This window comes from Plodia interpunctella, chromosome 6, assembly GCF_027563975.2.
Source record: "Plodia interpunctella isolate USDA-ARS_2022_Savannah chromosome 6, ilPloInte3.2, whole genome shotgun sequence".
Lineage (NCBI taxonomy): Eukaryota > Metazoa > Arthropoda > Insecta > Lepidoptera > Pyralidae > Plodia > Plodia interpunctella.
The window spans coordinates 10,049,590-10,337,947 of NC_071299.1; the positions used below are offsets into that span (position 1 = coordinate 10,049,590).

The following is a 288,358-nucleotide window of genomic DNA, read 5'->3' on the forward strand; positions in this document are numbered from 1 at the left end:
TAAATAAAATAAAATATGTATTTCCAATAAAATTATTGAAAATTGTCACACAAAATATATATATAAATAAAAAGCTAAATGTACAAAACGTACGTAATAATGTCATAAATCAATTACATATGTTATGAGGATACTGCACCATGCTTGGGCCAGACATTATTGTCGTTCACATAATCATCAGACTTGTAATATGCCTTTTTACAAAGTACTTCTTTTATATAATTTCTAAATTTTTTGTCCGGCAAATCAAGAATCCATTTAAGCAATTTGTTATAAAAACGGATACAGTTCCCAACAAAAGACGTTCTAACTTTGGCCAACCGATGCCCGGGGACAGACAATTTATCTTTATTACGTAAGGCTCTATCAGTGTAATCATCAAAAATTTAAACTTTTTAAAATAAGTTTAAATTTTTCCGGACATGCATAATGTTGACAAATATGTATTGAGAGGGTAAAGTTAAAATATTAATATCTTTAAAAAAATCTCTAAGGGAATCCCTTCTCCTCAAACCATATATAGCACGGATTGCTCTTTTTTGTAAAATGAAAATAGTGTTAATGGTGCTAGCACTCCCCCAAAGTAGTATCCCATAGGACATTAAGCTATGAAAATAACTAAAGTAAACTAATCTAGCACGTCCGTCAGTTGTCTGATTCTCCAAACTGCGAATGCCGCGGAAGTTGATTCCTTAGACTAACACATATGATACTTTTTTTCTAGAAACTATGCGATTCCAGTAGGATGTGATCAAAAATCTATTGTCAGCTATAATAGTACGAAACAATACATCAAGGTACTCAAGCTCAATCCAAATTCGCCCTTATTACCGCGGCATAAAGATTTATGCCGGGTAACTTGACAACTTGACATGCCGTCCACTGTACCAAAATGAAAATTAAATATATTTTTTTCATAACACCGATACAATTTGCAAAAAGCCATCCTTTCATTACATCCAGTGTCATAACATTTCTCTGATTTATCACAGCTCGAAAACTTTTTAATCGCCATAACACAACTTGGTTGAAATAAAGCATATTTTACGACCGCCACCTGACGGCGCAGACAGAACGTCGCAGAGAAATTACCCAGGGGACTATTCTGTGTAACACGGTGAGAGCGATGCTGTGGACATTTGTCTTTTAAAAATCTTTTCGCTGTTGATAATGAGGGAAAGAAAATTGTTGAAAGTTTTCTATTAAATATCTCTCTCTTGCTTGCGTGTTGTCATTTACTCTATGGTCTAATATAATATCTTTTGTCTGCTATTTCGACTCGAAAAAAAGATTTATGTACTAATGATTTATTCAAGATTCTGTCGTATAGCACGTAGCCGTAGTAGGATATTATGTGGCGAGAACCTAAAAACTATATTACTACTTAATATCTAACAATAACCTATAGCTCTCAAAACCTATTGGTTCGTTTCACTCTTGTATTAGTAGTTAATAATCGAAATTACTTAGAGAACAAATTAATATCTGGCTATGCCGCTCCAGCCTGGCAGAAGGCAAGCCTAAGAAATGCTGGCTTGATGTCGTCAAGAATGATATGCGTGCCAATGTCTTACACTAGACATCCCGACGGCCGGGACGGACGGGAGACGAAGAGTAGAAAAGTGAACCCTGGACTCCAATGCTCTGAAGAAACTGGGAAAATTCTCAACTGAGGTAATGAATAATCTAATGAATGTTGTACCCTCAGTGTGGTTGTAATGTAAGGTAAACTTAAAATTGGACAAGCCCATCCCACTTCTGAATTTTCCGTCCGCGCTAAAATGTTCGCGATAACTGCTAATAACATGACGACCAGACGGAGACGCTGCAAATACCAAGATATCTTTATAGATCCGATACATCCGGACCCGGTGCATACGGCGTCTACTCATATAATGCAGATGTTGAGTTCAATGTTGCCGCTCGATAGTCAACTATCGACTGCGTTTCGTTTGACTATAGATAGTTTGAGAATATGCAATAGTATAATACTATCGATACTGTAGATAGTATCGTTAATACATCTAATATTGCACAACAATACTATCTATTGCCTAATCATCATCACAGTGCGATACTATCGATAGGCCTATCGATATAGTATGGCCTTTTTCGAATGAAACTATCGAATGATAGTTCACTTCTTGACATCAGATAAGTATGAACTGTATTTTAAAAGTATATTTACATATGTCATAAAGAAGCTGCATACCTTGGATGTACAAGGTGATTAAAACACACAGCCATAACAGCTGATAACCAACAATAGCTATCCCAAAGAGATACAAATATTTAAAATTTATTGGTTAATTTATTACGAGAACACTTGGTCTTTAGGCACAGCTACGAATGTAAGGATTGCATGTTAAGAAAGAGTGACGAAGAAGCTATAAGGTGGAAATATATTGTTTTCAAGTATCCCAACTATTTGGAGTAGATGAAAATGAATACTGACATTCTGCACATAGTTACTCGTATGTTGATTCAACCTTTGTCAGATTAGTATGGAATATAGATGTCCAGTCGGCTGCGCAATATTTTGTTTGTGTTTGAAATGCGTTGGACAATGTTACCGATTCGGCACGATTTTGCCAACTCATTGGGTAGGATAACGAGTTTTTACTATTTTTAGGGTTCAGTGGGCGAAGTGCAGGTTAGCATAGCAGGACACAGCGGACCAATCACATTACGCCATTGTGACGCAACAACAACCACACGGCCATGTCATTGGTTCGCTGCGTCTCACTTCGAATCGATTCGATGGTGAGAAGTGAAATGCTAACCCGCACTAACCCCTCTGTACTCAATAAAAACAGAACCTTAATAATGCTATTTAGATAACTTTGTTTTTTTTTTGTTCGAAGGAGTTCTGAAATGGTAAAATATATTCTCCATTCCTATTGCTTTTAAATTTTACAAGCTTTTATTTAGTTTCACCTGTCCCGTTGTCTGTCTGTAAACAAATCTTTCAAGTTAGATATCACCTACTTCCAGTACAGAGTTGAAATTTCCCAAGTCGCTTCAGTTTCCAAAACAATATTATGATTAGCGTGACCATGATAAGTCATGGCGCATCATGTCGTGGGAACTCCTTAAATTACAGCACAGATATGGGTTTTTTGTCAGGCGTTACATGCCATAACATCTCTCTGACGACAATAAAAGCTTGTGCCAAAAATGACATTTTTGTAAAAAAAAAAACTTGTTAAAATGAGAGCGTAAAAAATAAAAATAAATTAACACTTTTAACAAAAGATTAGTTAGATCTAGATATGGTCAGCAATTTTTATTTGAAACATAATTCCAAAAATCGCAAAAACTTCTTAATTTATACAAACAATATGAATTAACATAAAAAATAAAATTGCGGGCGAAATATAATTTGCTGCTCTCAGTATTAATATTTAAGCTTCTGCGGAACACTTCATGGGCGAGTCGACTTGCGCTTGTCCTCTTTTTCTATTTTTGTTCACAACTACTATACAGTTTTATCCGATTTTTCATAGTCTTTGCTCTTTGACTTAGTTTCACGTGTAATCTTATGGAAATAAATAGATTTCGGAAGTAACAGTAATTCGGTTTCATTTCACCACGTCAAAAAACAGATGGTTGGATTGTTTTTTTTTTTGAGAAATAGTATGTTCATGAGTAATAATAATAAAAATAATCAACAGACTAAAAATAAATATATTTTTTGAACTTTTCTATACAGGGTGATTTCTTATACATTGTCATTATTTTACCTACATGCTCAGTCGATGGCACTGAACAACTTTTCGTATGGAAGCAACATTGAAATCGCGAGAAAAAAATCAGCTGATCCATACATTTTCCACAAGTATTTAATTTTGTATAGAACAGTTGATATTTTTTTCGCGCTTTCGAAGTTACTCCCATACAAAAAGTTGTTCAGAATCATGGACTGAGCATGTAGACAAAATATTGCCAATTTATATAATGTCATCCTGTAATACTAAAAATAAACACTGCACTATTTTATTTCTAAATTTAAACATTCTTATATTAAAGCATTACGTCAATTTAAAATGAGGCGTCAATTAATTAACACATTAACTGAATGTATAACTAATTCAAACAGGTTAGCTATGTAATGCATTATTTAATCTATGCAAATGTTAATGCTAATTATAGAAAACAGTGTCAAAGAAATAGTACCTAATCAAGCTAGCATTTAAAAAGTTTTCATGTGATTAGGTCTGCATTTATCTTTAAATATATTTATTTGTTATAGGTAATTTTTACAAAACAAAATGGACAAACAGACAGTCCACAGATTTGTGAATGCAATTTTAAAAGAGAATACTTACGAAATCATAAAATAATTTTATTTTTTATTTTATAATATTTGGAACAAGCATTTTTTTGAAACGCGTGTTTTAATATAAATTTTATATATTTATATATATTTTTAATTTCATCTACTTACATGAAATAAAGTAAAGCATGTGTTACCTACTTCTTAAATTTAAAATGTACTTTTACATATAAGGCAAGAGCATATAAAAATGTATGTTCAATTTTATGTCCATCGATTAACACATTTGAATATTAACGACATAATAGGATATTCACCAAGGCAAAATCATAACCACATAATTATTATAATGTTATTTATATGCTAAAAATGGCTGCGCTTGGCAATATATTCCAAGGAATTCAACTCATAATGCTCATAAGATTATTATCTACAAACTACAAAGTAAATTTACTTACAAGTAGCTCGTTTTTATTTTATTCTTCAGCCATGTGCACATAAAAAAAATCACTAAAGAAAACCTTTGAAACAAAACGTCACTGTAAAGTTTGTCAAACTCTTTTTCTGCTTTCAAACATGGAACACAATTTAAAACTATACAATTTTAATTCAAGTCACATCGTTCGCAAACATTTTAAAAAGTTTATTCCAATATTTTTCTTTTTAATTTCTTTTTCGAATACGTTCCGTAATACGCTTGCGTTTCGCGTACCAACGAAGCGCGCGTTCCCTACCGCGTTCCGTTAACAAATGTAGGGTCGACGCGATTCGCATCATTTCGCGCGATTTTTGCAACATTGTCAGTCAATCAGAGCTTTAAAGAGCTTTGAACAAGTTTACTTTAGTGTTATCATTAATTAAGACGAAGTGTCATTTAATTCCTGAGATTAAGTGTTATTTTGCTGCCAATCAAATTGAATGAATAATTTTGAAATACCAAAGGGCAAGGATTTTATAAAGTTGATGATAAATTGCATAATATTTTTTTTCGGTTCTTTCTTACAATAAATGAGTATCAAAACTTACTAGCTGTTATGTGTTGTCCATTTATTAATTTATTTATTATAATCTCAGTTGAGGAAAAATAGATTTTTTTTTTCGATATGGCATTAATTTGTAAAATTTCGTGAGTTTCATAGCTAAAAACTCATTTTTTTTATGTAAACTTCAACAAAAGAAATGACGTCCATTGTTTATCCCACGACTCAGCTTTTGAGCGAATGAAAATACAAACATTCTGTCTGTCAAAACAAGAAATATCGTGATTTATTCGCAAAGTTTACATTGCCAAGTGATTGTAAAATAATAAACATTTTCCTTTTTTAAGTTATTTTTAGAGATTCATTGACGTTTTGGAACAAGTGAGCTTAGACAAGTGAGAGACTTCACCAATATTGCCACAGTCAAGGCATTGTATAACGCGCTGGTGAGGAGCCAACTGGAAAGTAGGTGGTATGGGCGCCTCATGAGGATAAATATGTCACCATGCTAGAACGCATTCAGAACAAGTTTCTGAGACATATTTACTGGAAACACTATGGTAAGTGTACCCTTACTACCCGCTGATGTACCCTACACTTTTCGTTTTGGGAATGGTTGGCTATAACAAGCTCTAGGTTAGAAGACAGCTCACTCACTCGCTACACATATCTTTAAGATTCTGCGCGGCAGAGTGCAGGAGCCAGGTCTGCTTCAACTTTTGAACTTTTTGCATTCCGGACGGATACGTGGGTCGGAGGACGGATACGTCCGCCGCTGGTGGTGGTGCCCGCCGCGAGGACTAATCTGCTGGCCAAAATGGCTTTTACGCGAGGTATTAAAACCATTAATATGGTCCATGAGCGAGTCGACATATTCTCGTGCGCCTTGAGTGAATTCACAAAAGTTATTTTATTTGTCATTTGTTATGTGTTGTAATTAATAGTATATAAGTCTGCACTATCGCATTAGGTGTATACCTGTTATGGTAGTTGTATGAATAAATAAATAAATAAATAAATAAATAAATAAATAAATAAATAAATAAATAAATAAATAAATAAATAAATAAATAAATAAATAAATAAATAAATAAATAAATAAATAAATAAATAAATAAATAAATAAATAAATAAATAAATAAATAAATAAATAAATAAATAAATAAATAATAAATAAATAAAAATTTTGGTAACCATTAACTAACAGTTTTCATTCGTAAAACATATAATAACTATTTGTAAAATACATATTTTCGTTTTAATTTTTGATGACAGACGGCGACATAAATTAGAATTGTTCATTATAATAAATCAGCTATATAGATCATTCAAAGAAGAATGACAATTAGATTGAGAAATTGGGGAACCTTTTGTGTGGTTGTTTGTTGAACAAATTAAACTCAATCATCATCATATCGAGTGTGTTATTGCTAACACTGTTGCCAGATTTTATTCATGTCGCCTAAAGGCGTCTGACATTACTTTTACGACTACTTGCCCCGCCATCTAGCGGAGTTGTCGGACACACTTTAGTGGACTAAACTATCCACCAATAAGCAGGTTTCCTCATTATGTTTTTCCTTCACCGGAAGCAAGTGGACTATGAAAACTAGATACTAGGTATACATGAGTCAGATGGGTGAGTAGGTTTCGAACCTGGGACCTTTCGATCACGGAAGGAAGATCTTAACCATCGCCAGACCAAGTTCGCGAAGATGTATGTTTGTTACTCTATCACGCAAATTGTACTGTACGATTGTTATGAAATTTAGTACACGGGTAGAATATAACCAATCTGATTGACACATAGAATATTTTTTAACTCAAAATAGACATGGGAGCGAAGCCCCGGGCGCAGCTAGTCTATCATAAATAAATAGACAAACATGTGAAAATTGAAGCAAGCGTTAATTGTTATACATACAGTTTACCGTCGTTTAGCTGCCTTACATATTAAAGCTGCTGAGTAAATTGTTGATTAATTGTCACACCAATAAACTCAAATAAAAATCATCTGACGTACGAACTCCGTCCTCAAAGGCGCCATAAAATGACGGTGCAACTCTAAATACCCCTGTGGACTCAAAGGGAAGGACTATCTTTTATCCCTTGTATCGGATCCCAGGGGATCACTTTGGGGGTTCGATCCGTGTCTATTCAAAATTCACCGAATGGCCACAAAAAGGTCGCTACATCGTTTTATTTGCATATTACCCAGTTTAGTTACGGATTTACATCGTGCGAACGTGAGAATAATGAAAATTTGGTTAGATAATATCATAATCAATTATCATAAGTGTTTTCAAAGAAATATGCATATTTTTAGACGATATTAGGACTTGCCAAACGCGCACTGTACCTGCACGTTATACCTTTATACCTGCTTAAGACATCGACAGGAAATGAACTGTATCATAGAGTTTTAGCTTAAATAAATCAAGCCTAAATCATAAATTTAGGCTGAATGTAGCAAGTTGTTTATAAATTTTTCATACCTTGCTTGTTATCCTAACTATAAATTTAGCTAACCAGCAAGGTATGAAAATTGTAATATGTATATTTGTAGTACAGTAGGGGATCACAGGAAGTAGAATGTGTTTTTATCTCTCTTTCTCATCCTCAAATGATCACGGCTGCATTAACAGTCGTGACGCCATAAAGCCCAGGATCCGCGTAATATAATCATATAAGTACCAAAAACTGAAGATAGAAACTAAAAACAATAATCATCAGTTTCAGAGACGCGAGTATAATCTGCGGCTGTAATATTTTAGTAAATAGTATAGATTAATTTATTTTCATTTTATTTATTTCTTTGTTATGCTAAAAGTCAAGCATTCTTTGTTTCCCCAAATACTTCTGATGTAAATATACTATTATTATCCAATATCTTTATTTACTTGTGCATTTGGAATAACAGTTTGCGTCACAATTTCGATGCGTAGAACTTTTGCTAGGAAATAATAATCTTGCAAACCTATTTACGAGTACGTGAATGGATTATACACAAGGACTTATATAAATGTTTGACCCACTTTTTCAAAAATTACTTACTACATTGTCATGTGGCAAGTGATTCCTTGTCTCTCCTTAAACCCCAGCCCACCCTACCCCACAGAAAGGCTTGATAATTATGTATATATGCATGTAACAACATTTTAATTACTTAATTTATCTTGATTGTGGATGTTCATAAATGGTATTGTTTCTCTTTCTGATAATGTTTGACATGGATATAAAAAAAAATTCTGACCTCAAGTAAATTATCTAGTGTTTTAGAAGACTAATAAATATATTTCACATAAACTTACATGTTTTATATCCTGTAGGTAGGCGTCTCTTGCACGTACATACGTGGATGCCTTTAAAATTATATTAAAATAGATTTTCGGAATATTTCTTCTTTTTCGTGTCGAATCGGAATGGCTAAAATTATATAATTTTCGAAAAATATGTGGCTAACTTCTAGCTCGTGTCAGACGTGGAATAGTTGGGACACGATAACAGGATATCTAGTTGTTCGCAGCGAACTTCATACTTCATACATCAAACAATAATTTTTTACTAAATTGTGAACATTTCAAAAACAACTTAACCGATTTTGTTGCAACACGAACTTAAACATTCTATTGACAGGTTCTACATAGGTACCTTTTAAATTTCATCAGAGACCAACGGTTTAAATCAGACCTACGGTTTAAAATTTATACGTTACGTTACGATACGTTACGAACATATACACATACATACAGACATACTAAAATGTATTTTCAATTAATTCTATGTTTGGATGGGAGCTTCCGAGTGGTCTAGTATATTTTATCTTCGCATAAAGTTCGTCAAAAATTATGAGAAATTTCTCAAAAACTCTAATCAAGTTTCTTCATTGATCGGAAAACTCCTGCGTTGAGTGAGTAATGCTTCCCCGGGGATTAGACAAATAATGTTACGAATTGTGATTCCGTGACAATTCGCCATCCTCCAAGCACAGCGGCGTCAGGCCTGCGTAATGAATCAATGTCTTGGAAAACACTACTGCGCCTTGAGGCTACTTTAGTAGCAATATAGCCTATTAGTTCTTTTCCATTTTTAATAGCCAGTGGAGTCTATAGAAGGCAGGAAGGAAGAGAATAGGCAAAGGCATATTATTAAGGTCAGAACAATTTGTGTAATTGTTTTTATTTACATGTCAAATATTATATCCTTAGATATTACAAAACATAACTGTTCGCGATAAACTCAAAAACTGCTGCACGGATGTTCATAGTTTTGGTGATTAATTTATTATGTTTTTACTTGAGGAAAGTCGGGGGAGGCTGCTAGGCTACAGGTAATAAATAAATAATAAAATAAAGTAAAAAGTCTTCTCTTGCTTGCCATTACAAGAATACTATATGTATACAGGGTTACTTTTTAGTCAGTACGCGAATTAAACATACTTAATCTTTATCAAATTTAAGGAAACCCGTATTTTTTGTTACACCACTTTGGGTATAAAAGAATGAAAATAACCTAACCCAAAAGTAACCCTGTATAACAGTAGGTGTCAAATATCACATCTAGAAGAAAGAGAGAGAAACAACAAGAAAATTATATTTCAAACGAACATAATTTCTTATAATCTCTGTAAAAAATCAAATGGTTTTTTTTATACAGAGTAGAAGATAAATGGCATGGCCTCTTGGCTGGTAACACTGAATGATTATCAACCAATCTTGATTACCCCTTTTTTTTTTATTGAAATGACAAAAAATTTTCTTCGTTACCAATTCGTTCTCTTTATAGACAGACTGCTGTACTCAGCGTCAAACGTGAAGAATTTGTTCAATAGCTATACAGTAACCGTGTGTTTGGTGCCTAGGAGTTTTGTGTCCAGCCTAATGTAGCAATAGACTTTTGTTGTTACAAAACCGATTTATTACATTATTTATTGCAAACGAAAGGAGACTCCATATTATTATGTCTTCAAACAGAACTCACGTCGTCTCAAGAACACGCTCCATAAATGGCGACATTTTACAAAATTGGCTACGATTCGTTACACCTTCACAAAACATTTGGAATATCACTTTCGTGAACATAAAATAGCGAGAAGCAGATATTACAAAGGCAAAGACGATACAAAGATATGTGGACAAAATATAATTTACACACAAATGTACTTATTTTATTTTAGGTAGTCGTAACGTTTGGCATTTAAAAGAATAAACCCGTTATTCATTAAAAAGTTAAAGCACACTTTAAGTTAAATTATATTTTTATCACTGGCGCTTTATCACTTTTATACACACCCAAAACCGGAGAGCATGTATAGAGGAAGCCAGTAAAACTTATCGGTATGGTGACAAGTGGAACCCACCAATCTAATAAATAATATGTTTGTATCTGTGCATATTTCTAGAAACTTGTAAGTTTGAATACCTACGCTCTTTTACGCCAACAGCAATGATCATTGTTAGTAAGAGTACTTCAAAAATAGGTGTATCAGGTATCCTCAGGTAAGTACTACAAAACTCCGAAAGCTACAAACTACAAGCTTTTTGATTGAGATTTAAGGGACACACAACTTAGGCAATCTAATAGGCAACAACAATAATCCAAAGGAGGGTTGACGTCAAGCAGGCGGCCGGTTGTAAAATCACAACCGTAATGTTAAAACTTTCAAGTGTTTTTTTACGCTAAGGGCTCCACGGCGCCACAACCCCGAACGAAACCAGAACATGCAGAGATGAGACAAATAAGGGTCGACATCATATACATCTTAATTATTGCCATGATCTTATTGATACATGCGAATTTTTTAAGCGTAAATTTCGATAAACATGCGTACTAAATTATTCCCGAAATTCCCACCGAACGCTCAGCTCCAAGCGAAAGGTGTAATTTAATATATTCCAAGTTAAATATAAGTATATTTAACCTACTCTGCAACGTAAGTACGTTGCAGAGTAGGTGTCAAATAAACACCAATGTATACGAAGGACTCCCACGTTGTTTCAACAGGACCCAAAGCTTCGCTAACACAGCCCACACACGTAAAAGGTATTTTTAAATAGTTTGCCATACATACTAAAATGTATTTTCAATTAATTCTATGTTTGGATGGGAGCTTCCTAGTGGTCTAGTATATTTTATCTTCGCATAAAGTTCGTCAAAAATTTCTCAAAAACTCTAATCAAGTTTCTTCATTGATCGGAAAACTCCTGCGTTGAGTGAGTAATGCTTCCCCGGGGATTAGACAAATAATGTTACGAATTGTGATTCCGTGACAATTCGCCATCTTCCAAGCACAGCGGCGTCAGGCCTGCGTAATGAATCAATGTCTTGGAAAACACTACTGCGCCTTGAGGCTACTTTAGTAGCAATATAGCCTATTAGTTCTTTTCCATTTTTAGTATTTTTAAATAGTTTGCCATAACATTCCATGGTAAATTTGACCTAGTTTGTTGGGACACAGTTTTGTTTGTTTTTCCGCCCATAATTTCCATTTTAATCGTTAATTTTGAGTTTTCTTATGTCGACTAACACTGGTCTCAGATTTTTTTAGTCGTATCTCAAAATTATTTCTTCAATTTTGAATTTCCAGAGCGTTTCGACCGCTGCGGCTGCGCGATCACGACAATCCGACAACTTTCTTTCACAATCAATCATTTCCACAATCAATCATTAATAAAATTTACATTACTACAGTATAGAGTGATTAATGTAAAGTCATATAGTAAAACTCATTCTTGTCTTTGTTAAAATTTGACAAAATAGAGAGCGCGACCGCAGCGGTCGAAACGCTCTGCGAACCACCCATTGACATCAAAAGTTTACTTAAAACTAAGTCTACAGCCGGCTTCCAAAGCGCAGGTGAAAAAGAAGCGGCGCAACAAACTTCACCGCAGCCTTTTCTCCAAAGCCCTATTTAATTTATTTTCTCAAAACTTTTTGAGCACAGCTAATTATATAAATTCTGACAACTAGTTTCAAAAGTTGTATTTATCCGAAAATCAGAAATGGCTAGTCAACATCGCATGGATATCAATAATTTAAGATATACTTACATCACTTATTGACGTCAAAAAATTTCCAAAGCGTAGGTGAAGAAGCGGCGCAACAAACTTCACCGCAGTCGTTTCTTAAAGGCATCTCAAGTTTACCAAGATAAACTTGTAATATTCGAAATATAATAATATAGCTACTATTTCTGTGTATTTCAAAGAGAATCGAACACAACATAGAACATTTTGGAACGAAACCTCGACTCTCCCTTACGAAGGTCGCGGTTCATGAATGGATATTGAACTAAGAGCTCTCAAAATCAAGTATCATTGATATATTATGTATTTGACAATGAACTAAATTGAATTAATCCGATTTTAGCTCGGGACCAAGCCGATTTTAAACTGACGATTATACACTATACTATTATTATAAAGAACTAGGTAAGCGTTTGTGAGTTTGTATGTTTGAGGCGGGTAATCTCCGAAACTACCGAACCGATTTCAAAAATTCTTCCACCATTTGAAAGGTACATTATCCAAGATTGATATAGGCTATATTTTATCTTAAAACTCTCACGGGAGCGAAGCCCCGGGCAACATCAAGTAGAGTATAATCTATTTAATTTAATTTGTATATGGATTTTCAAATCCAAAGTTCTTTTTAAACAAATTATTTTTTGATCTCCCTATTTGTAGTTATTGTTAAACTATAAAGCTTTTGTTATGTTTGTGATTGACAATGTTAAAACGAAGTGCTTTTTTCGCAGGATTTTATTATTTACATTTATTTGCTTGCACTTTCACAGACACTTCTTTACGAGAAGTGTCTAAGAAGGTGCAAGAATGCATGCAAGAATTTCTCTAATGCATTTTCTGGTTAAATAAATGATTTATCTAACAACTAGGAATAAAACCATTGATATTATTAATCTTCATGGACCAATTAATCGAGTAATTGAGTGGAGAGAAATGGGGGATAGAATTTATGCGAGCATTCGTCTCGAACTGTTCGTCTGGACCAATTTAGCCAGCCCAGGAATAATATATAGTTTCAGCGGCAAATAATTTGTCTAAGTTTGGGTTATATATGGTAATGAAACACGCAAAAATTCCATGAAATCATTCATTATAACTTATCAAACTCTGCACAGCATACATACAACATCGACTCACAAACGTAATACTGAAATAATTTGTTATTTGGATGAAGACGTAAATTGAGATATTAATTTTACATTTCTATCGGAACATCTCTTTTTCGAAAATGTTCACGCACCACTTCGTTTTTTTTACGTTATTTTGTTAAACAATAATTTCAGTTACTTGATACTTATGTATATCTGAAATAAAAAAACGGATAAAATATAGTGTTTCCATTTTTTTCTTTTTCGTTCTCGCTACACCAGTTAAATAAAATCTTGTAAAAATAACACTTCTGACGTTTTCAAAGTCATCAATTTAAAAGTAAAGTTACGTTGTATACGTACAACGTCCAATTAAAAGCTGTCAAGAAGGTGCATTAAATTCACTCCGATCGCCTTGACCGATTATGCCATTCATAAAATTGTCCAAAAATACTACAAGCGAGTTGCACCAGCCAACTTTGAAGTTAACTTTAACCTGTGCATACGTAAAGCACGCCATTTTGTCTAAACGTCATCGGCGCGCAGGTTAAAATCAACGTCAAAATTGACTACAGCAACTCGTCATAAGTGAATGTTTTTATTCGTTTCTATCATGGAATTAGTAAGTGTTCCCGAAGTACTTACTAAACCCATGTTTTCTATTTACAATTTGTTTTCACCTATCTCTCTCTAATCGGTTACTTGACTGAGCATAAAGTAAAATTAATCTATACGACTATAGGTATTTAAATATACCAAATACAATCATTTAATGTCACTGTAATTGATCAGTTTTATTAATTACGAGATTTACTCTATTTGCGGTCTCATAAGAATTATTTTTGAGTCCAAAATCTGTGGCGTCACAATACATTACTGTCACACAAGCTCAATATAAAATTTCGTTTTTTAACATTAGAAATAAGTTTCTGATATGACTAGTCGAAGAATAGCCTATCTATACTATTATATTATGATAAAGAGGTAAGCGTTTGTGAGCTTGTGAGTTTGTATGTTTGAGGCGGGTAATCTCCGAAACTACCGAACCGATTTCAAAAATTCTTTCACCATTAAAAAGGTACATTATCCAAGATTGTTATAGGCTATATTTTATCTCAAAATGCCCACGGGAGCGAAGTCCGGGGCAACATCAAGTAAATGATAAGGAAATTAGGAACCGACTTTTTTGCAATAACAGAATTGATAACAATTTGAGCCTAATTCCAATGAATTGTGGAATAATCTACATAGATAAAGGTATGTGTAACCTTCAGATACTTCGCGGATAACATAATACGTGCATTGCTCTTTGAAAACTTGATTTAACTTGAAAACAACTTTCAAATGTTTGCATACGGTCTAAAATTGTGTGTTCTGTTGTCTGAAGCGTTGTGGCTTGCAACTGCATTGTAGGTATTATTGTATACGATTTGAACTCATGACTCCATTATGAGATTCCGAACGAATTTCATCCACAATCAATCAATTATTATTGAATTATTATTCAATCAATCTTTATTTATAAGAATACAGTGTTAAACTGATGTTACAATTCAATATAGTACCCATATAGCAAGGATGATGTGTTTGACAATATTTATTATTAACAAAATCATAATCGACGTTACAATAAAAATGTATCTAAGTATTTATCACAATGGAAAATCTGTTACGGAACGTATTGTAGTATCTGTGACAAAAGACGCTAGACCACAAAGTCTTTAACGCGCGTGTGACGCTCTTGAGATCATTTTCCATCATGACCCGACCGGGGATCGAACCCTGGACCTCTCGGTTCAAAGGCAAGCACTTTACCACTGCGCCATCGAGGTCGTCTCTATCAATCTATCTTATATATATATATATATATACCACCATCTATGGGGCAACAGCGAATAAAATTTATTTCCATAAATGTGTGCAATATCAGAGCGCATGTGAATATCATATTAAATTCCCTTGAGTGAGCGCAGAGCGTGCTAACCACAATTGCATGCAGATCTTGAAATCCTGAATAGTTAGCTGCCAAATAGCGTCGGTGCCCTGCAGAGAAATCGTGCTAGCTGTAGACCGCAGCTGCGCCCGCGATATCCTATGTCTGACTGAGTTGGTTGATCACCAGTCATGTTAGCTGATTCGTCATTTTCGTTAATTAGCCAGTAATTTAATCGTCAATTTCATATAATTCCTTTGAAACCTGAAATTTTCCCGGAGTCGTCATTTTTCCCTAACTCGTCATTTACAACTTCGAATCATTAAGTAGTTGTATACCAAATTCAATAAAAAAATCAGCTATACAAATATTTTTCTCAGTAATACGATATGTTTTATTTTTCTGAAATACCAAATACCGATTTAAATTTGCAATAATAGTTGCACTCGATAACATGGAATTTAGAATGAAAGAAATTCCACAATTTTTCTTTTCCATTTCAATCATTAATTAATCACACGCACGATGATGAACCACAAGGTTCACCCTATTTAATTTCATCATACGCGTGTGGTCTGAGGGCCCACTTCTTGAAATTCTATGAAATTATGCCTGGGATTTAGTGAACATTCCAAAAGAATTGTTCACAATTCTTTTAAAAAGAATTAAAGTTCTCGTAAAGTTGGAAGCCAAATAAGCGAATTACGATGTTTTACGAAAGGCCCTCAGTCCTCATAGTGTCGTCTGAGGGCCCACCTGTATCTCAAAAACTATACATGCTACAGTTAAAGTTTTTACCCCAAATCGGTATACAAAGCGTTACATATTACACGTTACACATAGAAAATAACTGTGCGACAAGTACTTGTGCGTCAGTGGATATGAAATTAAGAATAAAAACCTCGTAAAGTCGTTTTATTGGCGTCATAATTCATTATGATTGTAGTGTACTTGCTGGAACTAAATGTTTAGTGTACATAAGAATATCCCAAGTAAGAAACTCTCTGTGGAAAAATTTACATCTTCAAAACGCCGTCTTCAAAATTCTATGTAAATAGACCAGACAGGACAGTAGCTAAGTGGTACAGTCAACTGCACATCAGCCTACCCAAATTCATTGCAAACTAGCCGCTATTACCACGCCAGCGCCAAACTTGATGTGCTGTTGACTGTACCTACTAATATTGCAAAAGGCGAAAGTTTGCGTGTATATCTTTATATTTGTTACTCTTTCACGCAAAATCTACTGGACGGATTGTTATGAAATTTGGTACACGGGTAGAGTATAACCTGGAATCATAATCATCTTTTTATCCGGAAATTCTCACGGAAGCGATGCCCTGGGATCCCGGGACGCAGATAGTAAACTATAAAACAACCTCTCGTAATTATATAAATTTCATTCCACGTAATTTCAACGACAAACTATTGAGGAATATAATGCGTTTTTAGTAGAAGATAAGGATCTTATTTAATAATCACAAAACAGACTAAAGCCTCTGTCTACTCGTTTAAGATAAAGACGTGAATGTAATAAATCTTCCTCTGTATCTCACTATCAAAGGCTTCAAGCAAAAAGCTGCAAGATTGTCCAGTATCCTAGGTGAGCGGCAAAAGCGGCAAGGCAGTCCTACAAATCGATAATATATTTTTGACTTATGTGTAAGTCACACACGTGTTATGTGTATTTATATCTAAAACTATCAATGTCCAGTTGTAGTGTTAAGTATTAACTAAATCAGTACTGGCCAGCACTGCATCACATCGTGCAGCGTACCGTCGCTCAAGCAGGACGACGGATCTTCCCTATAACCCGAAGCGACAAAGACCCAACATAGACATCACTTGAAAATCTAGATGCTATTTTTAAATGCCAAATGAATTGAGTAATTTCTATTCGATTTTTGCAATCGATTGAGTCACATTGCAATAATAGAACCAATTTAGTTCCATTACATATTTGTGTCCATGTCTCGGGAATCTTGCAATTCAAGTTTTATGCAGATATTTTCATCCGATTGAGCTGAAATTTTGTACACCCGTCATTATTAAAGCATGACCTAATCGTGCATCCAGGTACGGCGCCAGACGTGGGAACTCGTCGACGGTTTACTGCACCCACATGATTTTTTTGTCACACATTGATCGCAATAATTCTCTGTGGCAACAATATTGCAATAAAGCTTGGGTCAAAAATGACATTTTTATAAAAAAAAAAATATTGAATTGCGGGATGCTATGCCTGCCTATTTTTTACTTAAGATCATTAACTAAATAGGTACATCTGTTTCAGACAGATAGAAGGTATATCTGTTTCAGACTGAAAATTGACAGACTTTCGTATTAATATAAGAATAGAAGTATTGATAGCTACGGTTGAGTATTAGAATGAAAATCAACAATTTTATAAGGCTGTTTTTTTTACAATTTACGAGTGAGTCAATATTCACTTACTGTAGAATGATTTCGAAATAAACAATTGCGAGTGGATTCTGTACGTCAAGAATAGCACCCCAGCTCCTTTCTGTACCATTTCACAGACACCGAGTGCAATTTCCAGCCGTCTGTATTGATATCCGGCTTTCTATAGTTATGTACGACCTCGATGGCGAATCATTTATTGAATTTGGTATACAACTACTTAATGATTCGATGTCGTAAATGACGAGTTAGGGAAAAATTACGACTCCGGGAAAATTTCAGGTTTCAAAGGAATTTTATGAAATTGACGATTAAATTTCTGGCTAATTAACGAAAATGACGAATCAGCTAACATGACTGCTGATCAACCAACTCAGTCAGACATAGGATATCGCGGGCGCAGCTGCGGTCTACAGCTAGCACGATTTCTCTGCAGGGCACCGACGCTATTTGGCAGCTAACTATTCAGGATTTCAAGATCTGCATGCAATTGTGGTTAGCACGCTCTGCGCTCACTCAAGGGAATTTAATATGATATTCACATGCGCTCTGATATTGCACACATTTATGGAAATAAATTTTATTCGCTGTTGCAAGCTAGATGGTGGTATATATATATATATATATATATATATATATATAAGATAGATTGATAAAGACGACCTCGGTGGCGCAGTGGTAAAGTGCTTGCCTCTGAATCGAGAGGTCCCGGGTTCGATCCCGGTCGGGTCATGATGAAAAATGATCTTTTTCTGATTGGCCCGCGTCTTGGATGTTTATAAGTTAAAAAATTGTATCGTTGAATTATTATCCCATAACACAAGTCTCGAACTTACTTTGGGGCTAGCTCAATATGTGTGATTTGTCCTAATATATTTATTTATTTGAACTTACACTATTTTAAAGCATAATTCGGTCATTTAGTATAGTCGATTACTTGCATGTTAGCCGGTGTATAATATACCTTCTTTTTCTTCATAGTAGTATTCCTCATTTCGTGGAATGAAACAAACACACACAACAACTTTCTTGAAGTGGTTTGCCATTGTGCCTTCTCCATTTCATACACAAGTTAATAATCAACCAGTGTGCAGGTTCCCCCGCGATGTTTTCCTTCACCGGAAGCAAGTGGTGGTCGATGAAAACTAATATGAGTCAAATTGGTATACAAACTCATGTGGCACGAGTAGGATTTGAACCTGGGACATTTCGATCCACAGGCATCTAGCCGTTTGGTAATCGTCAGGTTAGTTTTTTTTTTTGTAATTATTAATTTATGATACAGAATAGAAACATCTAAAACAATTATTATTCCTATAAACACTGGAACAGATAAACAAGATCATTTCATACGCCTATTTGATTGTCGGACATTAGCATAATTTATATTATAATTTTACGATCAAACTTCCACATTTTATCGCCAGCGGATATGAAATACATAAACATTTACGATAATAAATCATAAAGACAAATGTGCAATGGTATATAGAAGTATGCCATCTGTCTACAATAAGGCTGGAACACCACACAAAATATGCTGTGTCGTGCGGCGTTTATAAAAAGTACATTCTCCAAGATGGTTTTCGAATAACCATAAAACAAGTTTATTTGTTGGACAAAAATAAAACCAACCCCTGTCTTTCAATATTCATTTCGTTACAACTTTTGAACGGCTGAACCGATTTTGATCAAACATATCTAAGAATCACCGCATAAAAATTAGCTATCAAATAAAAAAACCTCGTACAAGTCGGTTCACCCGTTGTTGAGCTACGGTGCCATGTACACAGATAGAGAGACAGAGACAGCGGTCAAGTTTTTTTTGTTCTGTTAATTATACATATATATATAAGTATATATATTTTCCTTTCATCAGCACTTGATCACAATCATAATATGTTTCAGTATACCTTTTGACCATGTACTTTATTGTGTACTTACATGTTATATTACTGATAAAAAATTATACATAAATTTATATTCAAAAAATGGTAAGCCCTTCTGGCATAATAGGGACCAACACTGTTTGAATGAGTTTCTTTCGGCATTTCTTCTCAGCAGTGGTCGTTCCGAAATGCTAGTAGTTTGTAGCTTTGGTAAACATCATTTAATTTAGAATATGACGTGAAAAAGTGCATGTGAAGGCCTAATTTCTGAATAAATGTTTTGATTTTGATCGAACTTATAACACCCAAAAGGGGTGTTAACGTTAGAGCTGTCGAAAAACTGCACGAATTTTATTAAACTGTGGTAGCAATCTCCCCAATGTTCCCACGGGAACTGTGTGATGTGGCACTGCCGATATCTCTGTAACATTGAACTATGAATCAACTATAATCTTAAATCGCGATCTCTAGTGAACGATTCACACGCATTACCAATTAGTTTTACAGTCACTGGATCCAAACAGCACTCTCAGTATATACCACTGCATATGTAATGGTAAGACCATAGTGAAGACAGAAAAGCGATTGCTAATGATTTTTCTGTTTGGACTTCGCTAGTACTACGTTGTACTCTTGTATATATTTTACTGTGCTAGTACTAAAATTAAAATAGTAGAACACATTTAGTCACGTTCATGTATGTAGAATGTATACAACTTCATATAATTTTAGACTTTATCACATAAGAACCGATTTGTAATTATACACGTGGCCATTGGATACTTCTACTGGAATGGAGAGGGCATGACTTACCCTCTTCCAAAACAAAAGTCAAATTCACGCCTCTTAAGCCACGAACAGGTTATAAAACTAGGTGTTTTTGGTATCGTAGCTAGACTGAGGTAGTGTTTAGCATCTGTCATACTGCGTTGTTCAGTTTTCTGCTGCAGAAAGGAATCAGGGACATCAAACTTTCAATAGATAGTGTTACATTACACATTTGAGTAAATACATATCATATTATTTATAGTTTACAACATTTAAACACACACGTCATATGTTTTATCAGCGATTTTGAAGCGTAACATTATGTACCAGAAATCACTATCGGCTAAGGCTGAGTTGCACCATCATATTTGACGTTGATTTTAACCGGCGCGCCGCTGATGTTTAGACAAAATGGCGTTTTTCTGCGCACGTTTAAGCTAACGTAAAAAGTTGGCGGTACAACCCACCCTAAAAGTTTCATATATTTTTGAGATGTACAATAATAGGTTACATACATACATTTCAAGTTAAAAGCTTATGAAAATACGCCTTTTCTTGTACTGAAACCACGTCCAACATTGACAGCGAGTATATCTGGATCCCAAGAAACGTGGAGTGAATGCAAGCGTGGAAATAGTTACTTTTATGCGGGGTTGGCTCCACAACATGTTGCGCCCGTACTCCAACAATACCTTGGTGCCCTCATATATCAAAATTCGCGCTTAAAGTACCCTAGTATAAGTAACCATGGTGCCCTCTTGTAGAATGGGCTCTTGCTCACGTACCGCCCGCGTCACGTAGTGCAATCCCCTGGCGCCATCTTGGAGGCTACCATGAAACATAAAACACGTAGCATTCTCACTTTTTTACACAATGCTACTACTATGTACTATATAATACTAGTTATCCGTCGCGAACGCAGACCTCGCGAACACAATATTTTTTTTTACTAAATTGTGAATATTTCAAAAACGACTTAATCGTTTTTGTTGCCCCACAAACTTAAAAATTCTATTGACTGATCTATTGACAGATCCTGTATTACTTTTCAATTTCATCATAATCAGACCAACAACGGTTCGAATGTTATCGCGTTACAAACATACATACAAAAAATGTATTTTTGCCCTAAGTTGATTTGTAAAAAAGAGATAGCATGTGAATGATAGTACAATGCTAAATGTATGTGTTCGTATGAATCGTGGTAGGCCTTCTTGTGCCAAAATGTGACGATCAGATGAAAAAATGGTTGCAAATCTTTTCAGCGCCCCCTGACAACCGGCGCCCTAGTGCAAAGCGCCTGCCTGCTCTACAGGCAAAGACGCCCCTAGTTTTATGTCTAAGTGCGAGTGTAATATGGACAGTAACAATGAAATACGACTAGCTTTATTTCTGAAAAATCTGGGCAAGCGCGAGTTGAGTTTTATAAAAATTATTATTCGCCGCGAACTTAGACCTTGCGAACAGCTGTAAATATTTCAAAAATTTTGATGCCCCACGTATCTAAAAATTCTATTGACTGATTCTAAATACCTTTTAAATTCCATTGAAATCAGACCAATGGTTCCAAAGTTATCGCGTTACAAACGTAAATACATACATACATACATACAAATAATTTATTTTTGCCCCATGTCCATTTTTAGATCTCGCTCGTTTCGTTCACTCAGTCAATTAGCTTTTTACATACAAGCTTTTAGTTGTCCCGTCTGTCAAGTTGTCTGTCGTTCTGTCTGTAATCTCAAGTCTTGCATAGTTACATATTCCGGCTTTCCTACATCCGCTTGTCCTACAGTGTTGAAATTCTTCACGTTGCTTCAGTTTCCATGGTGATGCGTTATTGCGACAACCATGATCTGATGGCGATGACCGGCTCCCGACAAGGGACCTCCTTAATTGACAAAATGTTTTTGTCATGCGACGAAAACACGTCCCTTTGAAATTAAATTTAATGTACGAAGCGAAAGAATCAAAAGTTTTTCTTTGTTTCTTCAGTACTCAAACTCAAAATTAAGCCTTTATTCGATGCTCGATTCGGTAAAATTAGACGATTTGCCGACACAATACCTATAGACAAAATGAGGTCAAAGTGTAGTGTCAATTAGACGAAATTATTTCGCTTTGTATCGACGTAAATAGTTACACTAAAGCAGAAGCACACTTTTATAAAAGTATTATAATTTTTAAGGTTCCGTACAAAAATAGGAACCCTTAAAGAATCACTCGTGCGTCTGTCTGTTCGTCTGTCACAGCCAATTTGCTCCGAATCTAAACTCACCGAGCTACTGCTCTGACGACATCACGGCAGACGAATATCTACCATATCCTTAAATATTATAAAACAGCAGAGGTTCTCCTCTGCCGCGTCTGTCTGCCTGTTTGCTACACACTACACTACAGCACGGATTTTCAAGCGGTTTTCAACAATAGATAGTATAATTCCTGGGGAAGGTTTAGGTGTATTGTTTTTAGCCGAGCGAAGCCAGGACGAGCCGCTAGTTGAATATAAATGAAAATATTTCGTTTTCGTTCTTTTGTTTTGGAAGTATAATGAAAGCTGAAATCTGCAATTTGATAGATTTATACCATAAAACAGAGTCTGATTTATATAAAGCCGGTAAAGTGCATTGAATGCCCTGCATTTCACTTTCATTATTTATTACCCTCTGAATCATTTATTCAGAAGGCAAACTACATCAGTTTTTACAGCTTTCATATACGTTTGAAAGCAAACCGAACGATCATTTGGCCCTAACTTGACCACGTGGTTCTCTATAATAAGACAACTCCACGTTGTTATTGTTACGAGGCGGCGATTTATTTATTATATAGGCACTAAAAAACATTGTTTTGGCTTCTATTGACCGTAAATAGTCATCTCCTGTTATTTTTCGTAAATATCTCCTATGTACAGACATAGTCCAAATAGTTTTATTATAATATAGATTATGCCAATCAGGGTTGATATCAGGCAAAGGCCGGTATATCACAGCTATATGTCGAATATAGTAAACCACCATAGTAATTAATAAAAAATCTATGACTTGTCTACCGTGAGATGAGATAGAAGACCGCGAAAGAGATAGCGGATGACATACGGCAATTAGTGGAGATTTATGAATTAAGAAAGGGAAGGCTAGCGATAAAAGTTTATTTCGATATATAGGGTTACCTTATCTTTAGGGTTAAGGTCCCTTATTATTAGGGTCCCTTATTATTAGGGTTGGCATCAAACGCAAAACCTCCTAAAGACTACTTGGGTACATCAAAACAAGCAACTTTTATTCTAAGACTTTTCGTGATTCGTAGTTTTTTTTTTCATATAAAAAATCTAATTTCCAATTCTACACATCTTAACTCTATGTAATAGCCAAGCAACACGAGACAGTACAGTAGCTTTATGTAGCGGAATTAAACATAGAGTTAACATGTTTAAATGTCATTTCTATAAAACGACATTAAAACTAAAAAAAAGGATTTTTTTGTATTTATTACTTTTAGACAACAGTCGTAGAACAAAAGATGTTAGTCTCTATATACCTTTGGAAGGTTATGCGTTAGATACCAGCAGTAACCCTCGATACTTACGAAAGAAAATCTTTCAATTTTTTATGTTAAAATAGATTACCTTCTGGTCTAATTTTACTATAGCTGTAAACTTAATTCGGGTTAGAGCAATCTGGTGCATTCGTGAAATCCACTTGTCAATCCCGATTTCCTGGGTGCACTTTATGGTTATGATCCATGAGCCATTTATAGTGACGGCTTATTAGTTATTGATTCTTATAGGTATATTGCGTATTATATTACTGATAAAAAATTATACATACATTTATATTTAAAAAATGGTAAGCCCTTCTGGCATAATAGGGACCAAAACTGTTTGAATGAGTTTCTTTCGGCGTTTCTTCTCAGCAGTGGTCATTCCGAAATGCTAGTAGTTTGTAGCTTTGGTAAACATCATTTAATTTAAAATATGACGTGAAAAAGTGCCTGTGAAGGCCTAATTTCTGAATAAATGATTTGATTTTGATTTTTTATTTTATCAACACTATTATACAAAGGTTCCTTGAATTTTTCGACGGAGCGTCGGAGCCCAGGGTCCCGCTTTTATCCTGCAGTCTCTCTTTATCTTCTATTTGTTGCTTACATAATTATTTGCAATATAAGTATGTATTAATTTAATATGTGTATGTAAGTTTATTGTATTAATATTTGTGTAGGTTTATGATATTCATTTTAAGCATATTGTTTACAATTGTCAGTTTAATCCGACCCGCATTTACTGTATATTCTCGTCTAGCAATTTCCCACACGGTTGTCTTGAAGAAATTGCTTACAGTGATAAAGGCCGCCTTTTGTACAATGTATCTATATCATGGTGCCATAGTATGTGTGTATTATATGTATCACATTTTGTACTTATGTGTACTATGTAATTAATTTGTGCAATAAAAATAATTATTGTATTGTAATGTATTTATTTATTCTGTGGCTAACCAATTTGTTCTTCTCCACTTACTTTCCACGATTTTCGATATAATTATCAGACAATTGGCACTACACGCATCACACACAACGCCAGCTTCACAGTCGTCGAACAGTTTGCTAAATTTTGACGGATTCGCTATACATTGCTGGTTTTCGTTGCGGTAAATAAAAAAAATGGTTGCCTGTAAAGTCGGTTTTACGGGCGAAGATTTTACGTGACAACGTCTTTTTACGCGCGCGGCAGACCGATCATAGTTGAGTGGGAGAGAGACGCAAGGCATTCGGCGGGCCTCTCTCTCGTTCGGTGACTCATCGTAACGTTACCGGGCGTTACACTTTTTCATAAGTGACTCCCAGCCGCAACCTAATTTAAGACGTTGTCACGTCAAAATCCCATACAAACTATGCAATATTTGACGTTTGGTTATGTTTACCACTACGGTTACGACAAGGCGAAAGAGGCAGACACATATTTGCCATTAAAAAATTTGAATCAATAACTATTTATTGAGTACTTTTCGATTGTTACACGTTTGATTTTATAAAAAAAAATATATTAGAGGGACAGTAAAGCAAAGTGGTATCCATTGAAGATAAATTACCTATTTATCTTAGGCACGCCATTGGTACTCTACTGTTAATTTCCATCTGAATTATATGAAAAGATTATAACTAACTATTAAAAATATATCCTCCAAAAACAACAGATTATTCCCACGTTTTCTTATCTACACACAAAACACCATAATACAGATTACAAATCCATAACTTTACCCCTTGCATGCATAACAAAATCCGTGACGTGGCACGTATGCCAATCTTTACCGCTCCATTTGACGTCATATCCGGGACGTGACGAAGTCGCTTTTTTAATAATAATATATTATTGAAAAATATAGATTTATGAAAGCATAAGTAACTGGCTGGATACAATGCAGAATATTGTTTTATAATATGTGAAACGCCATAGCCTTTTTACGTAGCTATCGTGCAACCATACAACCAATATCTAAAGCTTCCGTTGTATCCCACTAGTTCTAATCTCTAGTTCCATTATGAAACTACTGAGATTTTTTTCTCCCAGATGTTCCATGGAACTAAGTATAATATATTGTCAATTAATCCTAATTAAGTAGTTCCATTATGTTGAATGCATATCAGCCAATGAATGGTCAAAATGCAAACCCGAATTCTAGCAAGTCCCGAATATTAAATATATTAGGACAAATCACATAGACTGAGCTAGCTCCAAAGTAAGTTCTAGACTTGTGTTATGGGATACTAATTTTATACTCAACGATACTATATTTTATAACATATACATACATAGATAAACAACCAATACCCGGGCCAATCAGAAAAGGATCATTTTCCATCATGACCCGACCGGGGGGATCGAACCCGGGACCTCTCGGTTCAGATCACAGGCAAGCACTTTACCACCGCGCCGCCACCGAGGTTGAAAAAGAAGTCTACCCGAAGTCTATTCCAAGATTAAAACGCTTGTTAAACGGTTAAACACTCTTGAAAAATCTTACGAAACAATGCCCTTTCTGAAATAGCCCTAACTGTCGATTAGATATTCAGAAACATGAACTTATAGCAAAAGTATGCCACTGTATTTTTAGAGCTACAATCGCAAGCCAGTACAAACATAGTCTGCAGACATTTGATAACTAAGAGCATTCCTTGTTTTATACAAATACACGTTGTATACGACGACATTAATCTGTGATATGGAGTCATGACGCATGCGTAATCTGATAGAACACAAAATTATACTAAGAAAATATAGAAATATGTTGGGATATATATATTTTCTAACATAAATATACAATTTAGTATAATACTTGAAAAATTTTTCGCGCGATAAGCCGTTGAGGACTTCCCTCATTGGGAGTGGATACCGCACAATCGCGGCAGGATTTTCATGATACCTAATGCGTTGTCATCGAAACTATAAAACGTCGAATATAGAAAACACGTATAGTAAAACATATAAATTTAATTTGCAAACACTTGCCAGATTAGATTACAGACAGACAAACGTCAGAAGAGGTGAGACTAAAATCTTGTGAAAATATAAATCGGTGGTTGCTTTGTCTTCCTGTAAATAAGTAATATGTACTGGATACTAGCACCGCCCCGGGGCTTCGCTCCCGTTGGAATTTCGGGATAAAAAGTACCCTATGTGTTTATTCCAGGCGATATTCTACCCGTGTACCAAATTTCATAATAATCAATCCAGTGGATGTTCCGTGAAAGTATACTTACCTAACAAACATACACACACATCTCCACAAACTTTCGCATTTATAATATTACTAGGATTAAGTACCTACTAGTGATATCTAATATTTTTTCTGTATTACGGATAGTTAGCAATAAAATAAGGAAGGCATAAATGCCGTCATCACTAAATGTGACCCCAAAATCTGAAATCAGGACAGAAAACAGTGCTTATATCATAACATGTAATAAAACTCTTTTTGGGATGTTTGCAAGAGGTGACTATGGTTAATCCTTGCTGCCATTGATAAAAAATAATTTGTAGATATGTTAATCTGACATATAATATAATAGCAACGCGATAATATTTTAAAAAGAACTCTCCTATTTGTTTCAAAATCAAAGATCAAATCAGTGGCGTCCTATTGGTATTCACAAATATGATTTGCCGAATCGACACGCTAAGAAGATTTTAAAAGTGTGAAAGTTAGTTACATCAAGTACTACCTACTTGATGTAATTAAGTACCTACCTATTATGTTTTTTTTTTAAATTTGGGTTCACAAAACTAACATTACATTTAGAGGCAGCGAGGAGTTACGCTCAACTATCTTTACGAACCGATCGACGAGTTACATATAAATAACTCTACACATCTTGATACATAAACTTGAAAACTTGAAATAAATATGTAAGGTTGTTTGTCAAAAAAGGTTTATCCGAATTTCTTTAGCCTGACACCATTGATGTATTCAAAACTTTTGTAATTTTCCATTACAATAATTTAAATTTACCGAAAAAAATTCGTAACAAAAGCGCCTGCCAATATAAAACAATAATAAATACTCCTAGTTAAATTATAACTTTATCCACAGGCGCATATCTTAAAAAACACAGACATCATTGCTTTTGTCTTTTCCTCAGGCGCACAATAAAGAGGTCAACACATCAACACATAGCCGATAGCCAACCTAATAGGGGTCGAATCAAATGTATTCGACCTCGATCATGAACAATATACCTAATGTCACGGATTTCGTTCGCATTCGATGCAATATTCCAACTCCCGAATTCGATTCGATCCTTTGTTCTATGATACCGTATTGGAAGTTTTCTTTGCTGAACTACACATAAACTTTCATCTGAGACAGAGTCGGTTTAGTGGATAAACCATTTTCATTTGGGAATAAATATTGATGTCATTGTAGAAAATTGTCTGAACGTCAGTTCAATCTCTAAACCATGAAATTAGTAAGTATTTCGTACAGAGTAGGTAATTACTAATTAAGTAATTAGGTAGGTAGCTAATTAGGTAGGTAATTACTAATACCATGCTCTAAACAGTCACAATAACCACGCTGCATTTTTATTTTATTTTCACCACATGCTTCGGTCAATTATAATTTTTTGCATAACAGCCAATATCATACACTAGGTACCTATAATAATAGGTGTATAAGTCAGTATATATCTTATTAAGATTTGTAGTGTGACGATTGAATAATACTTTATAGATAAATTGATATTTGGAAGGGTAGCAGACAACAGAACAGCCAGTTCGTATAGGTAGATAGGTAGGTACATCACGCTCTTACAAACTTTCACAATATACTCGTAATATTAATAAAACCAATAGGAAACAAATGTGACTCAATAAAATGAAATGATAAGGAGATCAAACACAGCTCATGAAAGGAAAACTTGTGAGATTGATGTGGACAAGTTATAAAAAGGGCATTGTCGTGCCATCATACCCTCGACTGGTAGATGGATGACCTGATAATGCTCGGATATCGTTTAGATAAAAACATGGATCGATTAAGATCGGCGATGTCAAATTTCATGCTTACTGAGTAAGTAGTATTACCTATTGCGATTGAATGTTTAAACTGCAATAACGGTTAAAGAGTTCTAGTTACTAAACCACATGGTTTTGCACACCAAATTGCATTTAGATACTTACATACGTATCCAATTGCAATTTGTATGATTATTAGTAAACATATAATTGCAATTTCTCGTACATGATTTAGAGACGTTTATTGTATGGAAACGTAGCCCTTTGCTGTTTATTGTATTTAAGTCAATTTTCCACCTTTCTTTTTACAAAATATCAAATATCTCGGAAACTAAAATCTGACCCTTTTGTTGGAGCCCCACATTTGTTTTGGCTATCTAACTTTCTTTACATTAAATTACAAAAAGTTAACAACAAGCAGATTGAATAAAAAGGAGGCCACAGTTACAAAAGCACTCAAAACGAGTTGCATAACTCATTTTTCTATATTTTAACTTTTTCTATAGTCACAAATGGATTCCATTGAGCTTGCGTCCCTGCAGAGTGCAGTACCATGCTCCACGTAATAAGTTGTGTAATAACTTTGGAAAAAATTAGGTCACCCACATACTGACGGCACCTAGGAGGGCCGTTCGATTTTATGGATTGCAGTAAGTGTGACCTCTTCCATGTAAGTATATTTTATTTTTGCTCCTTTGAAATTTATTTAGACACAGTAAGCCTAAATATAAAAATTGTTAGGTAGATTGGTAGATTTATTACCTATATATATATGTACCTGTTATTGATAAACTTTAAATTTTGACATGTTTTTGATTTATCATGTTGCGTTGCGGCCAGATTATATCAATTCACAGATTAGACAATACTTCCAGTAGGTAGCAATAATAGCAATCTTAATGGAAAGTTTAGAATGCGAGCAGTGAAGAGAACCTATTCTGTACCAACCAGTTGGTTGTAAATCGGTGCGTTGCGTTGGGTCGTTCTAGATATCCCCCCGACGGGTTCCCATCTTGTCGCGATGGTGGGGGTTGGTCTGATACAACCAGCCACCCCGGTGAACCAAGAGGAACCCAAGGCCCAGAGACTTTGGTGGGTGCTCTGGGTCTGGTGGACGGTCCCCTCGGTAGTACTGCCATTGGCTGGTAACCCGCCACCAGCCTTTGGATGTGGAAACTAGAGGGGATCAGAGTTGGGATCGCGGGGTTTGTCCTCCGCGACCACAGCGCGGCCGTGGCGCTGAACACGGTGCGGTGGGACATATTAGGTGGAAATACTATGTAAACTATTTTGTTATAGGTATATTTCCAAAAAAAATTGTAGATCATTTTTGACTTTTCATCAAAGTCCAAAATATTACATTAAAATGAATGTATATTAACGTTGTAAATGTTTTGTGCCAATTTCACAATATTAGTAAAAAATAAAAATGTAGATATGTCAATGATGTTATGTCAATGTCTGTGCGAACTGTCAAAGTCAACTGAAATCAAAAGTCAAAACAAAATGTAGTGAAAGTGGAGTGGACGGAAACGGAAACTTAAATAGAATTTTGAATAGAACATAGTTAAAGTAAATGTAAAACTTTAATGAAATAGTAGCTAAGTTATGTTTTCTGAGATAGGTACGTGATCTGTGAATAATGGTAAAAACATCGGATTTTATGTATAGTTACACACCTTTGTGGGGAGAAAACGAGTAAGTTTTTTCCTTTGTGTACATTTATAAAAATTGCCAATATTTTTATAGTATTCATCATGATTGACTATTTGTGAAAGCCCCAGATTACAATTCGGAAATGTTAGACAACTTCACAACTTAGATTGGAAGAACTTTCATTCTAAAGAGTAGTTTCGCAAGTAACTAACTAATAATTTAACAATATATTATTACTAAATTACTAAAGATACTAGTTAATTGATAACTAGTTAATCAAATAATATTGAAATATCTCTCTCGCTCAACAATTCTCACCTGTATTTAGTGAGGAATAATATATCTTAATTATATTCACCTGGTTAAATAGAAGGCTACAGAATATATGGAAAACAGTGTACTTTCCTAGAGGAAACCAATTTATTTATCTCAAACAACATATGTACAGTTTGTACTTGACATATATACATTATACAGTTACACATCTAAGGAATACAAACTTGACCATTATTTGCACTTCTGGAATTTCCCTAATCACATCTTCATTCTCTATTGTGTAGACAGATCCTAGAGTTGAAGAACTTGAAGTGCACATTTAGAGGTATGGTGAGCTTGTTAGTGAAATTGTGGTTGGATGCTAGCCTCACCTACCTAGAATCTTCAGTTTATAGCCTGTTGTTATGTTCCTTTGATCAACTTTTACAATCTGCTCGGGAAGAGAGGCAACTGGCACATTCTATGTTTTCCTTTGCTTCCATACAGTTCAGTTTAAACTGACCTATCTTTTGTTTGATACATGAATTATTAAAAGATAATTAATTACAAATTAATTTACATATACACAGTTATTTAATATATCTGTTGGGTATAATTTATGTCCCAGAATAGACATTGTAAACACAGATGTCTTGTCATCATCATTATTTGTGAATGATGTTGATGAACTTACCTTTCGCAGAATACATAAGTCATGATGGGATTTGGTGTTTATATCACATTTGGACAGGGGATTTCAAACGTTTTGAGACAAATCTAGCTATCAAATAACTGACTGCTACACAATTTTATAAAATACAATTTTAAAGACAGGCAATGTGATTGGTATGATTTGCATTCAAGCACGGCCCAATTATAGAGAAGAACCCGGTGCATCAACTTGTGCACAGCTTCAATGAAATGCGCATAGACTTATTTTGTTCTTGGATTCCCCACTCCGTCTGCCTCAGCCCCGCGTATCCTCCTCTTTGTTTTTATTTTGCGGTTGTAGTGCTTATCATGGGTACATATCTACAAAAAGTACCACCAGTGTACAAGTCTGTACTGCTATATTATTTTAGAGACTGTTTCCATTGTACACAAATTTAAAAATAATTATCATAACAAAATGCAAACCAGAATGACAAATAAAAAATTACCATTAGTTTAATTCATGTTTAATGACTACTTGTATCTTATAACTAAAGGCAAATTACTATGTATTACATCTATTAAAGGGTATGGATATCGATAATAAGTATCTTAATTATTGCATCCAATAAGTTAGTATTTGTTATTATTTTATTTAGCTATTTATATTCCACTGTTGGGCAAAGCCTCCCGTAAATTCTTCCACGCATCCGTGTACAGTGCGCTTTAAAAGGAACTTCCTCTCACGTTTGAGGTTGTGGAATTATCCATCCCTGAGAATAAACATGCGAGTTCTTCTAAAATGGGCTTTATCTGGGCTGTCAATGCACGTACTTGACATCCGGGGATGTCAAGTACGTCGATGTTTTGCAGGCGTCCTTAGGCTGCTACTTCCCATGAAGTGGCTTGCCTAATGGCCTGTTTTCTTGTCAGTAATATAAAAAATATTATTTACATTTATGTATTTAGTTACGTGCCTCGCCGGAAGACTTAATATAAAAATTCCGCTCTCGCCATGCCTTATATACCTACCTATATTACAAAATTATTATGGTCGTAACGTATCGTACAACAATGGAACCACGTCATATTACAAGTGGGGGTGAGAGGTACCGCGAGAGTTAGCAAATCTATATAACCAAGTCAGTAGTGAGAGGCGCGGGCGTCGTGCGCAGACTTGCCGGCCTCGAAGACCCTAAAAATTACGCCATAAAGTCGATTATCCTCTGCATTTCAGTGGTGATATGTGATTTGTACAAAATGAGTGAGGACAACACAGTGTCACAGGATATGAAGCGGCAAGCGGCGATGTTCTATAATTCAACTGAAAGGTAATTTGAAAGTGCTAAAGTCATAGGTGCTACCAACGGATGTAGTGTTGATAAACATCGGTGACCTTATTACGGTGTGGTATGATTGATATTCGCTTGGCGTGTTTATTTTCTTGGTGTTATTTCGCGTGTAACAACTTCTTGATGTTAAAATACATTTGGCAGTGTTAATTCCTACTGCTATTTTCACTTATCAGTATAACAACTGAATTATATACATGATTAGAAATAAATAATTAATATATTTTCATTTCACTATAATTAATTATATGTATGTAATATGTTTTTAGGATATTAATTTTAACTTAGAAATCACGGCTTCTAGAAACTAAGACATCACTAAACACTGAACATAATAAGTACCTGCTTAAGTGACAAACAGTTTATAAACCGAATTAATCCATGATCCAGTTAGTCCTCATTAGATTTTAAAACATAAATATTAATTAGTCAGAAAACCTCATAAAAGAGGAGAGTATAAGTATAAATACAACACAAATAGAAAATAAGATAATTTAAAGTGCCAAGTTAGCGGACGAAAATAATGATTCCATTGTAACAATACATTTATAGAAGACACATTCCGATTGGAGCACAGTAATGTTATTGTTGACGCCGTAAAATCGTATTGTATTGTCTCCGAGACCTCTGTGGCTGAAAGTCTCCCAAAATAAGAAAATCGTCAAGAAAGAACAAGTTTTGATAAGTGTCGAAGGGGCCTATCTAAGTAGGCAATATACATGTATCCCTAGTCTCACCGCAGTTGACAAATATCGGTGATTCAGTTAAAAAGCCCGCCTGTATTAAAAAGGTCCCAGGTTCACTGCTCTGACGGAGACAGCCAACATCTGACACAAGTTTAAGAAATAATACACTCAATAAGAAGAAATCACGGTTGTATGGTCTCACCAGGACCCTCATTATTATACTCATTCATTGATATCTAATTTTGTAAATTTATCTAGATAATGTACATGTCTTTAAATTAACATTAGAATCGTTGGAAGACACAATTACGCGGGTGATGGATGTTACTGGAAATGTTAATCAATTTTTTGTGTAAACAGTTTGCCTTGCGAACGTGAGCGCCTGCTTCGCATATCGTAGATATACGAAAATACATAGCGAATACGTATAAACAGAATACATACAATTTTAGGTAGGTTATAGATTTTGTGAGGAAACTTAACAATATACATACCGAACATTAATTTCGATCTATTAAACTTTGTTCTTGGTACTGTGTGCTTATGAAGGCATAGTCAGTCTATACCTTCTCCTCTTCGTCTATACTATAGACAAATGAGCCAAGGAATCAAGTCGAAATCGAATCTTAGTACTGCTATCGGAAACAACCAAGAGCGACGATATAGAAATAAATCGTAAGTATCCAGAACACCACCACAGTTTTACGGAAGTAAGAAGTAAATTGCAATTCCTATTATTTTTAACAATATACAAGCTACTCCAAGAAGAGATATATATGTACCTAAAAATAAAGAAATATATACTCGTAAACATGTTATTAAATAAGCACAAATGTCGTCAGGTACGTGTTCATAACAACTATGAGATGGAAAGCGTCAATCTTTTTTTATTGCATATGTTTCATTGTAGACATGACAACACAAAATATATATAGTATAGAAATATAAAAATGCATTCAATTGATAATATTATTTCAAATGATAAAGTCAGCGAAGAAATGATACAAGTAGACGAGACGCTGAGACGAGTTAAGTAGAAGATATGTTTCATTGCTGATAAACACAACATAATTCTCATTTTAAACTGAAAGTAGCACGCGTTACAGGAACACTGAGAATAGTAGACAGTGACAGTGACACGTTATGAGAAGAGAGGTGAACGAAAAGTTCGAATGGAACAGAATTTGAAATTAATAGAGAAAAGATCTAGAAGGTCAAAGCAAAGATGGATCGGCAGGATGTGGCTAAGAAGGTAACAGTAAAGTCGGCATCAGACCAAGAATTGTGCAGCAAACTGACATGACCGTAATCATCGACCCCATATCAAGTGGGATAATAAAAGTTGATCAAAGTTCTCCTAAACTGTATATAGGAGAATGCTAATCTCTATCAAATCCAGAACTACATACTTACTTATGGATAAGAATATATTTGTTACTAAATTCCAAAAAATATATATGAATTTTTTTATATAATCTAGAAAGGACAAATAACTCTGAAGGATTCTGGAAAATACTACATTTTGAGCTGAAAAAAGTCTTTCTAGTTTGCCATATTTATGAATTATACGCAGTATATTGTTTTTCTTAGAATTTGGAAACAGTTGTGTTAGCTTTATAATTTGTTGCATCCCAGGCTGTTTGAGCAGAGGTCATCGCATAACCTTTACGCGTCAGTTCATTTAGTTTACGTCACCCATTCGCAGGAATTTTGTTAGAAATTGTGAAAGTATATGTACGTTGTTCGGCTGTGATATTAGTAGGTACTTTCCCCCGTTTGTAAATCTAATTATACTTAATTCCAACAAATTTTATGTTAAATTACGTAACGATCGAATTATAATCTAGCTACTTAATAACCTAATTAAAGGCCCTGGCGTTAAGTCGCCCGTTTATATAATAAATCGTGTATGACTCGATTGAAATGTAGATAAATGGGCCTAACTAGTCCGATCTTGTGCTCATGTTTCTACCTTATTGACATTATGTGAAGTATCCGTAGGCAGATTAAATTGTGGAATAAAGGCAGATGATATTTAGATGACTATATCAAGTTGGCCAAAGCAAGAAGAATATGGTAAAGTCTGGTAAGCTTGGAAAGGGAAAGAAAAGCCACGAAGGGCATTCCTGGATCAGTTGAATGAAAAGGCAAAGGTCGTGTCTTATAGGGATGTAAAATCGATAGCAGAGTATAGATGTAAATGGATGCCGATAAAAACGACGTTCTTAAATGCTTGATAATGATGATGCTGCCTGCTTGTGTTGCAGCTCTCGACAGACTAAGTCCCATCACATGGAACACGTAGAGTTGAGAGAGATTACCTAATAAGATTCTTATATTAAAATTAGGTTATTATTAATTACATACAGTGAGTACAATTATTCCCATTAGTGGTAACAAAAGACGCGAAATATTGGCTAAGTTATTTCTCTTCATACCTAATTGGTTCACAGTCACGTTGTTTGATGCGATAAGCATTAGTCGCAGTCACGTACATTAGACCTGTACGAAAAGTACAATATCGACTTTTATGCGATTGTACCAATGACGAATTTGGAGACAATTTGGGTAGGTCAATGTTCTTTTGACTGTACGAAAATATCGCACTACACTACCTCACGGTAATCAGCACTTTGAGTACGGAACTTGACAACTCAGGGCCGACAAGAAGCGTATGACACTCGTAATGTTGTAGTATCCTTAGGTTGTGGTGACCATTTCCAATCAAGTGGGCCACAGCCGCATGCCGTATGAAGATTCTGTCCATGTCGAGTTGTCCATATCCTGTTGACTCAAACAGTTGAACAATCTCAATTATTTCTTGGTTAGATGCATCGTAAATGTATCGTGATTTGCTTCTTTGAAGCAAATAAACGATAAAATCTACATTTCTTCGCCTCAAGAACAGGATCTCTCTTCTTATTTTTAAATTCTAGCATGAACTTTAAATGAAACTTACTTAAAAATAACTTCTGTCAAATTGAAATTTAAAATTAATCTGATATTCTAGTCTTCTTTCTTATTTATCGACTCTGCTATTGCAATTCCAGTCATTATTTATCATTGTATTATTGTTTTGGTTTACAAAGACATATTTCCTAAATTATTACCTAGTCTTTGTCATCTGTAAATGTATCCCACAAAAATTATATATTTTTTTGGTTTTCATCTATTGTTCTCCGATATACTTTGAAGCAGCATTGCAACCTGTTTTACGATACGAGCACAACATAAATTAAACTATAACACCTATGTATTAAAGTCTGATGTAGCTTGTCTTGGCATAGTTTCACATCAAGCATTTTGCTTAGAATTTATTACATTTAAGTTGCATTGACCTTTATATTTATACTCAACGTGATTGGCGTACTACTGTTTAAAATATTCAAAAGTAATTTATTAGATTTGTAAGACCTTATCAAGTATTCTATTCTCTAATAGCTGAATATTACTTATGACGTGGTTTTCTTTGCTAGCTACATGGAGTCAACGAATTTATTTATCTTATGTCTCTTTCTCTATGTCTCTTTCTCTATGTCTCTTTCTCTATGTCTCATTCTCATTCATGCTGGGCCATCATATCCGATTTCATCAACCCCAAAATTAAATTCTTCTTCTTGACCATTATCAAATTATATTTTGAATGGGATCAGCGCATAATGCAAATACTTCTACAATTAAAATGAAATTTGAAAAAAAAATTCTCCGCCACGGTGTCGTTCCCTATTTCATTACCGAAGTTTATGATGCTCCGGAGCCAGAATTCTACTTCTATGCGTTTCTACGGTAATTGACGACGAAAACAAGTCTTACCAAAAATGAGCTACCTGATTGCTTGCTTTGTGGCCGCGATCAGCACATCATTATCATATTATAGTTATCGACAAAGCGTTAGCGAAGCGTACATTTGAATCGCTTCTGAACATTTGACACTTGGCTGGGCGTGCAGGTCAGCCCGAAGAAAAAATAAACTTTACAAATTTAAAAAATCGACTGTGTCTTGACTTATATAAGTTTGTTACATTATACAAACAGTATTTCGTTACAGTTTATTTAACACCTCGAACGTCTTCAAGTTCATAAGGCAGTAAAAAGTAAAAACTTGCCGGTCAAGCTATTGTTTCTTTTTCGTTAGTAATCTTTTACCGCAACACTGTTTCAGCCATCATCATCGATCGGTCAATTGATAATAACTAGCTTTTTGCACACGACTTTGATTCCCGTTCCCGTGAGATTTTCAGGAGTTGCTCTCGATAAAGAAGTGTTGCGCCATCAATCCCATTGGTAAACAGAACCCAATCCCATTGGTAAGACATAGGTAATTTATGTCACTTTCCGCTCGCAACCATGAGATTTTTCTAGCATTTGTTGTCTTATCTCTTTTATCAAGGTAAACTACATTTTCATTTAGCAACTGTGTGTGCTTACTACCGTAACAAAGATATTATGTGACAACACTATATAGACAACTGCATGTCAGGTTCCCAACATGGACCGTATGACGCTGTAATAAAGTCTGTTTTACAATACATTTGTGTAGGTTGTTGAATTACTGACTGCACGTTTTGATCTGGACTATTATTTAGCCAGTTATATTTGTCACTAGCAAACATTTTTTCAGTTATTCCAGACGCATTACCAAATACAGATTCGCGATTTGTTTTTCATATCTCCGGTCTTTTTAACCCCCGACGCAAAAAGAGGGGTTTTATAAGTTTAACGTGTCTGTCTGTGTATTTGTGTATATGTCTGTGGCATCGTAGCTTCCAAACGGATGGACCGATTTTCGTTCAATTTTTTTTTTTATGTCATAGATAATTTTATCCCGAGTGTTCTTAGCCACGTTTCATGAAAATCGGTTCAGCCGTTCAAAAGTTGTAGCGAAATGAATATTGAAAGTTGGGTTTTTTTTTAATTTTTCTAACAAATAAACTTGTTTTAGTATACGTGGACTATTTTCTTTATATTTATTGCCATCCCGACTGCTAGCATATAAACATAATAAAATATACCCCTGAAACTTCCTCAGGAGTCACACTATCTATTGGTGAAAAACACATGAAAATCCGTCTAGTAGTCTGTAATATAATAACAATAATGTATAAAATTAAGGTTATGTGAATGTAATATACAAACCCTGTTTGTTCAGTGTAGTTAAGTTGCAGTTAAAATTTAACTTTCAATACAAGCCTTGAAACTGTGTTCCGTAATACAAAATATTAATTTACATTCTCCATATGTATTGAATTAATTAGGAAATTAATAATTTCCGTGAAAAAAAAAATATCTACAGTTCTGTTCTGTTTATATTACAAAAAACAAACATTTACATCAGCAAAAAATTAAAGATTTCTGCAAATTATGGACTAAGAAATAATTCTGTCATAGGAAAATTCGTGAGATTTCTCGTGATTGCTCCAATTATTTTCCCATCACACCGTAATGGTGCGGTAATAGCCCCGATCCCCATGGAAACGTGTGCGTGTTTTACAAGAGTAGTTCACGTGTATATGTGATAAATATTGATCCTACATACGACTGAGGAAGAAGACGGGATAACTATCAGATGAGAGAGAGATTGACATAATCCGAACTATAATATTAAAAGATCAATATATATCTTATTAAAAGATATATATATATAAACATACTTATATACATACATCCTCAGATTTTTTTATGTTAGAAGTAACATAAAAAAAATCTGAGGATGTATGTATATAAGTATGTTTGTTACTCTTTCACGCAAAATCTAGTGGACGGATTAGTTATGAAATTTGATATACGGGAATACAACCCGGAATAACACATAGGGTAACTTTTATCCCGAAATTTTCACGAGAGCGAAGCCCCGGGGCGCAGCAAGTATTTGTTTATATGTTTATCACGCGTTTTCAAAAAAGTTTGACGATTACGTTGAAATTTAAATTATAGTTAATTACAAGGGCTAAAAATCGATCTAGCTACGTTCAATGTCTGGGAAAATTTATTATTTCAATTTTATAAAACCTGCACTCGAAAACGGTGTTTTATTAGCTGGGAATAATTATCAAGTCGTTGTGTGTTTCATCCCACAATGATCACGAGAAATTTTACTTGTAAAAGGAGCATCGCAACCACAGCCTTAATCCTTTTATCAGGTGGTATTGATTAATTGACTATAGGTACTATATCTCAGCAGCTAAACGTCAAAAAACAGTGTCGGTTTTCCGCCATTGTGCAATTAACCCGCTACAATAGGCAGACGTCAGTCTGGCCAGGCCATGGATCAGGTTACACTGGTCTGTGGTTAGTCAATGGTATGTGTAAACATGAGGATAGGAAATGTGTACGAGACATTTGACCTCGCTATTGTAGATTTGCTTTCTTGCAGTGCCAATCCATTACAAATATGGTTTATGCCATGGTAATATGAGAGAGTTTCTAATTTGTGGATAGGTTGATATGATGTTTACTGAAAGGTTCGAATAGTGCCTCTTATAACAATCGCTGTAAAGAACCTCACCAACCGTAAGAATTAATGAATAGCTCCATTATAGTTCTTAAAGTTGGTGAGGTTGATGGAGTGGATATCGTTTTTGGTGGGTTCATGATTTAGCTGCAAAAGTCATTTAAAATAACTATCCGATTTTAGAGGTTTGCTCATTCTGTTATATAAATATATTGTTTTTATGAAATGAACGTCGCATATCCTACTGCTGGAACAAGAGAAAGGGATGGAAGTTCATTTTTAGGTACTTTCTCTTTTCTTCAACTTCATCCCTTTGTGTTCCTTCTGTTGTAGAAGTGTATTCTTAGTAATATTTTGTATTTACTTGACCAGGGTGCTTCTTCTTTTTCTTCTTAGCGTGTCGACACGGCGTATCATTTTTGTGAAGACCAATAAGACGCCACCGATACAGCAATATCTGTGACGTCATACAGATCCTGTGGCGTGCAGGTGATAGGACACGCATAGCAACAAGGGTACGTGGTGCTTACTAAATATGCGATTCAGTTTAGGACCTAAACAGATCTGCATCGCAAATTCGTACCATCGAGTTAAAAAGTATGAACGCGATTCATTTTAGGTTCCTAAATTGAACTTCCCTGCATTTGAATCGTTCCTTAAAAGCTGATGGTAGACCTGCTGATGATCTTGATAATATATACATAGGATTTAACATGTTGACATCATAGCTCTATTAATATTAAGTAGTTGTTCTCGACCTTGGGTTGGATGATCAATTTGATTGGAACTAGATAGGTATTTGTCCAGCAAAGCGTGGATGTCACATACCTAGCTACGTGTAGTTAATAAGGATATTAATTTGTGCGGCTGTATCTACTTCTAACTTAAACATACAACTCATGGGTCACTCACGTATGATTATAGACGGAGATATCGACTATAGTTCCAGTCTAGTAGAAGATTTTTTTTTTCATTAATAGTAATAACTATTTCTCCCGATAATTTAAATATAATTTATTATAGGTACAACATAATTATCATTAGGTATATTTTTATTACTAGCTGCTCGGAAATCTGCTCCCGTGTGGATGTCAATATCAACATATATACATATATCGTGATAGTGATACTAAGTAGATATATCTACTTCTCATAATAAAATCTTATTCGGCTCAAATCACTATTGCATTCGTTTCAGTCATACACTATTTTTTTTAATAGTCTGTATTTTGTGTCCCACTGCTGAGCAAAGGCCTCCCCTTCTGTCTTCCAAATGTCTCTATACTGAACCATTTGCTGCCAACCACGCCGAAACCTGTCTAAATCATCCCGCCGTCTAGTTCGCGGTCTACCTCGATGCCTGCGACCTTCGGGAACCCAATTTGTGGTGATCTGTGCCCATATCTCTGGCGGCATTCGACAAACATGCCCCGCCCAATTCCATTTGAGCCTTGCTGTCTTGGCGCCCACGTCAATGATCCGGATTAACTACACTAATGAAAACTAAAAATGATTTTCCAATGTTATTTTTATAGATTTTTTTTTATCGTTCTTGCCACAGAATATCGTCACATTTCAAGCCTAATTGAATCCCGAAGTTCGATACGAAATCATCAGATAAGAATGCTATTTTATCAACAAAGCCGGTTTCGGATCGATTGGACTGAACAATATAGCAAAAACACAGCCATGTCATTGACCAGTAATCCAACGAAGGTATGGCCCCACTGATAGCGGTCTGCAAAGTTAATGAGACGAGAATTGCTTCCACGAAATTTCATGGCTTATTAACGTATATTGAGATGGATGATATTAGACTCTGAAAATGTTGGTACTATGTAAAATTTGCGCTTTTTGAAATATAATTACGATTAAATATAACGCAGTCTAATTACAACCACGGAGACTAAAAAACATTACCTAGAACATAAAAAATCCTTATAAGAAGTTTCGTGCTTTGATTGCAATATAGCTGACCTGCTTTAGGCTGTTAGTAATTATGTTGCTTTACCTTAGAGTGTACGTACTATATTAAATCACTAGTAGCGCCCCGGGCCTTAGCTCCCGTGGGAATTTCGTGATTAAAAGTACCCTATATGTTTTTCCAGGCTATATTATACCCGTGTACCATATTTCATAGCCACAACATAAAATTTCGCGTGAAAGAGTAACAACATGTATGTTGTTACTCTACAAACATACATCCTAATAAACTTTTGCATTAATAATATTAGTACTTAGGATTTAATCTTGCACCAACAGTAGACCCCGAAAATAGTCCAAAGTGGAGGAGAAAAAGTAGGAGAGCTGACACTGGGCTTCGGCGCTCTATGGCGGCGGAAGAAACCGGGACCACGCCCAGATGAGAGAGAAAGAGACAGAGAATCTTTCACCAAACACGCTAACAGTGAGAATGTACACTTAGCACCCACTAGCCTTTTGCGTTTCCGCTCTTTGACTGCGGGTCACTTTGTACAAGACTTGATTTTATTATATACTTATTACTAAATTTGCACTCGACTTCGCTCGCGGAAATTTCTCACATGAACACTTTTTCCCGGCATGTAAATGTAAGGTAGTGTGTGCTTATAAAGTAAGTATCTGGAAGAATATACTCCTCTAGTAAAAAAGTAATTTTCCCAGACATGGGACTTGAACGATTTTTTGCTTACGTAAGCATTTATATTTAAAGTCGTTTTCTACATACTCATATTGCTCAATTAATAGAATAGGTTAGATTTTATAGCATAAAGGCATATCCAGCGCCTGTAGATGTTCACAATAAAGCGTAGCGTAGGGTAAATATCAGGTTTTTTTAGTCGCAAAACGTTTGGACCCGACAAATGGTGGTCCGCAGATGCGAACCATTATCGTTTTCATAAACGTGACTCGTTGTATTTGCTTATAACTGGCAACGCGCATTTTCAACACAGTTCCTTATTTAAATTTAAAAAATATATATATATCTTGCTTTTTTGGTAAAAGACGTTTGAACCGTTTATTCTCCCAGCTATAATTAGAATCAGATCGTCTCGACCACATGACAGACTTATATAGTTGGTCCCCACTCCATATAATGTATATACAATAAATGCAATGCAATGCAATGCAATGCAATACAATACAATACTCTTTATTGCACCAAAATCGAAATTTACAAGTTTATAGGTTATATATAGTTTATATACCTATTTATATATTAGTTCATATATGATAATTTAATTAAGTTTGACAAAGGTTAACAAATGATTTTGCAATCAATCAGTATAGTGTTATAGCACAAAGTTTACAGTTCTATTATTATCAAATCATCATCTGCCTTACCGTCCTTCCATAAGTCTCATCCTATTTTCCAAAAATAGGATGCATTCACGGAAATCTACATGCAAATACGAACTTGCAAAAGAGACGACTGTTACAAGTAATAGTTCAATCGACATTCTGTCGATTAGACCTCAATCAAACTTCCCGATTTTGTGCTGCAAGTTACACGATCAAGTATTAATCGGTTAAATGAAGTGATTTGTCGCGGGGAAGCCTTTAAAACTGCAATTGGGTCACAACCTAATTAGGTCGGCTGTCACCATTGTCAAGCATCTTATGGTTGCCGTCGATTTAAGGCCTGTATAGACTTGATATTAGATGTGTTGTACTAGAATAATTTCTAGAAAAAGACTTCATTCAACTGTGAGCCCAGGGGATCATACTTATAGCAATAACTTTTAGAATTACTTTCATAAAAACTCATGAACTCAAGTATTTTCATAGTAATTTTATATAAATAACGAATCAATCTTTCTTTCTTAATGCAAAAAGCATTTCCAAAAATATTGACCTCCTCTTAAAACGAATAATATTCACTTCACCTGTTAAACGAGAATAAAAAGTCTTAAAAAGTCGACGAATATACCGGAAAGACCCGAATCCAATGGTAGACCATCTTCCACCCGCTGGGCCAGTATACAAAATGAGATCCAGAGGCAGAATATACACCACATGACAGCCCGGATCAGAGTTCTCTGTCGCAGATATACGAAGAGACCCGATGCAAGTAAAATGGGATGAATATTTACTTTCAAAGCGAGTTCAGCTCTAAACTAATTCAATTAGACGGCGGCTTTTGATTCAGCTGTAGTGTTGAACATTTAGAGCGCCTCAAATATTCAATGAAAAAGCTAGACGTGTGATTGAATGGCGTTGTTCAGTCAAAGGGCTGTTTAGCTGTTTGATTGAACGGCTATTTCAACCAGTTGGCTGCGACATGTGCATACCAACTATTTCGGGAAATTTTAATAAATCGCAGACAAAAGTAGCTCGTCTGCGCAGGTCTGTAATAGCTCGACAGGGATTTGGTTAACGACGCATCCTGAAAGTAGGCACTTAATCAATTCGCAAGAGTCCCTTGTTTACTTACTATTCGACCGCCCGACCCTTGTCAGTTTATGATTTTGAGGCGTACACAACACTCAGGTCAACTTCCATAAAAAAAAAACTGGACAAGTTTGTGTTATGGTAGACTAGCTGTGCTGCGGGGCTTCGCTCCCGTAGGAATTTCGGGATAAAAAGTACCCTATGTGTTATTCCAAGTTATACTCTACCCATGTACCAAATTTCGTAACAATCCATCCAGAAGATTTTGCGTGAAAGAGTGCCAAACATACATAAATCGTCACAAACTTTCGCATTTATAATATTAGTAGGGTATGTTGCATACCATTGAGGAGTTTCTTAATTTACCATAAGTGTTTACCATAATCGAACCTTGGACTTCGACGCTCTATGGCGGCGGAAGTAACCGAAATTGCGCTCAGATGAGAGAGGTCACGCTTACCATAGTCGTAGCATTATTCAGAAATTAGACATTCACAGACACTTTTTCGCATCATATTTTGAAGTGGATGTGGCAGAAAATAGTGTCTAACCTCGGCAGATAAAGTAAACACAAAACATTTTTTTCTCTATTAAAAACTTGGATATCCTATACAATCTGTGTGTCTGTCACGCAATAGACTTCTGTGCACGCTAGTCACAGGTTTGTTTATTTGCGATAATATGACAAAATTATCTCCCCGATTTCCTAAAATGTACAAAATTCTAATTAAATAAGATAAATTCAGCTAACAGGTGTAAATCAATAATCAAAGAAATTATATTTCTTCGTGTGCAAACAGAAAACGCTGGTAAAATCGGAATAATGTTTATTTAGGAATTACATTGCTCATTACAGTTTTGTTGGATTCTACTCATAGCCCGGGAGAGTTCCTAGAGCGTTCCGTTTCGATCGAACATCACCGTGGAATTAATTTTTTTGACATAAATTTGTCATATGAATAATGTCCTGAGAAAAGTTTAGGTAGTAGTAGCATAATTTATTATGCTTTAACCAGAACGAAGCCTGGACGGGCCGCTAGCATATTATAATAGACAAACCTTGCTTCAAGTTTCTAATCATGCCATTTAATGAAAATACTGGTTATTGTTTATAACCTGTGTTTATAACTCTTCAAAGTTTTTTTTCTAATGTCGATAATAAAATAATAGTTATATAAGTTAAGAGGGAACTTTAGTCCCAATAAACTGTGACTTTTTGCTAGATGAGGTAACGTTGGGTCGTCGTCGTTATTATAAATGAGCATTATAAGAGTTTCTATGGGCAATTTCCCAACACTTAACCCTGACGTCACGTCGTAAAATTGAATTGATTTCGTGCGACGGATGTTTTACGTTGTTACGTTGATCGTTTTATTCGAATGTATTTTCTTATTATATATTGTAAAAACCAAGTTACGGTGCAGTCATTGCTTATTTTTATTATTATTTGCACATTCATAATGTTAATGAAAAAGAATATAATGGGTATTATATGTGTACGCTATATAATATTATATTCTACTCGTGTATCAAACATGAAAATCCGTCCAATAGCGTTACATTTTAACTTTGGCACATATTTTTAGGACATCTTTATAGCACATACTAGATGTGCTAAATAAAATACATAGACTTAGTATCATAATCTTTGAATTGAACTAGTTATAAGGAAAATGCAATTGCTAGAGATTTCTCTATTCCACTGCGGACGGAGTGGCCTCGTTTTCGTTCATTTTATAATGCACACTAGGTATATGCGTATGCGCAGGTTTTTATTACCTTGGTAGTATGCATTTACACGTTTTGATTAATTTACACAAACTAGCTTTTGCTGTAAGTCTACTATCAAAGTCAGGTTTAAGTTATTATTAAGTATGTTATATAAAAAAAAATTATTTACATATAAAAATATTTTTCCCTCCCTTTTAAACGTATGCCCTAGAACTGGTATATGACCAGACTGCTGAAACAGCGCTGCAAGGTTTGTAGTATTAAGGCTTTTTGCAAAAGGAAAATACTATTTATTCTTGATTGTATGAGGACGCAAGCGCAACCAGACGTGTGATTGGTCCTCCCATTCTGGGACCAATTCACCCAGTTCCCCGAGACCCCATTTTTAGGGTGTGGTTTAACTGATATTACCCTAAATTGGCAGCGACTCATTTAGTCTACCTGTACCTTTGTACAACCTTAATAATTGCCATACATTTATTGTCTTTAACATCCTCAGTTAACATATCTGACATTTGGTCTCTCTTCTGACTGCAGCATATACGGGGTTAATAAATAACACTTTATTTCCCGTTGTTTCAGGGAACAAACAAAAGAACAGACAGGCAAATGGTACTTTTGGCGACGAAGGCGGATCGTCGTGGCGCTGCTGGCATTCTTCGGCTTCTTCAATGTGTATGCCCTGAGGGTCAACCTCTCAGTCGCCGTGGTCGCCATGACAGAGCCTCTGAAAACCACGCTTGAAAACGGAACAGTTGTATATGTGAGTAGGTATACACTAGTCAAAGATCAATATTGTTGGCTTTTTCAATGTCTATGCCCTGAGGCATAGTTATAGAAAAAATCTCACAGAGCCTCTGGTAGCCAAACTTGACAACGGAACATTTACGTAAGTATACAAGTACCTAGTCAAAAATCATGTATGAATGAATGATTTATTAATAAACTTGCACGTATATAAAAATAATTTACCAGTTGACACCACACTAGGCTGCAAGCCTGTCCTGTGGCAGCCAAAAACAGATTAACAATGTTGATTTAAAAAGCCAATGACAATAAGGCTTATTACACATAATCATATTAAACTATACATATTTATGTACTGCAAAAATTAAATGAGAAGATAGGGATAGACAAAGTACAAACCTCACTTCAAAGTCGTCAAGTTCATTGATTTCTTCAACATGTCTACCTTGAGGGTCAACTTCTCGAACCGATACAGAGCCTCTAAAAACCATGCTGGAACAGTATGGAAGTGCTTAAAAGTCCAAGCTCGATGCCCCTTTTAGCACCAAAAAAGTGACGGAGTGTGGCCGAGACAGGGACAAAGACTGGTTGAACCAGCTGCTGGTCAGGTTTGGCTTACGTGAAAGTGATGGATGCGGCTGGCACTGGACCGTAGGATTAACGCGAAAAGAGGGAGGTAGGAGGAAGCTATACCCAGCACTGAGTTGATGTAGGCTGGAATGATGCACATAAATTGTTTTATGAATTTCAAGTATCCTAAATGGAAATCTAGATTTTTCAATCATAAACCATTTGGAATTATTGGAAAAGGCATCAAACCGTAAACTATAAAATTGTCCAACCATATCGCACGTCGGACCCGGTGTAAGAACAATAAATTTTTATTAATATCAAACTTCGTAATGCACCAAGCTTGCTACGGAACAATAAAACTTATGTCTTGGGATTAACTTCTACTCTTGAACGATTTACAATATCCAAAGCAAACTGACCAAGTGTGTCACATTTGATTTTATGTCACATGTAATAGAGTCGAAATTTAAACGGTCTCAGTTTAATAGGGTTGTGAAATCCAGATTCGAGAGGTTATAAAAATGTGATCCGGTATAATCGTGTGAGTGTACTAGGGACGTATGTCAACTTATTTATGGATGTTGCCCCTATTTTATTACGGAGCATAGAGTGAAAAAGTGTGTACCAATGAGCTTTTCACAGGCTTAAATTGGGAATTAGGTCAAGCTTGGTGCAATACATTTTTAGCTTAGAAATAATATATTTTCTACATGACAAATTAGTAATAACATGTGAAGCTGTATTATGTACTCAGCTGGCAATAATGAAAATAAAATAGATTGAAACGGAAATATAGAAACAATTTTACACTCTTGATATTTGAAAAAAAAAAACGAAAGCAGATATTGGTCGAATCAATCACTACTCACATCGTTACATGGCGACCCTGCCAGTCTGCGCTGCGATACGCCGGTGGCCAGAAATAAATAATTTAAAATTCTATCGAGAGCGAGACGGACCAGAGAATTTAAAACAATGTAATGATTACTAGGTATCTAAATAAAATTATAGACATAAGATTGGAGATTATATTACTTTACTATGCCCTGTAAATATAACACAATTAATAGGAGTAGTTAGTGTAATAATACTCGCTGGCTTTAAATTTTAATCACTACCAAAGTTTAAAGTCACGTCGGCATACTGTAACTATTTCAATTATGAAACTGAATATATGAATAAAGTTAGCAAGTTCGATAATGCAGGAATTTTCAATATATATATGTAGCTTCCTGAAGAAATATAAACATAATACGTATTATATACGTATATACGTTATATACGTATAACTTATTTTGAACTAGCGGTTTACCCACCGCTTAAATTCCCGCGGGAACAGCGGTTTTTTCTTTAAAATGTGATTGGGATAGTCGAATTAAAATGTCCATAGCGCATTTAAAATACACACAGCGCCATCTAGTGTTTTTACAGCCAAGTTTTTTTATTAGCATTTAGCGCCGCCTTACAGTATACACAGCGCCATCTAGTGTCCACACGCTGTTAGCTATACCTTTGTAAACAGTCTTTTGGACAACTTCAATATAACGAAATCAGTGTTACCATTATTACATTAGATTTTAAAAAATTTGATTTATTTCAAAACACGTTTTTTTTTTCAGGTTCCAGAATTCGACTGGAGCTCCCGGACTAAAGGCCTGGTCCTCAGTTCTTTCTTCTACGGGTACATAGTGACTCAGCTTCCGGGAGGATGGCTCGCGGCTAAAATAGGAGGTAACAGGTTTGTTCCGTTCTGTAACACTGATTAACCGTATTTCATTTGGTCTAAGGTTTTAAGTTAAGTTTCACGTCTTACATGGTCCGCACACATTTAGCCAAGAATAAGTTATCTTATATATATGATATTATAAAGTAATTGTCGTTTTTCGTCGATTTTTGTTTCTTACTTCATATTTAACAACATATATAAAATCGAAATCATTTCTTAAATGTTGTGCTGTCTCACATTGTCACTGTACACTATATACTGTACTGTACATACTTCTTCAGGTCGTCGTTGCTGTTGAACAAAAACGAGAAAATTACTTTTCCAATTTGGTTGCCGAGCGAAATGTCCTTGTCATTCTGTCATTTTTTTAATGCGTCTGTAAAAGTGTAACGTGTCTGTGTATCTTTGTATCTGTCTGTGGCATCGTAGCACCCAAACAGATGAACCGATTTTCGTTTATAGTTTTTTTTTTTGTGTCATAGATAATTTTATCCCGAGTGTTCTTAGCTACGTTTCATGAAAATCGGTTCGGCCCTTTCAAAAGTTGTAGCGAAATGAATATTGAAAATCGGGTCTTTTAATTTGTCTAAAAAATAAACTTGTTGTCAACTTGAGTTTGTGTTACATAAGTACATTATATACTTACCTTCACCTTCACTCGAATCGACGAAGCCGCGAGCAGAAGCTAGTCTGAAATAAGATTAGCACCTTGTACTAATTTTCCTAACACGTAATTACTTAACTGTTCCTTTTTTTTTCTATGTGTAAATAAATATAAGAAATCACCCTTATTACCATTCCATATTCTATTAAGGGTAACTTGATGTGCACTTGACTGTACGAGAAAACGACAAGGGATGCATAGATGTTTTTGTTTCCAGGGTGTTTGCCATAGGTATCGGCGCGACGTCGTTGCTGACGCTCCTGACGCCACCTCTAGCGTACACCAGCACTGGCCTACTTATTGCTGTCAGGGTCGTGGAAGGACTGTTCGAGGTATTAAAAAATAATTAAATGTAAACTAATTGTACGCCGCGAAATTAGACCTCGCGAACACAATATTGTTTTACAAAATTGTGAATATTACAAAAACGGCTTAACCGATTTTGTTGCCCCCACGAACTTAAAAATTATATTGGCAGATCCTACATATCTTTTAAATTTCATCAAAATTGATTCGAAAGTTATCGCGTTACAATCATACATATATGCAAAAAATATATTTTTGTCCAAGACGAATAGTAGATCTCGCTCACTTCGCTCGCTCGGTCAATTAAACAATTAATTAAATTGGTAATACCGTCATCATAGAAAATTACCCTATGTACCTATATATTTCTGGTTATATTATACCCGTGTACCAAATTTCATAACAATCCGTCCAGTAGATTTTGCTTAAAAAGGTAACAAACAAACAAACATACATACACACATACCTTTAGCATTTATAATACTAGTTGTTCACCGCGAATTTATGTTGACATTATTATGATAAGCATGACCAGATGGTTAACACAGGATCGGCCCCCGACGAGGGGGTCTCCTGAACGGTTTACTGTACGGATATGATTTTTTTTTTGTCACGCCTTGTGATTTTTTTTTGTCACAAGATCTGACTACAATAACACGTGTCATTTTTATAAAATGCTTTTTTTTTTCAGGGTGTGACGTATCCCTGTATCCACGCAGTGTGGTCGCGCTGGGCGCCGAGCGAGGAACGAGCTAGACTCGCGACTTTTGCCTTCAGTGGCAGCTATGTTGGCACGGTCGTGTCTATGCCCGTCAGTTCTCTGTTAGCTAATTACACGGGATGGCCCGGCATATTTTATGTTTTTGGTGAGTTTCTTTCTCGTATACGTATGTATTTTTGGTGTTTAAGTCCCAAAAGTTGTAGCGAAATGAATATTGAAAGTCGGGGGTTTTTTAATTTGTCTAACAAATAAACTTGTTACAATTACTTTGATAGAAAGAACAAAAATGTTATTCCTTCATTTCTAGAAATATACGTATGAGGTCAAAGATTAATCTTTTAATCGATCATGCATTTTTGTCTATTTTTTACATATACAGGGTTACTGGTATCTAACGCATAACCTTCCAAAGGCGCATAAGGTTCATAGAGACTTAACATCTTTTGTTATACGTATTTTTTGTCTAAACGTAATAAATACAAAAATTTCCTTCTTTTAGTTTGAATGTCGTTTCTATAAAACTCTATATTCGATTCCGCTACATAAAGCTACTGTACTGTCTCGTGTTGCTTGGCTATTACATAGAGTCAAGATGTGTAGATTCGCAAATTGGATTGTATTTTTTTATATGAAAAAAAAACTACCGAATCACGAAAACTCGTAGAATAAAAGTTGTTTGTTTTGATGTACCCAAGTAGTCTTTAGGAGTTTTTGCGTTTGATACCAGTATGTATTTACATAATATTATAACCTGTACGTTGTAAATGTTTAGACGTAACTTCATTTTTGTCCTCAGGTATAATGGGCCTGGTCTGGACAACATTGTGGTGGCTGGTGGTAAAGGAATCACCGGAAAAAGACCCTCATATAACTCCAGCCGAACTGAAGTATATACAGGTACAATCAAAACTGTGTTTTTCTTTTATAAATCACACAGATTGAGCTAGCCCCAAAGTAAGTTAGAAACTTGTGTTATGGGATACTAAATCAACGATACTATATTCTATAACATACAAAATATATAGATAAACATCCAAGACCCAGATCAATCTGAAAAAGATCATTTCCCATGTTGACCTGACCGAGGATCGAACCCGGAACCTCCAGTGTAGCAGTCCGGCTTGATGACCATTAGGCCACGGAGGTCTTCAAAAATACATAAAAACATTTACATAAAATTCACAATCAACATTATACGTTTGCAATTATGTATTATAAATAATACTTTACAATTGTTACCAATACCAAAAATTGTCGTGTTACTATATAATTAATATAAAAAAATATATTTTTTCCTTCTTCATAGCTGACCTATTCCTCATGGCTGACGGTCGTGGTCACACGCAACTATTATATAATGAAACACACACAACTATTTTGGCACTTTTGCCTTCTTTATTGGAAGCGGTGGTGGTGTAATGTTTAAGACGCCGCCTGTTGATCGAATGGTCCCAGGTTGGAATCCTACTCGTGCCACGTTAGTTTGCATATCAATCTATCTCATGTATAGTCGTTCTCACAGACGAATACTTGTTTCCTGTAAAATCAAAATCAAAGTCAAATCATTTATTCAGAAATTAGGCCTTCACAGGCACTTTTTCACGTCATATTCTAAATTAAATGATGTTTACCAAAGCTACAAACTACTAGCATTTCTAAACGACCACTGCTGAGAAGAAATGCCGAAAGAAACTCATTGAAACAGTGTTGGTCCCTATTATGCCAGAAGGGCTTACCATTTTTTAAATATAAATTTATGTATAATTTTTTATCAGTAATATGACATGTGTGAAGGAAAACATCGTGAGGAACCTGCGGATAGTTTTCATATTTTATTGAACGAATGCGTTCATTTAAGGCTCTATCTAGCCAAACACTAGCGCCAAGTTCAAATTTTTGCACGAACATTGCGTTGTTTGTATGAGACCTTTTAATTACCGCAATGAAAAACCAACAATGTATGCCGAATCCTCCAAAACATGGCGAACTGTATCGCGACAATGTGTAGGCATTACGAGTAAACAATAATTATATCACGTAGGATTCCCGCGGCACCCAAGCGGTGGTAGGGTCCCAGATCCGACACCCGTGGCGCGCCATGTTGACGTCAAGTGCGGTGTGGGCCATCGTGTGCGCACACTTCAGCGAGAACTGGGGCTTCTACACGCTGCTCACCTTCCTGCCCACTTTTATGAAAGGTACGTGCTTATTTATATATATATATTTATTAGGACACATCAACGACATAATGTATTTATTTCTTTATTTATTAATTAATTAAAGTCACTCACTGCACTAACAGTTGGCGTGCAAAAATATACAATATAGGTACATTAATTATTATTATATGAGAAATAATTTATACACGCACACAAAAATCGTCTCAAATTATCATGGTATATATCCACGCAAGGTAGTTGAGCAGTCACGGCGTTGAGAAGCGTGCCTAGTGTTTACATTGATGACAGACGTGCATAACATTCTATATATATATTAACTTGCTATTAATTATTAAATTTGAGAATTCATTTTTAACAAACATTGCTGATTAAAATAATAATAATTAAATTTCAATAAATTACATTGCAATAACTGTTAGCTCCTAAACAGTTATTAGTTAAGGTAGTGTAATGTCGTGTAGAATTCCTGCGCTGAAAGGACCTGTGACTGTAAATCACGACCACATTATTGATGCTCCACCGCCACATTTTAGTGAATACTAAGAAGTTTTCCTGCTTAAAAAGAGATTCCCATAACGACACGATTTATTGTAACTTATTTACGCAATAAATATTTTTATTTTTTTTTAACTGGAAATTACACTTTGTATAATTTCTACATTGTATAATTTGCATCTTATACATTATATAATTTCCACATTATACATTGTATAATTTCCACTTTATACGTTGTATAATTTGCACCTTATACATTATGTAATTTCCATATTATACATTGTATAATTTCCACCTTATACATTGTATACTTTCCACCTTATACATTGTATAATTTTCGCTTTATACATTGTATAATTTCCACCTTATACATTGTATAATTTCCAATTTATACATTGTATAATTTCCACCTTATACATTGTATGATTTCCACTTTATACATTGTATAATTTCCAACTTATACATTGTATAATTTCGAACTTATACATTGTATAATTTCCACCTTATACATTGTATAATTTCGACCTTATACATTGTATAATTTCCACCTTATACATTGTATAATTTCCACTTTATACATTGTATAATTTCCACTTTATACATTGTATAATTTCCATCTTATACATTGTATAATTTCCAATTTATACATTGCATAATTTCCACCTTATACATTGTATGATTTCCACTTTATACATTGTATAATTTCCAACTTATACATTGTATAATTTCGACCTTATACATTGTATAATTTCCACCTTATACATTGTATGATTTCCACTTTATACATTGTATATTTTCCAACTTATACATTGTATAATTTCGACCTTATACATTGTATAATTTCCACCTTATACATTGTATGATTTCCACTTTATACATTGTATATTTTCCAACTTATACATTGTATAATTTCGACCTTATACATTGTATAATTTCCACCTTATACATTGTATGATTTCCACTTTATACATTGTATATTTTCCAACTTATACATTGTATAATTTCGACCTTATACATTGTATAATTTCCACCTTATACATTGTATGATTTCCACTTTATACATTGTATATTTTCCAACTTATACATTGTATAATTTCGACCTTATACATTGTATAATTTCCACCTTATACATTGTATGATTTCCACTTTATACATTGTATATTTTCCAACTTATACATTGTATAATTTCGACCTTATACATTGTATAATTTTCACCTTATACATTGTATGATTTCCACTTTATACATTGTATATTTTCCAACTTATACATTGTATAATTTCGACCTTATACATTGTATAATTTCCACCTTATACATTGTATGATTTCCACTTTATACATTGTATATTTTCCAACTTATACATTGTATAATTTCGACCTTATACATTGTATAATTTCCACCTTATACATTGTATGATTTCCACTTTATACATTGTATATTTTCCAACTTATACATTGTATAATTTCGACCTTATACATTGTATAATTTCCACCTTATACATTGTATGATTTCCACTTTATACATTGTATAATTTCCAACTTATACATTGTATAATTTCGACCTTATACATTGTATAATTTCCACCTTATACATTGTATGATTTCCACTTTATACATTGTATATTTTCCAACTTATACATTGTATAATTTCGACCTTATACATTGTATAATTTCCACCTTATACATTGTATGATTTCCACTTTATACATTGTATATTTTCCAACTTATACATTGTATAATTTCGACCTTATACATTGTATAATTTCCACCTTATACATTGTATGATTTCCACTTTATACATTGTATATTTTCCAACTTATACATTGTATAATTTCGACCTTATACATTGTATAATTTCCACCTTATACATTGTATGATTTCCACTTTATACATTGTATATTTTCCAACTTATACATTGTATAATTTCGACCTTATACATTGTATAATTTCCACCTTATACATTGTATAATTTCCACTTTATACATTGTATAATTTCCACCTTATACATTGTATAATTTCCCTTATACATTATACTTAGTATAATTTGTAGACGTGTTCAAATTCGAGACATCGCAAACGGGCTGGGTGTCGGCGGTGCCGTACGCAGCGCTGGCGAGCGCGCTGCCGCTGGCGGGGCTCGCCGCCGACCGCCTCGTGCGCGCGCGCGCGCTCTCCACCACCAGCGTGCGCAAGCTCTTCAACTGCGGGGCCTTCTTGGCGCAGGTCTGTGTTGCCCACCATGAGGATTAGACAATCTAACTACTGCGGGAAAAAATTGATAAAATCGAAACCTATGTTTGAACGTAAGCCATTTATCTATATTTGCAAAATTTTATCAAAATCGGTTCAGTGGTTCGACTGTGACAGATAAGGCTTTCGCATTTATAATATTTGCATGAATTAAATTTATTGAACTTCGTACAAATTATCGCATAACGTCAACATTACGTGATTCGAAATATTTTATTTTTTTTTATTGGCAATAAATTGAAATTTGCAGCCAAAAGTCCAAATGACAGTTTTGACAGGTGTCAATAAAAATGCAACGTCCATTTCACGACCTACGTGGGCTAATGGTCATCATGCCGGACTGCTACACTGGAGGTTCCGGGTTCGATCCCCGGTCAGGTCAACATGGAAAATCAACTATTTCAGATTGACCTGGGTCTTCTATGTTTGTCTATATTGTGTGTATGTTATAAAACACAGTGTCGTTGAGTTTGTATCCCATAAGACAAATATCTCGAACTTACTTTGGGGCCAACTCAATTTGTGTGATTTGTCCGTAAATATTTATTATTATTTATGAATTGCAGACTATATTTATGGTGGCTGCAGGATACTCCACAACAATAGTTAGTTGTGTAGTGTGCCTCACTATAGCTGTTGGTTTGGGAGGGTTCGCCTGGTCTGGATTCAGGTAATATACTTAAATGTATCTTTATTAAAAATAACTCCCCCTCTTGCATCTATCTGTCTGTGTGAACGCGATAAGCTCAAAAACTACCAGACGGATTTTTGTGAGGTTCTCACCAATAAATAGTGTAATGAGGAAGGTTTAAGTATATTATGATTTTAATTTGTTATTCTGGCAATAATTAATTGTGTAAAATAAGCATTTATAATAACTATACATAGGTATAAACAAATTTTAAACTAAGCAAATTTAAACTAGTTTCACTCTAGTTTTAATATATTATTACTTTAGGAATAGTTACTGTACATACTATATCTAGTACTAGATGTTGCCCGGGGCTTCGCTCCCGTGGGAATTTTGAGATAAAATATAGCCTATAGCAATATTGGATAATGTACCTTCCTAATGGTGAAAGAATTTTTGAAATCGATTCGGCATTTTCGGCGATTACCCGCCTCCAACATACAAACTCACAAACGGTTACCTCTTTATAATAATAGTATAGATTAGATAATGTGCTTTGTGATTCTATATGTGTTAGTCCAAATCAAAAGCGACCTTATCGCGGCTAGCATTAAGGTCTATAATGCCGTTGTTTTGTATTGGAACAACGGCATTATATATCTAAGTGCTAGCCGCCATAAGGTCCCTTTTTGTTTGGACGAACACTTATTAGGACGATTAATAATAGTAGTATTGTAATGTCCAGTGTAAACCACCTGGACATAGCGCCGCCGCACGCTAGCGTGTTGATGGGTCTGTCCAACACTGTGGCCACTCTACCCGGCATAATCAGTCCGCCGCTGGCTGGAGCCATCGTCACTAACAAGGTATGAAGCTTAGTAGGCTTGATAACATTTTTTTTTGTTTTGATGACTATTCCAAGGAACTTATATTATTAGGAACACCAGATCATTAGAAACACCAGTGAAAAAATGACTGTGATAATGACAATACTTTCAAAGATGTGACAGAAATACCATACACACAATGACGCGAATAAGTGACGTCACAACGTGCTGAAGTTCGCGGAGAAAGATATGTTTGTTCGACAGCTGCATTAAATAATACGTTAATAGTGATGACTTCTTGAATGATTTCATAAAAGATGTTACAAAATTTTAGCTTCTTATGATTTGACAAACTCGACCGAGTTTGTTGCTATAATTCATACTTTTTGAAATTGGGACTTTCCAACCAAGATTAAAACTTCGTAAATGATCCAGCTGCACTGTTACAGTCTATGAATTATCATAATGAGCCTAAATATATATATTTTACCTAGATTATATATATTTTTTTTACAATTCTCTGACCCTTTTAACTACCCTATTGTGTCCTAACAAATTAATATAAATCACTTACCACGATGGAAATGTACAAATATGTCACGTTACTAACGTCCTGTCTCTTTCCTATATCAAGTATAAAAAGAGAGGACGTGTGGACGCAATGACGTGCTGTTTATGCTGCGTGGTTTATGTTTCGTGGTAACCCCCCAGAATTTTGCAGGTCACACATATTTAGCAGCAATCTACGATAATACTATAATAGAATGTAATATTATATCATACTTGTTGCATTTCTTGTGCCAATTAGAGATTGTGATAAAAAGGGAATCGAAATTTAATATGAAATTTAGTTAAAGCTAGTCAAAACTAGGCGTTTCTCAACAAATATCTATAAATAGCTTTGTTACAAAACGGAGATTCGTATGGACTGTAATATTCGATTATAATAAAGTTACATAAATGAAATATAACTTTGCTTTTTGCAGACGGCTGAAGAATGGCGCATCGTGTTCTTCATCTCCAGCGCCATCTATCTGGTGGGAGCGATAGTCTATGGTATATTCGCGTCCGCTGAGAAACAAAACTGGGTCATTGAACCCGACTCCGACGCTAGTTTCGACACAGATGGCGCCTCTGTCACTACGATTAGAGGTTATGATAATAAAGCTTTGGACCATTCGGAGATGTAAAAAAATTACATAATGGCGTATAATGAATGATTTGTATTGAAGCCTTTTAATACCGCATTAAGTGACAGGCTTCGTTCTACAGTGGCGCCAACTGGTGATGAAACGAGAATTTATTATATTTATTCTAGATTTTTGTATAGCTTTACTTATCAGTTTTATCCGGCCTGCTATACTTTTCAAATTTTACTTTCGTGTGTTGTTTTTTTTCCAAAAATCATTTTTCAAAGGATTTTAAACAATTTAATCTGTTTTTTTTACAAAATATTCAAATGTATGATCGCAAATCACAAAATTATGCTCAAATGTTTGAGAGAAATATATTTTTAGATGCTATACTTTTCTCCTATTAGAAAAAAATACCCTTTATTTTTAGTAAATTTCATACGGATCTGTTATGTTAAGATGATTGTTTAAGCTAACATTTATTTTTAAATAATTTATAATATAGATATACGACATATATTTTTCTTTTGTTTATGTGCGAAAGAGATAAAGAATCATGTTATTGCTCATCTTTGTAAAATCAAAATCAAATCATTCAGAAATTAGGCCTTCACAGGCACTTTTTCACGTCATATTCGTCATATAAAGCTACAAACTAACCTCTTTATATAAACAAATTGAAATTACTATTATTCGTTTATGCACTGCGTCAAGCTAATTTAAACTTTATTCTATTTAGGAATATAAAGAGCTCTTACATAAATAAAAATTGAAACAAATATGTAATTTTCTGTATTTGTAAATGTATGTATAAGTTCCTAGATTTAGATTGTAAGTTATATAAAATAGTAAATTATCTAATGTATGTGTAAATTTTGCATTAATTATATTGAACCTTTGCCTATTGTGATAAGTGTCTGTATATTTTGTGTATTGGATGCGATATTTACCGTTATGTATTCTATCTCCGTTATTCATAAAACAGTTGAAGTATACCTTAAGCTAAAGTATGTTTTGTCACTGTCGCACTTTATAATATTTGATATAGACAGAAAGAGACAATACATACTTTTAACTTAAAGTACGCTTCAATTTTTTTATGAATAACAGGGTAGGTATATATGTATGTAGGTATAATTGTACTGGATTGTAAATCGTCTACACTTTTTACGTACCTGTTTTAATCTCTTCCTTAAAATTTAAGTAATTGTTTTTTTTTTGTGTATTTCCACCATAGATTTCTATCATTAACATATATTTAATGCAGTCACTTAATTATGACCCAAACAGATTTTCAACAGTGACGCTAGCACGATTATTTGCGTAAAGACAATATACAAAATTTATAAAATAAAAATAAATAAAATAATTTTCAATATTTATAGGAACTAACACCCATGAATTGATATATCATAAATTATATAGAAAATTATTAATATATTTATACTCGGCAGTACATATTACTATATTTATACTCAACACTTACTACTAAATTTTCAGCCAGTGTCAAAGAATGTTAAGAATATACATCACATTTACAAATCACCATCACACAGTCAATAATAATAAGATAAGCCACGACATGGTTAATCAAATATATAGTGTTTAAACGTAAATATATTATTGTAACAGGGAATATTTGCTAGTGATATGACAAAAATATCAGTCGCTATTTTGTACAAGTGATTTTTATTTTATGATAAATATAAGCTTGATTGATTTTGCAATTCTGTTTATTTCTTTATAGACCAAGAGTTCAGAGCGAGACCTGTGTAATGTAAAAATACATATTGTATAGTATACATTATATACTAGCTTTTTCCTGCGGTTTCTCCCGCATGATTTCTCACGGAAGCAGTTATTTTTCCGGGATGAAAGATACCCTATGTCCTTCTCCGTACATAAAACTATATGTTTGCAAAATTAAAAAAAAAATTGGTTAAAACAAACTTGCTTTCGGGTTTTAATATTAGTTATGGATGTTCTCATAGTATAAAAGGCAAGCAATTCAGACCAAAACTTCCTATTTGCAGATTATTTTTCCCTGCCTTCGAGAGAATCAGAGTAAAATACTTTAACACTATAACAAAAAATCTGGCTTTCGCACTAGATCTAACACCTTACCTAATTTTGTCATACATCGCAACAGCAGCTCATAATCCCAAGCTAAATTAAGATTTAAGTTAATTTAGCTTGGAATTATGAGCAGCTGTTATGACGGACAATTTTACATTGTCAGAGAATATGATTCTTACTGACCACTGTAAATCCTCCCAAACTGTCGTATGACGCGACTAAGGGACGAAATAGCTGATAAAAGTTTGGCAAACTGTTCGACGACAGTGTGGAGCCGGCATAAAAGTAAGTATTATATTAAACACTATTGCACCAGTAAACAGGATAGGTACGTGATACAATTTTGAACAAGAATTCTTTAGAAAAGTTGTATTCTTGGCTATGTGCCGTCAAATCTAAGAATACAACTGGGAACACGATATATGAGAGACGAAGGCATATCGAGTTTTCCTGCGTAACAAGAAATTCGTGCTTCTATGGTAAAAAAAACTACGCCCAAATCTAGATTTTAGCTTATACTTCTATTTAACTGTAGTTTAAAGTAATTTGTTGTACTGCATGGATAAATGTTAAATTATTGGAAGTAATAATTTGTGACTAAAATATTTAGACCGCCATCTTGTAGCGGTTTTGTAAACTAAGATAGAACCTTGTCTCAATTATAATAAATAGTAAAAACTTAATCTTTTAATTACAAAACTTTCTTTAATTACTTAGTTTATAAAATTTTTGAATATATTATATTTACTTCTATACCTAGGTAGGTATTAACATATATATTTGTTCACCTACAAGACTTACAACGCAACGGATTGAAGAAAGTTCTATTGTGGTTGAATGAATGTTTTTAAACGCGAATAAAAAAATAAAAAAATAATAATAAAAAAAATCAAATTTATTTAAAATATTCACTAAATGATATTTTTATTTTAATTCCAATAATATTTATTAATTTTGTTTTGGGATTTTGTTCATTCCCGAAAACGCTCTTTTATTTAAAATTTCATAAATATCAAGAAATATATCAATATTCTACATATAATATAAATTATTTTATTATTTATTCACAAAAATGCAGACTTATTTTCAAATTTCTATCAATATTTTGAATAAATAGTACGAAAAATGTTGTGGAAAACGCCGCGAATTTGAAATCTGTGACGTCACGTCCCCTACCCCGGCGCCGGCGTATCGTTTGTCGGCAAAGTATAAAGAGAGCCGGCTTTTAGAGAAGCCGCTTTTCGTCATTTGATTTTGGACTGTACTGTGTGACGCAATTTTGAATTTAAAAGATGGAGAAAACTCTTGCGATTGTCGACAAAAGGGGCGGAGGCATGACCTGCAAACTCCTGGACCTGATGGAGAAGACTGGATACCCGATAGTTCAGCACAACGGGCAAAGAAAATTCGGACCGCCTCCACAATGGCTGGGTGCTCCCCCGCCGAAAGGCTGCGAAGTCTTCGTAGGAAAGCTGCCCAGAGAAATCTTCGAGGATGAACTGGTACCCATTTTCTCTAAAGTTGGGAAAATCTACGAACTGCGACTGATGATGGACTTTTCCGGCTCAAACAGAGGGTACGCTTTCGTCACGTACACAACCAGGGCGGAGGCCTATCGCGCTGTTAAAGATCTGAACGGATACGAAATAAGATCTGGCAGACACATTGGAGTGGTGAAATCAGTGGATAATTGCAGACTTTTCGTGGGAAACATCCCGAAAGACAAAACTAAGGAGGAGGTCCTTGAGGAGTTGTCTAGAAGAGTATCGGGGATAGTTGATGTGATTCTGTATAAGAATTGCTATGATAAAAGGCTGAATCGTGGATTCGCGTTCGTGGAGTTCACTTGCCACCGGGCTGCGGCGATGGCGAGGCGGGTGCTGGTGCCGGGCTGTGCGAAGATCTGGGACCAGGACCTGATGGTGGACTGGGCGGAGCCGGAGCCAGACGTTGATGACGAGCAAATGCGGAGGGTAAGCATTTTCTTTCGATTTTCTTCGTGCATGGCGCATGCGAATTTTTTTTTTCAATTTTTTGTACCTACCAGGTATTTTTTGCTAGATACTTATACATACTTTGTACTTCTTTATACAGAGATTAAATTAGACCTATTCTGAACAAGCTGCCTTGCCTTACTGCTCTGGGAAGTCCTGTTAGTTTTCTATATAATAGGTACTTTCATTTCTTGCAAATTCAAGTATTACCCATTCAGATCAATATAATTTGGTATGCGGCCACCTGTACAGTTCTCCAATTCTTGTTCATACTTGAAATTATAAATCTTCTTCTCAGCCAAATGTTATCTGTATTATTTTAGTTTTCTCTTCACTTGAAACTTGTTTAATTCCATTTATTCCAACGCATTTATCATTGTATTATCATGCGGCTTTAACTCTTATACAGGGGGTACCTAAGGCATAGTGGGTGGTAGTTGTAGTGCAGCAACTTTTTGTTATGTTTTAAAACTTGGTCCTCGAATATAAAAGATGAGTCGAGACTTGTTTACCTGTTCTTGTACCTTACAAATCTTGTAATAAACTTTTACTCAATCTGATTGTGCTTGCGAAACCGAAATATTTTTTGAGACAAGTACTTACCTACTTATAACTTTTGCAGTACACACTAGATGCTCATCTGTTATGTTTGCATCTTTTGGACTTGTGCCTTAAAACTTATTTATTTACTAAGCAAGCAGATCATTGCTTATGCTATGAGATAGGATGATCAAATATCGACTTGTTTAGATTAGTTTCATATTTATATAAGCATAGTTTCTATTTTTATAAGAACTTAGCTACATTTGATGCAGAGGTGTAGGAACTTTTAATTGAAACTAGGTTTAGTTAAGCCTCAAACTTAAGTTATGTATGTCAAGATTTTTTAAATTTTTAATGTAGTTTAGATTATGCGAGGCTCTGTATACCCCCTCAGGGATGTTAATTTGTAAGATAAAAATTAATACATTGCAGGTAAAAGTTCTCTACGCCCGCAACTTCCTTATCAGAACTACACCACAGACAATACAGACTGTATTCGAAAATGCAATCGGTGCAAAAATAGAACGTGTAAAAAAGATCTATGACTATGCTTTTATACATTTCTATGAGCGAGAGCATGCTGAGCGAGCAATGACGAAATTACAGAATTGTGAAATTGATGGTAGTAATATTGAAATACGTTGGGCTAAGCCCGTTGACCGTGAAGTCTACCGTATTCAGAAAATGACTAAGGGTAATGCGAAGTTTAATAATAGTCTTGATTTGAATCAAACTCTTATGCTTTACAAACAGCATTTAGACAAGAAGGAATATGCGTACTCTCCGAAGGAAGATGAGGGTATTGGCTCAGGGTATGCGGGCTCTACTTGTGGCTCTCCAGAATTGAAGGCATTGCCATACCCAAGCTTTGCTATAACAAAGGACAGCTACTCTATGGCTCCTGCTAAACTTGACGCTATGTGCAAAAGGTAAAATTTTTAGTTTAATTTTATTGTCCTATCTGTATACTTGCCTCAAAAAATTTCCTCTATTGATTATATTAGCTTATTATATCTTTTAGTTACTTATTATACCTATATTAGATAAGTACCATAAGTTTTCTACTCTCCATAGTGTCTGGCTATAGGTTGGGGTCGTGTGCCTAATAAATAATTTTGTATGATTTCAAATTGTTTCTGAAAGTAAAATTGGAAAGATAAACACATTGTGATCTATTACAGATATATGTGGGCGCCACCAGTGTTCGACTACCAGAAGTGCGTCAACCCCAGCGGCGCAGAGGTCTGGATCGGGCGCGTGGAGCTCCCGCACGTAGGGCTGCCTCTGATGAGCTCCCCGCAGCGCATCGGGCCGCTGGTGACGCAGCCCTGCTTCTCGCTGCAGCAGGCGCAAATAGAGGCTGCCGAGACCGCGCTGCATTACATTAAGGTGAGATGATATTTAGATAGAGTTGCGTGTGGTTCCGCCCTAGAATAGGACTACATATCCTGCCGTGGTTGTCGTAAATCGACAAAACACAGCCTTACCATCAGAGTTTTCAAAACTTTCTGCGAGATTTGTCCAGTTTTAATATGCACTCTCCAGAATCTCAATCGGAAAATAATCCTACCGTAGGACTTTTTCAGATTGAGATTCTGGTAGCTAGTAACAACCAACCTTCACGATATTTTCCTTCACCAGCAGCACATGAACTTGCCCTTTTAAGTTCAACTCTGTAATTATTTTAAAGTCTTCAATCTACTTCCAACAAGGTTTCAGTTTGGAACATAGCTAAAGTACCTAAGTTCAAATACCTAAGCAATTTAAATTTCCCGCATCGCAACCTGCCGTCAGCGCCAGAATTGAATTTCTTTTTTTTTCTTTAGATGTTTCGTGTTGACGCCGTGCAACGTTCAGCCGCAGCCGTGCAGCCAGTTTACCAGCCCGTGTTGCCACCGATGCCCAGCTGCGTCCCCATGCCTTACGATTATTCTGCCTTGTACTCGCGTCCACAATCTGCCATCCCCGTCACAGTACCTACTATTTGGCGAACAGTTTGAATTATTTTAGTTGGCAACACTAACACTGACTAAAACATTGAAATTTTAACTTTATTTTAAAAATAAAGTGAAGATTTTACTTCAATTGCTCTTAATAAAAGTTTTGTTTTTGATAGGTACTTCTAGTTGTTGAGAAAATTAGGCATGAAATTGATTTTTTGTTTTTGAACAAACAAAAAACAATTTCAGTGATTGTTCTAGTTGAAACGGTGGAAGTGTTTTAAATTTATATTTGATGTTATATATTTTTTAAGTTAACCTTCGTTTTCTGACCAGAATTGTTAAAAAATAGATGTATTTTGACTTAGTAAATTTAAGGACGCGCAATTGCAGATACCTTTCTTGATTTCCTTTGATCATAATTAGCAGAATTTGACGTTTTATAGAGAATGTAAAAGTTGATTTGTCTATTTTATGTAACCCAGTTACTATTGATAGTTACTTATTTTGACAGCATTGTTTTTTACTTTAAAATAAGTTAAACTCACGGCGCTTGCTTGTGCTTATACTCTAGTATATTCAGAGAAAAGAGCTGTTATTTTGTTTTAGACATTTTCTCATAGTTTACTTACCTACTACAGTTTATTTTTCATAGGTATTTTTTCTATAGTTATAAGACTGAACTTAAATAAATACTTGTTTACAAATTTGACGTGTATATTTGAATTCTCCTTTTCCAGGATACAGATCCTTTTTGAATAATGGTTTCTGGATGTCTCTTCTGATCGTATCCCGGTTATTTACTCTAGCGTAGGATATGTATTTTCGCTTCTAGGTACTCTTTTTGTGTGATGCTTAGTTTCAATGCGTTATCAATTTCTTGTTGTACATTTTGTGACAAATAATACATATCTTGCCTTTTAATAGTGCCGCTATAGCGCGGGGCCCTTCTAAATCTGATGGTAGGTCCATACTACCATCAGATTTAGAAGGGCCATTCCATAATTGCGGAGTGCTTACTAAACCCATGGGTACCTATAGGCTGGAGTAACTCGCACAATTTTAATTTAACATAATAGTATAGTTACAGCTGTTATCCGCAGCTACGCCCACAGTAGATAGTAGCTTGTTTATGACCTCTGGTCAGAACTATATTTTTGTTTTAGTAAGCATAGAAAAATGTCGGTGGCGCCCTTTACCTATACAGTAAACGGAAAGCTTTGATTTCCTACCTACTTAGACCAAACCAACCCGATTTCAGATTTGTGTGTTGCCATAATTCAGAAGTTGGCGAAAGTCGCACGTACTTACTTAGCTACTAGAAGTACACATTGTTTGTCGACAAGTTATATGGAACATTTGGGTATACTTAGATCTCTTGTCTTATAGTTTTCTTTGACTTTGCTAGTCATCTTTATTGTTACACCATTTTTTCACGCTCTTAGAAAAATAAAAATTCATTAATAGTATCAATATTTATTTATTGAAATCCGGAGAGTGTACGAGCTCCGGGCACTGCCGCACAGGCTCGCAGGGTTCCCCGGTATTGTGTCTGAGGAAACCCTTCTTGCAGGCACACCTGGGTCTGCAGGGCTCGTTAGCGTTGCATTTGAACTTTGCTACTAATGATAAGCAGGTCTCTGGCGGACATGATCTCTTGCAGCTGACGTATTCCTCATTTTGACTACATTTTTCTGTAAAAAATCAAAGACTTTCATGAAATTGTTTAGTTTGAATTTAGCTTAGTCTAGAATGTGAAGTTTTGAACGGAGAGTTCGCGTGTTACTTACCATGGTGCACTTCACGTTCAACTCGTGCAAGAATGTTGCCTTGTTCAGCTAAAACGTAGATAATATTAATTTATTGCACTGGTGGCTGGTGGCTGGTGGCCAGGGCATGATTGGGCTAATTAAGCTGCTGCCTAGTACGCGAGAATCAGGAGGCGCGTGTAATATTTCATAAAAAGGCACGTTCCGTTTTCGCCATGCATGTTTTTTAAAATAAATACGCGTTTCTCTTTCTTTTATGAGCTAAATAAAAGATACCAACCATTATACAGTTTAGGTTAACTGATTTAGAATTTTTAGTCACTATTTTTTTAAATAATACATTAGTCATTTCTGAGATACTAACGTAAAACGTAATAATTTGCACCACTAAGGCCAATAAAAAAACATTTGTTCTTTATTATAAATTTTATTTAATAATCATGTTATAATAATATCATCATCTATTTGTTAAAATTCGGCGAGTGTACGAGCTCAGGGCACTGCTGCACAGGCTCGCAGGGCTCCCCTGTCCTGCCTCTGAGGAACCCCTCTTTGCAAGCACACCTGGGTCTACAGGGCTCGTTATCAATACACCTGAATTTGGCAACTAAAGAGATACAAGTCTCGGGTGGGCATACCTTCTTGCAAGGAGCGTATTCTTCATTAAGGCCACATTTTGGTTCTGCAAAAAAAATACGTGACGAATAATTATGATTTGTCCGGGAAGTCTTTGGTTCTGCAAAAAAAAACGATGAATTATTATTTATCCGAGAAGTAGTCTGTGTATATTTATAATATTTATTACGAGATTATACAAACAACAAAAGATATTATACAAACTCACCACTTTGAATTTCTCGTTCAACTCTTGTGCGGGTTTGTGCAGCTGAAAGTTATTTCGTAGAATTTGATTTCTTTTTGTCTTGAAAACATTAGCAAAGATAGTTTGTATGTACAAGAATTTTTAAAAAGTAGGTATATTATTTTCAGCTTTTTATCTGTTTTTAATATACTACATCTAGTATCTTTAGAACGATGAGCTAGTATAAATTATACTTCTTAATAAAACGTTACAATTATAAAAATGGGCAGAACAGCTTGGGTACATGGTTACTAAACCAATCTCCCGAAACTTCCGGGGAAAATCTTTCAACCTCCCGAAAATTCCAGGGAAAATCTTTCATTTATTTTTAGAAATTAGACTTACAGCATTTTTCCATCGGTACACATTTCTTGTTTTCGTCTCTCGCGAATCCATCCTCACAATAGCATTTTTTGTTGCATACTATGTTATCAATAGGACAGTTGGTCCGATTTTGCATTTTAAGTTCTGTACAAACATTGTCACATTCCTGTCCACATGAGAAAAACTCATTATCACCTGGACACATATCTAAAAAAATATTTTTATAATAACTTCAACAAGATATGGTAACAAGAAAGTTATGGTAATTAACAACAAACTAAAAAACATTTTTGAAGCTTTGAATTCTCGTCTCATAGTCTTATATACGATCGCTCTTAAAATGAACTCACCACATTCGTTTCCAGTGATGCAGTCTCCCAATGGATTCCTGAAATATCCATCTTTGCATCGGCACTCTTCCTGACAATCTCCTTTGTTACGGCAACTAAAGTAAATACCTCTATTACGGCAAGTTCTTTCGGGTGGACATGAATAAACGCAAGCTGCTACTTCATTTGGTCGGTTACATCTCAAGGGTTCTGGAAAAACAAAAATATACCTACATTAAGTATTACAGTTAGTGCATTGGTCATAAAATAACAATAAATTTCTATTCAACAGGGGTCCATAGGATAACCACTTCTCATCAGGTGGGCCGCTTGCCTGTTTGCTTGCTTAGTAGTATAAAAAAATATAATACCAAGTGTATGTACCACAGAATATGTACCTATTTAAAACTGTATTAAGTAGCTGCTTTGTTTGAACTTGGCCACGGAGCTTAAATATACAGACAGATTTAAAATTATAAAATTATATGTGCTGCACCAAAGCAGTAAATATTTAGTTCATTGTTTGTATGTACCTATTACGTACTATATTAAATACCTAAAGTAAGTTCATGTTGGCAACATTGTTATGTTGTTGTCACTTGTCATGTCTGACTATCACTGTCACAAAAAAAATAGGAAGGAACCAAACAAAAACAAACTTCGGATTTATCACGGTTTTACTGTAATTGTATAATATTAATATTTTGTCAAAAAACAACTAATTTAATAAGACAATAATATCTATGTAACCAATCAGTGTATCATAAATGTTAATATATTGTTTGCTTAATAATTATTTGGTTATAAAGTCTTGAGTTCATCATGTGGAGAAGAAATTTGGTTTACTTAGAAAAAACCTTAACTGGCTATTCGGCGTCCATACCAATTAATGCAAGGGCGAAATGCCCGTGGAAGATGACTACAGCTAGTCATTATCACTGTTTAAAGAAAAATCATAATATAACCTCAACGCCGAATTTGCAAAGTTTACATGATGTAAAAGTCGCAGAAAATAAAGAAGCCGATTGCAACACTTTCACATATAGGACTCACAACTGTGGCGAACTAAGACCCAAGCATTCAGGACAAAAAGTTACATTATGTGGCTGGGTACAGTTTCAAAGATTAACAAAATTTTTGTTACTTCGGGATGCTTATGGCGTGATCCAATGTATTGTAAACAATAACCAAGATTTACCCGACATACCACTGGAAACTATAGTGAAAGTTGAAGGAACTGTTGTTTTACGGCCCAAAAGCATGATCAACACTAAAATGGCTACAGGAGAAGTGGAAGTAGTTATAGAAGATTTAAAAATTTTGAATAATGTTGATAAATTACCGTTCAATTTGAGGGACTACCAAAAGCCAAAAGAACAGTTGCGGTTACAATATCGGTATGTTGATTTGAGATTTCCAGAAATGCAGAATATTTTGAGATTTAGGTCCAGCATGCTTCATAATATGAGACGGTTTTTGTTGGAAACACACGGATTTGTTGAGGTTGAGACTCCAACTTTATTTTGTCGTACTCCTGGTGGCGCCAGAGAGTTTGTTGTACCCACTCATCATAAAAATCTATTTTACTCCCTTGTTCAAAGTCCACAGCAATTTAAACAAATGCTCATGGCTGGAGGAATTGATAGATATTTCCAAGTTGCTAGATGTTATCGAGATGAAACTACACGGCCGGACAGACAGCCAGAATTCACACAATTAGATATTGAATTATCATTTACTAATTTGGATGGAGTTTTGTCATTGATTGAGAACTTACTTTACGAGACATATTTGCAAGGTCTTCCAAAACCACCTTTTAAGAGAATCACATATAAAGATGCATTACAGAATTATGGCACAGACAAACCTAATTTGACTTATGACCTAACATTTAAAAAAATTACACATCTTTTTGATGAAAAATCAAACAATTTTGGGGCATATGCTTTGCCCTATCATAGTGAACTAGGTAAATTGACATCTAAATATAAAGATATAATCAGAAAAATTGCTATAAAATATAGAAACAAAGTGATTTTTAATGAGAATTTAAACAAAGCACTTAGTTCAGATCTGTCACAAAAAATACATCAAGAAACTGGTCCATCAAATTCTTGTATCATATCAATGGGAGATGATGAAGATTCATGTTTGTGTTTGGGTGAAATTCGGGTACTAATAGCCTCATTATTAGAGTCAAAAAATCTTTTAGTCATAGACAAAGGTATGAAACCTTTATGGGTGGTAGATTTCCCATTGTTTATTGAAGGAGAAAATGGCTTGGAGACGTGCCACCATCCATTTACAGCACCACATCCTGACGACATTCACCTGTTGAAAACTGAACCTTACAAAGTGCGATCTTTAGCTTATGATTTAGTTATTAACGGCAATGAAGTGGGTGGTGGATCAGTGAGAGTCCATAATGCGGGATTACAGGAAGAATTATTAAAAATACTAAATATTGATTCTGAGAAATTATCACATTTCATAGATGCTTTAAAATCTGGTTGTCCACCTCATGCAGGTATAGCTCTAGGAATAGACAGATTGGTTAGTATAGCATGTAATACAGAGTCTATTAGAGATGTGATTGCGTTTCCAAAGTCACACGATGGTCGGGATCCCTTGTCTGGAGCCCCTAACACTATTTCTGATGATGATAAGAAATATTACAATATTTTGACTGTTAAGTGATTACAATTATATTGTTAGAATGATTTCGTTTTTATTTTCTTGATAGTAGGTGAAATTTAGAAAACTTCATGAACACAAACCTTTTGCCAATGCAAATACTTAGTATAAAGAGTTTGAAAAACGCACATGATACTTTTTACTGTGGTCGGACTCGCGGGCAACTGCTATTTTTCCACAGTCCAAATTAATATTATAATGTGTGTGTTCGTTTGTTCTTTTTGTCAAAATATGGTAGTTAATACTTATGTAAATTAATTTGATTTGTCTATGGAAAGTGATATACTGCTTATATCAGTGATCATAGCCCCGGTACTGGGGTATTATGTAATCTGTGGCCCCGGCAAGTCCGACAACAGCTAGTTTTATAAAAAAAAACTGTATATCACTTGATAGATGATACAAAAATACAAAATGATTTTTTTGCAAGAGGGTCATGGAGGTCAGGCTCTGTAAAACTGGCCAAACAAGGTAAGTCCCCTTGATTCAATAGTGACGTAATTATGACCGAGACTTGAAAAGATGATATTTGTCATTTCCGTGTCATTATCACAATTTATTTATTCACTGTATTATTTTTTGTAATATAATGTACGAAAATCGGCGGACATATCCCATGTAGGGATTTCTTACAGTCAACCGGCTGTATTGTTCGTAGTTTTGGCTAGTCGTAAGCATTTTTATAAATTACCATTTTGTGGTAGGTACAAAATATTTTTGAGAATATAAAAAGATCTCTTAAGAGAGAGTCATAAGTGTTTAAGAAATAGAGATATTTTATTGCCAAACTATATAACACCACAACACAAAACAGCCAATAAAAAAATCTGAACAGTAAGTACATTTAAATAAAAAATATTTAAAATAATAATTGACTATATTTTGTAATGCCAGTTAGGAAAATACCTGACTATTTGACGGATGGTTTAAAACAAGAAAATTATCTTATTGATAAATGTAGCATAATATATTATACCTATCTCGATATGTTACCTTCATTGCTCTGCCCGTGCGCCGCGCATAGGGAAAAAACACAAGATATTAGCAGAAATCCCCACATGAGTTACTTCACAACCCAACAGGTTATGGTGTGTTGTCCTACCGGTCATCTTTTAAATAGGATTTGAGTTGATTGAGCTAAGAATAGTTCTGACTTTTGCTCGTTTCGAAGAAGCTGGGTGCCGATTCTGCTAACTTTGTAAGTAATCTTGTCTCAATTGGTTTTCAATTGTTAGTGTTTACACGTTAAAAACATTCGAGGCCACGATATGGACTTTAAAAAGTAGGTATTTAAAATTGTGACCATGACAAAAATTCGAATTACTATTTTGATTATCGTAGCCATAAAATAGTTAATAAAAGAGGGTAATAATTTTACTGCTGTTAAATTAAAAAAAAGCCCCGGGCAAAAACTACGTAATTAACACAAATTGAGTTACCTAAGTACTTCCCACTTCTAACTAAAAGACTACATAAATACAGGACTACGTCTACATACATATAGGTCTCACAATGTCTTTTCTCATAATGTCCTTTTTCAAAATGTCCTTTTCTCATAATGTCATTTTCTTAAAAAGTCCTTGTGTGTTTTTGATGATAATTTATTTAGATAAGCAATTGATTAAAACGGACATTTGAGAAAAGATATTGTAAGTAAAGGACATGTTGCGCCAAGACGGCGTATATAAATACAGGGATTTTCGATACAAACCTTAGACAAGTTACTGGGGTATATGTACGAGTATAATCTGTGGCCAAGTCAAGGACACTCATTTGTGAGCATGTTTGAGTTGCTTTTAGTTGTGCTTGTTGTCACTGCATCGATCTGCAGTTATAATGGTAAATATATTTTATTAAAAATAAAATTAGTTTTAATAACACGGCAAAATATTCTCTTTAAAATAAATAATTGTAAAAATGTAAGGTGGCGCTTGTTTGCAGGGAGTAATCTTTGGACCTTTGTTCATTCTTTACATGTCAGACATATCTTACTCTATAAAACATGCTAAATTTCATATATATGCTGACGATCTTCAATTACATATATCATACAAACCAAATAGTGTTAATTCAGCCGTTTCAAAATTAAACAATGATCTTGACTGGTTGAACCAATGGTCTAAACTGAATTTCCTCCACTTCAACCCAAATAAATCCAAGTATATGATACTAGGCACTCAGCAGCTCAAATGAAATTCAATCTCAATCGCCACAATTATACATAAATGGACAGTCGATTACTTCTACTTCAGAAGCTCGTAATCTAGGTCTGTTAATGGACTCTGAACTTCGTTTTCATTCATACATAGTAGATATTACCCGTAACTGTTTTTACCGTTTAAAACTTTTATACAAAATAAGAGATTATCTTTGCCTCAAACTTCGTATAAATCTTACTGAATCATTAATTTTGTCAAAATTTAATTACGTTGACTCTGTTTATGGTCCGCGACTTTTAGCACAAACTAAGGCACTCATTCAAAAAGTTCAAAATACTTGTGCAAGGTATTGCTTTAACATTCCACCACGACAATATGTATCACCCTTCATCAATTCTGCAAAAATGCTAAACATGTCGTCACGCCGCTACATCCATCTATCTACTCTCCTCTTTGGAATTGTTAAATATCGTAAACCCTCATATTTATTAGAAAAGCTAAACTGGTCTTCTAGATCTCGCCTTGGCCTTCTCATTGTCCAGAGTCACAAATTAACAGCTTTTAAAGGAAGTTTCAAGTATGCCGCAGCTAAAATCTGGAACAATTTACCTCCCCCTCTTCGTAATTTGTCATCTGTTACAATAATCTGTTCCGTAAACGCATCAAAGAGTTAACTTTATTGCGGCAAATTGAGGGCAATACATTGAATTATTTCTAGTTTAAATTATATATATATATCGTATATATATATATATATATATATATATATATATATATGTATATATATATATATAACAATAACCTTTCAACCTAGATAATATCAGCAGCGAACTTTTTCGATAATAAATAAAAAAAAACCTTATTTCTATCAGTTTACAATAAAGTAAGGTACTTACTTAAACTTTTTGATAATATACTCATACAGAACAAAAAAACTAAACTAAACTACTAATTATGTGTGTGTCGGGCACGCGCAACGTTAGAGTTCGGAACGAATGATGACATGTAAACAATAAACAAACGCAAATATTTAGTTCCATTAATATAATCACCAATTCTAACGTACCTACGTATTTTAGGATTTTTTGCCTTGTACCTCTGTACCCACCTATATTTTTGGTGCATGGGTTGCAGTAAAAAGCAAACCTTAAAGAAATGTCTGATAAAAGTCACGACTATGCTAGTATTGAAGTGGTATCTTTCACATTCGACGGACGTTCTACAAAATCGGCAATACAATTTGTTAGGAAGAATTAAAATTAGAATTTAAGATAATTTTCTCAGTGTAGCACTGGGTTCCCGGCGTTCTTGTCGGTTTATAGCACGCAAAACCTCATTGGTAAAATTCTTGATCCATCACTTTATGATGGTTGGCCGAAGCTAGGAACGCTAAGTTCAGTGCAGTTGGTCCTAATGTCGATATATCCAGATCAGCAGGCTTACTTATTGAGATTGATTTCGAGAGTAAGCTTGCTGACCTCGCAGCGGCGGCAATGGGACGAGCTTTGCGTGCATGTCCAGAAAAATAATCGCTTTTATATTGTTATCATTTGTTTTCTATCTCCAAGTGTAAATTACGTGTATTGTATTTTTTATTTTTTTATCTCTAGGGTAAATTTTAAGGTACTGGCAACATTATGTGGGGTGGTAGGTGGTAAGTGGTGAAGGTTTTGCAGTGAGTGCTCGTCCACAATGAACGGGCGGTGACTTGGGCCTAATAAGTGTCGCAAACTATTGAATATCATTAGATTATTTAATAAATGCTTTTAAAATTACCAACCGTAAAACCATTAATCCATGTATGAGCAAAGACGAGCCAAGAACCGACTAGCGATAAAATGGCGCGCTTTGTACCGTTTCTACTTGTCTATTCTTTTTCTTATATTAAGAACAAATGAAAGATTATTCATAATAAAACTTACTAAGTATATTATGTCTCGTTCTATCAGTGTCAAATATTCTCAAATGCGATAGTAACAAAACATATTGACGTTGGCAAAATCATTGTTTTGGCGAACGATGGATACATGAAACTTAAAAAAAAAGTAACTAGTATACTTTTTTATGAACAAGAGCATTGATAATTTAATCTATCTTTGATATATAATTAACACAATCTATAAGGAACACAGTCTCCGTTCTTTCTCCAGTAGCCTTTGACACAGCGGCACCTCGGAGCGCAGGGTAGGACAATATTTATGAAGGGCAGTTGGACACAGAGTCCGTCAGGGGTCGCGTTGGAGCAGTCGTCGGTAGGACACAGGGGTGGGCATGGGTCGAAGTACTCGTTGGGGCTGGCGCAGTCCACTGGAGCTGTAATGAAAATGGTGGTCAAATTGGATGAAATAATTTTCACGTTTTTGTGTTAGAAAATTGTTACATACGGTCAAATTTAGTAGGCTATACATACATATCGCGGTGCAGTTTTCATTGCGGTAAATAATAGCGCTCTAAGCAAACGACGTATTGTTCCTAATTCATCGACAGCTGTCATAGTTAGTGTGCTGCATTAGGATTAAGTATGCTTATTTATCCTTACTATAAAACAAAGTCCACTGCCGCGTCTTTCTGTCTTGTCTGTTCGCGATAAACACAAAAAGCACTGCACGGATTTTCATGCGGTTTTCACCAATAGATAGTGTGATTCCTGAGGAAGGTTTAGGTGTATAATTTATCCAAGCGAAGCCGGGACGGGCCGTTAGTTGTCAAATAAAAAACTTACGACATTGTTGAGTCGGCACACAAGTCCCGTTACTTAATCGGCGGTAGTTGAAGATGCACTGGCAAGCGTCTTCTGGGCACGCCTCAGGGGTCACACATAGGACCTCATCTGTTATACTGGATTTACTGGCTGGACAATATTCTCCACATGGTGTAGGGCAAACGGTCCATTGCTCGTTGACTCCACAGTTTTCTGGGAAATTATTAAATTAATCATTGTTATCCTTTAATGAATGAAGGGCATTCATGGATCAGTTGAAGAAGAAGGCAAGGGTGATGTCCTATAGGTTGGTAAAATCGGTAATTGAATTTACTTTTATACAACACGACCCCTGCTTGGCAGAAGATAAATGTTAATGGATGCTGTTCCACCGACACGAACAACTTTCTTACGAAGCCAGTGTGGAGCCGGTCATACAGTCGTCGATAAGTTTACCAACCTATGGGGGATTGGGTATACTTTGATGGTTTTTCATTGCGGTAAATAAAAGCACTCATACTAACTATGCAATGTTCACGAATTTGCATCTGCACGTGTCTGAGTTCAGCGACAGTTTGGAGTTGGCACTAGGTTTATAATACAGTTGACCGAATACAAATTGTGGATTGTGGCTCGTTGCGTTGTATCGATAAGTACACGCTTATATAATCCTTTCCCATACTCATATACTGCATATTCGGCATTAATAAATCACTTAGTTCGAAAAGGGTAAAACTATCGCTTAATTCTTCTGGCTAAAATGGTTTAGATATTCGTTTTGGCTATAAAATACCTACGTATAAGGTAGAGATAGTCTTCAAATTGTCATAAAATGTAATATTTATAACATGCTTCGTGCAGTCATACTACATTATGATTAGGAAGGTCACACCTTCGTTGTGACTCAAAAAATATTACCTATTGAATCTGTTTGAAATTGAAAAAAAAAATGCCCGAGAGAACTAGACACTTACTTAAATAATTTATACATATGACAACAAGCTGCGTGTCTTTCGGCTGTCCCGGTGGATATTCGGGACTCTGGATAACGGACTCAACTTTCACCGTCACAGCAACATTTTCATGTCAAATTGTATAGACAATGCTAAAAACTACAAGCTGACAATGCAAAAACACAACACAACGTAGCTTTCTCGTAAAATAGAAGATACTTAGTTATATTATGTAAATAAACAAACCTGTTTTATAACAATCAAAAACTGCAATTGTAACGCACAAAAGTAACCACAAATACGCCATTACCGATCAGATAGCACACGACAAATGACTAACTAGTTAATTTTCATATTTATTGTTGGTTTACTAATAAAATGCACCTTGATCACATTCTCACGGTTATGGGCGATGGTCCGTCCGAACTGGGACTGCTTTAAATGTTTAAGTCACATTTAATGCCGGCTCCACACTGTCGCCGAACACTTTGCCAAACTTTGGCGGATTTGGTAAACATTGCTGGTTTTTCATTGCGGTAAATAAAAGAACTCATACTAGATATAAACTCTCACTACACAATGTATTTTCTGTCTGGTTTCTGTATGATTACGTCAATAGTATGTACAGGAGCAAAATCGCTGCCGAATTTTCAATATTTAGCTATATGGACCCCATAAGAAGATACAAGTGTTAGGTACATAAAGAGCTACAGCACCGGTAACATATTGACTAAACTTGCGATTAATTTTTAGCGAGTGCTTTCCCGATCATTCTCTAAGTTTTCGACCTTAAGACCCTCATTTCGTAGCCACATTTATGGACCTCGTACCTAAATATATTTACGTCGATTAGCTTTCGAGTTCGCCATATAGTTTGCCGATATTTCGACGACCTCGGTGGCGCAGTGGTAAGGTTCTAGCCACTGAACCGAGAGGTCCCGGGTTCGATCCCCGGTCGGGTCATGATGGAAAATGATCTTTTTCTGATTGGCCCGGGTCTTGGATGTTTATCTATATATGTATTTGTTATAAAACATAGTATCGTTGAGTTAGTATCCCATAACACAAGTCTCGAACTTACTTTGGGGTTAGCTCAATCTGTGTGATTTGTCCTAATATATTTATTTATTTATATCAGTTACGTAACTGCCATCTTTGTCTGAAACCGAAAACTCACTCATAATTCTGTAGAAAATGTTATATTATCCACAAGTTCGCATTGTTTACCGATTGGAAATAGTTCTTTAGTTTGTCTCTAGATGGCAGTTTTTCAATGTTTTTTTTTTAATGCCAGCTCCACACTGTGGTCGAATAGTATCGATCGCGATACAGTATAGCCGGCATTAAATTAAGTATTATCTCAAAAAGCTGCAAACTACTGTCATTTCGGAACAACGACTCCTGAGAAGAACATTTGAATACACTAAGTAGGTATATGGAATTGAAATGACCCTGAAATGGGTTTGTTTTAAACAACTGTCGCACAACTCAGTCCGAACTAGGTTAGTGGGTTCTGTACTCTCATACGGATCTACAGTCAATATTTGCAAACCCTTGGCCCATCTGTCTGACAACGAATGGTAAAACCAGAAAGCGTAGGTACCACGAAACATTTTTTTTTATTTTGCTATCATGTCCCGCTGCTAGGCAAAAGCCCCCTTTTTATTTCCGACATAACACAACCACGAAACATACAAATATATAGCACGTCACTACGTCCAGATGCGACAGCAGCGACCGTATGGGAAAAAGTCACATCTTTTCTCATATATTCATAGTGGTTTATCACTCTGTTCATCATATCATATATAGTCAGTGGTTGAAATATTTCAAGGATGACAAAGACTGTGAAATGATGACATTGATCTGACAGAATCAAAGGTTTTACTGTTATAAATGTCTATCAAGTATTTCAGTGAATCAATAAGAACCAATGGATAGATCTAGTTGATTAACTGAAAGCCCAGATAACACAGACACTGAAGCAATTTCTATTAGTTAAACATCTTGAATAGTCTAGAAACACACAATAGAAATAAAGTATAACGTCATATCTACAAATTGACTAAGTACTTAATAAATTTATTGACTTGCTTTTCATAATTACCATTAATCATGTGACGTATGATAATCAAAAATATTGTTTGAATTTTGTGCGTATTGGTAACGTAAGGCTTTATACTAACAGGACAAAAGGTTTTGTGTAAACAGCTTTCATTATTCTCATGTTGAATTTGTAACGTTATATTATTTATAATAGCACGTAGAAACATTATTTCAGTATTGTGCGAAAGTGTGATCAGTGAATATCTTTTCAAATATGAAATATTTCGTACTTGCTCTATTCATCAGTTCAGTGGGTAAGTACCTACAATATTAATACGATTATATTTCATTTAACACCTGTAGAAACGTATATACACTTCAAAGTATTTGACATTAAAACAATACCATTGAGTAATGTACTCATGGTTTTACTTAATGTCTTTATTTCCATTACATTTTCAGCGTCAAGTCCTTACGATGTGCCTAAAAATAGTGGACGTGAAACTTTTAACCACGAATTGAACTCTCAAAGAAATGATGAAGGCTATTTACCTCATGATGAACCTTCGTACATGTCTCCTATTCCAACTAAAAGAGATCGTAGACCGATTGAATATATTATAAGAGATACAAGAAGCTTAACTGAACCAAGCCACTTAGAAAATGACAGCATTCTGACCAAGTATACCAATGAAAAGAAAACAGATGATAGTAAAACAAATATACCTGTTCGTAATTACAGAGCAGCATCTTCTAGAATTGAGTTCGGTAAAGTAAAAGAAATTCCTGTTAATGTCGCAATTTCTACAAGAAGTTATTCTAATCCTTCTGTTGCTCGTGAAAACGATTCATTGACTGGTGGTCTGCTTCGAAATAAGCCAGTTGTAAATAATATTATTTCGTCCAGTGGATTACTACATAATAGAGAAATCAAATTAGAAAACAGAAGACTAGACCCATTAAACAATTTTGCAATAAATAGTAAACAACCAGCATTAAGGATTCGGGGAAGCCCAGAAAATAGAATTACGTTTCAAGAATCACCAGTTCCTGGCTTAACCAATTTTCAGTCGTATCGTCCAGCAACACCTGTAAATGATTTTAATTTAGACAGAGAATGGACCAAAATTTCGAATGAACCAGGAAACCTACCTGAATGGATTGTGGAGCGTTTGAAACGCCCATTAGATATTCAAAACGTTCGTCAACCTGCCATTTCGTATGGTAAAGTACCGGGTGAGTGTATTACATATATATTTTTTGTGTTTCTCTAATAATATTATCCAATTAGTTGATTTGTTGTTGATTTAAATCGATAATGGAAATATCATAAATAAATTTTTATTTCAGAGAATCGTATTCAAAAAATAATAACTGATCCACGGATACAAAATGTATTGGCATCAACGAAACAAATAAAACGTTATATGGTTATTCACCCTGATGGTACGGTGGAACATTTTGATGAATTGGAACACATTTCTGCAAAGCATCCAGATTTTGTGTTAGTTAAAGCAGCGAAGTTTCGTAACAATGAAGAGATCAAAGTTGAAAGTACACCTTTTAAAAACAGAACTGTTTCTCTAAACTCAAATTCATCAGAATCGACTCACGAACGTCTAACAGGTATTGAAGAATCATCTATAAAATTAGATTCTGTGCACATACTACCTTCTACTGTTTATGAAGAAGTGGCATCAACTTTTCCATCATCTATCACTCCAGAGCCTGTATTTACTTCAACGCTTGAAATAGACACTGAAGAAGAAGGCATAACAACAATAAAAAGTGATGAAAAGAAACCATTAAAAGATCAGGATAAAGTTGAAATAGAAGTAGAAAATGTGAGTAATAGTGATAATACATCTAATATTATTTCCGAAAATAATGAAGCTGTTGCAAAAATAGACGAAAGTACACCAAACGCATTAATTACCCATGATTTAACGACAACATCCGATAACACTAATCAACAAGGAATTCATTCGTTTGAAGAATCCACAAAAGAGATTGCAGAGACAACTGTTGCCAAAAGAACAATAGAAAATATTGTAAACGGTAGTAATTCATCAGTACAGTCCACCCAGAATGATGAACGTACAGAAACTTCTGAAAGTAAAGGTGAATGTTGTTGTATTTTTTCAGAACTACCATATTTATTTATTTTGCATTTCAGAGTAGCATTTTTAGTACTTTACTCCATTGTTGTTTTAAAAAGCACTATAAGTAGTCATATTTGGCTGATAGGCTCATGAATAACAGAACTAAAATCTAAATAAACTTTCAGCTTTGTTTGTTGATATTTTCTTTTAATTTTGTTTCTTTTAATACCTTTAAAAAATCAATTTAAGAGAATTAAAAGCACTTCTTTTTCAGAATCAGCTAGTTCAGGAAACCCTGTTCTGTTGGAGACATTAGACCCAGAATTCTGGCAAAAAGTTACCAACGGTACAGATACTAACAGCGTCATATTCTACCTCGTCAATCACCAGAAAGATGATTTTAATTCTACAGTACAGTCCACACTAAACGACTATAACACTGAAGTCTCTAAAGCAAGCGCTAAAGGTACTTTTATTTGAGTGTCACAGTGGCACTTCTATGTACAAAACTAGAGGTCTGTCCCGGCTTCGTTCGGTGTCCCGGGTTCGTTGCTTATATCACTCCATAATGTTTCGTCTGTCTCTGTGCCAAATTTCATTAAAATCGGCCGAGTAGTTTTTGAGTTTATTAATTACCTACAAATTAAAAACAAAAATACAAATATTTCCTTTTTATAATATTAGTATTGATTACAACGTAATTAAATTTATTGCTTCAGCTGGATTTATGACTTTAATTATCATACATAATCATGCATTCATTTTATACAAAATGGAAGTAATAGAACATCTGCTTATTTTCTTCTCATTACGTGGAATGAAACACACACAACAACTTTCTTGGCATTATTAATGGAGTGGTTTGACATTGCCTTCTCCATTTCACACACAAGTTAATAATAATCAACCAGTGTGCAGGTTACGATGTTTTCCTTCACCGGAAGCAAGTGGTGGTCGATGAAAACTACTTTATATGAGTCAGATTTGTATACAAACTCATGTGGCACGAGTAGAATTCGAACCTGGGACCTTTTGATCCACAGGCGGGCATCTTAACCATTACACTACCACGCTTCATCAACATGTGTTTATAGAGATTAGTAATTAGTATATCTTTAATAAGCAGACGTAATTTTTCAGTACAAATCTGTGGTAAAAATTATACTAAAATCGTAAAAATAATATATATATTTATGGTTTTCCTAGCTTAAGCTTAAATCATTTTCAGAAACGAAACGTTCCGGTAAACCAGCTATATTCGACACATCAGATCCAGAATTCTGGCAGAAAGTGACCGACAGCACAGACGGTAGCAGCATCATCTTCTTCCTCGTCAAATCTGGGCCCAGTGTGGAGAAGAACGTAACAAATACGATGGAACAATATAGGTCCAGAAACCAGACGGAACAGTTCTAGAAGAAGTGACCGAAACTCTCTGGGAAGTGGACGGTATGTTTAAAAGGCCTAGATTATAGAACAACTATGGACTAATGACTGAATAGATAACAGCATTCCCAGAGGGTTAGCGGCAGGCTGCCGGTCTTATAATCACAACATAATCTAATTATTTATCGGGAAAGGAATACGCTTAGATGAAAGAGACAAGAAATAAGTACAAGTTTATAAATACTTCCCTCCTTATTATACTCCTCATAGTGGAGGGTTTATTCCTCATAGGAGAGAGGTGGAATGAAACACATGTAACGACTTTATTGGCTTAATGGATATGGAATAGTATGCCATTACTTTCTCCATTTCACACGCTAGATGATCAATTATCAACTAGAGTCCAAGTTTCCTTTTTACCTTTATCGGAAGCAAGTGACGTTCTATGAAAACGACCATACATGAGTTCGATTGGCATTTCATTAGTATACAAGCTCACGTGATACGAGTAGGATTTGAACCTGGGATCTTTCGGTCCACAGGCGAGCATCTAAACCATTAATAATAATAATAATAATAAAAATGTTTATTTTCTCTTCACAAAAGTTAGTTACAATGAAGTGCTTATTGCTAAAGATATAACACTATATAACACTATACTTGTAAACGTTGTGAAGAGACTAGTTCCTGAAATAGGACTCCTAAGAGTCCTGTGCTACAGGTAACTAGGCCCCTCCCTTGGAATACTTATTTTGTGTTTCCATAGATAGCGTAGGCAACAGTTTAGGTAAGGATATTCTTATTCTATACAAAATTGTTTAGTTTATAGCAATTAACTTAACTAACCTAGCTTATTAGTCTAAAATTAGGCTGGAGATTTGTAAAGTTTGTGTGGGTGTGTGTGTGTATGTGTGGTATGTGTGCGTGTGTTTTTGTGAATGTGTGTAAGTTGTGTATGAGCGTGTGGTGGGTAAACAAGTCTGAAGATGGGGGTGATTGAGAGATGTTAAAATGGTGATTGGGATTAGATGATAGATTCAAGTATTTCTTCCGTGGCCGTGTAATCTAATGTTTTTAAATATTTTGTGATAGTTTTTTTACAACTATATTTGGGAAGGGGGTAAAAGTTTAGATGCTTATTTAGCTTATTGTACAGGTATGGTCTAACCATTGGACCACCGCAACAGTATAATTATTTAGTAACATATTATTTTCACGCAACTCATTACTGTTGAATAATTAATAAATAACAGAAGCGTAGACATTATTCAGACTTGAGTGGAATAATAGAATTACAATTAGGTAAAATGTGCGGGGGGAAAAGTACAGAATATTTTGGTGTCAAAAAATAAAAATGATATCATGGAAAATGTTAATGTTGGTTAAGTTTGGATAAATTTTATGCGTAAAACAAAAATTCTTATTAGGATATATATGTTATGGAACATGTTTAATCGGAATTATTAAAAATGACCGCGCAACTTGAATAATGCCCTAAATAAGAGTGCAATGTGCTTAGGCTAATGCCTAATATAATCTAATTAAGTGGGCATTATTATTATGTTCGTCATCACACTAACAGCCACACGACAAAATCAATGTCCATTCAAGGTGATAAATTAGATGATCCTATTTATTTCGTCCGAAATGGCTTGTCCATATTCAAAGTGCCCGGGCATAATTAATAATGTTACAATTGATCACATAACATTATATGTCTTCATTTAGTTAATATGTATGACCCGGGAATTCGACGAATTTAATATTTGAACATTTAAAACAAGGTTTTGTTGACAGAAAATTTAAATTTTATGTCAGCGAAATCGAAGTTTGCAATAAAAAATTGTCACGTATCTTTATTTTTTATCGTTTGATAGATCAGTTTCGATTCTGGATTTATTACACGAATTTTGAAGTTATGGCAGTTGAGAGTTTAACTGATAAAATATTTATCGAAGAAAGTTCAAAGTTTACAGCTTTTTCAGGATTGCAGTAGATTTAAATTTTTTAATCAAATTTAAGAATTTAATGACTTTTAATTTGACTCCATTTGATTTTGATACATACTTTTGATATTTTCTATTTTGTATAATTTTTAAGTACACGAATTACATGCAAAATGTATTTTAATTGGACATTAATCGATACATTTATTCTGAAATTGGACCTTTACGAGCACTTTTTCGTGTCAAATTTAGTGTGATTTCTCAAAAATCTACAAAAATAAATTTCTTCTTCGTGATTTTCAAATTTCAAAAATCTACGACCACACTGCCTGTTACGTTTGGACCTTTAATCTTGATTTGTAAACGTATTAAGTCCTTTTTCTGTTTGTTGCAGATGCCGAACCAAAAATCATAAAATCATCTAAAATTATTCATCTAGACGATTCATGATACTATACTTATAGTTTTATATATTACTTAAATTAAATACGTACTTATCTAGGAATATAGTTTTTAAGTTCTTTAGGACCGTCTACATAGTATAACGTAAAAATTGTATTTGCTTTATGCTGACAATGATAAAATAAGTACAAAAGAGTTCTTAAGTACAAAAGTAATTTTTTATATTTGTAATTATTCTGTGTTTCATTTTGCACACTGCCTGAATTTGTTTGTACGTTCGTTCGTTCGTACGTTTGTTCGTTCGTTTGTTAGCTCTTCACGCATTACTTTTTATTCCCGAAATTGGCGCAGCTTGTAGGTGTTATATAATTTTAAATTTGACGTGAAAATAATATTGAAAATAAAAAATGATACACAATAAAAAATCCACAAAACGTGTCTTCAACGTGTGTTGCATCATGGGTACCCTGTATTTACAGAAATACGTGAATAAACAATATTTTGTGAAATGAAAGTTAACCGCAAAATTCGCGTCGCACCTGCGTTTGTGGTACAAATTAAATTTTGTCGTATTTTAACGAACACTGTGTACACTTAGCGGCATGGAAACTTGTTCAAACATACATAGTATGTAAACAGGTAAATTCAGTTCATGGACATCAGGAACTCACTGAGAGAGGGTGATGCTTTGTCCAATTTGTGGCCTAACTGATATGATATAGGTACCTATAGCGTGTTTTGTTTGTTCGTCACAGTACCCAGTATCAGATCAGGAGGATTTGGAAGCTAAATGTGCACATCGACGCAATATATCATGCTTAGATTTCCTTTCAAACCGAAACACAACAGTAAGAGGAAGGTACTAAGGTAGACTAAGGTCTTTGGTAAATCATTTATATATTATACCTACATAGGATTTAATATCAATCAAAATTAGGTACATTATAATAACAGAAGTTGCGTTTGTAAATAAGTATCCTGTCATTTTAGCCCTTAGTAGTAATATCACTCTTGCTCTCATCGAGATGCTTTCCAAGTTGCATCATCCCAGCCACGGAGCGTCGGAGTCACGATATCTACTCTGTCCAATTTATTCTGCAATGATTGACTGACTGTTTTTCAGTATCCATAGTTCACTGTGGCACCCAGAAATTTATATCCTACTTGTTCTATAGCGAAGATACACATATAAGTAAAACAGCCATGCGCCGGGCTCTCTATACATAAATCTATGAACGAATAACAATTTAAATATAAATAAATAAATAAGGACAAATCACACAGATTGAGCTAGACCCAAAGTTTTAGACTTGTGTTATGGGTTACTAACTCAACAACACTACCTATATATTTTATAACATATACATATATAGATAAACATTCAATCAGAAAAAGATCATTTTCCATCATGACCCGACCGGGGATCGAACCCGGGACCTCTCGGTTCAGAGGCAAGCACTTTACCACTGCGCCACTGAGGTCGTCAAATCCGAGGTCGTCGAATACAAATTTAATCAAACACAAATAATTATATACTATTTCTTGCTTGTATGATAATGTTTCCATGTCTCGGAATGTACTCCGCTAATGAAGGAAAATATGGTGAGCGCCTGATATGACGTTTGGTGCAGAAATATTCGGAGAACCAATAGTTCTAGGTAGTGGCAGACATTGTTTTTATATTATTGACGTTACGAATTGACGGACGGACAGATGGTGGGGTTTTCCACCGACCGAGTTTTTTTCGCCGAATACTGAATACACATTATAAAGTACGTATTAGAAATATAACGTATTTAGTACTTAAAGAAAATTATGCGATGATGAATTGGCAATAACCTAATTGACATTTTGGTTTAATATATTCCTCATATATACGGGAATGGCATATAGAAAGCTCACACGGGATGCGATGTCAGCTTTCTATATAATAAAATAATAACAGGGTAATATATATAATCTTCGAGCGTTTAGACCGCTGCGGACGCGCTGTCATTATTATCCGTTAAATTTCTTGAGGAAGCAATCATTTCCAAAATCAATCATTCATAAAATTGACATTGACACAGTACAGAATAATGATTTTAAAGTAAATTAGTAAAACTGATCAAGAACCAGTTTTACTAATTTACTTTATAATCTTTGTTAAAATTTAAAAAATAACACAAAGACGCGCGGCCGCAGCGGTGGAAACGCTCGGAGATCCTCCCAATAACGTCTACATTTGCGTTTTCTTCATTCATGATGAATTCACAAAATCAAGAAGGGGCATTCAGCTGAGAATATTTCAGGGGCAGACACTAACCGAGTAACAAGACGTGGGAGGATCCAATCTAGATTGCGGCGAGTCATCTAACGACGCGACGTGCTTCCATTTATACGGGGGAAATCTTGTTAATGAAAAATTGGTGTGACAGAAAAAAAAACTAGCCCAAAAGCCGATATTAAAAATCGCAGTTTTGTTAATCGATTATTAAGAATCTTTCGGAAGCTGGTCAATTATTTCTAGACTTGCACAGTCAGAATTCATACTCAAGGCGGGAATTATTTTTTTTAGCGTAGACAAAAAGTTTACATAAAGCGTAAAACGGGATTCCTATATATTCGGAGAAGATCTAGGTGAAAGAAATCTTTTGCAGATATTTCAAGTAATGACATGCTCTCGACTGTACATCCTAAAAAGTGATTTTTTTAAGCCCAACGTTTTATCTAATCTGTAATATCCCCCATGTTTACATAAATCCCGCTGTTTCCAGGGCGGTTTGGTAAACACAGGATATTAAAATCTCTACTCGTGTATGTATTGGAGAGGAATTTTACCTCGGTAATTACTTCCAGCTGCTTGCTTTTGTTTGATGCTTAATTAGTTTATTTAACAGTTTGTGTACACAGAGACACAAAAAGAGACAGACAGTGAATAGGAAAGTGAGTATAAAGGTAAAATTTCTTACATATCCGTGAGAGGGGAGTGTGAACAGAAATGCAGACAAGCGCGTTGCAAAAACATATAATAAGAAAAATAAGTTATTAGCTTAAACTTAATGGATATATCAATGAAGTTTCTGTTATGTTATTACTTGTGATAAATCCACAAATGATATCGAAATCAAATCATTTATTCAGGAAATTAGGCCTTCACAGGCATTTTTTCACGTCATATTTAATTAAATGATATTTACCATAGCTTAAATATTCTCAATAACCATGCTCTATTACGAACTATATCATGTACCTACCTAAATCCGCGTCGTTCATTGGAGCAGTGGTTAGCTAGACCAGCGATATTTGCGTGGAAGTAAATAAATATAAATAAATAAATATATTAGTACAAATCACACAGATTGAGCTAGCCCCAAAGTAAGTTCGAGACTTGTGTTATGGGATACTAACTCAACGTTACTATATTTTATAACATATACATATATAGATAAACATCCAAGACCCGGGCTAATCAGAAAAAGATCATTTTCCATCATGACCCGACCGGGGTTCGAACCCGGGACCTCTCGGTTCAGAGACAAGCACTTTACCACTGCGCCACCGAGGTCGTCAAAAGTGAATGTCACAATGTCTCAGTCTTTGGATGGGTGATCAAAAATGATATCTTGAGCTTCTCCGTGCATCGAACATGTTAAGCCGTTTGCAACGATTCTATTGGCAGTCGTTCAAACCCGCCAATCCACAAAACATATACTTATCCAGACCTGACCGGTACCAGCAGGGAGACGTTTAAATGGCTGATTACGATGATCAGTACAACAATATATAATACTTAATGATGAGATTGATTGAAAAGATTTTGCATGAAGCATAAACGAACAAACTCAAATTAACATAGTCAAGATTGTCATAAACTCTGTTCGTTAGATAAGAGACGGAGAAAACTTGTATTGAAAATATTTTTATATTATAATAATATTATGTACTTCAGTGTATACTTTTTTGTACACAACTTATTCTAAGAAAACATGTTACTTACTCATACAATAAAAATGTATTCACGACTTCAATGAATAAAATTAATCGTTTTCACTTTTCCAAATTGGAGATTCGTTAAGTTACGAGGGCTGCTATTTATGTATCCGGAATAACAAAATTAAACAAACATATATTATTACATATGGTTTTATTGTTTCTCGAAGTATTCTCCGCGATGATCTATGCACTTCTGCATACGATGAAACCAATTTTCAAAGCACTTTTTCCATTCTGATTGAGGTATGTCCAAAACGTGTGTTTTGAACGCATCAACAGCCTCTTCGCGGCTCGAAAAACGTTGACCACGTAATTTATTTTTAATGTTTGGAAATAAATAAAAATCATTGGGTGCCAGGTCGGGGCTGTACGGCGGATGACCCGTCAATTCAATCTTTTGACCCTCCTAAAAATTATTTGTTTCAGCCGACTTGTGGCAGCTAGCATTGTCGTGATGAAGTATGATTCTGCGTTGTGGGTTGTTCTTTCGTATTTTTTCAAAGACTTCTGGCAAACAAATGGTGGTGTACCATTCAGAATTAACCGTCCTACTATTCTCTAGTGGCACTGTAGCTACATGTCCGTTGATACCAAAAAAACAAGCGACCATTTGCTTTAAAGTGCTTCTCGCACGAACAACTTTTGTTGGATTCGGTTCATCTTGAAAGACCCACACCGTTGACTGCTGTTTAGTTTCAGGGTCATAAGCATAGATCCAGGTTTCGTCACCTGTGTAGATATTATAAACAGCTTTTGACGTGCCACGGTTGTATTTTTTTATCATTTTCTTACACCAGTCGACACGAGCCTGTTTTTGATCTACGCTCAAGTTGTGCGGAATCCAACGCGAACAAATTTTTTTAACAATTAAATGTTCGTGTAATATCGCGTGTATACTCGTCATACTAATGCCCAGAGACGCCTCTATCTCGCGGTATGTAACATGACGATCTTGCATTACTAATTGTCGCACAGCATCAATATTTTGTTGTACCACTACCGATTTAGGACGACCCTCCTTAATGTCATCCGTGAGCATAGACCGTCCACGTTGAAATTCCTTAAACCAATAATACACAGTGGTTTTCGATGGTGCTTCATCTCCAAAAGTTAAAATCAGTTGTTCGATGCACTGTTTTTGAGTTAATCCACGCCGAAAATCATAATAAATCATCGCGCGAAAATGTTCACGAGTTAAATCCATGGCAATGAAGACAAGCTATTTTCAAAATTGGCGCCAATTGAAAAAAACAAATGACAGGGACATGAAAAATATTTATTCTCTAGCCGAAGAGTTCTATTTTCAAATGTTGTAATTACTTTTTAAATATTCTAGAATTATTGGCCAGTTCCGGATACATAAATAGCAGCCCTCGTATTAACGATTAAAGGTGAGTTGCGCCGTCAAATTTGACCTTGATTTTAACCGGCTGACGTTTAGACGAAATGGTGTCCTTCGCGTTTTTTGCGCACGTTAACGTTAACATCAAAGTTGACTGTGCATTCCACCCTAAGTATTTTTTATCCAATTCGAGTGACAGACCAACAGACAGCTGTCAGAAGGGATTACGTTGGGAAAGAAAATTAATTAAAATTTGGGATACAGCCGTTTTGGAAAGCGAGCTAGACTTTTTTTTCTTTTAAATTTTAGATACAACTAATATTATTATAATATAACATTGTAAATGCAAAGTTTTTGAGGATGTATGTGTGTATGTTTACTACACGGGTAGAATATAACCTGGGATAACACATAGGGTAATTTTTATCCCGAAATTCCCACGGGAGCGAAGGCTCGGGGCGCAGCTAAGTTATATCCCAGTAAATTATATGAAGTATTTTCTAACGTTATGTGTACAGCAAGTATATTAGTTTAATCATCAGTAAACTATTTATTGATTCTCGTTCCAACTAAGAGAAACTCGAGGCAGTAGATTGGGAAACTTGATCGAGGCATTTCAAAAATGGCCGACTTAAATGGGGTAGATTAGTGTATTTTATGTTGGCAAGTTATTAGAGCAAAGTTATAACAGTAATAAGTAAAGATTTATTAATATACTAGCTGCGACCCGGGGCTTCAGGATAAAAAGTACCATATGTGTTATTCCAGGTTATATCCTATCCGTGTATCAAATTTCATAACAATTTGCGTGACAGAGTAACTAACAACAACATATTTTTTTTTATATTAGAACAAATCACTCAGATTGAGATTGACCCAAAGTAAGCTCGAGACTTGTGTTATGGGATACTAACTCAACGATACTATATTTTATAACAAACAAATAAACATAGATAAACATCCAAGACCCGGGACAATCAAAAAAAGATCATTTTCCATCATGACCCGACCGGGGATCGAACCCGGGACCTCTTGGTTCAGTGGCAAGAACTTTACCACTGCGCCACCGAGGTCGTCAATACATACACACACACATCCTCAAAAACTTTCGCATTTATAATATTAAATATTAGGTTTATCACTTCTACGACAGTCTATCAATCTCTAAATCGCTTATCATGAACAATGCTCTATCTGTAACTGAAGTAAACTCCTTTGTATGGCCCATACAACCTCGGCAACATATTACGCCTATTGGAACTCAATTAAGTATTAACTTAGGAAGTTAACCACAGTTCTGAGTTAGTTACATTGGTAATATTAGTGTAGGGTGAATTATTGATGTATATAGGCCCTTTGTAGATTGGAACTAGTACCATGAATTACGATATAGGTAGCTCATAAAAGCCTATTAAGTAATTTAGGCATTCGACTTGAGTTAATTATTCGTAGGTAGGAATCCCACCATCTATTTAGTTAATTATTATTCTACTAGTTTTTGTCCACAACTTCGCCCGCGTAAGTTTCCCGGAAATATAACTGCTCCCGTGGGAAACTTACTTAACTAGAAGTTAAAACATACTTTAAGCCAAAATATGTTTTGTCTCTATCGCTCTTTATAACATTTGCCATTGATAGAAAGAGACAAAACATACATAAGCATATAGTAATGTTAGGTACAACTTTTTATGAATAAATGGGAAATACTTATATAGGTACTTATTGAACATGTAAAATGTCATCTAATGCTTTTGGCTTTTTATCCGATTTGTTAATTATATTTAATAGCACACAAAACAGATTACAATCACTTAACGTGTAAGAAAATACTTTTAAAGAGCTTTTCTAAGTAAACCGTTATCCTATAACATATACCTAATACCTGTGCAAAGTAATTTAAAAAAGTAGTTTTTGACTTAGCCAGCGATGGCAACACATGATATACGACATGATTTATCCTTTTCCCAGATTTGAAAAAGGATTTTTTTTTCAATCTTTTCAAATAAAATTTTTCAAATAAAAATATACCAGACAAAAAGCATAAAGTGTTATATTCTTGTTATTAACGAGATTTTCGTCTGATTTCACATTTAGATTTCTCTGGGAAGATTTAATTTAAATTAATAAGTAGGTAGGTACCTACTAATTTGAATCCGCGCTTCGAAGCCGCCCCGAACCGAACGAAGACGCGATTGGAATTTCAAATTCAAATTGAAATCGAATGACGCTATTCGAAATTCGAACAATTCTGCCCTCATATTACTGGCAAAATAGTGTATGTTTTATTTATAAAAAAACATTTTTTCACATTTTTGAACAACACAAGGTAAAGTATGCTTCGAAATCATGTACAGAAAAAGAATGGAGCATACTTACACAAAGAAATATGTATGTATGTAATTTATTTGACCATAATTATCTCTAATTATATTGGGGGAGGTTAAAATTAAGTGGCTAATTAAAATTAATTTATGAAAAAAAAATTCTAACATGTGAAATCACTACAAAAGTATTACATACATACTTTTGTAGTGATTTCACATGTTAGAATAATAATAATATATTACAATTACAAAAGTCTATAAAACAAAGTCGCTTCCAGCGGTCTGTATGTCTGTCCCTATTATAAAACTACAGATTTTGATGCGGTTTTTTAAATAGATAGAGTGACTCAAGATCATAATCGTAATTTATTGTGGTATTAACCCGAGCGAAGCCGAGATGGGCTCTAGTGAATATAACTCATAAAGTGCAGTAGAAAAACTATTTTTAGTTACAGAAATTATTACGAAATAACTACTTTCATAATAACTCGATTTAAACGGAATACCTACCCAATTTCATTTTGAATTGATTTCGTTTCCATTTGGCAACTTAATCGACAATAACGATTTCCATATGAAAGGAAAACGGAAAGTTTAATGCGTAACTAAAACCGATACCGGCATACTTCTTAAAAGTCACTTATGAAAATGAGTTTCAACATAGATTTATACAATCTAGATACCGCATGTCGAGTGACTGAGTATTCTCTAGGTACGATATGGCCACGGCCGCGGATTCGACTTGAGAATAATCTCATAAAGACATCTAAACTATAATCGACATCCCCGTAAATAATTAGGTACACGTGAGTGATCCGTATTTCAATTACAATAAGAACAAAACTAATAATTCACAAGGTACTTTCAATGACGTGCCAATCCCCCTCATTTTACATTTTTGCAACGTGCGCATGATGCAGCCCTCAATGCGTAACAATTTCTCACATTAAACAGATATTATATTAGATTGTTTTATTTTCATCTTATTTAACCTCATATCATCCCAAAGCTGGGTAAGTTACACGTACTTTTACTCATCAACATCCATCCATATTATTATTTCAAAATACTTGCGTGCATGTTAAATAATTTTTGATATTGAATGGATAGAAAAAGCCATAGGGCAGTCTGACATGCTACGCAATATTATTTGCAATTTATGTTGAAATAAATAAACAATAGTCAACATTATACAAGCTCCACGATGAGACGATGCGCTATCTAGCCTATAATAAATCTGTGCTTCGTATCTTTAATAAATAGCCTCCTAGCTCCTAATATATAAAGTTGGTATTCACAAAGTGTGTTTGTTTTGTATTTCGTATTGGCTTTAGCAACTCACATTGAGGTGGAAATTCTGAACTGAAAAGTAAACTGGACTTTGAAAATTTTGAATGGTTATTGAGACTTGAAAAGGGATCTTTAAGTACATAGAGAATGGGAGTTTTGGATATTTGTATTTCATTGTGACGTATATTATAGGCCTCCACTTCGTAACATAATCAATAAAATAGACACTTTTTATCCATTGTTTTAATTTCTTCATCAAGGTCTGACAAAAAAAAAATAATTCCGTGACGCACTTGGCAACTATTCAAAATCTTAGAAGCAAATTGACGAAAGAAACGCTTGCAAAAAGCGGAAATATTAAAACTTTGAAAAGATCGAAATTGTAAAATAATATGAACGGAGACCGAAACTATTTGGAATGCGGCCAATATTAAGTTATTATATTCTGAAATTCTTACAGCTTAAGTCTAGAATCTGTTGAGTCAAAGATAAAAATGAAATTTATTTGAGAAAATTGACAATCATTCCGGATCGTTTGAAATATGCTAAATCAAAAATAAAACCGCGAAGCGCGTATTTAGCCGCCATCTTTGTTTTTTACATTATTTCCAGTTGATAAAATTGAATTTAATTTAATGAGTTAATTTTATGAGAAGTATATTTGCATTTCTTTTTAATAAAATTACTATTATGTATAATTTTAAAGTGAAATTGTTGTTGACATTTTGGATCTGTGCTTTGTGAATAGATAAATTATTTTCCTAGATTATGGAAATATGGCGGCAACGCGTATTCCTCAAGCGCAAAGGCCTCATAATGAGGCCTCTCTGTGGAAAATTATCATCAAGTAACATTTGCCTTCTGATTAAGAATGTGTTAGCTATCTTCTTCATACTTAGGAGCTATGCTCTTGTAAAGGTGGAGTATTCTCCACACCTTTCTAAAGTCGGCTTTACTTTTTCAAATGAAGTCTCTTCCAGTAGACCCGCGAGAAGGAGATGATGGAGAGGAGAGGGGATGGAGAGGACCTTCCTTTCCTTCAAGAAGTTTTAATCAAGTATGGCGTCGCGCGTCGTGTTGTATCAAGTGGCAATTCATTCTTCCTCTTCCATTTTCTGTGTCCGTCAGCAGTCTTCTTTCTTCATTTACAGTTTCCAGCACTTCGTTGTTTTTTCTGTCTGTCATTCTGTTCAGCTTATTTTGGACATCCTTCTCCAGCAGCACATTCATCATCATCATCATATCGAGTGTGTTATTGCTAACACTCGTGTCAGATTTTATTCAATTCGCCTAAAGACACCTGACATGACTTTTACGACTACTCACCTCCATCTAGTGGCAGGTAGTCGCATACACACTAGTGAACTGAACTGTCAACCAGTGTGCAGGTTTCCTCACGATGTTTTCCTTCACCGGAAGCAAGTGGTGGTCTATGAAAACTACCATAAATAATTCAGATTGGTATACAAACTCATATGGCACGAGTAGGATACAAACCTGAGACCTTTCGATCCACAAGCGGGCGTCTTAACCATTACATAACCACCGCTTCCATTGGTGTATCTATATATAATATAGGTTGATATTACTCCTCTAGCGAGTATGAGAGCGCAGTTCATCTTATATTAAGCCTGCAGATAGTATGTTGCCTTCAATATGTTGTTGCAGCGACACGAGATAGCGATTCAATAGCAAAATGTCGATAAAACTTGCTGCAAACATGTTTCGACGATATTGAAGTAGTTATGTAATGCTAGCTGCGCCCCGGAGTTTCCATCCCGTGGGAATCTCGGGATAAAAAGTACCCTGTGTTATTCCAGGTTATATTCTACCCGTGGAGCGAATCCCCTAGACGCAGCTGGTTATTCAGAAAAAAAATAATATATACTTTTAGTTCTGTTATAGTTTGTTTTGTCACTAACGCACTTTACAATAACTGACGTTGACAGAACAAGACAAAAGATATTTTAGCTTACAATATGCTTTATCTTTTTTATTAATAACAGAATCAGCCATTAATAAAACAACATTGTATTATATAACAACGTATTGTATACTTTTTGATCGTATAAAAGTGTAACTTTGTAGGAAGTGGAAGTAGCCATGTCGCGTCGCGTCGCCGGACATTTGTTTTTTAAGTTTTTATTTAGTTTCACCTGTACCGTTGTCTGTCTGTAATAAATTCTTGCAAGTTAGATTTCTCCTACTTCCAGTTGTCCTACAGAGTTGAAATTTCCCAAGTCGCTTCAGTTTCCATGACTATGCATTATCATGAGAAACACATGGAATTAGTAGGTACTCCGTACTTAATTAATCCACGGATAAACATTATCTGAGGGCGCAGCCCGGGTCGGCTCCAAACGAGGGAACTCCTCAAATGTTTACAGCACGGACATGGGGTTTTTGTCAGATGTTGTTAAATAGGTATCTACGACATTATTTACTTGTGTAAATAATGTCGTAGATACCTATTTAATTGAGTAAAATGTTTATAGGTACTTACGCAAACCTCGCGGCAAGCTTTTATGGTCATATAAATTGTGTATAATGAGGTTATAAGTTGATAGTTCAAATTTTAAAGGAAAATTTTATTTTCTTCTTTTTAGAGTAAATTTATTTATTTGTAAAAGAAACTTGTTCTTTTTATTGATCTATGTCGCCTGGGCATAGTCGTAGCTCGTAAATGTCGTAATGTAACTAAGCTCGCACCTCGCTAAAGTGCCTTCCAGTGTCGCCGTGTTAGTTACAAGGCGTCTTCTACAAAGTTTTGTATGATAGGTATGTACTGATAGACTTTTTTGTTATACAGAGCCTACTCTATTTCTGAAATTGAAATAAAATCGTTCTTTCTCTTTCATCCGAGCGTTTTTCTGGTTTCTTATGCTCCCATTAAGCATAGAAGACCAGAGTTCGCTTTACTACAATATTATTATTAATTATATTATAGGTATCTTGTCACATATACTGAAATTTCTTTATAGGTAAATTAAATTTTATGATAAAACATTCCAGGAGCGATTTTGTTCTATTAAAATTCTCCGCCTATTTTCAATAATATAATTTCTATTCAATTTCAAGTACGCGAATTTTGTAAATTTCTTTCATAAATATTTACTTTTGGCCGTTTATACAATCATGATTGCCAGATACATGATTGTGTGAAAATTTAACACAGCTTTTACTTTAAATAATATTAAAAACGCTCCATTTAACGCTTTTAGTACTATTTTATTTATTACTTATGTATTTTGCTTCAAACCCTTTCTATGCCTCAGTTACACCAGTCAACTTTGAATTTAACTTTAACCGCGGCCGATTAGATAAAAAGGCTCTGTTGCGTTATTGTGCAGGTCAAAATTAACGTCAAATTTGACTGGGGCAACCCACCCTTAAAACTTTCTGCCAGCTCCACACTGTCGGCGTCGAACGCCGACGTGAAAACATGAACATTTCGTAATTCGTATGAGTGCTTATATTTACCTCAATGAAAAACCTGCAATGTCCAGCTAACTCTTCCGCGATAGTGTTGTACCGGCATTCTAATGGAACGCAGTATCATTGTCTCAATTTTTTAAAATGTAATCCTTTACTATGTACTGGGAATTTTCATTTCAATCCCATATAAATCATCACCATCTTAAAGGCTCCTTTAATTTGGACGTCCATTCATTTTGCTAAATAGAGCAACCGTTATTAAGGTGACGTGAATGTTGTTAATTTAGGTTCATTATGTATACGTTCTGTCATGGTCGGGACACACAGTCGGTCGGTATTTTTTTTATAACTCCATTGATCAGTATGTTTATAGTTCCACTTAATAATAAACAAATAAATAAACTTGTTTTTCAATTAGAAATACTACCTGCTTTATTATTTACTAGTCACACCACGTGGTGTTAACTGAGTAGTTATTTTAAAATCAAAATCAAATCATCGTATTCAGAAATTAGGCCTTCACAGGCACTTTTTCACGTCATATTCTAAATTAAATGATGTTTACCAAAGCTACAAACTACTAGCATTTCGGAACGACCACTGCTGAGAAGAAATGCCGAAAGAAACTCATTCAAACAGTGTTGGTCCCTATTATGCCAGAAGGGCTGAAGGGGCCAGAAGGCATATAGATATACTTACGTTTTTAGGCACAGTTGCGCCATCTACACCATAAAGCGGTGTCGTTGACTATCAGACTTGGTGACCAAATCCTACGGGATAAAAAGTAACGTACTTTCAGGATAGTATCCTATGTGTAATCCAAGGTATCAGCTACCCGAATACCAAATTTTATAACAATTGGCCGAGCCGTTTGAGCGTGAAGAAGTAACAAACATACTCACAAAAAATCTAATATTTGGCTTTACAATCTTAGTTAAAGTATAATCTTCCTTCACTTACAGCTAGTAGGTATTCCTCATAGATGAGGCTAGTTGTCTATATGTGGAATGAAACACACATAACTTAAACATGTTTCAAATGCCAAAATACAGTGTGTCACGCCATTAATGACAATTAAGGAACCAAGGAACCTGTAACTGACTGCGAAGGCACTCAGAAATTTCTTCCGATCCACGCACAAACTAAAAAGTCTTCAGAATTTTTACATGTCCATTATTGTTTATGTAGCACAATATTTTTTATTATTACTAGCACTAGCTGCGCCCCAGGACCTTAAAGATAGTAAAGGTCCCAGGTTAGGTCCTTGTAGAACTCCTGATCGTATTACTAGTCTAAACATCAGCGCTTCGCTCCCGTGGGTATTTGGGGATAAAAAATACCCTATGTATTATCCCAGGATATATTGTACCCATTGTTGTGACAAATTTCATAACAATCCGTCCAGTAGATTTTGCGTGAAAGAGTTACAAACACACACATACATCCTCACAAACTTTCACATTTATAATATTAATAGGATATACATACACTCTGTACTCACTATTTTTTGGCTATAGGTACCACGTCTACGCTTCATAAATTACGATGTTAATTGCCGTCTTAATATAACTAAAAGTAAAGCCATATCATTAAAATTTCTTCATGTTTTGTCAAAGTCTAAAAATAAATATCACATTTTAAATAATGTTTGATGAACTTGCATATAAATGCGCAATTGAACTTTTATTAATATTTTACTAGCTTTTCCCGCCCGGGACTTCGCCCGCGCTAATTTTCCACAAGAAGCAAACTAGATTTTACAATAGATTCGTTCCATCGGGAGTCGATAAACGGGAGAATATGGTGTGGTACTAAAGTGAAAACTATACGCCACGAACACAGATATATGAATGTCAGATAGTCCTACCTTATCGGCATAGGTTTTGTCACCAAACTCCAAAATTATTCTAAATAAAATTAGTTGAAATATTATTGCACGAATACAACGCTAAATGCAAAAATTATGCGATTTCTTTCAGTCTAATTTACATAAACACTAGTGTTTACTATTAGGTGATAGAACAAGAGAGCGAAGTATTCCAAAGTTTAGTAATTTAAGCACGATTAAATTTATACTGCATATAAAAAAATTATATCAATAGATATTATACATGGACGTTTATAAACGTTATGTCGTCATATTTTATATAAAAATGTAGCTTAAAATGAACAACTCTTTAGTTTACAATAATAAATCCGATACGCTGAACCTTCAATTTATATGAGAGAGCAAATAATAAGTACCAAACTTAATATTTTTTACAACGACATTATCACTTTAAAACGGATAAGTGGCACACACTAGTATAGAATTTCATGGTCTATATAAACCACGAATGGAAACTTACGAGGTGACGGACGGGCGGATATTTTTCCGGGTATCCTATGTCCTTCTCCGTACTTGAAACTACATGTACGCAACATTTCAAGAAGATTGTTTGAGTAGACAGAGCTTGAAGTGTTAACAAACTTTCTTTCGCATTTATAATATTGCTTAGGATTCGTATGTAATTTTACTATGTTTTCATATGTTATTTACGATACGTGTTGATTTTAATTATTTATCACCATTATTGTCGTCACCATTTGGTACCTCGAGCCGGTTATTGAACCAATAAAAGTTTTTCACAAGGTTCCATTGTGACTAAATTTGAAGAGTTAACAAACTTTCTTTCGCATTTATAATATTGCTTAGGATTCGTATGTAATTTTACTATGTTTTCATATGTTATTTACGATACGTGTTGATTTTAATTATTTATCATCATTATTCTCGTCACCATTTGGTACCTCGAGCCGGTTATTGAACCAATAAAAGTTTTTCACAAGGTTCCATTGTGACTAAATAAAACTGAAGTTTTTTTTCGCTAAACAAATGTAGTCATAAATGCTAGGAACAAAAATAGAACTAATGTCGAGGACCAGCATAGAATTTACACTTGCTAACAAAACTATAGAAAATTTCTCTCTTCTTATCCTCATTTTGTTTCGTTCTTTATGTCACTTTTGAAATAGAACCAGTCATTTAAATTGGTTTATTCAACTAGTAGAATGAAAATTAAAACGATCCACATCTTAAAATAAACATAATATTAACAGAATTGATTAGTTTACACTCTAAAAGTCTAATTTTTGCTCCTGTGTCAGAACATTGGCACACATATCCTTATTCTTATTATTCGAGTTTATTCCTTCTGTCTGAACCAGAGAATGTGACGTGGTTTGATAATCGATGCATTGAAAGAGCAAATTCTTGCCAAATTGTTAGCAAAGCTATAAAGGGAAGAATCCCTTTTCTTCCGTGAACGAAAATGTTTTAAACCTAGTTTGAAACATCTATTTTGGGTCGTCCGGAGTTCTATTCTGAGTTTCATCGACTGATTGATTTTTTATTTGTCTTTAAATGACTTTATAGATAAATGGATGAAAGCATCCATCATCACTCTCATCTTCGCTTGTTTCATTCGGAGCTGTGACGCCCCAAAATCCAGGGTTAGCGTAAAAAAAGTTGTCGTTGAATTTGGAAGATTTGTCTATGATTTTATAACCGGCCTAACGTTAAACCTCTTTATGGGATTGATACCGTTGCATATCAGCTGTTAAATCTTTGTGTTAGTCGCCTCGTACGATATCCACGGGAGGATATGCAGTGGTCCTATTTTAGGGCGGAACCACACGCTGCTTTTTGTCATCCATCATTACAAATATTTTTCTTAGAGTAATGACATTCGATTGGTGGGATTCAAAAATATGTTACAACGCGCGGTTAGATAAACATCCAAGACCCGGGCCTATTAGAAAAATATCATTTTCCATCATAACCCGACCGGGGATCGAATTCAGGACCTCTCGGTTCAGAGCCAAGCACTTTACCACTACGCCACCGAGGTCGTCGAAAACAATACAACTTTCTTGCGAAAGAATAGATTGTACGACTGTTTCGATTACTGAAGTGAATGAATATCGTATGCGATATTTTTTCATGCATATGGATTAACGTATACCAAAATCCAGCTTTAGAGCCGAGAAACACCGGAGTACTGTGATCCGTAACATTTGGTTCAAGGACAACCTCGTTTTGTATGGGGACGTATTAGTTTGTGTTGTGTCATCGTTACATACCTGACCGCATAGAATTCCTTTGGCGAATTTCTAAAATTTTGCAATAAGTACTGTGATAAAAGTGTGGGTCCTTCCAGAGAGTTGGTTTTAATTTACTTTAATTTCATAATAATTTCAAGAAGTGGGTCCTCAGACCTCTCGCACATTCTTTGGATTTTGCTTCTTTTGCCCATTGTATTAGAAACTAGGTCTTTTCCTGTCGATTGACTGGAACTTATCGCTACATGGGCTAAGTCATCGTAAATAAATAAATAAATATAAATATATTACGACAAATCACACGTAGCTGTCACTTTTTTCGTTTCTTGTGTCTGTGTTTTCTTATGCTATATAATATAGCTTTACAAACTTTGTTTTGGATCGAGATGGGTGAAAAAATAAGGGGGATTGCCTTTGGACATCCCATCCAAAGGTTGAAAAAATATTTACAACATGTCCCCTATTTTCATTTTAATAGAACTGATTTTCATAAAGACAAATTCATTAATAAAGTTTCAGATATGTATGTGTAATTACAGGGAGTTTCTTTTCAATGCACATTTTTTTAAAATTTAATTTCCTTGTTAATACCTAACTTAAAAATGCTTTCCGTTGTAACTGCCACATAGGGGTCCATGCTGTATAACTTGATATGCAGTAGACTGTACAAGAGAACAGTATGGTGTCCTGAAACATCAAAATACGTGATGCCGTCCTTTTCCCCCGGCTTAGCGCTTATCTGTACGTCTGGCGTTTTGCATAAAGTTTGTGTGTACAGTCGCTGCCAGCATTGTCTTTTGATAACCGTGACTCCGACGAAAGAAAATTATTTACTTAGGCGTATGTGGAGGCAAACATTAACTTTTAAACAGTTAATTTTAAGCTTTAATTGAATTTTAATGATGCATTCTCATTGATGGTTTACGATTTATATTCTTTAAAAATGTTTCCTGAAAATCGGGCGCAAACTTATCTGGATAAGTCTGAGATAGCAAGAGACAAGACTGCCTTTTCAACATTATAACTTTATGATATTCTTCCTTACGTAAACAAATTATTAACAATGGAAACAGCTTTCCCTTACGAGCCCACCAATGGGACAGATTTGGGACCAATTAAAACACCAATTGCGCTTGGTCTAAACAAAAAGGAAAGAAACAATTTTTTTGCACAATAGCACAATGCAAGGATTTAATTAAACAATGATGTTTTTATGCAAAAAAATTGATGGTCCTTACCCATATATCGTGTTATAATTATAATGATGTAAAGATTTACAGTTAGTCGAGTATAAGTGCTATTAGCATTAGATACATAATTCGTATAGTAGGTGTATATGTTAAAGAGTAAGGATAAAGTTGTATCGCACTTATTGCACATCTAAGTAGTGAAAAAACCGTCAGTACACCTAAAAATACACGCACCAAAAATCTATGACATTTTCATTTTACATAATACGACTTTAATAAAGTAGTATAATATAATAAATATTAGGACAAATCACAAAGATTGAGCTAGCCCCAGAGTAAGTTCGAGACTTGTGTTATGGGATACTAACTCAACGATACTATATTTTATAACAAATACATATATAGATAAACATTCAAGACTCGGGCCAATCAGAAAAAGATCATTTTCCATCATGACCTGACCGGGGATCGAACCCGGGACCTCTCGGTTCAGAGGCAAGCACTTTACCACTGCGCCATCGAGGTCGTCGAATATCGTAGTATCATTATCTCATCCTCTCAAATTTTAATTGGTTACATTTGAGGCGTCAGCGTAAAAAACAATCTTTAATATTTTGAAGTTACGGCTGTTATTAAACAACCTGACGTCAACCATTTTTGGGAATAAATTTAAATTATCGATTTTACTTAAGATTTTTGTCCAGATCTGTACCTGCCAGATGGACATAGTACGTTTGCGGCCGATACAAGCCACGACTAAGTTTTGATGTGTTAGATTGGAGGCTAGATATTTCGATGAAACTGCTCACTTGTTTACTAAGCTGTGTTTAGATTGTAATGTTCAGTACATCATGGATTATATAAAACCTGGTTACCTATATTCAATAAGTAAAATCAAATCATTTTTTTTTCACTTTATGACACCATCTTGCTATCTCTTTTTGGTCTAATGGTTGACTGGTAGAGAATCTCATATGTCGCTAAGTCCAAATTTGGTATGTACCTATATTTTTTTTGTAATTTTGTGCAATAAAGATTTTAAATAAAATAAATAAATGGATATTCTCCCTAGGCCACATAGTAGGGAGTTCGCGGCGTCACAGCCCGGAACGAAACCAGGTTCATATGGTATAAGAGAGGCGTTCTATTGTCGTGGAAATTGAAGGACATTTTCCATTTCAAGGTTTTCACGTTCACTTGATCATTGTCATTATGTGTTTGACACGTGATTGAGTACAGACAGATTAATATACTAATACTTAGGTAGATACGACGATTTGGTACTTGTTGTTTTTGGAACTATTTTGTAATAATCTAGATTGTAAACATATCCCTATGTATTGTATAATCTGTGGCAACGTCAAAGACCGTTAAAAGTACAGGAATTATTATATCATATCTCTGTTTTGATTCAAAGTGCACATCCTAGTTGTAATCAGTATAATAATTTTCCTTAACGCTGATAACGTAAAAATGACTTTCACATAATCGTATGCCGGTTGCACACTATCGCCGGACAGGTGCTGACGTTAATTCACGAACATTGCGTTGTTCGTATGAGCGCTTTTATTTACCGCAATGAAAAACCAACAATGTATGCCGAATTCTGTATCGCGATAATATAAAGCGGGCGTTACAAGATAATGCGATGTTATATGTGATTAACATAGCACGTGTCGCATATATAGATAAATTCATGTACAGTCAAAAATGCACATGCTCTATGCTTCGGTAATAGTGACGAATTTGCAATGTATTTGGGTAGCATCATGTGCTATTGACTGTACATATTTTTATTACTTCTCCCCTCTTGACAGACGAGGTTATACTTAAGTACTTTTTTTTCATTTAACTGTCTTGGAAAAAGCTAAGGTTAAAGATAAAGTTTTGATTTAAAAATAGACAAGGTTTATTACGACTGTGTGAATTATTATGACTTATCATAAATAGATGAGATCTTGTGAGATGATTGAATTTCAGACAATCATCATTGAGAATGAAGCAATATTTTGTTTGGCAGGATTTGAAATATCTACATACTATTATGTCGTCGTTCAATTTAAAAGGGATCTTATGGCGCCCGACACTTACGCCATTATAGCCGCTGTTTAGTATTCAGACAACGGCAATAAAAACCTAAGTGCCAGCCGCCATAAGGTCGCTTTTGATTTGGACGTATATATATTATTTTATACTTTCGATAGAAATATAAATCTTACATAATTTCATTGATAGTATTGTTAATATTCAATATTATTATTGCCTCGTTTGGGGTATCGATAACACCGACAATATTCTAGATGATTGCCAGCCTCAACGGCTGAGGAAGGAACCTTGAAAACTCAGATGGAAGAGTCTACTGAATATAAGGAAGCTATCGATTTCGAAAACAGTTGTAAGTCCAAGCGGCTATAAATTCCATGGTGATCTGTATATCGTCAAGAATTCCATTATATGTGGTGCAACTCTCTCTGGATAACTAACATGAACGTCGTGGTTCCCTGGTACCCTTTGCACCCTGTATCGTCTTTTAAGATCTTCTTCGAACACAAAGTCAGCCATCTTGAATGATCCGCTTTGGATTGAGTCCTCAGCTAGAATGGAAAGGGTTGGGGTAGGGATGGATGTGTACAGGGCTTTCAGGAATGTTGGCGGGAAGGCAGGTAAAGTTATACATTTCGCGCGCTGATCGAAGGTGAATCTGGAAGAAATTTATTGAATGAATTTTCTGTCTGTTCACGTCTTGGTTGACTGGTGAAAATTGAGGAGAAATTGAATGTGGGGCGCTATTGTGTTGGTAGGTTTTACATATTTGTGTAATAAAGTTAAATGAATAGTTCATTTTTTTTTGTCAATTCCCTCGTTTCCTTGAGGAGGCAAAGGGTACTGGCTCATACAGCCAAAACTTTTGTAAAATATTTTTTTTGTAATAAAAATGGCTATAGTCCACTAAAGAACAAAGAAAACGCCTAGTCTTTAGTGATAAAAATATTTAGAAATATAAATTCTTAGAATATATTGAGTCTATGTGAATCATAATCAAAATATATATATATATATATTTTTTTTTTTTTAAAGGCCAATCATATTTCTCTAAAAGTATATTTGTCACAAATCCATATAAATGTTTAAAGCATGCAGTGTTGGTGAATAGTTTATTAATGACTGCTATATATTTTTTAATATCTCCTGACCAGAGAAGTTAGTATATTAGCCTGAAACCTGATGATGACTTGAATAAAATCTGACGTAGTGGTAACAACCGTTCGGTGGCTATCGAAAATATTTTTCGTAACCAAATGCTATCTGAAGACTTTATACAACCTTAGTTCGAAACCGGTTGCGATGGAGACTTTTTCTTTGTCCTATTAATATTATAAAGGCGAAAGTTTGTTATGTATGTGTGTATATTTATTGTTCCTTCACGAAAAATCTATTGGAGGGATTATTATGAAATTTGGTGGTTAGAATATAATCTGGAATATCACAAAGGGTACTTTATGTTCCGAAATTGCCACGGGAGCGAAGCCCCGGGCCGTAGCTAGTTACATATTAGGTATATTATCAGAATGATCCTACGACAAAGAATGCCGAGGAGCATGCAAAATGAACTTAAAAATAGGAAAGCGGACTCTGGCTTCCGACGCCATATGACTGAGGAAGAAACTGGGCAAACGACATAAGAGAGTGAGATTTGGATATTACCTGACCAATCCTTGTCCAGCTGGTTCAAGTATCCTCTCCAGAGCAGTGTGTGTCGCCTCGTCTGTCAATCCACGATTCTTCTTCATCATTGAAAATGCCTGTAACAAGAAGCTAGTATAGCTTCTTTTAATTTATAGTGAGGTTTAAATGAATATAGACTAAAAGGTGTACATAGAACATAGCACAATTGTATGTAATTGTAACGTATATGTACACGACCTTTGCACACACGCATGGGTTACAATTACATACCATTATTACGTACAGTCGGCAGCACCGCAAACAACCCAAATTTATTGCAAATTCGTCGCTATTACTGCCAGAATACGTACAGTCGACAGCACATCAAACAACCCAAATTTATTGCAAATTCGTCGCTATTAAAAGTAAATTGATATGCGGCTGATTGTACGTATTCGGTGTCGGTCATCAATGAAACTTTTCATGTCATTTCTTGTTTTATACATACATACAATATCATGTCTATATTCCTTACGGGATAGACAGAGCCAGAGGTTGCAAAACTCGAAAACCATATTTCGATGTATGGTGTATTTATTGGTAGAATTGAGATTCGATATTGGCACATATCTAGCCTATCGCTTGTAAGAAGAATCTCCAATTCATCCCTTTCCCTTGATTGACTTTTATAATCTACGTGGGAAGAGATCCTGTCACATATGTTCTTTCTTCGCTTCCAAACCAAAATCGTAGACAGCATTTCAATCTATCAAGATTTTGAAAAGTCTAAGCAACCGGGAACGGTTTCTTGCCGCCCTAGGGCGTTGGAGCCTAAGGCCGCTTTTCAACTTCTTCTCCACACGGTTTTTCGGCATCTCTAGTTATCAGGCCATTAGAACGCATAATATAATTGACGACATCAAGCACATTTTGGTACACCAAGAACAGAGTATATGTCTACCTTTTCGTAAGTGTATTTCGGAGCGTTTTCCCTGGGTGATGTCAATTTCTTGTACTTCTGGAAGTAGCTGGTGAAGTACTGGTGGTACCAGGCCGGGAGTTCTCCCGGGGCCACTGCCTGGTACGCCGGGGTGGGGTCCAGGTCTATTATGTGTGATATGCGCCCTGGGAATGTGATACTGTAAAGCTTCCCTGGAAATAAACAGATATACCTATATAATGACATAATAGCTTGTAAATTTGACGACCTCCGTAGCCTAATAGTCATGGTATACTGGAGGATCGATCGATCTCCGGTCAGGTCAAACTGGAAAATGATCTTTTTCAAATTGACCTGGGTCTTGGATGTTTCGCTATATATGTATATTATGTTATAGAATATAGTATCGTTGAGTTAGTATCCCATAACACAAGTTTCGAACTTACTTTGGGGCTAGCTCAATCTGTGTGATTTGTCCTAATATGTATTTTTATTTTAAATATTGCCATGCTTACATATTTCCTTCCGCACTGCCATGGTACATACCATGATACCATACAAACTGATTGATCAATGAATTATCGACTATTAGTTTGTTTTTAATTAAATTCACTAATTTTATTGATTGTAGTTAAGGTTCATGATTTCCATTATTTTTTATTAGACGATCCAATATAGAACATGAAGGAGATCTAAATTCATCATCATATCGAGTGTATTATTGCAAACACCGGTGTCAGATTTTGTTCAAGTCGCCTAAAGGCACCTGGCATGATTTTTATGACCACTTACCGCCATTTAGTGGCAGGTAGTCGCATACAAACCAGTGATCTACATTGTCCACCAGTGTGCAGGTTTCCTCACGATGTTTTCTTTCACCGGAAGCAAGTGGTGGTCTATGTAAACTATTATATGTGAGTCAGATTGATATAAAAACTCATATGGTGCGAATAGGATACGAACCTGAGACCTTTCGATCCACAGGCGGGCGTCTTAACCATTACACCACCACCGCTTCCGGATCAGATGTAAAATGACGACTGGTGATAAAAAGCAATCTAAAAAATGGAAGAACGTCTACAAACCTAGCAAGGTTCCTAAAGAATGGGCGATGTAAATGAAGCTATCCCATCTGAAGTGGTCAGCCACGGTCTTTATAGCATACATCACGTCCCAAGCTCCCATCATGAAGCCAGGGGGTGTTGGGTCTGACTTGCCGTTCCCTGGGAGCTCCATCGCTGGATATATAAATATAATTTAGTACATTCAAACGGAAACAATTTAAAAAACTCGTTGCCCAGCAGGTCAACAACATATTATTATGTTCCTGACGTGACAGTGGTATCTGCGGCAGACGCGCGGGCGCGGGGGCTTCGGACTGGTTTTGCGGCCCGGACCTTAGCTGACCGCCGTGCATACGACGGACCCCACTTCTCTGTACACCTCAGGAGCAATCGCATGCATCAACGGTGTTATTTCTTTTTTTTCCTATGAATATATTTAATAGCCCTCATATCGAATAATTTTATTTATCAATCAAGATATCTAGAAAACCTAGGAATAAATAAATAAAATAAATAAATATATTTCAACACAAATCACACAGATTGTGCTAGCCCCAAAGTAAGTTCTAGACTTGTGTTATGGGATACTAACTCAACGATATTATATTTTATAATAAATACATATATAGATAAACATCCAAGACCCGGGCCAATCAGAAAAAGATCATTTTCCATCATGACCCGACCGGGGATCGAACCCGGGAACTCTTGGTTCAGTGGCAAGAACCTTACCACTGCGCCACCGTTAGTATCCCATAACACAAGCCTGGAACTTACTTTGGGGCTAGCTCAGTCTGTGTGATTTGTCCTAATATATTTATTATTATTTATTATAACTAGCGGTCCGACTCTATCTATTGTTAAAAATCGACACAAATCCGTACGGTAGCTTTTGAGTATATCTCATTCACATAGACAGACTAACTAGACAATTAGTAACATTAACATTAGTAACATTATTTTTAATGTAGTTTTATAAATTAACTTAGTTAGTTTTATTAATGTATTTTTATTTAATAATTAACTTAGTTTTATTAATAAGTTTAAATGGTTTGTTATATATGTCACACATGCTTTTTTTAAAACTTATTTTTGAAAATAATAACGAGATTAAAAAATTCTGGAATCGAGAGGGATTTGAACCCGCGCCCCTAGATATTGCCCGGGGCTTCGCTCCCGTGAGAATTTTGAGATAAAATATAGCCTATAGCAATCTTGGATAATGTACCTTTCTAATGGTGAAATAATTTTTGAAATCGGTTTGGTAGTTTCGGGGATTATCTGCCTCAAAGATACAAACTCCCAAACGCTTACCTCTTTATAATAATAGTATAGATTAAATAAGAATGTGTCCATCGGCACTTTTCAAATGACTGTATTAAGAAGAGATAAATGAAATCTTATCTCCTCACCGATATAATAGTACGTCCTGGGCAACAGCCTCACTAGTGGTCTGAAGCAGGCTGCAGAGTCTACCTGCCCATGGCACAGCAGCACCGGGGGGTCGAAGCAGTTCCCCCATGCTATCACTGGAACAACATCCAAATTCAATATATATAAAACTCTTCCGTTACTGAGTGACTGACTGACAGACAACGTACAGCCGAAACTACTGGGCGTAGGAAGCTGAAATTTGGCATGTAGATTCCTTGGGGAGTGTAGGTGAGCACTAAGGGAGTATTTTTGGAAATTCTACCCCGAACGGGGTGAAAGGGGTGAAAAACTTTTATATGAAAGTTCTACACCGTTGAAGTTAGTGACTTGAAAATTTGGATTTTGATTGTTTACAACAATTTAATGAATACGTGTTTCAGATTTTTCTGAAAATTAACCCTCATTCCCTTCCAAAGGCGGGTGAATGATTATAAGGAACTTAATAAACATATGAAAATATAAAAAAAAGCTGAATATTGGTAAACATACTTACTCTTCATCATTTTTCCCGGCTTTTCTCGGGTAAAACCATAATAAATTATACACCTAAATCTTCCTCGGGTATCACACTATCTATTATAAAACCCGCATAAAAATCCGTTGCGTAGTTTTAAAGATCTAAGCATACACAGGGACAGACAGCGGAAAGCAACTTTGTTTTATACTATATAGTAATTTTATACAGACTTTATGGCCCAAGGTCTTTTGCCATAGTACCCTGTAAGTCGCAATCTATTCGCACATCGCAATGTGTGAAGATACAGATTATGTTATACTAGCTGCGCCCCGGGGCTTCGCTCTCGTAGGAATTTTAGGATAAAAAATACCCTATGTGTTATTTCAGGTTATAACCTATATGTAGCATATATGCTACCCGTTTACCATATATCATAATAATAATCCGTCCAGTAGATTTTGCTTGAAAGAGAAACAAACATACACACATACATCCTCACAAACTCACAATAAAATTATAGTACGATGAATGATTGACGTAAAACTTTTAACATATAAATATAAGTAGTTTTTTGAAGTTTTAGCAGTGCCTATATATAGTAATTTTAGCTTTTTGATTGTCATTATATTTAAGTATATGTAACTTTTATATATTGTGTTACATATTGCGCAGCACTTTTTTATATTCGTCCTAATAGGGAGATAATCTTAGCATTAAGTTCGCGATTTGTTAATAAGTTTGTTTTTACTGGAAACGATAATGTTACATAAATAAATGCTTATAAATACTAACCAGCTATTCTGCCCCACGGTGATTCGATGTACCATTCCTTTTCTAATAGATCTGCATTCAACACTGCACTTTTAGTTGCAACTGGCATTTTAAAATCAGTTTTTTAAGATTAAAAAAGCAAACCAACAGTCCTATTAATATTCGACTAATTTATATTTGAATTAAGAATATTTTATATCTGTGCACAAAATAAAACAATGGAAATAAAAAAAAAAAACAATCACCAGCCGTCCAACCAATGTTCAACTAATTTATATTTAATTTTGAATTAGGAATATTTTTTTATTTGTGCACAAAACAAAACAATGCACGCTATTGATAATATACTTAATACTAATTGTAAAAAACTTTACTGACAAATAAGCAGATTAATTTGTATCATGATAACTATACATAATATCCGCGTGTGATAATGATATGAATAAAAATTATTAAGCACTTAATTTAATAGATTAATTACAATTTCTTGAAAAAATTACAATTCGTCATCATTAACGAAAAAAAAACAGAAGGCTATTATTAAATAGACCTGATTGAATTTCTCTATGACAAGTTTTGTGAGAAAAAGATATTATAAATATTGAAATCAGGTTAGTGGAAACTAAATACGTAAATACGTAGGATATGTGGGACGCCTATGTTGCGTCTACACAGATTGTTATCTATGGTCACGGCCATGCTGGTCGTTATCTGTTGTATTTTATCTCTTTCATAAACTTCCGGTTGTATAATTTGATAATATTTATAGATCTATAAATAAATAAATCATTAATTTTGTTACTAACATTGTTAATAAATATTTATGTAACAGCTGCGCCCCGGGGCTTAATTCGCACCGGTGGGAATTTCGGGATAAAAAGTATCCTATGTGTTATTCCAGGTTATATTCTACTCGTGTACCAAATTTCATAATAATCCGTCCAGTAGATTTTGCGTGAAAGAGTAACAAACATACATACATATACATCCTCACAAACTTTCACATTTATAATATTACTAGGATAGGAAGAACTGTACAACTAATATATACAAATTAATTTAGATCAGTGGAGCCGTCATGCTTGCGTGACGACCTCGGTGGCGCAGTGGTAAAGTGCTTGCCTCTGAACCGAGAGGTCCCGGGTTCGATCCCCGGTCGGGTCATGATGGAAAATGATATTTTTCTTATTGGTACGGGTCTTGGATGTTTATCTATATATGTATATATTATAAAATATAGTATCGTTGAATTAGTATCCCATAACACAAGTCTCGAAATTACTTTGGGGCTAACACAATCTGTGTGATTTGTCCTAATGTATTTATTTATTTATTTTATTCTTCAAGTCTTCTGCCACATCAGTCTGTACGCGATACGCGATGAACTCAAAAACCGCTGCACGGATTTTCACGTGGTTCTCACCAATATATAACGTAGTATGTGAGTCAGAAAAGAATACTGCAAAGAACTGCAAGAAGATTTTCCCCTTGCGCCCTTTGGTATAACTATTTTTCATAGCTCCTAGAAGATTAATTTGTTGATTTTTTTCTTCTTAGAAATAACTATTTACATTTGAATGTTATTACATTTAAATATTTTAAACATTTTAAGAAAAACCTCCTTAAAAATAAAAGGTAGGTATTTAATTCATCTAGAATAGTCGCTCAATTGTGCTGAAATGGTTTTGTCCGAGTGTTATTGGGCGGACGCGAGCGGTTGTATTCATGAAATGTGCGGTTGACCCAATCAGCAGTATTTGATGTAGGCACAAATTTGGAACAATGGTAATTTTGAAATCATAATGATTAGTTATATTCTTTTTTTTATTAATAAATGAAGTGACAGAATTTGGACGTAGTTACACTTAATTTGAGAAAATAAATGATAAAATTGAATGATTTATGTGTTAGGTATTTTTTAAATGGAGTTACACGCGATTATTAATATTTTTAAATATAGTTACTAGTGACATAATTTATAGGTATCTTTAATTTGATTTTATAAATTGCAGCATATAATAACCACTGATGTTTAAGTAAATATTAAATCTTAACGATGTAAGAAAAATTACTTCAATTATAATCTTCTTCATAGCCGTATTCCTCATGACTGAGGGTCGTGGTCATTACATAGAATGAAAGAATAATCAATTAGAATAATCACCCGTAAAAAGCTTCCGTTTCTCCAGAGGAAAACAATATTGGCCAAAAATAACTTCATTTACATATTTTGATTCGTATAATACTGGGGTGTTGCCTTGAAAGCGAAAAATAACCTCTAAAATTGAAAAAGGCGATTGAATTGTTTAAAAAGTTTCCCTAATACCTTACCAGTTAAGAAGTCATCAATGAATTGACGAAGAGCATGTCGCTGTCGAGCCTGGTAATTTATAATAAAAAAAAAAGAAAAATGGTGGCAAGATCCAGCGGTTTTCCTGTGACGCAGACTCCTGCCGCAAAGGCAGTGATCTCCCAACTGCCAAACGGGACGCGCGTCCTCTCTTCGCCGCGTTTCGCGCGGTCCCCCGATTCATAATTTAAATTTTGACATAATATTTTTTTAAGTGAACTAGAGTGCCAGTTGTGTTTGACGATTTAACTTTTTAATTTAGAAGAAATGTTTGCGCATCGGAAGTGATGGTATGATTCAACTACTTAATTACATATAAGCCTCGATTAGCACTTGAGTTGATATTTATTATACGGCTAGATTAATTTTTTTGTTTCTCATTTAAAAATAAATGAAGATTACCTGTTTCCTTTGAATTTTTTATGGCTTTTGGAAATTATTTGTATTTGTGATCACAGAATCCCAGCGTTAAGTCTGTGGTTCTAAGTGTCTTGTAGGTACCCGTGTCTGTGTTTGTGTCATTATCCATTTATTAAAAACGCCCAATAAAAAATTTGAACATGTGACATCTTCTAAATAAAAAAACAATTATTTATTACTCCTCGTCACGAGCGGCGATCGCTGAGGTTTCCGAGGCTCTCGATTATATTAAAATTTCATTATATAAAATTTCACATTTACGATGGGAATCACCTCCTTAGGGAACCGATAAAATCAGATAAAATTTAATGCTCCCCGAATATCTCTCAGCTAAGCCAGATAAGTGAAATTAAGGGTGAAATTGTATATGAAATCGTCAAGTTTTCCGTCATTATTTTTTTTTCTTTTTTTCATGATAAAATAAAGCAGTTGTTGTTATAAAAAAATCTTTACGACTCGATCTGTGTCATAGTCAAGAAATGCTTGCATTAGAAATAATAATCCAGGACAACGATCTGCTTATGCGAGCTTATTTTTTTAATATCTGTAATTAATATTAGTTACTTTTAATATAGAAAAATACTGTTGCAATAAACTGTCACACAACATCATTAGCATATAAGTATTTGAAGCGTATCATATCCGTTTCGACATCTTTTAAATCATTCAAGAACAAGGTGACGCTACACTCCACACATCCCTGTCTAACATCTTTTTGGATAGCAACCATTTATCTTAACACATGGATAAATAAATAATATACATACATACACACAAACACATAATATACAGTATAAGTGTACAGTAAAAAAGCGGGTTGCACGTGAAAACTTGAATATTAACGTCGTGCATTTTTGACGTCATATGAATTTTCGGTGTCCTGACGCGAGTTTAACATTTTTTACCCATCATAAATAGTGCACAACATCGCTAAAGAAGTTTTCACTTCATCAAAAAGAAATAAATAAAACAATGCAAGGTGAATTCCGTGTAGAATTAGAAAGGAGTTCAAGTTAAGCTCTTTAATCTGAAGAATGCGGTTGGGAAAAATCCCGCTCATTAAAAGTTGGTCGTACATTCTATACAAACTGCTAAACAAGGTTCAAACGTGGCTCCAAATGAACTTCTAAAGCTGCGGTTGGAATTCATAATTATTGCTGATTGTTTCGTTATGAACTCACGTTTAATTTCAATCGGAGAAAATGTGTTTCCTTATCTCGACAAGATTTAGAATTATAGGTTATTATATGCTTACGGACAGAAACTGGAAACAACATATTTTCTGTAGCAACGTACACTGGGGCTTGTTTGCAATGCAATCGAAGTATATATCATCTAGATTCTTTTTTTTTTTCTAAAATTGACTCTGTAACCTTTTATAAATATGATTTGCTATCAAATATCTCTTGCATCTTTAGGTTTCGTGGCCAATACATTAAGATTGTAAATATGTAAAGCCAAAATGATGAAATAAGAAAAAATAAGTAAAGTTAATTAGCAATCATGTAACTTCAACTACCAGTAATACAGTTAGTTGTTCTAGTTCTTTAGCTAGTTCTTCTATTCAATTAAACATGACTAAGTTCATTACATTGTATCTAAGTGAAAAAAAAATTTGTCATTATCTAATGACAAATTTTCCACGATAGCCCAAAGAATACAAAGACTTACAAAGATCAAATTCTTCTCTAATTAATATAACCTCTCCCGTTCAATCGCCAGTATAATGAAAGGCCATTTGTATTATAATTACAAAAGCCTTCATTATCTGTAATCAGTCAAGGAGCATTGTTACCTAGACGTGAACGTCATGTGCGTGCGGTATGAAATAAGGAATTTTGTTTTTGGAACTAAGTACTTAAATCTATCAATTCAATAAAGCTCAAAAATTTGTTTGACATAGCCCTTAAGATTCGAATCTGGCACCTTTCTCTCAGAGAGCGTCTTCCCCACTAGATCACAATCGCTTTAGACAAACATAAAATTGGTCACATGATTTTTTGTTTCTTTTATTTATTTATTATAAAAGATACACACAGTTCCGTTTGAATTTGTATAGTTTTGAAAAGGACTTTTCCATTTTTATGAAATAGCTGGGGCAACATGCATGTTTACCTGTTCAATAAAAAAGTTTGAGAATTCAGATTTAGCGTAAACTACGTTACATGACTGCGTGGTTCTCAGAGCGTTGCGGCCGCGCTGTCATTTCGATCCGTCCATTTTCTTTGGGTAAGGAATAAAATTGACATTACCGCAACACAGATTAATGATTTACAAGCATGGAATTAGTAGGTGTTGTACGGAGTACCCAGTAATTCCATGTTTACAAGACAGAATATAGTAAAGGAGGAATAAGGTAAAGAATTAGAATGCGAAATTTGAAAAATTGTAATGACAGCGCGACCGCAGCGTATGAAACGCTCTGAGAACCATCCGACCACAATAAATAATAAATAAATATATTAAATCATACAGATTGAGCTAGCCTCAAAGTAAGTTCGAGACTTGTGTTATGGGATACTAACTCAACGATACTATATTTTATACCATATACATATATAGATAAACATCCACGACCCGGGCCAATCAGAAAAAAATTCATTTTCCATCATGACCCGACCGGGGATCGAACCCGGGACCTCTCGGTTCAACAATAATGAGGATAATGATTGCTAAGAAACAAATAAAATATGATTTTAACTTCATGATTTTGTCTCCTTTACTGACAGACAGCCACGCCTCATCTTGCCGCCACAATAACGCGAAGTTACGACGCACTATATTTTCCTTGCTCGTATATAACCAGCTCCTACATAACTAAGTGAATTACTAACTATATATGTATATATAATATACTATAAACAAGACCGTAAAATTGGGTAAACAACCCCATATAGACATATGGGGTAGTTTATTTATTTTATTTTATCTTTACTGAAGTAGTTTGCAAGAAGTTGAATTATATAGTAGATATTCAAAATCTGTATGAATTATTATGAATTAACATAGATGAGATCTTGTTAGATGATTTAATTTCAGGCTAACGATCATTGAGAATAAAGCATTATTTTGTTCGGCAGGATTTTGAATACCTACATACGATAATATATGTATAAATATCTTAGATTATCGATAGAAATATAAATCTCACATGTTACGCCATCACTGTATTAGTCTAGAATTGTTGATAGTAGATAAATAAATATATACGGACAAATCACACTGAGTTAGCCCCAAAGTAAGTTCGAGACTTGTCTTATGGGATACTAACTCAACGGTACTTTATATCAAATACATACATAGATAAACATCCAAAAACCGGGATAATCAGAAAAAGATCATTTTTCTCATGACCCGACCGGGGATCGAACCCGGGACCTCTCGGTTCCGCGGCAAGCACTTTACCACTGCGCCACCGAGGTCGTCAAGAATAAGATCTCTCTCTCTCTCCTGAGCGATTCTCCGGTTTCTTCTTCACCTATTAATCGCCGGAGCCTGGGTCCATTCTCCTACTCCTTAACCACATCGTACTGTTTTAATCTCTGATCACTTGAAGTGAGCACTTTTTGAGTTTGTCCCTTTTGTTCCCTTATATCTGGCGTATTTAAAAAATGGCTGAGTCGAGACCACGCGAACGAAGTCGTGAGCATCACAACGCTTTGAATAAGTATTTAAAATGCTAAAGATAGAACTACGATCGGCATTTTGAAAATAATTTTTGTCATATTCATTTTCGTCCGGAAGTTTGAGCTGAACTTCAAAGCGTAGTTCGGAACTACGAGTATGTGTCCTCGTACGTAGCTGTTATATAGACGGACGAGTTCCAAGAATATTTGTCAGTATAATCGCAAAGTTAGTAAGTGTTACTGTTTTGTACAAAACTAGCTTTTACCCGCGTCTTCGCCCGCGTTACTTTTCCGGGATGAAAAGTAACCAATGTCCTTTTTCCATACTTCAAACAACATATATTTATGTAAAAGATCAAGAAGATTGGTTGAGTAGATAGAGCGTGAAGTGCACTTTCGCATTTATATTATTAGTTAGGATTTAAAATACTTTATTAAACTTAGGATGATATATTGTAGGATATATTTATTGACGTTAAAAAGTCAGGTGAAGAAGCGGCTCAACAAACTTCACCGCAGCCTTTTCTCTCAATATCATTGAAAGCATTGTAATTTGGCATCACAGTAATTTTCACTGGTGTTTCTAATAAATAAGGGCCTTTGAATAGTCATCAAAATAAAAAATTGTCATCTACCCATTTTGTTGTACTTATAACTATCTATTTGAGCTAAAGTACTATGTTGCTTTAGATAATTAGAACACTAAACACTAGATCCAGGTCGTAGCAGGACCTATAACTTGCCAATTAATGTTAGTACTGTTCGCGTAACGTGAACTAGCTGGTTGGTTTAATACGACAATGAGAGTAACCCACCGTCTTAGCCTAGGTACGGAATGCTGAACAACGCGATGGGATGCTGTGCGACAGTAGCGACAACGACGCACTACGTTGTGTTGTGGGATCCCTTTTTTCGCATAATTTTTTATCCTAATTTAATTTAGCAACACGAGTTAGGCATATATTTTTTTGTCATAAAAATTTTTTAACATACTTGTTTCTTGGCATACCTTTTCAATAAGCATAATTATAGTTTAGGCTAATGTATTTTACCATAATTTTGATTTGCATAAAGCTATTGTGTAGCAGTAGGTTAGGGTGCGGCGGGGTGGGACTTGAGCCACCCATAAGCCGCCAATATGCTTAAAAATTGTTATGTTTATGGTGGGTATGCGTAAAAAAATTGTGCCTTAAAACATTATGCCAAATTAATATTGTGCATAACTAGTATTATGAAAAGTAAAATTATGACATAAAATTGTATGCATAAAAATAGGGAATCGTACGTTGTAGCACCGTTATATTCCTTTGTTTTCTTAAAATAAACTACATACTACTACGTACATTTTTTAAGTTCTTCTGCATTGATCCGTCGACGGCTGTCGACATGACAGAGGGCGTCGTAGTAGCGTAACCGAGCAGAAGCCTAGGGTTACCAGCTAATCTGCACCCAGTTCCCCGTAAGGGGTTACGGGGAACAGGGTGAAATGGTCCCAGTCCGGGAGGACTGATCACCCGTCTGATGCTCACACAGGCGTCCTCAAAAAGCAACAATAATAACTAAGTAATAGGGACACGCTTTTAGGACTGCAGGCGGCAATAACATACATATTACTTACTGGATCTTGCCCGGGGCTTCGCTCCCGTGGGAATTTTGAGATAAAATATAGCCTATCAATCTTCGAAACTACCGAACCGATTCCAAAAATTCTTTCACCATTATCCAAGATTTTCCTACGTGAGCGAAGCCCCGGGCAATATCTAGTATTGTTATAAAGAGGTAAGAGTTTGTGAGTATTTGACTTTATGAATTTCTATGTTTGAGGCGGGTAATCTCCGATAATACCGAACCGATCTCAAAAATTATTTCATCATTAGAAAGGTAAATTATCCAAGATTGGTACAGGCTATATTTTATCTAAAATTCCCACGGAAGCGAAACCCCGGGCGACATCTACTATATGATATAGATCGCACAGCGTCGCGCTGCGTGAAGAAAAAACATATTCTATGTTGTAACATACAACCAAAAAAGTTTGGTTTAGTGTGTCAAAAATTTGGTATCCTTGAGTTTGCCACGTGGTAAAAGATCCAGAATAAAAAGTGTAAGCTTTAAGAAAGCTCTATATAAGCTTGTAAAAGATTCAATTATTTATATTAAAAACTAGCCGTTATTTATATCACAAACATACATACTCATCGTCACTATAAATTGCTTTTTTTTTTAAATATATTTCATTAAATGTGAAGCCGAATTTATTGATATTGCTAGTAACATTTCTCATTCTGTTTACATTTATTTCATCTCAATAAAATGCTTTGGCGTTAAACGAAGAAAGTTTCTACTATTTTATAAGTTTGAGAATGAACGACATGAAATATGAAGCTATTTATAGCGATGAACAAGAAGCTTATCGTAAGACGACTTTCCGAAGCTTTTGCGAACCTGTGGCCGCTTAAAGCACAGTATATTATATTATGTTTCTTTTTGTTTTGGATATTTTAAATAAAATTAAGTTTTAATAGTGAAATTTATAGTTTAAAAAAGCGCTTGTGACTACGAGACGAAATTATTTTCATTTTAATGCCTTTTTTAGAATTTTACAATCATCGGTGAAAAAAGAAACTCTTGGCTCCTTTTACCCTGTAAGTTATAAAGACGTGATACTGTATCTGTATTAGTAAAATAAAAACATCCCAAAAATAATTCGCGAGATAAAACAAAGTACAATATTATTTTTTAGTTATATTGTACTTTATTTTATACTAGCCTTTGCCCGCGGCTTCGCCTGCGTCAGTTTCTCACGGGGACAGTTCAGAGATCTATCCATTTCTTGCAATATTTCACGAATGTCGATTGAATAGAAGCATGAAGAGGAACATACAAACTCACTTTATATTTATCGTAGATATTAAATGAAATCGAAAAAGTGGAATAGGATTGAACAAATCTGAAATTATTTTAGGACTCGGTTGTATAGAATATTGTTTGTTCTCTCAACACTACATGGGAAAAGGATGTCTGTTCTAGATGTACCTACTAGAAGATATTTGTTCTGTATCTATGATTGTATCCATGGATAAATAACGCAATGCAATATTTACTTTTAAGTTTGGTCCAAGAAATGTTATACATATAGAATAGATATAACAAAATATTTGTTTATATAAATATTTAAATCTATGTTGTCGATTCAAATATTATACTTAAAATTGTAAATAAAAGTTCAATAAGTCGTGTTTAGATGATATTTACACATTCTTAAGACATCATCGGCAGGTAATAGACATTGATAAATTTCACTCTTTGTAAATCACAAAGAGAGAAGAGACTGGACGGCCCGCATCAGGAAAGGTAGCCAAGAATAGCCACAGAATGGGTCCCTGTAGGCTGGCGACGAAAATGTGGCCGCCCCGAGACAAGACGGTCGAACGATTAAGATGCGACTGATAAAAACTGAAGGAGTTCCGCAACGTACAGGAAAGTATAGCGAAGTGGGACACAAATAAACAGGATTTTTTTTTTCAAAAATGTCATTTTTGCCACAAGCTTGTACTCGTATTGTCATCAGAGGCATCTTATGGCATTTAACGCTTGAAAAAAAAAAAAACAATATCCGTGCTGTAGGCTGAGGAGTTCCCTCGTTTGGAGCCAATCGCGGCTGCGCTGTTAGATCATGCTTATCATAATAATGCATTGTCATGGAAACTGAAGCGACGTGGGAAATTTCAACTCTGTAGGACAACTAGAAGTAGGAGAAATCTAACTTGTACGATTTCATTACAGACAACCGGACAGTTAAAAGAAAGCTAAATATAAACTTGTAAAAAAGGATTAGCTCTGACTGAAAAGTCAGCTAAATGAGTTAATTGTAGGTATGTACTATACTTTGCGGGAAAAGACATGGAACAATTTGTAGGAAACGGGACAGGACAAGATCCGGAACGAGACACGTAGCGGAAATCGTAGCGGGAAACGGGGAATTGAACTAAAGATGACAAAAATACGAATTTTAATTATAGAGTAATAAATGAATTTTACCAGTCTTAGAATACGCGACAAAAGAATAACTGAAATTTTACTTCGATTCTTTTTAAGAACTGAAATTCACGCGTGCGAAGTATAAAATGAGTTAGAATACAGTTTATTCATATTATTATCATTAAGCTTGTTTAATATTTTAAAATTAAGTTTACTAAACTAATGATCACCCTAGTTAACTTGCCATTTAACCATGGCTAAGCGTCGTTTAGCTGTAGTGTTGAACGTTGCTTGTCATTGAATGACGTCGTTCAGTCAAAGGGCTAGTTTGGTTGAACGGCTATTTTAAAATACACGTTTTAATGTTTTAATGAATAATACAACGTTAATTTTTAGCAAAGTATTTGCTTCTTTTTGCTACTTCTTTTTTTTTACTCTATTTCTTAACATTCTCATATTTTCTCTAATTTTTTAACATTCATAGGTGATAAAACGAGATCACTAGCATTGCGTCTATACACCATGTGGTGTGCTCATTTGAGGGCGTCATTTAATACATATTTCATTTTATTTATTTTATCATTATAAAAACTAAAAGGCGGGCTTAAAGCCCAGGACTTTCTTCTACATCAGACATCCGGCAGAGAGATAAATTCTGAGAATTTAGTATGAACTTCGACATGAAGCATGTATCGGCATGTGGCATTCATATGAGATACGTCACGTCTGAATCGAAGTGTAGGCGAAAAAGTAGAAAAGCGGACCCTGGGCTCAACGGCTGCGGAAATAACCGGGAAAACACTCAGATGATAGAGATGACATATCATATACAGAGATACTATTTATTTTAGTAATATACCTAGGTCTAATACATATATAAGACCTACATTTGTTAATGACGTCCTTGGAGAAGGCCGCGGTGAAGTTTTTTGCGCCGCTTCTTATTCACCTGCGCTTTGGAAGTCGGCAGTAGACTTTGTTTAAGTAAATATTTTTGACGTCAATAAGTGATATATATCATCCAAATTGAATAAAGAAATTTGAATTTGAATTACGAATACTAATATTCCGACGGCATCAAAGCAAAGTACCGCTTGAAAACTTCATTTTTTTTAGAAGGCAACTAATTAAAAGTCTAATTAGGCCCATAGATTAGTCTATGGGAGATATACTGAAGTGTACAACTACTTATGTTTATTTCGGAGTAAGTTCGTATCTAGACTAGTGTTAGTAAAAGGCTTTAAACTATTTTGTGTGTAGACGCTTCTTGCAGTGTTAATTAATTTTTAAGAAAATTGTTTTGTTAATAGTTTTCCTCATTAATATCGGTTTTATAATAGTAAAAGCTAGGGAAACCTGTTGTTGGCTTTGTTATAGTTGAAATTTTTGTAATTTTCATAAATGTATGTATGTTGGTTTTCTTAATAAACAAATAAAAAACAATTGAAATTTGTTGTTCTTAGTATATTTATGTAAAGTGGCTTGCGGTTGCATATCCCTGCTGGAGATAACGAATGATTGTGGAGAATTCCTAAAATACTCCACTTAAGTGACGTCAGACAGGTAGCATTAAATTTTCATATGCTACTCACGCTGACGACAAGCGGGGTTAAGGTGAAAGCGCACTTGAAACGGAGACTTATGGAATAAGTTAAAGCATATGTTAGGTAGATGATGCTTCAGTGAAGTTTGTTATCTTTAACTTTAACAACTTATTTGCTAGGGATTTTCGTAAAATTATAGTTTTCAGTCGATTTTTATTTATTCAATATTCTTTTCGAGTGTACTTATTGCTAACACTGGTATCAGATTTTATTCCAGTCGCCTAAAGGCATCTGTCATTTTTACGACTTCCAACCGACATCTAGTGACAAGTCAACCTTAGGCATATATATATATATGACAATTCATCTCAAACACTGCAAATTAGGCCTTTGAAGGCCTAATTTTCCGAAAATTCCGCAAACACGCAAAAAACTAATCACGCTTTATATCCACGATTCGTCGATATATTTCATAGGACGTGCCGCCATCTGTGGAATACAGCCTAATCCGATATCAAATCGGCATTTAGTATTTTTTATCAGTTTTGTCTTTCATACAGCGTAGGCAATTTTGGATCCTGTTATTTTTCGAATATATCGTTTTTGACACGTTCAGGTCAAAAAATATCGGTAAATAAAGGAGATTTTCTTTATAATCCAGTCAAAAATAACTTCACAAAGCTTGCGAATAGTTTCCAGTCCATATATTTTGTTCTGGAACGTTCCTCAGTATATTTGCATATAGATATGTTATGGGCGCTTTACGAGCCATTAAATTAAAATACAAAGTTGCTTGTAACTCTGGAACTAGGTACGTTTTCTTTATCGTGTTTCGGGAGATATTGTTTCTCGAGAAAACAAAAACTTTATATCTAGGTTACTAACGCTTCTTGTATTTGCTTATTTTGAACCCCCGACGCAAAAAGAGGGGTGTTATAAGTTTGACCGCTAAGTGTGCCTGTCTGTCTGTGTACGTTTTTTTTTTATTTGATAGCAAATTTTAATGCTGTGGTTTTTAGATATGTCTTATCAAAATCGGTTAAGCCGTTCAAAAGCTGTAGCGAAATGAATATAATGAAAGTCGGGGGTTTTTTAATCTTATAAATAAACTTGTTTATAGTATAGTAAACATATGAGCGTGTGGGCAACCTGATGGTAAGCAAACACCGTAATCCATCACCACACGGTCTGTGAAAGCCATAGTATTTCTTGATAATCCCAATGTTGAACTTATTCAAGAACACCACTGACGATAGTTATACTATTAAAAACTAGCGGCAAGCCCCTGCTTCGCACATATGTTCGTTCGTACATTATGTACATATAAAACTTTCTCTTTAATCACTCTATCTATTTAACCCTTATCGAAATCCGTTGACGTAAATTTTAAGGCTACCTAAACAAACGACTTCTATTGTTAAAATGTATCTAACAGAGGAAATAAATTTCTGTGAGTTTCTTGACCAAAGAATGCGCATTTTCCACGCTATTCGGATCAAACACTATACTGCTTTTCAAGTATTAAATATATAATTAATAGGTATAATTTGTATATATATATATATATATATATATACTATATGTATTTATATATGTCAATATACATATAGGAACAAATCACACAAGATTGAGTTAGCTCCAAAGTAAGTTCGAAACTCTTGTTATGGGATACTAACTCAACGATGCTATATTCTATAACATTACATAGATAGATAAATATTCAAGACCCAAGTTAATCTGAAAAAGATCAATCATGTTGACCTTACCGGTCTCGAACCCGGGACCTCCAGTGTAGCTGTCCGGCACGATGACCATTAGGCCACGGAGGTCGTCAATTTATAACAAAAAAGCATTGACAGCTGATAGGAAACAACAGCTGTTTCAAAGAGGGTTGACTTCAGACGTGATGGCACTTGAAGCTTAAATAATTTATTTAGTTTACTTTGCTCCCAGAAGTCACATATCCACTTCGTATTTGCAATGCTTTCAGGTGGCATTAATGATCCCGCATATCGGTTAATCGCTATAGTAAATAAATTGACCGAATTAATAATCGTGCATAATGATAATGTGAAACAATGTTGAAATCGGAATGAAAACATCGTATCGGTCCGAATTCATTTGGACAACATGGCGCGTCGCATTTCTCAATAAATGTTTAACTACAAATTGTTTTGTTTCAAATGTGATGTGCACATTTGATTGTGATTAGGTATACGGATAGCGGCGTGTGCTCCCGCCCTAGAGTAGGACCACTCCATATCCTAACGTGCTTGTCTCTAAGCCTTAATAGCTGATAGGTAACAATAGTGTTCCCAAAGACGGTTGACGTCAGACAGGCGGCCAGTGAAATCATAGCCAAATCTTCAAAATTTTACTTCAATTTTTTCCGCGAAAATTTTACTTTATTTTTTCCGCGAACTCTGGTTCTTGGGCCTCACATTTTCAAATATAACCGAGAACCCGCAAAAATGATAGACACGCAATACCTATCACGTATTTAAGGATTACGGGGTAGACACAGCTAGGATTTGAAAAATTTGATATTGATGAAATCGAGATTTAAGTAATGACAGATTGTTGGGTATAATTATGGGAAGAATTTCCAGTTCTCTTAATTAAATTTCACAATCTGGAAAAAGAAACAATTGACACGCAAATGTAAGGATATGCGAATGGGCTCAGAGGTGACCCGACCCAAATTGCATCCGCAACATAAGACGACGAAAGAAATATACCACGATCTGAACATTTGGTAAGAAAACCAGTGAAACTTTCAAGGTGTCTTAAGCCTAAAATGTGCCAGATGTTATGCGTACCATGAAAATGGCGTCTAAAAACTTGAGATATTATCTCTAACGGCAATTCCCCGGGATATTGTGGCGAAAATAAAAGCGAAAAGGCTGCCAAGAGTACAGTCACCAGTCTCTGCTGAAGAAACTAATCAGAATTCGGGATTAAATACAACTGGTTAAAGTAATTGTACTCGTATGTTTTGACACTATCACAATTTACAATATTTGACATTGACAGCACGAGAAAAAAATACTTATAGCTTAAAGTATCCTTGTAAAATATTCCCATTTTAAGTAGCAACGAGCGGGTTAAGAAGCTGAAGCGGTCTGGGTGTATGCAGGAACAAAAACTAGCGTATCCACATAAATACACTTTAATTCATAGACCACACGTACAGTTTCATAAAAAGATAGAAAGGAGTACAGAGAAGAAACAGTCGATAGTCCAAACGATACACAAGAAGAAAGGTGAAAGACATACAAGTCACAAGCTCAAGCAAATCACGACTGGTGGGATCTCGCTCGGCTGGTCGGTCGACTCCGGCGCAGCGCGTGTCTACTAGCTGTAGCTATAGATGTATGATGCGTTTTATGACGCATAAGTTTGCCGCGCGGGTTTGCCCGTTGAATATTTTAGTAATGTAATAAATATGTGTGAATATAAATATAATTAAGATAGAATTAGTAAATAGATAATATTAATACATACTATAAATTATATTAATAGATAATTATATAAATAAATTATAATAAATATGTAGGTTCCCTACATCACTCCCCTCCAAAGACCGTGTCTACGGGCGATAATAGTCCGGGAAACGTACTTTTCTCCCCGAACGCGTTGTTCGTGAGATAGGGGCGTCGGGGATAACTGGAATGTTGGTAGTTTCACGGAATTCCGGGTCTGGAGGACTGGGGGATGGCAAATTTGAGTCATCGATCAGTATGTAGGCTGGTTTCAGCCGATCTACGCTTACAGTCGTCTGTTTCCCTTTTAATTTAATCTTAAAAAATTTGGCACCTCTCTTCAGAACTTCGTGTGGCCCTGTGTAAGCAGGCTGAAGTGAGCCACGCAACATGTCTTCCCGAAGAAATACATGGCTGCAAGTGGCGAGCTCTTTGAACACGAAAGTTCTGTGAGATGAGTGATGCTGGGGGGGAACGGGACGTATGTTGTCGGCGAAAGCTTTCATACGAGCTGAGAAGTCGGTGATGTCGGTCGTATAGCCAGGTATGTTGTGACCAAAGAATTCACCGGGTAGGCGAAGAGGTTCACCATATACCAACTCAGCCGATGAGCTTTGGAGGTCTTCTTTGAAGGCGCTCCTGATGCCCAGGAGAACAAATGGCAGAGTCTCCGTCCAGTTGAGAACTGCGTGGCAAGTGATGGCCGCCTTCAGCTGCCGATGGAAGCGTTCAACCAAGCCGTTGCATTGCGGGTGGTATGCCGTGGTCTTCCGATGATCAAAACCGATGGATTTGGACAGCTGCTGGAATAGCGCTGACAAAAACTGTCGTCCGCGGTCGGTGACGATCTCTGTGGGACAGCCATAACGGGATACCCAACAAGCTATAAACGCTTTGGCCACTGTTTCGGCGGTGATATCGGTAAGCGGCACAGCTTCGGGCCATCGCGTAAAGCGATCGACGAGTGTGAGGCAGTACCGATAGTCACCGTCAGGGGGTAGTGGACCGACGAGGTCCAAATGGACGTGTTTGAATCGCGCCGAAGGCAAATCGATCGTACCTATTGGTGACGCAACGTGCCTGTTTACCTTCGAGCGCTGGCAAGCCAAACACGCCTTTGTCCACTCTCGGCAGTTTTTCCTCATCAGTGGCCAGACGAAGCGTTGTGCAACGAGCTTGGCTGTGGCATTCGCACCAGGGTGCGAAAGCGAATGAAGGCAGTCGACAACTTGTCGACGCAGTGCTTTGGGAACAAAAGGCCTGGGGGCTGGTGTGCTGACGTCGCAGTACAGTTCAGTACAACTCCCAGGTACGTTCATCTTCTGGAGGCGTAAAGACGTTCCTCCTTGAAGGTGTTCTGACAGCTCGGAGTCTGTGGCTTGGAGTTTGGCCATGACTTCAAGATCGACGGGCATCTGCAGCTCACAAATGCGGGAAAGCGTGTCGGCAACGACGTTGTCCTTCCCGGAGATGTGACGCACATCCGTTGTGAACTGTGAAATGAAGTCGAGGTGTCTATACTGACGTGGCGAACAGTTACTTTTCCTCTCGTGGAAAGCGTAACACAGAGGCTTGTGGTCAGTATAGACTGTGAAGTCAGTGGCCTCCAGCATATGCCGAAAGTATTTGATACTCTCGTATATTGCAAGGAGCTCACGGTCATATGGAGAGTACTTAACTTGTGACGGGCTCAACTTGCGCGAGAAAAACGCTAGTGGCTGCCAGTCGCCATCCTTTAGCTGCTGCAGGACCCCACCTATCGCCGAATCTGAGGCGTCAGTGACGAGTCCCAGCCTAGCTTGGGAATCAGGATGGGCCAAAAGAACAGCGTCGCAAAGGCTCTTTTTGCACGCTTCAAAAGCATCCCAGGCGGTACCTGTAATGGTAACGGGGTGAGAGGCTTTGATCGACCCAGTGAGTAGGGCATTTAGTGGAGCTTGAATCTGGGCAGCGTTGGGCAAAAATCGCCTGTAAAAATTTATCATGCCCAGAAATCGCCTGAGCTCTCTGGCCGTCCTAGGCACTGGGAATTCAGCTAGGGCCTTCACCTTGCTGTCAAGTGGTTTGGTGCCGCTCTCAGATATGATGTATCCGAGGAACGTTACCTCAGGGGCACCGAAAATGCACTTATTAGTGTTGATGAGCACACCGTAGTTTTTCATTCGGGTGAAGAGTTGACGTAGATGACCCTCGTGTTCGGCCTGGGTTTTGCTGAATATGAGAAAATCATCCAAATATGGATAGCAAAAATCCAAGCCGCGGGTCATTTCATCGACAAACCGTTGAAAAGTTTGCCCGGCATTACGCAACCCGAAGGTCATGTACGGAAACTCGAAGAGTCCGAAAGGTGTGGAAATTGCAGTTTTCGGGATATCTGCTGGAGAGACTGGGATGAAATGGTAGGCTTTTACAAGGTCAACCACAGAAAAGAATTTACATCCAGCGAGGGAGTGGGAAAAGTCATGTATATGGCGAATAGGATATTTGTCCGGTATAGTCCTGGCGTTCAATAACCTATAATCACCACAAGGGCGCCACCCGTTATCCTTTTTAGGAACGAGGTGTAGGGGTGATGCCCATTGGCTATCAGACGGACGCGCGATACCGTTAGCGACCATAGCATCGAACTCGGTCTTTGCTATTTTGAGTTTATCAGGCGCTAATCGGCGGGGTGAGCATGACACAGGGGGTCCAGGCGTGGTTCTAATATGATGTGTGGTGTTATGCTTGACGATGTCCGGAATACCAGCGGGACGTGTTATTTCCGGAAATTCGGATAAAATGGCATGATACCTACTGTTACCACCAGTCGGGATTTTCACGCTGGACACCAGGGTGCTGCTTGTAGCTACTCTAGTAACAGTGCTGACATTGGTCAGGCTATCGATCAACTTTTGGTTCCTGATGTCAACAATAAGTTGATAAAATGATAAAAAGTCTACGCCAATGATAGGTTTTGTGACATTAGCAACCACAAATCGCCACGGAAAGTTCAAAATTCAAAAATTCAAAATTCATTTATTCCTTAAAAATATGCGTACATAGAGGTGGTCAATGAAATTTAGTGTCAAACATACTTTGCCATCTGAGGCGTAGGAAATAGCATTACACAAAGTCAAACATAAATTAATAGATTAAGATTATACATTGTCACAATTAGATAATAATATTTTGTACAGTTGTCCTATAGGAACTCCTTAACACTATAATAACATTCCTTCAGTAAAAGTTCGTGAACTGCTTTTTTGAACCTTCGGAATGGCAAACATTTTATTGCTTCAGGTAACTTATTATAAATCTTTATACACATTCCGTAACAATTATTAAAATACATTTTTGTCCGCGGTACGTGACCGTGTACTAATCTATCTCCACGTCTTGTGTTACGGGGATATATGTCAGATGCCTTCTGAAAAAGTGACAAATTCAGTTTAACAAATTTCACTATCTCTAAAATATATATGCATGGCAGTGGAAGTATTTTAAATTTTTGAAAAAGAAGTTTACAAGATATATATGGAGCCACTCCTGCAATGGCTCTAATACATTTTTTTTGTGCAAGAAAGGCTTTATTGATGTCAGCACTGTTTCCCCAAACAATAACACCGTATCTAAGCACCGATTCAACATAACCATAGTATGCAAAAAGAGTAGATTCCAGAGAAGCTATTTTTCGCAATCTGAATAAAACATATACATACTTATTTAGTTTGCAGCAGATGTTGTTAATATGTGTTTTCCAATTAAAATGTTCGTCAATAGTTACACCTAAAAATGTCACTATATTAGCCTGATTCAAAAGTTGTCCGTCATACTCTATATTTATTTCTTTATTTCTATTCAAACCTTTATTGAAATGCATATAGTTTGTTTTATTTAAATTAACAGAAAGATTATTTTTACTCAGCCATTTTATAACCTCTTTTACGGCCATGTTTACTTCATATTCATGTTCTTCCGACGTAAACCTAAATTTAAATTTAGCTGTATATAGCCATAAGTATCGATAGCCGAACCATTGGCAGCGCTCAATTGATAATCGGATTTATCACGAGTACGATGCTCTTTAATTGCATAAATAGGGAACACACAAATGTCACTACCAGTGTCTATCAGATAGTCTATATTACTTGCACGATCCTTGACGAAAAGGCGACCGGTATGAGTCTGGCAGTCGTCCGTCGCCATCACTGACTGCCGGGAAGGTTTCCCGATCCTGAACGGTAATCGCACGGTTTTACACAGTGTTTCGCGTTGGATCCGTGTTTGTGGTGGTACCAACAGATTGGGAAGCGTCGGTAGTTGGACTGGGATCTTTGGCTGCGCGATGACGATCCGCTGCGTGACCTGGGTCCATGGCCTCGCTCTCGTTGACGTGGCTGTCGGCTGATCTGCGACTGCAGCGCACTGACCTGCTTTGTCAACTGCGCCACCTGCTGTGTTAGCAGGTCGATCGATGATGACGGTGCTGACGACGACGTGGCGGCCACTTGCTGTGTCGGAGTTGCAATGTCGTGCACACGGTCGGCTAGTTCCGCGAGAGCGTCTAGAGACAGCGAAGGCTGCGAAGCAATAATTGGCTGCAATCCTGTGGGTAACCTGCTCGTCCAGATCGTCTTCAGGAAGTCGTCAGGTATGGTTGGTCCAGCAAGGTGCTGCAGGTGCCGGAGAAACTGCGACGGCTTGCGTGTGCCAAGCTGCTCGTGCATCAGCAGCTGCTTCACCTTGTTTTCACGCGACACCGATAAACGCTTGATCAGCTCGGACTTCAAGCGGGCGTAGTCAGCTGGACCAGTGAGAATATCCTCTACCTCGGCTGCGTACTGTCTATCAAGCGTTGCTAGGACGTGATAGAATTTGGTTCGGTCGTCCGTTATTTTCATAATGGCGAACTGTCCTTCCACTTGAGCAAACCATATAGCAGGTTTCTCGGGCCAAAAAGGTGAAATTTTCATATGCCCATGCGTTGAGGGTAGAAATACAGGCGCCGCTGCTGTGCTTGCCGCGTCCTCAAATCTTGGCTCCGCCATCTTATTCTTGGTACGTACGGTTACATTGTCTCGTTCCGAGTCCGACATCTTCTCCAAATTCCGTGTCCTTAGGGGTCACCAGTTGAAGCGGTCTGGGTGTATGCAGGAACAAAAACTAGCGTATCCACATAAATACACTTTAATTCATAGACCACACGTACAGTTTCGTAAAAAGATAGAAAGGAGTACAGAGAAGAAACAGTCGATAGTCCAAACGATACACAAGAAGAAAGGTGAAAGACATACAAGTCACAAGCTCAAGCAAATCACGACTGGTGGGATCTCGCTCGGCTGGTCGGTCGACTCCGGCGCAGCGCGTGTCTACTAGCTGTAGCTATAGATGTATGATGCGTTTTATGACGCATAAGTTTGCCGCGCGGGTTTGCCCGTTGAATATTTTAGTAATGTAATAAATATGTGTGAATATAAATATAATTAAGATAGAATTAGTAAATAGATAATATTAATACATACTATAAATTATATTAATAGATAATTATATAAATAAATTATAATAAATATGTAGGTTCCCTACAAAGCGTTATCTCAAAAACTTTTTTGGCCAACGTACCAATTTTTACTATTAATTTTGAGTTCGTATGAAAGTTAGGCCATTAGACTTCCCACTGGCTCTGTGGACATCAAACGTGACGTGAAATATATATCTCGACATTCTCTACAAACTACTTTATGTTTACAAACTTATTTAATAATGTTGGAAGAGTTGAAGACCCCAAAATAGGATTTTAGTTTAGAATAAAAAAGCTTTCTTTATATTTTTCGGAGCAAACGATGTTGTGCAATACCTTTCTTCAAAATTTCACTTATCTTAACTAACTACAAATAAAATATATTACATTATAAAGAATACTTTGGTTACTGGAGTTAAATTTCCAAAACATATATATACGTTTGTAAATGAAAACAAGTCGTTTCGTTTCAAAAAATAATATGTATTCATTTAGAAATTGGTAAAAGAGGTTATGTTTTGAAAAAATTATCACAACTTATAAATTTTAGCAATAACATTCGTAATTTGGTTACAAACTAAGCTTAGAACAAAGTAAGAGAGACTTAGAGAACTTCTAACTTAATTCAGTCACATCAATTTAACTTTATAAGTATAATTTCAGATTGTTTGCTTAATTTACGGTTTTCTGAAGACTATGAACATCCGGGACTTTGGTATATTACGCAGGATACAACCAACATATAAAATGGTAGTTAAAAAAACTCTTTATAAATTTTTAAATCATATACTTAATAGAAAAAAATCAATTCATATGTACCTGTGTGTACAGCTTGAACGAACGAACACCGAATGTTCCTCAAGTGAAATACGTAATGCATAAGGTGATTATTAATATTATTAATTAATAAGGAAAAAAAATTTTTGTCAATGATCACTAATTTCCGGGACAAAAGGCATCCCGCAAAGGGTTGTGGCGGTACGGCCCCAAAATTGACCCAGAGGTAAGACGTCCAGGAAAATCCGGGACGGTTGGCAAGCCTAGTTCCAAGTTTATATACATTTTTTTGAAATAGACAATAGTTTTCCAAAATGGACATTACGAGTCAAGCCCTGTAATCAAAATAGTATCGATATAGAACAATCGCTTATCACTGCGTACTCAGTACTATTCTAATTACATATTAACAAAGTCCCACTGCTACATATACGAGTATATCCAAGATGGCGTCTCGTATATCACGTCACGATGCCGGATAAGCACCAAGTTTATGACGCTGATGTACCGTGTTAAGTACTCAGGTGACTGCATGGACAACGCGAGATCTTTCTATATAATTATGAACATTTGATATTTTTGTACAACCTGTTAAGATGTTTGATTGTTGGGCAAATGCCTCCTATTCTGTCTTGCATAGATTTCTGTATAAAGGTAAATTAATACTTAGATGACAAAAAAGGTTTGCACTCCGGGAGTGCCGGCAGAAATTAAAACATGAATATTAACGTTGTGCATTTATGACGTGTTACGAATTTTCGATCAGTCACGTGTTTGGGCGAAGTGCGAGTTTGCATATCACTTCTCACAATGGAATCGATTCGAAGTGAGATTGTGACGCAACTACAACCACACTGCAATGTGATTGGTTCGCTGCGTTTAACTTCGAATAGATTCGGTGGTGAGAAGTGATATGCAAACCCATACTAAACCCTGTGACGCGAGATTAACATTTTTTTACCCATCACAAAAAGTGCACGACGCCGCTAAAGAAGATTTCAATTCAAAAATTCAGATCTTGGCTAGGCAGTACGGGCGAATTATTTCAACGGCCGATACGATTTTAGACGAAAGGAGATAAAATTTTAATAAAGACATTTGTTTTTTTGTATTAAAAGGCAATAGTAGATCACATCAGCATCCAACATTTAACACCATATGAAGATATAAAATTGTTCATTTCATTCTTTAATTTAGTCTAATAGGCATGTGTGACATTCATAAATAAATATATTAGAACAAATCACACAGATTGAGCTAGCGCTAAAGTAAGTTCTAGACTTGTGTTATGGGATACTAACTCAACGATCCTATAATATTTTAGAATATATACAAATATAAATAAACATTTAAGACCCGGGCCAATCAGAAAAATATAATTTTCCATCATGACCCGACCGGGGATCGAAACCGGGACCTCTCGGTTCAGAGGCATGCACTTTACCACAGCGCCACCAAGGTCGACAATAACATAATATGGAACAGTATAAATCCTGGCTGAAATCCCGTTGTAATAATATGTCTCTTTGTGCCCTGATTAATATCGGGCGTATACCTATTTCTGGTTACAAAATACAGTCACCCGTCACACGAGTCGATTCAGCGCGAACGTCTCGCGTGTATTCCATTTGAATCTCGACTAGAACGAGAACTCCGAATCTGAACTTGATATAGCTACATTACATTATGTTTCATCTAAACTGACTTAACTAACTGAATATTTTATTTGTTAACGGATAGACAGCCAAAATTCGCGTGTTGCGTTCAGCTGGAAATATGATATTCAGATATAGAGATGACTTGCTAGATAATCGCCCATAATATACTCACTTTCCTTTATTTTCGAGTGTGTGTAAACACTGATTTCAGACACATTATTCACACTGCGATTTCAGGCAAACATTTGTTCAAGTAGTCTAAAGGCATCTGACATGACTTTTACGACTACCTACCGCGTCTCGTGGTAGTAATCGCATACACGCACTAGTGAACTTAAACTGTCAGCAGGTTTCCTCACGATGTTTTTCTTCACCGAAAACAAGTGGCGGTCTATGAAAACTTACTATACATGATTCAGATTAGTATATAAACTTATGTTGCACAAGTAGAATTCGAACCTGGGACCTTTCGATCACAGGCGGATGGTACCAATTGACCACCACTGCTGCTTAAATATACACGTAGTTTATAGCTATTGCATAAAAAGACTTGTATCCACCATTTATGCAATGGATATAAACAAAAAATCGATAGCTTGATAAATCATATCGATTCTTGCACCTCTCGTGTCGAATAGATTTAAATCTCAATTGAACAACTCAGTAAAGCTACATGTTGTAGTTATAATAATATTTTTTATTCAATATAGATATAATATAATTTTCTTTGTTGGTAACACAAATGGCGTAAGAAATAAGTGTTATTAACACAAAACAACAACAGATACATACACACACAATCATAATACATATATAGTCACATATGTTCAAGATATATCAAGATTTATGGAAGAATAATATCATTAATGAATTTGAAATTATGTTCAAACGGGATGCGAAGACTTAATAATGAGAGTTTACTTTTCAAACGAAACACGGAGATACATGTGTTCCGTTTCGATAATACCAGAGAATTGCTTTTAAGAATTACAAAAAAGAAAAGGGACAGAGAGCTAATTTATGTTGTTCCTTGTATTGCAGACTACAACGGCTAACTTGGCACTGTGTATAAGATGGCTGGAATTTGTGTATGGTAATGTTCTGTCTTATTATGTTAAGCCAACACCTAATCTTTAGTTTTGTTTGTCCTTATGTTTTGTTTTTAAATACATAGAAAGTTAATGTATTTATTATTCCCGTATTTAGTTGTATATGGTATTTATTGTGTAACTAACTTTTGCTCGCGGCTTCACCCACGTGAATTTCTGTGCGAAAGCGAAAGCGCAACAGACATAAATTCCAAACAAACTTTTTCCTCCATTATAGTCGTTTATGGGATGATTTTTGAATAAAAAGCAGCGATGGAACGGGGGTCTTTAACTATTACATGCATAGCAAATTTAATCTAAATTGGTTTAGCCGTGAAAGCGGGACAGATAAACTTCTATATTTATATGTTAGTATGGCGTTTTAAAGCATATGGTTATACAATTTTTTTTTGTATAATTTATACCCCTGATAAAAATTATATTATAATCATAATAAATTATTTTATGAAAAGAAAAAAAAACTGTTACGCTTATGAAAGAACAGCTTAAAACGAGACCCAGACTCTTCTCATATAATAATTTATTCTCGTCATCATCAATAATATTATAAATTCGAAAGTAAGTTTGTTTGTTACTTCTTTACACTATATCTGTCTTCGAGTGTCCTGGAGTCCTGAAACACAGGATTTTAATAGCTCAGGCCCCTGTCCACCCCCTCCCTTATTAATTACAACTGTTGTAATCTGAATTATGGTGGAAATAAACAATTCTTTCTTTCTTTCTTTTTTTCCTTTCTTTTCTATCTGATTAACCAATCTTATTCATGCACAGAAAATACACTGGAATAACATATATGGTACTTTTTATCCCGAAATTCCAATGGGAGCGACACACCGAGGCGCAGTTACTAATATATATATATAAATAGACGAAAAACTTGGCCAGGAGCCTTATTATAATTTCGAAGCGCAAACAAACGTTCGTCAAACGTCGCTAGGGTGACCACCTTCATAAGGACACTCCGGGAATTCGCAGGAAATGTTGGTTATTATTAGAGCTACTGCTTTCCATATCAAAGGAATGTGATTAGGCGTTTCAGGAAAAATTCCAAAATGTAGGATAAAGTGCTCAGTAAATTTAGTATTTTAATGGGATTTCGTACGAATTAAAACAGAAACATGTCATTTCATATATTAAGATCATATATATCGTAACATAATGTTGCGTGTGTCTGTCTGTATGAACGCGATAAACTCAAAAATAGCCAGATGAATTGCTGCACGGTTTTCACCAATAGATACTCCGATTACTGAAGAAGGTTTAGGTGTTTTATTGTGGTTCGCTATTTAACGTGTAGAATTTCTAAAAATAATATTAAAATAATTGAAAATATTTAAATATTCAATAAGAATCAAATTGTTAAATCAAATCAAATCATCAAAAGGCATTTCGGTACGACCACTGCTGGAGAAGAAAGTCTGAAGGAAGCTCATTCTACCTTGTTGGTCCCTATCATGCCAGAAGGGCCTGTGACATCAACACACTACACAGTGACCCGAATATATCCCAGAAAAATCCTGACTTATATCCCTCGTAATGTTAACCGATGGCACTATGTTTTTCTCCCTCTATTACAAGGCTCTTACGTTCGTGATTTAATGGTGGTTACTTATGGCAAAGTGCGTCTTTCATTTTGATGTGAGGTTATTTCTGTGAATACACTCGTATAGGTAGTTGTTGTAGATACGTGGAGTTTTATATTATAAATGAATGCTTTATATAAATTTATGCATAATGCATATAAATATGCTTTATTTTTTTTATGAATAACAGAGTTACTTTATAAATATAACCCTGGAAATAATTTTCAGATAAAAAATAATTTTCAGGGTTATATTTATGAAGTAATTATATTCCAAGTATTATATTACAAGAAAGAAAGTTTTTTTGAAAAGAAAATTTTAAAAGTAACAACTTTTTATGTTTAACTTTTATTAGGTATTATTTATTAATTGAAACTAAACTGATTTTTATTGCTTTCTTTTTATTCTGTATCCAATTGAACCTTGTCAATGAATTTAGATACGTTCGATTAGTTGCGGGACAATCACTAGTAACTACACCAAAAATAATATATTTTTTCTACAGGCAATAAGGATTAGACAATGACACGACTCTTGAAAGAAATCGCCCGGGGTGTATATAAGCTCCCTGTTCCTGAAAAGAAATCCAGAAATTTTGACAAAAAAACGGGAAGGAAGACAATTTATGTTGGAGATTCAGAAATGGACGGTCGCCTTGTGATCTTTTGTTGGGTTTGTGTGGGTTCATTGTCAATATTACATCACATTTTTAGCGATTTTTTTCTTTAACATAGATTTTTTGTATGACTAACTAAAACAGGAGGTAGGTTTATGTATTAAAAATGATCAATTAAAGTGATATTTAATTATTTACGCTGACTCTGAAAATCGAGACATCACAGCCCCGGTAACCCCCGGCGGGTTACCGGGGCTGAAAGAATAAACAAACAGTGAAAAAAAACCACGATTTGTCGTCTCTTTCTTCCTCGTTCCTTATACCAAAGCCAATAAACGTTAGATCTAACCGCAGAAAGCGTGTGGAGTATTTATTGCTCTTACAGTTAACAACAGGACTAGTTATCCCGGTGGCCCTTATGCGGTGGTAATAAGGGTGAATTTGTAATGAATTGACGTGGTGTTGACTGTACTTTAACAGAGGGCGTTATTGATCCTTCAACGTGTGAGAATAAGTGCCTGCTACAGATCTCAAGTAGCAAGTTTAGCTCTGAGACGATTGACACAGATTTGAGATAGCGCGAGATTTTTCTATTTTTGCGGAAATATACTTAATTACTAGCTGCGCCCCCGGGCTTCGCTTCCGTGGGCATTTCTAAATAAAAAGAACCGTATGTGTTATTCCAGGTTATATTCTATCTGGTGGCGCAGTTGACGACCTCGGTAGCGCAGTGGTAAAGTGCTTGCCTCTGAACCGAGAGGTCCCGGGTTCGATCTCCGGTCGGATCATGATGGAAAATGATCTTTTTCTGATTGGCCCGGATCTTGAATGTTTATCTATATATGTATATGTTATAAAATATAGTATCGTTGAGTTTGATATAACAGATAAGAGTATCCCATAACACAAGTCTAGAATTTACTTTGGGTCTAGCTCAATCTGTATAAATTTGTCCTAATATATTTATTTATTTTATTTATTATTTTTTCTACCTATGTATCAAATTTCATAACAATCGGTCCAGTAGATTTTGCGTGAAAGAGTAACAAACATACATACAAACTTTGGCATTTATAATATCTATATTTATAATATCAGTAGGATAATTACAGATGCAGTAAGTTACTCTAACAGGTTAGACAGAGCCAAGTATAGTGAAACGTGGTCTTCTCGTTCAGCTGTTTCATGGCGGAATTGAAATTAAATTGTGGTAGATGGCTAGCCAACCGCCTATGAGAAGAATCTCCATTTTAAAATATAATTTTAATTAAATGTTGTCATTTTAAATAATGATGTCAATTCGTCCTCTTAATTTTTAATATATATAAGACCTACATTTGTTAATTGATGTCCTTGGAGAAGGCTGCGGTGAAGTTTGTTGCGCCGCTTCTTCTTCACCTGCACTTTGGAAGTCGGCAGTAGACTTAGTTTAATTAATATTTTGACGTCAATAAGTTATGTATATCATCCTAAACTGAATAAAGAATTTTTAATTTGAATAAAATTTATTATTACCATATTAGATCTCGAGATAAATTGATGTAAATTTATACTCCAATCTCGACGGGTTGAAAGTTTCGGCTAATTGTTTTTGACTGAAACCGAAACTGTATTTTAAGGCCGTACTTAACCGAAACCAAAACCGGGACTGGGACTTTAAAAATTACACACAAATCATAAGAACCACCAAGTTTCCGGCCTTGATAAAACTTTCTTAGTTCTCGTACGTAATTAATTCTAAACTTTTCACGTTCTTTCGAAAATCAACTGTGTCTTACTTGCATAAGATTCAAATTCAAGTTTATACAAAAATTACAGCCTGCACAAAGTATTTCTTGAAAGGATACTAAACCTTACACTATTGAAAATAAGGTTATTATTTGAATACGTAGAGTGTAGCCACACTCGTGCTGTGATGGATATTTGTAAGATACTGTAAATCTATTAGAAGTTCGAGTTAATTTGTACGTAGTATAATTTAGAATAGTTTAGCCAATTAGCTATTGCTCCCCTAGTAATTTTCCACTAGTACTTGTATAATTCCACAAATATAGAAGGACATCATGGGTATCATCAGTTTTTTTTTACTCACAGCCGATTCTACGAAATGTTTACGCTCCAGAGCGTCACTACCGCGAAAGAAACAAGGAAAAGTCTACTATATATAACTAATATGACCTACTACTACGCCCCGGGACTTCGCTCCCGTGTGCGAATGTGTTATTCCAGGGTAATACCCGTGTACCAAAATTCGTAATAATTATTCCTGTAGATTTTGCGTGATAGAATAACTTACATACATACATATCCATTATTATTTATGTAGGATAATATTTTTTATCACTACTAGCACTAGCTGCGCCCCAGGCCCTTAAAAATAGTAAAGGTCCCAGGTTGGGTCCTTGTAGAACTCCTGATCGTATTACTAGCTAAACATTAGCTAAACATTCGCTGCAGTGGGCATTTCGGTATAAAAAATACCGTATGTATTATCCCAGGATATATTGTACCCGAAAATGCCAAATTTCATAACAATCCGTCCAGTACATTTTGCGTGAAAGAGTTACAAACACACACATACATCCTCACAAACTTTCGCATTTATAATATTAGTAGGGTGCTGAGAGGAAAATTCGAGCTGTACGACCAAAAATTTTAATAACCTCGAATATAAATAAACAGAAATGTTATTTCTCCTTCGATTTCTTATATATTTTCATTGAAATGACAGTCTCATTATGCGAAAAAGTTTTCAACCTCCGCTCCGTCGGGAATGGTTCGTGTTTCTAATATTTTTTTAATGCTATTTCTTTTATTTCGATTATAAAGCGAAAGAGGATTATGATGGAACAATATTTTAGCATGGTTTATGGTTTTCTTGCCCCGTGTTCGTTTGTTTTTCTTTTGGCAATATTTATATTGCATTTATAAATTATTACCTTTGTCTACGTGTTTTTTGTTATCTGATAAGTTAGAATTACATGAATAATTCTTACAAAAACATATTGCATTTTTAAGCAAACCCTCTGCTAACTGCACTTAGTTTTAAACAAACCCTGCTAATAAATTTAACTTTTCAGTAAGTATAGTTCTTTAAACTTAGCAGAAAGTTAGGTGGTAGAAAGAAAACTTAACTATTAGTTTGTTTATGGGTTCATAGTTAATTTGAAACAGGCACTAGTGATTTTCTATGTAACTTCTAACTTCCTTACACATAAAAAGTTCTTATATCATTGTTTAAAACCCTTTCTCATCCTTGCGAATTATCCGTTGTATTTGGAGCCGCAGCGATGCGTAAGAATGAACATACTCGTATATGTTTTTAAGATTCGGCTGTGATTTTAAAGCCGGCCTCTTTAGGCCGTCACCCTTTCTGCGAATGCTATTGACCTGGAATGAGCGCGTGGTCTGAGGGCTCACTTCTTGAAATCCTATGAAAATTGCTCGGGATTTAGTGAACATTCCAAAAGAATTTTGAAAGTTGAAATGAGATTTCGTGAAAGCCAAATAAGCGAGTTACGATGTTTTAAGTGGGTCGCTCAGTCTTTATAGTGTTATCTGAGGGTTGGCCTGTATCTCAAAAACTATACATGCATACAGATAAAGTTTTTATGCCAAAATCTAAGGATTTGCATGGCAAAATTTGTGAAAACAACATATTATCGTAAAACACTGTCCAATATCTGGAACGGACAAAAAGTGCTGGCTTCATGTGTCGTCAATGATGTGTGGTCTGACAACTACGGATGTCGACGATCGTGCGAAGTGGAGGCAAAAAAGTAGGAAAGCAGACCCTGGACTCCGACGCTCAACGGCCGGAAAGAACCGGGTAAACGCTCAAATAAGAGAGAGACATTCTAATTTAAAATACTTTTAGGTAGACGTCATGGGACAGATCCGTAATTTTAATTATAAGAAATTATAATTAAAATTCTATCCATTAATGTTACTCGACATATCGCAGCATTTGTTATTTTAGTAAACTAGATGTTGCCCGGGGCTTCGCTCCCGTGGGAATTTTGAGATAAAATATAACCTATAATATTTTGGATAATGTACCTTTGTAATGGTGAAATAATTTTTGAAATCGGTTCGGTAGTTTCGGTAGATTACCCGCCTCAAACATACAAACTCACAAATGGCGACCTATTTTTAATAATAGTATAGACTGATGTATTAATTTATTTGTTTCCACAATCACACACACGCACAGATCAACAATAAAGAACCCGCGCAGAACCACAGTATTATATTCCAGTACTACGTAATGGTAAAGCGATTTGTGTATATTCTCCAATCAATTTTCAATTTTTCTACTTTTAGAAATGTAAAAGGTGTAAAAAAGTTCAGCTAGCAGTTTCTGGGTCGCAACGAGTGTTCGCACAAAGCCGTCAGAGCTCGACCCTTCAGCGTAATATGGAATTGCAGGTTTAATTAAAATTATTCGCGAGCCAGGTGTGTCAAGGTTAGGGCTGTCGATAATATTGTACTATCCTATTAACCTACTAATATTATAAATGCAAAAGTTTGCGAGGATGTGTGTATGTATGTTTGTTTGTTCGTTTGTAGATACACTTTCACGCAAAATCTACTGGACCGATTGTTATGAAATTTGGTATGCGGGTAGAATATAACCTGGAATAACACATAGGGTACTTTTTATCCCGAAATTCCCACGGGAGCGAAGGACCCGGCTAAGACGTATATAAAGTTGTTAATACAACAAACATGCACGTACAATAACGGAGTTATCCCGTGTAAGATCCCATGCAGGATCTCTTACAGTCAACCGACGATAGGTTGAGAGGATATTTATATAATAGTAGGCAAGTCTCGCTATTCATTTATGTTTACATTAACATTACTATTTTATTTTAGTGTATTCTCTGTTACATTCACGGTTGTGACGCTCAAAAATATATTTCAATTTAGATTTTTGGGGTGTAATTTTACTGGCTGGCTCTATTTGGCGTCAACCCTCTCTGGGGACGCCGATGTTACCGATCAGCTGTCTAAACTCATTTTTATTTTATTAAAAATAAGACACACTACAATAAACAAAGTTCATTTTAACTTCTTATACATATAAACTTTTAGAAACTTCCTTATAGCGGAACATAAATCAGAATGATTGATTGATTTTAATTTCCCAAGTTGCCTCTTCAGCGGATACGTGTATAAATAATTTGGCTCAAGAAGTAGGTATTATGGTATTATACCGGCTGCACACTATCGGAAAACAGTTCGCCAATCTTAACGTTTTCGACGTACATTGCTGGCGTTTTTCCTAGATAAATAATCTCGTACAAAGTACGCAATGTACTTTCCTTCATATATCGATAAATGTCCGAGTTCGGTGTTAGTGTGTAGCCGGAATTAAGTGTATTAAAACTTATACAAAACTAGGTTTTATTAGCGGTTTTGACCCCAAATTAACCGTTCCACCCTAGAATTGCACCATTTCAAACACTCCCGTTGATATCGTATAAGGCGATAAAGGATAAACAACCTTGACTTGATAGGCATAATCAATATTCCCAAAAGGTTTACATCAGGAGGGCGGCCGGCCTTTAAATAAGAATATAGATTTATTATTTTACTAGCGACCCGGTCCGGCTTCGCACGATGTCTATAAAGCTTCGGAAATAAATTGCGTACATAACAGTGAAAACTGCATAAAAATCCGTTGCGTGGTTAAAAATATATTTCAGACTTTTATCTTTTAGTCCATACCATTAGATTAAATCTTTCTTGTGTGAGCGAAATGAAATGAAATATAGGGGTATACATATTGCTGACTAAAATATATCTATATTATAAATAAAACTCATTTACTGAGTGTCTGACTGGCAGACAACGCACAGCCGAAACTACTGGGCGTAGAAAGCTGAAATTTAGTCTGTAGGTTCTTAGAACAGTGTAGGGGAGCATTAAGAAGGGATTTCCTGAAATTCCCACGGGAAACGAATTTTTACTCACGTACTAAGTTGTGGACAAAAGCTGGTTATATATATAATTCTAAATAGATATTTAGATACATTTCGTCGAAGTGAAAGTTATTCTCAAGAAGTGGCATCGGAGGTAGATTGCATCCCTTTCAGAAGACATTGTGAATACCGACACGAACATATTATCGGTGAAGGGATCTAAGATTAATCAATCAAAATGGAGATTTTTTTTAAAGTTAAATACATATTTATGTGACGAGTACAGTATAATATTTTATGATAATTATTATAGGATAACAAAATTCAACTAGGTGATCCATTTTTATACTTAACTAGGAAAACCACAATCAATAAAACACTTCCACTGGAATCAACTAATTATTGGTGAAAATCGTACAAAAATCCGTCCGGTAGTTTTTGAGTTTACCGCATTCATACAGACAGACGTGACAGGGGGACGTCTTTTTATAATATGCAAGGATTAAAAGATTTAGCATACATAATTATACTTCCCTTACTTCCTATTAAAGTTAGTTTGTAATAGAATTGTATGTAGTATGAACTCGTTTAATGTTCCTTTGACAAGGAATTAAATTTCACATGGATGTTTCCCTATATCGCAGCTCGTACCAAAAATAAATATTTTTTTTTTATATTTGTTTTATTCGCGCTCTTCTGTGGTGTTCGTGGTCTAAATCAATATTGGTTTAAATCACGAATATATATAGATTTGCAGTGCTTGTTCATAAATGAATCTAAGAAAATACGTGTATATTTAATTTGGAAAATGATCTTTTTCTGATTGACCCGGGTCTTGGATGGTTATATATGTATTTGTTATAAAATTTAGTATCCCATAACACAAGTCTGGAACTTACTTTGCGGCTAGCTCAATCTGTGTGATTTGTCCTAATATATTTATTTATTTATTTTATTTATTTATTTGTTACAGAATAAGCGAAAGCGAGGTGTATTCAGAAACGGTGAAATTAAAACGGGTAGACTGTGATTTGTAATGTCAGTGCAAAAGTACGTGATTGGTGCAAAAATGCAATGGGCCGGTGGAGGGGCGCGCGGCCAGCTGATCGTGTGTCAGTGTGATTTATCGCATTCGATATTGAGCGCGCATTGAAGTCGGACGCGGCGGCATAATGTCGGCAGGTAAGCGATTTACTGGCTTTTTTCTATCTTTAGATGAAAAAAATTCTAACTTATTTCAATTTGTACCTAATTTTTTGTAGTGAATGTTTGAATTCAAATATTCACTAGTGGTTTTTGTTATCAAACTCAAGTTCTCCTGGACACGTTTTCGGGTGTTTAGAAAGTTGAAATATTCAATGAGTTTAGCCTGTCATTAGGTATTATAGTTTATATATGATATTTTGCACGTTTTATTAAGTTTTATATGTATCCCTGAAAAATCGAAATGCTATGATCTACTATCATATTAAAAAAAACTACATTTGATTATAGACAATAGGTATTTTGTTCTAATCATTGTCTGCTAGTTTACCTTATTGACTTTTAGAGAAGGTGATAGACGGGTTGCCAGGTGGTTAGAGATACTCATGGATTTAGTAAGTACTTCGTACGGAGTATCTGCTAATTCTATGGAGATACCTAAATACCTATAGTCGTTGTAAAGTTATAAGTTGACATGTCTCACAAAAAACAATGTTTTATTTATAATTAGACATCGTCATGTAAATCACTTATCCCTCTAAGTTCTACCACTGCTCCAAACGAAGGCATTTTTTTTTACAATTTAAATTCACCGTTTTACGGATGAATTACGAACTTTTCGTACGAATCCTAATTGGAAATTAATTATACTCTTATGGAAACAGACTTTATGTGAAGGGAAATTGGGTCGAAGTAAACTCGACGGGGTTAAGGAGATGCAAGTCAGCATCCATTAGGCTTGCGTTTCTTTTGATGCTTGAATCATGTTGATTACCGAGCGGTCCAATCGAAATCTTCCTTTTTGCAGCCAGCTTTTACCCGTGGCTTCACTCCTATTAATATGGGCAAGAAACTAATTACTTATATATAGATAGTTGAGTTGGTACGGCCATGTCTTACGTAGGGTATGGCTATGCCGCTTCCGCCTGGCCCTGGCAGAAGGCAAACTCAAGAAATGCTGGCTTGATGTCGTCGAGGATGATATGCGTGACAATGGTCTGACAACTAGGGATGCCGAGGACCGTACGAAGTGGAGGATTGGAGCGGAAATTTTGGAAAGTGGGCTCCGACGCTCAACGACGCTGAAGTAGATACCAGGACAACGCTCAGATGTTGTCAGAGATGATTGAGAAATAAAGAGTAACAAATAGAATATGGACATGATTCCTTAATATAATTTTTCGTAACTTGTAATAAAAAATACAATCGCAATAACACAAACTTTTCTGTCACAACAAGGCCACAATTTCGTGGAAAATTTTGCAGATTACATAAAGCCGAGAATCCATTGCTGCGTAAGTGAAAACTGTCACTTTTCACTTATTTAAAAAATAATTGACAAAATTTTTCTTGTCTACAAAATATACGGCGGATTTTTAACATGATTGGATTTTTACATAGATATAGGTAAAATAAATAAAAACATTTTTGTTTACCCATCTTCCATTTCATTTTGTCTTATTCACAAATTGTGACATAAATGAGAAAGTAGCTCTTTTATATAGTTATAATCCCTTACGGGGCAGACAGAGCTGAAGTCGCTTTTATAAAGGATCTCCAGTTTATAACACTTTTATCCTGATTTACTTTTAAGATATGCACAGGAAAAGTAGCTGGCTATGCTATATTCCGCTTTCAGACCAGTATAGTAAAAAAATATATTTTGTTTTTGTAAGAGACGAACTATTATATTTTATTCCGATGTTGACGTTCCAAATGAAATCACAAATTTATAAACAACAAAATAGGCTTTTTTAGTCTATATATTCTACGTCATCTCATCTATGCTCAGCAGTGGACTACAGGATTAACGCTAAGTACACGTCGAAACTTGGAAGTATAAATCAAGAAAACTCATCTGATGTAATTGGCAAACTTTATCACTGACGGGGATCCCTGATTAACGGACTTTGTAAATTGAAATAAGTCATAACGAGCCGAATAATTAAATATATATATACTACCTTAATTACTTTGTGTTTTTTTTTAATTCAAAAGTTTTATACGTATTTTTTTATCAGATTATTTGATTGGGTAAAGTTTCTATACAAATTAAATCAATCTTACGATTTAATTACCATTTTTCTACGTTTTGAATTAAATTTCATAAACCTGTAATTCAATCGTAGAATTATTGTCATTATATATATTATATATGATGATAGCATATTAGATTTTAATTAAAATCTGAGAAAAATAGTAATGAGTCCGTATATTGTAATTGTTGAGTTTGTATTATTGAGTTTGTGTATTAATCTTACTCATATAAAGTAGTTTTCATCGATCTCCACTTGCTTCCGTTAAAGGAAACTGATAGCTGGTTGACTATCAACTTGTGTGTGAAATGGAGAAGGCAATGGCAAACCACTCCATTAATAGTGCCAAGAAAATCGTTGTGAATGTTTCATTACACGTAACGACCACGACCCTCAGCCATGAGGAATACGATTATGAAGAAGTGTAATGGAGTCTAACATACGTACCGTATTTTTAGCTTCTATCGAGTTAATACATCAAAATTTATACTTACCGTGGAGTTCGTTTTTGCGACGTAGCGTCTCGCCAAGTTCAGTTTCAAGTTATTGACTATCGAGACAAGAAGCCATAGCCAAATCTCTTTTTCTTCGTCAAGGGTTATTTGTCCTGACTCTCTACGACATTTCCTGGCTGGCTTTTTTGGCTTTTTAAAGATTCAATTTTATTTTACTTGTTAACTAGTTTTGATAATACAATTTTATTTGTTAATTAATTTTAATTTTACTTGGGCCCGATTTTAAAACATTTCTTTTTATACATAAAAACATGTATTTTTAAAAGTATAACCAAATTATATTCTGGATAGACAGGCTTAAACGAATACCTACATTTTTTGATCTAATTTCTAAGATCGCAAATATTTAAGTGTTGAAGGTTTGATATCTCGCAATGACAGAGATGTTGCTGTTATTCATATACATGGATATAGTAAGTACTTCGTACAACATACCTACTAATTCCATGTTCATAAATGATAAGAAGAAATAATGATCCCAGCGTGTGTGAGTGAGAATGAGTTTCCATGCTCAAACTACGCGTTTTTTTTAATACATGCAAATTTACATTTGACAATAAGAAATATACTTACATTGTAAAAGAGTTTCGAATTTGCTCTAGTTGTCATAATTTCTAAATGCGGAAACATCTTAACCTATTTAACATATTAATTCGGTTGACGCGCCAAGTTTTGAACTTTGGGATTTTGCGTTTGATCTCGCGTCACAGATGTTCGCATAGCTCAACTTGGTGAAAAATTACGTGCCATCATACCTGATCCCCGTAACCCTTTGCTCCATAATACGTCTTGTCAAATAAATAGACATAAGGTATTTTTGTAGCAATTTTGGAAGAAAAATTTCAGGGATATTTAGAAAAAATTATATAAATGGCATTCAAATATATAAACAGATTAATATATTATATATTAGCTCTTTAAGTTAAAATCCCAAACTTCTCAAACTTTTGCGCTTGAAACAGTTACTGTTGTTATAACTATTCATTTAGATTTATCTACAGAACATTATAGAATTCTTAAAAAATATATTTTATTGTCGTGTGAGTCAAAAGTATTAAACATTCATCTTCTTGTTATATTACTAACTAGCTTTTGACCGCGGCTTCGCCCGCGTGAGTTTAATTTCTTAGAAGTAATGAAGTAAAATATCTGTGATTATTTTATCTTGTTATTAATACATGCATTATCTCCTAGCAGGCTCGGCGGTGGCTATGATCGGGGCGAACCTCCGCTTCGGATCGTCCGGCGCCAGCAACTCCTCGATCCTCAACAACACGAGACACTGTCCGCCAGGCGGCGCTGCGAGCGCAGCGGCGTTGCTGGCACTGTCGGGACTTGGCATGTCCGCCAACTTGGCCCTCATGACGGTTATATTGAGCAAGAAACAACTGAGGAGGTAGGTTGCAGACGAGTTTCCTCCCTCGATGATCATGTTCAAGTTCAAATTATTTATTTCTGAGAATATGCAGATTTACCACTTACAGATAAACTTAATCCTGCTAATATTTAAAATGCGAAAGTTTGTACATGTATATAAGTATTTGTTATTCTTTCACGCAAAATCTACTGGACGGATTGTTATGAAATTTGGTACACGGGTAGAATATAATCTAGAATAACACATAGGATACTTTTAACCCCAAATTCCCACGGGAGTGAAATTCTTTCACGCAAAATCTACTGGACGGATTGTTATTAAATTTGGTATACGGGTAGAATATAATCTAGAATAACACATAGGATACTTTTAACCCCAAATTCCCACGGGAGTGAAACCCCGGGGCGCAGCTTATTTTTAGATGACGCTTAACATTACGAGTATATATACCTACTCTTTACTTAATGCCAAAAACTTGCCCAGTGTAGGAACTGTAGTTGCACTGGGCAATACTGTGTAGAAATAGATTTTATAATTATTTTCAATAAATAAAACTGAAACTAATATACATTAAAATAATAGGTACGACTTTTTATATATTATTAGAAAGGAAAAAAAAACATTGTAAGAAACAATAATGGTAAGCCGATCTGGCATGATATGGACCAACACTGTTCAAATGAGTTTCTTTCGGCATTTCTTCTCAGCAGTGGTCGTTCCGAAATGCCAGTAGTTTGTAGCTTGTGAGAAATAACTATAAATATAAAGATTGACGAGAAAAATTGCCTGTGAAGGTCTAATTTCTGAATAAATGATTTGAATTTGAATTTTGACTCAACGATCAACATAAATTAATAGAAGACTAAAATGCAACTTTTGTTGCGACGATTTTGCAAATGTTCAAGAAATCTTGCAAATTTCATTGAGAAGCAATATTACCAATTTAATTTTTCACCCATTTTAAAGAGGCATCGGGTCAACTATACCTCTTATTTTGTCCCAATAGTTTGGTTCGTAGCGAAACTCTTTTTTTTTAATTTTTCTACTCATAAAAACGGTACTTCATCGTTTCAACTGTATATCGTAAAATGCATCCAGTTTTTTTTAACAATTCGTCATAAAACTATAGCGCGATGATAAAATTGAAAACAGATACTTTAATATAACAGTTTTTAGATTGAATATCGATTGAATATTTTATTTATTCGACATGACATGATACGTCCCGTGTGAAGCGTTGCTGAAATTCAAATTCGTAAATTATTGTGAGTTGTGATGTAATTTGAATTTTTAAATTTGAACGCAACTTCGTCGGCAGCGGTATGGATGACCAAAAATGCGTATTATCCTGATCTGCTTCGTAAGCCGTCCCAGTTATGACTTTGGATAATACGTATATTACTGTACTGTTTGTTAACCGAAAGCACGAATCGCAGAAAATTTATTTTTTGGTTTCTCAAAATCTTGACAAGTTTGAACAAAAGTTTACACATTTGAAACAGTCTTAGACTTTTAAAAATCTTTGAGATGGATAGCTTTGTTGCTCAATCCACGAATTAACTAAATGTTTAAAAAAAATCCATACATGTACTTAAATAGGTACGACATAAGTAGATACCATTAATCCCGGAAAAAGTAACCGTTCCCGTAGGAATTTCACGCGGGTAGAGCCGTGGACAATAGCTAGTATTATTGTATAAACAGTATGGTTTAAGTTATAACTTATTATAACGGCCCAACGTGACACGACTTCGGCCGTTTTGAGTCACGTACGCGACGCAAATTAAAGGCCACCACATCACATATGCATTGAAAAGTTTTATTGCCTTGATAAATTTCATTGTGTGTCTTTCCCAAAACATTATGATTAAGCTGAAATAATGTTTGTTATTTTATTTATTTTTTCACTTAGTGATTAGTCGTGTGTATATATATATATATATATATATATATATGTATATATATATATATATGTAATGACAAATCGGCATGTATGTATACGTCGAACATCGGAACGCAGCGGGCTCTGGGCTTCGACACTAAACAACTGAAACAAAACGGGAAAACACTCAATGAGAGGAAGTCTGTTGGTATTAAGACTCTTTAACTAATCTGGTTTCCCCATACAAACTTTGAACCCCCCTTTTTACCCCCTAAGAGGATGAATTTTGAAAAATACTTTCTTAGTGCATAAGGATCCTACGTGCTAAATATAAAGTTTCTAGACCCGGCGAATTGGGCTGTGCAGTCGGACATTCAGCATCTTCTTTTATATGTAGATGTACGACACGGCACGTCACAAGGATGTTGCATTGCAGTGTCTACATACACGTCCACTGAACTGCACAGGATATCCGACTTCTTCTGTAATTTACCTTAGGGCTTACTGGTTATAATTTATTTGCTTAGTAATTAAATAAATATAAATATATTAGGACAAACCACACAGATTGAGCTAGCCCCAAAGTTCGAGACTTGTGTTATGGGATACTAACTCAACGATACTATATTTTATAACATATACATATATAGATAAACATCCAAGACCCGGGCCAATCAGAGAAAGATCATTTTCCATCATGAGCCGACCGGGGTTCGAACCCGGGACCACTCGGTTCAATGGCAAGAAATTTACCACTGCGCCACCGAGGTCGTCTTTAAGTCTTATTACGTTTTCACGGCAAAACGACTACACCGATTCAGATTTACATTGTGCATATTATAAAACAAAAATCCTCTGCCGCATCTGTCTGTCTGTATGTTCGCGATAAACTCAAAAAGTAATGCTATGGTAACACATAATGGTTTTCACTAATAGATAGTGTGGTTTCCGAGGAAGGTTTAGGTGTATAATTTATTATGTTTTTACTAGCGGGACGGACCGCTAGTAATATAATGGGCTGTAATAATGAAAAAAAGTGGCAGTTTCTTACAGGATATAGTGAATATAATATGTAAATTCCTTTGTCTTGTTTGACATAATTTCCTGAAGATTTTATATTTTGTCTTGGACTGAAGTCTGCATTTTACATGTTTTCGTGATAATAACATTAAAAAACGCATCGAGCGTAAGTACTGTGAGTTTACTGTAAGTACTTATACTTCTGCGTATACTGTAACAATTTAATGCTGTTCTAGCTGCGCGCCGGCATTTCGCTTCCGTGGGAATTTCGGGATAAGAGTATCCTATATGCTATTCAAGGTAATATTCTACCCATGTACGAAATTTCATAACAATCCCTCCAGTAGATTTTGCGTGAAAGAGTAAGAAACATACACATACATAAATCGCATGAAAGATGATGAAGACAAACGCGGCAGAGTTTTATAATATGCAAGAAAAGTAACCTATGATTGAACAGGGTTCTTTACATCAAAATCGGTCCAGCGGTTTAGCCGTGAAAGCTGAACAGACAGACAAACTTTCACATTTATAATATTAGTAGGATATGTAGTATTACTACTGCAATACATATATCTGTATAGTTAGATTATATTAATATTATAATTGATTTATGACATTGGTACGTACGTTTTGTACATTTTTATATTTATATATATGTATATATTTTGTGTGACAATTTTCAATAATTTTATTGGAAATACATATTTTATTTTATTTATTCATTCAAATTTTGACATTTTTAATAATGATGTAAATTCGTCCTCCTAATTTTTAATATATATAAGACCTATATTTGTTAATTGACGTCCTTGGAGAAAAGGCTGCGGTGAAGTTTGTTGCGCCGCTTCTTCTTCACTTGCGCTTTGGAAGCCGGCATTAGACTTAGTTTAAGTAATTTTTTTAACGTCAATAAGTGATGTATATCATCCTAAATTGAATAAAGAAATTTGAATTTGAATAGATGGCTGTCACACATCAATCCGGATTAGCAGCGCTTATTGTGTTCATCTACACGCCGCTCGAGCTGGCGCCTATTGTTGACTGTGATGTGAAATGTGCCATGTGAAATACCTATTAGGAGTTAGTATAGTATGTGGGTCTCTAACTATAAGCATAAAAATTTAAGCCATATTGAAACACAGCATACTGTACTATGGCATAATAATAAAATAATAAATTAAGCATTTCGTGCTTGCGCATAATGGTTAACGCATAACAATTTGAACCATAACTAACCTTTTTTTTTTTTTTAACGTGTGGAAAGACCCTCGTCCCGTCCATCCGGCCACGGGAAGCCGGACAGGTGTGTGGGACTTGAACCCACTAAAACCACACGATGCCAACGCCAACCGCATTTGTGCCGGGACCATGTGCTACTCTCGCTCCACAGCCCCGGCGCGGCGGCCGCTACCACGGCGGCCTCGGCTCGGCCGCTCTCCTCGGAGCGGCCAGCGGGACGGCTCGTCAGCCTTCTACCCGCTTGGGTAAAGGCGCGCTTGGCATGGGCGCGCCTTTCTACCCGGGGGCCGTTAAGCCGGGCGACGGGAAATCCCGTTTCCGCCACCCGACCGGCCCTATTGTGGGGGCAGCAGGTGCAGGGCGTATGCCCGCCTCCTGCGCCCTGTGCGCCGGCGGCGAATGGGGAGGTCGGTTGTATCCTCCCTCTCCCTTTCCGCCGCCTCTTTGCGGAGCATTACGCTCTCCGCAAAGGCCTGCACCGCTGTCCACGACGTCTCGCTGTGGGCCATCTGTCTTACGACAGCCGGCAGGGAGAGGTCGTCCCCCACAACCGCGCGCAGCTGCGCGCGGTCTTCGTAACCATAACTAACCTAACCCAACCTAACAGTTAATTATGCCACATTTACACGTATGCCAAAAATCAATTACGCTTTAGACCTATTATGCCAAAATATTGTATTCCAATATCGTTATTCCAAAGAACAATAGGATAAATGCGATAAAAAGTAGCCCCATAATACTATGGGGCTACTTTTTATCTAGGTTTGGCATTAGCAATCCACACGGATTGCTGAAGGACATCATAGTGAGTAAACCTGCGCTCTCTAGACGATGATTGACAGTTCAATGGGTGAAACTTAGTGATCTAAGCTAACTAATTTTAAGTAAAAATACTCGCAACTCTCGAGAGTAGTTAAAATTCCTATACAAGAAACCTCCTTATCTCATTGATCACTTTCAGTTTCAAATATGAATTCAATTCAAATTATTTATTGCATCCTTAATGTACAGTATACAGGTCATCATTTACAAAATAAAGGAACAATTAAGGACCCTGTCGGGTGCTGCAATGGGAGAAGGGCTATATATTTGTTTTGCTATCTATTTTATGAAAAAAAAGATTGTGTATTTCGTTCATTCATCGTATTTATTTTTTAAATTAATAATATTAAAAATAAGTATTGTATTTAATTACATGTATTATTGTACTATTTATTTCATTATAATTATGTCTCTTTATTGTTTATCATTAAAATACATCAATAGTTAATTATAATAATAGTTATGTCAATTGTTATTTTTTTATAAGTTATGTAGTTAGTCAATTCGAAGTATGTTTTTGCCATTACAATGTAATATTGTCTTCTAAATATTCATTTATTGTGTAGTAACATTTTTTAGTCAATAGTTCTTTAACTTGCTTCAGAAATGCTTTTGTACTCTCTACATTTTTGATCTATCATTTTAGTACCTAGTAATCATATGCAAAATCTTTTGTAGATACTAAAGATTAGTTTATTTAAAATTAATTTTTGTCCACCAGAATATGATATAAATAGATCAATTTAAATCTGACAATTGCTTGTTGTGTAGTCCAACGGCTATCTAACAAACTAAGATTTTTCAACATAATATATTGTACGCCACTCAACCTGTCACCCATTGTTGTCAAAGGTGTGAGGTATGCCTTATGAAATATTCATTTTATGGTCAGTATTCGGGATAACACGTGTTGTCTATGGCCCGGAATTTATGGACTCAGGTATATTGTCGTGAGAAGGAAATTTTATTAGCACTCCGGAAAATATAAATACATTAACGAGCTTTTTAGAAAATGGGCATTGTTATATGTTATTTTCTAATCCTCGCGTGTGAATAAAATAAATAAATAAATAAATAAATATATTAGGACAAACCACACAGATTGAGCTAGCCCCAAAGTAAGTTCGAAAGTTGTGTTATGGGATGCTAACTCAACGGTACTATATTTTATAACAAATACATATATAGATAAACATCCAAGACCCGGGCCAATCAGAAAAAGATCGTTTTCCATCATGACCCGACCGGGGATCGAACCCGGGACCTCTCGGTTCAGTGGCAAGAACTTTACCACTGCGCCACCGAGGTCGTCAAACCATATGTGGGAGGAAATTAGGGGAAGCTTTTGCCCTGCAGTAAGGGGTTGGAAGCTTACGACTACATGTCATTAAGTAGACAAATAGACTAGATCTCTGGACGTAAAGAGCTAGCAAAAAATATTTCACTTCTAACTCCCAACTGGCGAATGATGACGCCGAACAGAAGACTCTTGAGAATTGAAAAAAATATACCTATCGCTATTTTGTAAAATAATATATACTAGCGGTTCGTCCCGGCTTCGCTCTGATACAACCATAATGAATATACACTTAAATCTATCTCAGGAATCAGAATATCTATTAGTGAAAACCGTACAAAAATCTATCCGATAGTTTTTGAGTTTATCGTGTTCATACGGTTAAACAGAAAATGGGTCTTTTTATAATATACACGGATATATATTGACTGACATGTATGTATATGTTTTTCTATTCGAGAAATAAAAGGAATCCCCACTTAATTAGAAGCGAATTTCGCAAAATCCCTACGGAGTGAAACGATAAAATCATTGGTTTCAGTAACAGCGAACAATGTAAATTTCGACTTTCTCACCGATAACGATGTTTACCGACTGAAAAAGAGGGATTTGAGTCTGTCTGTGCAAGAAACGGAACATTCTAGCCATTGTCATCATGATAGATTGTAGCTGGATTTTTCGTGATTTTCATCTTATTTATTTTTATGTTTTGTTTGAGTTTGGCGTGAGGAAATAACCTCAACTCGCATGCAGCTTTCTGCAGTTAAATTTTTCGATTTTATTAACACCCTACATCATAAGTTCACGGTTGGCATCGCACATTTAAATCCAAAGCAGGGTTGTTGTTTTTATTTATTTATTTGATAAACTGACAGGCTTAAAATATTACAGATAGATCTTGTCATTGGTTAGCCTCTTCTGTGAATTGGTGGTTTTAACACGCTAGTCGCTCATATAAGGTTGTGAAATGATTGATTTAATTGATGCCAGAGTGAATCTTGTTCTTGACCTTTTCCCACTTATGTGTGATCAGCACGGTTAACTCAAAATCAAAATCAAAATCAAATCATTTATTCAGAAATTAGGCCTTCACAGGCACTTTTTCACGTCATAATCTAAATTAAATGATGTTTACCAAAGCTACAAACTACTAGCATTTCGGAACGACCACTGCTGAGAAGAAATGCCGAAAGAAACTCATTCAAACAGTGTTGGTCCCTATTATGCCAGAAGGGCTTACCATTTTTTAAATATAAATTTATGTATAATTTTTTATCAGTAATATAACATTAAGTACATAATAAAGTACATGGTCAAAAGGTATACTGAAACATATTATGATTGTGATCAAGTGCTGATGAAAGGAAAATATATATATACTTATATATATATATATGTATAATTAACCAAACAAAAAAAAAAAACTTTTAATAAAAGATCGAGCTGACCAGTTCCCCCGGCAGCACCCGTTCACGAACTCCTCCCATTTAACTCTATCACTTACCATTTCACGCAACACTCCAATACTAAGTAACAAAAAGGGAATGGAAAAGGTCAGCCTGTCATTAAATTCGTCATCCTATCTCCTCTCTCGTCTCGTGTCATTTTTCCTTTTCCCTCCTCAGAGTCCACGGTTCGCTTTTCTACTTCTTCTCTACTTCACAAAGCTGCGGTATCCTTGTAGTCTGACATTTGGCAGGTATATCATCCTTAAGGATGACAGACCAACACGTTTTGGGTTTGCCACTTCAGCCAGGGCCAGACGGACTAAGACTAATGACGAATGATAACTATCTCTGTTTGATCTAATGACTTGTAATGACATATGGCGTTAAGTCCATAATTTTTCTACATAATTATAGTAAATTTGTGCAAAACAGTTTTTGAATAAGTAAATAAATGATGAGGAATACTGAAAAGATGATAAATTTAATACATTTTAATGTCAAGCTAGAGTAATGGTATCAGAAATTATAATTAAAAATACATTTGCGACTTTTCTAACTAAGAGATTTGCCACAATCAATCAACTTTTTTTTTCTATTAATATCCCAAGCCCGCCCATAAATAATCTTGGCAAATGTCATAGAGAGATGAGGTGTAATTTTTCATGCTGTCAAGTGTGCACCTTAAAAGAAAATATATAAAATTTATTGACGAGCAATTTATCAATCACTAGATGCACAGGATAAAGACGCGTGTGTGTTAGATCATTTTTAACCACTGATGAATGTGAACACTCCAAGTCCTCTCATAGTTGTTGTACAAGGCATGCTACAATAGCAGAACTCAGGCCGCCGGCCTGACGTCAACCCTCTTTATTGACGTCATACCGGCGGCCTATCATTTACTGATCATCTCATCACTTTCTCATCTCGCTATCACTGTTCTTCAAAAAGGTTAGGTTAAAATTGTTCAATATTTTTTATTTAATTTTTTTTATTCATAGTTATTAATTATTAATAAATAAATAAAAATAAATATATTAGGACTAATCACACAGATTGAGCTAGCCCCAAAGTAAGTTCGAGACTTGTGTTATGGGATACTAACTCAACGATACTATATTTTATAACAAATACATATATAGATAAACATCCAAGACCCGGGCCAATCAGAAAAAGATCATTTTCCATCATGACCCGACAGGGGATCGAACCCGGGACCTCTCGGTTCAGTGGCAAGAACCTTACCACTGCACCACCGAGGTCGTCAAAAATTAATTAACTTGCCAATGCCAAAATTTAAATCATATATTAAAAATGCTTTAATGGCTAATGCTTATTACACAATTAGCGACTATTTAAATGATAAAAAACCTTGGACCCTTCCTAAACCTTCCACCTCTCACACTTGTTCTTACTTTTTTTATAATTATTTATATATATTTTTGACATGTTTAATACATATATTTTGACATTTACTTGTAAAATATATACGTGATTTGTAATCTTCAAGTGTCTGAAAATCTATTATGGTAGGTTATGGAGATCGAGTATGTCATGCACACTCAAATGGTCAAACCGGTAGCGGCGTCGTGGATCGGGTCGGGAGGTTCCCTCTATTGTGGTTGAGCTTCGCGATGGCTGACTCACGCGACAACTCGTGAACGGGTGCTGCCGGGGGGAATTGGTCAGCTCGATCTTTGATTAAGTTTTTTTTTGTTTGGTTAATAATACATATATATATATATATATATATTGCTTTCATCAGCACTTGATCACAATCATAATATGTTTCAGTATACCTTTTGACCATGTACTTTATTGTGTACTTACATTGTTATATTACTGATAAAAAATTATACATAAATTTATATTTAAAAAATGGTAAGCCCTTCTGGCATAATAGGGACCAACACTGTTTGAATGAGTTTCTTTAGAATATGACGTGAAAAAGTGCCTGTGAAGGCCTAATTTCTGAATAAATGATTTGATTTTGATTTTGACTTCTACTAAGAATTTCTTCCGAAAATAAAGCAACAGAAGCTTTGAACTTGTGAGATTGATACTCCAATATTAAGAATTATTTTCAAGAAACTATTCTAGTTTTGTAACCCGATGTCTGGATATGTATAGATCCGAATGTGGGACATAGATCGATGTAACTTTATTTGGACGATGTAACAAACTAGGGTCAGAATTAAATCGCTCTCGTCGGCCGATTTGTTCAGCCATTTAAAAAAGCAAATTCAGGCATATTTTTCTTCTTTGTCTTCTATAATAATAAATTATTTATTTCAATAACATACATGGTAAAGTTTTGCAATAAATATAAAAATACATTCAAAGTAGGTACCGTAAAAACAATGGTGCTTGAGCTAGGATGTAAAACATCCTGTGTTTCACGCGTTCTATACATATTATAATAAGTAGGCTGTATATATGGACATAGGAGATATTAAAGAACATTAATTATGGGAGGTCTTTATAGGACTAATAGAAGCCAGAACAATTTTTGTCTGTCCGTCTGTATGAATCCAGAAAATCCGGAAAAAAAAACATTGTTATCTCGTCCGAAATAGGATGAGATCTAATCTCATCAATTTATCCACGATCGCTAGTGATCCCGATAACGAGATTGGGTTACAAATTGAAGATCTTTTATTACGTTCAGGAAAAAAAGATTTTAAGGTACCTATATATCTAATATAAATATATATATATAAATAAATATATTAGGACAAATCACACAGATTGAGCTAGCCCCAAAGTAAGTTCGAGACTTGTGTTATGGGATACTAACTCAACGATACTATATTTTATAACAAATACATATATAGATAAACATCCAAGACCCGGGCCAATCAGAAAAAGATCATTTTCCATCATGACCCGACCGGGGATCGAACCCGGGACCTGTCGGTTCAGTGGCAAGAACCTTACCACTGCGCCACCGAGGTCGTCAAATATAAATATATAAATATATATCTAAAAGTTTTTTTTGTATCTAGACATTTAACTAGCACAATTAAAACTGGAGTGTGCGCGCAATAGGTGAAGGCTCAGTGATATGCCAGCTCCACTCTGTCGTCGAACAGTTTGCCAAACTTTGGTGGCTTCGGTATACATTGCTGATTTTTCATGGCAGTAAATAAAAGCACTCGTACTTACTACGCAATGTTCACGCAGTCGCGTCGGCATATGTCAATGTGGAGCTGGCGTAACGCTCAACAAAATGCCTAGCACCAGATTGTCATCCATCACCTTCAGCGACACGTCGCTCACATATGAACATGTACAAAAATTTGAAAACGCATAACGTGACGTGTAGATGTTACAACAAGGAAGCGGCGTAAAAAATATTAATTAACTTAGTGTGTACTCAATACTAAAGATAAATTCATATGCTCCGATGCTCAATGCAACCAGGAATACGCTCAGATTGTACAGAGACTCAAGATAAAATATGTATATAGTTATAGAGGAAAACAGGCGCCAAAGGCGGACGTCTCAGCGGACAGACGGTGGCCCGAATGAATGAACATTGTGTATTTTTAATGAGAGCATTTATTTACCGCAATAAAAAACGAGCAATGTATGCTGAATTGGCTAGTTAGTTTGACAAATTGCTTTAAAGAAATATAATTTGGACTTTCCTAATAAAAAGTGTAAACAGTTTTATGCAACAGATAAATTTGTATACTATATACTAATTCTGTATTGGTCTTTCGCAGGTGGTCACATGGCCTTCTATTCCATCAGGCGATAGTAGACTGCGCACGCGCAGCCATACTGCTGCCACTCGGCATCGCAGTATTCAAGTGTCAGCCGGTGTACAAGTGCTCCTTAGTGGAAACAGCATTTCTTCTGCTTGTAAGTACTGTATGACAGTAGAATGCGCGCGCGCAGCTAAATACCTACACTTCGGCATCGCAGTGTTCAAGTGTCAACCAGTGTACAAGTGTTATTTTATTAAGAGATAGCATTTTTTTTGCCAGAAAGTATTATGTACAAAAAGATTACTATTGAAGCGGTGGTGGTGTATTGGTTAAGACGCCCGCCTGTAAACCGAATGGTCTCAGGTTCGAATCTTATTCATGCCACGTGAGTTTGTATACTAATCTGACTCTGAAAATAGTTTTCATAGATCACCACTTGCTATCGGTGAAGGAAAACACTGTGAGGAAACCTGTACTCTAATCAATAATTTATCATCTAGTATTTGAAATGGAGAAGGCAATGGCAGACCACTCCAATAATATTGTCAAGAAAGTCGTTATGTGTGCTACATTCCACTTAGTGACTACGACCCTCAGCCATTCTTTATCAGTATCTACTGATTCTATTCAACGTCACAATGCTGAAATTCTTTTTTTTCTGGTTTATAAACCAGAAAAATCTAGTTTATAAACCAGAAAGATCGAGTTTATAAACCAGAAAAATAGAATTGTTATAACATACAGTGATAGATCGATAAAAACACTTAACATTAAGCTAAGTTACTTTAACTTCTTTTCAAAGAATTTTATTGTAAAATACTGCCATAAAAGGCAATTTATGATTCACAAAAAGAGAGTTTTTATAGCCAATTCCAGTTCGGTTAAAGATACAGTTGGGTTAATTTGGTTATTAATATATATGGGAGAATCCAACATCAACAATCGGTACTGTGTATATTCTTACACTAAGTACCCACCCATATAGTATATCGCATGACGTTTAGCATTTATAGCAGTTTATATAGTTTAGTTTATATTCCGAATTAATATATATATGCAACTAAATTGTTAGTATATATATATATGCAACTAAATTGTTAAAAACAAAGCACGCAATAATTGTATGCAATGTTTTGGTTGGTGCAAGTGTGCAAGTTAAAGTTAACGTCAAATCTGGTTAGTGCAACTGACGCTAAATCTTGTGGCAACACATTTCACCTTTATTGCAGGTAACCGTGTCAACAGTAAACATGCTCACTACGGTGCTAAACGACAGTCCGATTTTCCCCGAAAACGAGGAAGAACAAGCAGATTTATCGGCGCCATTACTGATGGACAGTCCCCAGGTGAGATGATAAAACAAGGGATACAATACCTCTGTCATTTATTACGGATACACGTCCCTTTTCTTATTTATTGGACGGCGGAATATGTTATTATTAACATATTTTGAGAATAATAAAGGACATTTTTACTGAGTCAGCATTTCTTCTTGATCATAATGTTGTAACACTTTTAGCTTGAAGAATTCATTTAAACTTAAACAAAGGCTCATTGTAAGGGTGAGAGCCTTTAGGTGACGTTTAGACAAAATGGCGCACTTTACGTTCTCTGCGTAAATTAAAGTTAACGTCAAAGGTGCGCCACTAATCGTGTATCATCTATCAGTCAACTATAAAGCTTTTTATAATTCTTCAACAGTTTTACAGCACACACATGAGTTTTTTGTCAGGCGTTAAATGCCACAAGATATCTCTAACGACAATATGGCAAAAGTGATGTTTTTGTAAAAACTTGAAGATGGAAATGTAATTCTGACTAATTTTTGTATTTTTGTTTCATTTCATTTGAGCGTGACATAACCTACTTGAATATTTAAAATTATTTAAGCATCATTTGACTAATTGGATGATAGAATGTATTTACTTCGAATGAATATTAATTATTCATTGGAAAGCCTTTTAGCTTCCATCAATTTTAAATTAAGCTTCCACAGTTTAATCGAGAGGAATTTGAGGCTGCACTCAAAGAGCTTTGGATGTAGTCTTATTTGAATTCCTTTATTTATTGAGGTATTTTCATACAACTAAGATACACTTTCTATAGTTTCAAAATTTTTGTAGACTACATTTACCGTCTCGTCAGTCTTAGTATAATCTAACAGCGACTCTGCTTTGAAATTAAGTATCAGAAAAAATATAATAAATACACGAGTATAAGATTATTTTACGCGCGGCTTTAAAATGTAAGGTTAAGTGAATGCATATTTTTGGTTTCTCCGGGGAATACAGTTTGACGAATTATATGTTTAAATTGTATATTTATTATTTGTTTATTTCCATACAAAAAAAGATTGTCTTGAAATGTAGACATTAATATGTATATAGCTATAAGCAGATCATTAAAATAGAAAACGTATAATAAAGACATGCATAAATTGGGAGAAGGAATTTTGTGATATTTTCTTCGCTGGCTCAGCATTCTAATAGGATCTTCGTCACCGATACTACAATTTTCTGCGCCATCCTTGCTAGTCGGTTCTTTGGAGCGCATCCAGATCTCTCAGAACTTCGTCAGTTACTCCACCGGTATTGGAACCAACGACAGGTCTTGGTCTGTCCTTGAAGCCTCTTGTTACTTTATGATCTTCTCCCATCCTCTCCACGTGACCTAGCCAATGATGTATTTATTTTTAAAATTAATTTTATTAGAACTAGATTAATAATTTTATAGATAGATAGAACTATTGGTATAGCCTAATGGCTATACCAATAGTTCTTATAAAATTAATCTAGTTTAATTAGCTATCTAATCTAGCTTAATTGGTATAGCCTAATGGCTATACCAATAGTTCTTATAATATAACAAAAATAGATTTTTAACAATATTTTTTGTTGCAGTGTGTCCTATTCGGAACATTTATGATATGGTTCGCATCGATCACGATAAACCTTGGACCGACATTCCTATCAGGGGCGTTGGCGGCCAGCGCAGGATCTTATGGGTCCTACGGCCCTGCCCCATCGTGCCCCCTGGTCCGGGGGCCTTTCAGACATTACGTTCTTAACGCTTTATGGATCGGCGTCAACGCTGTTTGCGTTGGACTAACGCTGTTCCATTTGAAGAAGCTTCATCGGGACCTTACTAAGGTTTGTTTAGTGAGATGATCAATGAATTTCTAGTAACAGATGGTATGGAGAGGTTTGCAATTTATCAATAGTATTTATCGACGTAGATAGGGCCTGAGTAAGCCTAAATCGATGTGCAAAATCAGATTGAAGTGCTAGTGAAAAATAGTTTTTGTAGCTTAATAATGCATTCGGAATTCACCTGAAACATAGTTATATGAAATTATTAGTATATAAGCCATCTCAAAAATGTCTTAAATTTCGATTATAAGTTGTGATTCAGAAAAAAATCTATTTTGATGTTTGAAAATATTATGTGCCTATTCCGGCCTGTCTATAAAAAGATACTTGATGCTTTCCATTCGCTTCGTGATCATTTCCATTGAGGTCAAACTTCTCCATCATCATTTGCTGGGTCGCAACCATACCATCCGCTGCTTCGACTCGGGTAGTTTACTGTGGCAACAAGAATGCGTCTTGAAAAATAAGAAACATTTTTTTAATGGCATGTTTTGTTAAAAAAAATATATATTACAGTTTATTATAAAATGATTTAAAAATATTTCAAACTCAAAAACAAGATTCAGATTGGAATAAAAAATATAAAAAAATATTTTTTTTTTACATCGGTGTAAACATTAGCTTGTAAACAGAATATTATGCTGCGTACGTAAGCAATACAGGATTAAATTAATCAAATTTATTTTTGTTTACATCCTTAATCAGAAAAGTAATACTTCAGATAAAAATATTTTAAGCTGATGTTATCTAGAAATAGAAACAAAAAATTAAAGAAAAACACAGTAAAATACCCATTACGAACTTCGCATACGAATGAGACGATGTAGTGCATTGCAATTCAGACACAGTTGTGAATAACGTCCAAAGTTCGAATTCAGCTCATCCACATTATTTGGGGTTGTTTCGTTTCACGTTGGCCGTCCAGCTCTTGGTACATTGCCAGCCCACGATTATATAAGATTTAAATTTTCGGAAGTCAATTTAGTTGGATGTTTGTGTTGTTGTGTCCACCGGAACGTTAATAGTGATGTGACAGTCAATGGACCGCTATCGATAGTCGACGATCGAATATTTTTGGTTTTCAATTATTTTTTCCTACATAGACGGTAAATAGTAAAATGATTCCTTTTTGAAACAAAAATGGAGTCGAGATCGTAAAAATACATCTATTATGATGAATATTGAATCAATAAACAGATTGAAATACCTATTATTAATACAATAAAGATTTAATACCCCTAAATAGATTCGAGGCTTAGGTTAGGCGAGATTTACTTAACGACTATATTATTAAAACACATACATAAAAATGGATTAACAATAAAAGATACAGATTAATCAAAGTAAATACTATGTTATTAAAACATATTAAAAACTTACCTATTATTTTAATGACTACAAAAAATACATTTAAATAACCTACATCGATAAACAGAATCGATAGTAAACCATCGATAGCATGGTCACCACAGTCGGCAACACTGCGCAAACATTTGAGCACCGGACAGCCAATCATCTAGGGGTGTCGATAATTTAAATCTTACCGCATGCAGGCTAACGTAGAAGCAGTTCGAGTAGCTGGTTTAGTGACAACCCTTGTGAGCATGGCAGGTGACAACAGGCGTATGGACTCTCTGCCCAACTCCGTTGGACCCAGGGTAAGTATTGCATGTGGTTTGGTAAATAAAAATGGCGCGTTGATAGCAAACATTGATTTGTTTGGTTTATATTTAAAAAAAAAAACAAATGTCCATAGGTAACCAAGAATATGTACTGATAAAATATATTACCTATCTTTGTTAAGTGATAAATCTAGTGATAAAACTAATATTATAAATGCGAAAGTAAGTTTGTTTAGTCATTATACTTGTTTGTTTAAGAGGTACTTCAAGCTCTATCGACCAATCTTCTAGAAATATTGCATACATGTAGTTTGAAGTATTGAGAAGGACATAGGGAACCTTTCATCCTGGAAAATTAACACGGGCGAAGTCGCGGGCAAAATCTAGTGTTATTATAATTTAAATTATTTCTTCAATCATAGGCTCAGATTATGTATTTTTTTTTCTTCTTTTTATAAGCTAGTATCAATTAATACTTTATAATTGCATAGCCATATTCAGTAAAACATGTCGGTCGGTGCGTGTCATTTATTGCAACTTTTGAAAAGGAAATTATTATGAATCTGTCACTATTTCAGAATTTCATGTCCAATCAAATCAGGAAGACAAAAAATTATGAAACTGTACTAAGTAATTTATACCCATAATTAAATGCCATTTTAACGGCGATATGTGCTTGAATAAATTTTGATAAATGTCTGCATAAGTTTAATATATGGCATGAACAATTGAGTAATGTTCAATAAACTCGAACTTTAAGGAAAATCACTCACATTAAACAACACACATTAAATAATACTACACTAAACTAATTGTTAAATACTACACTAAACTAAATGTTAAAATGTTGGTAAGTTAGTAACAATTTAGTTATTTATTGGTAACACATTACATAAGATATTATTTAATTGTACTTTGTGAATTAATTTTTGTTTGGCTGTTTGGCCCAAGCATGGTGCAGTATCCTCATAACATATGTAATTGATTTGATATTATTACGTACGTTTGTACATTTAGCTTTTTATTTATTGGAAATACAACTTTTATTTTATTTATTCATTCAAATTTTGTCATTTTTAATAATGATGTAAATTCGTCCTCCTAATTTTTAATATATGTATAAGACCTATATTTGTTAATTGACGTCCTTGGAGAAAAGGCTGCGGTGAAGTTTGTTGCGCCGCTTCTTCATCACCTGCGCTTTGGAAGCCGGCAGTAGACTTAGTTTAAGTAATTTTTTTGACGTCAATAAGTGATGTATATCATCCTAAATTGAATAAATAATTTCAAATTTGAATAAAATAAATAAATAAATAAATAATAAATAAATAAATGAGGACAAACCACACATATTGAGCTAGCCCCAAAGTAAGTTCGAGACTTGTGTTATGGGATACTAACTCAACGATACTATATTTTATAACATATACATATATAGATAAACATCCAAGACCCGGGCCAATCAGAAAAAGATCGTTTTCCATCATGACCCGACCGGGGATCGAACCCAGGACCTCTCGTGTCACATTGTAAACACTATTAGTTTAGTCTAATTCACGTGATTATAACTGTCGGTAAATTGTAGGAGCCATTGATTTCCATATCTGTTTGATTCCTAAATCTACGGACACAAAACTTTGTAACCTTTCAAACTGACAATTTGACAGTTTTCCGTCGATGTAAACTAAAGAAAAATTTGGCAAGGCTCGATCGTAATCTGTCGAGACTGTCGAAACAGTATAACAATTTTACGGTATAAAATCTGCATTCTAAAATACAAGAAGTAAATCTATTGTTTTATAAAAGTATAATGTTTGCTATTAACATTGCTGTTTTGTACATAGAAGCAGTAGGTACTTAATTAGCGCATGTTAGTGTCATTTTCTCCTTCTTCACCACACACCTTTAAATCATTCTATATAGTGGTTTTTATTACATCTTCGTCACATTTATGTTCGCACTTCATAATGTTAACTGAATTTTAAATAAAAATTAAATTAAAAATGTATCTCATCTATCTAAACTGAAATGTTTAACTAAAATACTTTTTTTTCTAATCTTTTATTAATCCACTGTAATGTAATCCACCCTGTAATAAAAAAAATTTTGTATATCTTTAATGCTGAATTTCCACCAAGCCATGTGATTTAATGCAATGAGCAAAGATTTATAGTACTCGTGACACAAGGAAACGAGAACAAGGAAACCAGATAGACATGGGTCTATCTGGGAAAATGCCCCTAGAAAATATACACTGAAGTCTTGTTAGTGTGTGTTTTTCCTTTAATTGAATTCAGACCATCACAGTATTAAGAGTGAGGCTATAATTCTTATCTTACTACAGATAATATTTTACAAGATTTTATTTACATTTATTTTTATAAATTCAAAAGCCCAAGAAGGGGAGGTGTCTATTGATGTGTCCTGGGGTGTGCCCATCAAGTCACATCAATAGGCTAAAAAAAGCAAAAGCCCAACTCAGATTTAATTCCATACCTATTGTATTTTTATGAAATCTTATCTAAGTAAATAATTTTTTTTTTTAATCAAAAGTGATCTTAAATATTTCAACTTCCTCATATCAAAAGTAAATGTTTTTCTATAGTTCAGTTTTTCTACAAAAAATTGCAATCGTTTTCCCTCTCGTTGCTCCTTTTCTCATCTGAGCTTGGTGGAAAGACTAACTGAAATGTCGGCTACACACTATCGGCGAACTAACACAGACGGCGACGAGAATATGCATACATTGCGTAGTTTGTAAAAGGGCTTTTATTTACCGCAAAGAAAATGTACGTCTCGCCATAATTTGGCGAACCGATAGTGTACAGCCGGCATAACAACATAACCACATTTAAACTTTAAATTTTAGACTGTAGATGGCGCGTTGTCTGACGGGCATTGCCGGCCGAGTGGTAGCGCCAACTTGCCGCTAGGTGGCGGGCGTCGGCTGCGGGGGTATCTGGCCAGGGTGGAGCGGGAGGGGGTGCGCAGGGTCCGCATGTTTCTGGTCATCACCGCGGCATATGTTCTCTTCTGGGGACCCCTGTTTATTATCACGCTGCTGCACCATCCGGCGCTGACATCGCATATAGCTTATGAGGTAGGTGGTGAAGATGTGCGCGATTTATGATTGGTATTTATAGATCCCAGTATCAGTAATCTTAGTAGTTCTATCTCATCTGAGCATGTTTCCCGTAGCTATAACGTTAATCTCTCTTGGGAATGCTGTCTTTGATTATCAGCTATCAAGGATTTGTGATGTATTCTTAGCAGTTCCATTTGGAACAACACCTTCGAATACCTAACTAGTTAACTACCATTTGCTATATCTATGCCCATACTACATATAGATATGTACGAAGAATCGATTGAAATAAATTAAGGTCTTCTTTTGGATTCTGATATCATCATCATCATCAGCCTACCCTTATCCCATAGCGCTCCAGTCTCTGCTGCCATTTTGCCAACCTGCTCTGAATCTCTAGCCCATTCTTACCGACGTGAACTATGTCGTCCGCGAAGAGCATGCACCAGGGTGCCTGTATATCCCACGTCAAAGCGTCCATTACAAGAAAAAACAGATATGGGTTAAGTACTGATCCCATATTCAACCGAATTCAAGGGAAGCTCAAAACGCAATTCCAGTTTTATAAATTTCAAATTTTTAAACTCGCTCATCTCCTCAGCAGCTACAGAGCATCGTAGCCCAGGATCCTCTTTCTTCTCCACTTCAAACATTCTTCGACAGGCTTCAGGCAGTTCAGAAAGTTTCTGAACATGATAATGTTTCCCAGATGTACTTCCAAATCACCCTGCACATCTCGTACGTCCACGCCGCGGTGAACCCTCTCCTGTTTATGGCCTTACATCGAGCATTACGACGAGCTGCCCTGCAGCTGTGCTGTGGGTGTTGCGTGCATTGGAGCCAGTTTGTGTTGGCTTTGACGGCAGCCGGTAAGTTGAAGATCTTCTTCTTATTGACCTTATCCCACTCATGTGGGCTCGAAATGTTGTTACTAAATGAATATACCAAGATGAGTCTGCAAAATAAAACGAGGATGCCGATTGCTGATTGGTGACAGAATTTTCTGTCTTTCATCATCAAGAGTTTTTTTTTTCTGACAATATTTCGATTTAGGAATATTAACAAGCAACATATTTATTTCAGCTCAATCGCCTCTAGCGCCGTCATCATTCTCGCCGGCAGCTGCATCTCCAGAACCTCCCCCCGCGCCGCCACCGCCTATGGCCCCCCCGGCCCCTTCAGTCCCAGCCCCCCCTGGCCCGCCAACGCCTCACACGATGATGGTAATTACTTCTTATATGTAAGTGTTGACACCGTAATACGTGGTTATATCACTCGCACAGCCCCGCACGTCCCCTTTACCTCGCGAGTAGATCAGGTACAAATTGCATGAAAATAACCCCGTCCGCAATCCTATAGCTACTTCTAAGTTAAATGATGCAAAATCTCGATCTCAGAGTTGGGAAGTTGAGGGCTGTGATGCTGAGAGTATGTCGAGTTCGCGTGTGCAGGGAGACGAGGATTTGATGGCTGAGTCGTGGGGCAACGTGCGCCGGCAGCCGAGGTCGCCCAGCCCACTCCTGCCCGTCATCTGAACGTCTGCCAGCCACAAATCTGCCGACGAGTCGCGCGACGCGTCGCCACACATATCCAACGATTGAGCACCAATATCGTCCGTACCAAGATTTTCTTGTAAATAACAATCGTCAAATTGTATATAGCATTCGTTGTGTCGTAGGATGGTCATTCTATGTGTATAGACATGTAAAGATTATATCGATCTACTAACTAACTTTGACTGTGGAATAAATTACATACAGGTAAGATTTTTGAATTGTACATGTTGTAAAGATTAGATTAAATTTTAAGGACTATATAAAGCTCAATTCTAAACAGTCGAGATACTCGTACGTAGCTAACATTTCCTATATGTGTAGTCGTGTGTGTCAAATATTATATCATCAGAACATATTTTTGTCAATAAACAAAATTGAACACCAAATAGTTAGGTATTGACATTTAAGATTTGGTCTAATGGCCTGTAACAATGGATGTAACAATTTTCAAGATTGCTTCGCACATTAATACTTACAACGATTTTTGGGTTACGAAGATGATAATCGTGCTTATACGCTTGTTGGTTTGGTCATGTTTACAGGATTTTATTTTATCTGTTACGAATCGTCATGTTCAGTCAAGAAAAATTTGCTTGCTATTCTATATTATGTATGTACGTTGATTCTATTGAAGTCGTTAGTGTGCGAGGTGACAATTAATTTAAAAGTTCCACGACGCCATTTTACGTTACTTTTCATTCATCTCGACTAAATTTCACCTTACACCTCGGGGATTTTTTATAAAATTCATGTTAATTGTATCCTTTTTGGATTTCTATACATTTGACGACCTCGGTGGCGCAGTGGTAAAGTGCTTGCCCCTGAACCAAGAGGTCCCCGGGTTTGATCCCCGGTCGGGTCATGATGGAAAATGTTTTTTTTCGGATTGGTCCGGGTCTTGGATGTTTTTCTATATATGTATTTGTTATAAAATATAGTATCGTTGAGTTAGTATCCCCTAACACAAGTCTCGAGACTTGTGTTATGGGATACTAACTCAACGATACTTCAACGATCAATCTGTGTGATTTGTCCTAATATTTATTTATTATTTATTTATTTATTTATAAAATTCATGTTAATTGTATCCTTTTTGGATTTCTATATATTGCTAGTCACAATTTGTTTAAATCCATACTTCCATACCAATATTATAAATGCGAAAGTCTGCCTGTCTGTTCCGCTTTCACGGCTAAACCGTTGGACCGATTTTAATAAATTTTGGTATGCAAATAGATAAAAGGTTCCTTTTCAAATATCAAGCCCCAAATGACTATTATGGGGAGTGAATGTTTGTGTTCCACTTTTGCACTGCAATTCACGCGGGTGAAGCCGCGGGCCAAAGCTAATTTTCATATAATTCTATCTAAAGACTGATTTAGTTTGTCTTGATAACTTTTGAAAAAAAATTATGAGATTACGTATTAATTTATTAAAAACAAGATTATCTAAATTTATATAGGATAATGCGAATTTCGAGAACTACGGTTCCTAATCTATCTTAAGAATCTTCTAGAAATGTAGGATATGTGTCAAATTATCGTTAGTATATATAGTTACCTCTCACCTAATATATATATATATATATATATATATATATTAATATATATGCAAAAGATATTTTTCAAATATTTTATTTTAAAATATGTCGTGTAAGCTACTAGACTTTCAAAACACTTTACTATATTTTTCTTTATGTTTATGCCTATTTTTGTCATTAAAATTATCTATTATATTTACATATAATGAAGTAATTTATAAAATCGGGAATTAAAATAATAACTGCAGAATAAAAAATAATCTTATGATATTTATATGAATTATTAAAAATAAGCAGTAGAAAATGAATATGAATAATCGTCCCATATACAATTTCTAAAAATATACAACTTTATTTACCTGTAGAAGTAAATGATTTTCTTTTCTGTACTGTACAATGATGTAATATTAAAATTTAAAATGTAAGATCTAATTTTAAAATAAGAAAATAAGAAATAAAAAATATAATAAAAAAGAGAAATAATAAAAGAATAATAATAATAAAATCATTTATTAAATGTTACCTTTGTTTTATTATTTAAACCTACAATGGGAACTGCCCGAATCGACACGCCATTCGATTTCAGTTCGTTATCGATAACTCGATTAAGCCGACGTGACATTCCTATTGGGTCAGGTGCGACGAATAACCAAACTCTATGTAAGTTTATTACAGAAATTGAATTTTTGACACAAGCTTTTAATATCTTGCATTCAATGTGTGACAAAAAAAACATGTCCACGTAGTAAACCCTAGAGAAGGTCCCTCTTCGGGAGCCGTTCCTGATTATAGCTCAAACTAAACGTGTGTAAAAAAAATTCAGCTCAATCCGTTACAGATATCTCCTTCAAAATTCAGTGACAAGATTCTAGCCGAACATACATAATAAGTACATTTTGTGCAAATTAAATGAAAGCTTCTATAATTAAAATGCATCTCTCTCGCATCTTTGCACGTTCCCGGCTGCATCCGGGGCTGTAACGCCACAAAGTCTGATGCCAGCAAAAAATAAACTTTAAAATTTTGTCGATTCGGCTATTGTTTTATAAACGGCGACCTGTCCGACGTCATCCCACTTTGGAATGCTATTTGTTGCCTGACGTCTCTCTTATTCTACAATTCCAGCGTATGTTACGGCTAAACTTTGAAGTGCGGCTATACCTGGGTGCAGCCGGTCTCAGTTGGTTAAATCTAAGTTTAGCCTACTACTTGTGTTCGGCTATACCTAGATTTAATCTGTGTGATTTCTAAAGCTAGTGCGATCGGTCTTTGATGGTTATCACCTAGATGTATCGTACTATTCTTTAACTAGACTGGTCACTTTGGTTTAGCTTTTACATACCGGCAGGACCTGGATGATCTAGGTGGGATGGCCTAAATAATGGTCTAGTCGAACATAAACATGCTGCACTTGGGTGTAGCCAACTGAGACCGGTTGTAACTAGGTCTAGCCAGCTAGAACCTAGGTGAAACTGAACTTCGGGTTTTAGCCGTAACATTTACATGCCATAACTGCTTATTTAGACATATTGAACAGTTTAAAGTTTTATTATCACTTTGTCTATAATTATTGAAAATATCACGTTGAGGTATAAAATTATTAATCACTTTCAGCGGTTTTATTTTTTGGTAGTCGGTTCGACTATCGGATTATTCTCATCAAAAATTATTAAACATAAATTGTATATATATAGTCGTAGCGCGACTTTGCTATTCACATCTCACCATCGAGTCGACTCGCAGTGAGACGCAGCTAACCAATCACAGTGTGCCATTGCGACGCAACAACAACCACACCGCAATTTGATTGGTTCGCTGCGTCTCACTTCGAATCGATTCGATATTGAGAAATGAAATGTAAACCCGCACTTCGCCCTCTGATTAAATTAATCGATAAAGAACCCAGCTATTTGTATTCGAATTAGTATTCGCACGCCCCGATAAGGACATTAGAACCAATGTCACGCGCGGTAGACGGTAATCAGTTTATCGATAACGAAGTGTATACGAATTCGGAATTCCCTAGCGACATATGACGTCACTTAGCTAATATTTTCACCAGAATCCAGTGTTGATAAATTAAATTCTGGAAATTATTTAGTATATTCCCTCTCTCTCTCTCTCTCTCATCCAAAGATATAGACGATGGATGAGTGTAATTAATTATGATAGAAGATTTCCATACAACGTTCCAGCAAATTGGGCACCTGATGAGAGACAATGACAGTATTTTGTCTCGTTTCATCTCATGTATTTCTAATACGATACGGTAGTGGTGTAATGGTTAAGACCCGCCTGTGGATCGAAAGGTCTCAGGTTCGTATCCTACTCGAGTTTGTAATAATTAATTTCTTTATCATTATCGACGACCTCGGTGGCGCAGTGGTAATGTTCTAGCCACTGAACCGAGTGGTCCCGGGTTCGATCCCCGGTCGGGTCATGATGGAAAATGATCTTTTTCTAATTGACCCGGGTCTTGGATGTTTATCTATATATGTATTTGTTATAAAATATAGTATCGTTGAGTTAGTATCCCATAACACAAGTCTCGAACTTACTTTGGGGCTAGCTCAATCTGTGTGATTTGTGCTAATATATTTATTTATATTTTATTTATTTATTTATCAGTAATACTTTTTTATCAGTAAAAAAAATATATAATATGAAAAATTATACTTCAATTTATATTTAAAAAATGGTACCTAAGCCCTTCTGGCATGATAGGAACCAACACTGTTTGAATAAGTTTATTTCGGCATTTCCTCTCAGCAATGGTCGTTCCGAAATGCTAGTAGTTTGTAGCTTTGGTAAATAACATTTAAATAAGAATGCGACGTGAAAAAGTGCATGTGAAAGCCTAATTTCTGAATAAATGATTTGATAAGATTTTGATTTTCTCCTTGACCCTTGCCGACCCAAACTGGAGGGCTATAATTGAATTGGCTCATTGGGCTGACCTCAACAATTATTCTGAATAAAGACGACATGTGTACAGTCGACCGTAGATTGAGGCATCTGTAAGTGTAAGTGGTGGTTCCGTGCTTAAAACGCCCCCATGTGAACGTGTGAAGGTTCCAATCGAACTGCAGTCACATGATTTTGTATACCAAGCTGACTTACATATTAGTACTTATACGAGTATATCAACATTTGCTTCAAGTTAATAAAAACATCGTAAGGAAACCTGCGGTCTAGTTGGCTCTATGGATTTATTACTCTGAAGGCTGAAGAAGAATCCGGTGTTCATTTAAGAGAGAGAAAGTTGTACGAATTAAAACTATATTTTGCAATCCCAAACATCACATAGCCATATTTTATACAAGACTAGCGGCCCATCAAATTACATGTTGCCCGGGGCTTCGCTCCCGTGGGAATTTTGAGATAAAATATAGCCTATATCAATCTTGCGTAATGTACCTTTCTAATGGTGAAATAATTTTTGAAATCCGTTCGTTAGTTTCGGAGATTATCCGATTCAAACGTACAAACTCACAAACGCTTACCTCTTTATAATAATAGTATAGATTATATCATAATTAATATTGCTAGACTTATTCAAAATGATCAGGTGTAATTATTTTTGTCTAATAATACCCGAATCCCCCAAGTGTAAGTAATTGAATTCCCGTGTTTTACGTGCAATTACTCCCGAGCCACAAGTTACGGGTAACTACAATAAGAATGATTGTATTGATGTTATCGACAGTTTATGTGTTCCGCCATTGAAGGGAATACCCGGAATATGTATTGTTTCTTATAAGGGAGTTGAACTACCTCGAAATTTTACAGGATTTTAATTTATTATTAATTGTAAATTAACTACATATATAATTTTATACTTACTCAAATAATTACACTTTATGACTTGCACCACTTAACCTGTGCTGATGTACTTCCTTTAAAAACTATATAAATTAGTTACCTTATATATATATATAATAGGTAACTAATTTAAATGTGAATTTACATGTACAGATTGAGAGAATAAATAAATATGTAGGAGAAGGAGTGCGTTCAACGCACTTCATCCAGCTCAGGCTGGCTCAGAGGTATGTGAAAATATCTAATCTTATTTATCAATTCCTGGCAAGTTAGTAAGAGTTTCTCAGGTTCATAATCTTCATATTTTATATTAATAATCTTCATATTTATTTATTAAATTCATAATCTTCATAATTATATCTCTCTTTCTAAACCTCGCGTATTCCCTCGGTTTAATTCGAGACAGTAAGGCCGCAAATCCAGAGGAAAAAAATCTTAAAATTTTCGAAATTGGGCTATGATTTTACAGCTGGCCGCCTATCTCGTCAAACACTAATGACCTCGTAAAACATCCACGGATATATGGAACAGTCCTGTTATAACAACTTTTCCGTCATCAAGAATAGGTTACATTTCGGAATTTCATGAAATTCCTAGACTTGACGCAGTACCCGTAACATTGATATGAGATACGACATTGACTGGTGAAGGTCGTTTAGGAGAAAAGGACGAATGGCCGACGAATTCCTTTAACCTCCAAACGGCATTCATTACCATCGGAGCTGAACGCTAATTGAAATGTAATTAATCTTTAATAAACATAGGGACTTCAATAATAATAAGAAATGGAAATAAATTTGTTTTTATAAAAACTAATTGGGATTTTACACCGGACTTAATATTATGAAATTATAAAAGAAAAGATTAGTACCACAGTTAAATTTACTCCAAATCAATCAAGGCAAAGTAAGTACTTTTTAATTCATCTTTATTAATTGTACATGCTCTTTTACCGTATAAAAGTGTTTGAGTGTCTTGTTAGTATGGGTCAAATGGGCTAAAATTAATTAGCACGAGTTTTTGTTTTTGTAACAAAATAATCGTAACACTCTCGACAAAATTTATACGCCGCTATGGTATATTAAATGAACTTTATTTTTCTATACTATATTTTTTCGTTGTCGATATAATTATGTTGTCGCAAACATTCGTGCTAGCATCACCGAAACATTATCCTAATACCATCCACTCAGCCTGTTGACATTGCATCGTATAGTCTCCGTAAACAGTGTCGAGTGTCGTGTACTGTTATACGAAGAGCAGAATCAGCTATTTTTAGAAGGGTGAAACTGTATACTGTTTCTTAAAAAAACATTCTTATAATCTTTGAAAAAAAGCCTTGAATCTTTGAAAAAAGGGCTGTAGTTTGAAAGGTACAGTTCAAATAGAAACGTGTCTCAAATACGTATGTAACAATATAATGCTTATAACGATGGGTTTATGCCATAGATAATATATTTGTATCTATGGCTTCTGTCTTGTATTTGGTAGTAAACTGGTAGTAAACACATTTAAAAGCAACTGGCATATTCTAATTTCAAATTCATATTTTTTTCATTTTAAAAATCTAAATTCTATATTCAACTTAGAATTATATACTTTTTATTTTTTTTAACTTTTTCTTTTTTTTTACTTAAGGACTAGTTATTATTGATGATGTGTAAGCAGAATATCGGACAAAATATATTCAATTTCGCGGAAATTTTAGTATAGCCGGTTGTGACGATTACTTTCGACATGACCATCGATTACATGAGGAATAGATTTAAGATACAGTACAGATATAGTTTTCGTACGCAATGAAGCTAGCCACAACTCTCTATAAGACATTTAATCGTATTAAAAATGTAAAATTTCTCTTTCAATTGTTTTTGAACTGTTAATGATTTTAAAAACGCTTAACTAAACCAATTGGACATATATGCGAACTACTTTATACATACAAAATATATAATTATGAAGTCATGGGAATCGAGTGTGTCATGCTCACTCAAAGTTAATTGTGTTTCACATCGATAATATATATATATATATATATATATATATATATATATATATATATATATATATATATATATATACTCTCACTCGGATCACAATCATAACCTGTTTTGATATTATTAGAAAGAAAAAAAAAAAACATTGTAAGAAACAATAATGGTAAGCCGATCTGGCATGATAGGGACCAACACTGTTCAAATGAGTTTCTTTCGGCATTTCTTCTCAGCAGTGGTCGTTCCGAAATGCCAGTAGTTTGTAGCTTGTGAGAAATAACTATAAATATAAAGATTGACGAGAAAAAGTGCCTGTGAAGGTCTAATTTCTGAATAAATGATTTGAATTTGAATTTTGAATTTGAATTTTATACATTTAGCCTAAAACTATCTATCTTAAAAATAAATTATAAAATAAAAATATCTAAAGAAGGCAATGTGTCACTACGTATTATAAAACAAAGTCGCTTCCCGCTGTCTGTCCCTGTCTTTAAAACTACTCAAAGGATTTTGATGCGGGTTTTTTAGATAAATACTGTGATTCCTGATGAAGGTTTAAGTGTATAATTTATTATGGGTTTTACCCAAGCGAAGCCGGGATGGGTCGCTAGTAAATTGATAAAAATGTGATTGTTCATTCAGGAAAACAACACGTCCTGTATAGAAAGCTATGAAACAAAAATATCCGTCTTAATATCTCGTAGCGAATTGTGTTCGCTACGATGCTACGATCGTGCTACGATCGTGCTACGGAGCTACGCCTCGTAGACAAGATCGTAGCACGTTAAATGTCTCATTACATTTAATGACTTACACGTTGCACTCTTATGCTAAGTATGACTGTGACGACCTCTGTAGCCTTGGAGGCCACGGAAGGTCTCGGGTTCGATCCCCGGTCAGATCTATATGGAAAAAGATCTTTTTCAGATTGGTTTGGGTCTTGGATCTTTATCTATATTATGTATGTATGCATATGTTACGAAATATACCGACGACCTCGGTGGCGCAGTGGTAAAGTGCTTGCCTTTGAACCGAGAGGTCCCGGGTTCGATCCCCGTTCGGGTCATGATGGAAAAATGATCTTTTTCTGATGGGCCCGGGTCTTGGATGTTTATCTATGTATGTATATGTTATAAAATATAGTATCGTTGAGTTAGTATCCCATAACACAAGTCTCGAACTGACTTTGAGGCTAGCTCAATCTGTGTGATTTGTCCTAATATATATATATATATATATATATATATATATATATATATATATATATATATATATATATATATATATATATATATATATATATATATATATATATATATATATATATATATATTTATAATGTTGTTGTTAATATCCCATAAAACAAGTCTAGAACTAACTTTGTGGATAATCCCTATATATTTATTTATTTTAACTTACAAAACCGACAACGGGTTCACCGAAATCTGTGCAAAAATTGTGATTACATTTTATATCGAAATTATTTTTTAATATTGTTATACCCGAGCGGAGCCGGGACCGTCCGCTAGTTGAATATAAATTGCAAATGCAATGTTTTCGGTATATACGAAATAAATGTACTGCATTCTTTATTCAACAAAATGAGACATTTAGCGATGGTAAAAGAAGATTGATCTTGACACAAGAAAATGTATGTTTATTTTCGGGTTGTATTGTTCGTATGAGGTTCCATAGACTTAAATATGAACAGATCTCAATTGTACAAACTTAATCTTTTATGCTTAGTAATTTGTTTGGGAATTTCGTTTAAAATTTATCACTTTTGTCAAAGTCATTGTTATTATTGTATTAAAGTGTGGAATTCGTCTATTGCTTTTCCACCAACCATTTCAAGTATATTAAAATAAATAAATGTATTAGGACAAATCACACAGATTGAGCTAGCCACGAAGTAAGTTCGAGACTTGTGTTATGGGATATTAACTCAACGATACTATATTTTATAACAAATACATATATAGATAAACATCCAAGACCCGGGCCAATCAGAAAAAGATCATTTTCCATTATGACCCGACCGGGGATCGAACCCGGGACTTCTCGGTTCAGTGGCAAGAACCTTGCCACCGCGCCACCGAGGTCGTCTATATATATGTTAGAAACTTTCTCATAATCTACGTAACTATTTTCGTTTGTATTATCAAAATTAAATCCGATTTGATTTGATGAATTTCCAATAAAATTAATCGACTTGGTTCTATCAGAAATTCAGAAGTTATACATTAAATTATTTTTAAGTTTTCCAATTAGCAACTTAACTCTAAACTAAACTCTTGTTTCGCAATTCTCTGCTCTGTATACCTCTTATTCGTCTTAAAAGCAAAATATTTCGTTCCATAAATGTACTACGTAAACATTGCAACTTCAAAGTCTATAAAGAAAGAAAAGCAATTTATTTGGTTATAAAAAAATCAGCATTAAAAATTACAATGTTAAATAAATTGGTCATCTTAATGGCTCATCTCAATGCCACGGTTTTAAGCCGCGACGGTGGTCTATTGGAATTTTATCTATGGTCGTTACTAATGGATTTATTGACGAAGCCTCAATATTTCCCCCGAGATCGGAAAGTAAATAGTCAAATGTCAAACGCAGATTAAATGGATATTCAACCTTACATATTATAAAACAATGACCTCTGCCGCGTCTGTCTGACTGTTCGCGATAAACTCAAAAACTACTGCCCGGTTTTTATGCAGTTTTCACCAATAGATAGTGTGGTTCCCAAGGAAGGTTTGGGTGTATAATTATGTTTTTACACGTGCGAAGCCGGAACGAGCCGCTAGTTAAAGTGTAATTGTGAAGAGCTTCTCTCGTAGAAGATTTAGTTGTTTTCTCTTATACACTTTTGGAGTTGTAAAAAAACACGGAGATTATGTAAGATTTCATAGTTACATGCAGGCTCCTGTTTAGTAGGATTTTTAAAATATATGTCACTATCAAAGCTATAGCTTTGATGAATAAGAACAATGTTTCATAAATAGATTTATGAAAAGGTCAAGGCTTATTATGTAAACAATCTTATCATGATTTTTATGGTTTTCCAGACCCAAAAAATGAATTAGTGGATAGTAAATGTTTTACTTTTAAATGGATGTTCGTAATTTATTTATTTTGAACAAAATGTACTGTAAGTATTCGTAATTCATTCATTCATTCATTCATTCATTCATTGATTCATTCGTATTCGCAATTAAATATATCGTAAAAAAGTAAATACTTAAATATAAAAAAAAAACGTAATAAATAAATAAAAAGTAATCGTAAGAAAAAACGGAATGGTGCTACAAAATAACTTAATATTAGTAGGATAATATCACTATCACAATTCGGGTAAGCTGAAGTCCTAAGTGTTACTAAACTTTCGGTTCATCAAAAATTGTAACAAAAAATCCACATATAATGTACGTCTCGAATTCGAACGAATAGTTTGACGACCTCGGTGGCGCAGTGGTAAGATTCTTGCCACTGAACCGAGAGGTCCCGGGTTCGATCCCCGGTCGGGGTCATAATGGAAAATGATCTTTTTCTGATTGGCCCGTGTTTATCTATATATGTATTTATTATAAAATATAGTATCGTTGAGTTAGTATCCCATAACACAAGTCTCGAACTTACTTTGGGGCTAGCTCAATCTGTGTGATTTGTCCCAATATATAATATAACATAATATAATAATATATAATATAATATATAATAGTTCTGTTTACTAGATTCACATTTTGGTCAACAAATTCTTTCTACGATATAACTGCCGTTCTTTTTAGACTATATTTCAATAAAATTTCTCAATAAACCTGAACGAAGCTCAGGGCTATTTTTAAACTACGTCCATTTCACTTTGTAGCGCAAAATAATTTTTCGAAAGCGTTGAAGAACTTTCATTGAAAATTTTGCCGTTTTCAAGCTACGCGTGCAAGGTTGTGAAAACCATTTTTCCTTCATTTTCTGAAAAAAGTGCCTATCGATTTTTCAGTACAGTTTTTAGTTGTTTCTTAAATACATTATGGTAAATATATGAATTTATTTTTTTCAAACACTCACACTTAATCCACTAACATGAATTACTCGTAATATGCCGGATCATGTCAATTGTACTCGTTTGCGTCATCACAAACCTGGTGGCAGCCGAAAATCAAGCACAGCTTGTCTGAGCAACATCGAGCCGAGCTGCAACCAATTTGTTACTGTGGCACACATTGCATGGTAAGTTGACTAACATGCAATGTTAAGTATTTTTGTAATGTTAAGATATTTTAAATTATTATATTGTTAATAGTGTGTAACAGTTAGCAAATAAATATTTCTATCTATATACTTTTTGAATTTGAATTTACAAACTTGCTCCGAGAACTTTCTCCCTTGACCAAAAGGACAGTTCGTTTTTTCGTTGAGTAATTCACCTGGACGGTTCTCCGACAAAATGTTTCACATTTGAGAGTTTATACGACAGGACTTTTCTACTATGAAATATTACGACATAATGTTCCATCTTCGTAGGTTTCGTCGACAGAATGATTCATATGTACAATGTTTCGATGAATACAACGTAAATGAATAATATATTATAACACTACTTGGGGATTCATTCCTCAGACGGCCGGTAGTCGGTCTTAAAATTCTTACAGATTAGTGTCTCTAGTATATGAACTTGGGACATTTCAACACTGTTGGCATCTTGACCACTCCACCACCACGCCTAAAATAGTTAATAGTCTTATAATTTATAACTCAGCATCTCCTCTCATCAAGCCTTGTAATAAAATTTGTTGCAACCTTAGCAAGTAATTTTTTTACTGGCGACGTTAATTTGGATCACAGCGGGATCTTGCTCAATCACCTTACTCATAAAATCCTGGTATTTTTTTGTCATACATTAATAACCTTATGATCGTAGTGGTACGGTTCAAAGTCGTGTGGTGTCGGTTGACTTTGTCGTGTAGTCTGTCCCTGAAATTGAATGTGCGTATAAATTTGACAGGAGCCTTGGGATAAACTGTGAATTTCATCTCGACAGAGTATGCATTCCTCACATAGTCACATCGCATAGTCAGCGTTTGAAAGATAAGGTTAATATATCTTGCAGAACGATGTTATTCATTAAACGAGGGACGAAATGGCGACGAAAATGCTTTTGTAAAAGATTTTTGTAAATGGTGAGAATTTTTTTCTCACCTGTGGCGAATATTTTGACGACCTCGGTGGCTCAGCGCTAAAGTTCTTGCCACTGAACCGAGTTGTCCTGGGTTCGATCCCCGGTCGGGTCATGATGGAGAATGGTCTTTTTCTGATTGATCCCGGTCTTGGATGTTTATCTATATATGTATTTGTTATAAAATATAGTATCGTTGTGTCAGTATCCCATAACACAAGTCTCGAACTTACTTTGGGGCTAGCTCAATCTGTGTGATTTGTCGTAATGTATTTATTTATTTATATGTTTAGTTTTACTTTAGGATGAGTTCAGTTCTTCAACGTACTATGCACCTAAATAATGTATTTTGCACTACCTATGTTTTATTTTAATAATTTCACGGTTACGGTTAGGCTAATCGGATGACCACAATTTATTATATTAACACTATTGGTATCCCACTACTGGGCTATCCCCCTTCCTTTTCCCACAAATCCCAATCAAGTACACAGAGTAGAGGCACACAATAGAAATGTTGATTTACATTATATTACGAACACTACCTGTGTGAACAGGCTATCATAGTACTTAGAAGGTAGGCGTCTCTCTCACTCCGTGACGCCGCAAAACCCAAAGCTATCATGAAAAACTAAAACAGCTTTTTGCCTATCAAGTAGCTCCTTACAGAGCGCTACGTACCGCATATAACACAATAAATGACGTAGGGGTGATGTTCGTGTTCTAATTAATCTTAAGTACGGCGTCCTGCGGCGATTCGTCACTTTGACATGTTTATGGTGGCCCCTGAGGCCGGAAAAGCTTATAATTCTAGAAATAGTTTGTTAGTTCGAGGCTATGAGGATGTAATTAATTTGTGGCGTCTATATACTTGTTTATGTATTAAAAACAAAACATAAGTTTGTAGGGTTATTATTATATCTTTTTTCAGCAAACTTGCATGTAAGTACTATGACGGGGAAGTAGTAGCCTATATAAACATAATTATACTTCTGTGTGTATTGTTTATTTTAGTGTTCATAAGAATAAATTATAATATGTAATGACTTATATAAGTAAGTATATTGCACCGCTTCTTCCTCGTCTGCACTGTAGAATCGCCAGTCTTTTGTTGATGTTAAAAAAAAATGGTTTTTAGTCTAGTATTTTGTTAACAGAGATGTTGAAAAATATAATGAATGTATGAAATGTTTACGAATAAATAAATAAATAAATAATATTCCGCCAAGAGTATGGCATGTAAGTATTGTATACTATTTTATATATATTGGTTAACCTTTAATTCATGATTACCTGCAATATACAAATAAAGTTTGATACAAAGATCTTTTGGCTAACACTGAGGAAGGAAGACATAAACTAACAAATAACAATAATAGACTCACCAACCCATTCATATTGCAGCTACACGAATGAATTGGATAATAAAGCTATACTATTCACTGAATAGAAACGAAAAGGCAGAAAACACAAAAGGAGAATTAGCATTACAAGCAGCGGGTTTAATTAAGTTTACAGTGGTGGCTTAAATGAATTCAGACTAGGGTAGGTTAGAGCGAGTTCAGTTGATGATCGATTATCTAGTTATGTATTGAACTAGCTTTTCAGCGGCTTCGTCCGCGTGAATTTTCACTCCAAATAAATATAATCAAAGCAAATTCCTCAGTCATTTTGTAAAATTTATTTGAATTGTGTTCGTATATTATCTCGTCCTTAATTAGCTCTAATTGTCCCAGTGCCTTGCCCTATAGAGGACTAAATGAGCCTAACGATAGAACCTTAAGAGTAGACACAAATTAGTCGAAAAGTGTACGGTACTATTGCGACTTGACAAGAAGGAGAGGCGAGTGTGCTTCTTCTTGTCAATTTTCGACTATAAATTTTTTTTTATCTTATTTTGTTCGCAATATTTTCTTGTATTGTTGATATTTATAATAACATTCTTTATTTCGAGCATCAAAACTCACACGAAATTTTGTTAGTAAACATGTAAATAAATTTAAAAATCTAGGGTTAGTAACACGTTCTTAACTTATGAATTATAATTATATAATGCAATTTAAATAAATTTAATTGACTGTCTTACTTATCTTTGCATTATTTTTTTTAAAACATTAAAAAAAATCCAATCTATGGTTCTAACATGGTATAAGTAGGTACTCCGTACCGAAGTACCTAAGAAGGTTCTAATCACACGATATCTTGATCTTCAATATGAATTGGACATAAACACAAAACAGCAAAGGTTACCAGTCAACAGCTCCCATAAATCACAGTGACCCATGAATATTTATGTCGTTATTACTGTAGGAAGGGAATACTAATCGAGGATCGGACAAATAAAGCAGTGTCTATCGGCGGGAAATAGCCCTTTATCGAAAAGATAAGATTTGAAGAGTTCGTGACTGACTCTCATTGCGAGACATTGCGAGATCTAATGCGTGAAAAAGGCTAAATCATTTAAACATTATATTGAAGACAAAAATATATACAATTATATAACAACTAAATTAAATTAAAAATTAAAACTAGATTATAAATATAATTTAAATATATTTTTTAAAAAAACTAATAATTTCAATAAATATCTCTCTGTGATGGCACACTGTGGTGAAGCGGTTGTGGTGTAATGGTTAAGACGCCCGCCTGTGAACCGATAGGTCCCAGGTTCAAATCCTACTCGTGCCACATGAGTTTGAATATCAATCTGACTCATATGTAGTAGTTTTCATCGACCACCACTTGCTTCCGGTGAAGGAAAACATTATGAGGAAACCTGCACACTGGTTGATTATCAACTTGTGTGTGAAATAGAGAAGGCAATGGCAAACCTCTCCATTGAGAGTGCCAAGAAAGTCGTTATGTGTGTTTCATTCCACGTGATGACCACGACCCTCAGCCATGAGGAATATAACTATGAAGGCCACATTGCCTTGTAGAAAACAATAACACTTTCACATAAAATTCTTTATATACTGTGGCATAATCTGTGTAAATTACTTTTTCAGTTTTTTTATGATGGCGCTAGTGTGCAGGCCTCAAGCCCTATTTAATTATCACACGACACCTCGTTACTGAAATTATAACCCGGCAAAAATCGGGTGCCCCCTGTAATTATAAAAGGTAAGACCCTTGACCTGACACGTGTTATATTTCACACCTTTGTGGGTCCAGGTGACCCGTGATGAAAATTAGCCTTCGGTATGCTAATCGCTTGTGATCATAATATTCGTTTACAATGAAAATTTTGTTCAGGCTTATTCAATAATTTCATTTACTTGCCAATACTGACTTTCAATTTAAAACTTTGTTTAATTCTACAATTCTACTTGGGGCAAAAATACATCTTTTGTATGTATGTTTGTTTGTAACGCGATGACTTTCGAACCCTTAGTCCGATTTTAATGAAATTTAAAAGGTACATAGGATCTGCTAATAGTATTTTTAAGTTCACGCCCACAAAATCGGTTAAGCCGTTTTTGAAATATTCACAATTTTGTGAATAAAACTCATTAAAATTTATTGTGTTCGCGTGGTATAAGTTCCTGGCGAAAAACTAGTAGTAATAACGCTTTATTTCTTACCATAACCACAAAAAAGTACACAACTTAAGACTAATTAAGTTGTGTTCTATACTTTTTTGTTTGTTTCAGGTTTTTGTTACGTCAACACAATATATTTTTATGTATTACAGCTTCGAAGTAAAAACATACATAATTACGATCATTATTATAATATTTACTGGCCATCACAAATTCAGTTGATACAAGGTTGATATACCCTGGAATCGTGTCTGGCCCAAAAGTGCCTTTGACACTTGCAACAAGAACGACCAGAGAGGCGCTGGACTTCTAATGAAAAATAGGTTATAGCCTTAATACATAGCTTTTATGTCTATGTGTAGTGTTCCTTTCATAAACGAAATAAACCAACAATTCCACAGGCTAATTACAGGGTCCCTAAACAACCTGTGACATTTAATTTTATGTTACGAGTACATTGTGTGCCGGCCCTTAATCACACCGTCGCGCGTTGGGTAACTGTATGCAAATTTTTTCATAATGATTAATTTTCATTCGCCGGGCAAAAATAATTTAAACGCCTGCTTGCCTGTTTATTGCAAGTGTATTATTAATATATATTTTTTAATATAAATCGACATTTTAACGCCCCGACGCATAAAGAGGGGTGTTATAAGTTTAACATGTCTGTGTATCTGTTTGTGTCAAATGGATGAACCATCGTATGGTTTTTTTTTTGTGTCATATATAATTTTATCCTGAGTTCTTAGCCATGTTTTATGAAAATCGGTTCAGCCATTCAAAAGTTGTAGCGAAATGAATATTGGACGTCGGGTTTTTTTTTTTAATTTGTCTAACAAATAAACTTGTAAACATACATAATATAAAACAAAGTCCACTGCAGCGTCTGTCTTTCATGCGGTTTTCACAAATAGATAGTGTGGTTCCTGAGGAAGGTTTAGGTGTATAATTTATTACGTTTTTACACGTGCGAAGCCGGGACAGGTCGCTAGTACATTATAAGAGGCGAAATACACGATTAAATTTAGATCGAGAAAAGAAAAAACTGTTTTTTGTCAACAGAGACAAATTGAATCCAATTTTTCTATACCGTCTCAGATCAAAATTTTGCAAGCAGATACCACTGTCTTTATTGTGCCCACTACTAATAGTGTAACCTCCAAAGCTTCGATCGCATGAGAATCGGGCCATAGATCTTTTACATAAACATAGCAAGTTACAGTGCGTTGCGCAGTGTGAGCGCCGGCCGTTTGAAAGTGCCATTCCCATTGTGCCCTCGTTGTTCGTTCCACATACTACGAACAATAACTGTGTTGCCAGAAGACTTGACAATTAGACCTTTTTCCCAAAATACTGTTCACACGGAATTTTAATTAGTCATTTTCGCTTTTTGTGAAATGGTTTAGTAAAATTCATTGATGGGTATGTTAACAAATTTTATTGTCATATTGTGTCTGATTTTTTCATTCGCCTAAAGACATCTCGCATGTCTTTTACAAATTACGCCATCTAGTGGCAGTAAACGCATGCCTATTAGAGAACTGGACTAGTCTACCTGTATCCGACTGTTAGTTTACTAGTATAAATGAATGCATTAACTAAATCTCTCTAATCTAGCTAGAATTAGAATGAATAGTGCCCGTGGGGCCCATTTAAATAAGTTTTAGGCAATAATTATTATAATCGCACCGCTTCGTGTACGTGCTGAGCGTGGAAATTTAATGAATTAATATCTTTATTGCTTTTGTTAGAATCTAACACATTGTCACTATAGTGATTTGTTTACACTTGCTTTTGACAACCATTTAATGTTCAAACATTAACGGTTGTCAAGTTGATTGTAGTAATTTATCTTTTGATTATTGTTATATAGAAGTATCCTAAAATACTAAACATGATTTACAAATAAACTGTTTAATTTAAATATTTACATTTTAAGATATTAGGTATTTTTGAATTTGATTTGATAGTGACAATCACTCAATTGTTTTCGTTTTAATTTTCTATAAAATAGTTTTTTTAATTAATTGAAGTAATATACCTTTATTTTTATACCATAAAATATGTATTTACAAACTTGATTTAATTGAAAGATGTTTGAATTCAAAATATGATAAAATACCGATAATATTGTTGCCCCACCACCGTCGCAAGCATAAAAGCGAGCGTTGATGTAATTTTTGATTCATTTCTCGAACAGATTGTTAAAGTGAAATAAACTCCGATTGTTTTGGAATTGCTGCCGTTTTATTTGGATTTTAAATAATTCCTGGCTAAGTCTGGTTATGTTATCACTTTGGACATGGTAAACATTATAAAATCTATGGATAGTTATATAATTATGGCACCTATCATATACTAGATATTTCTGACATGCAACAGACAATAAACATTTATAAAATTGGGGTCAGTTCCGTAAGTCAATTTTACCTTTTACTTCTGTTCGCTATTACTTTGCGTTATTCTGTGCAGGTCAAAGTTAACTTTAAAGTTGACTGGTGCAACCCACGCTTAGATTAACACACAGTGGAGTAAGTGTAATGCGACGAAACTGTACATTGCATAGTTTTTATGAAAGCTTTTATTTACCGCAATGAAAAACCAGTCATGTTTGCTGAACCCGCCAACGTTGGCTAACTATTTAGCAACAATGTACCTTCTTCATAGTGGTATTCCTCATGGCTGAGGGTAGTGGTCATTACGTGGAATGAAACAAACACAACAATTTTCTTGGCATTATTAATGGAATGGTTTGCCATTGCCTTCTCCATTTCACACACAAGTTAATAATAATCAACCAGTGTGCAGGTTTCTTCACGATGTTTTTCTTCACCGGAAGCAAGTGGTGGTCGATGAAAATACTACCTTATATGAGTCAGATTTGTATACAAACTCATGTGGCACGAGTAGGATTCGAACCTGAGACCTTTCGATCCACAGGCGGGCGTCTTAACCATTACACCACCACCGCTTCAATGTATAGTAAAACATAAAGGAGAAATATTATCTTGGAAACTTTGGAGTTATGAAATATGTAGATATTCGTTGAATATTGTATGAATAAGAGATCAGCTGACCCGAAGTTTTAGTTGAGTGTTAAGATGGTACAAGCTGTGCCTTCACGATTTATTATACGAATTCATTTTTAAAGGGTTTTTAGATGTGTATTCAGACCAGAAGCGCCTCCGCTTCCTGAATATGGAGGACGACCATACTATCCCAATTAAATGGGACATTCACTGTTATTATACAGTTAAGGTTAAATTGTTATAGGTACAGCAGATTAGTCAGTCCAGTTGACTACACGATGATACTGAAAGTGGTCAAAAATCAGGAACGAAGTCACGTTCAGTTCAGTCCTAACTAATGTTATAAATGCGAAAGTAAATTTGTTTGTTCACATTCTGTCTACTCAACCATATCTTCTTGAAATTTTGCATATATTTAGTTTGAAGTATGCAGAAGGACATAGGGTGCCTTTCATCCTGGAGAAAATCCTGTTCCCGTAGGAAATTAATGCGAGCGAAGCCGCGGGCAAAAGCTGTTTTAAAATAAAAATCTGATTAAAAAAATAATTATTTATGTGGACAAATATTATTCTGGCGTTTGCATGCATTTTTCTGACGTATCAATCAAGCAATTATTGTGTATTTAAATAACCTTGGTTTAAGATTATATACGCATATATAAATAGTATTAAGATAATTGTATTTATTTGACGACCTCGGTGGCGCAGTGGTAAAGTTCTTGCCACTGAACCGAGAGGTCCCGGGTTCGATCCCCGGTCGGTTCTTGATGGAAAATGATCTTTTTCTGATTGGCCTGGGTCTTGGATGTTTATCTATATCTGTTTTTGTTATAAAATAAAGTATGTTATAATATGTATATAGAGTTAGTATCCCATAACACAAGTCTCGAACTTACTTTGGGGCTAGCTCAGTCTGTGTGAATTGTCCTAATGTATTTATTTATTTATTATTTATAGGTAAAATAAGGAATTTAGGAAAAATAAGAATATTTTCTCCATAGTGACAACCCTGATAGAGTAGGCAATCAATTTGGCTCGAAAACACACCATCGACAAGAAGTTCTTGTCGATGGAGTGTTTTCCATTCTACTCTGTTCTTTCCGTAGATTTTGATTTTGTTTTTTTCCTCATTGTTTTATTTTACTTCATATGTGAATGCCCTTCGTGCCTTTCCTTTATCTCTTCTGGTTACAATTTCTCCTTCGATCATATTATATTTCATATATTTATCGTGTCAAATAATTAGGTACGAATAGTACTTGAACTAGGCAGATGGGTCTAATGGGCGGTTCGCAGAGCGTTTCGACTTCTGCGGTCGCGCTGTCATTACAATTTTTCCAAATTTTAACAAAGACAAGAATGAGTTTTACTATATGACTGTACATTAATTACTCTATACTGTAGTAATGTCAATTTTATGAATGATTGATTTTGGAAATGATTCGTTCCTCATGAAAAATGTCTGATTGTAATGACCGCGTAGAATTAGGTTGGTACGCAGAGCATTTCGACCGCTGCGGGGTCGAAACCCTCTGCGTACCATCCTAATTCGAACAATATATGAGTTATAAATATATTCAGCTGTTTGCGCAAATCATCTATTCATTTGATGAGGAAACAATAATGATAATAACCAATTATATTAGAGGATATGTAAACATCATTATCTTTGTTTATTCTAGCGAATATGCCGGTTATGTTTCCGTATATTATCTAAATAATCTAATTATATTAGGAAAGTTTGGAACGTGCATATATTTTAAGACCCAATGTAATTAATTGATGTCTTTAATTTGTTGCGCCATTTTTTCTTCACCTGCGCTTTGGAAGTTGCCAATAAACTAGATTTTTGACGAAAATTTGTGACGTAAGTACTTATGTTATCCCATGTTGAGTAAAGAATTATTAATTGAATCATGTAACTAATTTATTTTAAATAAGTAGATACCATTAATTAGGATATTAATTCGAAATTTCACCAATCGGCCTTAAAAGCACGACAAACGACAGCCATTCGAATTTATATGTATTAAGTAATGTGAATGTAGATTATTCAAGGAATTTTAAAACTTTAAAAGTTGAGCTGTGTGCAAAAAATTACTACGATAGTTAAAAAAAAATATTACTTTTCCAAGAAATAAATAAACTGAAACAAAACATCAATAAATTAACCCTTTTCTACCCTCAAATATAGAGAAATAAATCTGATTCAAAATACGACACATTTATCTCCTTTTCACATCTCTCGAATCCCTCTATTCCAGACGATCCCTGAAATTGTGTGAACGGGATTGTAAATATCCCCAACACTATTCATCATTAAATAATGGCGACAAAAAAGCCATTTATCTCACTTTGTTCTGATGTCAGCCATTTTCATTTTACGTAGCAAAAACTTAGTGTTTTTTTAAATGGATTTTCATGTTTTTCTATTTTTAAATCCCGGTGCAATTATAGGGGTGATAACAAATTTGATGAGCGTTTTTATCTATGTAATGTCTGCAGTATCGTAGCACCCAAATGGATAAACCAATTGTAATTTGAATCATTGTTTTCAATCGAGAGTGTTTTGTTTGAAATTCATCAGCTCTTTAAAACTAGCATCCCGTCCCGTCTTAACTCAGATAAAAACAATACCTATATATACAATACACTTAAACCTTCACACTAACTATTGGTGAAATCCGTGCTATTGTATTATATTATGTAAGGATAACTATGACTTGAAGCGGTGGTGGTGTAATGGTTTAGACGCCCGCCTGTAGATCGAAAGGTCCCAGGTTCGAATCCTACTCGTGCCACATGAGTTTGTATACAAAGTAGTTTTCATCGACCACCACTTGCTTCCGGTGAAGGAAAACATCGTGAGGAAACCTGCACACTGGTTGATTCTTATGTGTGTGAAACTTAACTTGTGTGTGAAATGGATAAGGCAATGCCAAACCACTCCATTAATAATGCCAAGAAAGTTGTTGTGTGTGTGTTCATTCCACGTAACAACCACGACCCTCAGCCATGAGGAATACGACTATAAGAACTATGACTTACAATATCATTACGTATATGAATAATTTAGAGGTTAGGTCATACGCCGTCGAACAATTTGAAAGCGAAACGTTTTTTTAATTAAATTAAACATTTTTAAAACTAAACTTTTACCAGTACTTTACTTATTTAAAAAATAGGATAATTAAATTGATTACTGTGTGTTATTTGCGAATGGTTTACTGTGGCTAATTACTGTAATGAATTATTGTGTATGGTACAATTTAATAAACAGTAATGAGTTCATACCGCGTGAAATTCACCATTTTATGTTAAAAAGCTGTATTCAATATTAATGCCAATGTTAGCTTTCATATCAAAAGGCTTTTTGTACATAGCACATATAGAAAAGCTGATTTTACGAATCTTTTATTAAAAACCGTACTAATCCGGATTGTACGTGTCAGCACTGTCGTCCATTGTGCTTTGATCCCGGCGTAGACATGCCTTTTGTGATCTATTAGATAAATAATTATATAATAATAAATAAATAATAAATAAATATATTAGGACAAATCACACAGATTGAGCTAGCCCCAAAGTAAGCTCGAGAATTGTGTTATGGGATACTAACTCAACGATACTATATTTTATAACAAATATATATATAGATAAACATCCAAGTCCCGGGCCAATCAGAAAAAGATCATTTTCCATCATGACCCGACCGGGGATCGAACCTGGGACCTCTCGGTTCAGTGGCAAGAACCTTACCACTGCGCCACCGAAATATATATGTAGAAAACGCGATCCAAAAATAAAGACCATAGAGCAACTTTATATTTTATTTCGCCACCCCATCGTATCACACGTCTTTTCCTATTTTTAACCTCACGCCATCTTAACTTCTAGTTCTATCTCTTTTTAACCTTATCTCGCTCTCTTTCTAATGTTGCCATCCTACATATATGTGATGCTAACTCGAGGTGTAGAAAATAAAACTGTACTATTAATGTGGGATTCATTTTAGTACCGATTTATTTTTATCCGAATTAGGATTCATTCTTTTACAAATACAAGTGACGATAATTCATATAATAAGCTTAACCTGTGTTTTCCTTCTAAAAATCCCACGGATGAAAAGCCCTAGGGCTCGCTTCGTTACTAAAATTTCGCAAAACAAATATATGTCCATTCAATACAGAAACTTTTCGATCCTTCGCCAACAAAACTGATATTCAGACTTTACGTGACTAATGGCATAGAAATAGATACTTTCATACAAAAGTACAATATATGTTCCCTCGCTTTGTTCACGAAATCAGTTACCTGATGAGATCCCAAAATCATAAATCATATTTTTACGTCAGCACATAAAGGAGCGAACACATCAATTTTTGACAGACTGTTTAAGTTTTTCGTATTTATAAAATTCAAAGGCGATAGTTAGCTAAAGTGCTGGTAAATGGACGCCTTGTGGGACTAGAAGGCATAATCAAAAACTTTCAAATAAAAAAAAGGAACTTAATAATGATGTTGCATTCAATGTTAAAAGTAATGAACATCTAAATAGTAAGGGATTAATTAATTTGTATGCGTTCTCATTTTACAAATCTGTTCAAAATATTTGTGCAGTGAAAAAAAATATTCCGAATACTTCTTTATTTCTATATTTCACTAACAGTTTCAATGATTTTTGTTATTTAGAAATTGATATTTTCCCTACTTTTTTATTTATGAACTAAAGTTCATAACAGTATACAATGCTATATTTTATTGACACTTCAGATGATTTTTGCAATTTTAGTATTATAACCGAAGTTCATAAGTAAAAAAGTAGTGAATAACGCTCGTGAAATTCACCATTTCCAACGCTTAAATTACAAAAATCTATTCCGTTTTGTGATCCCCGAGGGATGCTTCCAGACCTAGATTCCTGTGAAAGTCTTTCAAAATAAAGCTTTTTACTACGAGTATCTCGTGCAATAAATATTTACTCAAATTCTGTTCTTTGTGCGGAATAGTTCGTTTTATCGAGTTCTTTGAGTTGTGCGATCAATTACTTACACATTCTTACCTTCGTAATATTGGAAACAATTTGTGCTTGTGGATCTACTTCTGAAAGTTTTTTAGGTTGAGTTACCAATCAACTTAGATTTAACTTTAACAACGCGCCGTCGCCGATTAGATGAAATAAGTTTGTGTTGTCCTGCACAGGTAAAAGTTAACCTCAAAGTTGACTGGTGCAAACTAGATTTTTGGCAAATGTCGTTTTTGTCGGTTATCCTCTTAAAAAACAGTTCTAATCTTTGGAACATACGGAACCCTGGATATAATTGAAAATACGATAAATATTGATATTGCTTCGTGTAGCAGTCCCATGAGAGTTTTATTGCCTCCGTATATTGGATTCGTACGCGTCAAATATACACTGAGCTAATATTTATATGTCCCTACGGACTGACTGTCTTATATATATGACATTTGGAATATGATTTTGGATAACACAGTTTTATTTCCGTTTCAATAGCTTTGTTTCTCGAAGTGTGTGTTAAGTTGTAAAAAAGAGAAATAGGAAAGTTCAATCAATAACAGACACTTCTGAATTCGTCACCGAAATTCCGCTTTTCGATGGTGACGATACAATCGATAACTCGATATTCCTGATGATCTTCAAGCACAACTATCGATTGTGAAACTATTAATAGTAGTAATAGATTAGTCCCCAGGCCTGTGGTTACGCCCTAAAATAACATAATCTCAAATATTGCCAATTTTTTGTCATTTAGCAACTAAGTATATTATGATAGTTCTGTCACTCTCTCATGCATCTCTCTGTTTCACGTGACTCAGCAAAGTCAAGGGACATTGTAAAAAATAAACCTTAAAATCGATGATTCGGTTATGATTTTACAACCAGTCGCCTGCTTGACGTCAACCGACCTTTGGAATGCTATCTATACTATTATTATAAAGAGGTAAGCGTTTGTGAATTTGTATGTTTGAGGCGGGTAATCTCAAAAACTAACGAACCGATTTCAATAATTCTTTCACTACTAGAAAGTTACATTATCCAAGATTGCTATAGGCTATCTATTTTATCTCCACACACACACTATCGTCGAACGCGAATGAAGAACATTCCGTAGTTTATATGAGTGTTTTTATTTACCACAATGAAAAACCAGAAATTTATAGCGAATCCGTCAAAGTTCGGCGAACTTCTCTACGATAGTGTAGAGCCAGCATATAGATTATTATATCATAGGCCAGTCGACCAACAATTCAGTATATATTAGTATAAGCGTGTTTAATTCTCCAAGCCACCGTATTTCACTCAGCTTAGACCGATGCGACAGGTGACAAGATACGGGGCCATCTATATGGCATCCTCAGATAAGATAAGAAGGAGATATGGCATAAACCCTAGCTGGGTTTGGGTAGCCTTTTAATTAATCCTTTACTGATAAAATTATGATAACTATTGAGCTCAATTCAACACACTAGCCAGCCTAACAGCTAAATGTGGCCTGTTTACCCGTAAGGTATATACTGTGTGAAAAAAAAAACATTATGCATTGGTTGCTTTATTTAATTTTATATAAATTATTTACCCATAGGGTGAAAAACCTATTTTATGCCCTTGATTTTCTTTGAGTTAACGTTATAGATTTTCAAAGAATAAACTTTATTCATTGCTGAATAAGGAATGAAAAGCTTTGATTCGGCACTATGCAAATCTCTTTACGTAGATTTCGATAAGCCACCAACTTGACACAACAGCTTGAACAGCTGTTTAGCTTATTATTCTATGCGTTTTTAGTACAGATATCCATACTAATATTATAAATGTGAAACTCTGTCAGTCCGCCTGTCAGGTTCAACCGCTGACCCAATTTTAATGAAATCTATTACTTATAATAAAACTGTAACTGGACTATGTCTGTACATTGGAGATATTTACGAAAAATAAATAGGAGAGGACTATTTAGGGTCAATAGAAGCCAAAACAATTTTTTAAAGAATTTTTGTCTGTCTGTATGTTTGTACGCGCATCACACAAAATCTACTGGACGGATCTAAATGAAATTCGGCACAGAGATAGGTTGTGGCCTGGATTAGAATATAGGCTACTTTATATTCCGAAATTCTATCTTGTAAGGGGAAAAATAGGCAGTGTACATTTCTATGAAACTTCGTTATTTTTGAAGCAAGACACGAAATAAGTTTGTAATTATTTAGTTTTTACTTAAATTCGTAAAAAATACTTAGAATTTCAATTATAAAAATCTGGTTTATTAGTTTTTTTATCTGATAATAGATGGCGCACGGATAATTAAATTCATTACCTGATAATAATTGAAAATGACATGTGAACACATAAAATTGAAAAATAAATCGCGCATGATCCAAATTGTTAAATTATAATTATAGTTCGCATTTAAATAATTTCTGTTAGAATGAAAATTTACAGTTTATATTACTCTAGCTGTCGAGCTTTTATCATTGAATATAGAAGCTGAACTCGCTGCAATTTAAATCTGATACAAGATGGCGCCACATACAATTGTGATTTCGAGTGTCCGCCGGCAAATTATATCGTCATATAGGACCTTTTGAATTTAAGATTCGAATAAATACATTACACGATTTATTTTGCCGAAAACGATCGAATCTTTCTTTCGTTTTTCGTTGTTTGTTTCTCAAGCTAAACGCGCACGAACGAGAAGGTTGACAGAAAGGCAACCGGCGTTTCAGGAGTGCATCGTCTCGATCAGAAGATACTTTTTTTGTAAGGGAATCATGTTTGGATACTAAAGGAATGTGTTGGACTGCCAATGGTACAGTTATTATATGGAGAACATCTGCATTAAAAACACTTCTTGGATAATATATGGGCTTACAACTGCGCGTTCCAAACGCTTTGGCCGCGGCTTCGCCTTCCTTCACGGGAACAGTTATTTTTCGAGATGAATGGTACCCTATGTCCGTCTCCATAATTCAAACTACATATAGGCAAAATTTCAAGAATAGTGGTTGAGTAGATAGAGCGTCAAGAAGTAACAAACAAACTTATTTTCGCATTTATAACATTAGTTAGGATTTGAATCCAAGTCTGGTACGCATTCTGCAGAATATGCTGCATAATTCCAGTCGTAACTAATCCCAATCCCAAGTAATATATGCGAAAGTATTTGTTTGTTTATTTGTTACCTCTTCAAAGTTCTATCATATATCTATTCAACCAATATCCTTGAAATTTCGCATATATATATAAGAAAGAGTATGGAGAAGGATATAGGGTGCCTTTTTCCCGGAAAAAACTATGGTTCCCCTGGGATGCGAAAAATCTGTATTCTCTAAGAGGTGGCGCTAAACGCGCTGAGTGAATTTTGAATCAATGAATAAAAAAATTAACGGGAAGGTGAAGACGTCCGCTAATTTTAGAATTTCTTTCCCTAAGGGCGTGATTGTATGAAACTTGGTCTTTCTAGAAGTAGGCGTCATGAAATTTTGCATTTACATTCCCAAATTATACAAATACCGCTATTGCCGTGGGATTTGCTATAAAAGGCTGCTATACACAGAAGATTGCAGAAGTAAGTAAGTACATCTAGAACTTTTCCCATCCCAGGCCTGTAGTGTTGAGAGAACAAACAATATTCTATACAACAGAGTCCTAAAATAATTTCCGATTTGTTCAATCCTATTCCACTTTTTCTGTTTCATTTAATATCTACGATAAATGTTAAGTGAGTTTATATGTTCCTCTTCATACATATATTCAATCGAAATTCGTGAAATGTTGCAAAAAATGATAGATCTCTGAACTGTCCCCGTGAGAAACTGACGCAGGCGAAGCCGCGGGCAAAAACTAGTTTGGTATAAATATGGTTAAGCTGTGGTCAACTGCTAGTCGCCTCATATCTATGATCATAACACCGTTACATGTGGATCGGGTTCGTTTTACGGCGATGTGCCGTCACACAGCGAGGATGCAGTCTAAGAACAGGATTGTTTAGCACTATTGTACCTTCGGTTGATCAGTTCACTATACAGGGTTATTGGTATCAAACGCATAACCTCTTAAAGACTACTCGGGTACCTACATCAGAACAAGAAACTTTTATTCTACGACTTTTCGTGATTCGTAGATCTTTTTTTCGTATGAAAAAAAAAAATACAAACTAATTTGCGATTCTTCACATCTTAATTCTATGTAATAGCCATGCAACACGAGACAGTACAGTAGCGTTATGTAGCGGAATCGAAGATAGAGTTAACGTTTTATAGAAACGACATCGAAACTAAAAAAAAGGAAAATTCTTGTATTTATTACGTTTAGACAAAAATCGTAGAACAAAAGATGTTATTCTCTATGTACCTTATGCACCTTCGGAAGGTTATGCATTAGATACCAGTAACCCTGTATATCTTGTAATGCATTGCCACATAACATACAATTTGACAGCTAGATAGATCGACAATGTAAAGGAAACGACTATATTATTTTTACAAGCTTTTATTTAACTTGCAGTATTATGTGGTCTTCAGAGTCGCGTCACATTAAAATGGAACTGGGCTGGGCACCTGGCTAGATGGAATGATGGAAGGTGGAGTAAAGCTGTAACTGAGTGGTACCCCAGAACTGGAAAACGGAGCGTAGGACATCCGGCAGCTAGACGGGTCGAAGGTGTAAAGAAAATTGCTGGCAACAACGGGACGGGGATGGCCCAGGACAGAGATGGCTGGCGGTGACGGAAAGAGGCCTATGCCCAGCAGTGGGTCACGGAGGACTGCAGATGATCATGATGACGTTGATTATGTAGGTATGCACGGGTGAAATCTTTGTAATTGTTACTCAATTTTGAAATATCTTTAACCGATTGAGCTGAAATTTTGTACGTACGTTAAGTTTGTGGATGACAATGCATTATTATGCGTATAAGCGTGATCAGTCGGCGCAACCAGGAATGGCTCCCGATGAGGGAAATCCTCGACGTTTTACTGCAAGGAAATGGTCACAAATTGATTAAGATCTCTCTGACAACAATAAAAGCTCGTGTCAAAAATGACATTTTCGTAAAAAAAGTTGTGTCTCATTCGCAGCAATATTTCAAATTAGTGACGACCCTTTGCACAAAATAGGTTCTCAGTTAAGTGTCGTTAAAGACAATAGGAAGCTCAGATTGGTGGTTCGGTTAATGACACCGCTGTTGGCCAAAATGTATGGAAATACCCTAAACCTTCCTTTGTTTCATTGTTCCGTTTATATTAACTATCTGTGCTCGTAAAATATATCGGAAAATTCCCAATTTATCTCCCCAATAAACAAAACATGGGTTTGTTTATTATTCGTTTAGTATTGTTTATGCACAATTGAGTTTATAAAGGATAGAAATATATCAAATTGAGAACAAAAATACACATATTCATATTTAAAATCTGTTGTTGTCATTTCGATATAGTCAATTGGTCATCATCTGAACTATATATATAAAGAGATAAGCGTTTATTAGTTTCTATGTTTGAGGCGGGTAATCTCCGAATCTACCGATCCGAATATATATATATATATATAGTAATTTTACAGCGGTGAAGTTTTACAGTGGTGGTGGTGTAATAGTTAAGACACCCGCCTGTGGATCGAATGGTCTCAGGTTCGTATCCTACTCGTGCCTTATGAGTTTATCAATCTGACTCTTAATAGTAGTTTTCATAGACCATCACTTGCTTTCGGTGAAGGAAAACATCGCGAGGAAACCTGCACACTGGTTGACAGTTTAGTTCACTAGTGTGTATGCGACTACCTGCCCTGCCTAGATAGGCGGTAAGTAGTGGTAAAAGTCATGTCAGATGCCTTCAGGCGACTTGAATAAAATCTGACACCAACGTTAGCAATAACACACTTGATATGATAGTTATGAGTAGTTTTAAGACAAAGTATAGATTTACCTAAGTTACGTGTACAAAGCTCTTCGGTACAGAATCCATTGACATGATGTGCATCAGAATGCAGCTACAACTATCCTATAGCCCCAAGCTTGATATTGCATTTTCAAATGCATTTTTATTCCACTCAGTCTTGTAACTTTTGCGTCAGACCGATATGAAAGCATATCTGCTATCGTAACACATGTAAACAGTTACATTTGTCGTTCGTAGAATTTTTAAGTTGAAGACTGTCGATATGGTTGCCGCCCTAAAATAGGACGATTCATAAGTTTCCTTGAAGAAGGAATCATTTCATAAAAATTAAACTACCACAGTACAGATTATTTTAAAGTCAGATAGTAAAAGTAATTGTTGTCTTTGTTAAAGTTTGATAAATTATTATGACAGCGCGGCCGCTGCGATCGAAACGCTCTGCGAACCATCCTCCCGCGGAAATCGTACGAGGCGATTAAGGTATAGTCTCCCCAATGCCACGAGTCGTCCACCAGGATAAAGCTTAAAAGCAATGGGTTGCCCAAAGTGCATTTTTCATACATGTAGGTGTACATAGGGTTGCCCTACCTTATGTCCTCAGGCATATCATCCCGGAAAAATAAATGTTCCCACAGAAAATGCACGCGGGCGAAGCCGCGGGCTAAAGCTATTTCAACACAACGTACTTAAAGGGAATTTCATAACATTCGCCACGTGGTTACCATCGCACGTGCCATATCGCGAATCTCCAGACAATTTCCTTAAGGAACATCGCGACTCACTTATTTACAGACATCGCATTTATCTTGTTTATGAACCAACATTTATCTCCCATCTCCGCATGTTTAAGGTCATTCGGGGCTGTGACGCCCCAAAGCCCTGGGTCTGTCTAAAAAAATAACCATAAAATTTTAAAAATTCGATTGCGATAACATCTGGATCGCTTAAATGTAATTTAATATTTGGTCTCCTGTACATGCCAGAATAAGTTTGAAAATTTGATATTTTGTCTTCTGGGAGCAGAATGCACATGAATGATGTGGTCCCTTTGTAACAGTATGAATTGTGGTGAATCATACATCTTTTCTGTCACATAAGCCATTATTTATACTTTATCATGCACTATGATCACCCAAAAAGCAATTTCGCGGCATCCATCAGACCAAAAGACGTTTGTAACAGGACTTTTTCAAAACGCCCAGTTTTTTAAAGGAGTGTATTAGCTTATGGTAACAAAAAAACATATTTTTTTTCTATATTTATCGTGTTTGTTATGCTTTACTGTTACCACAACCTTGTTAAGTCTTTGACTGTTACAATTTTTGTTTTTGTTAAAGTTAACGTCAAAGTTCCCTGGTGCAACCCACCCTAAGCCACAAATATCAACAATAATATAGACCTATGCCAGATTTTAAGTTAGACCATTTGCTATACGACTGTGAATCAAATTCCATCGAGTAGTTTCTGAGTGATGCGGGAACAAACAAAAAAACTGAAACAAAAATTAAAAAAAAACATGTTATGGCATCTGTTACTCCCGTAAAGACCTCCCTTAATTATTTTTCTTTAATATCTTCCCTGTACAGACATAGTTTACTTAGTTTTATAATAAGTATGTATAGATTAGTAATGACTCGAAAAGAAGACACTTTTTAAACCCCGACGCAAAAAGAGGGGTGTTATAAGTTTAACATGTCATCTGTCTATGTATCTGTGTGTCTGACGGATGAACCGATTTTCGTTTAGTTTTTTTGTGTCATAGATAATTTTATATCGAGTGTTCTTGAGCCATGTTTCATGAAAATGTGTTCAGCCGTTCAAAAGTTGTAGCGAAATGATATTGAAAGTCGGGGTTATTTTTAATTTGTGTAACAAATAAGCTTGTTTACATCAATGAACAAAAAGTGTCTCAAAAAAGACCATATACGGCCGGACTGTTTCGCATCAAAAATCACAACCTTGTGCAAATAAAAGGGTATTAAACTGGTAAATGTGTTTCTTGTGTAAGTTGTTGGGAAACGGCTTAGAATATGTAAACAATTTGATATCAGCTGCTGCAAGTTTCGGAGACAAAATCTGCCCTAATATTTACGTAGTTTGAAACTTAATGTTCCTTAGTTCTAGGTCTGTGATAAATTAATGCTATACTTTTCAAAGAATTATCATAAAATTAGGTATAATATAATCCAAAAATTAGGGTCTTCATATAGGTAAATTAATGACGTTTTTAACTTATATTATTCAGTCACAGAATATAATATGTACATTAATGACATATGAATGAATGAAACATACTGCCAGACAGACAAAAAAAAATGTTTGTAACTTATATATTATTCTTATTAGTCCTATAAAGATCCCCTATATTTTTTTCTTATTATGTAAAGTTTTATTATATGTATAAGATTGCAAGTATTACTCTTAATCATCTATTGGACACAATTTACAAAAGCGAAAAAACGATGGCCACCAGAATCTGTGTAGTTGAAAATTTATTTATTTATTATTTATAACAAGAAATGTAGCTACTTTGAATCCCCAATTTCCAAAGTGAGCAAACCCCCGTAAATAAACTAGTGTCGGTGAAACTTCCATTAGAAGGACGATTCTTTGCCGACGTGACGTCACAGCGTAAAAGTAATTCAATATATTTGAAACAATATCGACAGCAACTGGAGTTGTTGGCGGAACTTCATAAGTATTTTTGTTTGTAGTATGTTCTTTATACGCAATGCGGATTTTCTGGATATTTTTGGACATCCTGTATGTTGTGTGTGTTAGACATTTTCCTCATCCTGTTTACCTTACAAATAAACAAGATCTATTTCTTACTCTTCATAAACAGAAACAGAAACTATTTCCCTTATCGTTTTCATACAAACTTTCACCCCCTTTTTTGATCTCTAGGGATCGAAATTGGAAAAGTAACTTTAAACTTGGGTCTTTATTAAATACATACTAAACTTCATCAAAATCGGTTAAGCTGAGGCAGACTTTTGTATTTACAATGTAATTATGGAAATGTGAATTATAATTCACGTGAAGGTATACCTTCACAAGTAAATTATTTCCTTATTTCTGTAGAGTGTAAACGATGCAAAACAAATAAATTTTTTTGTTTTTCGATTTTGATCTCTGGGCCATATCTTTGTCAGCCTGTACAGATATTTTGGCATGCGGCCCGCCTGATGGGAAGTGGTCACCGCAACATATCGATATCTGGAACACCAGGGCTGTCACACGCGCGTCGGTCAACCAAAATTTTAATTTTCACGCCTTTTTTCACTATTTTGTAATTTTCACTCTTTACCACATTCACATTCAGCTGGTTAATGATTTTTATCCCCCAACGACAGAAGGAGAAGTGGGGAGTTATAAGTTTAATGTGTCTGTATGTCAAACGGCTGAATCGATTCTGATCTTTTTTTTTTATTTCAAAGAGAATTTAATCGAGAGTGTTCTTAGCTATGTTTGGAAAATGTGTGTTTAGCCGTTTGGAAGCTGTCAGCTCTTTTCCAGCGGATAATAGGAGCCTAGTAACTTCAGAGTCGGAGATTTTTTTTAACTTGTAATCTATCTAAAATATATTTCTGATTAGTGCAAATACATATTGCCAATTCTGTGAATCACCTACCGTCCATCGCAGCTGCGTCCATTATTAATTTGTTTCGGACAGTTCCCCCAATTTGACGATTGTCGGCGCATTTGATTCGCGAATAGTTTAATTGCAATTAGACAGTGTCAATAGTTTTTGATTAGGTACAGTGCTAGATTATCCTGTTCCAGCAACAGTGCTAGAAAAGAATTATCTGGAATTTGAAAAGGAAAAATACAAGCACATAATTTTCCGTATCCATTTTCCATCCCATGGTTATAACATAAACGTATTAGGCAGAATAGAATAAAGTGGCCATGAAAATCGCATAAATTGGTTTAGAACCCATTCAAGTCACATTATATCACTCATAAAACCATGGCGTGATGCGGAACATAAATTTATTAGCTCGTCTGAACCGAAAAATGGGATAAAAGAGATAAAATTCAATGCTGCAGTACTTTTTGATGAGAAAAATTATTATTCATGCCAACAATACGATATTAACGGCCGCAATTACAAAAAGGGTAAGTACAATCGACTACATATTAGTAATGATTTTTATTTTATTTACCGCATGTAAATATGACTTTATACATTTCCAAGATTAATTATTATATAACTAATTTTATACTTTCGCGTTTTGTTGTTAATTATACTTAAAGCAGGTAATAAACAACAGCAGGTTAACTTGAGATGCCTTTGTATGTACGTACAGGTATTCTACCATAATAAAGACTGCGTAACGCGTGCGCGTGTTTGTACGGAATTTTGGCTGACTGCGTCTACGCGTGCTTTACATACAATTTTTGTTAACCATACTATGTATTGCTGAAAACTGACAGTTTCAAAAACCTTTCAACCCCCTTTTACCCCGTTAGGGATCGCAATTTCAAAACTCCACAAATGTATGAAATGATAGTGAATAAAGTTTATCATATATCTAACACGTATACGCGTCGTTGTGCCTTACAAGTAGCTAAGTACTAAGAAAATATGTTTTGTCACTGACATAAACAAGGCCAACGAAAAACTGTTCTTGCTGCCTTGATGGGTTCTTATAATGACTCGCGAAAATATGGCCATTATTTACTATAGAAGTGTCTCTGTCACTTTGTTATCCTACATAGGTTGGGACGTTGTAACAATAGGATAAATATCTTTTTCTTTAGTTCCAAAGTCTCGGCCGTAAGAAAATATTTATCTATACGCATCTATGTTACTTTATTCGGTTAAAGTAAATAAGTTTGAGACTGGATTTACTTTCAACATAAACATCATTTATTGATTAAAAATACATAACACAACAGTGACAGTCGCAACGCAAACTACAAAGCCAATAAATAAATATAACAAATTTAAACAAATGTGCCACCCCAAATAGTACAAAAAGTGACTATTAATCTCTCTGCATTTCCGCTCTGAACGGCACCAGGTACAATCCTGGTTACTTGGATTTTATATGGATTTAGTTACAAACGGAGTTTCGAGTTAGTGTTTTTTTAAACTTTCACGCTTTTAACACATAACTACGTTATATTAACGGGATTAATGGTGTGATTGTCGAGAAACTGCATCCACCACCGTAAATACTCCAGTCTGGCTGCGACCACGGCGACTACAAGCTCGTCGAAACGTCAGCAACATTAAAGAATGTTCGTGCTAAGTCCCGTTAATATATTTTATGTAGTTATTATTACAGTTGCCCAATTCTAATAATCTCAGTTTTTAACGCAATTTTAATTTTAAAAGATATTGCTAATGGCTACAATGACCAATGATCCATTCATAAATCATTTCACATTCGCGGACAACACACGACAATAAAAATTCCTTTATTATGTTTCGTAAGGGCCACGATATTAATTCACGATACTTATCCACCTTGACAATTATAATTGACGTCCTTGGAGAAAAGGCTGCGGTGAAGTTTGTTGCGCCGCTTCTTCTTCACTTGCGCTTTGGAAGCCGGCAGTAGACTTAGTTTAAGTATTTTTTTTGACGTCAATAAGTGATGTATATCATCCTAAATTGAATAAAGAATTTTGAATTTGAAATTTGAATTTGACAATTATTTATTTTGTGTGTATTTATTTGTTATAACTTATGTTTCTTCTGTGAATGTACTAAACAGATATCACTAATCAATCTATTGAGAACTACATATTTTATAGAAGACAGTAAGTGGTATACAGTCTGCGGACGCTTTTCTAAAATAGGAGAAGCCACCAGTAAAAGAGTACAGTCAATCGCATGTCAAGCTACCCTGCATTGACCTATGCGGTTGTAATAGAGGTGAATTTACAATTAATTTGCTTAGGTTGATGTTATGTTGACTGTACGCCAGTAAAAGTCGGACGGCATAACTTTTACGACCCACTTCGAGCGGCCAACACGAAGTGCAAGAAGGCAAATATATTTAAGTACTCAGTTTGTGTGAATTAGGTTTTTTATATTTATTTATATTATATTATTATATGTAAAAATCTGTAACATTACAGATTTTAATACTTCTTTTTTTATTGTAGCAGGAAAAAAATGTTAAAATCAATAATACCTTCGAATAAATAAAGGTTGTGCTGATTTTACAGTTTTTGTTCAGGTAAAAATTAAGTTCTTCTTTGACCTTGATAATTTTTTGATTAATCACCAGATCACAAAGACCCTTTTTCAGCAAAAACATCGAGATGAAACATAACGCAGAGCATTGTTTTGGACGAATAAAACGCGGGATAACATCAATATTTATGAGTTGCCATATTTCAAGACACCCCCAAGCATGAACGAACACAAAATATGAGTAGGTTATGAAAAGTGCGTTGTAAATGTTGAAGTAAATTCAGAAATACTCCAAAGAATACATTGTTCAGTTACGGATGGCTTGAAAAGATAAAAAGTGAACGTCGTTAAACGTGATTGCACGAGCAGTAGGTTATTATTATTTTGTCTGTAAAGTCACATTGTATTTATTAGCCGGAAATTTTATTTTATTTTTCACTAGCTTTTACTGGCGGCTTCGCCCGCGTAAATTTAACTGCGAACAGACATGATTTTCATACAAACATCCAGCCCCCGTTCCAGTATAATCGTTTGGGAGTTGATTTTAAAAAAAAGTAATCAATATAACGTAGCCTATTTTTGAATGTATGAATGTAATGAATATAAATTAAATTGTCTTTGTTATGAAATTTTGTACACGGGTAGAGAATGTGACCTGGAATAACACATAGGGTTTCTATCCCGAAATGTCCACGGGAGCTAAGCCCCAGGCTGTAGCTAGCTAAATTAATTCGTTGGAGAGCTTCGACACGCAAAGAAGAAGACGAAGAAAAACATAAAGCCTAAGGCTTTTTCAACCAGTAAACAGGTAAAGCATATAATACATAATATTTTTGGAGTGAGAGCGAATGAAAGAAAAAAAAAATATAAATAGATAAATAAACTTACGAAACCGAATGATTATAATTTATATATTGCCCTACTTTATTAATAATTATTATTTTTACTTCTTGTACTATTGTGGAATAGACAGCTAAAACTTCAAATAACTTATCATAATATATTGCTATACATTTTAGATTATATCTATGAGTATGGCATATATATATAATGAGATATTAAGCATTGGCCTCGAGCAACGAAGTAGAAAATATCAGGAACACTGTTCCCTTTATCCCAAAAAAATAGATCAAAGACTTGTATACATCAAATACCTATGTCTTAAAGTCCTTACTAACATTTTTGATTTTATCAAACAAAATACCTTAACAGGTTAGGAAGCAGTGGTGTAATGGTTAAGACGCCCGCCTGTGGATCGAAAGGTCTCAAGTTCGTATCTTACTCGTCCCATATGAGTTTGTATACCAATCTGACTCATATATAGTAGTTTTAATAGACCACCATTTCCTTACGGTGAAGGAAAACATCGTGAGGATACCTGAACACTGGTTGACAGTTTAAATTCACTAATGTGTAATATGTAGTCGACTACCTGCCACTAGATGGCGGTAAGTAGTCGTAAAAGTCATATCAGATGCCTTTAGGAGACTTGAATAAAATCTGACATCAGTGATAGCAATATCGCACTCGATATGATGATGAATGGGTTATAGGAAAAACACATTATTTTATTGTGTTCCCTAGAATTTCTATGCAATGAACAGACAACAACAGCATTCTCGGGAAGGGTTGAAGTCAGGCATGCGGTCAAAGTTAATTTTTGCGTTGACCCTGGGATTTGTGCAATGCAACTGGACATGTCAATATGAAAAAGAACACCTTAAACAATACATAAATAAAAGAAATAGCTATATATAATATATGTGCCAATTATGTCACCTAGTTTCGATTTTTTTTTGGGCAAAAAAACTGTTAAACTTATAAATTAGGCTAAGGTTCCTACATTTTCATCTCCACGTCGGCGATCGTCTGCATCGCTAGCTGTCAGATTACTAGCCGGCACTTTTTCATCCTGACGATTCTGCCTAAAAATAACTATTCGACCAAAATCATAGTGACACGTACAAAACGGGCGTCCAAACCTGCCACGAACCATGTCGATTTAAATTCTGGATTTCCCCGGAGCCCGTCCATTTATTGGCCACAAGATAATCTCAGTTCCAATTTGCCAACCCAATCATTTCATACATTATTTAAAAAACATTTCATTCGGTTTTAGTATTTTGGCGATATTCCATTTCAGTCAATTCTATTTTTAGCGCAGTTTGATGGGATTTTTAAAAGTCAATTTAATACTGCTTCTTTGAATTATTTTTCAATGGCTTATCATTATACTCAAATAATGAGAGAGAGATTCCTACTTACAAACTCTCTCATATTTTTAAACCTGTTGTATGCTTCTACAAAAAGCTATCAACATTGGTATCCCAAGAAGCAAAAAGTCATAAAATTTTACAAGTACACGTGTGTATGAAAAATGAGCCGCGCTTGTTACAATAAAATATTATTGAATCTTTTACAGTTATTTGGCCCACATGGAAAGCGATGAAAGAAGTTTACTATCTACTTTTACTAACCAGAGACAGGGATGGAAACAGAGTACAGGTTTTTGCCCAGCAGTGGGATATTATATTATTTAGTAATAATAGCTAAATATATTATTTAGCTATATATATATTATTTAGCTATATATTTAGCTAAATATATTATTTAGCTATATAAATAAAACCTACCACTAACTTTCAAATGATTACGTAGGTAGTAGTAGTACGTACGTAGTTTCAAGCAAAAATAATTGAAGTAATTTGATGAAAACTTGAATGCGTAGATTCGGGCACCATATTTTTTTAGAGTTCTGAGAAAGCGTTTTGTCAGGAGTCTAAAAAAATATAGAACTGTACCAGTATGTCCCTGGTACGATCCAGACGTGTTAAGATAAATCCATTCCAAGGATAAAAACATTTTTCAACTTTTAAATGCTAAAAGCATCCTTGAAACCATAAACCTTGTACGTTTATAAAAACTCACATTACGAGCCCAGATATGAAAGCAGCTCAATCACCAAGAGGGCTCACTGTCACCTATAATTTATCACTTGCCAGAGGATCGTCGTTCCAATATTATTACCAGTATTAAAACCTTCGATCTTAACTGATACTTGGAACTTGCCAACCGACATTCAATCTTATAACTAAGTTTTCAGGTTCAAAATCGGAAGATATCTTTTGTTGTTGACAGGACCGGATCAAGATTAACAGATAAATCAAAAAGTCCTCTCGTATTTTCCACATATATCTTATAAAATCAAATAAGTACACAAATTAGTCCCAAAGAAACCTATACAATACACTTTTTTTTTTGCTCCCCGTACATTTATTTTTTATAACTTTTTTTATTTGGTGCTGTCAATATTAGGTAATATCTTTAAAAGTGTTATGAATGGATCTACCTAATCAAATAATTTTGCTTACGCTTTCGTTACCTTGAGAAACACTTAATCTAAATGTAAAATCTTACCGCCTTATTGAGAGTAGTGTATATCTTTGTTTTGTCCCTCTCTCTCTTTTCAGCATTTGACATTGAAAGAACGAGACAATACAAAGAATAACTATTCCGAGGCTAATCAGAGAATAACGTTTTTATTAATAAGAGGGTAAGTGTCATTAATAAAATATATAATAGTTTTGCATCTTTCGATCTCTTGAATTAGAGTTATGAAAGTAATTGTTGAAGTTTTATACCTTTATGATTATAAATCATAAGTACCTCTATTCCTGTTTTTTATAAGTTAGAATAATCTATCTGGACGACAACAGCATCAATCAATAGTTTGTAGCTTTATGAGAAATTTCGGCGTAATTCTACGAAACGTCAGATTACATAATTTATTTACAAGTGTGCTAGAACCTTTTTAATACGTTTCTCGTGATATTAATCATCTTACATATGTTTCTCATAAAGTCAAAAGGATTTCTAGGAATTACTTAATAAACTTCTTAATCGGGTCTGACATGAGTACTTACGTGAATATACACACTAATACTTTAATATATTGCGAGTAAACAACAACCAATACTTTCTAATTTAAGTATTGGTTGTTGTTTGATTGGATCGTGGTTTTGTTTTTATTTTTATTAATCTGTGTGATTTAATTAATAAAAATGACATATGTGAAAATAAATACTTTAGTTTTTATTTTAGTTTAGTTGTTCTATAATTATAGATTTTTTAAGTACCTAGTTGAAGTTTAGTTAGAAACAATTTATATGAAAACTAATTGTAAATAAAACTACTATTTTTTGTGATGAAATTTACAAACTCACCGTGTATGGCCTGTCCAATCTACATATCCTTTGGCTACATATGCTTTCTTATCGATAGTGTTATTGTTTCTTCTTCTTCTTCATAGCAAATCGACTTTCTCTCACCTGAGGTTTAACCCGGTTGCCTCCACGGCCGTTGAATATCGAGATCTTAATGAGTCAACTCTAAGTGTCAATTTGTCACCAATTCATCGCCATTTCCATAGCACTGTCTATTGTGTTGCACAGATCTAATGTTGCTAACATTGAATTATATTTAAAGTAACTTTTACGACTTTCGTAGATACGATAGTAGTATAGTCTAGTAGTCATAGTAGGCATATAGTCTACACTAGATAGTGTAGACTATATGCCTATATATGACTATATGCATATAGTCTACACTAGATAGTGTAGACTATATGCCTACTTTGAAGTGACAAATAGTCGCATATACACTAGTGAACTATATGCGCAAGGCTGCCTTTGTGTACTTTCTTCCACTGGAAACAAACGGTCTATGAAAATACGAGTCATTGGTATACAAACTTATGTGGCGCGAGTAGGATTTGAACCTGAGCCTTTCCAATCATAACCACTAGACCATCAACAACATCCTTCATCCATTCATGAAACTCCAGGAGTGTCGTTTAGACGGAGTTCGTCACAGGAATTTAGTCAAATTATTCCTTAATTTATTTCAAGAAATGCAAATCTCATTACGCAAGTTGTCAGGAGGCTCGCTCATCTTTTATGCTAATGACTGGATCATCAAGCATTGGACAAGGTTTCCCTTCGATGGTTTTGTCAGAATAATTGTTATCCATACTTTCATACTAATACAATTTATGGAGAATTTCTTTTTCGTTTGCAATCAATAAGCTTAAAAACTACTGGACAGATTTTGATGAATTTCGGCACAGAGACAAAAAGTTCTGGAGTAACATAGGCATTTTTTTATTTATTATTTTAGCCGGGCGTTTTCGATGAATTCACAAACATTTTATGGTGTCTGGTGATCTGTTAAAGAATACCGTGCAAACATGAGAATAAAAAGTAAAAAAGCCACTACAGTCAACAGCACATCAACCTATCCAAATTCATTGCAAACTCGCCGCTATTACTGCGCTGTAGAGGTTAATGCAGGATAACTTGATGTGCTGTTGACTGTACTTAAGAAATAAGATCTGTAATAAAATTTCAGCAACATAATAAATCGTAAAAAGTCTTTTTTTTTTTGAATCACCGAGAATTAATTTACACTTTCATTTTAATGAAAAATCTTACTGAGGATAATCTTGTACAAACAAAAAGTAATTGCTAAAACAAAGCTAAGAGTAAGAAATATAATGACGAAAATTATTGATATTAATTATATTTGATTCTTCTTTTTCGTGTCGACTTGACTAATTGGTCTAGCAGTTATATAAGTATAAAGGTTACTATTAAGTATAGTTTTCCAAATTTATCCGCAGCTCCGCACACAACAATAAATAATCTCTTTAGCTTTCCAACATTCTCAAAACCACTACACTTGGTCGATAGTTAATAAATATACAAGGTACGTTTGTCTTACTAGTAAGTCTATTGGGAAATAAATCTCCCATTTCAATAGTTCAACTGGTAAAACTGCTCAGTTGTCCTACTGATAAAAGCTGTTTCAGTTCATATTCTTGTACACAAAAATGATAATATTTTCAGTCTAAAATAGCACGGTAATAAAATCAAGGAACACCAACCGTCTCAAAAGTAATTTGAAAATTCATACTACAGCGTGCGAAAGGTTAACGAGATAATTTCCTTACACAATGTGGCCACGAAAACAGTATGGACTCTTGAGTATAAGTTTGATGGAAACGACGAAATTTATGAATTTTTATGCTTTGTCTTCTGTCATCATATGAAGACAGAATACAAAGCATAAAATTTTCTTGAAAAAAATTTCATATCCGATTGATACAATTCCGTAAAGAAATAGAAAGAGGTAACCGTTCTTTTTTTTATTATTTCATCATTTTTTAATGTTTTTTCGGTTGATAATTGAAGTTCCAATTAGTTTTTCTTAAATTCTTATTAGTCTTTTGTTAAGAAGAAAACTATGATTTATTCGTTGTATATAAATAACTTTATAGCGTATATAAATAAATATATAATTGTTATATAATGTAGGTATATAAGTACACATTTCGTACTTAGGATGTAAATCACCTGTAAAAACTTAGTAAAAGACCGATTTTCATGATAAAATTGAATATTAGAGATTCTTTAGAAACTTGCAACAGATGCTACCAAACTAAGCATTTATGGCCCGGATATTAGTGGCGGAAAGAATGTATTTCCCGGCCCACCCTCCAGCAAGCAAGATCCCAAGGGGGGCAAAAAGACGAAATGCTCCCGACCGTCGGGTCTTGTTGACTTCTGTAGCATAATCCCTTGTTAAAGATGCTTGTTGCAGCCCTCAGGCGTCGGCTCCTTGGTTTTAAATCATAAATGCGAATTTTTATTGTCATTTTCGTCGTTTTCTTTACTCTACTGCGTGTTTTATGTTTATTTTATACTCCCAAGTGATTATTCACACACGCGGTCGACTTGATCTAGCTAGGAATCTAAATCCATTTAGTTTTATTGGCTGGCTTGATAACGCTTGCATTTTGTTTTTGTTTTAGCGGAGGGATAGCTGTAATGAGCCCAAAATTAATTAATGTCCCTTATTTACAAATTAATTCATTCCATCTCATTTAAGTTTAACATGTCTTTATTGATATCTACCAATACGTTTATATAATATGTTTCGTTGCAATTTACCTCTTTGGAAAACTGAATGCGCGAACAGATAATTCTTGTAGTTAAACCCAGAATACCTTTGTTTGACGAGTCATAAAGTAGTGCATATTTCACTGGAGTAATTTCCCGCATACTCCAAGAATTCAGGACACTGAGTTTGAGCTGTAGCCTTCATTATAGTTTCGGGGCTCTATTCTTGTACTTTAGAACTCACCGAAAACTGAAATGATGATATTAATTAGTTATTTTATTACGTTGTTTACAGCTTAATCGTCATCATGCCGGACTGTTACCTCGGAGGTACCGGGTTCGATGCCCAGTTGGATCAAGATTAAGTATCCTATAATACAAGCTAACTCAATCTGTGTGATTAGTGTCTATTAAAATTTATACATACTTAGGTATAAACAGTTCTCGCGTATTTTTGGATTCTGGATTTTCGTTTCTTTTCCTTGTAGATTTAGGAAAATATGCAATATTATGTAGTCATTTTATGTTGTCAGCAATTAGACACTTTTCATTTTAGATAAAAAAAAGTATAGATCAATTAAAAAATAAATCCCCTAAATGATAAATTTAATGACATATGCATTTGTTATATAGTGTATAGAATTTTTAAACACTACATATTTCATATTTAAGTAAATGTGTCGCTAAAACTAATTTTCAGTGAGATGTAACTTTTCGAAAATATCTCTTTAGTTTAATGCTATGAATATGGAAGTACCGCGGTACGTTTAACTTTGGCATTAAATTTTGAAATTGCAATTTTAACAGCTAAAACTCAAGTTTTATTACAAGCTATTTATTAAAATTCCGACAACAATACACCTTTTTATAGTGTCCGTATCTATATTCATATTAGGATATGAAAATGGAGTGGAGAGTGACATTTGTGGAGGAACCAGAGGCAGACCTTGGTGCACAGGTCGTCTGCCCGACCGGGCTGCGATACTATTTTTGTTCAATTGTCTTTATTATCTCCTGCCTCGAAAGGAAAATAAATACACAAAAATATATGTACACAAACTGAAATGAAAACATTTGCATAATTCGTAACCGTCCGCGACGCCCCTTGACCTGACGGCTAATGACTGAGAATGGTGTTCGCAGGCATGGCTACAACTGCAACATTTTGCTATTTTTACACTAATGCCAAATAATATTATCACAAAAAAAAATACAATTTTTGCCTCAACCTTTTATTGTTGTCAGAGAGATCTTATTGCAATGATCTTAATTCAATGCATTTAAAAAAATATGTCCGAGCAAATGGTGGAATTCCCGCGTCGAGAGCCGTTTCTGCTGCACCATCACTTCATGTTCTTCATAATAATGCATTGTCAATTAAACTAAGCGAATTTATTAATTAAACTAACCGTTTGAGTTGAAAGCGTGAGTTCGTACTCACGCTTTCAACTCAAACGGTCAACCGTTTCCGGTCAACAGATATCTGTTTCAAAATAAGTTTACAAAATTTCACCCGAACGTACATTAGGCTCAGTTGTTTTACATACATTTTGACATTGATCTACGTCGAAACCCCATACAATTTTGGCATTAAACTGAATGAAATGAAGAACTTAATCTAAAATTAATAATAAAGGTAATGTAAGTACAATTTTAATAAAATACCACATACAACTTTCGCGAATTATAAAAAATAGTTTTAAATATCTGCATATTATGAAATTGAGGCCTCTAATAGTCATAAAGTCTATTTTTCATAATAGCATTTCTTACACTTACGGAACCCTAAAATAGAAATAGCTGCAAGCAACAAATAGACAACCCCATACCAGCGTCAGTCAAAACTGAAAAACTCCCGTGTGAAAAATACACACCAGTATCCATTTTAATCGCTTCCATGCAAAACTAGCGAAAAATCGACTGTTCTTTGGTTGGCATACTACGTACAGTCAGTCAACTACACTTCAAGTTATCCAGTGACCTTAAGTGAAGGTATTAACGTCGATTTCGCAATGGCGATACGTTGACGTACTCGACTGTACATTGCTCTCGCGGGAATAATAACACGTCATGTGTGCGTGTTTCACGAACAGGATTTACCATAGACTAATTAACATTTAGATACCGCATTCTTGCGAGCGATAGTCAGATTTTGATTTAATGTTACCTACTTAGCCTCGGTTAGGTACTACCTAATATCGAAGATAAACATGTTAAATAACGTTGGGAAAAATTTATACAGATTTAGTATCACATCTTACATGTTTTGCGACGGCCCTGACTGAATTGTCAACGCTGGCGACTTTTCCACCGTTAGCAGGGCCGTCGAACAAATTTGTGAATTTCTTTAAACTCTGCCATTACTCTTAATTACCTAATACATTACTAACACATGTACTAATACATAGGGAATCATACAGGCTCTTTCATCTGAGCGTATTCCAGGTTTCTTCTCCAGTCATTGAGCGTCGGAGACCAGGGTCCGCTTTCCTACTTTTTCATCTCCACTTGAGACACTCCATTTTCTCACCCAGATGAGAAAGAGGGATGCAGGCTAACCCCGGGCTTCAGGACATCATAGCCTCGAACGCGAGAAGAGAAAGATAATTTCATTCAAGGTAACTTGATCTGCGGTTAACTTTACGAGGCCAGAATTAAATGCCGGCTCCACACTATCTTCGAACGCTAAAGGAAAACGCTATCTAACGCATAAACATTCCGTAGTTTTTACGAGTACTTTTATTTACCGCAATGAAAAACCAGTAATGTATGCCAAATCCGCCAAGTTCGGTGAACTTTTCCCCGATAGTGTGAAGCTGACTATAGAAGAATACTTTAGAAAAAGTAATCCTACGATGAATTATATGAGTACATTTAATATCTATTTTTATTAATGGTCAATAGGAATGAACGAAGTGTGAAACGTGCGTGGTAAGCGGTCCCTTTTTTATTCTTTTTTGCACCAAATCTAGATTATAGTCTCTCTCCGCATGTTCCCGGTATCGTACGGAGCTGTGACTCCGTGAATCCCGACGTCAATGTAAAAAATAACCATCAAAATATCGAAGGTCGGCAGTGATTTTACAAAATGCTAGAAAGCAACCCTCATTGGGAATGATATAATTACCTATATATAATATATATATATATATATATATATATAAGATAGGCGACTATACGAATTAAATTAATTTGACCGTTGAAGAATATAACGCAAAATAAAATTGAAATTTTATTTTGATTTTTGTCTAGAAGAGAAATAAACGCGAAGCCACGGAAAAAGCTAGTTAAATATTATATAATTAGAAATCAATTAAAACTTCGCAAGGGAAACATACGGGTTGAATAAAAATACCAACGTTGTCGGTCGTCACTTTGAAAGTTTATATATATACTTTCCTCGTTACCAATTTACGCTAAAAAGTGATGGGACCCGCACATTTGTATCCAGGGACTCGTTTGTAATTGTGAGTGAGCAAACTTGTGATCGGAATAACTAAATCGAGGGGGTTTCCCTGTAAAAGCTAGGTACGATGGCTAGGACCCCACGTGGGGTGTGTGTCGCTTGTCTTCGTATGTTGTTTTTTTTATTTTATTAATTAAAGAAACCAACTGCGTTTACAAAAGGATACAATACAAATTCTTATCATCATCAATACATATAATAAAATTGAAGAAAGGTCAAATTTGTACATTGGATATATTTTTTTAATTCTTCATGGAATATACTTAGTTACTGATATAGATGACGAAAATATAGTTTTGGAAATTTTTGTCTGTCTGTCTGTCTGTCTGTCTGATGTGCGTTCAGACAGACAGAAATGTACTGGACCGATTTGCTTGAAATTTGGAATGTAGGTACTTTATATACCGGGTTAACACCTGAGATACATTTCATCCCGGTAAATGGTCAAGATTCCGTAGGATAATTGAAAAACTAATTATGAATCAAAAATTCCTCGGATTCCCGGGTTAACTTCTTCTAGACATTTCAACCCGGAAATAGAGAGGCGTCCTGTAGGAAATTAAAATAATAATCCACGGAGCCAATTTACTTTAAAATTTTGTAGAAAGGTGTAAACAAATTGTTTTTATCGATAAATATAAACAAATTGTTTTTATCGATTAAAGTCTGATATATAGGCGCAGTATGTATCAATATATATGACTGACAGACAATATACACCTGAAACTGCTGGGCGGGAAGCTGAAATTTGGCATGTAGATGAGCACTAAGAGAAGATTTTTGGAAATTCTACTCCGAAGGGGGTGAGAGGGGTGAAAAGCTGTAAATATGGAAGTTCTACACCGTTGAAGTTACTTGAAAATTTGGATTTTGGTTGTTTACAAGAAAGTTATGAAAACATGTTTCAGAATTTTCTGAAATATACCCACAACCCCTTAAAAAAGGGGGGTGAAAAATTGTATGGGACTTAATACAATTTTCAAGATAAAAAGCTGAAAATTGGCATACTTACTTTTTGTAGTAAATAACAATATTAGTAAATACAAAAAATTACGTTTGTGGTTAATAAAAATCCGGGACGTAAAACGTCATGGAAAATGGGACGGGACGCGTTGCAGAAAGCGGGAGTGGGAGTAGAAGCGGGAAATGGGAAGGAGACACATAGTGGGAAACAGGACGGGACACATTGCAAAAAACATGATGGCACAATATGTAGGAAACTGTAAGGGATATCTACTTTACATTACATAGCATGAAGCGAGATTGGACAAGTTTGCGGGACGAGACACGCAGCGGGAAACAGAAAATTAAACTAAAGATGAGAAATATGCGAATTTGAATCATATATGTTTACCAGTCTTACAGAGTACGCGATAAAAAAATTACTGAGATTTTGCTATGAAATTCACGCGGGCGAAGCCGCGGGCAAAAGCTAGTTCAATAATAAGGCCAATAAAATGTTTCTCTCACTATTACAATAATATAGTCAATTGATACAGGTGAAGAAATAAATGTGACTATGTAATGACATGAGTAATAAACATGTAACGAGCAGAATCCTGTGGAATGAGTGTACTTAAAAATGTTAGTGTAGTATATAACTCCGCCCAAACTACCGCTGATTGACTTCAAGAGTTCCCTCAATGGGATAAATCCGCCATTGTATATTTACCTTCAGGTTGTGTATGTTATTACAATAAATATATTACAAACAAATATTAGAGGGATATCAGCGCTGCGGTGCATCAAGCTGTGGCTTTCTACTTAGCAGGGCCCTATCGGCACCCACTGCAACATCCATTCTCCTTGGGACTGTTATTGTTGCTTATCTCTTATCGTATCTTATCTCCTTGGGACTGTTATTGTTGCTTATCTCTTGCTACGTGTCTCTTAGTTGCTTCTTTCGTCAATCAAACAATATTTGCTTGCAACTGATAACGACGTATACGAATATATGTCGATTGCTATAATCTTATACATGCCTACATCCTTATGGACAATTATCCATAAGCTTTCGGGCCTACAGCGCGATGGGTTTTTATTTAACTTTTTTTCGAAATTGAACCTTCTGTAATTTGATACTATTATATGTATTCTATGCTCTAGGCGCGTTTTACACGGGCAACGCAAATCTGAGTTCACTTTTATCTAAAAATTATTCTGTTTGGCTCACGTTTGTGACCCACATTCCAGGAATATCCGTTTTGCCACATCGTTTGTTACGGGCCTTTAATCTTGGTTACTTGTAATCTATGATAAAACATGACACTCCAGTGAAAATTGGCAAACGATGCGCGATTAATGAAATTCATTAATTTTAATGTTATGATTTTAAGATTACAATTTTTTTTTCTTCCATCTGCGAGCGAAAATAAAACTTAGGTTGTGCCAGCTGCTTCTCCCCCCGCTCAAATGGTAAAAGGCAAATAAGGGCTATAAACTGGAAAAAAGGCCCTTAAAATTTTGAAGATTCGGCTGTGATTATCCAACCGGCCACCTGTATGACGTCAACTCTCCTTGGGAATGCGTGAATGAATATAATTGACTATCAGCTGCCTAGGCTGCGTCCCTTAGACACCTGATACGATATCCACGAGAGGACTTGGAGTGGTATTCTAGGGCGGAACCACACGCCACTATTTAACCTCAATCCCACCGATAACCACCGATAAAACGTGCCTTTCTTATTGCACAACTTTTGGCTATGTGTAGATTTCAATAACACTGCTGTAGTCATCATCATGTCGAGTGTGTTATTACTAACACTGGTGTCAGATTTTATTCAAGACGCCTAAAGACATCTGACATGACTTTTACGACTACTTACCGCACCTAGTGGCAGGTAATCGCATACACACTAGTGAACTAAACTGTCCACCAGTAAGCAGGTTTCCTCACGATGTTTTCCTTCACCGGAAGCAAGGTGGTGGTCTATAAAAACTACTATATAATGAGTCAGATTGGGTATACAAACTCATATGACACGAGTAGGATACGAACCTGAGACCTTCCTATCCACAGGCGGGCGTCTTAACCATATTACACCACCACCGCTTCTTGCTTTAGTGCTAATTAACTATCTTAGTATGTTAATTACTCCGATGTTCTAATTTGCAGATCAGCAAATGTGTCTGAAAAACAGCGTCTTGTCCAACAAATTACTGTTGAGGTTAACAGAAGCTGATACATTCCTTTGTCACCTTGTTATTACAAAATGTATGTCTAAAACTAAAATAAATATCAATATGTTAAACTATTGTAATACTGAGTTTGGCAATAAAGTGATTTTTATTTAGTTTATTTATTTATGTGTGAAATGGAGAAGAATTCAGTGCATGTGTATCACCAACACGACACCGCTGGCAAAGATTTTTTAAATCATAAATACACATATATTAACGCGTCTATTTCCCATAAAGGTAGTAAGTAGGCCGAGGCGAGATGTTTCCACTTCCAAATGGAGAAACAATAAATACGAATTAAATATGAAGAAGACGTTAAAAATTTCAATGAGGCTGTCCCGATATGAGCATATGTCATACCTAGTTGAAGTAGCTATGATCATATTCAGAACATCATCTGGGAAATTGCAGCGCGTCTCATCGAGACAACTAGAGATCCAAGAGCCGGCGCTTTCTTTGCTCAACGTGTAAGTCTGACAATTCAGGAAATGCTGCCAGCATTCTGGGCAGATTGCTTCGATGCGGCGCGTCCGAATAGATATTTTATTTATATGAAGCTTACATTATCAACATAGCCCTTACTACATTAACATAGCCTATTTTAATTTGTGTTCAATAAAACAACCAGAATAAATTCAGAATATTATAATTTTTGAGTTTAATGACCATGAACAACTACGATATCAGAAGTGGGATGGACTAATCGATAAAATGAATGAGAACACCGACCAAGCACGCAAAAACAAAGCAATAGAACATGATGTAACAGACATATTCGACATTCGCACAGAACAGGGGTATAATTGGGTGGTAAACAAAAAATATTTATGGGTGAGAGTGCGTTGACCCCGGTATCTGGGTCACAGGCTGTGGCTAGGAGCCAAGTCTGCAATCGACGACATATAAAATTTGTTCACATCCACTGGTTGTAGTGGTGAATAGCTTTTAGGGAATAGACAGGGGAGAGGTTCAGTTTATGGCATTGTCTCTGCTAACTGCGCTCCAAGCATGTGGCAATTTTGGAGCGATGGACTTATGGGAAAAATGCCCACTTGGGACCAAAAGGTTGAATACTCCTCCTCATCCTTGAATACTTGATACTTGAATTGATTGATTGATCCTGGTTGAATACTCGTATCATATTAGTTTTATACTACACTGACTCACGTACAGTTGTTTCCAGAGGAAACTTGTTTCAGGTCAAGGAAAAACGTCGTAAAGAAACCCGTTCACTGGTAGAGTACGTATCTATGCTTCTACTACTAGATAGCAATAATAATACAATCTAATAAAAAACTAAACTACAATAAAAGAGCGTGTATTCAATAAAAGTCCTGTCAGATGTCTTTAGGCGACTTGAATAAAATGTAATACCATAATTGGTAATAACACTCTCGATAAGAATAATCTTGTATATATTTGATTGATTTCCCTGAAATTTCGGAAAAAGTAGGAATTAAATTGTGTGATATAGAGCGAGTGTGAATATCGGACCAAACATTGATTGATTTGATATGATTTTTCTCACGCGTTGAATGCAAAAAGTTCTCTCTCAAACAAAACAAATCAACTCACAAAAACTCAAAAAATATTTTTTTTGTGAAAATCTTGTTTTTAAGTTTAACAGAAGTTTGTATTTACTAACACCATACTAAGCAAGTTAATTTTCTAACACTATATATTTACAACACCTGTTCTAACCTATGGGTCTACTAGTTCCACAGTCTATTTACAGGTCCTGCAATCTGAGAGCTAAACTTATGGGCGGTCTTCCTCCAGAGAAACGCATTTTGATCACGTTCCGTCCCAAGTTACAAGAAATCGTGGGCACGATCGATTCGACGATTTTTACGACTTCACAATATTTTTTTTCTTTTATGTTGATCTATGGGAAAGAACAACGATCAACAAAAAAGGAAAAAAAGGGAAAACCGATCTATGACAAGTTCATAGATCAGTTATGTCTTGGATGTTTATCTATATATGTATATGTTATAAAATATAGTATCGTTGAGTTAGTATCCCATAACACAAGTCTCGAACTTACTTTGGGGCTAGCTCAATCTGTGTGGTTTGTCCTCATTTATGTAATTATGTATGTATGTATTTATTTATGTCATCCTTTTTTTCTTTGAACAGCGCTTCTGTCAAAATTAATTTTCCGTTTTAGTTTTAACGTTTTCGATAAGATTAAGTTATCACCAATATCAACTAATTTTTTGTAATTGTTTAATCTGTCCATATGGAAAGATGGGGTATGGAAGAGAACTGTAACTGTAACAAGTTTTATACAAAAATATTATTTTTGCCACAAGCATTGATTGTCATCATAAATCTTTAATCCGACCTCGAGATGTCTTTGTAATAAATAAAGTTAAATAAATAAAGAAATATTTCATCTTCCATCTTGGTTGCACGAATCAAGTCATACCCATCAAAATATACAATACTGCATACTTTTCAGGATTATTATTCTAAGCTAAAGTAGGTACATCAAAATCAAATCGTACAAAGATTTCCTGTCGACTGTCTGATGTTGTATGACTGACAAACAACGATACAGGTGAAACTCAATCTAATGAAAAACTAAACTACAAAGAAAGATCGTGTATTCAGTCGCCAGTAACTTAGACTTGAATAGTAGCTTTAAATATTTGTTTTCTATTTGTCCGAGGAGGATGGATGGCGCGGCCTGAGGTCCACTCCGGATAGCTCCTATTTGTTACTGTCTTGGGAGAGTATCTTGTCTTACAAATTGTTTCGAAGAAAATAATCCTATGTACAGTCGACAGCAAATCAACCTATCCAAATTCATTGCAAAGTCATTATGTGGTAAGAAATATAAGTAATGGTAATTTTAAATTATACTTTATATTTTTTTACTATGGTACCCGCAGAAGACCACTGTCATAGATTATAGGTAACCAAGACCGTGACATTATGCTGAGCGGGAGCCAATTTGGTTCTGGTGGCGTTTACGAGCAAACAAGCGGTATTCTTGAAAATCATGTCAAATACCTTTAAGCTATTTGAATGTATGAAATCTGAAATTAGACCAGTAGGTACCAATTACCATCGCCAATTTTTTCGAACACTTATCGATCCCATGATATTATAAATATCAAAAAGATTTTATTTTAAAAATTTCTTACATTTGTAAATATATATAACTGTGTATTATTAGCTTAACGCATGTATTAAAAAATAAACATACAGAAAAAACCCTAGAGGAAGCGATCATGGCAACGTAATAAAGGTTAATCAAGGGAGAAAACGTAATGTCTCGGAAGCAAATAATGAAAAGAGGGTAGGGAAATGATTATGTGACGCGAGCGCATATTATCTCTGCGGAGTCGACATTGTAAATTCAACTGGCAATAATGCACACGCATGCTAACTGCATTTAGATAGCTTGAATATAAAGCCATTTGATATGAGCTGTTAAATAAGCTGACTGACAGGGCACCACGGTTTTTGAAAGTAATAAGACTGCGCAACCATACTTTTTACATTTTGTGAATGTTGTGATACAATATTTTGATGTATTGTGGCGTGTAGTTTTTTGTTTTAGGAATCGACTATTATCGGTACTAATTAGTAATAAATATAGTATGTATGGCACCGAAAATTTATAACAAAATTCCAAAAATATATCAAAGCTTAAACTTATTATATATAAATCTATTTAAAAAGAACCCCAGCATTGTATTAACTGTTAATGTTAAATCAAAAATGGTACCATTTTTTCACGTCATATTCTAAATTTAAATGATGTTTACCAAAATTACAAACTACTAGCATTTCGGAACGACCGCTGCTGAGAAGAAATGGCGAAAGAAACTCATTCAAACAGTGTTGGTCCCTATTATGCCAGAAGGGCTTAACATTTTTTAAATATAAATTCATGTATATTTTTTTATACTTGTTATTATACTTTAAATGACTTCTTTAATGATAGACTCAGATAGAATTTAGAGCTAGTATAAACATTATATTTTTTTGTTATTTGTAGTGGATAGCATGCTCCTCTTTATTTATTTATATTTGCATACCTATATTCGGAAAAACGTGTACGTTTAACATCGTTTAACTTCAACATCAATTTGTATTACTCATGTTTTTGGCAAATAAATTTCTTCTTTCTTTCTATTCCATATATTCCATATTCATATACTATAAGGTGACTCATGACCATATAACTTAGGCATTAATTTTGCTAGCATCTTTCATTTCGGGAAAAAGTACATCCTTATCGTTATCCTACGTAAAATTGACGCGGGCAAAGCCGCGGTTAGAAGCTAGTAAATAAATAAATAAATATATTTATTAGGACAAATAACACAGATTGAGCTAGCCCCAAAGTAAGTTCGAGACTTGTGTTATGAAATACTAACTCAACGATACTATATTTTATAACAAATACATATATAGATAAACATCCAAGACCCGGGCCAATCAGAAAAAAATCATTTTCCATCATGACCCGACCGGGGCTCGAACCCAGGACCTCTCGGTTCAGTGTCGAGAACCTTACCACTGCGCCACAGAGGTCGTCAAACTATCATAATACCTATAACATTACCATAATAACAATATATTATCGTTTCAGTTTTCCGTATGCGTAGTGAGAGTATTTGTTACCATGTCGGCTATCGGATGTCGGTACTTTGTATATCGGTATACAAAACTTCAACAATTTCCGCTCTCCGAGCGGATCACCGGATATGAGTATTATACCATACAGAGCAATAGTTTGTCCGAAATTCACTGAGAGCAATTTGTGTTTTTTTATCGTGAAATACACAAAGTTAAGCAATTAATTGAATGTTTGTTTGTTTGTAAATTCTTTATTGCACGCATATATACGTGCAGAGCTATAAAAAAAAACAAGTACAAAAGCAGACTGATAGTTACTTCTTCGAGTCAACAAATATAATGAAAACAAAAGTGATTATTAACCTTTGATAATATTTTCAAGCGTGTATTTAACTTGCAATGTTTCCATATTTAGTTGGAATGTTGTAACTCAAATATGAAACAGATATCTTCAATCGATGGAGCTGAAATTTTATACACACGTTTAATTTAAATGACAATCCTTATTATGATAAGCATGATCTGATGGTGCACCCAGGAATGGCTCCTGACAAGGGAACTCCTCAACGGACATTATTTTTTTGTCACGCAATGCAAAATGCGTGACGTGATGTAAATGTTACCTCTCGTTTTCAGCGCGAATTAAACTATTCAAATTTCTTATTTTTATATTTTTTTATAATAATTTTAATTTGCTATGAATAATTTCTACTTCACACAGACAAAATTAGCCCCAAGTAAAGTTTGAGACTTGTATTATAGGATACTATACTCAACGATGATTTTTATAATTCATTTATTATTTATAGTATTCATATAAATAAGTCAAAAGCTTACAAACTACATACATACGTCAAAACAGTACAAAATAGCCAAACACCTGAGGGCCGGAGGGCTTATCCCGAGCTGTAGCACTGGCAACACTGAGGGATTTATTACCGCTGTCAGAAGTGCTAAGTGTTTTTACGTGTGTTTCTTTTTTTGAACTTAAATTTTCCTTTTAGCCTGAAGCATATTTCTATTACAATAAATTCTCGTGACCACGAATCTGTGGTCAGAAAAAATGAATAATTGAATTAGAATTTGTGGAATTAAGTGGGAAAATAATCCACAACTACTGGGCCGATTTCGAAGGAATTTGGCACATAGATAAATAGATTAGATAGATTTGGCATAAATTTGGAAATTTTCAGTACTAACATTGTATTTTTATTAATATGGTTTTACCCGAACGAAGCCGGAATATAGTATAAATATAAATAAATATATATTGACAAATCACACAGATTGAGTTAGCCCCAAAGTAAGTTCGAAACTTGTGTAATGGGATGCTAACTCAACGATACTATATTCTATAACATATACATAATATATCAATAATCATCCAAGATCCAAATCGATCTGAAAAATATCATCTTCCATGTTGACCTGACCGGGATCGAAATCATCACCTCCAGTGTAGCCGGCATGATGGCCACGGAGATCCATAGTATATTATGATACAAGGGTATAAGTGTAAGTTACTACGAAGAGGGATTTTCGCGGAATGCGAACGGAGCATGGTCCAACCATGGATTTAGCAAGTGCCTGTACCTACTAATTCCATGTGTCCAACACAGGATGAAGTCAAGAAATTTCCATCTAATTTGTCCAACGACATAGCTGTCAATGTCAACAAAATGCCGCCTTTTTAATTGTCAAAAAGAAAAAAAAAACAGTCTTAAAAATTGATAACACGGAAACCTAGAACCTGTCTTATTGAATTTGCCTCGAAATTTCCCCCATATTCCTCAAGATCACACATCTATACTATTATTATAAAGAGGTAAGCGTTTATGAGTTTGTAAGTTTGAGGCGGGTAATCAACGAAACTACTGAACCGATTTCAAAAATCCTTTCACCACTAGAAAGGTACATTATCCAAGATTACTATAGGCTATATTTTATCTCAAATATCCCACGGCAGCGAAGCCCCGGGCAACATCTAGTCTTTTCATATTTTTACAAGAGCTTCAAAAAACCGTTTCATAAATCAACAAAACTTGAGGCAAACCATAAATTGCGTTTTGACAGAAATATTCCACGTTTCATATAATATACGAGGTGATTGTTATTCCGCGTGTGCGTTCGCAACTCCGAAATAGCAGTATAGTGTGACGTTACAAGTACATTACTTTTGGTTAAAAGAAACACGGTTTATACCTTATATTTATAGCACAAATTTTGCTAACAATATGTACCAATTTTTACAGTTTTAATCCACACTAATATTATAAAAGTGAAAGTCTGTCTGTCTGTTCCGCTTTCACGACTAAACCGCTCGACTGATTTTGATGTGTAGTTAAAGAACCGCGTTCAAACATAGGCTACTTTTATTTTCAAAAATCGATCCCCAAAAGACTAATAATGCGTATGAAATGTTGTATGAAAATCATCGTCTGTTTCGTTTCGACTTTGCAGAGAAATTCACGCGGGAGAAGCCACGGGAAAAAGCTAGTACGTAAGCTAGTAGTAGTGTTAATATGACCCATGAAAAATACTTTAGGATTGTTTTTAAATGTGACTGAGAATGGTAATTCAATTTTTTTTTTCTAATGGATTCTTTAAGATATTTTAGTTCAGTTAGAAAAATACATATTAAAAAACTCTGCCGCGTCTGTCTTCAACATAAATTTTCATGCGATTTTCACCAATTGATAGTGTGATCCTGAAGAAACTGAAGAAGGTTTAGATGTCCAATTTATTATTATTATATTTTAATCGAGCGAAGCCGGGTCTCGGTGTCGCTTTCTTAGTCATTCGCGCGGCTGGATATAAAACCACATCAGAATCTCCAAAAATGAAATTTTATTTTTAAGCTTTCATTTTTAAGCTAACCTTGGCATTTACAACGTCGCAGCCCCAAATACAACCAAGACCAAGCAATGATAAGAGAGAAAGATACATTAAAAAATAATTGGACGCTCGGAGACACGACGATGCAGAGACGCACAGACAGTACTGTCTGTGCGTCTCTTCATCGTCAAACAGACACAATACACGATAGCATTGACCAACATTGCTATAGTTTCCCAATAAACACGAAGAAGAAGAAGAATATAAAAATAAAATAAAAGTACTACTAAAATACAATCCGATCACAAAACCAATTAAGAAGCAACAACCAGCAATGTCACTAAATGTAATGAGACATTTAATGTGCTACGATCTTGTCTACGAGGCGTAGCTCCGTAGCACGATCGTAGCATCGTAGCGAACACAATTCGCTACGAGATATTAAGATGAATATTTGTTTCAATTTCTACGTAGCTGTTACAGTGTTATCTTCCTCAATTAATTGTGTAACATTTTAAGGATATAATTTTATTTTTTACTCGACTGCCCTAAAAAAACAGAGTTTTGTTTTCAGAATCCACGTTTTTTTTCAGATATCATTTAAAGATTCCTTATAAAGGCTGTGACGTCATTCTGGCAGATTATTCATATATATACCTTATAATTTGCAAGCTGAAAAATTAAAATTGACCAATATAATCAAATGTGGTGTTAAAATGAAGTAAATTGATAACATATTTTTTTTTACGCATTGCTGAACTTTTTGGCTGAGGTTTTTATTATTTTGGTCGAAAATTTCAAAGACAAAGTTGTTCCGTCATCCAACAAAATTCTACCTCAAAGATGTCATCGAATTCCAGCAGAGAAAAATAAAATCTACACACATCACAAAACTGATACATATTGCCACTCAATAATGAACTCTATCCGCCTATAATATAAGGTTCAACAAATCAAGCTGTGAATTTTTTACCGAAATGCCAAGTTCATTACGCAACTTGCAATCCAAACATTCTAAACTGTACTTTATTGCCCTGTGATAAAGTCCACTAGAAGTGCAAAGCCGAATACACAGGGTTATTCGTTTGGAAATTTGGGAATTCCGTTTTACCCTATTGGTGTATGTCCTACGCAAATATTCCTGTTCATGCAACCCTTCTGAATTAAGGTCATTGATTTGTTGTGCTCTATTTAAATTGTTTGTTAGCTTTTCAGCTTACTACACGTAAGAGTTGAGTGAGTAGGCCGTATGCCATAAAGTTCCCAGGTTCGAATTTTACATCCATGAAACGGGCACGGGATGTGCTATTTCCAAAGTATACAGCACTAGTACCCACCATTGTAGATACCCTAAAAATTTGGCTATTATAAGATTTTATGTGCCTTTGTACAGATTGAGAAATCGCAATGAAAATACTACTTGCAATCTGTACGCTATTAGTTTTATACCAACGCGTTCTGGCATTAATAGTATGTAAATACTCCACATGTACGTAAATTAAAAGTTTACACCAAGATAACCATAACTAATGTTATAAATGCGAAAGTAAGTTTGTTTTCTTGTTTGTTCTCTTCCTCTTAACACTATATCAATTCAACCAATCCTGTTGAAATTCTGCATACATCTAGTTTGAAGTATGGAAAAGGATATAGGGTACCTTTCATCCCGGAAAATAGCTATTGCCGTGGGAAATTCACGCAGGCGAAGCCGCGGGCAAGAGCTAGTAGTATATATATATATATATATATATATATATATATATATATATATATATATATATATATATATATATATATATATATATATATATGCAAAGCTGCATTCATTTAATTGTGCAGTATTCTAATTGCATGCTGACGGAGGCTTAAGGCGATTAGGTACCCCTCGCACACTAGCGCCTCACAGTTTTTTTTATTTCTTAGCAAAAATATTTTTTTAAAAATAACAGAAAAGAAATATGATAGAGAGTATTAAAGTTTCTGTTTTTAGTATTTGTTATAGCAGTGTCATATTTACTTTGCTGATGTAACTGTGAAACTTATATGTGTGAAAATTTCAACTGTCTAATTTTTACGGTTTACGAGATACAGCCTGCTGATAGACAGACATACGGACGGACAGCGGAGTTTCACTAAATAAATAAAATATATTAGAACAAATCACACAGATTGAGCTAGCCTCAAAGTAAGTTCTAGGCTTGTGTTATGGGATACTAACTCAACGATATTATATTTTTATAACAAATACACATATAGATAAACATCCAAGATCCGGACCAATCTGAAAAAGATCATTTTCCATCATGACCCGACCGGGGATCGAACCCGGGACCTCTCGGTTCAGAGGAAAGTACTTTACCACTGCGCCACTGAGGTCATCAAATAGGTTAATCCGTTTTTCCATTTGTGTTTTAACTGATACTTTTACGTTTGATAGTTATTCGAAAGTGAATGCAAATACGGCGACTCGGCGTTTATCGCCCTCGAGCTGTTCGCGCTTGTCATTTTAATTCAGTACAATTGCAAAATTGTGAACCATGACAATTAATGTGAGCCAGTTTGTTTTATAATTTCAAATAAATTTCAAATTCCACTCAAAACGTAACAAACAAAACTGTATGATTTATTTTACGAATGATAGTTGAATTTAATGGTTTCGGCTGCGGAAAATGTATTCCAATAATATTTATACATTTGTGAAGTTGCTCGATGTATATATTCTGTAAGGGTGAGTTCGACGTCAAATTTGACGTCGATGACCGCTGTCGTGTACACAAAGTGGCATACTTTGCGTTTTTCAGCGCATGTTAAAGTTAAAATCTAGGTTGACGGTCCAACCTACCCCTAAGACTTTGAAAAACTATTATGTATTTTTGTTTCTATGTTTGTAATGAAAATAACTCAAAAACTACTTTGGCCGATTTTGATAAAATTTGGCACATAGATAGACGAAACCTTCAAGTGTAACATAGGAAACTTTTTTATTATGGTTTTACCCGAGCGAAGTCGGAGCGATCGGTTTGTTGATAATAACACGGTCGATGCCGCAGGTCATTGCTAGTCGATAACGAAGTCATTTAATATGAAAACGTTAATTAATGTGCAAACGGAAAACCCACTTGTTCCCTAATTAATATTGGCTGTTGGCACAATACTTCAGTTTTACGGTTCGACATCGAAGTAGTAATGAAATATCATCAAACTCGATTGACTGAATTTTCTTTACGGACACCACGACAAATAAAGTTTAACCATGAAACCTCTTAACCGAATGATTAACTGAAATAAATCAGTCGGTCCCCATTTTTAGCGTCAATAAATTCGTTCAATATGTAAGATACGGGAAAGTCTTTTGTAAAGTCACAAGACTAGACATCGAGGGAATAATTTAGGAGATGAAACAACTTCTGATGCCGGTCTATTATCAGCACCAAGTTAAATGGAGCGTCCATTCTACAATCTGGGCCAAGTGGGAATCACAAGCTATTTTCTCTTGATTTTTTTAAATATAAAACTTCCTACTTTTTTTTTATGGATTGTCAATTCTATAGAAAATCGCTTGCGGCTTACACTTGGGCCAGATGGTCCAAGTGTAAGCCGCAAATGATTTTCTCTATTTTCTTCGTTCGTTCATTCATTCGTCGTTCGTTGGTTCGTTCATTCATTCATTCATTTATTTTATAAAAGGTTTTATTTTTGGAGCGTTCATTCGTCGTCCAGTGGTCGTTAAATTAAACTAACGTAAATAAACAAAATAATAGTCGCGATATTCTTCTGACTTGCACCAAGCTACTGGCGTTCTCTTGTCTCTCATTCAGCTTTCTTTAGACGATTGTGTTCTGTATTGTTAAGCGTTCCAGTCACGTTTTTAGATATGCAAATACATTTGACTCCTAAATTGTTGTTCTCAACGTTAAGATAAGACTTTGAAAAAGTTGTTCTCTTTGAAAATCCGTAATGAAAAGAAAATTTGTAGTTTATCAAAAAAATATTCATTTCGTTTGTCATAATTGGACTCCTCGGACAATTGCAAATTTTGTGTAATTAATTTGAAAATGACGAATTAAGTAATTTCCATGTGGAATTTGTACTGTAATCCGTACAACAGTACCTACTAATTCCATGGTAACTTCTTATGTTTTTTTTACCAAAATTAAAAATATTGTTTTCACTTATGAATTATTCTGGAAAAAGTACTCTTTAACTAGAATTTCGGAGAGGGAATGGAAGACACAAAGGGCATTTATAGATTCGTTGCAAGAATAAGCAAAGATCGTGTCCTATAGGGAGGTAAAATTGATGACAGAAGATAACCTTTATCCTTTCTAATATTATAAATGCGAAAGTTTGTGAGGTTGTATGTGTGTATATATGTATGTTAGTTACTCTTTCGCGCAAAATCTACCGGAAGGATTTTTATGATATTTGGTACACGGGTACAATATAACCTGGAATAACATATAGGGTGCTTGTTATCCCGAAATTCCCACGGGAGCGAAACCCCGGGGCGCACCTAGTAGTTTATAAACAAGATTATTCGTTGTTTGGATGTTTATTTCTTGACAACATTACACTGAAACTAATGCACTGAAACGTAACAGACAACACATAGGATGACCTCGGTGGCGTAGTGGTAAAGTGCTTGCCTCTGAACCGAGAGGTCCCGGGTTCGATCCCCGGTCGGGTCATGATGGAAAATGATCTTTATCTGAATGGCCCGGCTCTTGGATGTTTATTTATACAATGTATTTGTTATGAAATATAGTTCAATCATTGAGTTAGTATCCCATACGTCTCGAACTTATTTTGGGACTAGCTCAATCTGTGTGATTTGTCCTAATATATTTATTTATTTTATAGGACTGTAAGCCATACGTAGGACATGCTCCCTCATCACACTGTCCGATCAATCGGGTTTCTTACAATTTTGACCATCATAAAAGAACAGTTATCTACAAAAAAACTAAATACAAAGCAGACAGATATATATACCTTTTCTACATGATTTATATAATACACAATAGCTACACGAACGACTGCAGACGTCTTCTATATCACGGTTTCTATGCCGCTTCTCGTAAACAATATTATGTCACAACACGTGTTTATTCTCAGTATGAAACCACAAATATTCGTACATAATTGGTGTCATAGACTACAAATCTATAGGTTACGCAGACCAATATAATTCTCTCTTGGAAGCATATGTTATATTGCCGGGTACTATTACCAAACTTTTAGCTAATCACTACGTAGTATAAAACAATGTCACTTTCCGCTGTCTGTCCCTATATACGCTTAGATCTTTAAAATTACGCAACAGATTTTTTTACGGTTTTTACCAATGGATAAAGTACATATTTATTTTTGTTTATTTCTCTAAAAAATGTTTACAAAATGGCTTACAGGATATGGAGACTTTCGACTGTTAAGGCAGAGCCTGTATTACTGTACGCCAGTGATTGAAAGGTTTACATAATTTATTAAGTTTTTACCCGAGCGAAGACGGCCCGGGACGCTAGATCCAAATAAATGCTAATTATGTTATAATTACTCATTCGCGTAAAACTATACCTCATGTCTGATCCACCCTATTTGTGAATGTTATTTTTGCCTATCAGCTAACAAGGCTAGTGTCCCTTAGTCGCCTCGTACGATACTCTTGGAAGCATATTTTATATTGGTCCTATTTTAGGCTGGAACCACACGCCACAAATGCTGCTTGACTCAATAAATAAAATTACATCTTTGGGTAGAATATATAGAAAGGTAAGTAAGCTTGTATAATTACATTTAGCTACTATTATCAATCTGCGATCGTATTTGATAATCAGTTTTGTTCTACCATACATCTATTGCTATTCTTGGTCTATGTTTGGTACGAATTATTTACTTGAGTGGTGGGAATAAGCTGTATTGACTTACTTATATACGACTGAGCTTGTGAAAGCAATAGCAAACCACTAAATAGCGACAATGAGTGTGTCCACAGTTCACAGAATCACCTTTAATCGAAAGCACGTTTCGCCGAAAATTTTTTTAGTTTCTCAAAATCTAAACAAGCTTGAAAATTCAGTTCTGCTTGACCTAATTAGGTAAGGTGAAAACATGATAATAAACTTAACAAGTAACTCGAGATATAAAAAAATTCGGCGAAACGTGCTTTCGATTAAGTGTGATTCTGTGAACTGTGAACTGTAATCGAAATGAATGCAATTCTTCTCTACCCTTTCCCTCTCTTCTAGCTTCAATTTCTCCGATCAAATATTTCATTTGAGGTACGGAACCCTGAAATGTAAGTCAAGGGCGGAAATACCTGTTGCTTCACCTAGCAATCCCTTTGAAGCCCTTGAATAATAGAAGAGCAAGCTCAACTTGCTTCGCGGTTCTTTCAGTCTTTACGACTGAGATAAAATAGCCAATGAATGAAACGGATTTTTTCAGATATCTCACTTACACTTTAACATCTTTTACATATTTATTTACGACTGACGCATGTTGCCCGCGGCTTCGCTCCCGTGGGAATTTTAAGATAAAATATAGCCTATAGCAATTTTGGATTATGTACCTTTCTAATGAATGAAAGAATTTTTGAAATCAGTTCGGTAGTTTCGGTGATTACCCGCCTCAATCATACAAACGCTTACCTTTTTATAATAATAGTGACAAATAGTATAGATTGGTCCAAAAGAGCTTCACTTTTTGCATTTGTTAAATTACGTGTGTTTAATACAGCATTCATTCAACGACTTGTTGATAAATTAAACGTTTATTGTAACTCATACTTTCATATCTATATTAATTTTATAAATTTATAAAGGGTTTCTCATTTAAAAAGGGTTTTTTATAAAGCTTTTTTATAAAGGGTTTCTCATTTATGAGCGTGTTTGTTTAAACTTCTTTGATGTGAAAACAAATCAATGTGATTAGTATGGCCTTTTGTGTTTGAGAGTGACAATGTATAACTTTTTTCCGCGAGTGGAGCTATGGGCAAATGATAGCATACTAATATAGTAAAGCTGAAGAATTATGTTTGTTTGACTGCGTATTTTAGCTATTGAGACATTGCCCCTATTGTTTTCGTAACTATTCTTCGTAACTCAAACGCAAACGGGATACTTTTTTGTTTAATAAATTGGTTTTTAATTTCATGAAAAAGTATAGTAAAAATATTTTTCCATAAGATTAGACTATTCAGAAAATTAATATTCAACAAAAGTGAAGCCGCTCCACTTGCCTGTTGAAATTTATATTCAAGAGAGAAATAAACAATTAAATTCTTTAAATGATAAATAAAATATCTATCAAAACATGTTTTGTTACCTGTCTTTAGCAATTCAGGAAGTTTTAAAGTCTGAAGCAAGTTTTCACGCGTTTCAAATAGGTAAAACAATAAATTAAAATGCTTGTCTGAGTAGAAATGCTACGATGCGTCCGAGGGATGTGAAAAGGAAGAAAAATCCTGCTAGTTGCAGCACAAGGTGAAAGCTTGCAGAAATTATGAAAAATGGCGGGCAATTTCTCTTCGTTTAACATTTTTGAATATTCGTTCGAGGACGAACAAACGGTGAACGTTGCAAAAGACTAGGTATATAATATTTGAGAAATTTAAACAAAAATGTCATTTAACTTGTCGAAGTTGCAATCTTTTTAATGTTGAAAATGAGGTCGGGAAAAAATCCGAGGTACGACTAATACGTATATACCACGTATACCACGTGTATATTAGTCGTACTTCGTTTTTTTTTTCTATATAGCTATGTCTGCTTGGAATTTGTAGGTTACTACAACTATAAATAAAAATTCCAATTTGTTTTTAAAATCTAAAATGTTCTCAATCAATTTAATCTAAAAAAATCATCGCCTTCTTACTCTTTGGGGCAAATATAAATTTTTTGTACGCTATAACTATCGAACCGTTGGTCTGATTTTGATGAAATTTAAAAGGCATGTAGGATCTGTCAATATAATTTTTAAGTGCGCGGGGCAACAAAATCGATTGAGCCGTTTTTGTAAAATTTTGTAAAAAAATATTGTGTTCGCGAGGTCTAAGTTCGCGGCCCTTGATAAATGCCCTGGGTTTACCTACTATATGATATGTTCCAATTACGAGTATCGGTATATACTATATATATATATATATATATATATATATATATATATATATATATATATATATATATATATATGGTCTGGTCATAATGGTCGTATATATATATATATAAATGTATAATAATAATAAATAAATATATTAGGACAAATTACACAGATTGAGCTAGCCCCAAAGTAAGTTCGAGACTTGTGTTATGGGATACTAACTCAACGATTTTATAATAAATACATATATAGATAAACATCCAAGACCCGGGTCAATCAGAAAAAGATCATTTTCCATCATGACCCGACCGGGGATCGAACCCGGGACCTCTCGGTTCAGTGGCAAGAATCTTACCACTGCGCCACCGAGGTCGTCATATATATATATATATATATATATATATATATATATATATATATATATATATATATGGTCTGACAACTTGAAATGCCGACGGCGGTGCAAAATGGAGACAAAAAAGTAGGGCTGGGGCGGACGGACGGGCCCTGGGCTCTACGGCTAAGGAAGAAACCTAGGGATTATGCTCAAATAAGAGATTGTATGTACATGCGAAAAGAAATAAATTATTTGAATTGAATTGAACATATTTATTTTTTTTACTTTAATTAGACAAATATTTGTAGACGAATAAATTGAAGTCAACAATAATTTTTGTTCAGCACTCGATAACAATAATAAGATAATAAAATTAAATTTTCTTTATTTCTTCTTTCTTTATAACTTTTGACCGTGTATTTTATTTGTCTACTTATATTGTTATATTACTGAGAGAAAAATATACATAATATTTATATTAAAAATTGGTAAACCCTCCTGGCATGATGGGGACCAACGCTGTTTAAATGAGTTTTGTTTGGAATTTCTTCTCAGCAGCGGTCGTTCTGAAATGCTTGTAACCAGCAGTGCCTGCAGCTTTGGTAAATAATATTTAATTTACATTAGCACATGACGTGAAAATGTGCGTGTGAATGCCTAGTTCCTGAATAAACGATTTTGACAACCCTTACAAAATATAACGTGGTTATAAACAGAGTACCTAGATGAAGTTTTTCATTACAGCGTGTCCGTTCATTCATTCATTGAATGGAACTTTTCTACACTACGTGGCGGAGTTTTTCCATCGGCCGGTTTTATAAGAACTTTTTGCCTCGTTAAAATGGCTGGTAACTGAATAAGTTTGCTGTGTGGGATGTTGTTTTCATTTACCTTTACTACTATATTTATTATTTCTTTTTATTATGAAGAATCTGTATAAGAGATATTTTGTAATATTTCAAAAATGTATACTAGTATATTTTTATAATGTACAAGAGCTAGTTTTGAATTTTTCATCCTGTACAGTAAATTTTTATCACCCTTATGCATCACACGGTGTATATAAAACTGCATCAAAATCCTGATCGCTGTTCAAAAAATGAAAGCTTAGGAAGCAACTAGGCGTTTATAGTGATATGGATTTAGTTAGACACACACAGATTTAGTTAGCCCCCAAGTAAGTTCGAGACTTGTGTTGTGTTCAGGATATTAACAAGAACTATGTTACCCTATATTTTAGCATAAACAAATAAAAGCCCAAAATCCAAGCTCATAATGGAATTTTTATAAGGACATAATCCGCTGAAATTTATCACTCTTGACCTGACCAGGGCCCACTTAGTCTGACATGATAACCACGTGACCATGTATCACAGAGTTCGACAACATACATGAACGAAACCATGACTGCAAACTCTTTTCTATAAAATTATATAGATATTTAGGTACATGAAATTGAAATCGCTCTTCATTGTCGTGTTTCCTCATGGCTGAGGGTCGTGATCATTACGTGGAATTAAACTCACTTAACAATTCTCTCGGCACTTGCCTTCTCCATTTCACATACAAGTTTAATCAATCAGTGTGCTGGTTTCCTCGCGATGGTGGTCTATGAAAACTACATGAGTCAGATAGATATACAAACTCATATGGCACGAGTAGGATTCGGACCTGGGACTTTCGATCCACAGGCCTTAACCATTAGGTCTTAACCATTACACCAACACCGCTTCTTGAAAAATAAAATATCTTCTCGAAATCTTAATAAGTTTCCTAATAGACATTGTTATAATAGCACCCATAGCGCCTTAATGAGGATATTACAGCCGAGCCAAGCCATATTGATCTCTAAATCATCATAATTAGGTCTATTAACACGTACCGTTTGTTGTCATTGTATCACTGAAAGACATTATGTTAGATACGTGAGAGACTAATGCGTCTTTAAGAGCCTATTTAGCCAAATCTTGTCCGTAATAGAGGCAACTTTGGAGACAATGACGTCACTTGCAAGATTGACAATTGATATTAGAGCTGAAACGTAGAAGATCGCTAAAGCATAGACTTTATTTATTTATTTATTATCTTTTTGAACGAGATTTTAAAAATTCGTTGGACAACTTACTTATATTATTTATCTAGCTTTTGCTCGCGGCTTCACTCGCGTCCGCATCCCGGGCTCAGGTTAAAAATACGCTGAAAATATTTCTGTACAATAACCACCATCAATAAAACAGAACGCAAACGAGGCAGCACTCACACTGCCAGGATCATGAATTATTAAACTATGCTCATTTGAATTTGGAACTCCGCGTTGTGGGAATATTCCCTTTATGATTACAGCGGGAAAGCTGCTCGCCCCGAAGTGTTTACTTTTTAGGAAATCGCCTTTTATTTGCCCTTTTTTATTATAATACACGCCTTCTTCAATTCTATGAAAATATCGCTGCAGATATTTAGATTCGTTGAAAATACTTAGATTTTTGCACTGTAACTTTTGGAAGTAATACTTACTTAACTCATCGCTATAGCCATTTTTGTTGTCCATACTTTTGGGGCACTGGTATTCCACATAAAGAATATGGGTCTTGACACCCACCCAAAACCAGGTTGCGTTCGAGGTTGTGAGGCCGATAAGCTCGGGGTCAGCGTAAAAAAAAACCGTTAAAATTTCGAAAATTCCGCTGTGATTTCACAACCGGCTGCCTGCCTGACGTCAACCCCCCTTGGGAATGCTACTGCTGCCTATCAGTTGCGTAGGCTGATTGTGCGACATCCACGGGAGTGGTCCTATTCTAGGGCGTGACCACACGCTCATGTCCTTATCCATCTCATTTAAAACTAAGCTTATGCTTAACGATAAAATCATATTTCCACCAGTCGGGCCGGATTTTTGATCTTAATTTTATATGAGAAAATTAAAATTATAAGAAATATATTTCCAATAAATTTACCTGTGTTTAAAATGTATAAATGCGTTCACTTAATGAAACATGGTAATCAAGTGTCTTTAATCAATTTTATTTATAGTAGTTTTTTTTTAATATAATCTTTTATTTATAGTATTTTTTGGTATTATTAAAACATAATTGACGCTTTTTGACTAGAACATTTGTGACGTCACTCTCATACAAGCCCCATATAATTTTTTTGTTTCTGAAACATGGATAAAAGTATCTGAATTGACTTTATAGCTACTATATGCAGCATTACACTTTTTTACACACATTACATTACACAGATTGTCCCAAATATAATGCTTACAAATACTGACAACAAATATTTACACATTAATGATTATTAAACTATGCTATATTTACCTACTTCAACCAACGTAATCATGAAAAAATATGGGTCTTGCTTTCTCAAACAACCAATAAATAAATCGTTATTAAAATCTTCCCGTCCATTTATAGCGGGGGAATACCCTAAATAGCCGCATAACCTTCTTTTTATGCTTGCCAGGGACAGTACTTGGCATCTGTAACCCTCTCTGAAACACCAGGCGTCATAGTAAAACATTTATGCTGCGTATACAATGTAAATTGGTACTTAATGGTCAAAGGATGTAAAGATCTTACGCATTCCTTTTCCGATTTACATTTTTCTTCTACATTGTTATTGTAGTGATATCAGAAGTATCAGAAGTGAGAATTATCCCAAAAACAAGCGCCCGGTTGATAACCGCACAGCCAAATTTTAATGGTTTTTGTGGCTTATGTTTAAGCGAACACCGTGTTTTAAGGAATCAAAGCCAAGAACGGAGACCAGATTCAGATGAAAGTAAGGCCTAAAGTAGGATGGCGAATGATGAAAAGTACAGACAATAAGTATATTTCAAATACGTATTAATTAAAACGTCTTCAATACTATGCATTGCTAATACTGCATTAAATTGGTCTTCTTCCGAATCACTTCCGAATCCTTTTCCCCTTTCACGGCTTTACCGATTTTGATGAAATTTGGTGTGCATGTTCAAACATAGGCTACTTTTTTTCAAGAATCAATCCCCAAATGACTATACCTAATGGGGGTGAAAGTTTGTATGAAAATCATGACTGTTCCGCGTTCGCAAAGAAACTCGCGCGGGCGATAGCCGCGGACAAAATATGTATTCAGAAGTTAACCAATATAGCAAACGTTATCCAATGTAGCGATTGAGATATATTCTTTATTTTTCCCGACGCCTCGTGTTTGTTCGCGCCGCCTCCTTTATTACCAGTCGTAGAATCTCGTGTTAAGTGGTTATTCCGTGCTAATGTGAATTTAAAGCCCCATTGAGTCCCATTTTCGTTGAGCGCTAGGTTTCCTACGGCTGTAACAGTATAGCCAGCAAGTAGCCGCTTTAAAATGAAACAGTATAATTTTCTGTAAAATTGTCCGATTTCTTTAATGGGCTAACTCGAGATTGGAAGCGGTGGTGGCCCATGAGAAACGAAAGGTCCCAGGTTTGAATCGTACTTATGCCACGTGAGTTTGTATACCAAACTGACTCGTGTAATAGTTTTCGACATCGACCACCACTTGCTTCCGGTGAAGGAAATTAGAAATCTGTACATCAATGCCGATTTTTTAAATTAGAAAGTCGAACAAATAGACGATAATTACAAAATTTGATTTGTATTGTACAGGAGAATGGTCCCTAGGTGGTACAATATTGTTTTAACGTCTGTGTCAATAGTTCTACAGCTTTTCAAATATTGACTCGTCGCCCGGAGAAAATGTGTATAAATGTTTTTAGATCCGTACAATATTTTTTAAGCTGTATTAAATTCGTATCACGTAAAATTTACAGAAAATTTCACCTTGGAGATTAAAACGGGTTAAAATCTACTTATAACTTCACTACCTATTACCTACATATAAAACAAAGTCGCCTCTCGCTGTCTGTCCCTACATAGGGATATGCTTAGATCTCTAAAACTACGCAACCGATTTTGAGGCTGGTTTTTAAAATAGATAGTGCGATTACTGAAGTAGTTTTATGTATATTTATAGTGGTTTTACTTATAGACATTGGCTGGCTGTAGCCGCCAACTAAATGTACCTTTTTACAATATTTTTATTGTAATAGTAACTTTTCTTATTTATTTTTATTTAATTTTTTATGATACACTTATTGTAAATATTGATCTATGTGTATATTATAATAATAAAGATTTATTATTATTTACTCGGGCGAAGACGGGACGGGCAGCTAGTAATATTATAAATGCGAAAGTAAGTTTGTTTGTTGCCTCTTCACGCTTAATATACTCAACCAATCTTTTCGAAATTTTGCTCTCGTATTGATCGAAGTATTGGGAACGACTTAGGCTATCTTTCATCCCGTAAAAATAACTGTTCCCATGGGGAATTTACGCAGGCGTATATAAGCCCCGGGCAAAAACTAGTTACATTATATACTTTTCATTTAACATAGGTAGCATTCGACTGTAACAAGGCAGGTGAAAAATTAAACTAAGAGACTACTTGGATACATAGATTACTATTGTATTTGTTTGTTCGAGAAATTTCTTCTTGAATGGTGTTCACGGACGTATTAATAGATGGACGTTTTTGAGCTTATCTCTCTCTCACACACGTGTGTGTGTGTGTACACACACACATTTTTTCGTGAGCCCTGTTGCAATCAGTGCTGTGATGACGTAAGGCCCGGCGTCAGCGAAAAATAAAGCGATAAAAAAAAATAAAGTAAAATGAATCGGATGTGTAAAGTAAAATTTTATTATGACCCTGCCTGACGTCAACCCTTAGAATGCTTTTGTTGCCTTATCAGCTATCCCTAGTCGCCCTTACGATATCTATAGTGATATGAAGTGTTCCTATTTTAGGGCGGAACACACGCGTCACATTTTTTGAACTGAAAACTTCTTTAGCGGCGTTGTGCACTTTTTGTGATGGGTAAAAAATGTTAAACTTGCGTCAGGACACGTGACCCTGGTCGAAAATTAGTAAGATGTCAAAAATGCACAACGTTAATATTCAAGTTTTCACTTCTGCCGGCGCTCCCGGAGTGCAAGCAGGTTTTTTTTATATCTTTTGTATTTGCGGTATTTTGCACAAAAACTGGCAGAGCCCAAACAAATCAAAGATTTCGAAAAAATGAAATTGCTTCTACAGCCTTGGCGATTTTTTTATCTTTAATGACTATGCCATCAACAATGGGATTTGGCCTTTGGGCTCGAGCGAGTTTTTGTGGGCACGAGAATACTCATTAGCCACGATTGGGCTTCTGTATGTAATGGCCGGTGATAAGGAAGTTAATTCTGGCGGGGAGACAATTTGTCTTAACTTTTTGTGTCAGTAACAAAAGATGTTGGCGAATATTGAAGAAGAGATTTAGTGCCACGGTGGAATATCAAGGTACAGTGGACTTTCGTGTGACCCTGCGTGTCTCATTATTGTGGTATATTTTTAATGTGTGGTGACTCTGTGAGTTTGATTTTCATACAAACCTTCACCACCATTATAATAATTTGGGTTTAGCCATTAAAGCGAAACAGACAGATAAATAGACAGATAAGTTATCGCATTTTAATGTTAGTGTGGATTTGTATTAAACAAATCCCATCCTTTTTATATTAAACGCCTTCTGGTAGCAGACGGAACATTAGCCGTTACTAGTAAATACAGCAATTTGTTGCAGTTTATAAATGGCGCCTGCGAGTTGCGACGAGCAAAGTTGCAGCTCGCAGTTTCCAGCCGTTAATTTTTAGTTAGGAGACAATTTTAAAAGTGTACCGTTTCTCTTGTGGCGCCGTTAATCTAAAGTGTTTATTCAGCTTGCCTGGAAATAAAATACTTATTAAGAAATAAACTCTTAATAAGAAAGACAACAAGTTAGGGTAAATGAGCATTCGCCAAATTTCTTGATTAAAGAATCGTTTCTAAAATCAAATACCCAGTATTATTATGCCAATTACATATAATAAAACTGTAAGCGTAATATTTAAGGGAGTCTTTATGGAACTAAAAGAAGCCAAAAAAAATATTTTTAGAATTTTCGTCTGTCTCTTCTGTCTATCTGTATGTTTGTTCGCGGATCACGCAAAATCTACAGAATGGAATTCCATGCGATTTTCACAGTTGTAATAGCGTGTGGTCTAACTTACAATCTGGTATAGGTTTCATCGCGATACGTTGCTTAGAATCCCAGATATTGACAATAATATGTTATGAGCGAACGCTAGTTTACTAATAATATTTTCTTTATTGTTCTTGAATTTGAAGTAGGTATGGTAATGTCGCGGCGGCCGAAAGACTATCGGAATCACCATATTGGGTCGTTCCTTCCTTCATATGGCTTCTCTTCTATAGCACATTCTACTTACTATTGTTATCTCTTTTTTCTTACGACCTCGGTGGCGCAGTGGTAAAGTTCTTGCCACTGAACCGAGAGGTCCCAGGTTTGATCCCCGGCCGGGTCATGATGGAAAATGATCTTTTTCTGATTGGCCCGGGTCTTGGATGTTTATCTATATATGTATTTGTCATAAAATATAGTATCGTTGAGTTAGTATCCCATAACACAAGTATCAAACTTACTTTGAGCCTAGCTCAATCTGTGTGATTTGTCCTAATATATTTTTTATATTTATTTATTTATATACCCCCTAAATTAGATAAATAGACTAAGATAATAAAATCGTCAAAGTAATTCAGCCGTCTATTTCGAGACAAATAAACACTAGATGAAAACACATTTGAAACGCACTTTTGTCCCCGCCCCTCACTCCTCATTAATCTTTCATTCAGAGCCTGTCTCCACAAGCTTTGTATCAAGGAAACCAGGGACGCTAAAGTAGTCTCGCACCCACTTGTAAACGGTAGCTTATAATTAAACAATAAATGTTTATTTACAAATTTACATGTGTAATACAAATTTTATCAATTACAACTGTTTTGAACCTAATTATTTGAAATTGGAACAACATAACTTTATTTATAATATTATTTTCAAGACATAATTACTAATGGTTCGCCACAAGCTTAAACCTCGCTATTAATTTTCTTTAAATAGTTATATACAAAATGAACAAGACCGCGAACAAAATTGACAAAATTCAGCGCGGTTGGCAACAAAAGGCTCAAGACAAAAACCTACGGAAAACAAAAATCCTTTTGCCCAGCAGGAACACATAACCCGACTATGAAAACAAAAACAGTGATCTTTGTGGCAGCAATTAATAACTTTTCATTAATTTAAAGTGAATGTTGTGCAATATCAATAACGCTGGATATAAAATTATGGCATATAATAACACTCAAAATGCACCCGGATTAAATCAATTTGTTAAGCTGGCTGCGGTGAAGTTTGTTGCGCCGCTTCTTCTTCACCTGCGCTTTGGAAGCCGGCAGTAGACTTAGTTTAAGTAATTTTTGACGTCAATAAGTGATGTATATCATCCTAAATTGAATAAAGAACTTTGAATTTTGAATTTTGAATTTTGAGCTCGACAATATTGGAGACAATGCAAGTTGTTAATCAATAGAGAAATAAAAAATAATATACAACACATATAAAGAATGAGCAACGTTCCCGTTGTGGGTGCGACATTTTCGAAAGAGTGGCTTGTAGTTAATTGATTTTTTCACTTGTTTTTTTTTCTTCAACTTTTCTTTCCATTTGAAGGATTACTTTTGAGTGCAAATGAAATTTGTTTGCATAACTTTGTTTGAATTGCGTTGTAGAAGTGAAAAATATGTTCAATTAATGTCAAAGATCTAAAATATCACTCGGTATCGTGCGTCACAACAAATAAAATATTTAAATTCATTTTCAACTCTATTGCAATTTTGTTTTCACTAAATCAATATATGAAAAAATGTAACTTACATTTTACTTTATTAACCTAAGATAAAAAGATTATTAGGTACATTCTTATTTGGTACATTTTCAACATATTCTAATACAATAGGTTTATTATTTTTTTAAATGCATACCTGAGTACCAACATTATAAATATAAATTCTTAATAATAACAAAAAGTAATAAAATGTTAAACTCGCGTCTGGACACGTGATGTCCTGATCGAAAAAGATGTCAAAAATTACACAACGTTAATATTCAAGTTTTCACTTCTGCCGGCACTCCCAAATAATAATTAATTTCTGCACTGCCTAAGTAATTCCTTGAAATGTTGATTGTAAAAATATTACTAGCAGCTCCGTATCTATCCTTATCCTTATCCTTGACATTATAATTTATAGCTTAACATCAACGTAGTCAGGAAAATAAAATGCCTCTCACTGTAAGTGGCTGCTCAGCGTCAAATCTAAGTCGTTTGATGTTCATAACCACATGAAGTCGTAAACGACGATGTTAAACTTAATCTTGTTTATGGTATCAACACCGCGAAGGTCTACATCAAACGTTAGTAGTTTGTAGCTTGTGAGGAATGACTTTGTATAAAATTTGACGTGAAAAAGTGTGTCTAATTTCAGAATAAATTGTTTGAATTTGATTATTTTATGGATAAATTGCCTGTAGTAGATAGCTGAGAGAGCTAATTTTAAAATTCCGCTAAAAAGATTTAACAAAAAATATTTATTTATACTTTGTTTACCAAAAAAACAAAATTTTACAAAAGGTGGACTTAATAGTAAAAGCATTCTCTACCAGTTAACCTTTGGGATGAAATGAAAAAAATGTTAGTTACATTTAGATTGTACACAAATAATTTTATTTAAAAAGAATTAACATAAGTAGGTACGAAACTCAGCGCTGCCGCCGGTACTCTCATCAAGTGGTATGAGTGCTGAGAATTCCTTCCTGGAGCCTGAGGCTGTTTCCTCGACACCTGGCACTGATAACCGGCTAGCTTCAAGTACGGACATGAAAAACGTAAGACGTCAAGCCACAAATAAAAATATTTCTGACAAAATAATGTTTTTGTGTAGTCGTTTTTTGTTCGATGTTTTCTTATTCACTATAAATGCGAAAGTTTGTTTGTTCGTTCGTTTATTTGTTACCACTTCACGCTTTATCTATTTAACCAATCTTCATGAAATTTTGTATACATGTAGTTTGAAGTATGGAGAATACCTTTCTTTCCGGAAAAAAAAACGCGGGCGAAGCCGTGGGCAGAAAGCTAATATAATGTAAGTCAACATTAAACAAAATCGTCTACATATAAGTTACAAGCATTTGTCGATTGTGTAAAACAAAACACAGAAAAAAATAACTTTTAGTCAACAATAGAATTCCTATAGTTGTTTGACGTCAGGCAGGCAGCTGGTCGTAAAATCGTAGACAAATCGTCAAAATTACAAGGTTATTTTTTTTACGCTAAGTCAAGCTTTTAGAGAAATATTTTTTTTTTAAATATGATAATTATAAATTGTTATAAAAAAAATCGAAGACGAAGTGTGACGAAGATCAAAAATGTCTTTGCATGTGTGGAATTACAACTCAAACTAATCAACTACTCATTTATTTTTTTTAATTTGTACTAGTAAGATGGCAAAATACTACTCATTCATTTTCCTCTTAAGATCACTCAGCCTCAACTTTTTAGTGTTGGTTCTTTCAGTTTAAATGGAACATTGAACGGTGTACGGTTTCCGCGGAATAACTTCTTGCAAACAGAAATCTAGGTAACAATAACATTTTCAATGAAAATCCAAAGGTTTATACTTTTATACTAGCTGAAATCCGCAGCATTCCTCGCAACAAAAAGCTGTATTTGGCCCTCCCAATTATTTCTTGTATCTATAACCAAAACTCACTTAGATCCAAATCCTTGATGTGATAGAAAGTACACACTATCACATTCTTCTTCCTCGTCTATTATACTATATATTATCAGTTTTATATTATTAGTAAGAATTAATAATATGGATCTCCTTTTTACTGATAGAAAAAAATAATAATATGATAATGTGTCCAATAGTCATGTTTGTTTGCCAACAAAAAGGCTTGGACTGGCCACTTAGAAAAAATAAGTTAAAAGTTCGTATCGAACATTAAAAAAAAACAAATGCATAATTCGAAAAATCATCGAAAAATCAATAAACTAATGTAAGACCACAATTTTGTTAGCTAACTACTAATTTACGTCATCTTGCGTTAAAGTACAGTTATTATAAATAGGTGAAGTAATTTAGTAATAGATATTTTTTACATAAATTCAAAGCTAAACAGGCAGTAGAACTAATTAATTAATATGACTGGTCAATTTGACATTTCCATAAGTGCATTTTATGTATTCCATATATAAATTAAACTAAAATTACAAACCAAAAATCTAAATAAATGCCAAATCATTAATTAAAATGAACCTTTGAATTGGGTTTACTTCAACAAAAACAAAAGGGTTTAGCCAATTTATATTGTGATTCACACAGAAACGCAAATCTGTTGATCAAATTAATTAAAATGGCGGCGGGCCATGATTGAATTGGGCCCAAAAGTCCACAACTATCCTAACAGCTGAGAATCAAAGTTTTAAATTAGTTCTTAACAACAGCGCCACTTCCAACCGGCATTCGTACTATATAAGCGCATACGAGACATGTCTACACTTGAGGGCACAAAAAAGAAAAAGTGATATAAATTAATTATTAGTATAAAATAAAGACGCTTCCCACTGTCCGTCCCTATGTATGATGAGATCTTTGAAATTGTGTACTTTTCAAACTAGTCTGATATTTTTTTCAAATGTCAAAAACAAAATATTAAAGGAGCAAGCTCCTAAAAAATTTGTGACAGCGATGTGTCACGGATTGTGGAGTCAAAAAGCATTTCTAATATACTTTAATGATAGCGAAAAAATAGTAAATCACATCAAATGCCCGGACTGTAAAAGTTCCAATGTGTAACCCGAGAAACATGTATTTAGTACAATACTGAGATTTCAATCTCAATATGTATAATATCTTTACTTCTATCATCCAGTCGCTGTTTTAGTGAAAATCGTTGAATACAGAATAACTTGCCTAAATACAATTTCATATATTTAGTGATTGAGCATTGATGTAAATATCTCGTTACTAAAAATACACGATCTTAAAAATATCGTATCTTTAATATACAAAGTGATGTAAATTTTACTTCCAGTGTACACTGCAGAGCAATAAACATCTGCCTTGTCCGGGGTGAGCCGACGAAGCCGCGGACACGATGCAGTTAAGGAAGGCCCCAGGCCAAACTATATGCCAAATTCCAATAGAAACAGGCTAAAGTTTGTCAGAAGTTGTACTCATGTTTTTTATATGTTACAAAAGGTATTTTTAAGATTTTGTTTATATTTTAAACTTACTTATTTTTGCTTACTTTCATTCTTTAGTATTTTAAACTTTTGTGTTCAAAGGTTTAATATATAATAATACTTGTAAGATGCTATTTATGTATTGTGTAGCATAAGTTGAAATTGTAATTTTTAAAGGTAAATAAATATATAAATAAAATTCAGCTTCAGCCCGCGGCTTCGCCCTCGTGACATTTCGCTATTGTTAGAAGAGACAAATACCAAAATGTCAGTCATTTTGTCTCGTATTCTACAAGAATTTACTAGCCATCTTGCTTTACTTACAATATTAGTGGGATAGGATAGGTTAGTGGTTAGGGATTTGCGATAGTCGTTGTTTTCGCGTGGCCAATTTGAACATAAATGCCTATGCCAATTTGTTATATTAGTAGATTAAGTTAATCTGAGCGAAGTTCTGAATGTGTGCAAGTCCCAAGTGGTCCGAAACAGATTAAAACTGTGGTTATTTCATAGTTTATAAGCGGAGGCATTAACTACTTGTGAACAAACTAATTTTGGTACTTCTGTTATTGTACTTCGGTTCGCTCGTATAAAAACAAAAATTAGAGAGGACTTTGTTTTATATTAAGGATGTTTTTTTATAATAATTATGTATGTATTATATATGTAAGTGAGGATAAGGATAGTGTGTAGAAATTTTATTAAAAACATCATCAAAATAATATCTCTTTTTTGTGAACAATGCTTTAATGGTAATTAATAAGATTGATAAATTAGCCATGTTATACCCGGCTTGTAGATACAGAAACAACGACAAGAAAAACATCTCTAGAATTTTTTTCTCGACGTGGCGATGTTACAGGATAAATTGGCGTCCTCAGGAAGACTGATGACGTCATCCATCAGGTCCAGAGGGAGGGGGGGACTGTTTTTGTCAACAGATTAATAGACGCCGCTTGTCTGTGGTTATCGATACATATTCCAATAAGATTTTAGATTTTGGTTAGAAATTTTTCTTAAAATTAAGCTAACTGATAAATGTAATTGAGGTGCACCTATGAAATCAGTAGGTACTCCGTACAGTACGTTGACTGTAAGCCGCGCGCCGATGTCGTTTAGACAAAATGGCGAACTTTGCGTTTTTCTGGGCAAGTTAAAGTTAGCGGTCCAACCCACTAGTTTATTCAGAAACAAGACTGTTCTTATATCATATTTAAATATAATATTTATAATGAAATAAATCTGAAGGCTACAAACTACTAGCTAATATTTTATATATACGCAGATCGCGCCGCCGAATGAGATAGCACAAAGTATAATCTTAAATGAATGTAATAAAATTATTAATATTCCACACTTTGGATAAAATTATCTTTCCCCCACTAGATATAAATAGTACCAAACTATATATCCTCTCCCTATCCCTCTATCTCCTCGGGAACATTATAGGGAATTGGGAGTCTAGTAAACTCTAACGCAAAATCCTAATCAGTAAGTATTTATTTCATTTCAATCGGTTCAAAACAACTTATCTTTAATATCATTAAAGGAAATCCTTTAAAAAATTTGGAGTTTTAAAACAAGGTTAAAATTTATATTCAACAAAAGATCAGAGTTGCGGAACTCGGTGTGTAATTTCAAAAATTCGCGAAAGCCTTTTACAAGTTTACTTTATAAATTAACAATTCACAAAGAATCTCCAACGTAAAATAAAAAGAATGCGGAATATTTTAACATACACCAAAATATTTTTTTTATTAACCTAAGTTCTTCGTAAAATAGAATTGAATTCTGAGTATAAGTATAATAGAAGTAAAATTAAAAAAGGTATTTATAAGAGGCGACTGTGGTTCAAAATGATAAATGAATTCTACTCTAGCCACATGAGTTTACCAATCTGACTCATGTATTGTATTGGTTATCAGAGATCATCACTTGCTTGCGGTGAACGAAAAATATCGTGAGATTAAAAAAGAAAGACATTTTTAAATACTTTACTTTAAAACTACAATTTCAAAATTTCTCTTCGATAAGTTATATTTTGCCTACCAATAAGTAAAAACTACATTTACTATCGAATCGCCGAAACATGGCAGAGAGCCATCAAACTTTGTGGACAAATGGACTGGATAAGAATGTCCGACATCCGTGTTCGTGAAGTAAGTACGTTATGTAGCAGCGGTGTGTGGTATAAGCGATAGACATTCTGTTATCACTATCACAATATAAAACAAAGTCGCTTCCTACTGTCTGTCCCTATGTATGCTTAGATCTTTAAAACTACGCAACGGATTCTGATGCGGATTTTTTTAATAGATAGTGTGATTCCTGAGGAAGGTCTAGGTGTATAATTTATTATGGTTTTAACCGAGCGAAGCCGGGAAGGGTCGCTAGTTATAAACACTAATTTTTCTTAGCCACTGTTGCACCAGTCAACGTTGATGTCAACGTTAACATGCGCGCCGCTCAATAGATAAAATGCCACACTTTGCGTTGTTGTGCGCTTGTTAAAGCTAACGTCAAAGTTAGTCAACGTTGATGTTAACTTGTAACTGGTGCTACCACCAGTCGGTGCAACTTACGAATAACTTTCTTCTTCTTCGCCAATTCCCATTACATGGAGTCAGCTCCCGTTCTCAGGATATTTAGTTTAGCTTGGATTTGTTACGAATAAGTACTTTCTTGTTTATAAAAAAAAAAATACCTAATTTTCATTTAACTTATGTTGAAACATTGGCTGTTAAAAATAATTCCTTGTATCAATTTGAATATTTTACACTAGATAGTAGCCCGGGGCTTCGCTCCTGTGGGAATTTTGAGATAAAATATAGCTTATGGCAATCTCGGATTATTATCCAAGATTTTACTGACGTACTTTTGTAATGATGAAAGAATTTTTGAGATTATATTGATTCTTAAAATGGATACAATAAACAGCACATCACATGATGAGTTGCCTCTAAATCTAGAAGATCTCCGTCACGCTGACATAGTGGCATATTTGCTAAATTGTTTAGCTCCATTTGCTGTTGACTGTACAAAAGCATTTGAAATATACGTAAATACCGTTCTGACACAAAACGCTAATATCTTTAAACTTGAATCGCGACACAAATTTCTGAGATAACAGAGAACGTTACCCGCAATGTTGTCTCCTCTCTATTCAATAAGTATCCAAATACACTCGACTTTCTTGAGATATTGAAGACGTTCCACTTGAATTTGTGAGTAAATGTATTGCAATGACTGAAACTCTCTTGAGTAAAAATAAAAGAAATGTCACAGAAATATTTTTGTACAAATACTCCCTGATTCAAAAGAGTAGACATTCTTATTAACAATAATTAGCTTTTCCCGCGTAAATTTCCCACGGGAACATTTAATTTCCGGGATGAGAGACACCCAATTCACACCAAATAATTTATTATATATTTACTATTGTCATTCAATAATAGCAATATAATAAATTATTATTTTAAAATATAATTTAGGTAGTTTTACGTACTTTTAAAAAATGTTTCAAGAAACGTGAAACCGTTACAAAATACGAAATATATCTTGAATATCAAACTAGTTAATAGGAAATCAACTAAATCTGAAAAAAATCACTTATTTTTATAAGTTACACAATTGCGACATAGATTAATTTTTTCTTTTATTTTTTTTTAATAAATAAATAAATCACAAGAAATCTATTTGAAGATAAATTAAAAAATCTTTTTGTTATTTCATTAAAAGAAGTTGATATATTTCAGTTGGTCGGAAAGAAAAGACAGATTTTGTAACGAAAATCGAATTTAGAGTACCGAGTTTAGAGAAACAGTAGTAACATTACCTTAAAATATCTAAGCTCTCTCCTCCCACATACGTCTCAACATTCTAAAAACGGTTACCGACAAATACCCTGGAGCTTGTAGTATATTCTTCAAGTTAAAAGCGAAATTAATTTTCTCAGATTCTCGAAGGCTCCAACCGAGAATATTAACCGTTTCACGTTTGTCCTGGGAGCGGTTAACCGTTGCGGAGTTTCAGACTTCATTTTATATGTGAATGTTCAAAAGACAATAAAGCTATCTAAAAAAAAAAGATAAAAAGACTCAAAGGGAGTTTGATTTTAATAAATACTATACACAGTATGTTGATATGATGACTGATATTAATATTATAAATGCGATAGTCGTGATTTCGAGGATAGAAATTCGCAATAGAATATTGAGATATCAAATACATTTTTTATTTGTCCAACTGGTCTATGTCGACAGTCGTATAGATAATCTTTAGTACAGTCAACACGAACTTACCCATACCTCATTGAAAATTAGGCATTATAATGGCACAGAAATCAACGTACCCTGCATTAATCTGTAGTTGACTGTACTCGGGTGAAGAGATTAAAATATAAATCCTCAAGCCTATTTAACAAAATTCTTAGCGTTGAGTTTGTCTCTTGAGCAAACGTTTCAAACAAAGCATTTTTAGAAATGTAAATCTTTTGCCTTGTTCTAATATTAATAAAGGGCTCAGAATAATCTTCTTTACTCTTATCTACTTATTTTTCTAATTTAAATTATTAAATAACATAACAACAATGTAAATATTAAAACTCACAAATAGGAAACTAAAGGTAATTACAAATTAGATTTATTTAGACCGATAACTTGATACGTTCTGTGTATATTCTTAGATTAATCATTTAATTCAGACGTTTTAAAAATATTAAATATTGTCTTGCTATCATTAGTTTTGTCTGGCAGATTTATTGTGACATACAAATATACGTATGAAACTCAACGCCGGCGTAGCTATGTGCTACGACGTCGTATCATAAAGCCACGAATACATAAGGAAATATTTGACTCGCAACATATCGTTCTTTCCTTTTCATTACAATTAAAATAAGTGAGATCGAAGATGTGCTGTTTCACTCGAGTCAATGGTAATGCGTGAGATAGAGCGACATGTAGCGCGTCAAATGTTCCCTAGTGTATTCGTGGCTTTATGTTATGCAGCGATATAGCACCGTAGCTCTATGCTACAGCGCCGGAGCTCTGTGCTGCAGTGTCGTAGCACTGTGCTTTAACATCGCAGCTCTATGCTACAGCGCAGGAGCTCTGTGCTGCAGTGTCGTAGCACTGTGCTCTAACATCGTAGCTCTATGCTACAGCGCCGGAGCTCTGTGCTGCAGTGTCGTAGCACTGTGCTTTAACATCGCAGCTCTATGCTACAGCGCAGGAGCTCTGTGCTGCAGTGTCGTAGCACTGTGCTCTAACATCGTAGCTCTATGCTACAGCGCCGGAGCTCTGTGCTGCAGTGTCGTAGCACTGTGCTCTAACATCGTAGCTCTATGCTACAGCGCCGGAGCTCTGTGCTGCAGTGTCGTAGCACTGTGATCTAACATCGTAGCTCTATGCTACAGCGCCGGAGCTCTGTGCTGCAGTGTCGTAGCACTGTGCTCTAACATCGTAGCTCTATGCTACAGCGCCGGAGCTCTGTGCTGCAGTGTCGTAGCACTGTGCTCTAACATCGTAGCTCTATGCTACAGCGCCGGAGCTCTGTGCTGCAGTGTCGTAGCACTGTGCTCTAACATCGTAGCTCTATGCTACAGCGCCGGAGCTCTGTGCTGCAGTGTCGTAGCACTGTGCTCTAACATCGTAGCTCTATGCTACAGCTCCGGAGCTCTGTGCTGCAGTGTCGTAGCACTGTGCTCTAACATCGTAGCTCTATGCTACAGCGCCGGAGCTCTGTGCTGCAGTGTCGTAGCACTGTGCTTTAACATCGCAGCTCTATGCTACAGCGCAGGAGCTCTGTGCTGCAGTGTCGTAGCACTGTGCTCTAACATCGTAGCTCTATGCTACAGCGCCGGAGCTCTGTGCTGCAGTGTCGTAGCACTGTGCTCTAACATCGTAGCTCTATGCTACAGCGCCGGAGCTCTGTGCTGCAGTGTCGTAGCACTGTGATCTAACATCGTAGCTCTATGCTACAGCGCCGGAGCTCTGTGCTGCAGTGTCGTAGCACTGTGCTCTAACATCGTAGCTCTATGCTACAGCGCCGGAGCTCTGTGCTGCAGTGTCGTAGCACTGTGCTCTAACATCGTAGCTCTATGCTACAGCGCCGGAGCTCTGTGCTGCAGTGTCGTAGCACTGTGCTCTAACATCGTAGCTCTATGCTACAGCGCCGGAGCTCTGTGCTGCAGTGTCGTAGCACTGTGCTCTAACATCGTAGCTCTATGCTACAGCTCCGGAGCTCTGTGCTGCAGTGTCGTAGCACTGTGCTACAGTATTGTAGTATTGTTCTACAACAACACTACTACTACACTTATATTTTACATCGTAGTAATACAACCTTTCGTAGTACCACTACGAATAAAAATCAAAAGGCGATGTCATCATTTCGAAATGTGTTTCGTGACAATTTTAGCTAATTATTTTCTTTGTGATCAACATTAAAAATTCCTATAATCCAGAGTATAATTCCCATTGGTATTGGAAAAATATTTGACAAAAAGTGAGCAATATAATTAAAGGAATGAACCAATATTTAAACTTTTCAGCAATTCACTTTATCAGAATAACTCAGGCTTACTCAATCGTGGCTTCTGTTACAATAAAGAAGTTTAAATTGTCCTTTACAAAATAAATAGCGATCAACAACTCGCCACAAGCATAGAATAAAATATTAGTATATCGTCGTAGAAGGTTCATTTTTGAAACAAAAATTGCGTAGACTAGTACTCTTTCTCATTTGAGTGTTTTCGTGGTGTCTTTCTCCGCCATAGAGCGACGGAGTCCGGGCTACGCTTTCTTACTTTCGCCCATTCTGCATGGGTCTTTGGCGTCCATTTCCTTGATCATAAAATTTGGATATTTGACCTCGGATCATTAATTATATCTATTTCTAAACAAAATTCGTCGTAAAAGACTTTCGCATTTAGAAAAATAAAATATACAAGATTGCGTTGGGAAATTTCTTGGCATTATTAATGGAATGGTTTGCCATTGCCTTCTCCAAGTGTGCAGGTTTCCTTACGATGTTTTTCCTTCACCGGAAGCAAGTGATGGTCGTTGAAAACTACTATACATGAGTCGGATTGGTATACAAACTCATGTGGCACGAGTAAGATTCGAACCTGGGACCTTTTGATCCACAGGCGGGGATCTTAACCATTACTTTAAGAACTTTTATTAATTTAAGAACTTTGTTCTTGTCGGTGGAGCATTTTCCATCTAATTCTGTCCTCAGCCATTGATTTCACCTCCCTATACGACACGACATCTGCTTTTTCTTTTATTTCATCTAGGAATGTCCTTCTTGGCTTTCCTTTTCCTCTTCTTGCTTCGATTTTTCCTTCAATCAGATATTTCATAAAGTTGTCGTGTCGTATAAGGTGGCCAAACATCTTTCCCCTTCTTGTGTCTATTGCTTTCAATAACGTTCTTCTCTCTTTATTTGTTGTACTTCTCTATCTTTGTTTGTACTTCTTCATTTGTTTTCTTATCTGTCCAATTAATTCTCTCCGTGCGCCTCCAGCACCACATTTCAAAAGCTTGTAAACGCATTCGATCCTTCTTTAGCAAAGTTCTCGCTTCACTGCCATACAACGGAATACTCCAAACATATGTTTTAATGAGACGTTTTTTCAAGGCTGTTTTAATTAAAATCCACCAAAGGAGTTTGTAATTGTAAGTAGTCCAAATTGTGTCCCCCCTCGTGCCTTAAATAGCCCCTCATGGGGGTATTTAAGGCACTCGTACCAAACCCTTGAAGTACACTCCCCCCTACCCCGTCTACCCTGATCGCCGTCTGTATTCTTGCCTCAAATAGAAATGTTATTTTTCCAACTTTTCAATACAATGCGGTCGCAGATGCAATTTCTGATGCACTTTATTAAATTTGTTTCGCGACGTTTGTGGAAGGTTTATTTGGAGAGAAATTTAATAATTGAATGTACCTTTATTATGTACATTTTATGCAAAGAAATATTATTGATTGATTGACATATTTACATCTGATAAAATTTTAGTATATCAAAATTAGTAGAGAATATAAATAGCAATTTTGTACTAACAACTGTATTTTCCTCACAAAAATATATATACTTAAATTGAGTAGCACCAGTTAGCTTTAACGTTAACTTTAACTTGCGCATAAAATGGGGCACTTTACATTTTTCTGCACGCACGATGCAATCTCACTAATAACTAAAATTTTCTAAATCCAGGTGGTCCTATTTTCTTATTACCTTACGTACTTCAATCTGTGTAACTTGTCTAATATATATTTACTTACCTTTTCGTATTTCCAATGGCTGAGGGTCGTCATTAAGTGGAATGAAACAGGCACAACAACTTTCTTTGGAGCGGTTTGTCATTGCCTTCTCTTGATATTGATGTATTCCTCTAAACCTATTTTCTAGCATACTTAAAATACCCTGTGTACATCGAAGAGCAATAATAAGGCTGGAAACAAATAGCCTCGGTTTACAATCTGTGGTAAAAGCGGAATAAAAAAGTAATCCCAACCATGTTGTTAAATGTAATTGTGTGGGCCGCAATTCCGCTCGTGGTGGAATGAAGTTGCTAAAGCAGTTTGCTCTTTGTCATAATTGTGATTCTAGGTTATTAAGTTTTTACTATTTCTAGGTCTATACATATGTTTTAGAACTTACTTTTTAAAGGGAAATGTCGAAAAGATTAAGGGTGCTTAATTTTAACCAGCGCAGAAAAACGCAAATGTGCGCGATTTTATCCAAATGACGTCGGCGCGCAGAGTAACGTTATATATACGTCAAAATTGAATGATGCGACCCATTTTTGTGTTGTTTTTGTTCATTAGTCCATATGACAAATTAGTTTCTGATGATAATTGAACTCCTAGACGGCGTGTGGTTTCCACACAAGTAGAATAGGACTAGAACCACTCCATATCCGTGTATGTTCTGTACGAGGCGACTAAGGGACATAATACTCTGACACCTGATAGGCAACGAAGCATTCTCAAGGACGATTGACGTCAAGTAGGCGGTCGGTTGCAAAATCATAGCCAAGTTAACTTGTTTACAATTTTTCAAATTTTAATAAAGACAATAATTAAATTTACTACCCACTGTCTGACTTTAAAATAATTAGACTGTACTGTACTAATGTCAATTTTAGAAATGACTAGCTTTTGCCCACAACTTCGTATGTGAGTAAAAATCCGTTTCCCGTGGGAATTTCAGGAAATCCCTTCTTAATGCTCCCCTACACTGTCCTACCTACACACCAAATTTCAGCTTCCTACGCCCAGTAGTTTCGGCTGTGCTGTGCTTTGTCTGTCAGTCAGTCACTCAGTAACGCAAGAGTTTTGTATATGTAGATTGGTTTTGGAATTGATTCCTTTCTCAAGACAATTGACGGATCGTAATGACAGGGCGGCCGCAGCGCTCGAACCACCCGTCTGTGCTAATCAAATGCGTCGACTGCAAATTCTTGCTAAAGTTTGGATGCATTCCCGGCAGCTGTATAATTAATGCAATTAGATAAGTGTCCTGAACCTCCCAGAGTTATCGCCTGTCATACTACGTTTGGAGAAAAGAGTGTTTCCTTGAATAAACTAAGTGATCACTTTGATTTTAGGCGATCACTTTTGTTTCTGATGAAAATGGAATGAAATTTGTTGCGACGTGTGCGTGATATTGGATAGGAATATGAACATTTATTTAAAATAAATAACAGCATATATAGTAACAAAATTAACTATTAAGATAAACTTGGCTGCACGTATGTCTGTACGTGAGATACTTAATTAACATTTTATAATTTATTTCCTATATCACTCACGTACAGTAATATGCAGCCATAGGATTATTAAAAGAAGTAACAAACTTGAGTAGAAAACCTCGAATCAGATATATATTTTTTAATTATAATAACAAATGAAATATCCAGCAATTAAAAGGATATTTTCACATGATATATACCTTAATAGCTTAACATAATAGAAGAACATCTTCTTGAAAACATATATATTTTATATGTTCAATAATTCATTGCTGTTAGTATATTTTTCCTAAATATTCAAAAACTAGTATAAAACGCTGCGCTCGATTCTAATCACCACCGATTTGACATACCGCGTTTGTTGCGACCACTATGCTAACTATACGATTTTGATAGCACAAGCACTTGATTAAGCAGTCTAAGGGGCGGTGTGATTAGGATGGATAGCAAATCGATTGAATGACGCAATGCGTAATTGTACACTGAAACGTAAATAGAGGAAGAAGGACAATGATTATTTATTTGTAAATTAAGTTAATAGTAAATTTGGATACCGTAAGAGGCGAATAAGGGTCATATAGGCTTGGCAGCTAACAGGCAACAATATTCTCTAGGGGGTTTAAATCAGGCACATGGTCGGCTGTGAAATCAGAACATAAACATATATTTACATTTAAAAATACGCAATCATCGATCGAATCGTTGTACCTCAACTCACAGTAAATAAAGTGTATACATATTTTAAAAAAACCACACTGAATTATTTCGTTTATCCCACAGTTAATCGAGAACCAATTCGGTAATGCGATTGCAGGTAGTGATGACAAGCTCCCCGCTGCATCCAATTAGCATTGATTTATTTTGCTGACTGTACACGATAAAAATATACAGGACACAGATCGATACTTCATTCGTGTTAATTTACTTTACACAAAGTTAAAAAAAAATTATTGAGATGGAGAAATTAAGGACTCGAGCGGAAATCGAACCTGCCTAACCGGGACTGTGCTCCGACAACTGAACTATAGAGACTGTATCAGTTCGGCCGAATTAATTCATTGTAATAAACAAAGACAATGTTTTATGTTTTTCTTCAAATATGGAGACGTTTTGAGGATATTCACCCTATCAAAACAACATATTTCATAACCTAATGAATAAAAACTAAATAATAAATATATATGTATATACATATGGACAAATCACACAGGTTGAGTTAGCCCTAAAGTAAGTTCGAGACTTGTGTTATGTTACCAACACAACGATACTATATTTTATAACATATACATATATAGATAAACATCCAAGACCCAGGTCACTCTGAAAAAGTTCGTTTTCCATCTTGACCTGACCGGGAATCGAACCCGGGACCTGTGTAGTAGTCTGGCGTGATGGCTACTACTCCACGGAACACGTAAATATGAATATTAACGAAATGTCACGTCTACCTGCTCTCTTTTATTTGTACCCGGCTTTTCAGCATTGTTTATATTTCAGTCGGGGCCCAAAACCCAATGCCGAGTATTCAAATAACTTGCGCAACCATTGCTGATAGCTGGCTCGACCAATTTGATTGGCGATATTCAAATACTGCTTTCTATTTATCCTTACATCACAGGATGGTGACATACTACATGGGAACTCACGTGTAGCGTCTGTCTGTATAAACGTAACGTAATAAAATCAAAAACTATCGGACGGATGTTTTCATCGATAGATAATGTGATTTCTGAGAAAGATTTTGGTATTATAGTTATATAAGTCAACTTTTCCATAGATAATCGCATAATTATTAACGGATAAGTCGACTATGATTTAAGTCCAATAGTACACCTATATCAAGACGATATCTTTTGAATACAAGGAACTTACATCATAAAACAGCTTTATTAATCAATGAAGCCTAGGTTAATTATGAATTCCCACCTAAAATAGCTTTTCATTGAAAGCGTTAATCAAACCCTATTTCAATTTATATTATCATCTGACGTTTCACGAACATTAACCCATAAAATCAAGGTATTTTGGTAATTATCGATACCGCAATCATTTTAATCATACTTTCTCTATTTATTATATCAAAATTAATGTGATTCAAAAATTATCTATCTTATAATATTATCTTATAGATTGTAAGTGTGTTTGTCGTTGCGTCACAATGACGCAACGTTGTTTCTCACTTCGAATCGGTTCGATGGTGAGAAGTGAAACTAAGTCCTCTTTGGGCGAAGTACGACGTACGAAGTATTTCTCACTTCTCATTATCGAATCGTAGACAGTGTGAAGCGACTTTGTTTTATACTATGTAGTATATTTTTTAATTTAATTTAATTTAATTTAATTTAATTTAATTTAATTTAATTTAATTTAATTTAATTTAATTTAATTTAATTTAATTTAATTTAATAATTTCTTATATATGTATATAATAGTATAGTATATATATGTTTAGTTACTGTATATATTTCTATCTGCAAATTATGTTAATATTAATAAAACGAAATATCATGGTACTTTTCCCTGAGCACAAATGTTGACAATAAGAGTCGTTTTACTGTGACAAATGAAATGCTATTTATCCTGCTGCCATGCAACACGACTGCAACATCGCATCAGAAAAATTGCATTTCAACAGTTAAAAATATTATACTCAGACTTGACAAACGAAAAACATTGCTTATTAAAAAAAAACATTTCAAACATGTATAAAAACATTTCATTTGCCTGGGGGCTTGCCATCATCTCTTAACGCGATCCACTTTACGACCTAAACTGAACTGCATCGCAAATTCTTCAAGACTTAATTTTTTGTATGAATGCGATTCATTTCAGGTGCTTAAATTGAACTGAGTTGCTTTGGAATCGTTCTGTAAAAGTTGATGGTAATAAAATGTATATATATATATATATAGGCCTGCTGGTGATATTTTTATGATGATCAAAGATACGAGTGATACAAGTGATTATTTCCCAAAGAATAAATGAGTTTTATAAATATTCCAAAAATACAATACAATAATTCTTTATTGCACAAATTCATTACATAGTATATATAAATACGTGTACTTTTTATTTCATTAAGCCATATTGAACGAAAATAATTTGTAAACGTAATAGGCAGATTAACCCTAACAGGTTTTACGTTTGTATGTAGGTAGGTATTCATATCGTCGGAATTACTAACCGATTTCCAAAATTTTTTACACACACAGGTAGGTAGCTATATTATTTCGTGACATAGGCCCGTTGCGACGACGCAGCACGTCGCGCTTCCGATGTGTTCCGTTTTTTTTTTTCATTATAGGTTTTGACAACGACGTGCGTTGACGTACGTTGAATCTCCATACAATTTGTGCATTATTCGTCGACGAATGTCAACGTAATGGTGGCCGATCAAGCAATAGGCATGTGTCTGATTAATATGAAAATACAAATAAGTTTGTTATCTTTTTATTATCCTTTATCCTTGCAAAAATCTGAATATTTTTCACAGAGGCAATAATTTTTCACTCAACCATATCCGCAACAAAGTTAATAGCTAGTACAATGCTTACATCAATAATAATTCCCCGAATTACTTTGTTACAACAATAAATTACCCGGAAAGTTTTTTTTTTCTTTTGAATTCCTCTCATCAAACATCAAACAAACATCAATCTTGTTCAGGCAAGAACATTTTCTCGGCTTAAACTGACTCTTAATAATTCTTTTTCCACTTTGACAATGGATGAAGGGGTGTTAAGAGAAAGTACATTACGGTATTGCTGCTACATACTGCTACAAAATATTAAAAAAAAAGATGGAAGGAAAGTGTTACGAATGACATTTAGGTGAAATAAGGTAGTTTATTAATGTGGAAGGAAAAATGTATTTCTTAGACAAATGAAAAACCCTCGACTTTAAATATTCATTTCGCTACAACGTTTGAACGGCTGAACAGATTTTCATGAAACATGGCCAAGAACACTCGGGATAAAATTATCTATGACACAAAAAAATCTAAACGAAAATCGGTTCATCCATTTGGGAGCTACACAGATACACAGACAGACACGTTATAACGCCACTCTTTTTGCGTCGTGTGTTAAAAATACATTATGCACTGATCCCATTTAAAACGGAATTTGGCAAAGAACAGAATAAATTCTGTACACCAAGAATATCTAAGTACATCTCCACAAGCAGAAGTGTAAACTTTGCATCCCAACGGGAAATCCCCTCTGTGTGAACTAACAGCTGAATTTAAATAATATCGATCGTCTGAACCGAGTCGCATGAATGCCAACGGGGATGCTAGTAGCCTTGAGTGACGTCACAGATAACTAATGCCAATCATTGACAGCCTCACACTTGCATGTTATAAACCGAAGTCTTCTACGGCGTCTGACTGTTCGCGATAAACTCAAAAACTACTGCAATCCGTGCAGTAGTTTTTGAGTTTATCGCGAACAGCGATTTCATGCGGTTTTCACCAATAAATAGATTGATTCCCGAGGAAGGTTTAGGGGTATAATTTATTATGATTTACCCGAGCGAAGCCGAGACGGGCCGCTGGTATATAATAAAGCTGAAGAATTTCACACCTTTTAACGCGCTAATCTATTTGAAGAATTCAAATAAAATAAAAATTATTTTAAAGATTCTAATCCTCAAATCAAATCGCCAACTAGTGATGTAATTAGTTAAGCTATTAGCCAATCTACTTGACTCATATAATATTCCTCGAATTGCACCTGAATAATATTGATTGGTGCGCTGAACGGAACAGTGTGCGATTTCAAATAAAGCCTCCATTTTTGTTCAACCCTAATAATATTTTTCGCAATGCAATAATAGACTATTGTATTTGCGAACCCTAGCCTTGAATTCGAATGGGTTTAATACCCGAAACGATGTTCAGAATAGAATCAAGGATTATGGAACCAAAAAAAAAAAAAAAACTTATTTTAATTTTTTTCATAAGTCCCAAAAATAAATACTATAGTTTGTATTTTAATTCTGCAATTATCTGTCAAATGTATGTGTACTTTTGTGTATGTGTTACGGCTAAACACGGTAACCTAAGTGCGGTAGAGCTAGGTTTAGCTGGCTAAACTTAGGTCTATCCGAAGATAAGCTGGCTTCATCTACACTTAGAGCGGCTGCCTCTATGTCTAGCACTTCGGGGTTAAGTCGTAACATGTGGGATAACAATATAGGATATAGTTGGAACTGGTATACGTATACACGTGCGTGGTCTTATGAAATTTGAAAGACGCCAACAATAATTCACTGGCTTTGCCAAATCCGCAATTGGCAACTAGATGTGTAATAAGGTGTTTGTGCGTGTGTAAAATTAGTTTATAATATTTGGAAATTGGATGCAATCTGATAAAACTGGTTAATGCACAGTAAATAATTCCTTTCAACCTTTTTCTTCATGGAGGTCTCTCGTTCTTTATGATATAAATAATGAGTCCAGCTTATCATATAACGAAACATAAAAGGGGGCTTACCATCATCTCTTAACGCGGTCCACTTTCAGACCTAAACTGATCTGCATCGCAAATTCGTACCATCGAGTTAATTTTCAGTATGAAAGCGATTCATTTTAGGTTCATAAATTGAACTGAGTTGCATTGGAATCGTTCTGTAAAAGTTGATGGTAGGCCCCCAGGAACCTATTTCTCTCTATTTCTACAGCAAATGCCTAAAGTTCAAGCTAAAATCATAATAAAAAGTAGCCTATGTTAATCCTGAACGTTTCCTCTGTCACTGTGCCAAATCTCATCAAAATCGGTCTCAAATTTTTTGAGCTTATTCATTACGAACAAAAAACAAAAATACGAATCTTTTCTATTTGTAAAGTTATTAATTAAGTTTTTGTATTTTTCAACAAAGTCTGTTTATCTATATTATATAACAATAATAATCTCAATTCGACGTTTTGATAACCGATCCATCCTTTACAGAAGTAATCTCCATTAATTTCCAACGTCCTCGACAGTGACCGAATTCGGCCGAAAACCAACGAAAACAAATGGGCCTATCTTCGAGACAAAGCCGTAGGACAAAAAAGCTAATGGCCTAATTATTTATTCGGAATCCTTGGGAGAAAGACGAGGCTTTTGATGATTGAGGTTACCTAATCATTCTTTAATTGTTGCGAGGAATTCGCTGTTAAACTGTTGTAATAAAATTGTAATTGAACTTTTGGTAGCTTGTAAATTGTAGGGTTAAATTGATAATAGAAATTCATCTTGTGGTGAAAAATAAGCTTTATTTATTACTAGCTGCGACCCGAAGCTTCGCTCCAATGGGAATTTCGCGATAAAAATTATCGTATGTGTTATTCCACGTTATATTCCACCCGTGTACCAAATGTCATAACAATCGGTCCAGTAGATTTTGCCTGAAAGAGTTACAAACATACATACATACATCCTCACCAACTATCGCATTTATAGTTTTAGTAGGTTTTTGTTTCGGGTAAAAACATTATATAAACTTCCTAAAGAATTACACTATCTATTGGTAAAAACCGCATGAAAATCCGTGCAGCAGTATTTGAATTTATCGCAAGCAAACAGACACGGCAGAGGAGTTTGTTTTGTGTATAAGGAGGTAAGGATAAGGAAGTGGCAGATGGCTGCACCTGCGGAAATCTGAATCCCTTAGTACCCATTCGGATTCACTAACGTGCAGTCCTCCACACCTGCCAAACCATTGCCAGGAAGGTATTTACGAGGTTTGCGCAATATGGCTCCATCAATTTTAGTGGGCTTGATTTCTGAGTTACTTTTGATTTATTATTATTATTTTGGTCAGGTAAAAAAAAACAACTAAAATCAAATTATTCGCACGTTTTTAAATTTTCTTCCAACAGAGTTTGTAGGTTTACCGTGGGTTTTTAATAACCGGTAGTTATAAGTAATTCTGTTTTTGCGTTTTCACGCGATCTAAATTTACCAAATGCTGCTCTAAACTCATTACAAAAAATTGTCCAAATCACATCACATAGAGGTCAATTGCGAGTGTGGCATGGATCCAAATTAAAGATCCGTATCATACGGAACTCCCTGTAATTTGGGAACCATACTTGTGGTTGGCATGTTGTGCATATGTTCTGTGATCGACCAGTATTGCTAATTTATTCTGTATTTTATGTGATTTATTACATCAACAATTACAAAACTAAATAAAATTAAATATTTAAAAATTAACAAAAGTATTTATGTAATTTTGTAAATTAAATGTCTATTTCAATGTGGACATTAGTAAAGTATCTATATGATGTGATATTAGACCATTAACAGACTTCGAAGCCTCACACAACACTTACAAGTTAAAAAAATGCAATATAAGAATCTGAAACGGTTCTCCGACAATTGCTTCCTCTACGTACGTTTCGCCGACAGAATAGAGGAGATATTCTGTCGGCGACCTAAGACCTTTAATAATAAAGTGAAACTTAAATTTTGCGATTGGGCTACAAATGGTATTTATATTAGCAGAAACAAGTTGTATGAACTTTATGGTCAAAAACAGTATAATTTTAATGCGGAATTTATATCATATGTTAAACGTTACTCTAAAACTTTTAAAAAGGTATGTTCAACAGCAAAATCTTTATATTTAACTTATAAAATAAAAAATTCTAATGACAAAATCAAAACAGCTTGGTCAATCATTAATAAAGAAACCGGCAAGTTTAACCCACGCGACAACAATATTTCTTTAAAAATTGGTGATAAAACCATTAATTCAAATGACGAAGTGGCCAACGAATTCAATAACTTCTTTGCCAATATTTCTAAAAATATTACGGGCTCCCTTTCGTCTTGTCCCAGTGCTGCAGATGATTTATTAAAAAGAAATGCCTCAGATCCTAAATCTACCTTCCGATTTAGACATATTTCTCCTGAAGAATTATTATCTGCTTACAAAGCACTCAACATGAAAAATACAGAGGATCTGTGGGGTATATCTGTCTCAGTGCTTAGCACTATTATTGATCTGATTGCTCCCCACTTAACTATTATATTCAATAATTGCATCTCAGATGGAGTTTTCCCTGACCTCATGAAAATCAGCAAAATTATACCTCTTTTCAAACAGGGCGCTAAAAACGATCCCACTAATTACAGACCCATTTCTATTCTACCTGCATTAAGTAAAATTTTTTAAAAGCTAATTTTAACTCAATTAGTTTCTTATTTTAACATAAACAAAATATTACACAATAGTCAATTCGGTTTCACTAAAGGTCGTTCCACTACTGATGCAGCAGCCACTCTAGTTGGAATTATCAATGATGCTTGGGAAGCCGGACAGGATGTTATAGGTGTATTTTGTGACCTTTCAAAAGCTTTTGACTGTGTCGACCACAACATACTGAAAAATAAGCTTAAATTCTATGGTGTCACTGGAGCTGCCCTTGATGTACTATCTTCTTACTTAGACAATAGAACTCAGAAAGTAGAAATTAATAGAGCAGCCTCTAACAGCGCTCCTGTGCACATGGGCGTGCCTCAAGGCTCCATTATTGGTCCTTTTCTATTTCTAGTTTATATAAATGATCTTCCTTGTCCAACAATTGTGTGATGTAATTTTATTTGCTGACGACACGTCTCTACTGTTTAAAGTTGATAGAAAAAGTAGAAATTATAACAATGTAAGCAACATTATGTCACTTGTGCTTGAATGGTTTACAACTAATAACCTGGCTTTAAACACAGACAAGACCAAGTGTATTAAGTTCTCTCTTTCAAACGCACCCCAACTTGATATTCCTTTAGTAGTTAATGGTAAAGTATTAGAATGGGTACACAGTGCCAAGTTCTTGGGCATTACTGTGGATAGTAAGTTTAAGTGGGATAAACATATTGAAATCACGGCCAAAAAACTTAGTTCGGCAGCTTTTGCAGTGAGAAGGATTAGACAGTGTACAAACATCGAAACAGCTAGGCTCGTGTATTACAGCTACTTTCATAGCATAATGTCCTACGGATTATAGTTATGGGGTAATGCAGCTGACATAGGAAAAATTTTTGTTTTACAGAAACGAGCAATTCGTTTTATTTATGGGCTTAAGCCACGGGATTCCTTGCGAGAATTATTCAAATCGATAAATATTATGACTGTTGCATCTCAGTACATCTTCGACGTACTTATTTTTGTTAAATCTAACTTACACCTGTATAAAACATTGAGCGATGTTAACAGTGTAGTCACTCGTAATAGGCATAAACTTTGTATGAACAGATTCCGACTTAAAAAGGTTAGGCGGTCTTTCGTGGGTCAAAGTGTTAAATTGTTCAATAAACTCCCTGTAGAGGCTATTAACTTGCCAATGCCAAAATTTAAATCATATATTAAAAATGCTTTAATGGCTAATGCTTATTACACGATTAGCGACTATTTAAATGATAAAAAACCTTGGACCCTTCCTAAAACTTCCACCTCTCACACTTGATTTTAATTTTTTTTTTTTTTTATTATTATTTATATATTTTCTTGACATGTTTATTACATATATTTTGACATTTATTGTAAAACATATACGTGATTTGTGATCTCCAAGTGTCTGAAAGTAACATAGGTATCTATTATGTCAGATTATGGAGATCGAGTATGTCATGCACATTCAAATGGTCAAACCGTTAGCGGCATCGTGGATCGGGTCGGGAGGTTCCCTCTATTGTGGTTGAGCTTCGCGATGGCTGACTCACGCGTCAACTCGTGAACGGGTGCTGCCGGGGGAACTGGTCAGCTCGATCTTTTATTAAAAGTTTTTTTTTTTGTTTGGTTAATTATACATATATATATAAGTATATATATATTTTCCTTTCATCAGCACTTGATCACAATCATAATATGTTTCAGTATACCTTTTGACCATGTACTTTATTATGTACTTAATGTTATATTACTGATAAAAAATTATACATAAATTTATATATAAAAAATGGTAAGCCCTTCTGGCATAATAGGGACCAACACTGTTTGAATGAGTTTCTTTCGGCATTTCTCAGCAGTGGTCGTTCCGAAATGCTAGTAGTTTGTAGCTTTGGTAAACATCATTTAATTTAGATTATGACGTGAAAAAGTGCCTGTGAAGGCCTAATTTCTGAATAAATGATTTGATTTGATTTGATTTGATTTGCGAATCGTTCGTAGATGAAGTGATCTGTCGTTCAAACGCCCAAAGTGCGGGTTTGCATTTCACTTCTCACTATCGAATCGATTCGAAGTAACACGCAGCGAACCAATCACATTGCGGTGTGGTTGTCGTTGCGTCACAATGGTGCACTGTGATTGGTTAGCTGTGTCTCACTGTGAGTCGACTCGATGGTGAGATGTAAATAGCAAAGTCGCACTACGCACACCAATGTCGAAACATTCTGTCGACGAAACGTTCGTAGACGAAGCAATTGTCGGAGAACCGTTTCAGACTCAAAATGAATCCAAATTGACTTTCCTTTAAAATGAATCAAATTCTTTGTCCCATTTCTCGAAAATAATCTTGTTAAGTAATGGACCCCAATCAATGAATGACTTGTTTGCGTCTACTTAGGACTGAAAAACAGATAAATACTTAAGGTACCTACCATTGATTCGATCGGGAATACTGTCGAAACTTCACTCGGCAAGCAAATTAACTTATATTCCTTGCAATTCCACCTTTTCCGTCGACAAATTTTCGCCCACCCGAATTTCACGACGAAGTTTATAAATAAAGTATTAGATTTAGACCAGAAATATTTTTGAGGGAATTTCCGAACGAACTTCGGAAGATTTATCGTCCCTTTTAGGCGCGTGTGGGAATTCGTTATCTTATTCTGGTGACTAATAAGGAAGTGAAATGATATTATAAATTCTGAGTCTTATCAAGGAAAATTCTATTTACACGAAATAAATAAATCTTAAAAATCTTTTTTTTTTAATTAGACTATTACATGTCAATAAACTATACGAATATTGGCCAAATAGGTGACGACAAAACTTGCTCCAACCAAACGACAAAGAAAGACAAACGATTTTTACACAAATCTACTTCTTTGATCCATACATATTAATCCTATTTTACAGGATATTTGTAGCTCAATGAAAAATCTACGGACAAACGGATGGAATATAACAATAGCACACAGAATAGATAGGTACTTTTTGTCCCGCATCTCTCATACGGGTACGCAATACCGGGTGCTAGTATTCCATGCAAATATAATAAATTCGAAAGTCTGTCTGTCACGCTTTCTCAGATTATCCACCCGAACGATTTTGATGAAAACATTAATGAAAAACTAGGCTATCTTTTAAAATTATCCTTGAAATGATATTTTTGATGAAACACCCAAAAACATCATTTGCGTTCAGAGTCGCAAGCAAGTACTTAGCCAGTTTTTACAACAACTATGTGCAAGTCTCGTGAAACGATAAAGATCAAACGTGCATAACCCTCCTTTCAGATCTTTTTGTTCCGACAACATTTATCGCGATATCCCCTCGGGTTCAGTTTAAATAAATAAATATATAATAGGACAAATCACACAGATTGAGCTAGCCCCAAAGTAAGTTAGAGACTTGTGTTATGGGATACTAACTCAGCGATACTATATTTTATAACAAATACATATATAGATAAACATCCAAGAACCGGGGCCAATCAGAAAAAGATCATTTTCCATCATGACCCGACCGGGGATCGAACCCGGGACCTCTCGGTTCAGTGGCAAGAACTTTACCACTGCGCCATCGAGGTCGTCACGAGTTTGATAGCAGTCTTCGACAGAAGCCAGGAACGAGCAACAAAACAAACATATAAACGACCTGGTATATCAACTCAAATTGTGTCTCATTTACGAGCTTTTTAAACTGAAGTTCTCTCCCATCTTCGCGTGTTCCTTGTTGCATTCGGAGCTGTGACGCTCCAAAGCCCAGGGTTATCGTAAAAAATTGCCATTAAATTAGAAAGATTTAATTATGATTTTACAACGGGCTCACTATGGAATTGCTATTATTACCTATAAACTGATGATGCTTTGTATCCTTTATGAGATGTCTTTGAAGACAGTAAAGCACCGAGCCTCGACACAACCTGATAACATTATAAATAACTCATAAAGCGAAATAAACAACTGGGTCAAACACAATTTGCACGCAAGAAAAGTCGTTACAGTTGTCCACCGACTCAAAGTTGCTCATAAAGTTGCCATGAGATTGTGTAAAACTCCCAACTTGTAGGACGAGAAAGCTATTTAAGTTGGGGGAGGTTTTTATCGTGTACTTACAAATAGTAGGCGACTTGAGTGCCCACCTGAGGTGGCCTGATTTATTGTGATTACGCAATTTACTTTAGTTTAAATAGGATCTCGTCTCTAAAGACAATTACTAAAGCAACAATAAAAAGCATCTCGCCTTAGTTCCTTTTAATTAATTGGTTAAAACTAAAATCAGAATAGACAAGGTAAATGTTTTATCCCAAAAGCGACTTAAATTATGACATGAATAGATATTTCAACATGACATGTATAAATTTTTTAACACGATCTTTTCCGCATATTCACCCACATAATTATAGGTTTAGGTATAAGTATAAAGGATATATAGTGAAGTAATAGAAAAATAAAATAAATTAAAAAAAAAAGATATATTAAAGAAGGTATAATGGTTCTCAGAGCGTTTCGACCGCTGCCGCCGCGCTGTCATTAGGTACGATCTATCAATTTTCTTGAGGAAGGATAGGAGGTTTATAATATCATTATAACATATTATATTCCGTGTCAATTTCAACCTTGACGTTGGCAAAATCATGGTTTTGGCGAACGATAGAGCCATGAAATTAAAAAAAAATTCCAAAATCAATCATTCATATAAAATTTACATTACCACAATAAAGATTAATAATTTTGAACTTAGATAGTAAAACAAATTCTTATCTTTGTTAAAATTTGAAAAATGCGGCCGCGACCGACACCCATCGTATACTTAGGTACTTATACGATGAAATATTCACGGGTTAAAAGTTATTTTTATATGGTGTATTGATATGAAAATCTTTTCACGTCACACGTGCGTGTAGACTTTATATAAGTATTTGATTATTTACAAATAGCTACTCAATAGTTTACTTAATCTTCGTCCCACCAATTAATTACCATATTGTAAATCATACACAATTTATGTGCGGTCGGAGGGCCCACTTCTTGAAATGTGTACTTTCAAGTCAACAAATCCCAGTAACTATTTAGGTAAAGGTTAAATTTTGTAATTAAATTCCCTACATCATATTGTCTTGAATGTGCGCGCAAATTTTCTATTCAAATTCAGCCCTTATCGCCTCAACCGTAAAGGACAAAGCAAATATGGAACCATCTCCTTTTTGCCGGCGCGCATGATCCCTTGGTTAATTTTGCATGAACTTTCGCAACTCGTTCCTTCCTAAAGTACCTACTTACGTAATTTAAGTTAAACATTTTTGGTGCTATTTCTTTTTATTTTAAAAATGGTTTTGAGTAGTTCATTTAACGCGATGTCTTTATACATATTATGACACGTCTTTATTTACAAAACATGAACTTATTATGTGTTATATCTTAATATGTATTTTTAAGAATTTATCAAACTAAACATAAATAACATACTATAAATATGTACATCGTGATATTTCTTGAGCAAACATCTGAAGATTTATAGATGCTGTCAGCCTTCTGGGCACGCTACCTCAAGGTAACGAAATGCAGGGAATGGCGTTTTTATAAATATATCTAATATATATAAATCCTTTTTTTTAGTAATTTCTTTTTATTACTTTTAATTTCTTTTAGTTGTATAATGTAAAAAAATATATAGTTAGATTGTCCAATACAAGTATAATACTTGTTAGATTTATAATAAGAAGAACTTACATACGTTTACCAAAATAATTCAACGAAAAACAGCTCTATTATGTTGAAAAGAAAGTAAAAAATATTAAATTCAAAATTTTTGCACCATCCAGTAGACAAGGCAATCGATGGCTCAACATAACCAAATACATATTCGCAATATCATAAGTTTGGAAAAGGATTTAACCATTCTTGCCTCAATACAAGGTTTTGAAGCCTCAAAATTCAAAGAGAAACCATTTCTAAAGCCTTTCATATGCCAGCAAAGCGACGACGCCTATGAAAACACTAGAATTATTAATTAATGGATTCCGCGCTCATTCTGATATCCCCGAGAGCCTGCCGCTTCTAAATTGATTTATTATTGAAATCCGACGGTTATACTAGGTACCTTGATTTTATTTCATCGATAGATTCTCGGAATCTGGGAATTTTTTAGGTACATTTCAACACATTAAATTTATTTTTGTTTTAGATATACGATTAGCAATAAATGAGGAAAGTATCAGCTTCTGTCATACTCAACCTTGTTTTGTTGGATAACGCTGATTTTCAGACACTTTAACTTGAGATTTTATGAATCCGTTTCCATACAAAAGCATTGGTTAATACGCCTTATTAAATTAAATAGAAATAGAATTAAATAGCTTAACAGCATTTATTTGAGAGGCAAAATGCCTTAAGCATTAAGTACCTAACGAGGTTAAACCATTACTGTTTTATTCTATTTTCTAAGTTTGAGTTAGATAATTAGTCTGTCATTTAAGGGATTTGTTTTGAATGTTTAGGCTATATTATTGGTTCATATATAGCACACTTTCGTTGCTGACAGTACAATTAAACCCTCATAACTTGATGATGGCTTCAAACAGGATTTAAGCAGTACTTGTCCAAAGTTTAATTATCATCCGTTGGGTTCCAGTTGAAAGCCAGAGGACCACTTATTCCGTAATCGTAAAACTTTGAAACTGCACTTTTCTTTTATTATGACCGTTGGGTGGTTCACTTTTAACAGGAGTATGAAATATGGCACTAAAGTATTATTGCAGCAAGTGAAAATCTCTTGTAATATGCTTGTACCTCTATAAGGGGGATCGAGCTTGCCAGTGTGTGTGTGTGTGTTACTACACACTACTGTGTTACTACTGTTAGTTTGGATATCATTATATCGACCAAGTCCACTTTTTCATCCTTTATATTATCGTATTATCACTTGGAATCTGGTCTAATTTTATAATAAAAAAGGCGTTTATTATCTCTTCACAATTTCAGAGGGCGAAGTATGGGTTTTCTTTTCACCTCTCAATGTCGAATCGATTCGAAGTGAGACGCAGCGACCCAATTAGATTGCGGTGTGGTTGTCGTTGCGTCACAATGGCGCGCTGTGATTGGTTAGCTACGTCTCACTGCGAATGGACTCCACGGTGAGATGTAAATAGCAAAGTCGCACTGTTATTTATATAGCTATGTAAAAAATACATGACTATGGTAAAATCAATGTCGTCTTTGTGAAGACACTCGTAGTCCTATTGGATCTATACAACATGTAACTAGGGCCCTCCCTTGATACGTGTTGCAGTCGTTTGGATGTTGGTACCTAGCCACCTAGCAATTAAATAGATTTTTTGAACTTGTAATGTTTATTTTATTCTACTAAACAGGAATGCGGATCACTAATGGGCACTAGTAATGGGCGCCTATGGATGTCTGCAATACCAGGGGTGTCGCACGCGTGTCGACCCTAAATAAATCTTTTCACGCCCTTTAATAACTCCTTGTTGTAGTCTCTAGGGAAAACCATGTTCATGCCACAAGCTCAGGTAATAAAATAACTAAGTATATCATCTATCAGCCAAATGGTCGACTGCTTTCTTGCCTTCCAACAAATTATTATTACGTGACTGGAAGACCTTTCATGGTGCGGTGTAAGCCCGCATTCAGTCAAACATAATGGCGTATCAGAACGGCTTATGTCGAGATGAAAGAACTGGTTGCTGAAGGATTTGACAGGAAGTGACGTCATGGTTGAATGTCTTTATTTTCATTGTTCCTGAGTGTCCCATAGGTAACCCTTGTTTTTATGACATAAACAGTTATTACGAAAGTCAGTTACGCTTGATTATTGTACCATCTGATTACAATTATTACCTACACTTGTAAAATTGCATAACATTTTCAACCATTGACGAACTCAATGGATATCATGTTTCAATGGCGCTAAGGATAAACTTCTTAGGAAATTAGCTGGCCAATCTGCTTATTGGCTTTAGGATTTAGGGGCGCAATACTTATTTTTAAGATTTGGTTAGATAGGGTGTTATAAGAAAGATACAGACATGTACGTACAATCCTCGACACATAAGTTGAACCAAAATAGCGTCCGTCAGCGCTTTCTTAATTGGAGATGAAAATATCAGAAAGAATTTTCAGTGGTTATTATTTATGATAAAATGAATGAGTATTTCGAATTTCGCGGTTAACCACGAAAAATCCCGTAAATAACACTTTTATCTCTAATTAAACTGACATTCACTGACGGTCGCCATTTTGGTTTAACTTATGTGCCGAGGATCTAACCTAGGTAATAGATACGTTTTAATAGGTGTATAGGTAAACATTCTTCAGGAACGAAATTCTTATTTTATATAGCAAATGGGAATAACGTAAATTCTGTACCGACCCCAGTTAAAGTGAGATAGCATAGGAAATGAGGCAGGTGATAATGATTATGGAAATCACATCAACAATCTAGACAATGAATACGAAATACAAAGTGTTGTTCAAATGATAATATGTCAAAGATGTCGTCTCTAGAAAAATATTGGTTCGGGATGCGGTATTGGAAATCGACAATGCATCTCATTCGGCTGCACTCCCTGTGTCTGCTTATTGATACTTCATCTGCATTTTATATTTACTTTACGGTTGTGAGAATGTGCAATTGTACAATTTAATTCGTTTCGTTTCTGTGTTGGGTGGTGATGAAACGATATTAATTGATGTGAAACATAAGTCGGTGAAGGATGGCACAAATAAATACTTATTGTGCAATTCCAACTAATATTATAAATGCGAAAGTAAGTTTGTTTGTTTATTACTTTTTCACGCATAGTAGATAATGCGTGAAAAGGTAATAAACAAACAAAGATTGTTATGAAATTTGGTACACGGGTAGAAAATAAACTGGGTACTTTTTATCCCGAAATACCCACGGGAGCGAAGCCCCGGGGCGCAGCTAGTAACTTATACTTTAGGGGTCGTCCATTAATTAGTTGAAGCTTTAAAGGCCTCCTTTTCAGCAAAAATCAAGAAATATCAGCAAGTGGAGGGGGCGTAGTATGATATCGCGTTTTTATTTTTTCTCTTTGACATAAAATCCAAATACAAAAATTGTTGCCATATTGTCTTGAAATGCATGAAGTTGCAATACCTACATTACTTCAATAAAAGCCTATCACATATAACGTATCCCAAAATACAAGGCATAGAGCAGATTTTTTTTTTGCTACAAAGTACCAACCAAACAAATTTTCTTTCCATATTTCAATAAATTCAAATGCTTTTCTGAATCGTCTCCAAGCGAAGGCATTACGGCTTTCTATAATCGATTCTAATTTTCTTTAAATCCTCGGGCAATAATCGTGGCCCTGATTGCCCCTCTATATTGTCTATGGCTCCGTTTAATAACTTCCTTCTTACGTTAATTAATTCGCGGGTTTATTTGTGAGAACTGCAGGGAAAGCTCTTTCATTTGGTTAAAAAGAAACGCGCTAGAGTTCTCAATTCGCTTGGATGGGGAATTACATAATTAAGCTTTATGTACAATACAATACAGAATCCTTATTACCTATTAGATTTGCTCGTTGCATAACACCAGTTAAAATCACGCTATTTAAAGCATATTGTCAATCATTTTACACTTGCAGTCTGTGGGTCAATTTTACGGGTCGGGCATACAGTGACTTGTGTGTCCAGTATAATAATGCTTTCTGGGTAATGTTGGGATTGTCCTGGCGTTGCAGTGCCTCAGGAATGTTTGCGGAGGCACACACTGATGGTTTCTCAGCCATTATCAGAAAACGGTGTGCCTCCATGACGGCACGACTGCGTGGCGGCTCCAACACAGTATCCTAAAAGTATTTGTTGACCGATGGGATATCCCTTTGGTTCAGCGGTGGCGTCATGCTGTGTAATATATTTTTGTTTATTTTTACTAACACTAGTGTAAGTTAACATTGTTACTATGGTACTACTAACATCATATGAACTCTGTCTGAAATAAATAATTTGAATGGAATTGAATAATAAAAATAACTGTTACAGTCATATGAGCAAGATTTAATAAATAGCCTTATTCTTCATTATATCCTTATCCTTACATAATATTAAAAAAAAAGTCCTCTGCCGCGCCTGTCTGTCAAAAAATATATATAAAAATCTAAAACTTTTTTAGATTTTCATGCGGTTTTCACCAATATATATTATGATTTCTGCGGAAGGTTTAGTGTATAATTTATTATGTTTTTACTCGAGCGAAGCCAGAACAGATCGCTAGTATTTGATACATAGAAAAAGTCCAATATACCTGTCTTCCACGAGTGTTCCCGGTATCTTCTTTCGCGGCTGTGGCACCGAAAGCCAAGAGGTGCGTAGAAAGTTAACCTTTATATTTTAAACATTGAGCTAATTTTATGACTGGCCTAACCTTTCTTCGTTAGGAATGCCGTCATAGCAATTGTAAATGCTTTTTAAAGGTAGTCGTCTCGTACAAACCCAGTGTTATGGAGTAATCCTATTCTACCACAAGCATTCAAATGACGTAGTTATGAAAGCTGCTAACTATATCACCCTTCAGCCGTTTGACTGCTACGACACCGACGACGACGGACAGACATACAGATACACAGACAGGTTAAACTTGTAACTCCTACTCGATGGAAATACACTTAAAATTGAAATGAGCATAAAACAAAGGTGTGCACAAACGGTCAACCTGCCCTGCCTCCACTTTTCACGGGAGATAACTTCTCTAGAATTATCGCTGCAATGTTTTAGTGTCGCTCGTATTTCGACAGGAAACACTTGATGCAAATAAAACGGAAAAATATAGGATAGCGTGTTATTGGCTTGCGATTAGACAAACCACAGTACGTCGTTATAATGTACAACTAATTAATTGTAGTGTTCTAACTTTTTAATAACACATATGTTGTTAATTCGGCCACAAAAATGGAAGCAAACGAAGATTAATAAAAAAAATCTTATGTCGCGGCTCCACACTGTCGTCGAACAGTTTGCCGCAAACATTGACGGATTCTATATACATTGCTGGTTCTTCATTGCGGCTAATAAAATCACTCATACTACCTACGCAATATTCATGCATTCGCGTCGGCATGTATCTGAGTTCGGCGACAGTTTGGAGCTGGCATTAGATAATAGATAGTGTTTAACAGATCTTTGTTAATTTAACTCGAAGTGCGCTAAGTGAAACACATATCTTGCATGATAGGTATGTGTATAGCACCTCTTATCCATAGGTGCGCTTGTGACAGTGACCCCAAAGTGGATCTTGGCCTACGAAATGAGAGAACGCCGTAATTGTCTATTATGCGCTATGGTTCGCTAGTTGACAGCTCCCAACTCATACGCATATCAGCCTCCACAATATCGCTTCAGTTGTATCTGGAGCACCCGACTATGGGCTGTGTGTGACCAGGGTATCGATTCTACTAACGATAAGCTGAGATTAAGTCTCAATAATTCTTCTTATGGGTCAAAAAGAGCTATTGAAAAGCAGTTTTGGCTTAAAGATTAGCAGGATAGACTCTGATGCTTTTCCACGTTACCCTTATTGGACTTTATTCTTTCCAGGATACTCCTTTATTATTTCCAGATGACCAAACTAACGCATGATTCTCTCACCAGCTTTATTTCTCGATACATCATTAATCCTTTTTAATTTGAAACAAATGTTCCTAAGCTGCCAGTCACATCGATCATTGTGACGTTTCGGCAATCACGGTGGAGCAGCACAATAACTCAGGATGTCGTCATCGATTCGGATCTATTACTGTCACTAAATTGGACATTGACCAATGAATACAAAGATACAATGTTTGAAGATATGCATGTACAGCGGACGGCAGGAAATTTACGCAAATAAACGTTTAGTATTACGTAAAGAAACGTTTATAACCAAAGTAGGTTTATAACCAAAAAATAATTGTTTTTCGGAAGTTGTACAGGAAGGAATTGACATAAAAAACTGTTTATTTCCACTAACTTAGTCCTAAGGCTTAGCTCCTTGTTGTTTTATGATGAAAAGAATTCATTCCATTCAATGCATTTTTTAACATAATTTTATCAGTTTTTGTAACACGAGCAGACGTCCGTTTGTCTCACGTTGTACCTACCTACCCGTTAATTGTTTCTACGACACTACTTAATTACACGACAATTGTACATTGGTTCTTAGTGAATCTGATATAAGTCTACTAAATAAAAAATGTGCCAGCATCTACAGTATAAAACAATCATGGCCGACAACCTAACCCGATCTGGATCGGGGTGTGACAAGGGTGCCGGTCTGTCACGCGCCGCAGCGTTCCCGAATTGACGGCTGTTTCTATTCTAACTAGCTGACCCTACCAATCCTGTGGAATATTACCAAGGAAATAAAGATAAAAGACTTTATAGGAAATTGATTTTCATCATCAAACTTCACTGCAGTTTACATCTATTGTACGGAAGCAATAGCGAAAGATTCATTCGATCGTGTATGATCGTGTAATTAATTATTAATGAGTTCAGCTTTGCCCGCAATATTACATAGTTAGCCGTTTTCACAAACGGATTGTTATCTTTAAATACTGGTGGTTGTATTAATATGTCAGAAGTTACCTAAATAAACTCTACTTCGTACATTCATACATAATAACAATCTAGGCAACAAAATACATAATAACAATCACGTTAAAAATGTACCTACTCTTAGGGTAAGACCGCACCGTTGTTGTCGGTGCTACCCACCCTTAGTAATAGACACTTAAAGCTACGAGATGTTTGGTAATCATCTTTGAGAACAATAAAAATCGTTTCATAAGATATCGATCTTCAGTGAAAAAACAACAAAAATGAAAACTATCGAAAATAGATATAGAGAAAGTCAAATTCAATGTCATAGTCACGTCGGTTATGTTTACAGTATTTGAACAATATTAAACAGATTTGGTAATCAACATAGCACTTCATTGCATTAATCCCGTTGCAAATTGTACGAATATTGTAATGTAGTTACACGCGATGCGAACAGTAATTTCTGCTGGATTTCAAATCAAATCCCTTTTGAATTAGTTAGGCTATTGTTTGAAAAAAAAGTAAAAAGTAAAAAGTAAAAAAGTATTTATTTCGTCTCCATAGGCACAGAAAAATTACAAAAACATAGAAAATATTGGTGGAGACTGGCGTCTGTTAAAGACTCAAGCCTGTGTAACAGTGCGCCATGCTCTTACAGCTTAGAATTAGAATTAGGTACATACATTTCATTAGTATTACAATTTTCTGAAGGATTACCGTTTTAAGGATGATTAGTATGAACTTACGAGCTAAATTATAAAGAGTGACGCATAACTTGTCATTCAGAATGAGGGTTAAAAATTAGTAAAAATTTAAAGATCTACAGTAATGTGTAATATGAAATAAGTCATGTAAACATAAGATACGTACCAACATAAATAAATAACGAATCAGATAAGAGGATGTAGAAGATTTTCCGTTTCGTCGTAATTAAGGGAAAACAAATAATTATGGATAGATTTTTTACAAGAGAAGGTAGAAAGTGTTACCAAAGCTAATTTTGAGTGAGCATTGTTGTATAAAAAGGGTCCGGTAAAACAAGGAAATCTATGTGCGAATTTCGTAGAGAAGAGAGAAGAGGTAGCTACAAGACGGTTACGTCGGTTCGGGTTATGACGAGTATTCCCGTGCTGTTGAGTAATGACCCGCAGGATGTATAGCTGTCGGACAGATAATACTTCACAATATTGGTATAGTTGGAATGTAGGATATAAAAATGGTTTGGAGGTACAGACCTTGAGAAGAGCTCGTTGAGCTCTTTCAAGTTTAATTAATATGGTCTTGCACGCTCCTCCCCAGGAGCTTATACAATATGTAAGTAACGACTGTCCTAAGGCAATATAAGCCATTTTCACGATCTTTGGGTGTGCCACATGTCTTAATTTTTTAAATATATATATTAGTTTGCGAATTCTGCCAGCCATAGCATTAACATGTAATCTAAAGTTTAGATTTTGGTCTAATACAATACCTAGGTATTTCACAGATGCAGAAGGAGTTAGGGGAGTACAAAAACAAGTGTTGTTATGGTCAAAATGTGAGTGAGCAGTAATTGATAGTTTCGCAATAGCATTACGATGGGAGACTAAGTTATATATAGAGAAGTTTATAAGTTGGGTTTTTTGGACATTTAGTGTTAAAAGGTTGTGTAGTAGCCAATTTGAAACAGAGTTTAAGCCAATCTGAGCGTGACGGTATGTATCTTCCCAAGATTTTGCAAAAAATAGTAGTGCAGTGTCATCTGCGTAAGATATGACTTTACAGTGAGAAATATTTAGAGAAAACAGGTCGTTAATATAGACTAAAAATAGTGTGGGGCCCAGGATACTTCCCTGAGGAACTCCATACTGAATGGGAAGGTCAGAGCTTACTTTGTTGTTTATAGACACACATTGAGATCGATCAGTCAAGTAGCTTTCGAAGAGTTTCAGTTGAGTACCTCTTACACCTATAGAATCCAGCTTTTTCAGGAGGTTAGAGATCGAGACGGTATCGAAGGCCTTGGAAAAATCCAAAAACAGGCCTGCGCACTTGTTACCCTTATCAAGATTTCTAACTATAGTGTCAGTCAACTCATTAACAGCGTCGTTTGTAGATCTTCCTGTGCGAAAGCCATATTGGTTAGTGGAGAGGATGGAATGCGCTTCAAGGTAAGATTTGAGCCGGATATTAATGAGGCGCTCTAGAATTTTAGAAAGAGCCGGGAGAATGGATATAGGCCGGTAGTTGCTAGGAAGATCTTTCGCTCCACTTTTATATATGGGGTGGATTACAGCTTTCTTGAAAGCTGACGGAAAGATACCGGAGGATAGGGAGATATTGCAGATGTGGGTGATAAGGGGAGTTAATATTTTTTTGTTACGTTTTATAAATGATGAAGAGACATCATCCCAGCCAACAGCGCAGTCGTCTCTTAAAGAATCTATAATATTTTCTACCTCTTCAGCTGATGTGTCAAGAAGAACAAAAGAATTCAGGGATGTATTAGTTTTACAGTAGGGAGATGTAGGGGAAGTAGCAGTAGAGTTGATCTGACTTCTTATGTTTTCTGCAAGAGATTTACCGACATTGACAAAGTAAGAATTAACATGATTTAGAGAAGTCTCAAAAGTGGGTTTACAATCAAGTAGGTCACTAGACGTAGAAGGGGATTTTTCTAAATTAGTAACTCTCTTGACAGCTTTCCACAAGGCCTTGGAATTGTTGCCGGCTTTTTTAATAGTCTCTTTTTCGAAAGTTCTTTTTACCGATTTTATGGTGGCGTTACAAAATTTGCGATATCTTACATAAGTTGTGCGAAGTGTCATGTTGGTAGGATCTCTTAAGAGTTTTTTATGCAACTTATTTTTATTGCGAATACACCTAAGTAGTCCAGGAGTAATCCATGGCTTTAATATTCTATGACGGGCTGGAACGAGTGTAGTAGTGTGTAAGGAAATAAGATCTTTAAGTGTGTTAATTAGATAGTTAGCTGCAAAATTTGGGTCGGTTGAGTCGAGTAAAGGGGGAAAATCTGTGGTTAGCAGCGAGTGTGTTAAATTTTGATGGTCAACTCGAGTTTTTGTAGGTTTAGGTAAAATTGTTTTATTAATGTCTAAGGCCAGTAAAACAGAATAATGATCTGTTATTGTGTTTTCAATAACGAAGGAATGGGCTTGCAGGGAAGATTTTAAAAAGGCGTGATCGAGGCAGCTTTTTCGGCTTTCTTCGTATCTGGTAGGAAATGTATGGGTTGGTAGAAGGCCATGAAGGGCCAGGATGTTAAGGTAATCATCGTTTTCCTCGTCCAGACGGGTTGGCAATATGTCTATATTAATATCTCCGATGATTACAATATTTTTGTAATTCTTTAGGCTATCCAGAACGTTATTAAGTGATTGTGTGAATTTTGTAAAGTTTAGGAAGGTGCAGGGCCGATAGATGCCCAAGATTGCTGTTTCACTATTTAATTTTACTAGTAATGAGCTAGCTTCATCTATCGAAGGTTCAGTGATACTAATACCTAGGAGTTCGGTTTTATAGTAAATTATTACACCGTCATTTTGATTGGCAGGGGATGACGATACAGAGTAATGATAACCTTGGAGATTAGGAATTAATGAGTTTTTTTGTAACCAACATTCTGTAAAGACTATAATATCTGGTTCTATGTCTAGGTTATCCAAGAATATGAGAAAGCTGTCCAAGTTGGCCGATACACTACGAATATTTTGGGTGAGGATTGTCAGGTACTTATTGTATGCAGGTAAGTGAGTATGAACATCTTGTGGGTTGCATAAATAGGAAGAAGAGACGGTAACGGAGTCAATGTTTGATAAAATATCTATATTTCTATCCATTGATGATGTGTATAAAGTTGTTAGTCACAAGAGATGTATTCGGTATGGTTATTAAATATTAGAGTTATGTACGTTTCATTAGATAGATATATATAGAGCAATGAATAGGTTTATACCGTTAGTATAAGTGTAATATATAATATGATATTAATATATAATTAATGAATAGAAAATTTTAACTAATTACGTATGGGACTATCGATAAATTAATAACAAAAATGCCGACAGATTGAGCTAGCCCCAAGAAAAGTTACCTTGTGTTATGGGATGCCAGCTAATCAATACAGTTTTTGTTTAAAAATGCATATCCTAAAAGTTATAGTATATAAGTAAAGAAGTTTATACAATTAACGTAATAAAGTATGAGTAAATCAACAAGTATTCTATAAATTAAATATTTAAGAATAACGTATGAAGATATTATCGCTAGGTTGCCTGTTAACAATTAATTAAGTAGGTAAGCGAGCTAAGTGAAAGTGGTTAATGAGACTTTAAATGGGTACAGAATAATTAACATTTTTGTTTTAGCGCTAACAGTTGATCCTCAGAAGTAACGACTAAGTATTTCGAGTCGTCGGATTTCCGCAGCAGCACCCGTCCTCCTGATGTCCAACAATGCTTGTACTGTTCCTCTTTTGCGAACTCACGGGCCAAGTAGTGTAACCGTCGGGCCCTATGAGTCAGATGTTCGGCAATGTAGATTGGCTGGGAAGTTGAAGCGGAATCGAAAATACCTGAGTTCAGCCTATTGCCGGCATTCGACTTGTTGAATGACTTAAAGGCTCTCAGTATTTTATTTTTAGTCAGTACTGAATTGAGTGAGACAACTATGGTTTTGTTCACGGACTTTGATGGAAGATGGCGCACGTCAAAGATGTTTATAGGAAATATTTCGATCGAGAGTGCTTTAAATGTAGTGACTACAATTTTTACCAAATCTTCTTGGCTGGAGTTTGATTTGTGAGGAATATTGCGCAGCTCGAGGCAGGCCGATCGTGACGATCTATCGATTTCCTCAGCAACCAATTCAGATTTCGAGACGCGGTCCAGGCATTCCTCGGTCCTAATTTGAATAGACGTCAGCTGTTCACAAACGTTTTCGTACTTCACAGAGAGTAAGGTGATAGATTTTTCTATTTCGATATTGGACGCAACTATTTCAGCGTTAAGACGTTGAATATCCGACATAGACGTCTGGATGCTATTTAATTTATCGTGAGTTGTTTGCTTCCACTCGGTTAGTGAATCAATAAAGATATCCAATTTAGATTCGTAATTGGTTCCACAATCACAGCGACGCCTTTTAGATGATCGAAGGGTGACTGTGTCGCTTCCCAAGTTTTCGACAGGATTGCTAACGTCGGGGGCAGATCCGTAGACAGCTTGTTTATTATTCACTGGCGAGCGTTGCATATCTGCAGTGTAAGGAGCGAAAAATATAATAACTAGGTACTTGATCAGACGATATGTGACGGATGAGGTAGCAACGTAGATCTATGTGCTACGAGATTTCTCGTAGACAACCGCTCCGTGGTGGGGAGAGTGTCTCGTAGCAGTCGTAGCTCGCTGGGAGTAGAACGTCGAGTCGTAGCGTAGCTTGCAACAATCGACAGGAGGGGGCTAGGAGCGAGTGACGTTGCAAGTGCGAAGGAGTCGAAAAATCGCAACTGTTTCTTCTCGCGGAGAAGAGGGCGGGTATACCGCGCTCGCTTGATCGGTCAACGACCGGCCGACACCGTAGGAATGCAGTGGAATATTTTAAATTTAGGAAATTTTTCTATATGCAAATGTGGCACTTACGTGAATACACTTAATTAACTGTATTGACTGCACTGTTCACCAAAAATTTATTAATTTTGAAACTACTGCGCGATCCACTCCCATTCTTTCCACGTGGCCGAGCCAATGAAGTCTTGACCTGACGTGAAGAAGTGTGAGAAACTTGGATGCCCTTCAAAGAGCCGACTGAAAAAAAGTAGCGCACAATAGGAAAGAGTTGAAAATTCTAATATCAGAGGTCAAGATCTTCTTTTCGTCGATAAGCCAGCGAAGTAAGACTAAGTTTGTTTGTAACACTAACAAATTTGTAAATATCCTACCCATAGATAGGTTTACGCCCAATATTCTCCCAGATTATTACCAAAAAGTCCGACGCAAACCATGTTCTTATAAGTTGGGTGTTGGGAAAAGGCTTATTGCTCAAATACGACCCAAGAACGCCGAAACATATAATGCCAAAATAAGGAAAACTATAAAAGGACATCTTCTTCATAGTCGTATTCCTTATGGCTGAGGGTCGTGGTCATTACGTGGAATGAAACACACACAACAACTTTCTTGGCATTATTAATGGAGTGGTTTGCCATTGCCTTCTCCATGTTTTTAATCTGGTTGTGTCTTGTGTTGTTGTTTTACAAATAAATGTTTTCTCTATCTATCATTTCACACACAAGATAGTAGTAGATCAACAACCAGTGTGCAGGTTTCCTCACGATGTTTTCCTTCACCGGAAGCCAGTGGTGGTCTATGAAAAGTACTATACATGAGTCAGATTGGTATACAAACTCATGTGGCACGAGTAGGATTCGAACCTGGGATCTTTCGATCCACAGGCGGGCGTCTTAACCATTACACCACCACCGCTTCCATAAAAGTTCATAACAATGGGTAATTCTCGGCATAAATCGACATATCGGCATAAATTGAATTATATCAAATCAAAATATATGTAGGTTATACATAATGTTAATTTTCCAGTACATCTAATTAGCATACATGACGTAGGTATTATAAGTTGTAGAATATTCATTCATAAAACTATGGGAAGTAGGACAGCCGCAGTAATGATCCTTCTTCCATAATCCTTCGTGCCGGACTAGGGGATTGTGAGCGACCCTAATTGCTGTCCGGAGACGCCATGTCGCTGTGATGGATTGTGTTGTGTAGATGTAATATATAAATATCATACATAATATATAAATATTTGCTAATGAAAAGCATCCTCTTAGATTTAGAATTTTGACACCCGTTTAATATTGTTTGCATTAATTTGATCACAAATATTTTATTGTAAACCAAAAAAAAGTCATTAAAAATTCCTAATATAATAGATTTACTTATTGTTTAAAACGAACAATTTCTCTTATATATATCGAGAGATGAGCCGAAATCATAGTACAGTCAAGAGCACATCAACCTATCCAAATTCTTTGCAAACTCGCCGCTAATACCGCGCCAAAGAGGTTAAGCAGGTTAGAGCAGGGTACCTTGATGTGCTGTTGACTTTACAATGGTTGGACCCTTAAAATAGGACCACTCCTCCCCTGAACGACTTACGATGTGACTAGGGACACATAGCCTTCAAGATCGCTCGTTCGCAAGCAGGCAGCGGTTCCCAATCATGGTCATAAAATCACAGCCGAAACTTCTAAAGTATAAAGATTTTTTACTAATTGATCCGAGACTGCGGGTGTCACAGGTTCGAATAGACCATGAATATAGGGTTAAAGAGATATACATAACCTGTAGCGAACACACAGACTTTTACAGTCATCAGCACATAAAGTTGGATCTATGGCGCGATAATAGCGGCGAGTTTGCATTGAATTTGTAGGTTAATGTGCTGCTGACTGTACAATAGACAACTAGAAAAAAAAACATTTCGTGAGCGTTGATTCAAATAAACAAAAGATAACCTCTTGCCTGACAAAGGTTCGAAACAAAACATTATCCCAGGGTTCATCGCGCGTTACATTTGTTCTTGCTCATTGGTTTCGAGCAGTTTACATGTCCTTGTGACTTTTAGGTTAGGTTTTAACAAAGGTTTTTGGGTTAAACATATTAATTTGGACTACCAATACACCATACAATGCCTCGTAAATACGAAACAAAACCTAGTTAAGATATTTTATTAAGATGTTCTTGACGTTGATTCCAACGACGTAAAAGTCAAAATGATAATTTTGACTATACCATTTTGATAATGACTGTACTACCTACCTACAGCTATAATAGACCAATCCTCAGTTATTATATTCCATACTGGATATCAACGGAAACCCATTCCATTCTAATGTCGTTTATTTACCATCTCAATGTAAGCAAATTACAAAGAAGAAATTGACTTTTCCCTGAACATAAATTAAAATATCATCGACATCGCTAAGTGCCCTGCAAAGAGGATAATTTACTAAAGTTCGTAATAAACCCTGGGGCTCCAACTTTGCCCAACAACTTTGAAATTATGTTTACAGTAAGTTGTTGAAGTCTAACTAACCGGTGACTAACTGCATAACGAAACTAATTCACGCCCACAGTTCACGCCGCACAAAAACTTGAACGGAGAAAACATTTCCTGCCAGGGTTATTAACTTGCTATTTACAGCTGTAATTACTAGGTGTTGCCCGCGGCTTGGCCCGCGGCAAATAGTAGCCTTAATCACTCTCCAAGCACCAACAGCTCGGGAATGGGAGTTTACCTTTACTTATCATAAAATAGTGTCGTATATGAATGTGTGCGAATGATGACTCGATAAGAATGTTGTTTCCTCACATGTGGACAATGTTGAACGTTAGCAACAGATTAAAAAGATTTTCTTTATCAAATATACTATAAAACACAATGTTTATTATTCCATTCTAACAGCTTCTTAGTAGGTAAAGAATATTAAACAAATAAAACAAATTATCTACTTAATTATGTATATCATCTTTATAGGTTGCTATGCCAAAATTCGCATTTAGCTAAAAAAGTAAATTGACGTAAGCACAGATTATATTGTGTCGAGTCTACCAAACCGTAATGGTTTCAAGGGAACAATGAAACGAGTCGAGAAATATGGATTATATTCGACGTAAAAAGAAATTGTTCGCGTTTGTTGAAGGTTTAACACCGTCGCCGCTACACATTGTGTTTTATAAGCCAGTTTCTGAGAGCACAGTCACTGAACGTACATAGTAGGTACATAATGTGTGGTCGTATTGTGTCGAGATACGTAGACATTTTGTAGTTACTAGGTGTTGAGATCTTTATTAGGTTTTTGGTTGGGTGAAACGGAGAGGAGGTTAAAGCGGCGACGGTCCTGTGGTTAAAAGTGCCGCCTCCGCCACAGGCTTTCCAGTGCAGGGTCCACTTTCCTAAATTTTCTCTTCAACAACTCAACCGCCTAAGAAACTTCCTCCCTTTAAAAACCAAAATAATTTTAATTCAAACTTTAGTGTTTCCGATACTTGATTATGCTGATGTGTGTTATCCGGATCTCAATCAGGACTTTCTCAGCAAATTAGATCGTCTCATGAATTCGTTTTATTTTTTGTCTTCGGAAATATAATCATATTTCGCGTATCGGATCGGAGCTTAAATGGCTTCCTATCCGACAATGTAGACAGCTTCGGCTGCTCTGCACTCTATTCTGAGTTCTTTTGAACCCTCAATTTCCTAATTATCTTAAATGCTGGTTCAAATATCTTTCTGACTCCCATGAACGGCAACTTCGTTCTTCCAACTCGCGCCTCCTTTATATTCCGGACCTGTTTCATGACCAATTCCTTCACTCTACAATCTTCACGACTCTGGAATGCTTTGCCCGCTGACATTACCGTCTTAAACAGCAGATTTTCTTTCAAGAAAAGAGTTCATGCTCATCTTTTGGACTCCTTTTCCTCCTGATTTTCTCTTTTCTGTTTAGCTTTTATCTGTATTTCTTGGACATAATCTTTATTATTTTGGTTTGTATGTATCTATATATTGACATATATGTAGTCTTATGTATATATGATTTGCTATTTATATTTGATATATGTAGTTATTATTGTATTTTAGTAGTATGTGGTAGTACTTATTTGTGTTTAAGTTATTTTTTTGCGCCGCACAACTTATCTCTGTTTCTCCTAATGGTCAGCTGGGAGAGAATGCTTATAGGATTAAATTCGCCATTTGTTTATAAGTATATTTTTACTTGAAACACTAAAGTTTTATAAATAAATAAATAAATTTTCTTCTCTAGTTCGTTAATCATTTGTGACATCAACAACTTCTTGCCCCTTCCGCCATGTTATGAGTAGACATCTTAGTTTAAACCAGTCCAAACATTTGACAAACGATTTCTATCTAAAAAAGAAAGAAAAACTAGCCTAGTTATTTATTTGATACGAAAAATACCATAAAATGATATAATTGGACAAAACTGTGAATATTTAAGTACCAAATTAGGTAGTTCTTGATCATATGTGTCACGGTTATAAACGTGTTATTATTATTATGACCCACAGCTGGGCTAAGGCATCCCTCCATTCTTCCCATTTGGCGGACCAAATGTGTGTCCGGTATAGTTGTCCAGTTTTTGCTGTCCAGTCCAAAGTCCAAGTCATCTCGTCTCTCTCGGCTTTTTTGATTACCAAAGTGAACCTAACTTTAAAAAAGAACAATTATATGTAAACTACATTATTTACGTAGATCCTAAATGTCTTCGTAATGTTGAACGCAATGAAGATAGGTATAACCTAGCGAAAATTAATTAAATAATATTATTTTATCAAATTTAATTTAATTCAATTTGTAATTTATAATTTCTATCTATGGACAAACGTCTGAAAATATTTTTTTTTTTTTTTAAATGCGAGGCAATCTCAACAAAATGTGTAGATCCGAGGATTCGGTCGAGATAGCCTATACTGTAGCCGAGCCAGTTAGGATAAGCGAGAACGGCGTCTAAGACTCTAAAGTTGCTTTGGGTGTAGGTACTACTAAGACTAGACTGGCCTAAAATACAGCTGTTTTTATTATATTGGCTGAGTCGGTACTGATATGTAGATATATAATATGTGAAATATATAAATAATAGGTAGTTAGGTTTAGAAAATCAGTAACGGTGAATTGCGCAAGTCAACTTTGAACTTAACTTTAACCTGCGCGCCGCTGACGTTTAGACAAAATGGCGTACTTTTCTTTATTCTGCGCAGCCTAAAGTTAAAAATTAATGTTGACTAGTGCAACCAACACTTTGTACTTTCTCATAAGTATCCATATTTCGGCATGCAGTAACTCATTTAAGATCTACTTACCTGTGAAATAGGACTCTGATTTGTATGTAGATCCTACATACGTACATTAAATATGTCCAGTCGCTTT

General features: G+C 35.1%; 8 protein-coding genes across 16 annotated transcripts in view; 5 read left to right on the plus strand and 3 right to left on the minus strand.

Moving 5' to 3' along the window:
- The window catches only part of LOC128670903 (cardioacceleratory peptide receptor-like), a 90,922-nt gene extending 85,909 nt beyond the window's left edge, over window positions 1-5,013 (minus strand). The window contains exon 1 of the mRNA XM_053746921.1: window positions 4,735-5,013. The gene's annotated coding sequence lies outside the window, so the exon portion shown is untranslated. The remainder of the gene's footprint in view (window positions 1-4,734) is intronic.
- A 25,403-nt stretch (window positions 5,014-30,416) lies between these two features.
- Window positions 30,417-60,029, plus strand: MFS9 (Major Facilitator Superfamily Transporter 9). Of its 3 annotated transcripts, none has more exons than XM_064436024.1 (11): window positions 30,417-30,522; window positions 46,634-46,814; window positions 48,991-49,109; window positions 49,979-50,093; window positions 50,759-50,933; window positions 51,585-51,685; window positions 52,830-52,986; window positions 55,512-55,684; window positions 56,278-56,381; window positions 57,088-57,208; window positions 58,156-60,029. In XM_064436024.1, the coding sequence occupies exons 2-11, from the start codon at window positions 46,767-46,769 to the stop codon at window positions 58,357-58,359; spliced, it is 1,317 nt and encodes a 438-aa protein (XP_064292094.1). In that variant the 5' UTR covers window positions 30,417-30,522; window positions 46,634-46,766; the 3' UTR covers window positions 58,360-60,029. The 3 variants fall into 3 exon arrangements, with proteins under 3 accessions (XP_064292094.1, XP_053602667.1, XP_053602666.1); XM_053746692.2 differs by having other exon boundaries at window positions 30,436-30,596; XM_053746691.2 differs by lacking the exon at window positions 30,417-30,522 and adding an exon at window positions 32,608-32,791.
- Window positions 60,030-61,578: 1,549 nt separating this feature from the next.
- Window positions 61,579-65,562, plus strand: LOC128670741 (probable RNA-binding protein 46). Its single transcript, XM_053746690.2, has 4 exons — window positions 61,579-62,351; window positions 63,348-63,844; window positions 64,097-64,304; window positions 64,742-65,562. Exons 1-4 carry the CDS (start codon window positions 61,671-61,673, stop codon window positions 64,913-64,915), a joined length of 1,560 nt encoding a protein of 519 aa, XP_053602665.1. The 5' UTR covers window positions 61,579-61,670; the 3' UTR covers window positions 64,916-65,562.
- A 753-nt stretch (window positions 65,563-66,315) lies between these two features.
- On the minus strand, window positions 66,316-77,087 carry LOC128670924 (fibulin-1-like). Its single transcript, XM_053746946.2, has 8 exons — window positions 76,893-77,087; window positions 75,715-75,906; window positions 75,101-75,305; window positions 74,620-74,723; window positions 68,161-68,349; window positions 67,832-68,017; window positions 66,646-66,693; window positions 66,316-66,549 (listed from the first exon to the last, which is right to left on the minus strand). Exons 1-8 carry the CDS (start codon window positions 76,951-76,953, stop codon window positions 66,332-66,334), a joined length of 1,203 nt encoding a protein of 400 aa, XP_053602921.1. The 5' UTR covers window positions 76,954-77,087; the 3' UTR covers window positions 66,316-66,331.
- Window positions 68,738-70,859, plus strand: AspRS-m (Aspartyl-tRNA synthetase, mitochondrial). Its single transcript, XM_053746405.1, has one exon. It carries the CDS (start codon window positions 68,962-68,964, stop codon window positions 70,834-70,836), a length of 1,875 nt encoding a protein of 624 aa, XP_053602380.1. The 5' UTR covers window positions 68,738-68,961; the 3' UTR covers window positions 70,837-70,859.
- Window positions 77,088-78,927: 1,840 nt separating the features above from the next.
- Window positions 78,928-84,948, plus strand: LOC128670613 (uncharacterized). Its single transcript, XM_053746404.2, has 6 exons — window positions 78,928-79,006; window positions 79,155-79,928; window positions 80,043-80,813; window positions 81,069-81,260; window positions 82,023-82,243; window positions 84,521-84,948. Exons 1-5 carry the CDS (start codon window positions 78,967-78,969, stop codon window positions 82,208-82,210), a joined length of 1,965 nt encoding a protein of 654 aa, XP_053602379.1. The 5' UTR covers window positions 78,928-78,966; the 3' UTR covers window positions 82,211-82,243; window positions 84,521-84,948.
- Window positions 84,949-101,440: 16,492 nt separating this feature from the next.
- LOC128670847 (serine hydrolase-like protein 2) lies at window positions 101,441-110,877 on the minus strand. Its single transcript, XM_053746855.2, has 6 exons — window positions 110,539-110,877; window positions 109,268-109,384; window positions 107,877-108,029; window positions 106,813-107,003; window positions 105,891-105,988; window positions 101,441-104,886 (listed from the first exon to the last, which is right to left on the minus strand). The coding sequence occupies exons 1-6, from the start codon at window positions 110,624-110,626 to the stop codon at window positions 104,595-104,597; spliced, it is 939 nt and encodes a 312-aa protein (XP_053602830.1). The 5' UTR covers window positions 110,627-110,877; the 3' UTR covers window positions 101,441-104,594.
- A 2,094-nt stretch (window positions 110,878-112,971) lies between these two features.
- On the plus strand, window positions 112,972-170,497 carry LOC128670722 (uncharacterized). 7 transcript variants are annotated; one of them, XM_053746653.2, is made up of 11 exons: window positions 112,972-113,157; window positions 144,064-144,272; window positions 148,039-148,240; window positions 159,662-159,800; window positions 160,876-160,992; window positions 162,547-162,795; window positions 164,349-164,453; window positions 167,287-167,517; window positions 168,212-168,371; window positions 168,586-168,742; window positions 168,900-170,497. In XM_053746653.2, the coding sequence occupies exons 2-11, from the start codon at window positions 144,263-144,265 to the stop codon at window positions 168,967-168,969; spliced, it is 1,440 nt and encodes a 479-aa protein (XP_053602628.1). In that variant the 5' UTR covers window positions 112,972-113,157; window positions 144,064-144,262; the 3' UTR covers window positions 168,970-170,497. The 7 variants fall into 7 exon arrangements, with proteins under 7 accessions (XP_053602628.1, XP_053602632.1, XP_053602626.1 ...); XM_053746657.2 differs by having other exon boundaries at window positions 168,954-170,497; XM_053746651.2 differs by having other exon boundaries at window positions 168,586-168,725.
- Window positions 170,498-288,358: the final 117,861 nt, after the last annotated feature.

Bases quoted from the DNA above. Each gene is read 5' to 3' on its own strand.
- MFS9 (XM_053746691.2), top strand. From the start codon at position 32,721: ATGAGTGAGGACAACACAGTGTCACAGGATATGAAGCGGCAAGCGGCG. The intron at 50,094-50,758 runs GTATTAAAAAAT...TTTTTTTTTCAG, and splicing joins TCGTGGAAGGACTGTTCGAG to GGTGTGACGTATCCCTGTAT. The intron at 51,686-52,829 runs GTACAATCAAAA...TATATCACGTAG, and splicing joins CCGAACTGAAGTATATACAG to GATTCCCGCGGCACCCAAGC.
- LOC128670741 (XM_053746690.2), top strand. From the start codon at position 61,671: ATGGAGAAAACTCTTGCGATTGTCGACAAAAGGGGCGGAGGCATGACC. The intron at 62,352-63,347 runs GTAAGCATTTTC...AATACATTGCAG, and splicing joins ATGACGAGCAAATGCGGAGG to GTAAAAGTTCTCTACGCCCG. The intron at 63,845-64,096 runs GTAAAATTTTTA...GATCTATTACAG, and splicing joins CTTGACGCTATGTGCAAAAG to ATATATGTGGGCGCCACCAG.
- AspRS-m (XM_053746405.1), top strand. From the start codon at position 68,962: ATGTGGAGAAGAAATTTGGTTTACTTAGAAAAAACCTTAACTGGCTAT.
- LOC128670924 (XM_053746946.2), bottom strand. From the start codon at position 76,953: ATGGCGTATTTGTGGTTACTTTTGTGCGTTACAATTGCAGTTTTTGAT. The intron at 68,018-68,160 runs GTGAGTTCATTT...ATATTTTTTTAG, and splicing joins CATCACTGGAAACGAATGTG to ATATGTGTCCAGGTGATAAT. The intron at 66,694-67,831 runs GTAAGTCTAATT...TCTACGTTTTAG, and splicing joins TGTACCGATGGAAAAATGCT to CTGAACAAGGCAACATTCTT.
- LOC128670613 (XM_053746404.2), top strand. From the start codon at position 78,967: ATGAAATATTTCGTACTTGCTCTATTCATCAGTTCAGTGG. The intron at 79,007-79,154 runs GTAAGTACCTAC...TTACATTTTCAG, and splicing joins TCTATTCATCAGTTCAGTGG to CGTCAAGTCCTTACGATGTG. The intron at 79,929-80,042 runs GTGAGTGTATTA...TTTTTATTTCAG, and splicing joins TTCGTATGGTAAAGTACCGG to AGAATCGTATTCAAAAAATA.
- LOC128670847 (XM_053746855.2), bottom strand. From the start codon at position 110,626: ATGCCAGTTGCAACTAAAAGTGCAGTGTTGAATGCAGATCTATTAGAA. The intron at 107,004-107,876 runs GTTTGTAGACGT...GTTTATTTCCAG, and splicing joins TTCTTTAGGAACCTTGCTAG to GGAAGCTTTACAGTATCACA. The intron at 104,887-105,890 runs GTAATATCCAAA...AATTTCTTCCAG, and splicing joins GCTGGACAAGGATTGGTCAG to ATTCACCTTCGATCAGCGCG.
- LOC128670722 (XM_053746651.2), top strand. The intron at 159,801-160,875 runs GTAAGTACTGTA...CCTTTATTGCAG, and splicing joins AAACAGCATTTCTTCTGCTT to GTAACCGTGTCAACAGTAAA. The intron at 168,726-168,899 runs GTAATTACTTCT...TCTCGATCTCAG, and splicing joins CAACGCCTCACACGATGATG to AGTTGGGAAGTTGAGGGCTG.